This window comes from Sphaeramia orbicularis, chromosome 9, assembly GCF_902148855.1.
Source record: "Sphaeramia orbicularis chromosome 9, fSphaOr1.1, whole genome shotgun sequence".
Classification (NCBI taxonomy): Eukaryota; Metazoa; Chordata; class Actinopteri; order Kurtiformes; family Apogonidae; genus Sphaeramia; species Sphaeramia orbicularis.
In genome coordinates, this window is record NC_043965.1 from 15,318,640 (window position 1) to 15,606,997 (window position 288,358).

General features: G+C 35.4%; 1 protein-coding gene across 1 annotated transcript; it reads right to left on the reverse strand.

The window, feature by feature from the left end:
• Positions 1-108,809: 108,809 nt before the first annotated feature.
• On the reverse strand, positions 108,810-239,366 carry rtn4r (reticulon 4 receptor). Its single transcript, XM_030143751.1, has 2 exons — positions 239,094-239,366; positions 108,810-110,941 (listed from the first exon to the last, which is right to left on the reverse strand). Exons 1-2 carry the CDS (start codon positions 239,113-239,115, stop codon positions 109,569-109,571), a joined length of 1,395 nt encoding a protein of 464 aa, XP_029999611.1. The 5' UTR covers positions 239,116-239,366; the 3' UTR covers positions 108,810-109,568.
• Positions 239,367-288,358: the final 48,992 nt, after the last annotated feature.

The following is a 288,358-nucleotide window of genomic DNA, read 5'->3' on the forward strand; positions in this document are numbered from 1 at the left end:
CTCGATCGCATTGTTTTTTTCATGGCTAAACACTGAAGAAAAAAATCTTGACTAAGATTCTCATAATTCGTGCATGAAAGGGTTAATTAACCATACTGGACAAATACCATGAAGAAAAGTAAAGTTTTTTGAGAAGAAGAAGAAAGTCAGTAATAACAAACATGTAGACGACAGAGGTAACACTAATGTGATACTAATATTGCAGCGTTTTCACTGGTAAGGTTTAACAGCTTAGCTTCAGCAGGAAGAGAAAAGAGAAATGAGTGATAAGTTTTGTTTTCACTTCCGCTGGCGGCGGTCCACACCGCTCCGTACCCCCAGTGGTATTCTCTGTCTGGGTACGCATCCACCAGCACCTGGAAAATGGATGGAATGTACGCAGAGGACGGACAGAACGCTGCGTCCGTATCTGTCTGTGTCTTTAACGTTACTTGCAGTCAGCGTTACTTTTATCACCGTCATTTATTTTGAAAAATCTCCACACTCTTCACACTCCACACACATTATTCCACCGCTGCGTACCTGCTGCACTGAACTGGGAATGTCACACGGCCGTAAGTGGTATCGGTGCATTTGTATTGGATTACTTTTACAAGTACGAATACGAGTACACACACTGAGTTTCGGAGCCGATGCCCAATACTCGTATCAGTATCTGTGCATCCCTAAAAAAACCCTATACATTTTGAAAACTTACCCTCAGTTCCGCATTTGATCATTTTTGGAATTTTCTTTCATGGACGTCAGTAGGTAGGGGATTGGTGGATATTTGCCCAAATTTACAGACCCAGGTTTTCATACATGAGTGAGCAGGGGCAAATTACACAATCCAAGTTAAAACTGGTTTGTGTGAAGTAGCGGTAGGATTTAAATCCAATCAAAGGTCATGGGAGGGAACAGTGGGCATCCATCTTGTTTTCCACCCTAACTCTAACCCTAACTTGGCCTGTCCTCAGTGACAGTTCCAGGCCTAAACAAGTTGAATTAACTTTGAAAGGCAGGAACAGCTGGCATGGGTAAAGAAATGAAATTGACATGGTGGCCAAAGTGTTAATGCTGTAACCTGGCAACTTTGTGGAAAACAAGATGGATGCCTATTGTCCCCTCCCATGAGCTTTGATTGGATTTAGATCCCACCGCTACTTCACACAAACCAGTTTTAACTTGGATTGTGCAATTTGCCCCTGCTCACTCATGCATGAAAACCTGGGTCTGTAAATTTGGACAAATATCCACCAATCCTCTACCTACTAACATCATAAAAGAAAATTCCCAAAATTATCAAATCATCATCTTTATTTGCAGACTTGGGAGTCCATTTAAAAACAAACAAGCAAGCAATCAACAAACAGAATAAATTTAAAAACACAGGTTAAAAATACAGACAAAACATCATCAATATTAAAAAAGACAACTGTACCAGTGTCGCCACAGGGATGACTGGTGTCGCACCGAACTATGACTGGGATTTGTCAAAAGCCTTATGATGGAATTCTGAGAATCATTCAATCGACAGATAAATTTGTACATTAAGTTTCTCATAAGAGCCTGAAAAGTGTTAACTCCTGCATTGCAGAGTAACTCACTTGCACTAGTCCATCAAGGTTTTTTAAACAGTATTCTCATGGAATCATTCTATGCAACTTTGAGCTTCTGTAAGCTAGCCTTTTTAAAGCTGGCCCACAAGGGGGCAGTATAAAGAGGAATGCAATATGATCTGACGAGATTTTTCTCGACATTTTCTGAACACATTGAGAATTTTCTTGCCAACATGTTAGCCTGGGCATGTAACATCCGACAGTGCCTGTACATATTATCATCGGAATAAAGTGACCTAAATACTTTATTTTGGTGCTCACACTCAGCACCTGTCCTGACAGGTGACACCAAAACTGTGCTCTTTGTAGCATTGTATTAGACTTCATACACTGTAACAAAAAAAAAAAAAAAAAAACAGTTTAAAATACAGTTTTGTGCCCTAACTTTACATGAGATTTTGCTTCTTCTTCTTTTTTTTTTTTTTTTTTTGACTTTTTAATGTTTAATAAAGAATATTTACATGTATTAAAACAATCAAATTGCCTATAAATATATAAAAATAATTTTCAATGAGACTAAGTTGTACAATCCACTGATAAAAACTGTATTTGGACAGTTTATCAGTGCTTATACATGTTATACATTCACAAAAATACATTTATTCAACATTTTTGTTGTGAAACCTCCCGTAATTACACAAGATATTTGTCAGTTAGCAAACAAGTCTTGTTAAACTTACAGAACAAATACTTCTTTAGATGTTAATTGTCAGTAATTTTATCTGGTTTTAATATTTTTTTTTACAGTATTAAACTTTAAACTAACAGTTTGATCTCATAAATAGAAAATAAATATTTGTGAAATTATGATACATTTGCAAATGTATTTTAACTGTATTTTTCTGTGAAAAAAGAAAAATTTGGTTTTAAAATATGGAAATTGTTTGGTTTTTTCACAGTTACAGTTTTTTCATCTTATTTTACATTTGACATGTAAAATCAGTCTGTTTTTGTAATTTCATTGATATTTTCCTGTATCTTAAAAATTCAGGAAAAATCTGTAAAATAAACAGTGAAAATTCTGCTAAATTACAGATTTTTTTTGCAGTGTATGCAAGACGTGGAAGTGGGGGTAATTTTTCAAAATGTGTATATATATATATATTTTATTTTTTTTTTGGGGGGGGGGGGGTGGTACACCCTGTATATCATGTTTAGAGGGAAAACAACATTCACATAAGTTTTACACAAAGCACATGCGCCGTCCCAGATGCATAATAGATGGCTAACAGTCGATCAGGGAGATGAGTCTCTGCAGCCGCCTATGAAATGGAGTTTGCACTTGTAACACGCTGTTGGAAGCTTTTGCAGGTGTGTAAATATGTATGTATATAGTACAGTGGGTCAGTCATGGAGAAAACCAAGCTAATATAGCATGCATGGTTTTAAGACGGTGTATGCATCCAAATGGGTTTGTTTTTATTACTGCACAGTAGTAGTAGATGGAGCTTGGCACAGTGTAATGGAACTCCCACCATACCCTCCATCCCAGGGGTTGGGATCTGTCTGATACTATTAATAATGACATTCTGCTCTCCAACCAATTAATCAGCAGCTGGAACTGAAAATAGACGTACTTCACTGAAACATAGAAGAAGGAGGAGGAGGAGGTGGAGGAGGGGAGTTGCTTATGTTGCACAATACACTCATAGATTCAGTATGGAACAGGCAGTATGGGTGAGGAGGAGACAAGTGGATGCTGCATAAATCCCACTGCACTATTGTTGGAATGTTGCAACCAAGGCTACAGAAATGTATAGCAGACGAATAGTAGAGCACTTATATAGTGTGGAGGTGTTATATAACATACATATTTTATACACTTACATAACTTTATGGTTTGTATTCAGATTCGATACAGACAGGCGACAAATTATTCAAGCTCTTCTTGCAGCGTGCGGTGGCCCGACATCTCACTAAGACGCTTGGTTTTCCCTTTAATCAACCAATAATTTAGAAATATCTGAGTCTGACATCCTGAAGACCCTCGACAACTAGAACGGGTAAATTACTTAAAGGGGTCATATTTAGCTAAATGAACTTTTATTAGTCTTTGGTTCATTTATTTGTGTATTTGTGGACCCTAATAGTTCATAAAGTTTGAATTTGAACCCTCCAGGTGCTGCAAAGCTGTCTTTATATTCAAGTGGATTTCTACAACCTGTTTTAATTCCTGCTTAACCCTTTCATGCATGAATTATGAGAGCCTTAATTAAGTTTTTTTTTTTTTTTTTTTTTTTTTAGTGTTTTTATTACTCTAGGTCACAGGTGTCAAACATGCGGCCCAGGGGCCAAAACCGGCCCGCCAAAGGTTCCAATCTGGCCCGCAGGATGAATTTGCAAAGTGGAAGTTAGGGTATCAAACTCAAAATTAACTAATGAATAATGACACCAATTTTTTTCTCTTTGATTTAGTGCAAAAAATATTAAATTATGAAAATGTTTGCAATAACATACTATCCTTTAAAATAAAATGTGAATAACTTGAACAAAATGAAGAAAATTAAGTGCAATTTTGACAATTTTCTGACTGTTGTGCATATGTTTAAATGATAAGTCAAGGCATAATATTGATGAAATTGTACTTATATTTCTTAACAAGTTTCATTTTTTTCAATTTTTTTTCAAATTTTTTTTCTTTTTTTTTTTTTACATTTTTTAAATTTTTATTTATTTATTTTTATTTTATTTAGTTTTATTTTTTTAATTTTATTTATTTATTTATTGTTTGTATTTTTATATTTTTTTTAAAATTTATTTATTTATTTATTTATTTTAATTTTTTTAATTTTTATTTATTTTTATTTCATTTTTTTCAGGTTATTCACATCCCTTTTGTTTGAATAGTTTGAAAATGTAAATATTGGCATAACTGAACATTATTTTTTGCATTAAAACAATTTGAAGTCATCATTTTTTATTGGTTATCATGCTATTATTTTACTGGTCTGGCCCACTTCAGATTAAATTGGGCTGAATGTGGCCCCGGAAGAAAATGAGTTTGACACCCCTGCTCTAGGTATTAAAAAAAAAACAAAAAACAATGCAGTTGACATTTTTTATGAACCTATTTTTCATGGAGCTGCAAAAATATCCATTCAGCTGGACACCGTGCATTTAATTTTTGAAGCAAAAAAACCATATTTACTGATATACTGTGTGAAAACTATGAAATAAAAAGATTTTTAATGCAGCTAATCTGATGTTTTCTCACATTTTAACATACACTAATACAGGTCATTACTCACTTCATGGAGATAATATGCAAAAAAGAAACCATTTTGTTGAAAAAAAAACAAAAACAAAGAACTTTTAATTACAGTCTAATAACAAGAACCACCACTTGATTTACTCTCAAACATGTTACTGCAGATCAGGTTTATCAAGAACAGCAAAGTTACAGTAATGGTATGAATTGCAGTGTATGGGATGATGCATAAGTGTCCACTGTGTTGGCTGATATGGAACTAAAACAACAAAACATGAATAGACAAGAGAACAGCTGGAGAACAGATGTCCACTGTAGTGACCACTATGCATGAAAGGGTTAATTTGTTGTGTGTATAACTAAGTATGTCATGACATTTGCACATATAAGGTCAAGACTTCCGCTAACATTTCTCAGAGTACGCCATAATTGTTTGTCAGCAGCAGCGGTTGTAGTCCACACTGAAAATATGTCCAAACTTCAAGTCGATTACCTAACCCAGGGGTTTAGTTCAGGGGCCACATTCAGCCTGATTTTTTTCTCAAGTGGGCCGGACCAGTAAAATAATAACAGTGAAAAAAGTAAAATTCTATTATGATCAGGTTTACATCTACAAAGTTTCCTCAAAAATCTGAATAACGTGAACAACTTGAATTGTCTTAAGAAAAACAAATGCAATTTTAACAATATTATGCCTCAGTTTATCAGTTTATCGTTTACACATGTGCATTACAATCACGCAAAACATTTAGTAACAGGCAGAATATTGGTAAAATTGCATTTACTTTTCTTAAGACATTTCCGTTTGTTCATATTTGTTCAAGTTATTCACATTTTTTCTAAACGTATAGTTTGGTAATGTAAACATTTTCATGTAGTTTTCCTTTTTTTACACCAAAAAAACAGAAAATTTGGGGTTGTCATTATTTATAGGTTATTATGATAGCATTTTACTGGTTCTGACCCACTTTAAATCTAATTGGTCTGTATGTGTCTGTATGTGGAACCTGAAATAAAATGATTTTGACACCATTGATTGTTAATATCTTCAGTGTAATTTTTTACAATTTGTCAATTCCTCCTGCGGGCCAGATTGGACCCTTTGGTGGGCCGGATTTGGCCCCCAGACCGCATGTTTGATACCTGTGACCTAAAATGTTCAGTTGTTGGTTGAACGGGACAGAGCAGCACAGCCAACAACCTGGTGGGGGTGGGGTGTGAAGTGGCTCATTTGCATTTAAAGGGCCAGTGCTCAAAACGACCTTTCTGGTGTCATTACTCAGAAATAGGGTTGAAGATGGACCTGTGGAGTTGAATTAATGAAGAATTCAGACCAAAGTATAGCATTTACAGTTTATGTAGACCACAGGGAAATGATTTAAAATGCATAATTCCATTTCAAAAAAGCAAAATATCACTCCTTTAAAGGTGCATTACAGGGGACTTCAAGTGGCTGAAGACCCGATTTCACATCCTCACATCCGCATGTGGGGTACCACAGGGCTCTATTTTAGGGCCCCTTATTTCTTTTATACACTGTATATAAATTATAACGGCAGCTGTTAAATATGTGTGGGGGTATGTGGGGTAGGGGCAGCAGCTATATATGTGGGGGTGCGGTCCATAATTCAATTCAATTCAATTCAATTCAACTTTATTTGTATAGCCCAATATCACAACAAGGTTATCTCAAAGGGCTTTACAGAGTCAGTTAGAGTAAACAACAGTCAAATGAACAGCAAGAAAATGAGTAGTGTCCAGGGCATCCCCCGTCCTTAGACCCTCCTTCTCGGCAAGGAAAAACTCAAAACCCAGTGGGAAAAGGGAGAAACCTCGGGGAGAACCACAGTGAAGGAGAGATCCACTCCCATGGACGGACAGGCTATAGATGCAGCAGGACTGATGGACGTCCATTTGCAGATGTAGTTCTAGTCTACAAGGATGCAGTAGGGTGGACACATGGGGGGTCCATCCCGCTGGATGAGACAGGCAGGGGCGAGGAGGCCCATCCACAGTGGTGAGGCCGAGGACGTCTATCCAGACAGGTGGGGGAGGGGGTCAGGACACAGGACAGGGCAGGACACAGATGGGTCAGCGCAGATCCTGCCATCATTGGCTCCCAAGTGGTTACAACTGAAAAAGTAGCCACTCCCCCGGAGGGGAGTGGGGAAAGGGGACATCGGGTGAATAGCACTGCACAAACTAAGTTGGCTAAATATTAAAAATATAAGTGCAGACCAGAATGGTACGTAGAACCAGAAACAGGAGATAAGACTCAGTGCCTGTACTTCCCCCAGCATTCTTGCTCCTAGGGCAGCTTAGACTGAACTGTGGGTTCAGTCTGGTTTGAACTAGCCTGACCATAAGCTTTTTCAAATAGGAATGTTTTTAGCCTGACCTTAAATGTAGAGACTGTGTCGGCCTCTTTAATGTTAACTGGAAGCTGATTCCATAAAACAGGAGCTTGGTAACTAAAGGCTCTAGCTCCTACTGTACTTTTACAGACCCTGGGAACTACCAGTAGACCTGCATTCTGAGAACGAAGGGTTCTGTTGGGATGGTACGGCACCAGAGCATCTCTGAGATAAGAGGGGCCCATACCATTAATGGTCTTGTATGTGAGGAGGAGGATTTTGAATCTAATTCTAAACTCAATTGGAAGCCAGTGAAGGTTTTGGAGCACAGGGGTGATGTGTTCTCTTCTATTTGTTCCTGTTAGTAGTCTCGCTGCCGCGTTCTGAACCAGTTGATAACTTTTTAGAGAGCTTTTAGGACATGCTACGAGAAGGGAGTTGCAGTGATCTAATCTAGATGTAACAAACGCATGAACTAATTTTTCTGCATCATTTTTAGAAAGAATATTTCTAATTTTGGCTATGTTGCGCAGGTGGAAGAAGGCGGTTCTGCAGGCTTGGTTAATATGTGGTTTAAATGATAGATCTGGGTCAAATAGAACTCCTAGGTTTCTAACTGTGGTGCTAGAGGCTACACTCACATTGTCCAGAGTGACTATCTGGTCAGATAGGGAGTCTCTTGCATTTTTAGGGCCTATTATAATGACCTCTGTTTTTTCAGGGTTAAGTAAAAGATAATTAGCGCTCATCCAGGTTTTAATGTCACGGACACAGGAACTTAGTTTATCTACTTGTCTGGTCTGATCAGGTTTAATCGATAAATACAGTTGTGTATCATCTGCGTAACAGTGAAACTTAATGCCATGTTTTCTAATAATGTTACCTAAAGGCAGCATGTATAGTGTAAACAAAATGGGCCCGAGGACCGACCCTTGTGGCACGCCGCAACTAACTCTGGAATATGTTGATGATTGTTGGTTTACATTAACAAACTGGTACCTATTAGATAAATAGGATTTAAACCAGCAGAGGGCTGCTCCTCTAATGCCTATGTCCCATTCTAATCTCTGCAGTAAGATACTGTGGTCGATAGTGTCAAAAGCTGCACTCAGGTCCAATAAGACCAGGATCGAGACCAAACCATCGTCAGCAGCTAATAACAAGTCAGGTTATACAAATAACAGGTCCATAACTAATGTAACTAACGCTGTTGTACATACTTTCAACATTCAACTCCTAGCCTCTACGCCTCTATTATACAGCGGAACTTGCACGAAATTTTCACAACTTCTAACCTGTATCCACTGGACCCCCTCCACTGCTCTATGGGCCCCCCAGAAATGCTGGGCCCCATGAATTTGTCACGTTTACCCCCCCTTTACGGCACCGCACATTATAGATGATGACTGAATAAACCTAAACCTATGTTATTTGCTTGTGTTATCACAGATCCAGTGTCATTTTGATTGTGTATATTTAGTGTCATACAGTTATTTGACAGCTAAACCCAGGTCCAAAAAACAATCATTCTATCAGGTGTTTGTGAAATAAACTCATATTGGTAGTGTTGGATGCAGAAGGAAAAGACAGTCCAACTGAAAGTAGAACATAAGCTACATCATATGAATAATACACTGTAAAAAAAACAAAAAACAGTAATATTCCAGCAGCTGGGGTGCCAAAAAAAATACTGTTGAATAACGAAAAATAACCATCTCATAAAAATACGGTAATTTTCCATAATTAAAATACAGGGGTTTTTTGCCCCAACTTTACATGAGATTTTGCTTTTTTTTTTTTTTTTTTTTTTTTACTTTTTAGTTTTTAATAAAGAATATTTACATGTATTAAAACAATCAAATTACCTATAAATGTATATAAATAATATTCAATAAGACTAAGTTGTACAATCCACTGATAAAAACTGTATTTGGACAGTTTATCAGTGCTTATACATGTTATACATTCACAAAAATATATTTATTCAACATTTTGTTGTGAAACCTCCCGTAATGACACAAGATATTTGTCAATTAACAAACAAGTCTTGTTGAACTTACAGAACAAATACTTCTTTTACGGTAAATTGTCAGTAATTTTCTCATTTGATTTTTTTTTACAGTATTAAACTTTAAACTAACAGTTTAATCTCATGAATAGAAAAGAAATATTTGTGAAATTGCAATACATTTGCAAATGTATTTTCACTGCACTGTGGAAAAAAGAAAAAATGCCTTTTAAAAAATGGAAATTTTATGGTTATTCACAGTTAGTTTTTTCCTGTTATTTTGCATTTGACGTGTAAAATCGGAGTCTATTTTTGTCATTTCATTGATATTTTCCTGTATCTTAAAAATACAGGAAAAATTTGTAAAATAAACAGTGAAAATTTTGTTAAATTACAGATTTTTTTTTTTTTTACAGTGTATGAATGGACGTGCTCCTTGTGTTGTCAGATGTCTATGGTCCAAATTCAGCATAAATTTAACACCAGGGCTAGTGTCCGTTCATGTCTAACCCCTTGAGTCAATAAACATAGTCTGGAGTTCTTCATATTCTACTGGTGCCATGTTGTGGAATGACCTTCTATTAAACATTCAGTTGTTAATAATAGTCAGGTTAGGACTGTCTTATAGAGGAGGGTAAGAGAGAAAAATGTTGCAGTGGTGTTATTGTAGCTTTCCACTATGTGTTTTTTTTTTTTTTTTTTGGGGTGTATTTTGGATGTTCCGGTTGTTGGGTTTTTGTCTTGAATGCCCACTGTTTACTGTTTTCTGCCTTTTTTTAGCGCCTTGGGACTATTTTGGAAAGGCGTGTTTACATCGCATCAATAAATCAATTGGAAACAAAAACACAATAAAAATATGTTATATTTCATTTCTGCAAATACTCTATAGGACTAATAAAATGGTGTCTCACTAAAAAAACAGGGCAGCCAAAAACTAATTCTATACTAAAGCAAGTTAGAGAGGATTAAGAATAAAAACTGTACATGAAACAAAAGTTAGAGGTTTATACGAAAGGCAAAATCTGAGATAATTATGTTTGGAGAGCCATTAATGAGGATTTTATCCTTTGGCCACGAAATTGAGGTCAAGCATTAAATTTGAGGGTGAGGTTAGATGAAGGTTATGGTTAGATATGTCGTTTTTATATGATTAAATAAATGTAAATGGAGTTAATGTCTCTTAACCCTGGAAAATAGTGAGTCTGTTTGGGGTTCTTCAGTTATGACAGTGAAAACATAAGTGAATGTAGCATTAAATAGGTCAATATTTAAAAATATGTTTGTAGTTCTTTAGAACAGTTTAATTTATTAAAGATTATTATGTAAATTGTGTCTCCCATCACATGTCTAAGAGCCCCCATTTATAAGCTGCTTCTGGGGTGTCCTATTACAAAATGTATCTTGTAAATGAATTGTCGATTTTGACTGTTTGTAAAAATTTTGAAATTGATTGATTGATTTAACCCATAAAGATCCACTGCTACTTTTGTGGCTGTTGCCGAATGAATTTTTCCTCTATTTTAACCTTTAAGTGATACAATATATCACCATTTACTCCAATATTATCCTCTGTATTTTGCATTTTTAAGTGAAAATCCGGTATTTTCCTATATTTAACTCACTGATAATATAGATATTGATTAAAGCTCAGATTAAAGGTAAGACTTATTTTATCCAAAACAGAGAAAACTCAAGAAAACAATCTATTTTGCTGCAAAATATATCATTTACTGAACATGAAATAAGTGTCTCCATCCACTGTCATTGATCCAACGCCATTGGTTTTACTAGTGAATCAATGCTGTAGAAGATGACGGTGTTTCCATGGTAACTACGAAGCCTCTGAATGTCCAAATGGGTCGTATTAGATGACCAAACAAACTGTATTTTACACCAATTATTTACATGGATTGATAAGATTATTGGATCAACAGTTATTAAATATTTAGATCAGTAGATGATTTTGGTCTCCAGTGGATGTTTGGGTCTTTATGGGTTGAAATAGAATTTAATAAATTAAATGTAAAACTCAAAACTACAATGAGAAATGAAATAAAAGCAAAATACAATTGTGGGTCAAACTAGCTTTGGTTTTGTTTCCTTGCTGTTGATAGTTAATTCACAAATAACAGTTTTGTAAATCAATGTCTTTTTCAGTAAATCAAGGTTTCCCACATAATACCATACAAAAGCTCGATAAAAATCTGAACAAAACTAGCCGATTTCTGAAAATAAAAAGAAAACTATTGTATGCTAAAAATAAAGCTGAAATCAAAACACTGCAAAAATCTAAATCTTACCAAGTACATTTTTGTCATTTCTAGTCCAAATGTCTCATCACACTTAAAATAAAACATAATCATCTAAAGAGTAACTTTCAGTGAGATATAAGAACTTCTTTTTAGACAATAGATCTTGGAAATCTTATTTCAAGAAATCTTACCAAGATAATTTTTTACTTGTTCCATTGGCAGATTTTTTGCTTAATACAAGATTTTTGTTGCTGAATACTACCGGATGTAGTTTATATTTGATAAGTATATTACTGCTAAGAAATGGACAGTTTTTATTTTGTGTGTGTGTGTGTGTGTATTATTGTTATGGAACGGATAGTTCACTTTATTTTTTATATGTGTATTATTGTCATGAAAAGGACAGAGTTTATTTTTTGTTTTTCTATATGGGTATTATTGTTATGAAATCGACAGTTTACTTGTTTATTTTTTATATGGGTATTATTGTAATGAAAAGGACAGAGTTTATTACTATTTTTTTATATGGGTATTGTTGTGAAAAGGACAGTTTATTTTTGTTTGTTTTTTTAGACGGGTATTTGTTATAAATTGGGTATACTTTATTTTTGATACGTATATTACTGCTAAGAAATGGATAGTTTTTTTGGGGGGGGGTTGTGTATTATTGTTGTGGAACAGATAGTTTACTTTATTTTGGATATGTGTATTATTGTTCTGAAAAGGACAGAGTTTATTTTTGTTTTTCATATGTATATTATTGTCATGAAATGTACAGAGAATATTTTTGTTTTTGTATATGGGTATTTGTTATAAATTGGGTATAGTTTATTTTTGATACGTATATTACTGCTAAGAAATTGATAGTTTTTTGGGGGTTTTTTTGTTCATTATTGCTATGGAACGGATAGTTTACTTTTGTTTTTGATATGTCTATTATTGTTATCAAATGGACAGAGTTTATTTTTGTTTTTCATATGTGCACTATTACTGCTACGAAAAGGACAGAGTTTACTTTAATGTGAAATGCTGCTGCAAAACGGCCAATCTATCCTAGATATGTCCAGAAATGTTGTGTTTTGTGTCAGAATTTTGGGTCAATTGAAGGATTATGAATTAAACTTCATCCCGCTCCTTTTCAAATGTTGAACTTTCTTTTTATATAATCCTTTCCTTGTTTGGTTTTAATGCAAATTGGAAATAAATAAACAAACAAACAACTACATGATGAGAACATTAAAAATGAATGCAAAACGCAGTGTTCAGTATGTTGATAACTCACTCAGGAAAGGTCAAATGTAGAAAAAAAAAAAATCATTTGGAAGTTGTGACAGAAATAGTTGGAGGTCTTTGAAGGTTGATGTACATCTTTGCAGCGTCCTGGAACCAGTGCGTACATGTGTGTTTATGTCCTATTGTAGTGCGCTGCAGTGTAGGCGTGCAGTTCAGGAGAGTCAGTACTTTGAAATCCCACTCGGCACCGACTTTTTATTCCTATTTTTTGAAGGCTAGAAAAACTCGGCGGCAAGTAATCGTTGAGTCATTGGTATTGATCAACAACCCTATTAGCGGTGTCCCCTTCACTATACATTACATAACATTTGGTGCAACGGGGCAGTAAAAATTGCACTTATCACCATTTAAAGGAGTTTCCACTTGTCGGAAAGGGGAGCTACAGTGACAAATCTTGCAAATTGAATAACTCACGGAGATTATGTTCTCTAGAAAATGAAGGCCCTGAAATGCAAGCTCAGTCTTAGTGGAAAGTTGAGGAGGGGGGCGGGTGGTGGCGACGACTAAGTGCTCCCAATGTGAACTGCATAAATATTTAGCTGATGCCTTAAGGAGTGTGTGCTGCAGTGCTGTGTGTTTGGCCTGTCACCACTGTCTTTATGATGTTATTATATTTTCTCTGTGAACTCCGAGGTCATGGTAAAGGGTGGTGATGATGATGGCTGTGATATTTTGAGGCCTATCCTTTTGTATTTTGAGTATTTTGATGTCGGCTATTGTCAGTGAGGGTTTTGATGAAATGGGAGCGTGTCAGTTCTTCGTTTTGTTTCGGCCTCTGCTGAACTATTCTTTCACGAACGTTGTCTGAGAAGGATTCGAGACATTAAAGGTGGAGTATGAGATGTTAGAAAAATGGCTCGGGTAACTGTATAACAGGAATATAATAGAAAACGGTATAATAGTTTAACATTGTGGGCCTGAAAGAATATACTACTACCGTATTTTCCGGATTATAGAGCGCACCTGAATATAAGCCACACCCACCAAATTTTAAAAGAAAAAAATATTTGTACGTATATAGCGGGAGTGTCAAACTCATTTTACTTCAGGGGCCACATTCAGCTACACTGTAAGCCCGGAATTTGTATTCACTAAAATGCTTTAATTACAATGCGCTTAAATGATTTAAGTTTTATGATGTTACTATAAAATGTTCAGTATATTCTACTAATTTGTAGACATAGTTGAAAGTACAAAAAAGTTTAAGTTGAATGGAATTAAATCACTAAGTTTTAGTCATGACCACACCTTTTAACCATGCAAACCAGCAAACAAAAACATAATATAAAACAAACATGACCAACAAATTGGTAATTCCTTTTCAAAATTGCCAAAGTTCTGCCTCCTGAATCATTAATAACATTCTTGTACACTGTAAGCCCAGACTTTGTATTTACTAAAATGCTTTAATTACAATGCACTTAAATGATTTAAGTTTTATGATGTTACTATAAAATGTTCAGTATATTCTAATTTGTAGACATAGTTGAAAGTACGAAAAAGTATAAGTTGAAATGGAATTAAATCACTAAGTTTTAGTCATGACCACACCTTTTTATCTTCGCATTGCATTGTGGGTATTGGGCATGTTGTTAAAAATGTGTTATTTTTCTGTGCAGGGGTTCAGCGGGGTTGTGGTGTTAGTGTTAATTTGGATTTAATGTGTGTATGTCAGTGTTTATTGGCCTTTTTGTGTTTGTTTTTGTATTTTTGTAGAGCTGCACCATGAGTCAGAGCCATAGGAAGAACTATGGCTTTCCTGTTCATCTAAGACTGTTATTGTACCATAAAAATGTTAATGTCTTGTCAAATTAAAAGCACTTCCTGTACTGACAAATGACGTTGAGCTAACTTCCATTTATGCTACAATGTATTAAATTGAATAGGTTCGTAACTATTTAGGTCAGGAATAGGATTTTGAGTTTGATTATCTAAAAAAAAAGTTGGTTAATCAATGATAAATTAATCTGGCTGCAATTGAGAAAATTAGTCAGTGTAAACTAAAATGCTGAGTTGAATGGTTGGATAGTGGGGTTGATTTTACAACAGATTTAAAGTACAAATAACTTTTAGTCTTTTAGTGTTTTCTGCTTAATAGTTTAAGTTCAATACTTTTAGCATTAAAGTTGAACCTACTTAAACCAATTGATTAGTCGATCATTGCTCAAATCATTTAAGTGCAATCACTTGCCTCAAATTTTTTGAGTAAACTCTACTTATTCGGGCTTACAGTGTAAATTTGATCTGAAGTGGACCGAACCAATAAAATAATGACATTATTTATATATTATTATGTTTACTCCAAAATTTTCTCTGTTTTAGAGTGAAAAACGTAAAATTAAACAATGAAAAATGTTTACATCTATAAACTATCCTTTCAAACAATGTGAGTAACATGAACAAACTGAAAAAATAAGTGTAATTTTAACAATATTCTGCTTCAGTTTATCATTTACACGTGTACATTATAACTTACAGATCACAGTGGATCTACAAATACACAAAACATTTAATATCAAGCAGAATACTGTTAAAATTACACTTCTCTTAAAACATTTCAGGTTGTTCACATTTGTTCAGGTTATTTACATTTTTTGTGAAATTATACTTTGTTTTAGTGTAAATACATGAAAATATTTACATTTACAAAGAGAAAAAATTGGAGTTGTGAATATTTATAGGTTATTATGATAGTATTTGACTGGTCCTGCCCACTTGAGATTGAATTGGTCTGAATGTGGAACCTGAACTAAAAGGATTGTTCATATCTTAGTGTAATTTTTGCATTTCACAACTTCATCCCAAGGGCCAGACTGGACCCTTTGGTGGGCCGGATTTGGCCCCCGGGCCGCATGTTTGACACCTGTGATATATAGGCTGCACCTGACTTCGAGTTCAGGTTTGATGGGTGGAGTTGCAGCAAGAAAGCCATTGCTGAGACTTCAAAATAAGAAAAAGAGGCTGGCCTGGGCCATGAAACACCGCCAGTGGACTACTGAAGACTGGAAGAAGGTGTTATGGACTGATCAAACCTGCAACTGGAAGTCTGCTTTTCACAGCTGAAAATGAATACTAGGTATTACTGAGATAATATGCAGAAAAACCAACTACTTCTTGTTAAAAAAAACAAAAACAAACTTGCTAATAACAATTACACTCAAATATGTTACTGAAGATCAGGTTTATCACGAACAGGAAAGTTACTGTAAGGCACAGGTGTCAAACATGTGGCCCGGGGGCCAAATCCGGCTCGCCAAAGGGTCCAGTCCGGCCTGCGGGATGAATTTGCGAAATGCAAAAAATTACACTGAAGATATTAACAATCAATGATGTCAAAATCCTTTTAATTCAGGTTCCACATACAGTCACATTAGATTTCAAGTGGGTCAGACCAGTAAAATATTATCATAATAACCTATAAATAATGAAAACTACAAATTTTCTCTTTATTTTTTTTGGCGTAAAAAAAGTAAAATTACATGAAAATGTTTACATTACCAAACTATACTTTCACAAAAAATGTGAATAATATGAACAAACGGAAATGTCTTATGAAAAGTAAACGCAATTTTACCAATATTCTGCCTATTACTAAATGTTTTGTGCGATTGTAACGCACATGTGTAAATGATAAACTGATAAACCGAGGCATAATATTGTTAAAATTGCACTTGTTTTTCTTAAAACAATTCAAGTTGTTCATGTTATTCAGATTTTTGAGGAAACTTTATAGATGTAAACCTGATCATAATATAATTTTACTTTTTTCACAGTTATCATTTTACTGGTCCAGCCCACTTGAGATCACATTGGGCTGAATGTGGCCCCTGAACTAAAATGAGTTTGACACCCCTGCTGTAATGGTATGAATTACAGTGTACGGGATGATGTATAAGCGTTCACTGTGTTGGTTGATATGGAACTAAAACAACAAATTCCATAAATATACAAGAGAACAGCTTTGAACAGCTTATACGGATTTCCTTTTCTTATTTTTCAGACAGATGGAAGAAGAGTTAATTATTTTACCTTGACATGTTTCAGCTACAACCTGTCGCCTTCCTCAGAAGGGTCTCTTGTTGTTCCCGTGATGTGTCATTGTCAGTTGTTTTATCCTGTTTAGCCAGGTCTGACAAAAAAGAAAATACGAAAAGGAAATCTGTATACGTTCTAGTAGACTGTATGAACCTAATTCAGGGGTGTCAAACTCATTTTAGTTCAGGGGCCACGTTCAGCCCAATATGATCTCAAGTGGGCCGGACCAGAAAAATAACAGTGAAAAAAGTAAAATTACATTATGATAATGTTTACATCTGCAACGTTTCCTTAAAAATCTGGATAACCTGAACAACTTGAAATGTCTTTTAAAAAAAAAAAACAGTGTATATTGAACAATATTCTGCCTCAATTTATCAAATTTACACATGTGCATTACAACTTACATGACAATTACAAATACACCAAACGTATAGTACCAGGTGTAATATTGATAAAATTGCATGTACTTCTCTTAAGACATTTCAGGATGGTTATATTCAGGTTATTCACGTTTTTTGTACAAGGATAGTTTGTTAACCCTTTCATGCATAGTGGTCACTACAGTGGACAGCTATTCTCCAGCTGTTCTCGTATATATTCATGGGTTTTGTTGTTTTAGTTTCATATCAGCCAACACAGTGGACACATATGCATCATCCCATACACTACAAGTGATAACATTACTGTAACTTTGCTGTTCTAGATAAACTTGATCTAACATATTTATATTTGAGTGTAAATCAATTCCTTGTTATTGTTATTAGACTGTCATTAACAACAAAAGTTTTTCTTTCTTTTTTTTTTTTTTTTGCATGTTATCTCAATGAAGTGAGTAATGACTAGTATTAGAGTATGCTAAAATGTGAGAAAACATCAGATTAGCAGCATTAAAATGTTTTTATTTCGTAGCTTTTACAGTAAATGCATGTTTTTTTTTTTGCTTCGAAAATTAAACGCATGGTATCCAGCTGAGTGGACATTTTTGCAACTCCATGAAAAATAGCTAAATAAAAGAAAATTAATGCATTGTTTTTTTTATTTTTTAAATGCCTAAAGAGGAATAAAATCATTCAAGAAAAAAAATTTGATTAAGGTTCTTTTAATTCATGCATGAAAGGGTTAATATAAACATTTTCATGTAATTTTACATTTTTTTTTTTACACTAAAGCAAAGATCAAATCTGCAGTTGTCATTATTTATAGGTTATTTTGACAATATTTTACTGGTCTGACCCAATTGGCATCTTATTAGTCTGTATGTGGAACCTGAATTAAAATGATTTTTACAGTGTAATTTATGTATTTCACAAATTCATCCTACGGGCCAGATTGGACCCTTTTGTGGGCTGGATTTGGACCCTGGGCCACATGTTTGACACCTGTGACCTAATTGGACGATTAACCCTTAATAGGTAACCATGGTGCCCCCCACAGCTACAGGTAACCTGGGGTCCAGCTAGACCCCAGGTTACCTACGGTGATAAAAATATCTAAAAATGTTATTTTTTAGTCAGTGACAATACTTTATTGCTTATAGTATGAAAGGATAGCAATGAAATGAAAAAAATATAACAAAATTGTGCTTTATTTTCCAAATAAATTCTCCTTTACTGCGTGAAGTATTTCCTTCACTAAAGTTAACAGAAAATTTCAAAAAAGTTTCACGTTACAAATAAACACGCTACATTGCTATAATACATTTGCAATACAGTTTCAATAAAGTTTCTCTAAAAACTAAACTATAACTAAAAACTAAACTAACTACACAATTGGGTAGTACGAATAGGTGCTCACAAACAGTCTTCACAGAAGGAAAACTGATGTCATAAACACTATCAGTCGATAAATGGTCACCATCTGATTCAGATTCTACTTCTAAATCTGCAAGCTCTATCCTAATATCTTCATCACTGAGAGTTTTCCTCTTAGCCATGGCCTCACACGGTGTTAAAATTACTCAAAAAAGATTAAAGCACTGAAGGTTAGCATTATTAGAAATTTATAATATCAATTATTGATCATATTCTGAAATACCTGAAATGGAAAAACAATCAATATACGTTAAAGGTAACCTGGGGTCACGGGCGACCCCAAAATGTCTGTATTGCCTATATTATTCTACGAGTTAATTTTTTGGTTCCATTTTACTTTTCAGATCCCTATACTAGGAGGGTAAATGAAGTAACACGCACGAGCTTCAAATAAAAACATAGAAAACATAAAAAATTAAAAACGTGGGGTCTGCTGGGACCCCAGGTTACCTATTAAGGGTTAAGGGAGCTTTGGATAGCTGTCCACTGTAGTGACCACTATGCATGAAAGGGTTAAACATCATCTGTCATATATCAGTATACATTTTTTGCAAGAAATGTCTCAGATGTATAAAATATACACTGATCGAACTTTTCTTTCTTTCGTTTTTTTTTTTTTTTTTTTCCCCATGCAAAATCCCTTTGATATGACTTGGGCTTATATTCCCATAGCTGTCTGTGTGTAATAGCTCAGGCTCAAATAGGGGTAATGTATGCATGCTTCTGAAACAATCAGTCTTGTTTATCCAGAGCCCTTGAACCTCCAGGATCAGAAAGTTTTTGCAATGAATTCTGATTTGCTAAATCCTTGTCCAATAAATTGCCTCAACTCTGCACAAACATCAAAACAAACTCACTCTCTTTTTTTTTTTTTTTTTTTTTTTTTTTGTGCCACCAGCTGTTTGGGCGAGGAAAACGGAAAGAAAGGGATGGATGATAGAGACATGGAGGATTCACAATTTGTTTATTAATGACTCTTTCCTTCTCGCCTTGTCTCCCTCCCCTTCATTTCCTCATCCTGAAAAATCTTTGCATCTGCACTGCAGTGCTCGCTCGCTGTGTGGGAACAGTAAAATTTTGATAGACCTTGCAGGGTGCCTAAGCAGGTGGATTCGGGTTCATTTGAAAGTTTCTTCAGTTGAGTCTCTTGCCACAGTCTAGAGTTATATTTAGTGTGAGTGGAATTCTGTTTCCTGAATGTCTTTACTCAGTCACTTGCTACAACTGCAGAGTGGGTTGCGAGTCTGAATCCACAATTTGTATCTCAGGCAGTGGTGTAGTGGTCCCTGGAGAAGGGGGTATACTCTCAATTTTGTCTTTTTTTCAAAAGTAGTCCAGAAAAATGCCCTGTTTTAGAAACGGTGACATATAAGACTACTGTTTAATTTACCCGAAAATCCATCAGTAGTATTTGTTCACTTTTATAAAATTATCATGACTTGATCAGGAGCAGTTTGTTGCGGTGGCCCAGAGGTGCAACAGCCCAAAAATTATCCACTGTAAGAAAAAAAAGAGAGCTGCCCAAAAAATTATCCGCTACAAGAAAAAAAAAGAGAGCTGCCCAAAAAATAATCCACTATAAGAAAAAAACAGAACAGCCCAAAAAATTATCCTCTATAAGAAAAAAAAGAGAACAGCCCAAAAAATTATCCAGTATAAGAAAAAAAAAACACATCATCCACCTTTTCAATTACAGGGGCGCTCTTTACCCAAAAGGTCTCTTGCTTTAAAATTTAGGCCACCACAAAAAATAAAAGCATAGGCTGAAAATGTTTAAGGCCTTCAGCTAATGTGGCTAATGCTAAGGAAGTAGCACACCGGAAGTGGAGGTCGGTGAAAAATAAAAATAAAGTTATTTTAAAAATATATAGTGGATAATTTTTTGGGCTGTTCTCTTTTTTTGCTTATAGTGGATAATTTTTAGGGCCATTCTCTTTTTTTTTTTTCTTATAGTGGATAATTTTTAGGGCCATTCTCTTTCTTTTTTCTTATAGTGGATAATTTTTAGGGCCGTTCTCTTTTTTTTTCTTACAGTGGGTAATCTTTTGGGCCATTCTCTTTTTTTTTTTTTCTTATAGTGGATAATTTTTTGGGCAAGTGGATAATTTTTTTGGGCTGTTGCACCTCTGGGCCACCATAGTTTGTAGGTATTACTGGGCAAACATAGGATAAAATTAGTGTAAGAGCTATTTGTCTGTTTAGTTTTTTGTTCAAAATTAATTCGGGTTCATTTGAAAGTTTCTTCAGTTGAGTCTCTTGCCACAGTCTAGAGTTATATTTAGTGTGAGTGGAATTCTGTTTCCTGAATGTCTTTACAGTCACTTGCAACAACTGCAGAGCGGGTTGCGAGTCTGAATCCATAATTTGTATCTCAGGCAGTGGTGTAGTGGTCCCTGGACAAGTGGGTATACTCTCAATTTTTGTCTTTTTTTCAAAAGTAGTCCAGAAAAACACCCTGTTTTAGAAACAGTGACATATAAGACTACTGTTTAATTTACCCTAAAATCCATCATCCATCTGTCTTTCTTGATCGCATTTCCAATAATCCCGCATCCTTCAATGAGGCGGGCAGCGACCTGTCAATCAACTGGGGTGGCGGTGGCACCTGAGGTGTCCAATCAGGTTCCAGAGGTGGACAGCGCTAGTTAGCAATATTGTCCTCAGCATGACCCGCCCTACTCTGCCTCTGATTGGCTCATCAGTCCTCATGCCTAAAGTTAACCAATCTAATCAGTGAAAACATCGAGTACTAGCCAAATGGAGGCAGAGTACACTGTAAGCCCAGACTTTGTATTTACTAAAATGCTTTAATTACAATGTACTTAAATGATTTAGGTTTTATTACATTACTATAAAATGTTAAGTATATTCTAGTAATTTGTTGATATAGTCGAAAGTATGAAAAAGTTTAAGTTGAATGGAATTAAATCACTAAGTTTTAGTCATGACCACACCTTTTTATCTCCGCATTGCATTGTGGGTATTGGGCATGTGTTTGAAAATATGTTATTTTTCTGTGCAGGGGTTCAGCGGGGTTGTGGTGTTAGTGTTAATTTTGACTTAATGTGTGTATGGTGATGTTTATTGGCCTGTTTGTTTTTGTATACATTCCATTGTTGGTTGTATGTGGGATGTCTGTTGTGATGGGTCAGTGTGTTTTTTGTACAGCTGTCATAACCAAACAATTTCCTGCAAAGGATCAATAAAGTGTCTTTCTTTCTTTCTTGAGCCGCACCATGAGTGACAGCCATAGGCCGAACAATGGCTTTCCTGTTCATCTCTTGTGTATTGAAATATTCATGCCTCACCAAATTAAAAGCACTTCCTGTACTGGCTAAGTACTCTGTGCTAAATCCCTGCCTAGCTTCCATCTACACTACAATATCTTAAATTGAATAATTATACAAAGTAATTTATATTGCACAAGATTTTAATTTAAATCAACTTGGAATTGAGTCCAATGAACTGCTGATATTAAGTCTAATAATTATACGAAGCAATTGACATTGCAACAGATTTTAAGTTAAATTAACTTGGCATTTAGTGTGTTGTACTTAAAATAGCAATTCCATTCAAATCAAGCACTAAAGTTTAATACACTGAAGATTTCATTACTCATTACTTAAATGTTTTAACCTCCTCAGACCCAGTTACACTGTAAGACCGAACAGTTGAGTTTACTTAAAAAATCTCAGGTACTCGTTGCCTTAAAACAATTCAGCAATGAGTAATGACAATTTGAGTGTATTAAACTTAAATGCTTGATTTGAATGGAATTGCTATTTTAAGTACAACACACTAAATGCCAAGTTAATTTAACTTAAAATTTGTTGCAATGTCAATTGCTTTGTATAATTATTAGACTTATCATCAGTTCATTGTACTCAATTCCAAATAGACTGACATTAAAATCTTTTGCAATGTCAAATGCTTAGTTTATTTATTCAACTTGATATATTATAACACGGACAGAATTTACAAAAGTTAGCTCATTGTCATTTGCCAGAACAAGAAGTACTTTTAATTTGGAAAGGCATTAACACTTTTATTGAGCAAAAAAAATTAGATGAACAGGAAAGCCATTGTTCTTCCTATGGCTCTGACTCATGGTGCAGCTCTACAAAAATACAAAAACAAACACAAAAGGCCAATAAACGTTGTCATACACACATTAAATCCAAATTAACACAAACACCACAACCTCGCTGAACCTCTGCACATAAAAATAACACATTTTCAGCAACATGCCCAATATCCACAATGTAATGCAGAGATAAAAAGGTGTGGTCATGACTAAAACTTAGTGATTTAAATCCATTCAACTTAAACTGTTTTTGTACTTTCAACTATGTCTACAAATTAGTAGAATATACTTAACATTTTATAGTAATGTAATAAAACTTAAATCATGTAACTACATTGTAATTAAAGCATTTTAGTAAAAACAACTTCCGGGCTTACAGTGTATGGGTTTTCTGTCCACATTTGTGGACAAGTATTTCACAAATTTATACAAAAAAAAGAAGAAAAAAAAACTGTCCGCCACAAAGGACATTCCATGAAAATTTTAATACTGCATCTGAAAAAACTGTTGCATCATGATGTTTCCAATATAGGCACTTATTTAATAAAAAATAAAAAAAACGTGTCCTTTGCTGATATTTCCTGGGTCTCAGGAGGTTAAGGCTAATTTTTGAAGTAAACTCAACTTGTCCGGTCTTACAGTGTAGGGCGGGTCATGGCTTCACCATTCTACAGACAAAAATGTGCACTTTTGCTCAGATACTACTGAATGGAGCGCATCAGGGGCATTTTTCTCGAGGTTTCTGCCTGTTAAAGGGAAGTTTTTCCTCGCCACTGTCACCAGTTACAAGTGTTTGCTCCTGGAGGATTCTGTTGGGTTTCTGTAAATTGGCTTAGAGTCTGGTTCTGACCAACTCTATATATAAAGTGTCATGAGATAACTGTTTTGTTGTGATCTGGCGCTATATACAGGGTGGGGAAGCAAAATTTACAATGAACATTTAGTTGTTTTTTCTCAGCAGGCACTACGTCAATTGTTTTGAAACCAAACATATATTGATGTCATAATCATACCTAACACTATTATCCATACCTTTTCAGAAACTTTTGCCCATATGAGTAATCAGGAAAGCAAACGTCAAAGAGTGTGTGATTTGCTGAATGCACTCGTCACACCAAAGGAGATTTCAAAAATAGTTGGAGTGTCCATAAAGACTGTTTATAATGGAAAGAAAAGAATGACTATGAGCAAAACTATTATGAGAAAGTCTGGAAGATACTATTAAAGAAGAATGGGAGAAGTTGTCACCTGAATATTTGAGGAACACTTGCGCAAGTTTCAGGAAGCGTGTGAAGGCAGTTATTGAGAAAGAAGGAGGACACATAGAATAAAAACATTTTCTATGATGTCAATTTTCTTGTGGCAAATAAATTCTCATGACTTTCAATAAACTAATTGGTCACACACTGTCTTTCAATCCCTGCCTCAAAATATTGTAAATTTTGTTTCCCCACCCTGTATATTATTATGGACGGAGGCAGAAAAGCCAGGTGTAGATTACTGCACAAAGTGAGAATTTGATTTTCCTTGGAGACTGTTTTTTTTGTTGTTAAAATTATTTTTATTTTTATTTTTTTTCAGCCTGAGATCAGGGGAACCATATCAAAACTGTACACAAATATTTTTGACATGGAATGTTCCTCTTTGACAATAATAAAAGAAAACTGGGAAAAGGATATGGGCACAAATATTACTGATGATCAGTGGTTACGTATACAGGGTGGGGAAGCAAAATTTACAATATTTTGAGTAAGGGATTGAAAGACAGTGTATGACCAATTAGTTTATTGAAAGTCATGAGAATTTATTTGCCACAAGAAAATTGACATACTAGAAAATGTTTTTATTCTATGTGTCCTTCTTTCTCAATAACTGCCTTCACACGCTTCCTGAAACTTGCGCAAGTGTTCCTCAAATATTCGGGTGACAACTTCTCCCATTCTTCTTTAATAGTATCTTTAAGAAAGTCCACATTGCTGTGTGATGTTCTATTGGTAGCATAGAGAAGGTAGAATAAAAACATTTTCTATTATGTCAGTTTTCTTGTGGCAAATAAAGTCTCATGACTTTCAATAAACTAATTGGTCATACACTGTTTTTCAATCCCTGCCTCAAAATATTGTAAATTTTGCTTCCCCACCCTGTAAATAAAATTTGATTGAGTGATTTGATTGGTTTTCCCCTGTAAGTCGCTTTTGGAAAAAAGCGTCTGCCAAATGCATAAACATAAACATTTAGAAGTGGGAATACGCAATGCGGACCAAAAAATAAGTAGGTATACGTCGTATATCCTGGACTACACCGCTGATCTCAGGTGTTTATTAAAGTAAATTCGCTCGGTTGCGTTTTGCTCAAAGTGGAAAACCTGTCCTTTCCAGCGTTGATGAAGGTAGATGAGAAACAGATTCAAAGAGGTCAGGTGTAGCATTCAGGAAATGATTAATGGTCCAAATCCACAATTGCTCTGTGGACATCTGCTTACTTGTTATTTTCTCTAATTAAAATGACAATTAGTGATAGGAAATCTGGATCCATTTGGATTTTGGGCCAAAACCAAAACTGTTTTGCCAGATATATCATCTAACTGTGATCTGCATGGCTAAATACAAGGCATACAATTGTCAGGAAAAAAAAGTTGATTCTGCAAAGTGTAGCTATGCATAATTTCTACACTTTTAATACCCCTGTCCACACAAATACAAATATTATTACAAACTGGTATTTCCCCCTTAGGACTCTGTGATAATATTGGACACAGCAGATGCATAGGCTTTAGTCTGTCATGACACTGAGCAGCAATGACAACTTAATTTATAAACTAAAGTTACCTCAAGGGCTTTTTGTGTATTTGAGGTGCAGTCTATTTATTATATTGATTTCACCACAATACGTCCTCAAATGTGTGTCGACCTCAATCTTCTGCAGGTTATCCACGGACGTATACAGTATGACCTAACCTTGACGTTACAGGTGCATGTTCACGTACTCAAAGCTACAGTATGCATACGTGATCTGGGATATGACACAATTGTTCTCTAATCGATTTGTTTTCCCTGTCAGTAGAGATATACACAAACTACTACTTTGGAAGGTGTTTTTAAAAATCTCCATTTAAGCTTCCTAAAATTCTGTTGATATGCAGGCAACAGGTTCAGAAAGATGTTCATGTTTCAAAATGAGTATTTGAGTAGAATGGCCATCAACGTTTTGGCCTTCACTCAATAGACAGAAGGAGGGTGAGATGCATGGAAAATAAATATAACCAAGAGTTTCACGGACAGCAACGCCAGGCATTTTTATTTATTTATTTATTTGTTAAATCTCCAAATATAAAGATAACCTGCCCAAAGATTACAGCGGTGATGTCATTGTAACCTCTTTGCCTCTTTAACCCTTTCATGCATGAATTATGAGAACCTTAGTCAATATTTTTTTCTTGAGTGTTTTTGTTCTGTTTTTTTTTTTTTTTTTTTTTTTTAATGAACGTATTTTTCATGGAGTTACAAAAATGTCCACTCAGCTGGACACCATGTATTTAAGTTTTGAAGCAAAGAAACATTTATTTAAAATCATCATCAGAAAGTGATAAACTGTGTGAAAACTATGAAATAAAAGCATTTTTAATGCCACTAATTGCTAAATTGCTACTGTTTTCTCACATTTTATCTTACTCTAATATTAGTTATTACTCATTTCATGGAGATAATATCCTCCTGAGACCCAGGAAATGGACAGTTTTAGCTTTTTTACATTAAAAAATTGTCTTGATTGGAAAGTGCATCATGCAACAGTTTTTTCAGATACATTTTTAAAACTATTTTTATTTGAGAGATTTTTTTTAATGGAATGTCCTTTGCAGTGGTGCAGCTTGCCATTAGGCAAGGCAGCATGTTTTGACGGGGTAGGTTCAATCGATAGACGTCGCTGACGGAGCAGCTCAACTCGACAGAACACCGTATTACAGGCACTGTTTGGAAAAAAGCAGTTAAGGTATGAAAATAAATATTTAAATACCATAAATTCCGGACTATAAGCTGGTACTTTTTTCCCATGCTTTAAACACTGCGACTTATACTCCGACGTTTCTTATACGACGATTTTCCCTTATTGCCTGCCACACCCCAGGGAAGAATCTGTCTGTTACCAGGTATGCAGGAATGGATAACATTAACAACTTAACCTTTATAAAGTTAATATTAACACACACAAAAGGGGAACTTTTAAGGAAAAATAGTAAACCTTCAAATGTTAATATTGTTTCACAAATATACAAAACAAAACTCTGAATGAAAACACCCAATAACACCGTCATAAATTTAAAGCATCTCAGAATTAATGCGCACGTCGTGCGTAATGTTAAATGAAAATGATATTCCAACAGACATAATTACTTGTTTTTAAAATTTATATTTTAAAAATAAATTAAAAGTCCTACTCTAACGAAAAACAAAAATTTGCTCACTTTCAAGTGTCTTTCAAGTCATTTTAAGTCCGTGAATCCACAGCCGGCGCAAAAGCAAGTCAATCCCGTATCAGCACGAATCCAAAGGAAACCCCGATAAGTCCACCAACAAAAAAAAAAAGAGAAAATGTGCTTTTATTACTATCCTTTTATTGCCTTGTTTTTTGTCTTTTGTTTTTTAATCATCATATTAACAACGAATCAACCTATAGATATGACAGCAAGCTCACACATATCAGACCCATTTACATACAGGGAATAATTTCATTTGAACTCAAAGAAAACCTTTATCCAATTACCGTCCAGTTTTGACGCAATGAAAAAAAAGGTTCCACTCGGTCCCATAGACTCCCATAGAAGCCAGGCTTCAACGGGGAAATGCACTGACCATAGATCGTATGAGGAAACAGCGCAACGGGAATGTATGAGAAGTGAACAACATGGAGTCTGATGATTTGTGATAAAGCTGATTCTGAACCAACTCGTCTGTGAGATGAACATGTTTTAACACATGTGTAGTCAATGAAATGTCAACACAACCAAACATATTTAACCATTTAATTTTTGTAATGATAGGGGAAGCCGGGCTTCTCTTGCAGTCTATGAGAAATCGCCACTGGTGGACACCCGCAGCTTATAAACCGGCACGGCTTATATGTGCACAAAATTGATTTTCTTTCTAAAATTAGGGTCTGCGGCTTATATTCAGGTGCGGTCTATAGTCCGGAATTTACGGTAATCTTTCTGTTTTAACATCTTTCTGTGTAAATATCTCATGTCACAACGTGGACACCTGCGGCTTATAGCCCGGAAAGTACGGTACTTCATTTTGAAATAAATGTTGGAATGGCAATCAATCAAAGCTGGCTCTCTAATGGGACATTACTGTGTTTTGACCCATAAGCAGAATCATTAAGCTGGCAGGCAAACGATTCCAAGGAACTGAGCTACTGGGAACCGGTTCTCAAAAAGATCCGGTTCTCGATTCCCATCCCTAAAGTGAACACTGCATATTTCTGGTGATTGTTGCACTTTCAACACGGGGGCGGCTGTGGCTCAGTTGGTAGAGCGGGTCGTCCAATGACCGAAGGGTCAGTTGTTTGAATCCTGGCTCCAACTGTCCACATGTCGAAGTGTCCTTGGGCAAGACACTGAACCCTAAATTGCTCCCAGTAGGGCCAGGCAGCGCCTTGCATGTCGTATGGTGTATGAGTGTGTGTGTGTGAATGGGTGAATGTGAGGAATTGTAAAGCGCTTTGGGCTCCATGAAGGTGTAGAAAATGCGCTATATAAGTTCAGTCCATTTACCATTTACCATAACACATTCAATGACAATTCAAATTCTGAACTGTTGTTGCACAAATAAAATCTTTTTTGTCGCTTCCTATCTTCCTCCCAGAAAAACAAGCCCTACATGTAATGATGTTAATATTTAGCACTCAAGCTGTGATAAACTCCACTAATACTCGCTTTAACTTTCAGTAACAGACCAGCCCTGCAAGAACTTCCTAACAGGCTTCAATTCTTCATTTGGTGGTGCTTGGTTTGATCTTATGCCAGACTCGGTGCATCAGATGTTTTGGATGGAGTTCAACAGCGCTTTTTGATCTGCAAATGGTAATAGCTGCATATAACTAGAAAATTCTGCAAGGGCGTGTAGTTTTTTTTTTTTTTTTTTCTTTTCTCCTCTCCTCTCATCACAATTTTAGTGTTTTCTTTTAACATTCAGGGGCAGTTTTGCATATTTTTCCATCCAGTGTTCCTTTTTTTTTTTCCTACCACTATGCTATAAAATCATCTAGATGTAACATTTGACACTCTCGCACACTAGCTACCGCTAAAGAGAGAAAGAAAACACGGCTAAGAGGAGAGAGTCTGGCTGTGAAGTGATATACTGCATATCAGTCTATACTAAACTCTCAGATTACGCTTTTTAATCACATATCCACACCAGCAGGGCATTAAGTGGTGGATCTCATTGCAATGACGAAGCATTACATTAGGACTTGAGTTGTGTGGGATATTCCATCACTAAATTTCCCCGTGGCTGTCCAGAAGCCCGCTCTGCTACCGAGTTTATCATAACAGCTTGAGGGTAGATGACCCGCCAGATGTTTGTAATCTCACACCGAGAAGCTTGTGACTAGGGTCGCAATCAGATAAGGGAACATAGGAAGGGATTATAAATGGTGACAGTGGGGAAAAGGCTATAGATTGTGTCGTAATCGTACTGATAAATGACAAATGTCCTCTTTTAACCCACTCACGAGCCACTCAGTGAGTAGTCCCAACATCTGATATATACACATATTTATGCTTATTTTCTAGTTTAACCCTTTCAAGCATCGTGGTCACTACAGTAGACAGTTATTCTACAGCTGTTCTCTTGTATATTCATGGATTTTGTTATTTTAGTTTCATATCAGCCAACAATATACACTGCAATTGATAACATTACCGTAACGTTGTTGTTCTTGATAAACCTAATCTAACATGTTTGAGTGTAAATCAAGTCCTTGTCATTGTTATTAGACTGTAATTAACAACAACAATTTGTTTTTTTTTTTGTTTTTTTTTAAACGGCATATTATCTCCATGAAGTGAGTAATGGCTAGTATTAGAGTACACTACAAACAAAAAGTAAAGGATATTTCTTTTTTTTTTTTTTTCTTTTTTTTTTTTGGCATTTTTGCCATTTGTAAATAAAACTGTCTGGTCATCAAAAAAATGTTTCAATTCACACACAAAAAAGTAAAAAGCGTTGCGCAAGAATCCCAACCAAGGTTATTAATGAAAACTGATAAAATGATGAAAACTAGAATTGGAAAAAAAACCATTTTCATTAACTGAAATAAATTAAAAGTAGAATTAAAAGAAAAAAAAAAGATAACTAATTGAAACTGTATTGTGTGCTTACAAAACTAACTAAATCGGATAAAAATTATGGATAAAATTCCCTTCGTTTTCGTCTTTGTTAATGTCGGATTGATATGAAATCGATTTATTTCATATCAAGAAATTGGTTGTGTAAGAATCCCAACCAAGGTTATTATTAACGAAAACTAACAAAATGACGAAAACTAGAATTGGAAAAAAAACATTTTCATGACCTGAAATAAATAAAAACTAGAATAAAAAGAAAAAAAAAAAGATAACTAATTGAAACTGTATTGTGTGCTTACAAAACTAACTAAAATGGATAAAAAATTATGGATAAAATTCCCTTCGTTTTCGTCTTTGTTAATGTCGGATTGATATGAAATTGATTTATTTCGCTTGAGCAATTTTAGTCGGCGGCACCATACGGCACTTCACGGTCCGACACTTCTCATGACTTGTGGTTTAGAGTCGTCTTCTCGTCCTAACTCTACCTGGAAACATGGAGACTAAAGTTGGGAGAAAGCAGCAGGAAGAGTCCTGTATGGGATTTATTTGAATACAATAATAAGAAAGATAAAATATATGGAAAAAACTGACACTAAACATTTAGAAAAAAAACAAAAAATAATAAACTAGCAAACCTGCTCTAAAAACTAATTAAAACTAACTGAATTAGAGGGAAAAAAAAGTCTAAACTAAATAAAACTAAACTATAATGAAAAATCCAAAACTTTTCTAACCTTGATCCCAACTGAAAAAACATAGCCCAAAAATTTTTAAAATATCCTTAAACTTTTTGTTTGTAGTGTGTTAAAATGTGAGAAACCATCAAATTGGCCGCATTAAAATATTTTTTAAAATATTTTTTAACAAAGCATTTAGAAAAAAAACCCAAAAACTAATAAAAACTAGCAAACCTGCTCTAAAAACAAACTAAAACTAACTGAATTAGAGAAAAAAAGTCTAAACTAAATAAAACTAAACTATAATGAAAAATCCAAAACTTTTCTAACCTTGATCCCAACTGAAAAAACATAGCCCAAAAAAATGTAAAATATCCTTAAACCTTTTGTTTGTAGAGTATGTTAAAATGTGAGAAACCATCAAATTGGCCGCATTAAAATATTTTTTAAAATATTTTTTCACTAAGCATTTAGAAAAAAACCCCAAAAACTAATAAAAACTAGCAAACCTGCTCTAAAAACAAACAAACTAACTGAATTAGAGAAAAAAAGTCTAAACTAAATAAAACTAAACTATAATGAAAAATCCAAAACTTTTCTAACCTTGATCCCAACTGAAAAAAATAGCCCAAAAATGTAAAATATCCTTAAACTTTTTGTTTGTAGTGTATGTTAAAATGTGAGAAACCATCAAATTAGCAGAATTAAAATATTTGTATTTCAGTTTTCACACAGTATATCAGTAAATATTTGTTTCTTTGCTTTAAAAATTAAATGCATGGTGTCCAGCCTAGTGGACATTTTTGCAACTCCATGAAAAAAAGCTTACTAAAAAATAAAATAAAAAAAAAAATAAATAAAAAAAAAAAATAATAATAATAATAATAATCACATTGGGGTTTTTTTTAATGCCTAAAGAGGAATAAAGAAAAAAAAATCTTGATTAACATTCTCATAAATCATGCATGAAAGGGTTAAAAAAAAAAAAAGGGAAAAAAAATATGATTATGTTGGTGCAGCTGTGAATAAAGTGGGTGAATTTAGAGCTCACACACAAGCTCATTTCTTCTTGCTAGTTTGTAAAGCCCCATTGAGAGTGTATGGTTGTGTGGGCAGGTTAATGATATCAGCTTGAGAGTAGTTTTTAATCACGAACAGACTAATGAGATAGGTTGGGCTGGAGTAACTCCAGCGGTAAACAGCCCCACAAGTTCCCATTCCCTCCTTACTTCCCCACCCCCACCCTATCCCCTCATTTCCATCCTCTCCCTTCGACTCAGTTTCTGCTTTTCCTCTCCATCTAAACACCGGACAGAAGAGATTCAGTGGAACCTGAGCGACAAATGAGTACACAATGAGGCGGATTAAAGGGAATCAGTCATATTTACAGGACGGAGCAGCAGGAAAGAACCGCCCTGTGGTGAGACAACAGCAGGTTATTGGCAGTGATGGAACTGAATGACATCCAACCTCAGACATAAAAAAAAAAAAAAAAAACGTTACATACCATAGAAACACATAATTAATTGTTCATGAGGGCATTGAAAGGAAAATATACTGTTAGAATACTTTTGTTTTCAGATGCATTTTCTTTTTTATTCCTATTTATACACTCCAGTAATCACCTCTGACCAGATGCAATGATTACATACTGAGTCCCAGTTACACTTTATCTATCGACAATAAATCACAGTCACCGTCATTTAATCACAAAAGCTACAGCATATTTTATCTCACTACACTGTAAAATAAATATATAAATAAATGAATAAAATAAGTAAATAAATAAAATAAAAAAATTGTATTATTCCGACAGCAGGGGTGCTGAAAAAATACTGTTAAATAACGGAAAATAACCATCTCATAAAAATATGGTAATTTTCTATAATTAAGATACAGTTTTTTGCCCTAACTTTACATAAGATTTTGCTTTTTAATGTTTAATAAATAACATTTACACATATTAAAACAATCAAATTACCTATAAATATATATATATATATAAATAATTTTCAATAAGACTAAGTTGTACAATCCACTGATAAAAACTGTATTTGGACAGTTTATCAGTGCTTATACATGTTATACATTCACAAAAATACATTTATTCAACATTTTTGTTGTGAAACCTCCTGTAATTACACAAGATATTTGTCAATTAACAAACAAGTCTTGTTAAACTTACAGAACAAATACTACTTTTACAGTTAATTGTCAGTAATTTTATCTCATTTTATTTTTTTATTTTTTTTACAGTGTTAAACTTTAAATGAACAGTTTAATCTCATAAATGGAAAAGAAATATTTGTGAAATGACAATACATTTACAAATGTATTTTAACTGTATTGTTCTGTGAAAAAAGAAAACATTTCTTTTAAAAAAAATTAAATTTTATGGTTATTCAGTTGCACTTTTTTCGTGTTATTTTACATTTGACATGTAAAATCACAGTCTATTTTTGTCATTTCAGTGATATTTTCCTGTATCTTGAAAATACAGCAAAAATAAGCAAAATAAACAGTGAAAATTCAGTTAAATTACAGATTTTTTAAAAAAATAGTGTATATGTGCAACAGTGTGGATGAAAATCTGTAAAATCCTCACCATATTGATTTGACATTGTAGCAAGAATAGGATACCAATTTATTGATTAATTGAGTGTTGATTCATTGATTAATTTAATTATAGATTTATAACTAAGCTTAAACCTAAATCAACCCCAAAACAATAATTTGGAAATCTTGCAAAGGTGGTGGAACTTTTTGACGGGACAGGGAACCCATGTGTGAATAACAGTACACAAAGCACAACTGAGGCAATGGATTTATACGCATATAAATAATTTATTAGCTAAACTAAGACACACAAATAACATAAAGACAAGAGACAAATACAACAAAAGGAGCAGGAGATTATGGACAGGAGAATATGTAGATTAAGTTGGCAGGTAGCTATATTCAAGAGATTATAATGTTAGTGAGGTTACGTTGAGGTAAACCTACTTAACTTGGAATAACACCAACTCAGATAAATCAGGAGCAAGTTTTCTTACAAGTTGTTGCGGTGCGGATGCAGCAACTGGCACGGCCTTGACGGCGGATGGATGAAGTCTTCTGACATAGTTCGAAGCAGGAACAGGCTGTGAAGCGACGTGCTTGTGCTGGAGGCCTGAAGGTCTGGAGTTCTGAAGTTCTGCTGGCTGGAGGAGGTTCACAGCTGGCTCTGGCAGCTGGTTCTGGAAAGCTCACCAGGAGAAGTGGAGAACAGCGAAGATGATAAAGCTCTTTGGAGAGCTTAGACGATAGAACAGCTCTGAGAGCCAAGGAGATGGTCAAGACTCCTTGGAGAAAGCTCTCTGCTCTTAGGTGAGAGCCCAGAGGATGGACAGGACTCTCTATGTAGGTGAGAGCTCGGAAGAGGTGGAGAAAGCTCTGGAAAAGACTCTTCTCTTTGCGTAGGTGAGAGCCCTGGAGATGGTAAGGACTCTGCTCTGCTCTGTGAGAGCCCAGAAGAGGTGGAAAAGACTCTGGAGAAAAGTTGGTTTCATTCACCTTTATAGTTCTGTCCAAAAACCAGCTTGACACGCCTTCCTCGTGAATATAGATGAGTCATCGATGCCTTGGGGTGTTGCCTTCTTTGTCTGTTTTCGGCGGGAAACCGCCTCCTCGTGAATATTTAAACGAGTCGTTTGCATATCTCAGTATCACGTTTCTCTTCCCTCTTGGGAAGACAGAGGGGGAGAGGACTGTGGGCAGCCTTGTAAGAAAACTTTGCATCCTTAAATAAGATCCTTAAATAAGATCACTTAAACTTTATACATCACCTGTAACCTCACTTAAGTATCAGTAAAATAATAGCATGATTATTCAGACATGCTATAAGCAGTGATACTCTTACTTTCACATAATTCACCGTGAACATGATCAGGACACACATATGTGAAACCACAGGTCAGGCGAATGGCTTAAGTATTACGTGCATAAAAGAGTTAACGTGCTGAGTTAATTAACATTAACACATAATGTAATACATTATTAACATGGCACATATAGTGATTTTTGTCATTCAGTCTTTTGTTCGTCTTCACCTCTGGATAAGCAACATGATAAAAACAGATGTTGAGAGGACAAAGTCGACTAGTTGTAAACACCAGTTTATGAGTCCTCAATTTACTATGGCCGAGGAAATGGCTCTTGATGAAGAACAGATGACAATAGCTGAGGAAGTATTTTTTTTAAGTCCATTAGGCTCATTCCTTAAGATCATCTGTCTTCGTAAATGTCATTTGCAAAGGATGTCCCAGCATTGACCTGTTAACCAACCAATCAGCATGGTTGTTCAGGAATTTGGTTTGACACAGAGAGGAAGATAATATAATTTATAATTCTGTTTTTGAGTCTGTTCACTCACTCCACCGTCATGAGACTACAACATGTTAGACTATTAACATTTTTATTTATTTATTTATTTATTTATTTATTTAAAGTGGGAGAGGAGGTGGGAGGAGTAGCTGGGTGGGGGTATATACGAAGTAGAAGCTCCAGAACAATGCTGTCCTCGGGTTTTTTTGTTTTATATTTTTATGTTTGTATGCTTTTATGGTTTTATGTGATAGGTATAAAACACATTTTGTCTTTTAATTCTACTTTCTTTTCAATCTAACTTATTCTTAGCTACTTATACTCTGCATTTATTTATTTATTGTTGATGTGGTAAATTGTGGTAAAAAGTAAATCTACCTACCTACCTATGATGAACGAGATGTAACTGTGAAGGCTGCAACACGATAAAAAAACAAAAAAAAAACCAAAAGAAAAACACGAAAAAGGCAGAAACCTCCAAAAATGGAACAAAAAAGCAACAAAAAGAAGATGATGCAATAAAACTAAAGGATGTAAAAAGGCAAGACGATGCAACAAGATGAAAATATAAAAGAAACAAAAGGAAATTTGTCCATCCATCCATCCATCCATCCATCCTCTTTGTGGCTAAATTATATATTAGGGCTGTAATTAGCATAGCCACTCACTGAAACTAAAACACATTAAAAACAGTGGTTCTTCCTCTCAAAACTGCTACTTTTTTGCTCATTTTCATGATTGAAAAATAAATAAATAAATGGTACAAATGGTTTTTAAAAATTACCATAATGGTAGCGGACTGGAATACCGGCATGTAAGCTAATGTAGCCTACACTGATGGATGCAGATGTGGGTTTTTGTCATAAAAATCTGTATGTTTGTTTCCAGATATGCAGAACGCCAGCTCCCATTAGCTTTAAAGGTTCAGTATGTGTGCCTTGTGCATGTTTTAGTATTTATGGGAAGTTTGTGTTGGAGTGTGTTGTGCTGAGAGCTGGTTGTGGTTGTTAAAATCAGCGACTGATTTTTATGCTCACTGCTCAGTTCAGGTATGAACGTACTGTAACAACTGGAGGTATAGGGGGGTGTTTCATAAGTGCCGTAGCAACCGCAACGGGCGTAAAAACAAAAGTAAAATTTAACTTTGAACGTCCGGCTCCCAGCTTCTATGCCTCTTTTACTGTGGACCTTACACGAAATTTTCACAATTTCTAACCCAGGGGTGTCAAACTCATTTTAGTTCAGGGGCAAAAGTCTGCCCAATTTGACCAGTAAAATAATAACAGTGAAAAAAGTAAAATTATATTACGATCAGGTTTACATCTGCAAAGTTTCCTTAAAAATCTGAGTAACATGGACAACTTGAATAGAGGGAATGCACATACGTCACTTCCCCCTTAGGCCACGCCCCTCTAAGTCAGACTGAGTGGTAAAAACAAACCGGCTCAACATGGCGGAGTATAGCAGTAACTACAGCGAGACCGGGAAAAATGTGGAATATAACATGAAATTAAAGACAACTGGACTCTACATAGATCCATACAAGCTACCAAACAACAAGTGGTCTACGAATAGTAGGCCTGTAACGGTACACAAAATTTTCGGTTCGGTACGTTTTCGGTTTTGAAAGCCATGGTTCGGTTTTTTTCGGTTCGGTACGGGAAGAAAGTAAACCCCTCAAAATGTCTTTAATGCATTTATGAATTTTTGAACATTCTTGTAAAAATTTTTGGAGACAATAGAATATAGAAAAACAGGAATAATATAATTCTGCTGCTATAAATCAAATAGAAAATAAAATATTACTAAACGTATTTTAAACATTAGTATTGCACTTTTCCCTGAAAGGAAGTTTTGAACAAACAACAAAAATCTAATCACAGTTCTGTCAGTTCACATTCTGCTTTAAAATAACAAAAAAAAAAAATCCACATGAAGTGCAACAAGAGAGCAAACTGGTATTCTGTTTAAACAAACTGAAGAGACAAATAAGTTAATCTAATTATTATTTATTTTAGGACAGATAAACCGTTTAGGCCACGCGTGCAGGGTGCGACTTGACAAAAACACGGGGGATTTTTTTTTTTTTTTTTTTTTGGCGGGGGTGGGGCGGGTTATACGTGGGGGTTCGGTCCATAACTAACGTAATAACTAATGCTGGCGTGAAACGAAAGTGAAACTTTACATCCTTTCAACTCCTTTACAACCTCCAACTCCCGGGTTCTATTCCTCTATTAGAGAGAGAGAGAGAGAGAGAGAGAGAGAGAGAGAGAGAGAGAGAGAGAGAGAGAGAGAGAGAGAGAGCTACAAATACCGTAGTTCCTAGGGGCCAAACAATGTCTGTCTTAACAGCGTCTCTTTCCTCGTTGTTGTCTTTCACCTGAACTGATCCAAACTGTACTGATGGTGGAGGGTCTTCAGTCTCTTCCCTTCAGGTTGACATCATATTTGTTGTTGTTGTTTTTTTTAACTTTATGGAAGCAGCTATTTCATATTTCGAGTCGTTGTGCACTAGTTCCATATGTCCGTGTGAAACTTGCGCGGATTTAAAGTTCCGCATCGAACGACGCCTTTCGTTCCTTTTTCTTTTTCTCATCATACTGTGCCGTTTCGGTACAGCTGTGTACCGAACCGAACAGGTGTGTACCGAAACGGTTCGGTACGTGTACCGTTACAGGCCTAACGAATATTGATATGTGGCCGGAAATGACGTATCCTGACATTTATATGAACCCGATTTCAACGCCTGAAAGCATACAAAAGCCAAAGAGTTGTTGACATCCTCATCATCGTTAATTAGAGGATTACAGCTGGTGAGTGCTTTCAATTCAACATACTATTTTTTTTTGTAATTCAAGTTTTTATTAGAGTTTTCACTTGGATCATGACATACATACAGTGTTGCTTAATAATAACAATAACACCGAGGGCTTCTGTACATACATGAAAAAAAAAACAAACAAACTACAAAGCATGGAAGATCTTAAAGAAAAAAAAATAAAATAAAATGATAATTAATTAATTAATTAATTAATTAAATACATGAGGGAAGTACTATTGTTTTTGAGGGTTTCTGTCAGTGCAGACGTATTTTCTTGGCGGTGATTGCCAAGGTAAAGGCCCAGCAGTAGTGCTCACAGTTCACTACTGATTTACTGGAGTTGAACCCTTAGTATTGACCCAAGTGAGCGGATGATCTACTGGTACTGTGGAGATTTAAGTAGAGTTAACATCAGATGCTTGATACAACACAGCTACAACAGCTTTGTGCTAGAGTACGCCCTTATTTGGAAAACTAGGTTAGCCTCAGTTTAAGATAGTTTACAAATTATGTAGAGCACAAGGTTCAGAATCACACAACTGAAGACAAAAACGTTTCAGTCATTAAATATAGAACTAAATGACAGATGCTAACATTAAGAGCTTTACTAAGAAGTAACGTTAGCCAAAACGATATGTAATTTAAGGTATAATTTTACGCAAGAATACAGCATAAATTAAAGTTATCTGACGCGAAATGGCCACCACAAATCCAGGTTTCGTTGCCTGGATTCCAGTTATTTCAACGAATTGCAGCGATCCATCTGCTTCTTCTGTCTTTGGCTTTAGGTCGCCGCTAAAACAATAGCTCCGAGTGCTTTTTAAACCTATTTGTGTGATCAATGGCACAACAGCTCTTCCCCATTTTTTTAGATTGTTCTAAAGTTTTCGCAGTATTCAAAGCAAAGCCGATACTCGTCTCCCTCTTTCTGCCACTCAGCGGATGTAACCGTGGTGACTTCTGCTAGCGGTGACGCCACGTGCGTACCCTCTATTGTCTTAAGAATAACAAGTGCAATTTTAACAATATTCTGCCTCGGTTTTTCAGTTTATCTTTTACACATGTGCATTATGATCACACAAAACATTTAGTAACAGGCAGAATATTGGTAAAATTGCATTTACTTTTCTTAAGACATTTCTGTTTGTTCATATTTGTTCAGGTTATTCACATTTTTTGTAAAAGTCTAGTTTGGTAATGTAAACATGTTCATGTAATTTTACTTTTTTACACCAAAAAAATTGAGAAAATTTGCAGTTGTCATTATTTATAGGTTATGATAATATTTTACTGGTCTGACCCACTTGAAGTCTGATTGGACTGTATGTGTCTGAACGTGGAACCTGAATTAAAATGTTTTTGACACCATTGATTGTTAATATCTTAAGTGTAATTTTTGCATTCCACAAATTCATCCTGCGGGCCGGATTGGACCCTTTGGCGGGCCGGATTTGACCCCCGGGCCGCATATTTGACATCTGTGTTCTAACCTATATCCACTGGGCCTCCTACAAATGCTGGGCCCCATGAATTGGTCACATTCACCCCCTCACACTTTACGGCGCCCAAGGTTGCACACTGTATCCAATGAGAAGAGAGACACTGAAGAAAACGGACCTTATGCGTCTACATAGAAATCAGTGAACAGGCTTTTCATCATGGATGTTTACAGTCATTATAGCCAGGGTGTGATTTGTTTTGGGGGGGTTATATCATTTTCATTTCAAAATTCTGGTGCTAACTTTCCGGGCCCTACATGGCCAGGCCCCTGCATACATTGCTTCCATAATCCAGCCCTACAGCTCGACTCGTAGCCTGAGGTCTTCAGAACGCTCTAGGAGACCACTTTTATACCATCAAAAGTACAGTCTACTCTCGTTAAACTGCCCGCCGTTGTACTGCCATTTTCGCTCACTGCCGACCAAAACCATTGCACAAAAATCCCCAATGCATTATTCCATTAGCTACCGCCATTTCCGCCTATCGCCATCCGCCAGCCCAGTTCCATGCACAAACAACACTTATACCATTGATTTCCCGACCGTTATACCGCCAGCGTGATTGCCATCGAGTACACATAAATTTTAACAATGCACTGAAACAAACACGCCAGACGTTGATCGCGACAAGCTACGAGTAGGTCTACGGAACGGCCACCGTTCATTTATCGCAGAACACTCAGTAAGTCAGGATGTCGGGAAGAGGACGTGGGATTAAGCCGAAGCCTCAAGATGATGGGGTGTCATTTCCCGACACGGTATAATAATGCTTAAAATGTTTCCCCACTTTAAATGATCCCTTACAACATAACAGAATCAAGATTTATTTAGAAACGCAATTAGAACGGGTTAACGGAGGCAGCATAGACATCATATAGTAAAGACATGCACATTATGGACGCAACCCGTTGTAACGCCATTTTCGCTATACCGCCAATTTGGCCGTGAACGGAAGTTGGCGGTATAACGAGAGTAGACTGTAGGTTGGGTTTAGCTACAAACCATACCCATTTTTTTTATCATATTTTGAACATTAATCTAGTCACGTCGGAAACCCCCCTCTCAGCTTTTCCCCGATAGGGTGAGGTTTCTTTGGTGTCAGTCAAGATTGGTCAAACATATATAAATATGTAACTTTTTCCCGGAAAATGTAAGGTACTTCCCAGAATGTTCAAAAATTTCTTCTCATGTGTACTTCTTTTGCACACTACGTTTTCCAGAACTTTCCATGAGCTCACATGTTCATTCTGCCCGCCCCGTTTTGTAACTTTGCATGAATTCACGTGTTCCTTCAGTGGCTTCACATTTTCGTTCTTTTTGTGGGTCTCCCAGGAAAAGTCAACCACTCCGTTACAACCGTCACATTGTACTATAATTTAACTTTTGGCATGCAAATGAGTACTTTTTTGAATATAAAATAAATACTCTTGATCATGTGTATATAAAATGAATACTTTTGATTATATGGATATAAAATGAATACTTTGATTATAAAACTAATTTTTTTTACACCACAATCGCACCCTGATTATACACTGAACAAAAATATAAACGCACCACTTTTGTTTTTGCTCCCATTTTTCATGAGCTGAACTCAAAGATCTAAAACTTTTTCTATGTACACAAAAGGCCTATTTCTCTCAAATATTGTTCATAAATTTGTCTAAATCTGTGTTAGTGAGCACTTCTCCTTTGTCCTTTGCTGAGCTGAGATAATCCATCCACCTCACAGGTGTGGCATATCAAGATGCTGATTAGACAGCAGGATTATTGCACAGGTGTGACTTAGGCTGGCCACAATAAAAGGCCACTCTAAAATGCGCAGTTTTACTGTATTGGGTGGTCGGGGGGGTCAGAAAACCAGTCAGTATTTGGTGTGACCACCATTTTCCTCGCACAGTCTTCTTCATGAATTCTCTGAAACAGCTTCGGAGATGTCTTATGGTAGAGAAATGAACATTCAATTCACAGGCAAAAGCTCTGGTGGAGATTCCTGAAGTCAGCATGCCGATTTCATATTCCCTCAAAACTTGTGACATCTGTGGTATTGTGCTGTGTGATAAAACTGCACATTTTAGAGTGGCTTTTTATTGTGGCCAGCCTAAGGCACACCTGTGCAATAATCCTGCTGTCTAATCAGCATCTTGATATGCCACACCTGTGAGGTGGATGGATTATCTCAGCAAAGAAGAAGTGTTCACTAACACAAATTTAGACAGATTTGTGAACAATATTTGAGAGAAATAAACCTTGTGTGTACACAGAAAAAGTTTTAGATCTTTGAGTTCAGCTCATGAAAAATGGGAGCAAAAACAAAAGTGGTGCGTTTATATTTTTGTTCAGTGTAGCTTAGACATGACGCTAATATCAACAAACGACCAACTCTAGCCACAAATCGGACTCTAATACTAATTCCACACGTATGCACAAACACTCGAAAATGTTCCGTATTGAACCTTTAATAACACTTTCCTCTGTGGCGTGAACATAGAGTAATTATTTTCTGCTTTACATGGACTTGAAATTGACTTGGCTTTGAAAAAGTACATCTCCATATGTTCATATGATTATTCCTTGAAAATCATGAGGAAAATATATCCTAATGTTTTTTTTTTACTGTAGCGTAACTCTACAGCTCTGCAGTGCTGTAGGGAATGAACACACTATATATATGTGTTTTTTTTTTTTTCTCTGAACTCCTTAGCGCAGAAACATGTTTCACTCCATTAGAAAGTGAAAATTGGAGCCATGGAAGTGTAAAGAATTGGACATCAGTCCCCCTAAGCCCCAGAGGTACATCAAGAACCGTTGGCTTGCCAAGCTCTTCCAGTTAAGAGCATGTTCAGATGGTTTCGCTGTAGAGTACATTAATGCAACACGTTACTGCACGCCGGCTCCTGCGGTTATATTTCATCTAGTACTTTATGGGTGCGGACGGTGACTGGTACTGATGAAAAACCTCACACTTTCCAATTGTGTATTCCTATTTAAAGAGATAATCCGCAACATTTCATCTAAATAAATGATCTGACAGAGATAACGCTTGGCGATTCAACGTGTATCCGATTCATAAATGCTGGAGTATTCTTAATGGATCTGGGTTTTTAAGCATGGATTCATGGCAGCTAGGAAAAGTATATTTTTAGTGGAGACAATAAAACCAAAAATAAATGAACTAGTTGAAAGCGCAAACAACTGTGGGTGTTTTTTTTTTTTTTTTTCCCCTCAACTGTTTTTGTTTACTTCTGTTTTTGCGCCGTAGAACAACAGCATGCTCATCACCTAAACACAGCATGTGTTCTTGCAGCATATTTTTAACCTGTCATCTATATTTCTCTTTCTATATAAAGCTATGTCTTTTGTTTTCATGTCAGCTTGGTGACAGTTCAATCTAAAGTCTGAAATTCAATATCTTTTTAACATGTCGAAGAGATGCCAAGGAGGTGGTTGTGTCTTATTAGTTACACTCCATTTAAATGATTGACTTGTTTTTTTTTTCTGTCTGATCTTACATTCATGTAGATGTGCACGTGTTCAGACCTGACACCACAGTGTAATGCATATTTACTGGTACGCTGTAAAAAAAAAAAAATCAGTAATTTAACAGAATTTTCACTGTTTATTTTACAGCTTTTTCCTGTACTTTTAAGAAACAGGAAAATATCAATGAAATGACAAAAATAGACTGATTTTACATGTCAAATGGAAAATAACACAAAAAACTGTAACTGAATAACCATAAAATTTTTAATTTTTTAAAATATTTTTTTTCTTTTTTCACAGAAAAATAGTTAAAATACATGTGCAAATGTATCATAATTTCACAAATATTTCTTTTGTATTCATGAGATTAAACTGTTAAAGTTTAATACTGTAAAAAAAAAAAAGAATAAATAAATAAAGCGAGATACAATTACTGACAATTAACCGTTAAAGAAGCATTTGTTCTGTAACTTTAACAAGACTTGTTTGTTAATTGACAAATGTCTTGTGTAATTATTGGAGGTTTCACAACAAAAATGTTGAATAAATGTATTTTTGTGAATGTATGACATGTACAGTCTACTCTCGTTAAACCGCCCGCCGTTATACCGCCATTTTCGCTCACCGCCGACCAAAACCATTGCACAAAAATCCCCAATGCATTATTCCATTAGCTACCGTCATTTCCGCCTATCGCCATCCGCCAGCCCAGTTCCATGCACAAACAACACTTATACCATTGATTTCCCGACCGTTATACCGCCAGCGTGATTGCCATCGAGTACACATAAATTTTAACAATGCACTGAAACAAACGCGCCAGACGCTGATCGCGACAAGCTACGAGTAGGTCTACGGAACGGCCACCGTTCATTTATCGCAGAACACTCAGTAGGTCAGGATGTCGGGAAGAGGACGTGGGATTAAGCCAAAGCCTCAAGATGATGGGGTGTCATTTCCTGACACGGTATAATAATGCTTAAAATGTTTCCCCACTTTAAATGATCCTTTACAACATAAGAGAATCAAGATTTATTTAGAAACGCAATTAGAACGGGTTAACGGAGGCAGCATAGACATCATATAGTAAAGACATGCACATTATGGACGCAACCCGTTGTAACGCCATTTTCGCTATACCGCCAATTTGGCCGTGAACGGAAGTTGGCGGTATAACGAGACTAGACTGTATAAGCACTGATAAACTGTCCAAATACAGTTTTTATCAGTGGATTGTACAACTTAGTCTCATTGAAAATTATTTATCTATATATTTATAGGTAATTTGAATGTTTTAATACATGAAAATATTCTTTATTAAACATTAAAAAGTAAAAAGTTAGGGCAAAAAACTGTATTTTAATTACGGAAAATTTCCATATTTTTATGAGATGGTTATTTTACAGTATTTTTTCAGCGTCCCTGCTGCCGGAATAATACCGTTTTTTTTACTGTTTTTTTGTTTTTGTTTTTTTTTACAGTGTAGTGTTAATAATACTCAGTATCCAGGTCCTGCATCTTTACGAGTTCTGTATACAGGAAATTTGCCTGAGTAAAATTTACTCAAATTGAAGAAAATTTTACTCTACTCAGGTAACATTTGGTCCCTCTCCAAAAAGAATAAAAGTTACTGTACTTTCCAGACTATTGGCTGCACCTGACAATGAGCCACACCCACCCCGTCTATAACGTTTCACCATCGATTCATTGATGCCAAGCTTACGTGCAGCAGCTCTATTTGATCCTTCAACAACCAGATCAATTGTTAGCCCAGAAAACATAAATTAGCCACATCATTTTTTAAGCCGCGGATTCACAGCATGTGGAAAAAAGTAGCGGCTTATACATCTCGAAAAATTAGAGTATCATGAAAAAGTTCAATATTTTTTTTGTCACTCATTTCAGGCCCAACCTGGTATTGAGTGCATAGAAATGAACATACTCTTCAGAAGTCTGACATTTCTGTTTCAATAATAGAATAGAATAGAATAGAATAGAATGTGTTTTTTAAAAAAAAGAACCCGTGAAAAAACTGTATTATTCCGGCAGAAGGGGTGCCAAAAAATACTGTTAAATAATGGAAAATAACGGTCTCATAAAAATACAGTAATTTTCCATAATTAAAATACAGTTTCTTGCCCTAACTTCACATGGAATTTTGCATATTTTTTGTGACTTTTTAATGTTTAATAAAGAATATTTACATCTATTAAAATGATCAAATTACCTATAAATATATATATATATATATATATATAAATATATATATATATATATATATATATATATATATATATATAAATAAATAAATAATTTTCAATGAGACTAAGTTGTACAATCCACTGATAAAAACTGTATTTGGACAGTTTATCAGTGCTTATACATGTTATACATTCACAAAAATACATTTATTTAACATTTTTGTTGTGAAACCTCCCGTAATTACACAAGATATTTGTCAATTAACAAACAAGTCTTGTTAAACTTACAGAACAAATACTTCTTTGACGGTTAATTGTCAGTAATTTTATCTCTTTTTATTTTTTTTATTTTTTTTTTTTTACAGTATTAAAATTTAAATTAACAGTTTAATCTCATAAATACAAAAGAAATATTTGTGAAATTACGATACATTTGTAAATGTATTTTAACTGTATTGTTCTGTGAAAAAAGAAAACATTTCTTTCAAAAAATGGAAATTTTATGTTTATTCACAGTTACAGTTTTTTCATGTTATTTTCCATTTGACATGTAAAATCACAGTCTATTTTTGTCATTTCATTGATATTTACCTGAAATACAGGGAAAAAAAATAAATAAAAATACAGGAAAAATCTGTAAAATAAACAGTGACAATTCTTTTCAATTACAGATTTTTTTTTTCTTGTAGTGTAGAATAGAGAGTGCCTTTATTATCATTATACATATTTACAACAAAATTATAAGAGACAACTCTCTAGTGGTGCATAGTGCATATCCTTTTTTTTAAAAATTGATTTTATGCAATATTCTAATTTTTTGAGACACTGAATTTTGGGTTTTCATTATTTGTAAGCCATAATCATCAAAATTTCCAGAAATAAGGCTTGAAATATTTCACTCTGTCTGAGTCTATATAACATATGGGGTTCACTTTGTGAAATGAGTGACAAAAAATATTGAACTTTTTTTTTTGATATTCTAATTTTTTGGAAATGTACCTGTATACCGGAAATTACAGTACTCTTTGGAATAAACCTGGAGAGAAATAGCTACACCCTCTGCATATCCACCTATCTATTTTATATACATGGACTTTTCTTCTTCTTTTTTCTTGTACCTTGTGAATGGACTCTTGTTGACTCATACTCTTTGCTGAATGTAACCTTTGAACCACCATGTTCGTAAGTCGTTATTGTGTAGTGATGTAAAAATAATAATAATAATTTTTAAAAAAAACACCAATAAACACATTGGTTAAAAAAAAAAAAAAACTCTTTGGGTAGAGCTCTCCAAATTCAATATGGAGCCAAATTTATTCTCTTTTTTTTTGAGGAAAATACTTTTGACTCTTGAAAAAAATGCTGTGTGGTACGTACTGTGGCTGCCGTAAAAGATTAAATCAAATTGCCTTTCGTTTCACGGGATGGAGCGCCACTTCCAGGAATTTGAGTCAACACACAATTCAAGGAAAACCCTCCGTTGGAATGACGAGTCGATTAATTTGTAGTGTGTAAGCGTTAATCCACCTGAAAATTACAAGTTAACATCAGCGCTGTTCCAAAATGAAAATCAAAAAGAGATCCTACATTTATGAACAAGTACACAATTTTGTCTCGATTTATCATTTTACATTCATCAGAGCCGCTTGTGTTTGTGTGTTACGTCACAGTGGATTAGCCGCTCTGAGAGCCTGTGGGTGTTTTTTTTTTTTTTTTTTTTTTTTTTTTGTGCAGTAGGCGTGGTGTGAGTCCTGCTCGCAAATTGTGGACATTTGGTTTGGAGGAGATTATAGGCCACTGCGTGTGCTGTTGGCCTTGTGAGGATAACCACACATCCACACTGATAAACTGGCACGGAAATGGTAATATGAAGGGCCCTGGTACTGGTGTGTGTGTGTGTGTGTGTGTGTGTGAGGAAAAGACAGACTGACATAAGAGACAGAGAAAGCATGTGTGCACTGGTGGCTTTATTTTTTTTAATCATATTAAGTTGGATCATTAGATGGACCCATTTCCACAGTCCTTTCATGAGGTGTATGCAACTAAATCCTATTGGATATCAGCCTAATCTATTCCCAAAGCTGTGCAGCTTCCAGTTACAGCTTTGGTGGGGACTATGTATACCCCCACCGAGGCTTGGCTACGAACATACGTACGGCATTAATTTGTCTGAATTAGGATTGAGTACAAATTGCCACTCTACATTCCCAAATCCAGGCTGATTGCGAAATAATGTGTAGCTCAGACTATATAAATGGTTCATGAGATTATCCCACAGTGAATTAAACAGCTCAGCCACGAGGTCAAATAATTTCATAATGCACAGAATTATCTTGGAATTTATCTGTCTGAGGGAGAAACTCCGTAGGAGATAGGGCACCTGTGTTTCTCAGAATGTTTTGAACGGTGGACGGACGTTTCGCACTTGGACGTTTAGGCCTAGGATGTTTCGGCCTAGGACGTTCCGGACTAGGATGTTTGGGACTGCACTTTTTGCAGAGTAGGACTTTTCGGACAAATCATATTTTCAAAAACAAACACCATAAATTTATGTTTATTTGCATATAATTTTATTATTCACTCGATCATATATTAAAAATGTATACTCGATCACATATTAAAAATGTACAGGGTGGGGAAGCAAAATTTACAATGAACATTCAGTTGTTTTTTTCTCAGCAGGCACTACGTCAATTGTTTTGAAACCAAACATATATTGATGTCATAATCATACCTAACACTATTATCCATACCTTTTCAGAAACTTTTGCCCATATGAGTAATCAGGAAAGCAAACGTCAAAGAGTGTGTGATTTGCTGAATGCACTCGTCACACCAAAGGAGATTTCAAAAATAGTTGGAGTGTCCATAAAGACTGTTTATAATGGAAAGAAGAGAATGACTATGAGCAAAACTATTACGAGAAAGTCTGGAAGATACTATTAAAGAAGAATGGGAGAAGTTGTCACCTGAATATTTGAGGAACACTTGCGCAAGTTTCAGGAAGCGTGTGAAGGCAGTTATTGAGAAAGGAGGAGGACACATAGAATAAAAACATTTTCTATTATGTACATTTTCTTGTGGCAAATAAATTCTCATGACTTTCAATAAACTAATTGGTCATACACTGTCTTTCAATCCCTGCCTCAAAATATTGTAAATTTTGCTTCCCCACCCTGTATACTTGATCACATATTAAAAATGTATACAATATACTCAAATTAAAGTATCCAAATTATACAAATTACATTGCAAGTCTATAACCTCACATTATTTGAAAGAGTCCATAAGAATTTTACACATGATCACACATTACAAATGTATACAATACACTCAAATTATAAATTATACAAATTGAGCATTTTACACATTGGGCCTTCCTCCTCTCAAGTTGTGACTGACACCCCGAAGGAGTTCTGGAATGGATTTAGTGCCAGAAGCTCTATCCTCACAGAGATGCAAATAAACATAAATTTATGGTGTTAAAATAAAATATGATTTGTCCGAAAAGTCCTACTCTGCAAAAAGTGCAGTCCGAAACGTCCTAGTCCGGAACGTCCTACATTCGTTTTGAACCAGTAGATGGTCTGATCACAGTTAAGGTGTACAAGTATGTTTGCATCAGTTATTGATCAGTATTGCAAAAAGATACCCCCAAAATGTTTCTTTTCTTTCTTTTTTTTTTTTTTTTAAATATTTTATTTTGGTTTTCAAATTTTCATTTTACAAATAAAGAAAAAGAACAATGGAACAAACAAATGTGACAAATACTGCCCCCCTCCCTCCCTCCCTCCCTCCCCTGCTCACTCAAAGAAAGAAAAAAAAAAAGAGACTCCTGCTCTTACTTTTTGTTCAGAAGGACACATGGCATGACACAATAAAACCAGTTAAGTTACAATTGCACCTACATAGTCTAAGTAAGGTTGCCAAATTCTAACAAAAGTTTTATGACTTTCTTAGGTTATATGTTATTTTTTTTCTAAAGGTACACAACTGTTCATCTCTGTGTACCATTTGGTTAAAGGAATGGGAGAATCAGACTTCCATGTAACAGCAATAATTTTTCTAGCTACTGCCAAGGCTATTTCCCCCAAAATGTTTCTTTGGCCATCTTATTACTACAGTGTTTTTCAACCTTGCACTGTAAGCCCAGAATTTGTATTTACTAAAATACTATAATTACAATGCACTTAAATGATTTATGTTTTATGATGTTACTATAAAATGTTCAGGATATTCTACTAATTTGTAGACATAGTTGAAAGTACGAAAAAGTTTAAGCTGAATGGAATTAAATCACTAAGTTTACGTCATGACCACACCTTTTTGTCTTTGCATTGCATTGTGGGTATTGGGCATGTTGTTGAAAATGTGTTATTTTTCTGTGCAGGGGTTCAGCAAGGTTGTGGTGTTAGTGTTAATTTGGATTTAATGCGTGTATGTCAGTGTTTATTGGCCTTTTTGTGTTTGTTTTTGTATTTTTGTAGAGCTGCACCATGAGTCAGAGCCATAGGAAGAACTATGGCTTTCCTGTTCATCTGAGACTGTTATTGTAAGATGAAAATCTTAATGTTTTGTCAAATTGAGAGCACTTCCTGTACTGATAAATAATATTGAGCTAACTTCCATTCATGCTACAATATATTAAGTCAAATAATCACATAACTACTATGGTCAGGAATAGGATTTTGAGTTTGATTAACTTAAAAAAAAGTTGTTTAATCAATAATAAATTAATCAGGCTGCAACTGAGAAAACTGATCAGTGTAACCTAAAATGCTGAGTTGAATGGTTGGAAAGTGGGGTTGATTTTACAACAGATTTAAAGTACAAATAACTTGTCTTTTAGTGTTTTCTACTTAATAGTTTAAGTTCAATACTTTTAACATTAAAGTTGAACCTACTTAAACCAATTGATTAGTCGATCATTACTCAAATCATTTAAGTGCAATCACTTGCCTCAGATTTTTTTGAGTAAACTCTACTTATCCGGGCTTACAGTGTAAATTTGATCTGAAGTGGACCGAACAGTAAAATAATAAGATAATAATATATAAATAATGTCAACTCCAACATTTTCTCTGTTTTAGAATGAAAAAAGTCAAATTAAGCAATGAAAAATGTTTACATCTATAAACTATTCTTTCAAACAATGTGAATAACATGAACAAACTGAAAAAATAAGTGTAATTTTAACAATATTCTGCTTCAGTTTATAATTTACACATGTACATTATAACTTACAGATCACAGTGGATCTACAAATACACAAAACATTTAGTAACAGGCAGAAAATCAGTCAGTGTAACCTAAAATGCTGAGTTGAATGGTTGGATAGTGGGGTTGATTTTACACCAGATTTAAAGTACAAATAACTTGTCTTTTAGTGTTTTCTACTTAATAGTTTAAGTTCAATACTTTTAGCATTAAAGTTGAACCTACTTAAACCAATTGATTAGTCGATCATTACTCAAATCATTTAAGTGCAATCACTTGCCTCAGATTTTTTTGAGTAAACTCTACTTATCCGGGTTTACAGTGTGGGGTTGCCTGGAATTCAAATGGGGTCACCTGAAATTTCTAGTAATTGATAAAAAACAAAAAAAATACACAAAAAAACTTACTAAAGTGGGAAGGTTTCACTGTATAAGGATCAGCGTTATAATGGAAACTTTGGTGCTGCTGGTGAATATAGACCCCAGGTGAACCTCTAAATAAGACCCTCTTTCCTCCTCATGTCAGTTTAACTCCTTGAACGCTGGTTTCAGATGTTTGTGATGCAAGATTTTATCAGTTTGAGAAAGAACAGACTGTACCACACAACTTAAAAAAGGGGACTGGGAGCAGTTAATGCAGTGTTTTTTTAACCTTAGGGTCTGGACCCCACATAGGATCGCCTGGAATTGAAATGGGATCGCCTGAAATTTCTAGTAATAGATAATTTTATTTTATTTTTTTTTAAATTAAAACTTCCTAATAAAAATTTACATTATATAACCTAAATGTCGTGTATAATTAACGTTTATTTGCAACATATTATGGCAAACTATTACATGATCAAAAACAAATTAATTTTAGCAAAAAAAAAGTCACTGGTTGACAGAGACAATCCCAATCCATAAAAGACATGACAAACTGTGAAGCTGAAACTGAAGCACTGTGGTTCTGTTTATCTTTCAAATGTTCATTGTGGTCAGTTTCAGATGCTGCAGCTCTTTCATAATTCATAGTTTGAGTTCTTGTTTGTTCAGTATTAATTGTCAGCCTTGTAAATCCAAGTTGGACTGACTGTACATATCCTGACCAAGGAAAATCAAATTCTCACTTTGTGCAGTAATCTACACCTGGCTTTTCTGCCTCCGTCCATAATAATATACATTATACAGACTAAATGTTGTCTAAAATTAACGTTTATTTGCAACATAGTATAGCAAACTATTACATGATTAGAAACAAATTCATTTTAGCAAAATAAATATCTCTGTTTTGAATGTCTGGGGTCACCAGAAATTTGTGATGTTAAAATGGGGTCACGAGCCAAAAAATGTTGGAAACCACTGTATTACTAGATCTTGCAATCCTCCAAATTTGAAGAAAATTGGATAAACACTGATAAAATGGTGACCCAATGAGCGTGAAAACATGTGCACAATTTTATTGTTATAAGAGAGCAAAATTATTGTACATAAGGAGTTGTAACACAATAAATAATTACTACTCGACCCCTGTGTCTTCTTTTTTTTTTAATTACAAAATACACACATCACATTGCTTTTCATTTATTGATCATTTTTGTTGAATTATCAATTCTTATTTTCAGTCTTAAGACAATCAACCATTTTGTTCTGAAAACCCTTCTTTCACAGCCCTTTAATTGTAATAATAGAATGGGAGCCTGTTATTTCAGTATTATTATGACTAAATATGCACAACTAGACAGATTTTGGTATGCTCTCTGGCTGCAGAAAATTTGGGAACAATGTGTCAAACGGATGTTTACGTCCAACCGCATGTTTTCAATGGTGTGTTGTTCACAGAAATTCATGTAGTGTCCGTACACCAATATACTTCCATCAATAATATGGCGTATATGCCTTATAGATAAATTGTTATAACTTGTTCACAAATGTTTATTTCCTCCTGTACCAGAAAGACTTAGTTCCAGATCTAACACAGGTGCGACCATGTGGTAAGCAGATTTCCATTCCAATCTTGTAGAGTCCGTACACCAAGTAGTGTCCGAACACCATATTCAAAATATGTGGGTCTAATTTTATTGTTATTATTACTGTATTTTTCAGCACGCATGCTTTGGACACGACATAGATGCAATAAACAATGCATGATTCTCCTGAGTGCTGAAACATTTGTATATCTTTGTAGGCATTAAATATGGAAGCTATTAGGCTGGAGTGTCCGTATACCCAATAATTTCTGATTTGACAGGAGTACAAGCCTGCCAAATTTTTAGTAGACACTATAATACAAAAATATTTTGGACTTTAAAAGAGAAATATCAGACAAATAAAATGGCCTGTCTGATTTTTTTTTGATGGAGTATTTTTTTTTTTTTTTATCTATATGTGCACCCTTTCTGGTACCCTTAATTGTGATCAGGCCGTTTGTGTATACAATAACAATAAAAGGACTCTTGATCCTTTTTTAAGTTACCAGGTCTCAAGAAAGCGTGAACTGAGACAGAAATAGGCCTCAAACAAAGTTAATTTTTACTGGATCTCTGTGGTTGAATGCTGCCATTGTAATATCAGAATGCTCAGAATGTACGGGGTGACACAAAAAAACGGGAACTTTTTAACAATCCAATAAAACCAAGAGTGATGGAAGAAAAATATTTTATTCATAGTAACTGAAACCTTAAAACATGCCATTTCAGAAACAATGATAGAATTTTCATTTTTAAAAAAAAATTACTTCCTGTAGATGGCGTCCTCCTGTACGAATGCATTCTTGAAATCTGCTGTTGAGATTCCTCATTGACCGCTGCAACATCTCAGCTGGGATACTGTGAATTTCATCCTGAAATCTCTGTTTGAACTCATCCAGAGTTCTTGGTCGAGTCGTGTACACTTTACTCTTGAGATAGCCCCACAAGAAAAAATCACAAACGGACAAATCTGGCGATCTAGGGGGCCAGGGAACGTTATCGAATCTTGAGATCACACGGTTACTGAACAATTCTCACACAGCCGCCAATGGTTACTAAAATGGGGGTGTGTTTACTTGCTCAAGGTCACTGTCTCGCAGTGCTGCCACTTACTCATGTCTGCCAAAACGCACTTCAAAAATTCCCGTTTTTTTGGGTCACCCTGTAATTTTTTAAAAATGAAAATTCCATCATTGTTTCTTAAATGGCATGTTTTAAGGCAGGGGTGTCAAACTCATTTTAGTTCAAGGGCCACATACAGCCTAATACGTTCTAAAGTGGGCCGGACCAATAAAATAGTATAAATAATAGTATAAGAACTTATAAATGATGTCAGCTCTAAATTTTTTTTTTCTGTTTTTGAGTGAAAAAAGTCAAATTCCGTAATGAAAATGTTGAACGTAACATGAACAACCCGAAATTTTTAAGAAAAATAAGTGCAATTTTAGCAATATTACACCTTCATTTATACATATATCACAACTTACAGATCACAGTGGATCTACAAATACACAAAACATTTAGTAAGAGGCAGAATATTGTTAAAATTCCACATACTTCTCTGAAGAAATTTGAGTTTTTTCCACATTTTTTCCAAAGTCTAGTCTGTAAATGTAAACATTTTTGTACAATTTATTTTTTTTACACTACAACAAAGAGAAAAAAAATGTATTTTTCATTATTTATAGGTTATTATAATAGTAATTTACTGGTCTAACCCACTTGAGATTGAATTGACCTAAAGTGATTTAAACATCCTTGATTGTTAATATCGTCAGTGTAATTTCTGCATTTCATAAATTCATCCCAGGGGCCAAATTGGACCCTTTGGCGGGCCGGTTTTGGCCCCCGGGCCGCATGTTTGACATCTGTGTTTTAAGGTTTCAATTACTACGAATAAAATATTTTTCTTCCATCACTCTTGGTTTTATTGGATTGTTAAAAAGTTCCCGGTTTTTTTGTGTCGCCCTGTATAACCCTTGGGGAAATGGGATCAGCATTTACTTGCATGACTTTTGGATGCAATAAAATGGGAGCAATGCATGTGATTTAAAGAGCTTTTTCTTCCCAAAGTCACGCAACAGGAAAAGTGGGCGCTGAACTGATGCACACCATATAGTATCAAAGCGCCCAATTCTAACTTTATGCAACACCCTTACGTTGATGTGTGTGAATTCATAATACTTGACGACCGTATAGACTTTCACGAAACCTTCCAAGTGACATAAAGAATTCCATACATCACACTGGGATAGAGGCTGAGATTTTTTCATTTTACCAATTTCGAAGCTCTCATGAGCTAACCCCAGCATTATGACTGTACTGGCCACGGTAAAGGTCACATAGACCTTCATCCTGATCCTCTTTTAAGTGATGAGGATCATGGCTCTATTTTTTGCCATTATTGCAAATATAGCAGTAAATGCTGCTCAGGGATAATCTTGGATGGAATATAGGGCTTTTACCATCAAAGGAAGGTCGGAAGTAGGGAAGAAACTATCTTTTTTTATCAGTGTGCAACTTTGGCATTAAATTCAAGTCATGCTAAGACTATATTAAAAGTAAAACATGAAAGAGTCAATGTGGACAGTCATAATTAGAGATGTATAGACAACAGTGCTGACCGGTGAGGATGGTCCTTTCACTTTTTTTTTTTTTTTTTTTTTTGTAAGAGGACCCCAGGAAGAGTAGCCTGGCATTTGTACGCTGGCTAATAGAATCCTCAATAAAGAACAAACAAGAATAAACAATGGCTTATGGAAATGCTTTGTCTTGTTACATTCAAGGTATTTCTTTTTTTTAAACTTTGCACTATGTTAAAAAACTATTTACACTACAATAGTAATGAAACTCCAGCATTTGCCTAATGTCACCTCTCATGTCATGTATTTAGCCCACACATTTGAACTAACTAATCTTTTTTACGGTAAGATAATATTTACTGCCGCGCCAATTAAACACCTTTAAAATGTAATGTCAATCATCACATATAGCAGGGGTCTCAAACTCATTTTCTGTCAGGGGCCACATTCAGCCCAATTTGATCTCCAGTGGGCCGGACCAGTAAAAAAATAAATAATTACAACTCCAAATTTTTGTCTTTGTTTTAGTGCAAAAAAAAAAACAAAACAACAACATTAAATTATAAAAATACTTACTTATAAACTATCCAAACAAAAAAGATGTGAATAACCTGAAAAAACGAAAATTTCTTTTAAAAAAAAAAAAAAAAAGTGCAATTTTAACAATATTATGCCTCAACTTAATCATAGTCGTGCATTACGGATCAGATCTAAAAAGACACTGAACACTTAATAACAGGCAGAAAATTGTTAAAATTGTGCTTAATTTTCTTTAAACATTTCAGGTTATTCACATTTTATTGTTAAATGATAGTTTGTAAATGTAAATATTTTCATAATTTAATGTTATTTTTTGCACTAAAACAAAAATTTGAAGTTGTCATTATTTATAGGCATGATGTAATATTATTTTTTTTCACATCAAACTGAGAATATGGAGTCATTATTTTCTGTAGGTTATTATGCTGTTATTATTTTACTGTAGATCATATTGGTCTGTATGTGGAACCTGAACTAAAATGAGTTCCACAGCCGTGAATGTGGAATTTTTGCACTTTGCAAATTCATCCCATGGGCCGCATTGGAACCTTTGGCCCCCGGGCCGCATGTTTGAGACCCCTGACATATAGCCTATTTAGCCATTAAAACATCGGTGTTTCAAAATAATGCAAAAAAACATAAGAGCCAGTCTTTTGAATGACTCTTTGAAATGAACAGTGGGAACCGAATCTTTGTAAAGAGCCGCTCATTTTTATTATTTTTTTTTAAGGAGGGAGTGTCTGATGGCCTGTCAATTTAGCATCACTGAAACCCTCTTTGTTTTCAGTTGTTTTCGTTTTGCTAAGATTGTTTCTTTTTGTTCGGTTGTAGCAACATCCGGTGTACATCTGCAGGCCAAAGTGTGCACTTTTTTTTTTTCTCTTTCTCATTACGGCATTCCTTTTCTTATTACCACATTTTATTTCTACTTTGAAGAACAAGCGTTTGAAGATATTTGTGCATTGTGCAGCTTTCTAGTATTTACATATATTTTTGTTCATGTTGCCACAGTTACATCCAATGAAACTCCAGCATTTGCCTAATGTCACCTCTCATGTCATGTATTTAGCCCACACATTTGAACTAACTATTCTTTTTTACGGTAAGATAATATTTACTGCCGCGCCAATTAAACACCTTTTAAAATGTCATGTCAATCATTACATGTAGCCTGTTTAGTCATTAAAACATCGGTGTTTCAAAATAATGCAAAAAACGTAAGAGCCAGTCTTTTGAACGACTCTTTGAAATGAACAGTGGGAACCGAATCTTTGTAAAGAGCCGCTCATTTTTATTATTTTTTTTTAAGGAGGGAGTGTCTGATGGCCTGTCAATTTAGCATCACTGAAACCCTCTTTGTTTTCAGTTTTTGTCTTTTTGCTAAGATTGTTTCTTTTTGTTCGGTTGTAGCAACATCCAGTGTACATCTGCAGGCCAAAGTGTGCACTTTTTTTTTTTCTCTCTTTCTCATTACGACATTCCTTTTCTTATTACCATATTTTATTTCTACTTTGAAGAACAACCGTTTGAAGATATTTGTGCATTGTGCAGCTTTCTAGTATTTACATATATTTTTGTTCATGTTGCCGCAGTTACATCCAATGAAACTCCAGCATTTGCCTAATGTCACCTCTCATGTCATGTATTTAGCCCACACATTTGAACTAACTATTCTTTTTTACGGTAAGATAATATTTACTGCCGCGCCAATTAAACACCTTTAAAATGTAATGTTAACCCTTTCATGCATAGTGGTCACTACAGTGGACAGCTACTGTCCAGCTGTTCTCTTGTATATTCATGGGTTTTGTTGTTTTAGTTCCATATCAGCCAACACAGTGGATGCTTATACATCATCCCATAAACTGCAATTCATCCCATTATTATAACTTTGCTGTTCTTGACAAACCTGATCTGCAGTAACATGTTTTAGTGTAAATCAATTATTTGTTAGACAAAAAGTTTTTTTTTTTTTTTTTTTGCATATTGTCTGAGTAATAGCTAATATTATAGTATGTTAAAATGTGAGAAAACATCAGATTAGCAGCATTAAAAAAAATAATATTTTATAGTTTTCACACAGTATGACAGTAAATACATGTTTCTTTGCTTCAAAAATGAAACGAATGGTGTTCAGCCTAGTGGACAGAAATTTATCACAAAATGCACTTGACACATTTTTATTTAAAAAAATGTAATCACATGGTTCATTATGTAATAACAATCCAAATTAATATAATTTCAGAGCAATGTAGAAGAAATTAGTCACAGGAGCTACAGGTAATGTAATCAGAACTTTAACCACACAGTTTAAAGATTAATTTAGCACATTACATTTTCCTGAAAATAAAAATGTGTCAAGTGCATTTTGGAATAAATTTCTCAAATTGTAATAACTTACTACATAATGCGAAAAAATTTACTTTATAATGCATTGAGGTAGTTTATTACGAAATGCGTCAGTTTATTACATAATGCGGCTTTATTACAAGATGACGTGACATTCTTATTACATTTTGAACTTTTATTACATAACGGGAATTTATTACATAATGCGGCTCAACAAGGAGCAGAATGATTCGACTAAGAATGAGAGTTGATACTAATTTAACGATTCTGATTCCTTTATCAGTTTTGCTTATTGGTCCGATTCCTTACTGATTCTCATTGGGTGAGAGAATAATGTTGTTTGCATTAACTGTCTTTTATATTTCCAGCTCTGCACAGAAAGTATAACATATACAGAATGCACAAATAATGAAAACAGATGATGCCAGGGGGGTCACATCATACGACTGTACAAAGTATTAACATTACAAGTATTACAAGTATTAACTAGGAGTAGAATATGTTAAAATGTGAGAAAACATCAGATTAATTGGACTAAACTCTTTTCATTTGTTTTTATCTCACTTTCTGATATTGGGTTTTAAACACGTTTCTTTACTTCACAAATTAAACGCGTGGACATTTTTGTAACTTCGTTAAAAAAAACTCAATTGCTTTTTTTTTTCATGCCTAAGGGGGGATAAAAACAAGAAAGAAAAAAATCTTGACTATGGTTATCATAATTCGTGCATGAAAGGGTTAATCATCACATGTAGCCTATTTAGTCATTAAAACATCGGTGTTTCAAAAGAATGCAAAAAACACAAAAGAGCCAGTCTTTTGAACGGCTCCCTTCAAAGAGCCAAAAGTCCCATCACTAGTAGTTAATTAAATAGTTCTTATGATAGTTAATAAAGTATTCTGTGTCGACTCAGGACACCTGCCTCTTCTGTTCCTTTACAGCTGGAACAGTGTGCACCACTCATGGTACGACTGTTAGTTTAAAATACAGCCGGCTAATGTCAACAAAAGATCAGTTCCCAACACCTACCTGCAGAATCTAGAGCGGTGATCCTCAACTGGCAGCCCACGGCCCACATCCAGCCCACCTGAGTTTACCATCCAGCCCAGGGAATATACACAGATGAATCAGAAGTAAAGAGGATCCAGTGTGTTTTCCACTATTTACGATACGCTGCATGTTTTCCTTTTCTGAACTAATCTATAACACGGCTGACGAGTTATAAAGATTCTGCAAATAAATCCCAAAATATGTACATTTGACCTGCAGGATCGAAAGGTTATACATCTATATATTAATTCATCAGATTATTAATAATGAGCAACCCAACAAAACACACAGTAATCAAGGCGTGGTGCATTCAAATACACCGTGTAAATTCAGTTATCTATACTCAAGTGGGAAAGGAAGATGTCGTCGGCTTCCTGATAAAACCTGCTGTGTGACTTTTGGCAAATGTTACAGGAAAAACTAAAAACTGTTTATGTAACAGGAAACTGTGAAATATGACAAAAAAAAAAAAAAATCTGTTCCTTTAATGTTGGTACTTATGATGGAATGTAAACAATTTTTACAGGAGACTGAAATTTGAAGCTGTAATGGAGAGATAGCAGGTTTTTATTCCCAACCGAAAATGTCACTTAGCAGGTTTTATCAGGAAGCCGACGATGTTAAAAACAGCAAAAGTCATTTTTTTTTTTTTAACTTATTTTTCATTAAATGTTAAATGCATATTCCTGCACATGTTTGTTCTTTTCTTTTCTTTTACTGTAGTATTTTTTATCAGATGCTATCAGATGGTGCATCCTTTCTAGCATGTAAAGGCTACAATCAAAGCGTGGTGCATTCAAATACACCGTGTAAATTCAGTTATCTATACTCAAGTGGGAAAGGAAGATGTCGTCGGCTTCCTGATAAAACCTGCTGTGTGACTTTTGGCAAATGTTACAGGAAAAACTAAAAACTGTTTATGTAACAGGAAACTGTGAAATATGACAAAAAAAAAAAAAATCTGCTCCTTTAATGTTGGTACGTATGATGGAATGTAAACAATTTTTACAGGAGACTGAAATTTGAAGCTATAATTGGGAGATAGCAGGTTTTTATTCCCAACCGAAAATGTCACTTAGCAGGTTTTATCAGGAAGCCGACGATGTTAAAAACAGCAAAAGTCAATTTTTTTTTTTTTAAACTTATTTTTCATTAAATGTTAAATGCATATTCCTGCACATGTTTGTTCTTTTCTTTTCTTTTACTGTAGTATTTTTTATCAGATGCTATCAGATGGTGCATCCTTTCTAGCATGTAAAGGCTACAATCAAAGCGTGGTGCATTCAAATACACCGTGTAAATTCAGTTATCTATACTCAAGTGGGAAAGGAGGATGTCGTCGGCTTCCTGATAAAACCTGCTGTGTGACTTTTGGCAAATGTTACAGGAGAAACCAAAAACTGTTTATGTAACAGGAAACTGTGAAATATGACAAAAAAAAAAAAAAAATCTGCTCCTTTAATGTTGGTACTTATGATGGAATGTAAACAATTTTTACAGGAGACTGAAATTTGAAGCTGTAATGGAGAGATAGCAGGTTTTTATTCCCAACCAAAAATGTCACTTAGCAGGTTTTATCAGGAAGCCGACGATGTTTAAAACGGCAAAAGTTGATTTTTTTTTTTTAAACTTATTTTTCATTAAATTTTAAATGCATATTCCTGCACATGTTTGTTCTTTTCTTTTCTTTTACTGTAGTATTTTTTTATCAGATGCTATCAGATGGTGCATCCTTTCTAGCATGTAAAGGCTACAATCAAAGCGTGGTGCATTCAAATACACCGTGTAAATTCAGTTATCTATACTCAAGTGGGAAAGGAAGATGTCGTCGGCTTCCTGATAAAACCTGCTGTGTGACTTTTGGCAAATGTTACAGGAGAAACCAAAAACTGTTTATGTAACAGGAAACTGTGAAATATGACAAAAAAAAAAAATCTGCTCCTTTAATGTTGGTACTTATGATGGAATGTAAACAATTTTTACAGGAGACTGAAATTTGAAGCTAGAATTGGGAGACAGCAGGTTTTTATTCCCAACCAAAAATGTCACTTAGCAGGTTTTATCAGGAAGCCGACGATGTTTAAAACAGCAAAAGTCGATTTATTTATTTATTTTTTTAAAACTTATTTTTCATTAAATTTTAAATGCATATTCCTGCACATGTTTGTTCTTTTCTTTTCTTTTACTGGAGTATTTTTTATTATCAGATGCTATCAGATGGTGCATCCTTTCTAGCATGTAAAGGCTACAGTCAAAGCGTGGTGCATTCAAATGCACCTTGTAAATTCAGTAATTGGTACTCAAATGGCAAAGAAGGATGTTTTTTACCCCAGGGTATTATTGTTGGTTCTGTTTGTTTATTTGTTAACATTCTAGCAGCAAAACTATTTGTTGAATTCATACCAAATTAGGTTATAGATTGCTAGTGATCCAGAACAGATGTCATCATATTTTGGGAAAAGCAGGTCAAAGTTTAAATTTTTTATAAATTAAAAAAAAAAAAAAAAAATTCAGCTCATTTACATGTAATTGGTGGAATTTCACATGTCTGTAGCAGCAAAACTGTTTGAATTTATACCAAATTTGGTTTATAAATTGCCAGTGACCCAGATTAGATGTGGTTACATTTTGATAAAAGTAGGTCAAAGTTAAAATTTTTTTATGAATTTTGTACATTTTTTTCCCCTCCCATTTACGTATTATAGGCGAAATTTCAAATATCTATAAAAATTTCAATTTTAATCCGTGTATCATTTGTTCATTCGTTTTTCGATTTAAAACCAAAGATGGAAAAAAACAAAAAAAAGACTCGTTTTTTTGTTTTCCATTTTCAAAACAAGAATGAAAAACGGAATAAAAAATACATTTATCTCTTTTTCTGAATGAATGAGATAGTGTTTTCTGAAAAAAATTAAATTCGGCTCTGTTTTTTCTGAATTAACGAGAAAATTATCTTGTTAATTTAGAAAAACAGAGCCGAATTTATTTTTTTGTGTGAATGCAATATGCTTCCGTATCAAACAGCTGCTTAATTATAGCCAAATATTCCTCCAGTCTGGCCATGATTCCATTTGTTTATTTTTTCCCTAGTAACGACTACTTCTGGGTCAGACCCCCTAACTATATTGAAAATAGCAAAATCGAATGAAACGGTCGTTATCCGTTATTTCCATTCTTCATTTGAGCACAAAATTGGGAAATGGAAAAATGAACCGTTATCCGTTTTTCATTCTGGTTTTGAAAATGAATTTGATTTTTGGTTTTAAATTGAAAAACCAATAAACGAATGATACACAGATTAATTTTGTTTCAATTTACTTCAAGCTTGGCACATATATAGAAGCAATTAATATGCCGACATCAGCACAGGCATAGACATGATGACATCAGCTGGATCCAGGCCAAAATAAGCTACAATACGTGCGAGGGGTGGAGTTTGTTGTGCCTGGCACCACTTGTTTAAATGTAATTTTTCATTAAATGTTAAATGCGTAATCCTGTTTGTCCTTTCCTTTTCTTTTACGATAGCATTTTTAACCCTTTCATGCATACTGGTCACTCCAGTGGACAGTTTCTCTACAGATTTTCTCTTGTATATTCATGGGTTTTGTTGTTTTAGTTCCATATCAGCCAACACAGTGGACACTTATGCATCATCCCATACACTGACATTTCTGTAAGTTTCCTGTTCTTTTATCTAAATCAATTACTAATTGTTATTAGATTGTAATTAACAGAGATTTTTTTTTTTTTTTTTTTAAGAACAAGGTTTTTTTTTTTTTTTTGCATATTATCTGAGTGAGTAATAATATGTTCAAATGTGAGAAAACATCAGATTAGCAGCATTAATGTCCTGAGACCCAGGAAAATGAAAATTTGTGCTTTTTTTCCATTAATCAATTGTCTTGATTGGAAACCGCATAATGCAACAGTTTGTTTTTTTTGTTGTTTTATTTTTCAGATACATTTTTAAATTATTTTCATTTATTTATTTTTTTTTTGTAATGGAATGTTCTTTGCAATGGACAGCAAGTAAAACTGTCAAACTTTTGTCCCCTACAGAGGACAAAAATGCATTGCTGGGTCTCAGGAGGATAAAAATGTTTTTATTTCGTAGTTTTCACACAGTATGTCAGTAAATGTATGTTTTTCTGAGCTTCAAAAATTAAACACATGGTGTTCAGCTGAGTGGACATTTTTGTAACTCCATGAAAAATAGGTCCATAAAAAAATTAATAAAATAAAATAAATAAACAAATAAATACATATTTTTCATGCCGCAAGGCAAGTTTATTTGTACACCACATTTCAGCAACAAGGCAATTCAAGGTGCTTCACACAGGACATTGAAATAAAAGAAACAAAAAGAAACACATTTAAAACATTATAAAAGAAACATGTAAAAGGTGATTAAAAACAGCAAGTAATAAAACAACACATAAAATCAAAAAGAAAAAAAAGAATAAAATAAAAATAAAAATAAAAACACACATATTAAAGTAAAAGTTGCAGTGCAGAGTTTCAAAGAGAATATAAAGTTTAAAAAGTCAAAAGCCTTTTAGTCAAAGGCGGCAGTGAACAGGTGAGTCTTTAACCTGGACTTAAAAGAACTCAGACTCTCAGCAGACCTGATATTTCCTGGTAGTTTGTTCCAGATATACGGAGCATAGACACTGAACACTGATTCTCCATGTTTAGTTCTAACTTTGGGAACACAGAGCAGACCTGCACCAGATGACCTGAGTGGTCTGGATGGTTCATACTGGACTAGAAGGTCTCTGATGGATTTTGGGCCTGAACCATTCAGTGCTTTATATGCTAGTAAGAGAATTTTGAAGTCTATTCTCTGAGAGACAGGGAGCCAGTGTAGAGACCTCAGAACTGGACTGATGTGGTCCACTCTCCTGGTCTTAGTGAGGACTCCAGCAGCAGCATTCTGGATCAGTTGCAGTCGTCAAACAGACTTTTTAGGCAGACCAGAGAAGATACTGTTACAGTAGTCAACTCGACTAAAGATAAATGCATGGACAAGTTTTTCAAGGTCCTGCTGCGACATCAGTCCTTTAATCCTAGAAATGTTCTTGAGGTGATAGTAAGCTGACTTTGTAATTGTTTGTATGTGGTTTTTAAAATTCAGGTCTGAATCCATGACAACACCCAGATTCCTGGCCTGGTCTGAGGTTTTTAACTGACGTGACTGGAGCTGCATGCTGATTTTTAGACGCTCCTCCTTGGGTCCAAAAACGACTACCTCAGTTTTTTCTCTGTTTAACTGAAGAAAGTTATGGCCCATCCATTCAGATATTTGCTCCATGCATTTACCCAGTGCTTGTATGGGGCTATGGTCACCTGGGGACATTGAAATGTAGAGCTGTGTGTCATCTGCATAGTGATGGTAATCTATTTTGTTTTTTTCTATGATCTGAGCCAGTGGAAGCATGTATATGTTGAACAGAAGGGGCCCTTGGATGGAGCCTTGGGGGACTCCACATGTAATTTTGGTCTGCTCAGATTTAAAGTTACCAATTGACACAAAATAATCCTTGCCCTTTAAGTAGGATGCAAACCAATCAAGAACTTAAAGAAGAATAAAAACACTCAGGAAAAAAAATCTTGATTAAGGTTCTGATAATTCATGCATGAAAGGGTTAATTATCAGATGCTAAAATAATGATTTCTACACAGACAACGTTTTGGCAAAAACCTTATTCAGGTTGCGTTCAATAAATAAGTATGTCTATGAGCATTTTCAAATTGTTTGACGGCACACTTTTTAACGATTAAATTTTAAATCCATATCAAAGAAAGAAAGACAGAAAAAGAAAAGCTGGTTAAATATTAATGTCAAACACAGACAATAGGGTAATTAGGCCTAATTCTTCAGTCTTGACAGTGTCTTTTCTCTGGCTCGTGGACAAATGTATGTGATGACCCCTGATCTACAGTTGTAACAGGGTTGTACGGTTCCCAGAAGGCACAGATAGTGAGAAGACCTCCTCATAGACGACACATTTGACCTAATTGGCTCATTAAAGTATAGCTAAGAAAGTGGTTAGTGTGAGTACGGCTTCCATCTGAACAAAATTAAACGAATTATATCAACATTATCATTAGCCTTTACAGTGTGAAATGGAAATGACTACATTTTGTATCCACTACAATTTAACCCTTTCATGCACAGTGGTCACTACAGTGGACAGTTATTCTGCAGCTGTTCTCTTGTAATTTTCATGGATTTTATTGTTTTAGTTCCATATCAGCCGACACAGTGGATCATCCCATACACTGACATTCATACCATCAGTGTAACTTTCCTGTTCTTGATAAGCCTCATCTGCACTAACATGCTTTAGTGTAAATCAATTGCTTATTATTATTAGACTGTATTTAACAGTTTTTTTTAAACAAAAAGTTTTTTGCATACTATCTCCATAAAGTGATTAACCCTTCCTGAAACTTGCGCAAGTGTTCCTCAAATATTCGGGTGACAACTTCGACTTTCTTAAAGATACTATTAAAGAAGAATGGGAGAAGTTGTCACCCGAATATTTGAGGAACATTTGCGCGAGTTTCAGGAAGCGTGTGAAGGCAGTTATTGAGAAAGAAGGAGGACACATAGAATAAAAACATTTTCTATTATGTCAATTTTCTTGTGGCAAATAAATTCTCATGACTTTCAATAAACTAATTGGTCATACACTGTCTCTCAATCCCTGCCTCAGAATATTGTAAATTTTGCTTCCCCATCCTGTATATTATTATGGATGGAGGCAGAAAAGCCAGGTGTAGATTACTGCACAAAGTGAGAATTTGATTTTCCTTGGAGACATTTTTTTTTTGGTAAAATTATTTATTTATTTATTTTTTTCAGCCTGAGATCAGGGGAACCATATCAAAACTGTACACAAATATTTTTGACATGGAATGTTCCTCTTTGACAATAATAAAAGAAAACTGGGAGAAGTATATGGGCACAAATATTACTGATGATCAGTGGTTACGTATGCAGGGTGGGGAAGCAAAATTTACAATATTTTGAGGCAGGGATTGAAAGACAGTGTATGACCAATTAGTTTATTGAAAGTCATGAGAATTTATTTGCCACAAGAAAATTGACATCATAGAAAATGTTTTTATTCTATGTCCTCCTTCTTTCTCAATAACTGCCTTCACACGCTTCCTGAAACTTGCGCAAGTGTTCCTCAAATATTGGGGTGACAACTTCTCCCATTCTTCTTTAATAGTATCTTTAAGAAAGTCCACATTGCTGTGTGATGTTCTATTGGTAGCATGTTCTAAAACGCCCCAAATAGCAGAATCCAGAGGGTTTAGATCTGGGCTAGAAGGCGGCCATAAACATGATTCCCAAAAATTGCTAAAGTTGGATTTGTTGCTGTTGTCAACAAGTGTTTTGGTGTTCTTGTGTAAGATTTTAACTTCAAATCATATTTTACTGCATTTCTAACGGTCTTGTTGTCTACCTCAAGTTCAATTGCCATTTTTCTAATGGATTTGGTTGGATCCTTTAGAATTTTGGATTTGAGAGCTTTAATAAAAGCTTCGGTACGTTTTTTTGTTGCTTCCTCCACTTCCAGACTTTCTTGTAATACTTTTGCTCATAGTCATTCTCTTCTTTACATTATAAACAGTCTTTATGGACACTCCAACTATTTTTGAAATCTCCTTTGGTGTGACGAGTGCATTCAGCAAATCACACACTCTTTGACGTTTGCTTTCCTGATTACTCATATGGGCAAAAGTTTCTGAAAAGGTATGGATAATAGTGTTAGGTATGATTATGACATCAATATATGTTTGGTTTCAAAACAACTGACGTAGTGCCTGCTGAGAAAAAACAACTAAATGTTCATTGTAAATTTTGCTTCCCCACCCTGTATGCTGTTAAAAAGTTAATAAAAAACATTGTGGGAACAAAAAAAAAAGAAGTGGAAATGACACTAAACTAATGCTAATAAGTGATGCGTTTAAATGAGGAAGGATAATTTTTGTATTTTTTAATTTATTCACCATTAGCAGTAGTATTGTTGTGTCTAAACTGCATGAATACAAATTAGATTTAGTGTTAAATTCACTGTCTTTCTAACGCGGTGTACATTTAACCATGCAAAAGTGTGAATTTGTTTAACAGAATATTATTCTGCCCACGTGGAGTAAACACCTTTAAAGTTGTCTTCAGACAGAAGGTTAAAGAAATTGTAAAGATGCAAAGAAACTAAATGTAAAGCATTGAGGGGAAGACATAACTGTGGGAGTTAAAAGTGTTTCCAAATGAGATTCATTCTTCTATTTTTTTTTTTTTTTTTTTTGTAATTAAACAGCTTTAGAAATGTGCAGATCACAGCCTTGACTACTGGATGGCTCATTCAGAGGGCGAGTTAAAACATCTGAACATCTGAACCGATGATTTTTTTTTTTTTTCCCCTTCTTTTTAGACTTATTTAATTTCTATTAGTGTTAATTTACCTAATAATGGATAAAAAACACTTCACATGCTTCTGATGATTTGAGGAGCTTTTTCAACCTTTCATTTTTCTTAGTTATCATGCAGTGTTTCCAAACGCTAAATCTGTTTAACAGCCTAAAAACACATCAAACAGTTCTTTTTTTTTTTCTGAGTGCCTGGTGTCTTAGATATCTTTCACAAAGATTTTTTTTTTTTTTTTAAGGTGGAGAAGGGTGAGCAAAAGAGGGAGATGAACAGAGTGACAGAAATAAATACAGAGACGGAGAACTGGAGTGAGATTTGAAAGGGAACGTGATGGCGTTGGTGTGTTTAGTATGCAGAACAGACGGCAAACACTTTTAGCCCTTCTGTCGAAGTCTGGGACTCCTCTGCAGTGAGCGGTCTAAACTTTCTCATATAAGCCTTCGCCTGGAGCCATGAACTCAAATATTTCAGTCACATTCGCTGAAGCTAAGGAAAAAAATGCCTTATTACTTATGATCAAAGGTTGGTGTTTTCTGGTGGAGACATGGAGCGTCTGCTAGAATTTGCATTAGGAGTTGAAGGTAGGTCATTTTCAGTGAATAGAAAGACATCCAGAAATAGGCGGGGATTTGTTGTTTTCCATGCTTTCAAGCTCACTGCCTTTGAAGAAAATTTACAGTGGAAAATCAATAGAAAAAAATCTAAATGTCAGGAGGGCGATTAGAATATAACATTACAAATGTATCTAGGTTAATTCATTATGTTTTATGTTGTTTTTTTTTATAAGGGAAATCGGTAGAAAAATGTTCTCTTCCACCAGGTAGCCCACTGCATAGACATTAGTCGCTTTTCCATTGGATGTACACACAATACTTTACCAATATTTACTAAATCTACTAAAATTATTATTGATTATTAATTTATATTCTCATATATGATGTTGTTTTCTGTCATTTTGTCATTTTTTGCATTGATTTAATAGCATCATGTTCCATTATCCCTGCCCTCTGTACTTCGATTCTCTTAATTTATTCGAAGTGCCATATTTTTTGCATTTGTTGTACACGTCTCTTATTGTGTTGCTTCTGTTTTAGTGTTTTTACTTGCTTCTTGTATCCTGCTGTTGTGCCCTCTGGCAAAGCACTTTGTAAACTTTGTTTTAAAGGTGCTATACAAATAAAGCTATTATTATAATTATAATTACTATTATTATTATTATTATATGTCGACAAAAACAAAAGTGCGTAATGTCGTTTTTTTCATTAAATCACAAATGTGATGATTTGTTTTTTTTCGCAAGATGACATGATATGTTATTCCATAAACATGGTGACAAACGTAAATATCGTGTTGATTTACAGATTACAGACTTGGTTTCAGGTCTGACGGAGTATGAATACTAAAAATCATGCATAAATCAATTTAAACAAATGTATTAAAGTCTAAAATCACACATTTGGATAAAATGTATACTGCACTGAAACTTTAGTTCAGTTGAATTCCTAATGGATTTTGATGAATATTTACAGTGGAAAATCAATAGGAAAAAAATTTAAATGTCAGGAGGGCGATTAAGAATATAACATTACAAATGTATCTAGGTTAATTCATTATGTTTTATGTTGTTTTTTTTATAAGGGAAATTGGTAGAAAAATATTCTCTTCCACCAGGTGGCCCACTGCATAGACATTAGTCGCTTTTCCATTGGATGTACACACAATACTTTACCAATTGTTACGCCCCGGCCTAGGGGTTCACCAGGGCGAACATAATAGGCTCAACTTTTGTCCCCTCCCAGCTCCCAAGCACACACGTCAGTCAAAAACTAAGATTCACAATATTTATTATCAGTATCTTGTTCAACTAAGGAAGGGTTAGGGGAGGGAGCGGCTAAAACAACAAACAAAATATCTTCTTTTACAATTTACTAACTTACCTAACCAAAATAAATGCAGGAAATAAAATACAGAAAACTTACCTAACTACCTAACAAAAACAGGAGAAAAGGTGAAAACAAAAGAGCCAACCTCCCCTACCAGAAAAAGGTTCAATTTAACAAAACTATTTACAACTACAAACAATCAGATTTTTCCAGGATCGAAGACTGACGGTCACACACACGAACACAGGGTTGGGAGCTGACAGGAGGCAAGAGCGAGCGAGGACAGAAGTTCCAGGGCCAATGTACCAAAGACTAATATAAATGGGTTTAGCAAAATATGAGCCCTTTTAAAGAAATAAAACTACGTAACATAGGCTCAAATATCAACAATTCATTTTCTTGCATCCGTTTCATTGAATATAAGAACTGTTAAAACTGAAACTAAACTAAAGAAGAACTGGTAAAACTAAATGCCTGTATTTCATATACTTAACAAATGCAATCATAGTTGTGTATAACAGCAAATTACGTTGACATTAAATATTGCCAAATGTGACAAAATAACTTAAACATTAACAATAAAAACTGCCTTTTTTAATGAAATATATCATTAAACGAACATAGAAACAAAGATCTACTCAATACAATAGAATAGAATAATGCAACAAATAAACAAACCAATAAAATAGCAATAAATATAAATATGAAAACAATAAATAACTGATTCTACTATTGATCACAGTTTTTCCATGTTTATTACAGATCGTTCAAATACAACACATCTGAGAATAATGTAAGAAAGCTGAGAAACTGTATTTTACCTTATTTGTTTTCAATATAATGACAGAATTAGTGGCTCAAAAGTTATAAAATATTTCTGATCAGCTGATAGTTTCAGTTGCCGGTGGCTGTTCGGGTCTTTAAGGGTTAATGCATCATATGGTTGTTGTCTTAAAACCTTGCGAGCTGACTACACTGTGTTTTAGCGCCTTAAATTCTCGCAAGCAAACATGGTCTAAAAACAGCGTTATGACACTTTTTTCGATGTTGTGCATCGCTAATGGCGTCTCACGGGAGCATTAGTTCCACAATATTGAGTTCTGCAACCTTGCAGTAACATTTGCAGTAACGTAAACAAACACATAGAAGATAAAAGACTTTCACTACCACCTACCCTACTAACATACATACTCATCCTGTCATTTAATAATATATGATGGTGAGATATTTGACATATAAACTGCTACCCTTTAGAAATAATGATATTGACAATGAATATGCTGTAAATAATTATATGAATAAACACAAATACATCGACATGCCAATAAAAACAAAGTAAAATGTGATTATTTTGTCACCATTTGCTGTGACAGATTTATTTTATGTCTCATTTCCGTGACATTTGAATCACACACTACCAGCCTCCCCGCAGCCATTGTACATATTAGCTATAGCAACCGAAGAGACGGAGATACTGCTCTTGTGCCCTTTTTATTACCTTGAAAATAATGAAGAAATACTGTTTGAACTGAGATTTAATAATTCATTAAATTATTTTAAACTGCACTGGTTAATTTTTAAATATGTTTCTGTATTAATATGATAATTCCTCATGTTTTATTTATGTGTTTAATACTTGCCGTTTTGGAGGTTTAGCTAGTGGTATGAGCGTACAGATAGACATACAGACACATACGCTCATTAAATGGATTAATCTCCAAAAGGAAATGCAACGACTATCTGCTCAAGAAAAGAAAAGAAATTAAAATTAAAATGAGTAATCTGTGAATTATTTACAGAATATTCAATTTATCTTCATTTTAGACCAGTGTTTCTCAAATTGTGGGGTGGGAACCCTGATTGAGCGTTTGGGATCACTCCTGTTTTTTTTTTTTCAGGTTCGAACATGTAGCAGGTGGAACCATTGTTTTAGCGTTGGAGCACCCTAGACTCATTTTAGGGACGTACAACAAATGAATCTACTGCCATGGTGATCTGTCACTAGACTAGACAAAGGCCATTTCTCACTATCAAAAACATAAAGTACAGTCTTGTGAACGCAGCGAGTACGGTAGTGTTGATCAACCTTGGGGTCGGGGCCTCACGTGGGGTCGTCTGGAACTGAAATGGGGTCGCCTGAAATTTCTAGTAATTGATAAAAATAAAAATAAAAACTTGTTAATAAAAATATATGGTGAGTTGAGAGCAGTGGCGGCTGCTCGTCTTTCAGACAGGGGAAGCTCATTGTCGGCTGACATAAAAAAAACTGTCAAGTTATTTTTAATAATAAATTCGGCCCTCCATTTCTTTTTAAGAAAATGGTCAGTGACCTTATCGTAGCAACTAAACAAGAAAACGTTGAAATTATGTTAAATTGAAACAAGGAAGTCCAATGAGTGTGTTTTATTTACAGTGCAAGAAATGAACAAGTAATTTTGTAGTGGTTTCTCTCTCGATTTCACAGCAGAATGCACAACGGTATTAAACTGAAATCTGTCAGTGAAGGAGTAGATCTCAAAATAGCTGTCAATCAAATGGGATTCAGCCTTTCGACTGATCCTCCAATCAGCACGTGGAAGCCTGACGTCCAGCCTGGCCAAGCTCCGCCCACAGCTCCATTCACCCCCAGAGACACTGAGCGTCAGGGGGCGGGACAACATCGTGGCATTTATCCAATTACCGTCCAGTTTTGAGGCAATGAAAAAAAACTGTTCCACTCAGTCCCATTGAAGTGCATGGACACTGAGCGTCTACGGGTAAATGCACTGAGCAGAGATCATATGAGAAAACAGCGCAACAGGAATGTATGAGAAGTGAACAACATCAAGTCTGTTGGTTTGTGATAAAGCTGATTCTGAATGAACTCATCTGTGAGATGAACGTGTTCTAACACATTTGTAGTCAATGAAATGTCAACACAACCGAACATATTTGACCATTTAATTTTCATAATTTTAGGGGAAGCCGAGCTTCCCTTGCAGTCTGTGAGAAATGACCTTTGGTTGAGAGAGACAGTCACAATCCATAAAAGACATGACAAACTGTGAAGCTGAAACTGAAGCACTGTGGTACTGTTTATCTTTCAAATGTTCGTTGTGGTCTGTGTCAGATGCTGCAGCTCTTTCATAATTCATAGTTTGAGTTCTTGTTTGTTCAGTATTAATTGTCAGCCTTGTAAATCCAAGTTGGACTGACTGTACATATCCTGACCAAGGAAAATCAAATTCTGACTTTGTGCAGTAATCTGCACCTGGCTTTTCTGCTTCCGTCCATAATAATATACATCATATAGACTAAATGTCATCTAAAATTAACGTTTATTTGCAACATAGTATAGCAAACTATTACATGATCAAAAACAAATTCGTTTTAGCAAAATAAATATCTCTGTTTTGAATGTTTGGGGTCGCCAGAAATTTGTGATGTTAAAATGGGGTCACGAGCCAAAAAAGGTTGGGAACCACTGGAGTACAGTCTTGGTAAGAACAGTCCCAGAGAACAGACTTCCTAATAACACAAGTCTATCTGTAATTGGAATGGATGTGTACTTATGAACTTTCCTCTCTGCCTCTGCTGTATTTCCCCCATCTGCTCCCTAACGTATGTCCCTCAAACTACCACAGTGTCACTGGATTTGATTTCATTACATTTGTACTCGTATTTACATGCCATTTATATATTTTGTATATTTTTCAAAACTAATACATTTCATCAGTTCAGCCGAGCACAGCCGCCCAGGTCCCAGTCGAGCCAGTGGGCTAACAGCCAGACCGGCACAAACTGCATCTTGGGAATTATTTCCCAGCCAAGCCCAGCCAGCATGTCCATGTGGGCCCCAGAAGGGTTACATTTGGGCTGCATGTAAGGGTCCCATTTGGGTTTGTCTGCAGTTTCCATGGTGGCCCCTTATGTGTTTGCCCAAATCAGAATCAGAGATCTGAATATATTATATTATTTATTCTTCACACTATTTATCCCACGATATTTGTCTTTCATGTCATTTGCACTACATCTCATGTTATTTGCACGACTTAAATTCTGTGTTTTACAAATATCTTAGTCTGCAATACTTTTTTTTTTTTTTTTTTAATGTAAATAACTGGGCCTTTAACTGATATTTGTTGTCTGTCTGTAAATTCTTGCGCTGAACCAGAGAGCTTTGCCTCAATTCTGTTGTACTTGGTTCAATGACAATAAAGAGATTCTGATTCTGATTCGGGCAAATATGTGGGGCCACCATTGAAACTGTGGACAAACCCACATGGGACCCTCATATGCAGCCCAGTTGTAACCCTTCTGGGGCCCACATGGACATGATGGCTGGGAGTCTACACGAGTCACCAACCAGTGCATCCTTGGTTTAAGCTAGCTGACTAGAACAACATCCGGGTATTCCATGCATTCTTGGCTTATGCGAACTTGCAATTGGAACAGTACTTGACTGATGATGTTTCATGAGAACGTGAGAATGGAAGAACAGACAAGAGCGTGTATTGAGAAATGACTAAAGAGTTTAGGTTTGGAGAATGGTCAAGGATTTGACTGGAAAAGAAAAATTAGCAATGTTTCTGTTTTTGCACTTTAATGTTCTGAGAAACAGGCTCATTGCAGCCACAGATATTGTTCAAATGTTCATGTTTGTTACCAAAATTTGTTTGTTGTTCTCAAAAAAGTAACTTTATTGTCATAGTTGTTAGATAATTGTGCATTTCCTATTTTTATTTGGAGAAAATACCGTCTCCGGGGGCAGTCTTGTTGAATTTGTTTGTATTGTTGAAGCAAAAATCTAAGTTACTTTTAATTTTTGCAAATTATTTAAGGAAAAGCAAAAAGTATCATTACGCTATTGATGTTTTTTTCAATAAAAGTTATAATTGCACCACTGTAACAATGGCCTGGAGATTTTTCATCCTCCAGAGATTGAGAACCATTGCTTTAGACCACAGGTGTCAAACATGCGGCCCGGGGGCCAAATCCGGCCTGCCAAAGGCTCCAGTCTGGCCCTTGGGATGAATTTGTGAAATGCAAAAATTACACTAAAATAATAACAGTCCTTTTAGTTCAGGTTCCACATTCAGACCAATTCAATCTCAAGTGGGCAGGACCAGTAAAATATAATCATAATAACATAGAAATAATGACAACTCCAAATGTTTCTCTTTGTAAATGTAAATATTTTCATGTATTTACACTAAAACAAAGTATAATTATGCAAAAAATGTGAATAACCTGAAATGTCTTAAGATAAGTAAGTACAATTTTAACAATATTTTGCCTGTTATTAAATGTTTTGTGTGTTTGTAGATGCACTGTGATCTGTAAGTTATAATGCACGTGTAAATGATAAACTGAGGCAGAATACTGTTAAAATTCTACTTTGAAAGGATAGTTTGTAGATGGAAACCTTTTCATCATATAAATTTACTTTTTTCGCTCTAAAACATAGAGAAAAGTTTAGAGTTGATATTATTTATATATTATTATGTTGTTATTTTACTGGTTCGGCCCACTGCAGATCAAATTTAGCTGAATGTGGCCCCTGAACTAAAATGAGTTTGACACCCCTGCTTTAGACTCAGGTGTTTTAGAGTCTGACACCAATAGGGATGAAGGATCTTCTGTAACGTCGAGTCCTGCATTGTTGTAACTGCTCTCTCTTGATCACATCTCAGAATAAAATCAGTTGTTGTTACTCGGTTTGCATCGGAAGCAGCAGAAAACGCCTTAACACACACTTTGATGTTTACACATTCGAAGCGTAACGATAGATTATTGACAGATGATCCAGAACATCCACTAAATGTAACATTTTGCTCTACTATTTTCGTTTACCAGAGTTTCTTCCGTAGCCTGTAGTTATTTGATTCCCTGCCAAGATGCTAATCCATGTAGCATCCGGACCCTCACTGCAGATGGAGTGTGTAAAATGAACTCCATTTCCCTTCATCGGTGCTAAAGTGGGATGAAACTGTTACTGGGACCGAGAAATACTCCCAGTCTGAGTTTGGGGTTTCAGCTGTCTACAGTGTGATGAGAAGGTTCTTGACATCCAGCAGAAGCCTTCGGGCTAGGGTCAGGGTGTTTCTAGGCAGCGTTAAATGAAGCTGTAGCCTCAGCGTGGTATTGCTGTCAGACCTCACAGCCTTCGCCAGCAACTTTAGGGGCTTGTAAAGAGGCCAGGGCAGATGGGTTTTTGGTCTCCTTGGGCAGCCAGCTGGAAGGAAATTAGAATGATCCTGCCTGTAAGTGTATGTGTGCGTTTATTTGTGTGCAGGCATGTGGTGTACGGTGCACAACCGTGGAGGACACTTAACAGCAGCGAAGCTCTTCCTAAATATGCACACTATCCCAAAAAGCACCACAGACAGACTTCAGCTGATTCAGAACTCTGCAGCTAGGTTATTAACCAAAACCAAGAAGAGAGAGCACATTACTCCAGTGTTGGTTTCACTGCGCTGGCTACCGGTAACCTACAGAATCAATTTTAAGATACTACTCCTCACGTATAAAGCTCTAAATGGAACCGGACCAAGTTACATTGCAAACTCACTGATCGATTATGTACAAACTAGAACACTGAGGTCATCAAACGCAGGGTTACTAGCGACTCCCAGAAATATTACAAAGAAAATGGGGGACGCAGCCTTTACTAACTATGCACCAAAATTATGGAATACAATTCCAAAAGACATTAGAGAAGCCAGTTCACTGAATATATTTAAAACCAAATGAAAAACATTTTTATTCTCATTAGCCTTTGAAAGGAGATAAAAATGGGGTCACAATTCAGGAACCAGGAATGTGCGGTTTTTATTTTTATTTTATTTTATTATATTTCTGTTTTTATTCTTTATTTTATTGTATTTCAAATTTCATCTTATTTCTTGCACTTCAAAAATTCTATGCATAATCAAATATTTTAATGTGTGCTGCTTTTATTTTTATTTTATTGTATTTCTCTCAAATTTCATCTTATTTCTTGCACTTCAAAAATTCTATGCATAATCAAATATTTTAATGTGCGCTGTTTTTATATTTATTTTTTATTTTATTGTATTTCTCTCAAATTTCATTTTATTTCTTGATGTATAATCAAATCTTAATGTATTTTAATATTGTATTTTTTCAATCAATGTGAAGCACTTTGGGCTACAATTTCTGTATGAAAGGTGCTATACAAATAAAGTTTATTGTTATTATTATTATTATTATTATTATTATTATTATTATTACTATCACAAGTATAGAATGCAGTCTAGCTGTGTATCTTCACTGAAATCTTCTTTAACCCATAAAAACCCAAACCGCCACTGATAACCAAGACCATCTACTGTAAACTGTTTCATACACTGTAAGCCCGGAATTTGTATTTACTAAAATGCTTTAATTACAATGCACTTAAATGATTGAACTTGTTAAGTACAGGGTGGGGAAGCAAAATTTACAATGAACATTTAGTTGTTTTTTCTCAGCAGGCACTTCATCAATTGTTTTGAAACCAAACATATATTGATGTCATAATCATACCTAACACTATTATCCATACCTTTTCAGAAACTTTTGCCCATATGAGTAATCAGGAAAGCAAACGTCAAAGAGTGTGTGATTTGCTGAATGCACTCATCACACCAAAGGAGATTTTGCGATAAATCTGTCATTTCTGCGGTTCAGAACAGCATCGACAGTGAAGATCTTTTCATCTGAAAAGATCATTACAATGGAGGACTTTTTCTTGAACCATGTTATAATTTTCTTGCACCTTTCCAATCTCTTTTCCTTCATAGCTGTTGTCAACAAGTGTTTTGGTGTTCTTGTGTAAGATTTTAACTTCATATCATATTTTACTGCATTTCTAACGGTCTTGTTGTCTACCTCAAGTTCAATTGCCATTTTTCTCATGGATTTGGTTGGATCCTTCAGGATTTTGGATTTGAGAGCTTTAATAAAAGCTTTGGTGCGTTTTTTGTTGCTTCCTCCACTTCCAGACTTTCTCGTAATAGTTTTGCTCATAGTCATTCTCTTCTTTCCATTATAAACAGTCTTTATGGACACTCCAACTATTTTTGAAATCTCCTTTGGTGTGACGAGTGCATTCAGCAAATCACACACTCTTTGACGTTTGCTTTCCTGATTACTCATATGGGCAAAAGTTTCTGAAAAGGTATGGATAATAGTGTTAGGTATGATTATGACATCAATATATGTTTGGTTTCAAAACAACTGACGTAGTGCCTGCTGAGAAAAAACAACTAAATGTTCATTGTAAATTTTGCTTCCCCACCCTGTATATTCTACTAATTTGTAGACATAGTTGAAAGTACGAAAAAGTCTAAGTTGAATGGAATGAAATCACTAAGTTTTAGTCATGACCATCATAAAACTTAAATCATTTAAGTGCATTGTAATTAAAGCATTTTAGTAAATTCAAATTCCGGGCTTACAGTGCACCTTTTTATCTTCGCATTGCATTGTGGGTATTGGGCATGTTATTGAAAATGTGTTATTTTTCTGTGCAGGGGTTCAGCGGGGTTGTGGTGTTAGTGTTAATTTGGATTTAATGTGTGTATGGCAGTGTTTATTGGACTTTTTGTGTTTGTTTTTGTATTTTTGTAGAGCTGCACCATGAGTCAGAGCCATAGGAGGAACTATGGCTTTACTGTTCATCTAGAATTGTTAATGTACAATGGAAATCTTAATGTCTTGTCCAATTAAAAGTACTTCTTGAACAGACAAATGACATTGACCTAACTTTCATTCATGCTTCAATATATTAAGTTGAATAATTTCATAACTACTTTGGTCAGGAATAAGATTTTGAGTTTGATTAACTTAAAAAGAAGTTGTTTAATCAATGATAAATTAATCTGGCTGCAATTGAGAAAATTAGTCAGCGTAACCTAAAATGCTGAGTTGAATGGTTTGATAGTGGGGTTGATTTTACAACAGATTTAAAGTACAAATAACTTGTCTTTTAGTGTTTTCTACTTAATAGTTTAAGTTCAATACTTTTAACATTAAAGTTGAACCTACGTAAACCAATTGATTAGTCGATCATTACTCAAATCATTTAAGTGCAATCACTTGCCTCAATTTTTTTGAGTAAACTCTATTTATCCGAGCTTACAGTGTACCTGTTGATTCACTAATTCAGGGTTTTTCAGCCTTGGGGAAGGGACCCCACATGGGGTCGCCTGGAATTCAAATGTGGTCACCTGAAATTTAAAGTAATTGATAAAAAATAAAAATTTACTAATACAAACTATATGGTGAGTTGACAGAGACAATCCCAATCCATAAAAGACATGACGAACTGCGACGCTGAAACTGAAGCACTGTGGTTCTGTTTATCTTTCAAATGTTCATTGTGGTCAGTTTAACCTTTTCATGCATGAGTTATGAAAAAAGTATTTAGATTTTTTTTTTTTAGATTCATTTTATCGCTCAAAATTAGGCTTGAAATGCATTTAGAGTTTTTTTCTTTTTTTTTAAATATGGTTTTATTAAGAAGAAATGTTGAGACCCAGGAAAGTACAAGTTTTGGCTTTTTTTGAATTAAATAATTGCTTAAAATGGAAACATTATGATGCAACAGTTTTTTCAGATGCATTTTTAAAATAAAACATGGACAGAAAACCCACAGCTGGGTCTTTATAGGATAACTTTAAGATCACAGAGCAGTCCAAATTCTAAAACTAAGATGATCCTTTTTTTTTTTTTCATTATATTGCTTAAGGGCTACAGACACTGCCCCCATGTGGTTTGGAGAATATTGCCTTTATTACCCTTTGGAAAATGAGTTTAAATTATATGTACGCAAATGTGGACGTAATGCATGAAAGGGTTAAGATGCTGCAGCTTTTTCATAATTCCTAGTTTGAGTTCTTGTTTGTTCAGTATTAATTGTCAGCCTTGTAAATCCAAGTTGGACTGACTGTACATATCCTGACCAAGGAAAATCAAATTCTCACTTTGTGCAGTAATCTACACCTGGCTTTTCTGCCTCCGTCCATAATAATATACATTATATAGACTAAATGTCATCTAAAATTAACGTTTATTTGCAACGTAGTACAGCAAACTATTACATGATCAAAAACAAATTAATTTTAGCAAAAAAAAAAAGACTCCACTTCGAATGTCTGGGGTCACCAGAAATTTGTGATGTTAAAATGGGGTCATGAGCCAAAAAAGGTTGGAAACTACTGCACTAATCATATCAATATGTGTAAATAATTGGTGTAAAATGCAGTTTGTCATCTTTTCATGGTCATCAGATATGACCTATTTGGACGTTCAGAGGCTCCGTAGTGAACATGGAAACACCCTCATCTTCTACAACATTGATTCACCAATTAAGCCCATAGAGTTGGATCAGTGACAGTGGATGGAGTTACTTGGTTTATGTTCAGTTTTTGATGTACTTTACTGAAAAAGTCACTTTTGCTTCAGTTTTCTCTGTTTCTGATTTAACTACCTTTTGAATTTACTCTGAACGTTTATGACCAGCTACATGAGTGAATTAAATATAGGAAAATACATGATTTACACTGAAAAAATTCAAAATAAGGATAATATTAAAATAAGTAGTGATAAAATTGAGTAATTCTTATACAGGACTAATTGTTATAGTTTTTGGGGGGGTTTTTTTTTTTTTTTTTTTAGGATCTTGTACACTGCAGAGTACAAATTTTGTTTTATGTACAAACATGCAAATGACAATAAATTGAACCTTACACCTTGAACCTGGACAGATTAACCCTTTAATGCCAAACATATCATATTAATACATGAGTTTTGAAGCCCTCTGCATGATCAGTGTGATTTTTTCTTTTTTCTTGAAAAACCTGATGTATTCAATTAGATACATGCAATACACAGATAATCCACCAGGGGGGAGGAATTCATTCACCAGAGGCCTTTTCAGTGACACTACAAGTTTGTCATTAATGAGGAAGGAGGCAGAACTTTGGCAATTTTGAAAAGGAATTACCAGTTTGTTAGACATGTTTATGTTATATGTTTTTGTTTCTTCAAAAACACTGGTCAACAACAAATTTATTGTTTAAGTTTTTTGAGCTGATTTAGGATCATTTTGGTGTGCTGAATCCAAAAATCACATTAATTTTGCTCAATCAGGTCAACTTTCTGAACTATGCTACATATTGGCTTTTTAACATTTTTGCTTACATTTATGGGCATTTTCACATCATATGATACAAAATTCTTTCATATTTCTTGCAATAAACGAGTTCTGAAAATTTTACTTTTGCCAATTTATGATTAATGGTTTTTTTAATATTACAGGTGAATGAAATGGCTTCGACTAGAAGATCTGGCAAAAATAAGCCTGACGTATTCTGCTACATCTGCGGTGAATACACCATTGTACCTAACAGGAATCCTGTTAGAAAATGATTTTTTTTTTTCTCTTAAAACCTATTTTGGGTGAGAACTATATAAAAAATCAACTGATACAAAAATGTCATCAATTTTGTGAGAAGATCAAATTTTTCAAAATCAAATTAGCAAAAAAAACCTGACCTGATTGAGAAAAACACATGTCATTTTTGGATTTAGCGGTGCAAAATGGTCCTAATTCAGTTGAAAAAACCTAGACAACTTGCAAAAAACATTTCTTTGTAACCCAGTGTAATATTTGAATGTTGAGACCCAATGTATCAAATATGATACAAAATCGAAACTCATACATGGAAATTGATATTTTAAAAAAAAAATGTTTGGGGTTGTTCAAAAGGACCAATAAAGGCTCCAGTTTTTAAAGAACTGGAATTTTCTGTTAACGATTTAATGGTTCAGGCTTTACAGGGTTAAATATAGAGGAAAAAATCCTTTGGGAACTGCCACAAAAGTAGCACTGGGTCTTAATGAATTGATTTTTATTCTATTCATCTGTACCAGAAGTTGTGAGAATCTAGATCTTTTCATTTTCTTTTCAATTTCATCATTTTCCATCATTACCATCATACATTAAAGTCTGTAAACTGCACAAAACGGTGACATTTTACCCATGCACATAAACGTATGTGAGGAATCAAGTCTGATTTTTATTTTCACAAAATGAACAGGACGAAGAATACAGGTTGATTTAGGTCATTATTAACTAACTTTTTTTTTTACTTCGACATAGTGCAGGATTTTCAAACCCTGAAATAAATGAACACATTAGAAACATTATTTAAGTAGCTGTCATCATCCTCATCCTCCTCATCCTCTGTTTTTCTTCCTTACTCTGTGGTAAATGGTGACATTTAAACCAGTGGCTCCCAAACTTTTTCAGCTCAAGAGCCTGAAAGAAAAATATAGAGTCCCCCCAGATCCCAAACTTGCTAAATTATAAATGATGCCTTTATTTTTACTGAGTCCTCCACCCTCGAGACAATGTTGAATGAATGCACTTCGCTGCTTAGCCCACAGTAGTCCGGGACAGAACACTAAAATGTCAGTCATGGCCAGGAAGATAATGACAGCAAACAGACATAACTGACTGAACTATTACCACGTCTTCATGCTTTTTCTCCACACTCAACATTACAGCAGCCACAGTTTGATCATTCTTTCAACTCTTCTTAGATTTTAACCCATAAAGACCCAGCGCTACTTTTGAGTCAGTTCCCACATGAATTTTCTCTATATCTAACCTTTCTTAAGTGATTTATCACCATTTATTATAATATTATCTTCTGTACTTTATATTTTATCAGTATAAATGGGGTATTTTCCTATATTTAATTTCATCATGTGGAAATCATGTATATCTGTAGGAACTGCTTTCATTAATAAAAGTTACAAAAACAAAAATAGACATCTCACTCAAAAAAAAAACACAGAACATTGGATTTAAATAATAAGATAACGTCAACCGGTCCCGCAAAACTTTTTTATTTAAATTTTTAAAATACTAGATGACTAAATTTCAGCAAACCGTCTTAATTAAGTGCTACATCACACAGTTAAGTTGAATTTATTAAACATGTTGAATTTACTCAATATTGTTATGTTTAATTTAGTATACATCATTACACTGAATCAATTAAACACATTGAATTTACTTTATATCATTTCATTGAATTTAATAAACATGTTGAATTTACTAAATGTCATTATGTTAAATTTACTCAACATCATTATGTTCAATTTATTAAACACACTGAATTTACTAAATATCATTATGTTTAATTTACTAAATATCATTATGTTGAATTTATTAAGCATGCTGAACTTACTACATGCTGTTACATTTAATTGTCTTAACATCATTATTGTAACATAGGTGGAAGTTTGACAGGATGTTAACTCAATGTCACATGTGAGCACAAGTTGTACTTTTAATTTGACAGGCAGGTAGATGCAACCTGAGACAATCACAGCAGGATAGCATTGCTCTGCCAATGGCTCTCACTCAGGGTGCAACTTTACAAATTACAAAAATACAGAAAAAATAAACAAAAAGTCCAATAAGCATTGCCATACACATATTAAGTCAAAACTAGTACTAACACAACAACCCCGCTGAATTCTTGAGCATAAAAATAACACATTTACAACATAGTACCCACTACCCATAATGCACTGCGGCAAACATGCCACATTATGTTGAATTTATTAAACACATTGAATTTACCAAATATCATTATTTTTAATTTACTAAACATCACTATGTTGAATTTATTAAACATTACATTGAATTTATTGTATTAATCATCATTGTGTTGAATTTAATAAACATTGGAGGACCTCAATAAATACCACGCATGTCAGTTTACGTTACTCATGTTTTATTTATTTAAATCAAATTCAAAAAACAGGCAAGAAAGTGGCATGTGCCAAATGTGCCAAACACAGGTCCAAAGTGCTTTGAGTGTGTCTGTCTGCATGTGTCTGTCTGCATGTGTATGTCTGTATGTGTCTGTGTATGTCTGTATGTGTCTGTGTATGTCTGCATGTGTCTGTGTATGTCTGCATGTGTCTGTGTATGTCTGCATGTGTCTGTATGTCTGTATGTGTCTGTGTATGTCTGTATGTGTCTGTGTATGTCTGCATGTGTCTGTATGTCTGTATGTGTCTGTGTATGTCTGCATGTGTCTGTGTATGTCTGCATGTGTCTGTGTATGTCTGTATGTGTCTGTGTGTGTCTGCATGTGTCTGTGTATGTCTGCATGTGTCTGTGTATGTCTGTATGTGTCTGTGTATGTCTGCATGTGTCTGTGTATGTCTGCATGTGTCTGTGTATGTCTGCATGTGTCTGTGTGTGTCTGCATGTGTCTGTGTATGTCTGCATGTGTCTGTGTATGTCTGCATGTGTCTGTGTGTGTCTGCATGTGTCTGTGTATGTCTGCATGTGTCTGTGTGTGTCTGCATGTGTCTGTGTCTGTCTGCATGTGTCTGTGTCTGTCTGCATGTGTCTGTGTATGTCTGCATGTGTCTGTGTGTGTCTGCATGTGTCTGTGTGTATGTCTGCATGTGTCTGTGTGTGTCTGCATGTGTCTGTGTCTGTCTGCATGTGTCTGTGTCTGTCTGCATGTGTCTGTGTGTATGTCTGCATGTGTCTGTGTCTGTCTGCATGTGTCTGTGTCTGTCTGCATGTGTCTGTGTATGTCTGCATGTGTCTGTGTATGTCTGCATGTGTCTGTGTCTGTCTGCATGTGTCTGTGTGTGTCTGCATGTGTCTGTGTATGTCTGCATGTCTCTGAAAATCAACGAAAAATCACAGGAGCACACGCCACAACAGGCTTTGCAGACAGGTGATGATCGTGCAGAAATGGCTGCTGAGCAGTGCGCATGTGTCAGGTGGACGGCAAACGCATTGGGACAAACTTCATTTTTTAAGTGACTGCGTTGACTAAATTGTATTAAACAGTATTGAATATTCCCAAGACTTGTATTATTATTTAAATGTAATGTAACTCTCTTGTTTTTTTCACTAAAAATGAATTTATGAAATATTTTCAACATAAATACATTGCATTAGGATTACTACATGGGTTTTCCATTTCTTTGAGTGCTTTTGGCTTGTCATTTTTTAGTGCAACATTTTCCAATACCCTCTTGAGAACAAGGAAAGTAAATGTTTTGGCTTTTTTACATTAAAGAATTGTCTTGATTGGAAAAAAAAACATAATGCAACAGTTTTGCACATACAATTTAAATTTTTATTAAATATTTTTAACCCTTTCATGCATGAGCTATGACAACCTTCGTCAAGACTTTTTTCTTGAGTGTTTTTATTCCTCCTTAGGCATGAAAAAAATGTGATTGAGTTTGTTTTTTTTTTTCTTTTCATGGAGTTACATAATGTCCATGCATTTAATTTTTGAAGTAAAGAAACATGTTTAAAACCCAATATCAGAAAGTGAGATGAAAAGAATGAAATAAAAACATTTTTAATGCAGCTAATCTGATGTTTTCTCGCATTTTAACATATTCTAATGCTAGTTATTACTCACTTCATGGAGATAATATGCAAAAAAAAAAAAAAAAACAACTTTTTGTCTCACAAATAACAATTGATTTACACTCAAACATGTCACTGCAGATCAGGTTTATCAAGAACAGCAAAGTTACAGTAATGGTATGAATGTCAGTGTATGAGATGGTGCATAAGCGTCCACTGTGTTGGCTGATATGGAACGAAAACAACAAAACCCATGAATATACAAAAGAACAGCTGGAGAAGAACTGTCCACTGGAGTGACCACTGTGCATGAGAGGGTTAATATAATGTCCTTTGCAGTGGACAGGATTTTTTTTTCGAACTAAAGCTGTAAAACAAAAATGCATTGCTGGGTCTCAGGAGGTTATCAGAATGTCATACACTGTTACTCTGCTGGTTGACATCCCAATAAAAACTGTTTTGTTTTTTTTTTTTTCTAATGACATAAAGTGTCCTGTCCTCAATATATGCACATATTTGATGGCTAACAAATTGATCCGGCAGTTGAAGACACACCAGCAGCCTTTATTTTGACTGATGAATACTGTATTGAAGTGTGTGTGTCTCAGCGCTGGTAATGACGGTGTGAGCACGGCCTTACCCTTCTGTCAGATGAAAAGAAATGGCTGGTGACACCCTTTATATTATGGCTATCCGCGCCCCAAGGTGCCCCTTTACACTCCATTTGAAAAAATGACAGATGACTTTTGAACATACCACAATTTATAACCCCTATGCATGTGTGGTGCGGCTGCAGGAAAGTTTGTCAACCCTTTACAATTTCTTATCTTTTATGGGGAAAAACAGCCTCGAGCATGAGCAGATTTTCATACAGTTGTGGTTTTACATTCATTCAAATCCTAAAACTAAACTAGAAAAGCACTTGGAGAGCGCAGACCTCCACCAAGGCAGTTAAGTGCCCCCCCATCCCATCACCACCAAAATTTAATCATTTGTTCCTTGTGCCAGTATCAACAATTCCTGAAAATTTCATCTAAATCCTTCCATAACTTTTTGAGCTGTCTTGCTAACGGACAGACAAACAAACCCCAATGAAAACATAACCACCGCTGTTCTTTTGGCGAAGGTAATAAAAGGAACAAACACATTAACCGTCAAAGACCTAAACAGCCACAGGTGACCCAAAGCATCTACTGATGTAAAATGTTTAATACCTGTTGATCCATTAACCTGTTTAACCCTGACCATATTTGCAGGGGAAAAACGTCTAAAAAGACATACCCAAAGTAAATGAAGAATTACTTATAATACTTATAATAATAATAAGGTTCATATGGATGTTCTTGGTGTCTATGGACATTTAGAGACCTCACAGAATCTATTCCCATTGTCTAAAATATTGTATCTATTACTATGCCTGAGTAAACTGTAACAAACTACAAGAGAAATTAGAATTTTATATCCTCGCCTGTTCTTTTTTTCGGCTGGATTGACGATATGCATAAATTAATTGTTTGTGTCAGAGATTTTTTAGTCGCATATATTTCACCCCACAAAGATTAAAAATCATGTTTGAACATTAAAGTTTGCACTAAAATACACTTTTGATGTACTTTTATTAACATTAGGGTCTAAACTTTGAACAAAAGTTGAAAAAAAAACATCCATTGAGCTGATTTATTATGTTTTTATAGTAGATGAATATTAACCCTTTCATGCATGAATTATGAGAACTTTAGCCGAGATTTTATTCCTGAGTGTCTTTATTCCTGTTTAGGCATGAAAAACACAATGTGACTGAATTATTTTTAATAAACCTGTTTTTTTTATGAAGGTACATTTGATTCTTGATTGCTTTAGCTAAAAAAAAAAAAAAAATCAATTTAAAAAAAAAAGTGTTTGAATGCAAAAAAAAAATAAAAATTTACGATCCAAAAAATTGCATTTGAACACTTTTTTTCTTTGAAGTGATTTTTTTTTTAAATTGAATTTTTTTTTTCTTTCAGTTAACAAACAACAAAGCTACCTTCATAATTTTTCGTAGAATTCCAAAAATGTCCACACTGCCGGACACCGTGTGTTTTAATTTTTGAAGCAAAGAATGCAATATCAGAAAGTGATATACTGTGTGAAAACTATAAAATAAAAAACATTTTTAATGCAGCTAATCTTTTGTTTTCTCACATTTTATCATATTCCCAATTTTTATTAGCAATTGATTTACACTCAAACATGTTAGTGCAGATCAGGTTTATCAAGAACAACAAAGTTACAGTAATAGTATGAATGTCAGTGTATTATTATGGGATGGTGCATAAGTGTCCACTGTGTTGGCTGATATGGAACTGAAACAACAAAACCCATGAATATACAAGAGAACAGCTGGAGAAGAACTGTCCACTGGAGGGACCACTATACATGAAAGGGTTAATATAATTTTTTGGGCCCGCGGGTGGGCCGATAGCGCTAAATCAATACATGTAAATAATTGGTGTAAAATGCAGTTTGTCGTCTTTTTATGATCATCAGTTATGACCCATTTGGACGTTCAGAGGCTCCGTAGTGAACGTGGAAACACAGTCATCTTCTGCAACATTGATTCACCAGTAAAACCCATGGAGTTGGCTCAATGGCAGTGGATAGAGACTACTATATCATCATTTTAATGCAGACCTCAGCAGGTTCTTGTTAAAATCAACCCCATAATGTGGCACTTAAGGAGTGGAGACTTTTAACCAACTAGCCCAGAAAAAGGATAATGTATTTTGCGTTGTGCTGGGGTTAACACAATGCTTTTCAACCTTCGGGTCGGGACCCCATGTGGGGTCACCTGGAATTGATAAAAAAAAAACAACTTACTAATAAAAATATATGGTGAGTTGAGAGAGAGAATCCCAATCCATAAAAGACATGACAAACTGTGAAGCTGAAACTGAAGCACTGTGGTTCTGTTTATCTGTCAAATGTTCATTGTGGTCAGTTTCAGATGCTGCAGCTCTTTCATAATTCATAGTTTGAGTTCTTGTTTGTTCAGTATTAATTGTCAGCCTTGTAAATCCAAGCTGGACTGACTGTACATATCCTGACCAAGGAAAATCAAATTCTCCCTTTGTGCAGTAATCTACACCTGGCTTTTCTGCCTCTGTCCAGAATAATATACATTATATAGTCGCAGTCAGAAAACTGGACCGAACAGGGAATGGAAACATTTCTTCACCCACCTGGCTCCGCTAAGACATCTCGAAGAGAAACTGAGAAGCAGACAGAAAAAAGGTGCATTATATACATTACATAGCCTAAATGTCGTCTAAAATTAACAGTTATTTGCAACATTTTATGGCAAACTATTACATGGTCAAAAACAAATTAATTTTAACAAAAAAGAAGTCTCCAAGGAAAATCAAATTCTCACTTTGTGCAGTAATCTACACCTGGCTTTTCTGCCTCTGTCCATAATATACATTATATATTCTAAATGTCATCTAAAATTAACTTTTATTTGCAACATACACTGACCAAAAATATAAACGCACCACTTTTGTTTTTCCTCCCATTTTTCATGAGCTGAACTCAAAGATCTAAAACTTTTTCTGTGTACACACAAGGTTTATTTCTCTCAAATATTGTTCACAAATCTGTCTAAATTTGTGTTAGTGAACACTTCTTCTTTGCTGAGATAATCCATCCACCTCACAGGTGTGGCATATCAAGATGCTGATTAGACAGCAGGATTTTTGCACAGGTGTGCCTTAGGCTGGCCACAATAAAAGGCCACTCCAAAATGTGCAGTTTTATCGCACAGCACAATACCACAGATGTCACAAGTTTTGAGGGAATATGAAATCGGCATGCTGACTTCAGGAATCTCCACCAGAGCTTTTGCCTGTGAATTGAATGTTCATTTCTCTACCATAAGCCATTTCCGAAGCTGTTTCAGAGAATTCATGAAGAAGACTGTGCGAGGAAAATGGTGGTCACACCAAATACTGACTGGTTTTCTGACCCCCCTGGACCACCCAATACAGTAAAAGTGCACATTTTAGAGTGGCCTTTTATTGTGGCCAGCCTAAATCACACCTGTGCAATAATCCTGCTGTCTAATCAGCATCTTGATCTGCCACACCTGTGAGGTGGATGGATTATCTCAGCAAAGGACAAAGGAGAAGTGCTCACTAACACAGATTTAGACAAATTTATGAACAATATTTGAGAGAAATAGGCCTTTTGTGTACATAGAAAAAGTTTTAGATCTTTGAGTTCAGCTCATGAAAAATGGGAGCAAAAACAAAAGTGGGGCATTTATATTTTTGTTCAGTGTAGTATAGCAAACTATTACATGATCAAAAACAAATTAATTTTAGCTCTGTTTTGAATGTTTGGGGTCGCCAGAAATTTGTGTTGTTAAAATGGGGTCACGAGCCAAAAAAAGGTTGGGAACCACTGGGTTAACGAATTACCGAGCAAGCCCAGCAATGGGATAACGCAAAATGTGTCCATGTAACGCATTTTGCATTTAACGATTTAAGGAGCGAGCGAAGAAACGAGCCCCAGACTGGAAAAGGTTATAGCGGTGCATTTTGAAGGAGTTTGGACTCTGCCATTTGACTGTCAGACAGATATTGTACAAATGGAGGAGATCCAGATATTTTCATCATTTGCTGGTGAATTTGTTCTTTGTCAAACCAACTATGAGTCGAAATAACGAAGAGGAAGACAGCATTCTCCCAAAAGAACATTCCTGCCTGTCTACGGTTTGCTAAATGCCATGTAAGGACAGTATGGACAGATGACACCAAAGTAGAACTTTCTGGCTCAAATGAGAAGCATTATGTTTGGCACAGACGAAACGCTGCGTTCCTAAATAAGAACCTTATCCCATCTGTGAAACATGGTGTTGCCAATAGCTCGCCATCACTGAAGGAACGACAAACTGAATTGTACCGGGAAAATGTCAAGGTATCCATCTGGGAAATGAAGCTCAAAAGAAAGTGAATCACACCAGTACAGCCATAAACACACGTCAGTCTACCAAAGAATGAGCACAGCGAGACAAAAGTATTCGAATGATACCGTTAAGGTCCTGTGGAAAAGGTTCATGCAAAGAAGTTGAATGACGTCAATGAGTTGAAGCGATGTTTAGTTATTGCTGAAAACATTGGGTCAAACTAGTCACATGTTCAATAAATAAATTAAAGACTTTTTTTGTTTTGTGTTTTATTTTATTTGTGCTAAAAAAGAGAAAATGCAACATATTTCTCAAAGTTCCAACCATTGTTAGGAGGTGAATAAATGTAAATATATTTAACGTAAAGACATGTGACTGCTATTACTTTTTTATGACTGTAGGAATTTCCTGCTTTACTGTTTAACCCTTTCATGCATGACTTACGAGAACCTTAGTCAATATTTTTTTTCTTGAGTGTTTTTATTCCTTGTTAGGCATGAAAAAAACAATCCAACTGAATTTTTTTATGACCCTATTTTTTATGGAGTTACAAAAATGTCCACTCATCTGGACACCATGCATTTGATTTCTGAAACAAAGAAACATGTATTTAAAATGTATAATCAGAAAGTGATAAACTGTGTGAAAACCATGAAATAAAAACATTTTTAAAGCCGCTAATGCCGTTTTATCACATTTTATCATACTCTAATACAGGGTGACACAAAAAAACGGGAACTTTTTAACAATCCAATAAAACCAAGAGTGATGGAAGAAAAATGTTTTATTCTTAGTAATTGAAACCTTAAACCATGCGATTTAAGAAACAATGATGGAATTTTCATTTTTTAAAAACTACTTCCTGTAGATGGCGTCCTCCTGTACGAATGCATTCTTACCGAACAATTCTCGCACAGCCGCCAGTGGTTACTAAAATGGGGGTGTGTTTACTTGCTCAAAGTCACTGTCTCGCAGTGCTGCCACTTGCTCATGTCTGCCAATACGCACTTCAAAAATTCCCGTTTTTTTGGGACCATAGTAACCATTGGCGGCAGTTGAATTGTTCGGTAACCGTGTGATCTCAAGATTCGGTAACGTTCCCTGGCCCCCTAGATCGCCAGATTTGTCCGTTTGTGATTCTTTTTCTTGTGGGGCTATCTCAAGAGTAAAGTGTACACGACTCAACCAAGAACTCTGGATGAGTTAAAACAGAGAATTCAGGATGAAATTCACAGTATCCCAGCTGAGATGTTGCAGCGGTCAATGAGGAATCTCAACAGCAGATTTCAAGAATGCATTCGTACAGGAGGACGCCATCTACAGGGTGGGGAAGCAAAATTTACAATATTTTGAGGCAGGGATTGAAAGACAGTGTATGACCAATTAGTTTATTGAAAGTCATGAGAATTTATTTGCCACAAGAAAACTGACATAATAGAAAATGTTTTTATTCTACGTGTCCTCCTTCTTTCTCAATAACTGCCTTCACACGCTTCCTGAAACTTGCGCAAGTGTTCCTCAAATATTCGCCTGAAAACTTCTCCCATTCTTCTTTAGTAGTATCTTCCAGACTTTCTCGTAATAGTTTTGCTCATAGTCATTCTCTTCTTTCCATTATAAACAGTCTTTATGGACACTCCAACTATTTTTGAAATCTCCTTTGGTGTGACGAGTGCATTCAGCAAATCACACACTCTTTGACGTTTGCTTTCCTGATTACTCATATGGGCAAAAGTTTCTGAAAAGGTATGGATAATAGTGTTAGGTATGATTATGACATCAATATATGTTTGGTTTCCAAACAATTGACGTAGTGCCTGCTGAGAAAAAACAACTAAATGTTCATTGTAAATTTTGCTTCCCCACCCTGTACAGGAAGTAATTTAAAAAAAAATGAAAATTCCATCATTGTTTCTTAAATGGCATGGTTTAAGGTTTCAATTACTATGAATAAAATATTTTTCTGCCATCACTCTTGGTTTTATTGGATTGTTAAAAAGTTCCCGTTTTTTTGTGTCACCCTGTACTAGCTACTCAATTCATGGAGATAATATGCAAAAAAAAAAACAAAAAAAAAACTTTTTGATGAAGAAAACTGTTAATTACAGTCTAATAACAATTAGCAATTGATTTACACTAAAACATATTACTGCAGATCAGGTTTATCAAGAACAGCAAAGTTATTTTTTTTTTTCCATTTTATTTATTTATTTAGACAAGGACAATCCAAAATATACATTAACCTTAAAAAGGAGAGATGTAGTGTGCTAGGTTCTAGCACTAGTGCTAATTTCCACCTGTAGTTCCTGAACAGGCTGATGTTCTCATTAAAAAAACACACATTAATAAAAACTAAAACATAAAAAAAAAAAACATAAAAATGCATTTCTATAACTCCATCTATGTAAAATATTCATTCATATTCAATCATTTACTCTTATTCGTCCCACTGCAGTCCATCACACACATTAATGGTATGAATTACAGTGGATGGGATGGTGCATAAGCGTCCACTGTGTCGGCTAATATGGAACTAAAACAACAAAACCCATGAATATACAAGAGAATAGATGTAAAATAATTGTCCACTGTAGTGACCAGTATCCATCAAAGGGTTAAACACAAATTCAACTGAACACTGATTGTCAAACTCTTACTGACCTTTCTTTGGCGTAAGCCTAGATGGTAACAGGGGGGTCAAACTCAAATACTTCCAAGGGCCACATTCAAGTAGGTCAGAGCAGTAAGATAATAGAATAATAGCCCATAAATAATGACGACTCCAAATTTTTCTCTTGGTTTTAGTGCAAAAAAACCCCATTAAACTATGAAAATATTTACATTTACAAACTACCCAAACAAAAAAAGATGTGAATAACCCAGAAACACTGAAATTTCTTAAGAAATATAGGTGCAATTTTAACAATATTATGCTTCAATATGTGCATTATAGATCAGATCTACAAAGGCATAAAACATTTTGTAATAGGCAGAATATTATTAAAATTGCGCTTAACTTTCTTTAGATATTTCAGGTTGTTAATATTTGTTCAGGTTATTTACATTTTGTTGTTAAAGGGTATATTGTTAATGTAAATATTTTCATAATTTAATGTTATTTTTTGCACTAAAACAAAGACAAAAAATTTGGAGTTGTCATTATTCACAGGCATAATGTAATGTTTTGTTTTTTTTCTCCACATTAAACCAAGAAGAAAATTTGGAGTCATTATTTATGTTATTATGCTATTATTTTATTTGGGATCATATTGGTCTGTATGTGGAACCTCAACTAAAACGAGTTCGACACCCTTGACTGTAAATATCATCAGTGTAATTTTTACTCTTTGCAAATTCATGCTGCGGGCCAAATTGGAACCTTTGGCGAGCTAGTTTTGGCCCACAGCCCACATGTTTGACACCCCTGGATTGTAAGGATTGATTCTAAATAAAGCATAATTACCACAATAAATGACTTACAGTTCACACATGCTGGTCTGATATTAGTAGAAAGACATGATATTTTAAGTATTATCTTAGTAAAGAGGACGTGCTTTGAGTATAACCCCTTTACTCTCTTTAGCAACTTTTAACCCTTAAAGACTCAGTGCTACTTTTGTGGCACTTTCCAAATGATTTTTTTTTTCTCTATTTCTACCTTTCTTAACTGATTTATCACAGTTTAAAATAATAATAATAATAATAATAATAATAATAATAATATCCTTGTATTTTGTATTTTTTGGTGTAAATCATGTATTTTCCTATATCTAACTCACTGATCATGTAGATGTTCATGAAAACTCAAATTAAAGTTGAGGGTTATTATATCACAAACAGAGAAAACTGAAGAAAGTGTCTTTTTCAGCAAATACAGACCTGATCAAAATCTTAAGACCAGTTGAAAAATAGCTAGAATTTACCTTTTGCACATTTGGATCTTAATGAGGTTTTAAGTAGAGCTACAATATACAAAAGCAAGAAGGGGGAGTGAGACAAAAAGCACTTTGAAAAAGTAATTTATTGAAAACAACAAGTAAACTGAAATAGGCTGTTAATCAGCTGATCAAAAGTTTAAGACCGCAGGCTATAAAAGCCAAAATCTGCTCAAAATTCTCATTTTCTGTCGGGCATTCACACGGTCATGCCCTCCTGATGGCTAAAGCTAAGAAGCTTTCTGTTCTTGAACGTGGTCGGATCGTCGAGCTGCATAAGCAAGGCCTCTGGCAGCGTGCCATTGCTGCTGAGGTTGGACGCAGTAAGACAGTCATTCTAAATTTTTTGACAGATCCTGAGCATTATGGAACAAAAAAGTCAAGTGGTAGACCCAAAAAAATTACACCTGCGCTGAGCCGGAGGATCCGATTGACTGTCCGTCAAGACACAGGGCGGTCCTCGACCCAAATGAAGGCCCTTACTGGTGCCGACTGCAGCGCAATAACCATCAGACGGCATCTGTGGGAAAAGGGTTTCAAAAACAAAAAATGAATTCAAAGACCTCGTGTCCTACAACGCCACAAAACTGCCCGTTTAGACTTTGCCAGGGAGCATCAAACATGGGACACTGAAAGGTGGAAAAAAGTTTTATTCTCTGATGAGAAATAATTTAACCTTGATGGTCCAGATGGCTTCCAACGTTACTGGCATGACAAGGAGATCCCACCTGAGATGTTTTCTACCCGGCACAGTGGAGGGGGGTCCATCATGATCTGGGGTGCTTTTTCATTCAGTGGAACACTGGAGCTTCAGGTGGTGCAGGGTCGTCAAACGGCGGCTGGTTACGTGCAGATGTTGCAGCGGGCATCCCTCATGACTGAGGGCCCTCGTCTGTGTGGGAACAGCTGGGTTTAAAAACAGGACAACGCTGCAGTTCACAATGCTCACTAGACGAAGGACTTCTTCAGGGAGAATAACATCACTCTTTTGGACCATCCCGCATGTTCCCCTGATTTAAATCCCATAGAGAACATTTGGGGATGGATGGCAAGGGAAGTTTATAAAAATGGCCATCAGTTCCAGACAGTTGATGCCCTTCGTGAAGCCATCTTCACCACTTGGAGCAATGTTCCCACCAGCCTCCTGGAAACACTCGCATCAAGCATGCCCAAACGAATTTTTGAAGTGATTAACAAGAACGGTGGAGCTACTCATTACTGAGTCCTACTGAGAAAATTTTTTGTTCTGGTTTGGAGAGTTTTTTGTAATTTTTTGAGCGATGGTCTTAAACTTTTGATCAGCTGATAAACAGCCTATTTCAGTTTACTTGTGGTTTTCAATAAATTACTTTTTCAAAGTGCTTTTTGTCTCACTCCCCCTTCTTGCTTTTGTATATTGTAGCTCTACTTAAAACCTCATTAAGATCCAAATGTGCAAAAGGTAAATTCTAGCTATTTTTCAACTGATCTTAAGACTTTGATCAGGTCTGTACATCATTAACTCAGTGGTTCTCAATCTTTCTCTGTGGGGCCCCCCTTTGGAGGGCGAAAAATCTCCAGGCCCCCCTCAACCCCAACAACATTGTGACAGTGGTACAATTAGAACTTTTCATTCATTTATTCGTTCATTTTCTGAACCTACTATATCCTCACTGAGGTCATGGGGGTCACTGGAGCCTATTCCAGCTACTTATGGGCGAAGGTGGGGTACACCCTGGACATGTCACCAGTTCATCGCAGGGCTGAAATTATAACTTTAATTGAAAGAAATATAGTTTGAATATTGAATCAAGTTGTAACAATACTTTTTTTCTTTTCCTTGAATAATTTGTTGTGCAAATTTAAAATAACTTCGATTTTTGCTTGAACAATACAAATTGTGTAAATTCAAAGTTACTCATACTAGCGCCATTGTACCCGTGGTGCCATTGTACGATAGCGTGAGAGGCTAAAATCACCCAGCATGCCTCACAACATTTGAATACAGACATAAAATTGTGCCTAGTAGACAGTCAGGTAATGTTTCTATTCATCTTGTGAGTTTGGCGGCGATTGGGCCTGTGAAGGCTGAGGAAAACCCGTACAAATGCCCTCCCGTGCTGCAACATCGGCACATCGATCGGACAGACGGACACAGAACGTGCATTATACAGTACAGGGGTGTCAAACTCATTTTAGTTCAGGGGCCACATTCAGTCAAATTTGATCTCCAGTGGGCTGGACCAGTAAAATAATAGCATAATAGCCTATAAATAATGACAACTCCAAATTTTTTAGTGCAAAAAATAACATTAAATGATGAAACTATTTCTATCCAAAACAAAAAAAGATGTGAATAACTGAAAAAAACTGAAATTTCTGTAGAAAACTAAGTACAATTTTATCAATATTATGCCTCAACTTATGATTTCTACTGTACATGTGCATTACAGATCAGATCTACCAAGACATGAAACAGGCAGAATATTGTTAAAATTACACTTTTTTTTCTTTAGACATTCCAGGTTGTTCATATTTGTTCAGGTTATTGACATTTTATTGTTAAAGGATATCAGAATTTAATGTTCTTGGCAATAAATCAAAGAGGAAAAAATTGATGATATCATTATTTAGAGGCAAAATATCACGATTTTTCTCACATTAAACCAGTGTTTCTCAAACTGTGGGGCGGGACCCCTAGGGGGGGCGCGAAGGCTTGCCGGGGGGTCATGGGATCACTCCTGGGTGTTTTTTTTTTTTTTTTTTCAGTTTAGAACATATAGCAGACAAACATTAGCAAACTAATGTTTTAGCGTAGGAGCACCCTGGACTCATTGTAGGGACATACAACAAACAAATCTATTGCCATGGTGATCTGTGACTAGACTAAACAAAGAGTTTAGGTTTGGAGAGTGGACAAGGATTGGACTGGAAAAGAAACATGTGACGTGTTTGTGTTTTTGCACAGTTTGAGATGTGCAATGGAAACAGGCTCATTTTACCCACTGATATTGTTAAAATGTTCATCTTTGTTACCAAAATGTGCTTGTTGTTCTTAAAAAAAGTAACTTTATTATCATAGTTGTAAGATAATTGCATATTTCCTATTTTTATTTGGAAAAATATTGTCTCGGGGCAGTCTGGTTAAGTTTATTTGCATTATTCAAGCAAAAATCTGAGTTATTTTTAATTTGCACAACAAATTATTCAAGGAAAAGCAAAAAGTATTGTTACAATATTGATGTTTCTTTCAATAAAAGTTATAATTGCACCACTGTTACAATGTTGTTGGGGTTGAGGGGGGCCTGGAGATTTTTCATCCTCCAAAGGGGGGCCGGACAGAAAAACATTGAGAACCACTGCATTAAACCAAGAAGAACATTTAGGACTCATGATTTCTAGGTTATTATGCTGTTACTTTTGAGTTTGATGCCCTTGACTGTTACTATCTTCAGTGTAATTTTTGCATTTTGCACTTTGTAAATTCATCCCACGGGCCAGATTTGAACCTTTGGCGGGCCAGATTTGGCCCCCGGGCCGCATGTTTGACACCTGTGATATAGTAGAATCATATATTCTTTTCTATTTTTCATTTTTATTTTAAATTATTTTTTATACTTAGATCAAAAACAGAGAAAAATGAAATAAAAGTAACTTTTTCAGCAAAGATATTGCTAATTGAATGTAAAAAGTGTCTCCATCCACTGTCATTGATCAAATTCCATGGCTTTTACTGGTGAATCCATGTTGTAGAAGATGATGGTGTTTCCACGGTAACTACGAAGCCTCTGAACATCCAAATGGGTCATATCTGATGACCATGAAAAGAAGACAAACTGTATTTTACCTAAATTATCGACATGTATTGATAGGATTAGTGGATCAACAGGTATTAAACAGTTTAGATCAGTAGATGCTTTGTGTCACCAGTGGCTGTTTGGGTCTCTATGGGTTACTAACATAACAGATTTTGTAATTTAATAGCCCAATTTTATTAGTTGTACTCCCCAATGGTGCTTTCAAGTACCATATAAACATACAGTATATTAACCCTTTCATGCACAGTGGTCACTACAGTGGACATCTGTTCTCTTGTATATTCATGGATTTTGTTGTTTTAGTTCCATATCAGTGAACACAGTGGACACTTCCACTGCAAAAATCTAAATCTTACCAAGTGGATTGTCTCATTTCTAGTTCAAATATCTCATCGCACTTAAAATCAGAAAGAATCACCAACAGAGGAACTTCACAGTGAGATAGAAGAACTGATTTTTAGACAATAGATCTGGAAAATCTGATGTCAACAAATCTTACCAAGATAATTTTTACTTGTTCCAATGGCACATTTTTTTGCTTGAATTAAGCAAAAAAAAAAAAAAAAGTTACTCTTTAGGTGATTGTCTCATTTTAAATGTGATGAGATATTTTGACTAGAAATGAGAAAAATACACTTGGTAAGATTCAGATTTTTGCAGTGCATGCACCATCCCACACGCTGGAATTCAAACCGTTACTCTAACTTTGCTGTTTTTGATAAATCTGATCTGCACTAACATGTTTGAGTGTAAATCAATTGCTTGTTATTATTATTTAACTGTAATCAACGTTTTTTTTTTTTTTTTTTGCATATTATCTCAATGAAGTGAGTAATAACTAGTATTAAAGTATGTTTGTTGTGACTTTATTTGGGAAAGATAAAGTACAAGTAATTTGTGTTTGGATTTATTATAATTTTGTGATATATATGTAATTTTATGTTGGTTTATTTCAGAGTAAATATATACAGTATATTTCATTTGTGATTTATGTTAAAAGTTGAGCTAAATTAAGCTATAATGAATGCTAAGATTAAGATGACTGCATTTCCCATGAGGCTTAGCATTACCCATGAGGTATAGAAAATTTTCACGGAAGTAGAGATGTATGCCACGAGTTGTAAGTTGTATGTATGTTTTTCAAGTTGCCGCAGGCAGTAAATGAATGCGTATTTTTAAACCGAGAGTCTCGCTTCGTTATTTTTGGACGTAATTTGGATAATTACAACAATGTTAAAATGTAAGAAAACATCAGATTAGCAACATTAAAAATGTTTTTATTTCATAGTTTTCACACAGTTTATCAGTAAATACATTTCTTTGCTTCAAAAATTAAATGCTTGGCATCCAGCTGAGTGGACATTTTTGTAACTGCATGAAAAATGGCTTTATAAATACTATTTCAATTGCATTATGTTTTTTAATGCCTAGAGGAATTAAAACACTCAGGAAAAAAAATCTTGATTAAGGCTCTTATAATTCATGCATGAAAGGGTTAACATACAATTTAAATATTTATAGGTCTAAGTAAATTCCACTCTGTCTGTTGTTTTGTTTTGTAAAATAACATCAGAAATATTAAAAGAAAGGTGATTTCAGTGGAAGGTATTATCTATGTGTGAATAGACGGAGAATATACGCTGTAATGTGTGAATGAAATGTGATGTGAGGGTGGATCTTTGTGTCCTGCCAAATGTTCCAAATGTTATTCATGCTAGGAGGAACTTGAGTTTCCTCTCAGCGTGAGTTTTTCTTTCAAACTCTCACATCCACAGGCCTTGTTTTTGCCAGCACGGAAAGGTTTCTGATGATCAAGCTAATTTACAAGTGCGCTCTTGAAGTCAAGACAGTTCATAATATTTTCATCAGGGGAAGTGTCTTTTAAGTAATAATTTAGGACAAGAGCTTCTATCACAAAGCACGGTGGTGATTTCCCCCATGTGCGCTGGAGTTGGCGTCATGTCTTCAACAGCATTAGCGGTTATTTATTTGGAATCAAAAGACAGATCACAGCATGAACAGTGAGAGTTACTAGTGTTTTAACAGTGACTAGAAAAGATGAAAACACCCCCAGGGATATAAGGGCTCAGAGTCGAAAGAGATTTAACCCAGAAGGACCCAGTGTGACTTTTGTGGCAGTTCCCAAATGAATTTTTCTCTCTATTTAACCTTTCCTAAGTGATTTATCACCATTCACTGTAAAAAGAAAAAAATAAAATAAAAATAAATAATAATAATAATAATAATAATAATAATTGTAATTTAACAGAATTTTCACTATTTCTTTCACAGATTTTTCCTGTATTTTTAAGATACAGGAAAATATCAATGAAATGACAAAATAGGCTGTGATTTTACATGTCAAATGTAAAATAACACGGAAAAAACTGTAACTGTGAAGAACCATAAAATTTCTTTTCTTTAGAGAAGTTTTTTCTTTTTTCACAGAAAAATACAGTTAAAATACATTTGCAAATGTATCATAATTTCACTAATATTTATTTTCTATTTATGAGATTAAACTGTTCATTTAAAGTTTAATACTGTAAAAAAAAAAAAAAAAAAAAAACGAGATAAAATTACTGACAATTAACTGTTTTAAGTTTAACAAGACTTGTTTGTTAATTGACAAATATCTTGTGTAATTACAGGAGGTTTCACAACAAAAATGTTGAATAAATGTATTTTTGTGAATGTATAACATGTATAAGCACTGATAAACTGTCCAAATACAGTTTTTATCAGTGGATTGTACAACTTATTCTCACTGAAAATTATTTATGTATATATATATATATATATATATATTAATAGGTAATTTGATTGTTTTAATACATGAAAATATTCTTTATTAAACATTAAAAAGTTTTTTTTAAAAAAATGCAAAATGTCATGTAAAGTTAGGGCAAAAAAACTGTATTTTAATTGTGGAAAATGGCCATATTTTTATGAGATGGTTATTTTCCGTTTTTTAAAAGTATTTTTTCGGTACCCCTGCTGCCGGAATAATACCTTTTTTTTTTTTTTTTTTTTTTTTTTTACAGTGTTTGTTATAATATCATCCTCTGAATTTTGCATTTTCTCCAGTAAAAATCATCTATTTTCCTATATTTAATGGACTGATTATGTAGATGCTCATAAAAGCTAAAAAAAAAAAAAAAAAAAAAAAAAAAGCCTTAAGTTTAAAATTTAGGAATATTGATTCGAGATGGTAGATACGTTTTTTTTATGTTGATTTTTTTTTTTTCCTTTTGTATGGTATGAATGCTCGATGCTCAATGCTGTACACATTTAATTTGGTGTATCAGGTGAAAAGGATAGGCAAAAAAAAAAAAAAAAAAGCTTTTGCCTCTAGCCTATTCCTTTTTTGGTTTTTATGTTTATTACGATTACTGTACTAAGTGCAATGATTGATGTACAAACAAAAAAATTCATTATTTATTCAATTCATTCAAAGCTCAGAGTAAAGTCAAAGGTTATTGTATCTATGTTACCTGGCCTACAACTGTAAATACATTTCAGTTGTTTACACTGTGACTGACCCGTTTATTTATTTACTTTCTTAAATGTACCAGAATGCACTGCCTTGACTGTCTAGTTATGTGTGTTTTGTTTGTTTTGCTTTTTTTGGGTTCTGTTTGTTTATCATGTTCGGTGTCAGTCTTTGTATTATGAACACATTACTAAGTGTTATATTTATTAAATATTTGAAATGTTCTACAAATGTTGAAAAGTTCTATGAATAAAGTAAAAAAAAAAAAAAGAAAAAATCTCAAGAAAAAGTAAATTTTTTGTAAAATATATCAATAACTGAACATAAATCAGCTGTCTCCATCCACTGTCACTGATCCAACTCCATGGGTTTTACTGGTGAATCAATGTTGTAGAAGATAATGGTGTTTCCATGGTAACTATGGAGCCTCTGAACGTCCAAATGGGTCACATCTGATGACCATGAAAAGATGACAAACTGTATTTTACACCAGTTATTTACATGGATTGACAGAATTAGTGGATCAGCAGGTTTGAAACAGTTTAGATCAGTAGGTCGTTTTGGTCTCCAGTGGATGTTTGGGTCTTAATGGGTTAAAACCAGTACACTTATTGTCTATTACTGGACACAGATTATCAGTTAATGACACCTGTGACTGAATATAAACCATTTTTTGTCAAGATTAGCATTATGCTATGAACCACAGTAGTTGAAGTCTTCTGTAAAAACAAATAAATATTTAAAATAAATAATTAAAACGTGTGAAAGTTTCCCTGCATTAAATTGGAACAAAATGTTATAGGTTGAATGTGTTTTTAAAAAAATGATCTTCCTTGTTTAAGTAGGTGTATACATTTGGAAAATAATACATATACTGTACATATAAAAACAAACAATCTGGGTTTACAGATAATGGTTTGTTTTCCCATCTGTTCATTTTTTTTTTTTAAAACAACAGGAATGTGCTAAAGTACATTACATCATCACTAATGCTATATTTAAATTAGAAATGTTGGTATGCGGCAAAGGCACTGCAAATATATCATAATATATTTATGAATACATATGTGTAAACTCAAAATATAATATACTTACAATATAATACATGTATGGTTTTACTCAATGCTGTGTTTTGTATTTACATAAAAATGGAAGTAGGATTAATTGTTTGTTGTAATTGTTGTTTGTTAATTGTCATATCTAAAGCATTTATAATTGTTATAAATTCAACATCAATTATGCATGTTTTTCACAAATTCAACAAAAACAAAATAGGACCATAACTGAATATGATTAAAATAAAGGCAGCAGTGGTCCAAATGTGATTTTTTTTTCACTCATATGTGATTCAGATCTGTATTTTCATGACAAAGTTAACAGAACAAATAAATATGATTAACACTAGATGTAAATGTGATCTTTTTGAATGGCCTCAGATTAGAATTCATGTGACTTTTACATCACATTAAATACAGATTTATCACAGCTCTGCACTGGAGGAAGTCACTCATATCATATAAAGTAGTTCAAATGCATCATATACGTGAATGCAGCAGTAAAATAAATCCAAATAATTTTATATTGTAGTAAAAGACTGATAGAGACCATATTAGTGTGCGGTGAATATTTGATAACACTTGAGTATTTTAGCTCAAAAATAAGATTTTTGTCTATTCTAACGTATTAGGGCCACAAGGGAAAATAAAAACGCTTGTCACTACGAGAATAAAGTCATTATATTTCGAGAATAAAGTCGTATTTTTTTTAAATTATTTAACGAGAATAAAGTCGGTATATTTTGAGTTAAATGAGTTTTTTTAAACTACAACTTTATTCTCATTAATGATTTTATTCTCGAAAAATAATGACTTTGTTCTCGTTAAATCATGACTTTATTCTCGAAAAATAATGACTTTATTCTTGTTAAATAATGAGTTTTTTAAAGCTATAACTTTATTTTCATTAAATGACTTTTTTTTTTTTCGAAATATGAGGACTTTATTCTTGTAATGACAACCTTTTTTTTTTTTTTTTTTTTTTGTTACATAGCCCAAATACGCCATCGTAGTCAGACATGTTTGTGTTATGTTATGTTTTTGTTTGTTCAAAAGTAATAATATTTGAGCATTGAGACCCAATGTGTCAAATATGATACAAAACTGAAACTCATACACAGAAACTGATATTAAAAAAAAAAAAAAAAAATTGGGGGTTGTTCAGAAGGACCAATAAAGGCTCCAGTGTTAAAGAACTGGAATTTTCTGTCATTGATTTAATGGTTCAGGCTTTAATTTTTTAAAGGTGCTGGAGACTTTCGAGACCAGTTTTTCATCACATCTGTCAATCCTCAGTCATATCCTCAATATCACAAACCTGTAAGTCTGTCTGTGATTACTCACCTGAGTCTCTTGCATTACGGTGAACAGTTTCTTAGTGCCATCCACCATAAACAAACCGTGTGTTTAGTAAACCAACCTGGGACGCCACTCGGGCATCTTCGGAATTTTGTCGCGACGTGCATTGTGGGAAACGGAGGTTCGCGCAGCCACTTGACAGCGACAGTGCAACCATATGGTATTACGTGGATGAAACAAACACGTGGAAACGACTGGAGGAATATGCATAGAAGGAAGGGAGTTCCTGCCATTTCTGATCGTGTCTGTTCCAGCTGCTGCTGTCAGATGGCTGCGCTGAGCCTTCACTTCCCACAATGCATGTCGCAACCAAATTCCGAAAATTCACTTTTTCTTGAGATTTTTTCTTTTTTTTTTTTTACTTTATTCATAGAACTTTTCAACATTTGTAGAACATTTCAAATATTTAATAAATATAACACTTAGTAATGTGTTCATAATACAAAGACTGACACCGAACATGATAAACAGAACCCAAAAAAAGCAAAACAAACAAAACACACATAACTAGACAGTCAAGGCAGTGCATTCTGGTACATTTAAGAAAATAAATAAATAAACGGGTCAGTCACAATGTAAACAACTGAAATGTATTGTATTGTGCAACCATATGGTATTACGTGGATGAAACAAGTGGAAACAGCTGGAGGAATATGCATAGAAGGAAGGGAGTTCCTGCCATTTCTGATCGTGTCTGTTCCAGCTGCTGCTGTCAGGTGACTGCGCGAGCCTTCACTTCCCACAATGCATGTCACAACCAAATTCCGAAGATGCCCGAGTGACCTCCTGGCTCATTTGTAAACACATGGACTGTTTATGGTGGATGGCACTAAGAAACTGTTCACCGTAATGCAAGGGATTCAGGTGAGTAATCCCAGAAAGACTTACAGATTCATGATACTGAGGCTATGACTGAGGTTTTACAAATATGATGAAAAATTGGTCACGGAAGTCTCCAGCACCTTTAACCCTCCGGTATCCTGTCCAGCATGGCCCTTACTAAGCACCAAGTGTGCCTTTTTGGCACACTTGTGGAATAATGTCAAATTTTTTTTCTTACAGTTTGTTTTTGATTCTTTTACACTTTTTTTCTATTTCATCAACTTGAGCCGTAAAAAAAAAAACAACAAATATTCAATAATTGTCACATTTCTTAACCCTTTAAATGCCGTGTTTGTAATGTAAACGAACCATTTTTTTGGATGCAAAAAACACAAAAAAAATTTTTTTTCAATATACTACATAAAAAATGGATCATGTTATTTGATTTTTTCATCCTGGCATACGTCAATGATTAACCCCAACATTGGTTAATTTGCGTTATTATTTTTGGCGCTAGGTCAAATGTTCAAAAATACTAGCATCTGTCACCAAGTGTGCCAAAAATGCACACCTATAAATCAAACTATTAAATATTATATATTGATTTATTTTTCTGCTTTAATTTTATTTTATTTTTGTAAATCAAGGTCAGCCCTAATCATACATATCAAATGGAAGAAATAGTGCGTTTTAGGCACACTTGGGAGACAGATGTTAGTCTGGTAATTTTCTTTTGTTTACAATGTGCACATTTTAGTTGGTGGCCAGAATTTTAAAGATCATGCAGAAATGAACAACTTTTGAATTCTAACCTTATTTAAATTGTGAAAAATAATATGACGTTTTTTTAAAACAAAGTGCAAAATGTGCCTAAAAGGTGCACCCAGATACCGGAGGGTTAAGTATTTGTTTGAGATAAACAACAGTTAAAACCCTCCTGTTTCTTCTTAACACAACACTGTATTTGTATTCCGCTCCTCTGTGCAGTAGAAGTGCAGTAGTATATTTGGGAGAACCCTACTCTTATGCACTTGTCATTGTAACAGAAGAATAGGACAGAAATGGAGAATGCTTTTTTTGATGATTGCGTGAGCACATGGACAGGAGTGGTTTGACTGAGTCAGACACAATTACCTGCTCCCCGTCAGCCTGCAGGTGCTTGTACATCAGCAGAGGGTAGTCTGTCTCTGTTTGAGGAGCCTTGTTGATTTTCCCTGTTGATTTCTACTTCAGATCAATATCTTCTTCAGTCCTCTTACTTTCTAGGGTTAATCGACAACAACTGAAAGCTCTGGGGATTTGCGGAAACTATGCCTTCTAATCTGTTCACTCGGTGTGCGATAAATTGAGGGATGTTGACAAGATCTTGACTTAATTTGGTTCACAATGTAAGCGTGGACCCCAGCGTAACCGTCTGACAAGGTGACATTTGACAGCTTATACTCTTCTGTATTCAAATATTTAGGCTTTCTTTGCTGTATCAAGAAAGCAAAAACAGTACTTAATATGATGCCCCAAGGGTGTGTTTTGCTCTCAAATTCAAGGTTGTGATGTGAAAAGTCAGTTTTGAATATTCCCTCGGCATATTCCTTCGTTGCTTAATAATTCACTCAAAAGTGTCAGTGTTTGTAACTCAGTTTAATGGTATGCTGAATTCTGTAAGCTGCCCAGGGCATTTCATTCAACATCATCACACACCGCATGTGCAGCCGCCACTTAAGACTTGTAAATATACTGCACTGCATGCGTGTTGACATTGAATACTGACCTTGTTTTAAATAGCATATTATGGTATGACTATTGATTTGTTTGATCTTGCAGAAAAGCCTTAGGGGATTGTACCACAAGCAGAGTGTGTAATTACGGAACATCAAATAAAAAGAGAGTCCTGATTATTTAATTACACGAGGTTATCTTTAGTTCAGTCTTCCTTGACCGGTTTTAAATGGGTCATATTTTGCTAAACCCACTTTTATTAGTCTTTGGTTCATGTATTTGGACCCTAATAGTTCCAAAAGTTTGAATTTGAACCCTCCAGGTGCTGCAAAGCTATATTTATATTCATTTTGGCAAAAAATTGTGTGGATTTCTACAACCGGTTTTAATTCGTACTTAATTTGTTACATCTATAACTAGTTACATCACAACATTTGCACATATAAGGTCAAGACTTCTGATGAATATTTCTCCGAGTACGACATAATTGTTTATCAGCAGCAGCAGTTGTAGTAAAAACTGAAAATATGTCCAGACATCGAGCCAATTACCTAAAATCCCTTCCCTCCCTTCTCGTAGCATGTCCTAAAAGCTCTCTAAAAAGTTATCAACTGGTTCAGAACGCGGCAGCGAGACTACTAACAGGAATAAATAGAAGAGAACACATCACCCCTGTGCTCCAAGCCCTTCACTGGCTTCCAATTGAGTTTAGAATTAGATTCAAAATCCTCCTCCTCACATACAAGACCATTAATGGTATGGGCCCCTCTTATCTCAGAGATGCTCTGGTGCCGTACCATCCCAACAGAACCCTTCGTTCTCAGAATGCAGGTCTACTGGTAGTTCCCAGGGTCTGTAAGAGTACAGTAGGAGCTAGAGCCTTTAGTTACCAAGCTCCTGTTTTATGGAATCAGCTTCCAGTTAACATTAAAGAGGCCGACACAGTCTCTACATTTAAGGTCAGGCTAAAAACATTCCTATTTGAAAAAGCTTATGGTCAGGCTAGTTCAAACCAGACTAAACCCACAGTTCAGTCTAAGCTGCCCTAGGAGCAAGAATGCTGGGGGAAGTACAGGCACTGAGTCCTATCTCCTGTTTCTGGTTCTACGTACCATTCTGGTCTGCACTTATATTTTTAATATTTAGCCAACTTAGTTTGTGCAGTGCTATTCACCCGATGTCCCCTTTCCCCACTCCCCTCCGGGGGAGTGGCTACTTTTTCAGTTGTAACCACTTGGGAGCCAATGATGGCAGGATCTGCGCTGACCCATCTGTGTCCTGCCCTGTCCTGTGTCCTGACCCCCTCCCCCACCTGTCTGGATGGACGTCCTCGGCCTCACCACTGTGGATGGGCCTCCTCGCCCCTGCCTGTCTCATCCAGCGGGATGGACCCCCCATGTGTCCACCCTACTGCATCCTTGTAGACTAGAACTACATCTGCAAATGGACGTCCATCAGTCCTGGTGCATCTATAGCCTGTCCGTCCATGGGAGTGGATCTCTCCTTCACTGTGGTTCTCCCCGAGGTTTCTCCCTTTTCCCACTGGGTTTTGAGTTTTTCCTTGCCGAGAAGGAGGGTCTAAGGACGGGGGATGCCCTGGACACTACTCATTTTCTTGCTGTTCATTTGACTGTTGTTTACTCTAACTGACTCTGTAAAGCCCTTTGAGATAACCTTGTTGTGATATTGGGCTATACAAATAAAGTTGAATTGAATTGAAAATTGAATTAAAATGTTCAGTTGTCGCTTGAAGAGCAGCACAGCCAACAACCTAAAGGGGGTGGGGCTTAAAGTGGCTCATTTGCATTAAAAGGGCCAGCGCTCAAAACGACCTTTCTGGTGTCATTACTCTGAAATAGGGTTGAAGATGGACCTGTGGAGTTGAATTAATGAAGAATTCGGGGGGGTTATATTCAAAAGAAAGCTAAATGAAGTAATTTTAGTTGAAAGCCCAAGATATTAATCAGCACTTGAACTGATTATGCTTGTATTTTATGTCTTCACTCAATTAATTTTTCAGTCAAATGATACACTACCTGCACAACTAAGTAACTTAAAGGGGTCATATTTTGCTAAACCCACTTTTATTAGTCTTTGGTTCATGTATTTGTGTATTTGGACCCTAATAGTTCATAAAGTTTGAATTTGAACCCTCCAGGTGCTGCAAAGCTATCTTTATATTCTTTTTGGCAAAAAATCGAGTGGATTTCTACAACCTGTTTTAATTCCTTCTTAATTTGGTATGTTTTATAACTAGTTACGTCACGACTTTTGCACATATAAGGTCAAGACTTCAGACGAACATTTCTCCAAGTACGACATAATTGTTTATCAGCAGCAGCAGTTGTAGTAAAAACTGAAAATATGTCCAAAGTTCGATCCAATTACCTAAAATGTTCAGTTGTTGGTTGAACGGGACAGAGCAGCACAGCCAATAACCTAAAGGAGGTGGGGCTTAAAGTGGCTCTTTCGCATTTAAAGGGCCTGCGCTCAAAATGACCTTTCTGGTGTCATTACTCAGAAATAGGGTTGAAGATGGACCTGTGGAGTTGAATTAATGAAGAATTCAGACACAACTATAGCTTTTACAGTTTATGTAGACCACAGGGAAATGTTTTAAAATGCATAATTCTATTTAAAAAAGTAAAATATCACTCAGGGGTCACCTGTAATCTACCTACTCTGTCCTTCTTCTGCTTTTTCTGCTTTTTATTTATGTCTCTTCTGGCATCACAGTGTGTGACAGTGCAATGTCGTGAAGAGTCCATGGAGAAAAAAACAAACTTTAATGTGGACTCCTGAGGTTTGGGTTGAGGCCAGATTGGACAATGCAGTCAGTCACCGCTCCCCAAAAATATCTTGGAGACAATACGGACACCATGGTATGCTCACCATCTGTCTTGGAGGAAATATAGGAGTTTTGTGGTTTGTTTAGCTCTCAATATGTTAAGTCTCATTTAACATTTTATTTTAGAAATTCAAATGTACTTCGGAACATTTCTGCTGGCACAAAGCAGAAATGATAAAGTTATTTTTTGTTTTGTTTTTATTTTCCTTAAACCTTACATTAGCAAAAAACCTAGGTAATGTGCAGAAGAAATGAAAGATGTCTAATAATGTTTGTCCAGTCTACACAGTACATGGCACTAGCTTAATGACACAGACTCCTCATCTCCTCACTAACTAGAAAAAAAAAAATCACACAATATCAAAAACATCTACGAAATAAGAACTTTTATTCATAATATATTCATACTTGTACACAAGTAAAATAAAATGCATATCTATGGTTCCTTTGCAATCTCCATAAACAAATTGACAGCATTCTTTCAGTAAATGCTACCCATATACCCTTTCTGTCATGAAAATAGAACTAAAATCAGGGAGGTAAAACATTGGCTTTTAGAAACATAAAAAACATAACATTACCCAACAAATGCATCACTTTGATTAAATAATGGGGGGGGGGGGCGGGGGTAGGGGGGAGATCGTTTATTTTCATTAAACGGACCCAACATTCTTTGTGTGCTTTCTGTCTCTGATTTCCTGTATTTGTTTTTTGTTGTTTTTTTTTTTTTTTTGTTATTTTTTTGTCATTTTTGTTCATTTTTTGTTTGTTTAGTATTTGTCTTTTTTTTAGTCGTCCGGTGGTCTGTCTAAGCAGTAAAAGCTTTTGAGAGGGAAAGAGGGAGGAGTCTCCGAAGTGTAGCTTAGACACAGTACAATTAAGTACATAGAGAACAAACAATTTGGGCACCAATTCATTATATACATTAGTTCTGTAGTGTTCTGTAAAGGCATCCATTTTATTAAATGTACTCTAATGTCCTCGTTATTGTTCGTCGTCCTCACCCACATTGGGTCAAAGTGACTCCTGGCTTTTCAGTCACTGCCTATTGTAGATGTCACTGCATCTTCTGTATCATTGTCATGAGCATCAACAATCTTAGTCCTGTGTTCAGAATGAGATCAGGAGTCCTAAGACATGGCTAGAGATATCCAGATCATGGGAATGATGAGAGAGCGCAGCACTTGCAAAGTAGAACCCTGACCTTTGATACACTGGGCGTCTGATTTGGGCTTTTTGACACACTTCTTTTTCTTTTTGTTTGATGCTGTAGATGATTCCAGAGTGTCTATAAGATCAGGATTTAGATTGGAGGAATTATCAAGGGCATTGGACAAGGTTCCTAGTGGTCCATCGTTCTGCTTGTTTTGGGTCTCATTTTTCGTTCGTTCTGGCTCCTTGAATTTAGTCTTGGACATGTTCTCCTTTTCTTTCAGGGGGTTGTTTTGGCGGCTTTTTCCAGACAGGATGGAGGACTTATCGTTGTCTCCGAGGCAACACCTGGGAATGGTGTCTCCTAGAGGATTCTCACTGGAAGGGAATTTGCCGGACTGTGTCTTGGAGCTGAACAGGTCAGTTTGGATTTGAAACTTCTTTACGCAGCCCTCCAAGTCTTCACTTTTCAGTGCTTTTAGGTCCTCCCCTGCTAGGAACTCAGGAATGTTGCACTCTAACTCAGAGCTGGAACCTTTGAAACGCTTAAACCACTCCCACAAGGTCCTTGCTCGACAGTCACAGATCCACTGGTTCCCGTTTAGACGCAAGTACTGGAGGGTTGCAAGCGGGTCCATAGTCTCTCCCGTCAAGACAGTAAGATTGTTATAGAACAAATAGAGGGTTTTCAGCTTACCAAGATCAGTAAAAGCCCTTGGTTGGACGTAGATAACCCGATTCTGGTGTAGCAGCAGTCGATCCAGATTGATTAAGCCTCGAAACATGTTGTCTGTTACTATCTTGATCTTGTTATTGTGCAGGTAGAGATAGGTGAGGTTGGCAAGGTCCAGAAAAGTGTCATCATGCAGGGTATGAATGTTATTGTCCTGCAGGTAAAGGTACTGTAGGGAAAACATTCCACGGAAAACTCCGACAGGGAGCTCGGACAGGCCACACCTGTGCAAGTGGAGGGTGTGCAGCTTAGTTAAACCCCGGAAGGCTGTGGGGCTGATGGTGCGGAGGTTACTGTTGTCCCCAATGTCCAGCTCCTCCAGTTTTTCCAAGCCATAGAAGGCTCCAGCCTCAATGTAGCTGATGTTGTTCGAGTAGAGCCAAAGAACGGTGAGATTATGGCAAGAGCTGAAGCTGGTGGATCTCACCACTGTCAGCTTGTTGCTCTGGAGGAATATCCGCTGGCTCCGCACTGGGATCTCAGTGGGGATGGAAAACAGTCCTTGTTGTTGGCATGCCACAGTAGGTCTAGGCTCACTGTAGCAGACGCACTTGGCAGGGCAGCTGTCAGTTTGAGGCACAAGGTTCAGCCACACCATGAGAAACAGGAGTCGCCCCCCTAGGGAAAACAAAGAAACGACAGTCAGTATACTATGAAAATTAGAAATTGTGCAAGTTCCGGCAAGAATAGAGGACATTTAATCAAATCACAAATACTTTTCAAAAACGCTATTTCGTCACTGACTACAGAATATGGAGTTCTATTCATAGTGATTCAACAAGTATGTTTTTTTCCGGTGATGTTCTCTGGATTTGTCATTTGGATTTCATGTCTACTCCCTGCTGCTTTTGCTGACGTGAAGGACTAAACAGCTGAAAAGAGCCTTGTGAAGGCAGGCTCATTTAAAATTGGGTGGGTGGCTTTTATGTGGAATTAGCTTGCTCTAATAGGGCGGACATAACTAATGGTGTTTCAGCATTCCTGAGGTTGACATTTAGCATGACGCTGGGAGATAAGCTTTCATGCCAGACTAAGAGATTGATGCCTGCGGCCAAGGTGGAAAGATGGCTACAGAGGCCCCGCTAGAGTTTCCACAGTGCAGCCATGACTGAAGCATATTTTATAAGCGGAGCATGAAGATGAGGTATACGAGAGGTGTGATAGCTCCCAGAGCAAGGCTTGTAAAGCCTCTTGTAGGAGTTTGCCCCCAAGGCAGCTATGTTTAAAATAAGGCATATTATGCATTTGCACACATTAATTATTTCTGCTTGTTCTGCATAAATATTCGGATGAGCTTCTTACACAGTACCATGATGAATGAAATGAGCAGAGTTAACTACACGTGAACAACTTAGTACATGTGAAGAATCACATCCACTCTTGTAGGAGCAGCCGACCCAGAACAAAACCTACTGGGTGTTCCTTCAAACCACAGATTCACATCATTTTTATGTTGAAACTGGAACAAAAATACATTTGATAACTACACGTTTACACATATGAATGTCATCATTAGTGTCTCTGAAAAATTGCATGGATATGTAAGTATTAAATGAGCTTTTCACAGTTGGGTTTATGCACTAACAGCACGTGGTTAAATGCAAGAAAAAATATCAAGATTTGGAAAAAGCAAAAATAAGATTTAACAACGACTTGTGATGATTAAACCACACCTCAGGCTTTTTCTTACTCTAGCCAAAGCATTTGTATGATACTAGGGATGTCCGATATTGGCTTTTTTGCCAAAAACCGATATGCCGATATTGTCCAACGCTTAATTTCCGATTCCGATATCTACCGATACCGCTGCCGATATATGTGGGATATTAAACTAATTTTAGGTAACATCACATATCTCCTGTCATGGAATTAACACATCATGCCTAATTTTATTGTGATGCCCCATTGGATGCATTCTCAAATGCAACAAGGCTTTCAGAATGTAAACACTGTCTGTGCAAAGAATACATACTTCAACTTAAGTTGTGGAAAAAATGCCATATTTATTTATTTTCTCTCCCTCCCTCCATGAGTCTATTACAGTGTGGCAATGCTACTGTACAATTTTGAAAACTGCACATTTCTTTCAGCTACAAACAATGCTTCATTTGCACGTCGGTAAATGCCGGCGAAATCAAGGCATTATTTTATCGGTTTTAATGATAGGCAAAACAAAACGATAACGATATTCACCGATATTACATTTTTATGCCAATATTATACAAACTCAAAGACCTCCAGAGTTGGGATGCAGGTATGCCCTGGTGACTGGAGGCAAAATGTCAGATTCTGTATATCCACCATCCACCCCAAACAATATATTTCAATATATTTTGGGTTCACAAAAATACAGAGTATACATATTCATGATTTTCAGCATCTTACAATAGCAGCGTTTTATTCTGACAAGTGGATTGAGGCCCCTGAGGAGCAAACAGAGTATCTATTGGGGTTCTCACATTCCTTCATGTAGAGATGAAGGTGTCAAAATGTCACAGGCATATCTAGTGTGAGCATGTGATGGCAGGTACTACTCGAAACCTCTGAATTGTCTTCAGCTCCTATCATTACTAAGGATTTCCAATCTCTGCTCCTCTGCACATGTGAGGAATCCCAGGCTTGCAGGCAATGACAGGTAGAGGGGCTCTGCTAAAATGCATGTGCCTTACACCGCCCTCCCTCCGTTTTCATTCCCCTTCTCATTCCCCTGCAATGTGTTGTGGTGCAGCTCATCTCTGGACCTTGTTAAACGGAGCTCTGGTGTGGCCTGACAGCAGCCCTCTGCTGCACTTTCCTTCCAATCTTCCTGCTCAGCCGTCAGACTGCCACCGGAAAGCTGTCAAGACTTTCCACTCTTTCTGCATCGCAGCACTTTTCCCTCAGCACTGCCTAACAATAGCAATATTTTATCGCACAGTACGCTTCATGTATCTGCTCTGCCGTCTTCATTTTTTTCCCCCTCTGCTCTCTATTAATTAAAAGGCTATGTCCACCCACGCATTGCATGTCATAGCCTGGTTCCTCAGCTATCGGCATAATATGTCTTGTCTTTGTTAGCATCTGTTGAATGACAGCGAAAGCCCCACAATGTCATCAACTGAGTCCCAATTATTTTCGCCCACTAATAGCATCTTCACATGTGCACCACACTGATTACACCATACGTTACAGAGATAAATGTGAGTGTCATGGCATCCTAACAGTGTTGTAGTATGACTGAATAACCTCTCTATGACTTCACGGCAGACCTCTCACCTTCTACTCTAGAGATTAGAGTCGATACAGGCTGAGGTCTGAGGTTCTGTTCACACTACACTGTAAAAAAAAATCAGCAATTTAACAGAATTTTCACTGTTTATTTTTACAGATTTTTTCCTGTATTTTTAAGGTACAGGAAAATATCAATGAAATGAAAAAAATAAACTGTGATTTTACATGTCAAATGTAAAATAACACGAAAAACCGTAACTGTGAATAACCATAAAATTTCCATTTTTTTAAGAGACACTTTTTCTTTTTTCACAGAAAAATACAGTTAAAATACATTTGCAAATGTATCATAATTTCACAAATATTTCTTTTCTATTTATGAGATTAAACTGTTAAAGTTTAATACTGTAAAAAAAAAAAAAATGAGATGAGATGAAATTACTGACAATTAACCATAAAAAAAGTATTTGTTCTGTAAGTTTAACAAGACTTGTATGTTAATTGACAAATATCTTGTGTAATTACGGGAGGTTTCACAACAAAAAATGTTGAATAAATGTATTTTTGTGAATGTATAACATGTATAAGCACTGATAAACTGTCCAAATACAGTTTTTATCAGTGGATTGTACAACTTAGTCTCATTGAAAATTATTTATACATATATTTATAGGTAACATGATTGTTTTAAAATATTCTTTATTAAACATTAAAAAGTCAAAAAAAAGCAAAATGTCATGTAAAGTTAGGGCAAAAAACTGTATTTAATTATGGAAAATTACTGTATTTTTATGAGATGGTTATTTCCGTTATTTTACTATTTTTTCAGCACCCCTGCTGCCAGAATATTACCGTTTTTTTTTTTTTTTTTTCACAGTGTATTGACGACTAACATGACTAATCTTTCCTGTTTATTCATCACGTCTTTGCTTTAGCTTTCACTTCTCTTGTTATATAAAACGGAACTAATGCTGTGCTGTTTGTTCCCACAACTGTTGTTGCGCTGTTGACACAAACTTTTATATCAATACGACATCAAGGTTGTGGTAGGGGAAAAAAAAAAATCCATTCCTTATCGTCCTCTGCCAGCATTGGTTTCAACACTTAATCTTCCCTATCGGCAGCGTCAAAACATGCCTCTGAGCACTGCTTTTCAGCTTCAGACCGTGCCAGTGGCCTTTATTCTGAGAGCTATATGATTGTACAGTAGCAATTATCACTCAGTTTAAGAGCAGACAAGCCTCTTTGTTTCATCCTGACTGACACTGTAGTCCCTGCAGGTCTGAGTAAAGAACAACACTTCACCCCCTCTATCTCCTTAAGCAGGCACTTCTGTTTACAATAAGAGCCTGACAATATACGGCAAGAATTACAGGGGGCAGCGGGCCGATTAAATTTTCTGTCAAAAGATGTTAGTTGATGCGACTAATATGTTCTGGTGTGGCCGTTTATATAGAGATAGGCCTTTCACAGAGTCCCTTATGTGAATTGTACTGATGAGATAATTATACAGGGTGGGGAAGCGAAATTTACAATATTTTGAGGCAGGGATTGAAAGACAGTGTATGACCAATTAGTTTACTGAAAGTCATGAGAATTTATTTGCCACAAGAAAATTGACATTATAGAAAATGTTTTTATTCTATGTGTCCTCCTTTCTCAATAACTGCCTTCACACGCTTCCTGAAACTTGCGCAAATGTTCCTCAAATATTGGGGTGACAACTTCTCCCATTCTTCTTTCATAGTATCTTCCAGACTTTCTCGTAATAGTTTTGCTCATAGTCATTCTCTTCTTTCCATTATAAACAGTCTTTATGGACACTCCAACTATTTTTGAAATCTCCTTTGGTGTGACGAGTGCATTCAGCAAATCACACACTCTTTGACGTTTGCTTTCCTGATTACTCATATGGGCAAAAGTTTCTGAAAAGGTATGGATAATAGTGTTAGGTATGATTATGACATCAATATATGTTTGGTTTCAAAACAACTGATGTAGTGCCTGCTGAGAAAAAACAACTAAATGTTCATTGTAAATTTTGCTTCCCCACCCTGTATAGACAACTACAAGGAAGAGCTCCACTGAAACCTGCTTTATTCTTCATTCTAATTCAGGAAGTGTTAGTTTTTCTTTGTCAAGGGCTTCACTATCTTTACAATTTTGGGTCTTTTTTCATATTGTTGCATCATAGTCTGGTTTTGACAAATTCTATATATAAAGTGTCATGAGATAACTTTTTTGTTGTGATCTGGCGCTATATAAATAATATTTGATTGATTGAGTGATTTGATTGGTTTTCCCCTCTAAGTCACTTTGGAAAAAAGCATCTGCCAAATGCATAAACATAAACATCTTTCTACACTCTGTTAAAAAAAAAATAATAATAATAATAATGTAAAAAACAATATTTTTCCCTCAGCAGGGGTGCCAAAAAATACTCTTAAATAACGGAAAATAACCATCTCATATCAAAATACAGTTTTTTGCCCTAACTTTACATGAGATTTTGCATATTTTTTGACTTTTTAATGTTTAATAAAGAATATTTACATGTATTAAAACAATCAAATTACCTATATATATACATATATATATATATATATATATATATATATATATATATATATATATATATAAATACTTTTCAATGAGACTAAGTTGTACAATCCACTGATAAAAACTGTATTTGGACAGTTTATCAGTGCTTATACATGTTATACATTCACAAAAATACATTTATTCAACATTTTTGTTGTGAAACATCCCGTAATTACACAAGATATTTGTCAATTAACAAACAAGTCTTGTTAAACTTACAGAACAAATACTTCTTTTACGGTTAATTGTCAGTAATTTTATCTTGTTTTATTATTATTATTATTTTACAGTATTAAACTTTAAATTAACAGTTTAATCTCATAAATAGAAAAGAAATATTTGTGAAATTACGATACATTTGCAAATGTATTTTAACTGTATTTTTCTGAGGAAAACATTTCTTTTGAAAAATGGAAATTTTATGGTTATTCACAGTTACAGTTTTTTCGTGTTATTTTCCATGTGACATGTAAAATCACAGTCTATTTTTGTCATTTCATTGATATTTTCCTGTATCTTAAAAATACAGGAAAATCTGTAAAATAAACAGTGAAAATTCTGTTAAATTACAGTTTGTTTTTTTACAGTGCAGAGTGTGAGAATGAGTGAGGTCAGACAGCTTTGCTTACTCATTAACTGTCTGATTCCTCTCACATCTGAACGTGTCCCTAGTTCCAGCATTAAACAAATGGTAGGTGTTATTCTGAAATTACAACCATCACTTAAAGCCTTTTCTCGTGTTCTCAAGTCCGCCGCAAACGCAGAGGGCACATCGGGACAGCACATTCCAGGGGCCTCCGATTTATCATGGTGGCTTTGCTCTGAAGGGCTGGGGATTGGAATGGGACGGCTAACATGACAGTCTTATCCCCTTGGCCCACAGTGGAAGTGATGTCTCTGTCAGAGATGAATCACAGTGGTTTTCCACAGGGACCTCCTGGCCTCTTTCTCAAATCATACATTATTGTGTTGCTTAGGGGCGGGTCTGCATTTAATATAGTCATGATCCCCCCCGCTGTAAGGTCCTGTATCTTGTGTGAATCCATCCATGCATATATAAATTGTTTTTATATTATGCCGAAATGAATAACTAAAAGAAAGTGTATGGGATGTGACAATAGGCTGAGTATCAGCACAGCCAGCGCTGCTATGAAAGACTCTGTGATGTGACAGTGATCAAGGGCATTATCTCAGCGGAACACACGCTGTAGCTCAAGATTTAGAACAATAACTGAGTAGATCCATTTACGTTGAACAGAATTATGTCATGATGTCGTTTCTTTTAGAAGAAAGGATTCTTATGTGAACTCTAACGCAGCTACTTAGACTATGGAGCATTTTTCAGGCACTACTCTAGTTTATAATAATAATAATAATATGTAGTCATCTTCATCAGCAGCAGCATCACTGTTGTCATCACGATTGTCAATGTCATTGTCATCATCAACATTATTGCCATTATCTTCACCATCATCATCATCATCATCACCACTATTTTTGTCATTATCAACATTCTTATTGTGATTATCTTCATCATAATCATCATTATTTTCATCATCGCCATTATCGTCATCATCCTCATCATCATCGTCGTCATCATCATCATCACTATTATTGTCATTATCAACATTCTTATTGTGATTATCTTCATCATAATCATCATTATTTTCATCATCGCCATTATCGTCATCATCCTCATCATCATCGTCGTCATCATCATCATCACTATTATTGTCATTATCAACATTCTTATTGTGATTATCTTCATCATAATCATCATTATTTTCATCATCGCCATTATCGTCATCATCCTCATCATCGTCGTCATCATCATCATCACTATTATTGTCATTATCAACATTCTTATTGTGATTATCTTCATCATAATCATCATTATTTTCATCATCGCCATTATCGTCATCATTCTCATCATCATCATCACTATTATTGTCATTATCGACATTCTTATTGTGATTATCTTCATCATAATCATCATTATTGTCATCATCGTCATTATCTTCACCATCATCATCATCATCATCATCACTATTATTGTCATTATCAACATTCTTATTGTGATTATCTTCATCATTATCATCATTATTTTCATCATCGCCATTATCGTCATCATCCTCATCATCGTCGTCATCATCATCATCATCACTATTATTGTCATTATCAACATTCTTATTGTGATTATCTTCATCATAATCATCATTATTTTCATCATCGCCATTATCGTCATCATTCTCATCATCATCATCATCACTATTATTGTCATTATCGACATTCTTATTGTGGTTATCTTCATCATAATCATCATTATTGTCATCATCGTCATTATCTTCACCATCATCATCATCACTATTATTGTCATTATCAACATTCTTATTGTGATTATCTTCATCATTATCATCATTATTTTCATCATCGCCATTATCGTCATCATTCTCATCATCATCATCATCACTATTATTGTCATTATCGACATTCTTATTGTGGTTATCTTCATCATAATCATCATTATTGTCATCATCGTCATTATCTTCACCATCATCATCATCACTATTATTGTCATTATCAACATTCTTATTGTGATTATCTTCATCATTATCATCATTATTTTCATCATCGCCATTATCGTCATCATCGTCATCATCATCATCATCATGATAATCATCACTATTTTTGTCATTATCAACATTTTTATTGTGATTATCTTCATCACCATCATCATTATTGTCATCATCGTCATTATCTTCGCCATCATCATCATCATCACTATTATTGTCAATATCAACATTCTAACTGTGATGTTGTTGTCATCGTCATCATCAACATTCTAACTGTGATTATCTTCATCACCGTCATCATTATTTTCATCATCAACATCATCACAATGATGGTGATTATCTTCATCACCATCATCACCATCATCATCATCATTAGTATTGTCATCAACATTCTTATTTTATTTATCTTCATCACCATTATCATTATTTTCATCATCATCACTCTTACTGTGATTATCTTCATCACCATCATCGTCATCCTTGTCATTATCTTCACCATCATCATCATCATGATCACTATTATTGTCATTGTCAACATTCTTAGTGTGATTATCTTCATCATCGTCGTCCTCGTCATTATGGTCCTCATTATCTTCACCATCATCATCATTATTATTGTCATTATCAACATTCCTATTCTGACGTCGTCGTAAATGTCATCATCAACACTCTTATTTTAATTATCTTCATCACCATCATTATTTTCATCATCATCATCATCATCATCACTCTTATTGTGATTATCTTCATCACCATCATCATCATCATCATTATCGTCGTCATCGTCATCATTGTCATTATCTTCACCATCATCATCTCTATTATTGTCATTATCAACAGTCTTGTGATTATCTTCATCATCATCATCGTCATTATTGTCATCATCATCTTCACCATCATCATCATCATCATCATCATCATCATCATCACTATTGTTTTACTCCATGCACTTAAACACACACACACATCATATCTTTCTAACTGATGTAAATCACAGACGACAACAGAGGCTGACAGTGTTTCAAGTTGTGTTGCTGGGACTGAAAGCTGACTTGTACACTGGAGCGAAATTAATGTTCATTATTTTCAGTGTATTGATTTCTTATCGTAGCCTGTTTGAAGTTAGATTAGTTTCATTCTCTTAACGGGACATGAGGTTCAGTTCACATTGCATACAAAATACTGTTAGAAACGTCCTTCACGGTGCATGACTTCTTCTGCTTATAGTATCTGTGCATACATTTACCATCTATAATATCAGGTGATTATCTGAGGTTTCATTTTTATTTTAATATTGACAGCTTTCATGACTTTTTTTTTTTTTCTTTCCAGGATGTCAAGAAAATAATTACATGCCCTCTTACTATAATTGAATCTTTTTTTTTTTTTTAGTACATCCCAAGGTCAGTTATTTCTACTTTCACTCATACAGACTTTTGCCTAAAAAAGTGTTACTTTTGGAAGGGCGAGAATTACATCGTAGCCCACAGTTACACTGTCATGGAGAATATTCTATTTAAGTTTGCTTTGAACCTCTTTTACCTCTGCAAAAGTTTCATTATAAAGAAGAAATGGTCTGCACTTTCAAGAGCGTCACCGAATTGCAGATGGATTGGTTGGTAGGGGTTATTCTCATGGAAAAAGGTTACGATTAGAAGGACACTTTTGCCCATTTATGACAGCTGCACTTACCCTGACACTGAAAAGTGTAGTGTTCAAAAGAACTGGATTCCTTTTCAATCTTTTTTTTTTTTTGTAAAACTAGGTCAGGTAATAGTTTTACATTTCTACTACACCTGCAACCTTGATAGTGTTAAATTTCCCTCATTATCATTGCCTTTTAAAGTGACTTTATTATGATATTGCTGGTTACAATAATGAATCAACCATTCATCTCTGCCTCAATGTCACTTTTAACAGTTTCCTTCAGTTTTTTTCTTAAGTTTAAGAATCATGTTCAATGTTAATTCGCAGGGAACATACAAATGAGTTGTTTATTAAATGAGGATTGTTTAAGTTTAAAGAGTTAGCTGAATTAAGGACATTGTTGATTGTGTTTAGAGCGAGAAACAGACTTTTGCCTCCAAATGTGCAGAGATTATTTGTTTTAGTATCACAGGATGAAGAACATAGAAGGAGGTTTAATTTTAAACAGTAAAGTAGGGGTGTCAAACTCATTTTAGTTCAGGGGCCACGTTCAGCCTAATATGAGCTAAAGTGGGCCGGACCAGTAAAATAATATAAATAATAGGTTAAGAACTTATAAATAATGTCAACACCAAAGTTTTCTCTATGTTTCTGAGTGAAAAAAGTCAAATTCCATAATGAAAATGTTTACATCTATGAACTGTACTTGAACATAACATGAACAACCTGAAAATTCTTAAGAAAAATAAGTGCAATTTTAGCAATATTACACCTTAGTTTATCTTTTATACATGTACATCACAACTTACAGGTCACAGTAGATCCACAAATACACATAATATTTAATAACAGGCAGAATATTGGTACAATTCTACATACATCTCTTAAGAAATTTCATATTGTTCATATTTGTTCAGGTTATTCACATTTTTTGTAAAAGGTAAACAGTAAACTGTTTACTGTAATACACAGGTGTCAAACATGCGGCCCGGGGGCCAAAACCGGCCCGCCAAAGGTTCCAATCTGGCCCGCAGGATGAATTTGCAAAGTGGAAGTTAGGGTATCAAACTCAAAATTAACTAATAAATAATGACGACACCATTTTTTTCTCTTTGATTTAGTGCAAAAAATATAAAATTATGAAAATGTTTACAATAACAAACTATCCTTTAAAATAAAATGTGAATAACTTGAACAAAATGAAGAAATGAAGAAAATTAAGTGCAATTTTGACAATTTTCTGACTGTTGTGCATGTTTTAATGATAAGTCGAGGCATAATATTGATAAAATTGTACTTATATTTCTTAACAAGTTTCTTTTTTTTTTTTTTTTTCAATTTTTTTTTCAAATATATTTTTTTTACATTTTTTTTTATTTTATTTTATTTATTTATTTATTTATTCATTATTTTATTTTTAATTTTTTAATTTTATTTTTCGTATTTTTTGTTTTTATTTTTTTAAATTTATTTATTTTTTTAATTTATTTTTTTATTTTTATTTATTTATTTATTTTGATTTTTTTAATTTAATTTTTTTCAGGTTATTCACATCCTTTTTGTTTGAATAGTTTGAAAATGTAAATATTGGCATAACTGAACATCCAATCATTTAGATCGGAATGAATAAATTCGGGAAAATGAAATGAAGTTTTCCTCTAACTTTCCACTCACTTCCTGGCAGAATGCACGCACACTCAAGACAAACAGACAAGCGCACAAAGACAGAGTTGTGCTCGGGCCTTCAAACATTTATGAGCCAGATGCTATGATCTTAAATAAAGATGCACACATCAGATCAAACAGGTTATTTAGGACATGATGGACCAGAAAGTCGAGCTGGAGTCCCTCAGCTGGTCATGGAGTATTGCGGGGGCATCAGTAGCAGCTTCAGCATGCAGACGAGGACACAATTAGAAGACGAACAGGGGGGGACAGATGAGGTCCTGTTTGACACACATCTGACACAGCACTTGCCCAAGCAGATGGCTCATGAATAACTGAGAGAACCGGAGGTCGGCAGGCAGAACGAAAACCAGAGCCAGGCAACAGTGTGTGTATGTGTACGTGTGTGTGTGCGTGCGTGATGGAAAAAAAGAGGGTCAATATGGAACGATATGTGAAGTAAAAGACCAAGAGGAAAATAAAATCAATAACAAAGCATATATTTTGCCCCTGGATCAGTCAAACAGAGAGGTTGCCCCATCACGCAACTACGAAGTGACAGCGGTAACAAGAGGCGGCGGGCTGGCGTTATCCTGACAGAGAGAGAATGAGCTCGCAATCAGAGGGCTGTCGGATCGAATCCCTTCTCGTCTAGCAAACAATTGGACAGGAAAGTGGAAGTGGAGAGTCGAGTTCTCCCTTTCAGCTGCTGCCATCAAATTACCATTGAGCCTTGAGTGATAAACTGACCTCCCAAGTGCTCAAATCCACACACACAGATGTACCAAGAGCGGGCTTGATATATTTCCAAATTACTACGAAGACATTCAGCTCAATTTTTTTAACTTCTTACCCAGTGATTTCACATTTACTTCACTGACATTTACATATTTGTTGCGTTACTGCTTCTTCTCATAGCTTATGAAACATGAAACAACGATGCAGATGATGCTACAGATCGGTATAAAACAGTGAATATTAACTCCGTCTGCACCACAAGCTGCAACCCTGTAATGGTGAATAATCTGTGTTTGTATAGTCAGAGAGTATCTGGAACGGCTTGATGAATTTTCTCATGTATTGCACAGATAATATGTTAAAAATGATCTTTCACCTATTCATTCATTCATTCATTCATTTTTACCTCCGTCAAGGAACAGCAGAGGTGATGTTTTCATTGGGGTTTGTCTGTTTGTCTGTTAGCAAGATAACTCAAAAAGTTATGGACGGATTTTGATGAAATTTTCAGGAAATGTTGATACTGGAACAAGGAACAAATAACTACATTTTAGATGTGATTGTGTGTGTGGGGGGGGGGACGGTGATCTGCCTTGGCGGACATCTATGCTCTTAGAGTGCTTTTCTAGTTTAATGACTTCATTCATGTGCTATATGTTGTTTAAGATTGTTTTATTATTAATATTAATGAAAATGCTGAAAGTGAAATCTATTTCAGTCAAATTCCATAATAATTATTGAACATAACTAATTACCCCACCCCCCGAAGGGGAGGCAAGGGGTATAGTTTTTGGTTCAGCTTGTTTGATTAACACTCTGGTTAACACAGTAGCAGCAAAACTATTGGTTGAATTCATACCAAATTAGGGTTATAGATTGCCAGTGACCCACAATAGATGTGATTACATTTTGGGAACAGTAGGTCAAAGTTCAATTTTTTTTTGAATTTTTCAAATCTGTTTTTTTTCCCCCATTTACTTATAATGGGTCAAATTTCAAATGTCTGTAGCAGCAGAACTATTTGTTGAATTCATACCAAATTGGGTTTATAGATTGCCAGTGACCCAGAACAGATCTGATTATATTTTGGAAACAGTAGGTCAAAGTTCAAATTTTTCATGAACTTTTTAAAATCTGTTTTTTTCCCCATTTACTTCTAATGGGTGAAATTTCAAATGTCTGTAGCAGCAAAACTATTGGTTGAATTCTTACCAAATTAGGCTTATAGATTGCCAGTGACCCACAATAGATGTGATTACATTTTAGGAACAATAGGTCAAAGTTCTAATTTTTTATGAATTTTTAAAATCTGCATTTTTCCCCATAATGGATGAAATTTTAAATATCTGTAGCAGCAAAACTATTGGGTGAATTCATACCAAATTGGGTTTATACTTCGCCAGTGACCCAGAACAAATGTGGTTACATTTTGAGAACAGCAGGTCAAAGTTCAAATTTTTTATGAATTTTTAAAATTCTTTTTTTTTCCCATTTACTTATAATGGGCAAAATTTCAAATGTCTGTAGCAGCAAAACTATTGGTTGAATTCTTACCAAATTGGGTTTATAGATTACCAGTGACCTAGAATAGATGTGGTTACATTTTGGAAAAAATAAGTCAAAGTTCAAATTTTTTATGAATTTTCAAATTCCTTTTTCTTCTCCTATTTACTTACAATGGACAAAATTTCAAATGTCAATAAAAACATCAATTTTGTTTCAATTTACTTCAAACTTGCCACATATATAGAGGCAATTGATATGCTGACATCAGCACACACATAGACATGATGACATCAGCTGGATTAATGCCAAAATAACCTACAATACCTGCAAAGGGCGGGGTTTGTTGTGCCTGGTACCCGGGGCGCTGTAAAGGGGGGTAAACATGACAAACTGAGGGGGCCCAGTGGATATAGGTTAGAAGCTGTGAAAATTTCGTGTAAGCACCGAAGTAAAAGAGGTGTAGAAGCCGGTAGTCGGACATCCAAAGTTATGTTTCAGTTTCACGGCAATTATACCTCCCTTATACCCCCAGTCCCTACACAGTGCCCCACCACCACCACCCCCCACTCCAGTGACACATCCATAGATAACACTGGGTTACAAAAAAAATGTTTTTTGCAAGTTGTCTAGGTTTTTTCAACTGAATTAGGAGCATTTTGCACCGCTAAATCCAAAAAATGACATTTGTTTTTCTCAATCAGGTCAGGTTTTTTTGCTCATTTGATTTTGAAAAATTTGATCTTCTCACAAAATTGATGACATTTTTGTGACTTTATCAGTTGATTTTTTTTATATAGTTCTCACCCAAAATAGGTTTTAAGAGAAAAAAAAAATCATTTTCTAACAGGATGTATTTATTATTTATTATGTATTCAGCGCAGATGTAGCAGAATATGTCAGGCTTATTTTTGCAAGATCTTCTAGTTGAAGCCATTTCATTCACCTGTAATATTAAAAAAAACATTAATCATAAATTGGCAAAAGTCAAATCTTCAGAACTCGTTTATTGCAAGAAATATGAAAGAATTTTGTATCATATGATGTGAAAATGCCCATAAATGTAAGCAAAAATGTTAAAAAGCCAATATGTAGCATAGTTCAGAAAGTTGACCTGATTGAGCAAAATTAATGTGATTTTTGGATTCAGCACACCAAAATGATCCTCAATCAGCTCAAAAAACTTAAACAATAAGTTTGTTGTTGACCAGTGTAGTAGTAATAATAATAATAATAATAATAATAATAATAATAATAATAATAATAATAATAATAATAATAATAATAATAATCAACATTTGGGTTTTCATTTAACCAAATAATAACACATTTACAAATATCAGCTTTTTATAATTTTTTTTTTACTTTTACTTTTTTTTGAAGGTTCATACAGTGTGACATAAAAACCTGACCGATACAGTCCTGTTATTGATACAGACGGGTGACAGTGTGTTGGATGGATAATGCATTCACCTGAGAATAACATTTCTAACCACAAATAAATGTAATATCGACATTTGCATCTGTATTATACTGGTATGATAGTATGATTGTCCATTACACTGGGTTACAAAAAAATGTTTTTTGCAAGTTGTCTAGGTTTTTTCATCTGAATTAGGAGCATTTTGCACCGCTAAATCCAAAAATGACATCTGTTTTTCTCAATCAGGTCAGGTTTTTTTTTCTAATTTGATTTTGAAAAATTTGATCTTCTCACAATCTGCACCCAAACTTTATCTTGGTCAGGAAGTTTAATACCAAAATAAGACTGGAAAACACACTTTATGAAACTTGTGACTTGATTCCTGTTAGGTACAATGGTGTATTCACTGCAGATGTAGCAGAATACGTCAGGCTTATTTTTGAAAGATCTTCTAGTCGAAGCCATTTCATTCACCTGTAATATTAAAAAAAAACTTTAATCATAAATTGGCAAAAGTCAAATCTTCAGAACTCGTTTATTGCAAGAAATATGAAAGAATTTTGTATCATATGATGTGAAAATGCCCATAAATGTAAGCAAAAATGTTAAAAAGCCAATATGTAGCATAGTTCAGAAAGTTGACCTGATTGAGCAAAATTAATGTGATTTTTGGATTCAGCACACCAAAATTATCCTAAATCAGCTCAAAAAACTTAATAAATTTGTTGTTGACCAGTGTTATTTATCTTCTGAAGGGCCCACAACGTTTACCTTCCATGGGGTCCACAAGTAGTAGCGGCGCCCCAGCCTAACACCACTTGTTAAAAATGATTTGAAATGTTCAAAATCCCCCTTAGCTGTGGTTTCAACACACTACAACTCCTATCAAGTGTTTTTAAGGAGAAAATGAAAACAATGGCTCCAACAGCAAGACGCCACTGTTAACAAGGCACTGGTTTTCAAGCTTTCTATGACTGAAAGAACTCCATACTACTGATACTGTTTATCTTTTCTCCACCAAATCTCCTGCATTCCTCATCCTCAGTCATTTTCAGTTTCCAGTCAACAACCTCAAGGGGACCGGTCCTCCTCTTTTTTACGGTCTGATAAACTGAATGATTGTGGTCGGAGGTTTGTTGTGGATTCAGAACCTCCATATCATTCAATAACAACAAACCATGTGTATCCAAGAACTGTTCCACACACAGTATCTAAGTTGTGCTGCATGTTGTCACTCAGCCAAAACAGATGTAGTGGTAGTAGTAGTATGATGATGGGAAATGAGTGGGAACACAGAGGTTGTTTTTTCACCATCAGTGAGGGAAACACACTGAAAGATCCATATCTGCTTATGAAAACTTAGAGGCGAACCTGCCGCTAATTAGCATCAAGTTGTTTTAGCCATGTTGTAGCAGATTGGATTTCTTTTTTTTCTTTTTTTTTTTTTTTTTTTTATTTAAAGAACATTTTGAATGTTTTAGACAGAGTGGTGCACAGCATGAGGTTCAAAAATATAGAACAGACATCGACTGCCATACCTGAATGTTAACACCCCACCACCACCCAAGGCCAGCCACTCAAAACCCAAACAAAAGACAAAGAAATAATTAAGAAAATTGGAACCTTGCTTCTTTAACATTGCTTCTCTATATTCTTATTTATCCTGCATTCACCAAAAAAACAGATTACAGATACTACAGATAAATGTAAAGAATTACCATAAATTTAAATACTCAAGTAAAGCACATACATATTAAAAGTACCATAAGCATTTGATGACATCCAATAGGACTATTAAATATACAAACATCATGATGGTGATGTTGAAATGATGTATCAACATACTGTATAATGAGATAAGATATTGTATCCTTTTTTCAGTAGCATTTGCAGGTCTTCTAATTTCTATCTTTAGCAGAAGAAGCCTATATGTGTGTGTATCTGCATGTGTTACTGCAACTCTCCTCAGCACAGTTGCTTAAAATGGCTCCTGTACACTGTAAAAAAAAAAAAAAAAAAACATAAAAAAACAGCAATATTCCGGCAGCAGGGGTGCCAAAAAAAATGCTGTTAAATAACGTAAAATAACCATCTCATAAAAATATGGTAATTTTCCATAATTAAAATACATTTTTTTGCCCTAACTTTACATGAGATTTTGCTTTCTTTTTTTTTTTTACTTTTTAATGTTTAATAGAAAACATTTTCATGTATTAAAACAACCAAATTACCTATAAATATATAAATAATTTTCAATGAGACTAAGTTGTACAATCCACTGATAAAAACTGTATTTGGACAGTTTATCAGTGCTTATACATGTTATACATTCACACAAATATATTTATTCAACATTTTTCTTATGAAACCTCCCATAATAATAACAATAAAGATATTTGTCAATTAACAAACAAGACTTGTTAAACTTACAGAACAAATACTTCTTTTACGGTTAATTGTCAGTAATTTCATCTTGTTTTATTTATTTATTTATTTATTTTTTACAGCATTAAACTTTAAATGAACAGTTTAATCTCATAAATGGAAAATAAATATTTGTGAAATTATGATACATTTGCAAATGTATTTTAACTGTATTTTTCTGTGAAAAAAGAAAAAAAAATCTTTTAAAAAATTTAAATTTTATGGTTATTCACAGTTACAGTTTTTCGTATTATTTTCCATTTAACATGTACAATCACAGTCTATGTTTGTAATTTCATTGATATTTTCCCGTATCTTAAAAATACAGGAAAAATCTGTAAAATAAACAGAGAAAATTCTGTTAAATTACAGATTTTTTTTTTTTTTTTTACAGTGTATATGAAAAGTACCATAAGCATTTGATGACATCCAATAGGACTATTAAATATAAAAGCATCATGATGGTGATGCTGAAATGATGCATCAACATACTGTATAATGAGATAAGATAACACTGGGTTACAAAAAAAATGTTTTTTGCAAGTTGTCTTGGTTTTTTCAACTGAATTAGGACCATTTTGCACCGCTAAATCCAAAGATGACATCTGTTTTTCTCAATCAGGTCAGGTTTTTTTGCTAATTTGATTTTGAAAAATTTGATCTTCTCACAAAATTGATGACATTTTTGTGACTTTATCAGTTGATTTTTTTATATAGTTCTCACCCAAAATAGGTTTTAAGAGGAAAAAAAATCATTTCCTAACAGTATTCCTGTTAGGTACAATGGTGTATTCACCACAGATGTAGCAGAATGCGTCAGGCTTATTTTTGCAAGATCTTCTAGTCGAAGCCATTTCATTCACCTGTAATATTAAAAAAAACATTAATCATAAATTGGCAAAAGTAAAATCTTCAGAACTCGTTTATTGCAAGAAATACGAAATAATTTTGTATCATATGATGTGAAAATGCCCATAAATGTAAGCAAAAATGTTAAAAAGCCAATATGTAGCATAGTTCAGAAAGTTGACCTGATTGAGCAAAATTAATGTGATTTTTGGATTCAGCACACCAAAATGATCCTAAATCAGCTCAAAAAACTTCAACAATAAATTTGTTGTTGACCAGTGTAATCCAACCTTTTTCCAGTAGCATTTGCAGGTCTTTTCTAATTCCTATCTTTAGCAGAAGAAGCCTATATGTGTGTGTATCTGCATGTGTTGCTACAACTCTCCTCAGCACAGTTGCTTAAAATGGCTCCTCTAAGTCCCATTTAAAGAAATCCCAAATAGAGTTAGGTATGCTGAAATGACACTACAGAGGAATAATTGTGGTGCGGTGGCATACTGCCACTGGATTAGGGAGCCAAAATGGCACTTTTCCTCATAACTCTATTGTATAACTGGCAACAAGCCAAAAAAACATGCTCCAGCCCATAATGAAATGTTCCACAGAGGGCGTTGGGAGTCAAGTCTACCCATGAGGTTTTACAGAATGGCTAAAGTCCAGCCCTGTGCCCGCCTCCACTTGTCACAGACATGGGCAATTTTCGCATGTGAAACCATGTAAAATACATTATTCATGTAATGTAAGCTGAAAATAATGCAGGCATTCTGTGTGCATGAGAGTGTGGGGGTGTCCAGATGCACTCCTCAAGCCACAGAGGAGCAAAAAAAAAAATTCGGAATGCCCTACTTTGGGTGTTGTACCATGTGGGCTGCCAGTAGTTCAGCCAAGCGTTTTTGCTTAACAGAGTGTATAAGGCTTTATCTTATCTACACATGGCTGGAGAGAAAATAAATGAGGGTAGCTGCTACAGTACATGCCCCATGTGTCTTGGTGTTGCTTAGCTTCCAGGCAGACTTTAGCACAGGTGTTAACACTTTTTAGGGGACATACTTCTTTTGTTTAAAGCAGAGCGTGTCATCCTTTTCACGTACTTTGGAGGATTTGTGTGTAAATCTATGTGGCGCAGAATCACAGCGAAATGAGAAAAACAAAATTAAATTAGCTGTGATTAAAGTCGTTGGAAAAAAAAAACAAAAAAAACAAAAAACAGACCAGGACAATTGGTTAAAAGCCCAAGTAAATATTACAAATCTTCTTAACAACTTGCTATAAAAATTGCTTTCAATACATAACAAGGAAAAGCTTTCTAAAGAAATAAATGTGTAATTATGTGAGTAGCTGCACTGTAAAAAAAAAAAATCTGTAACTTAACAGAATTTTCACTTTTTATTTTACAGATTTTTCCTGTATTTTTAAGATACAGGAAAATATCAATGAAATTACACACATAGACTGTGATTTTACATGTCAAATGGAAAATAACACGAAAAACTGTAACTGTGAACAACCGAAAAATTTCAGTTTTTTAAAAGAAATTTTTTCTTTTTTCACAGAAAAATACAGTTAAAATACATTTGCAAATGTATCATAATTTCACAAATATTTATTTTCAATTCCTGAGAGGAAACTGTTGATTTAAAGTTTAATACTGTAAAAAATAAATAAATAAATAAAACGAGATAAAATTACTGACAATTAAGCATAAAAGAAGTATTTGTTCTGTACGTTTAACAAGACTTGTTTGTTAATTGACAAATATCTTGTGTAATTACAGGAGGTTTCACAACAAAAATGTTGAAGAAATGTATTTTTGTGAATGTATAACATGTATAAGCACTGATAAACTGTCCAAATACAGTTTTTATCAGTGGATTGTACAAATTAATCTCATTGAAAATTATTTATATATTTATTTATAGGTAATTTGATTGTTTTAATACTTGTAAATATTCTCTATTAAACATTAAAAAGTAAAAAAACAAAAAACAAAAAAAACAAAATCTCATGTAAAGTTGGGGCAAAAAGTTTTATTTTAATTATGGAAAATTACCGTATTTTTATGAGATGGTTATTTTCCATTATTTAACAGTATTTTTTGGCACCCCTGCTGCCGGAATAATAACGTTTGTTTTGTTTTGTTTTTTTTACAGTTTGTCATCCTTTTCAAGTACTTTGGAGGATTTGTGTGTAAATCTATGTGGCGCAGAATCACAGCGAAATGAGAAAAACAAAATTAAATTAGCTGTGATTAAAGTCGTTGGAAAAAAACAAAAAACAAAAACAGACCAGGACAATTGGTTAAAAGCCCAAGTAAATATTACAAATCTTCTTAACAACTTGCTATAAAAATCGCTTTCAATACATAACAAGGAAAAGCTTTCTAAATAAATAAATGTGTAATTATGTGAGTAGCTGCACTGTAAAAAAAAATCTGTAACTTAACAGAATTTTCACTTTTTATTTTACAGATTTTTCTTGTATTTTTAAGATACAGGAAAATATCAATGAAATTACAAACATAGACTGTGATTTTACATGTCAAATGGAAAATAACACGAAAAACTGTAACTGTGAACAACCAAAAAATTTCAGTTTTTTAAAAGAAATTTTTTCTTTTTTCACAGAAAAATACAGTTAAAATACATTTGCAAATGTATCATAATTTCACAAATATTTATTTTCAATTCCTGAGAGGAAACTGTTGATTTAAAGTTTAATACTGTAAAAAAAAAAAAAAATAATAAAACGAGATAAAATTACTGACAATTAAGCATAAAAGAAGTATTTGTTCTGTACGTTTAACAAGACTTGTTTGTTAATTGACAAATATCTTGTGTAATTACAGGAGGTTTCACAACAAAAATGTTGAAGAAATGTATTTTTGTGAATGTATAACATGTATAAGCACTGATAAACTGTCCAAATACAGTTTTTATCAGTGGATTGTACAAATTAATCTCATTGAAAATTATTTATATATTTATTTATAGGTAATTTGATTGTTTTAATACTTGTAAATATTCTCTATTAAACATTAAAAAGTAAAAAAAAAAAAAAAAAAAAGCAAAATCTCATGTAAAGTTGGGGCAAAAAGTTTTATTTTAATTATGGAAAATTACCGTATTTTTATGAGATGGTTATTTTCCATTATTTAACAGTATTTTTTTGGCACCCCTGCTGCTGGAATAATAACGTTTTGTTTTGTTTTTTTACAGTTTGTCATCCTTTTCAAGTACTTTGGAGGATTTGTGTGTAAATCTATGTGGCGCAGAATCACAGCGAAATGAGAAAAACAAAATTAAATTAGCTGTGATTAAAGTCGTTAGAAAAAAAAAAAAACAGACCAGGACAATTGGTTAAAAGCCCAAGTAAATATTGCAAATCTTCTTAACAACTTGCTATAAAAATCGCTTTCAATTCATAACAAGGAAAAGGTTTCTAAAGTAATAAATTTCTAATTATGTGAGTAGCTGGTTGACTGGTGATAACACATCCTTTCAACATTGTTAAGAGGCATCCATAAGTCTTAAGAACCTGGAATAACCTTTTTTAAAGATTCCCTTGTACTTGGAATGTCACCACAGACACGTGTGGATAATTCCTGTACACTGTAAAAAAAAAAAAAATCTGTAATTTAACAGAATGTCCACTGTTTATTTTACTGTATTTTTAAGATACAGGAAAATATCAATGAAATGACAAAAATAGACTGTGATTTTACATGTCAAATGAAAAATAACATGAAAAAACTGTAACTGTGAATAACCAAAAAATTTCCATTTTTTAAAAGAATTTTTTTCTTTTTTGACAGAAAAATAGTTAAAATACATTTGCAAATGTATCGTAATTCCACAAATATATATCTTCTATTTATGAGATTAAACTGTTAATTTAAAGTTTAATACTGTAAAAAGAAATAATAAACGTGATAAAATTACTGACAATTAACCGTTAAAGAAATATTTGTTCTGTAAGTTTAACAAGACTTGTTTGTTAATTGACAAATATCTTGTGTAATTACAGGAGATTTCACAACAAAAATGTTGAATACATGTATTTTTGTGAATGTATAACATGTATAAGCACTGATAAACTGTCCAAATACAGTTTTTATCAGTGGATTGTACAACTTAGTCTCACTGAAAAGTATTTATATATATATATATTTATAAGTAATTTGATTGTTTTAATACATGAAAATATTCTTTATTAAACATTAAAAAGTCAAAAAAAAAAAAAAAAAAGCAAAATCTCATGTAAAGTTAGGGCAAAAAACTGTATTTTAATTATGGAAAATGACCATATTTTTGTGAGATGGTTATTTTCCAGTATTTTTCCGGCACCCCTGCTTCCGGAATAATACCGTTTTTTTATGTTTTTTTGGGGTTTTTTTTACAGTGTGGTTGACTGGTGATAACACATCCTTTCTGCATTTTTAAGAGGCATCCATAACTGTTAAGAACCTGGAATAACGTTTTTTAAAGATTCCCTTGTACTCGGAATGTCACCACAGACACGCGTGGATAATTCCTGTGTGCATATTGGAATTTTAGATGCAACTGCACGCTTTAAAACCACACGGGACTGCATTTGTGTGTGTGTACGTGTGTGTGTGCGCAACGGCATATGGACATATTATACATTCTATACAGTCCAGTGAAGATGAGTTTCTGTGATGTTTTGCGGTTCTTTGAAGCTGTACTTGCTGGTTAAAGCACATCTTTCTGGGCTTACCCGTTCTCAGTCAGTCTAACATGATTGCAGATGACACATTTGCAGCCAGTCTGCATAGTCAGCTGGCCATTCTCGCAGAGTGCAATATTGCGAAACCGGAGAAGACTAAGGAAGGTTAGATGACACATTATGGCAGTAAAAAGGGTGTCAATAATGGTTTGTCTTGTGAAGTATTCTCTGGCTCATTTTCACTGCCTCTCGCCTCCGGGCAGCAGATCTACCTCTGTCATTCACTGCATTTTCACATGAATGAAATATTGGCCTGCCCGAAATACCGCTCTGCTCCGTACAGTACGTTCACCTGAGCGTAACCTTGGAATGACTAATGTGAGCTCCTAAAATTGTTTCTATCCTGGGCAGAAGGGTTTCGCAAGGTCAAGCTGAGTTTCCAAGTCGATAGCACGTTGGTATTTTAGTCGTCGTTTTTGGTTTCCCCCACAGCACAGGTGTCAAACATACGGCCCCAGGACCAAAACTGGCCCAATTGGTCCGATCCGGCCTGTGGGATGAATTCATGAAGTGCAAAAGTTACACTGAAGATATTAACCTTTTATCAGGCCAGTGACTATTTTTGGTAATTTCCACATACAGGGTGGGGAAGCAAAATTTACAATGAACATTTAGTTGTTTTTTCTCAGCAGGCACTACGTCAATTGTTTTGAAACCAAACATATATTGATGTCATAATCATACCTAACACTATTATCCATACCTTTTCAGAAACTTTTGCCCATATGAGTAATCAGGAAAGCAAACGTCAAAGAGTGTGTGATTTGCTGAATGCACTCGTCACACCAAAGGAGATTTCAAAAATAGTTGGAGTGTCCATAAAGACTGTTTATAATGGAAAGAAGAGAATGACTATGAGCAAAACTATTACGAGAAAGTCTGGAAGTGGAGGAAGCAACAAAAAACGTACCGAAGCTTTTATTAAAGCTCTCAAATCCAAAATCCTAAAGGATCCAACCAAATCCATGAGAAAAATGGCAATTGAACTTGAGGTAGACAACAAGACTGTTAGAAATGCAGTAAAATAGGATTTGAAGTTAAAATCTTACACAAGAACACCAAAACACTTGTTGACAACAGCAACAAATCCAACTTTAGCAATTTTTGGGAATCATGTTTATGTCCGCCTTCTAGCCCAGATCTAAACCCTCTGGATTCTGCTATTTGGGGCGTTTTAGAACATGCTACCAATAGAACATCACACAGCAATGTGGACTTTCTGAAAGATACTATTAAAGAAGAATGGGAGAAGTTGTCACCTGAATATTTGACGAACACTTGCGCAAGTTTCAGGAAGCGTGTGAAGGCAGTTATTGAGAAAGAAGGAGGACACACAGAATAAAAACATTTTCTATTATGTACATTTTCTTGTGGCAAATACATTCTCATGACTTTCAATAAACTAATTGGTCATACACTGTCTTTCAATCCCTGCCTCAAAATATTGTAAATTTTGCTTCCCCACCCTGTATGTGTCCTCCTTCTTTCTCAATAACTGCCTTCACACACTTCCTGAAACTTGCGCAAGTGTTCCTCAAATATTCGGGTGACAACTTCTCCCATTCTTCTTAATAGTATCTTCCAGACTTTCTCGTAATAGTTTTGCTCATAGTCATTCTCTTCTTTCCATTATAAACAGTCTTTATGGACACTCCAACTATTTTTGAAATCTCCTTTGGTGTGACGAGTGCATTCAGCAAATCACACACTCTTTGACGTTTGCTTTCCTGATTACTCATATGGGCAAAAGTTTCTGAAAAGGTATGGATAATAGTGTTAGGTATGATTATGACATCAATATATGTTTGGTTTCAAAACAACTGACGTAGTGCCTGCTGAGAAAAAACAACTAAATGTTCATTGTAAATTTTGCTTCCCCACCCTGTATGTTGGTCTAATGTTATAAAAGTGATGTTCCTTTCACCTTTCCCTTAATACGCACGACTAGGAAGGGTTTTTGTGTTTCAGTTAGCGGGGTGAGACTGTGGAACAGATTCAATATAGAGTTAAAGCAACGTCCAAGCATGAAAGAATTTAAAAGGAGGTACAAAGACACAATTTTTCAGAGGTACAGGGATATGAGGGAGGTGTTGGGGATCACTGGGAGATATAAAGATGTACAAGTATGTGGTAAGTGTGTGTATATGTATGTATAGGTGTGTATGTGTGTGTGTGTGTATAGATCTGTGTATGAATATGTATTTACATGTATGTGTTATTGTATTATATGTTTATGTAAATCATATTATATTTGTTCATAATAATATAAAGCCAGAAACCTAATTATTTAATAGTAAGTATCAGTCATATTATGGTATATAGTACAGATACGATTAGACTAGGAAGGTTATTATTGTTATTAGTTATATAAGGAGAAGGAGTGGGAGTTTATAAGTTGTACTTCTTCTCACTCCTTTTCAAATATGTATTATATGTCTTATGTTTAAGTGTTTTGTTTATTTATTTTCTTCTGTTTGACATTCAAGTTCGAAATAAATACATCAATCAATCAATCAAACCTTAAATGTGTTTTTCTTGTATTTTTTTCATTTATACTTCTTGGAAAAAATTTTTCTTTTTCTGCCACTTATGATCAATGAACCAAATATGGTAACTTCATTAACCTTGATTTTCTACAAAGCTCTATCTATCTATCTATCTATCTATCTATCTATCTATCTATCTATCTATCTATCTATCTATCTATCTATCTATCTATCTATCTATCTATCTATCTATCTATCTATCTATCTATCTATCTATCTATCTATCTATTACATTTCACAAAGTAATAAAGTCTTGTTATGTCTTCCAATAACACACTAGGGTTGAAATGTTGAATTTCAGCGTATTTCATCAATGACGTTAAAATCATTCTAGTTTAGAGGTCACAATCAAACTAATATGATCTCAAGAAAAATACTATCATAATAACCTATAGATAATGACAACAATACATTTTTTCGCTTTGTTTTAGTGCAGGAAAAGTAAATTTCCATGGAAATATTTCCATTAACAAGCTCACTAAAAATATGAGCAACCTGAAATGTCGTAAGAGAAGTAAGCAGGGTGCGATTTGTCAAAAAAAAAACAGAGGGTGGGATGTTTTTTATGTCGGAACTAAGTAACTAAGAACTGTAATGGTATCACTGAGAACTCATACTGGTACTCGGTATTGGCAAGTACTCAAATGTAAGTACTTGTACTCGGTCTGGAAAAAAGTGGTATCGGTGTATTGCTAATTTGTGCTGTTCAAACTGTCTTTAACAGATCGGATTCAGGTCACATATGAGCAAAAATATCGGATTTGGGCCACGTTTGCCTGCAGTCTGAACGTAGGCTAAGTTCAACGCCCCTGCCCTACAGCAAGTCCTTCCAACAGAACCAATCCCCAAACCACTTAAATGGATTACTCCCATAATGACTTGGGTTTAGTCTAGACCGGTCAAAGATTAAGTGCTTGTTTGATGTATTTTTTCCTCGATTGTAACTCACACAAAAACAGCACTTCATCCGGAGCTAGTTTCTCTCCGACAAGCACAACAAGTGCCAGTCTAAGAGGCCCGCTGCCAAACACAAGAATTTTGTGGTAATGAACCTGTCAGAAAGATGTGGAGTGGATAATGTTTGCACCCGCTCTGCTTTCAGACCTGGGAAAAGCAGAATAGACCATTCCTTGCGGGTTCAACTATGCCTACAGGAGAGACAGGCGACAAGGACATCAAACCAGCATCAAACTGTGTAACTACTCATTACGGCTTGTTCTCCGTTCAGACCACCTCAATGTGTTTTCTCATCTTCACATGCCTAAATACACCAGGCTGCCTGTGGGTACTGTCACCGCTCGCTCCCTCTTCAGCCGACACTTCACATGAGGAGGTGTTAGCGTTATCTGAAGCCATCATCCAATATTTACTGGAGCCGCTATGCTTTTTTTTTTTTTTTTTTTAGAAAATACAATAAGTTAGTCATTAGGCCTTATTTTCATTCATGTCACTTCAATGCATTAACCCTGGGAGCCTAAAATCCTTACCCATTTGAAATTGTTGACATTAAAGACCCCATGAGAGTCCATGAGTCAGTTCTAGTACCAGCGATTCATGTTTTGTAGGATTGGAGTTATCCTTTCTATCTCAGTGTTCAATAATAGACAACTAGAAATGCAGAAATAATGGCTGATATCAGATGTGATTTCTCATAGACTGTAAGAGAAGCTCGGCTCCCCCTAAAATTACAAAAATTAAATGGTTAAATATGTACGTGTGTTGACATTTCATTGACTACAAATGTGTTAGAACATGTTCATCTCACAGACGAGTTCGTTCAGAATCAGCTTTATCACAAACCAACAGACTCGATGTTCACTTCTCATCCATTCCCGTTGCGCTGTTTTCTCATTCGATCTCTGCCCAGTGCATTTGCCCGTAGACGTTCAGCGTCCATGCACTTCAATGGGACTGAGTGGAACAGTTTTTTTCATTGCCTCAAAACTGGACGGTAATTGGATAAATGCCACGATGTTGTCTGTGGGGGTGAATGGAGCTGTGGGCGGAGCTCGGCCGGGCTGGACGCCAGGCTTCCACGTGCTGATTGGAGGATCAGTCGAAAGGCTGAATCCCGTTTGACTGACAGCTAGTTTGAGATCGACTCCTTCACTTGACAGAGTTCAGTTTAATACCGTTGGGCATTCTGCTGAGAAATCGGGAGAGAAACCACTACGAAATTACTTGTTCATTTCTTGCACTGTAAATAGAACACACTCATTGTACTTCCTTGTTTCAATGTAACATAATTTCAACGTTTTCTTGTTTACTTGGTACGATAAGGTCACTGACCATTTTCTTAAAAAGGAACAGAGGGCTGAATTTATGTTTAAATAACTTGACTTTCTTTTTTTTTTTTTTTTATTAATGTAAGCCGACAATGAGCTTCCCTCTCTGAAAGACGAACAGCCGCCACTGGCTGATACTGATTTTACTTCAGTCTGTTTATTTTGCTTTTAGATAGATAGATAGATAGATAGATAGATAGATAGATAGATAGATACTTTATTCATCCCATAGGGAAATTTACCTATGGGATTAGGGAAATTTTAAATGTTGTTGTTATTTATCCCCCATTTAATAAAAAATAAACAGTGCTGTGCAGAAGTCCGAGGCCAACATTAGGTTTGTTTATAGGCAGTGTTGTGCAAGTTACTGCGAAACTAATAAATTTAGTGCTGCCGTGATTAGTCAACGTAATTAACCATGAAAATTAGGCGATGGATATTTTTTTAGTCAACGACTCATTTTACTATTTACCGACTATTTATTTTTGTCCGCGACACCTGGGGAATCCATGCCAACATTAGCGCCGGCAGTACCTCAGAGAGAGAGAGAGAGAGAGCAAAAGAGACCCCCGTCTTATAAATGTCTTGTGTTTCATTCCCCTGCTCTTACGGTAACCCCCCACCCTCCCCCCGGTCTGTGGATCGGTGCGTACCCCTGTTCGTCTCACCTCCGTCCCCCGGTCCACAGATTGGTGCGCACCTGTTTATGCTCCCCCCTTCCCCTGCTCTAAACTATCCAACTCAGGAGTGGTTGAACTTGAACTAGAAGTATAGCATTCAAACCCCTTTTTCAGACACCACCATAAACATTAGTTCCACATGTCTATGAAGTTAAACATAAATCCCCCCTCACTCCCAACCCAAATAATAATGAGTTGATATAAAACATTTCATCAACAATCCATACTGTTGTGATTAAGTGGCTAATTGATTATTTGTGCAGATCTCACATTAGTTTTTCATTTTACGTCACATCAAAAGTAGGTTTGAGTGAATATCTAATACATTCAGTGTAAAAAAAAATGGGACAAAAAAAAAAACATCTTAAATGGGACATTTTTTTTTTTAGGTATTTGTAGAAGACCTACTGCCATAAACCCAAGAGTTATAAAGCTACTCCGTGCCAACATATTACAGACATTCTCAGTGTTTGTTTGTTGTTGTTTTTTTTTTTTTTAATGACGTGATCTTCAACAAAACACTTTGTCTCTCTTAGATGGTACATAAACTCTTAAATGCCAATTCTTAAATACCAGACCCGGGTCAATTTATTCAAAACACCAAGGGGTCCCACGGCCTGTTGGTGAGTGGAGATTCCCCAGATCACACCCAATCACTTTACATCAAGGTCTTTTTTGAAAATAGCCCAAATTCTACCCACAGTAAGGCGTGATGAGACTGTGCATGTATTTGGCAAGAACAAAATCTCTTACCTTTAGTTTGGGCCCCAAACATAGTGTCACCACGTCCCATCTGCGAATCGACCAAGACTAATTGTTATGGCTAAAATAACAAAGAAACCACGACTTCGGGATGCTCTCAGGGAATCTCCCCCATTCTTTATTCGACAGGGGTTTCATACAGGGGTGGTCTGACATCATTGTTACCATAAAAGGAATCAACCATCTGGTGCGGACATGACAGACTCTTTTGCGAAATACGAAGTTATGTTATTTATGACTTTGTTTTGAACATGGCTTGGTGGGAACGTCCACCCCCACACCACATTTCTCCAATCAGTTCCAAGTAATTGTAAACTGGAAGCAAACAAACAGTTTACCAGAAGTTACTCAACATCATGACATAAGATCTACACACTTAAGACTTTATCAAAATACCACAAGTCCAAGTCAGCAACAGCAGTCCAAATATAGATGATGCAGAGATAGAAAAGAGGCCAAAACCAGAGATCTGGCATCCCCTCAAGGTTGTGTGTTTGTGCTCCAAACATCTGCATCATCTCTGATAAATCAAATCAAAATGATTGTTACAAAGAGTTACACATGTAAAAAATATTATTGGTCCTGTTGTACTTTATCCGCAGTTCCATTTTACCTGAATGTGCCATTAGAGTCAGAGGTCAGGGTTCTGGATGTGTTTGAAGCGCTTGAAGTTCGTTTGTTTTTTAATGTTTTCTTAGCAACTCAATTTCATAAGAAGCTCTAAAATTAAGACTTTAGGTCGTTTTGAGAATTGGTATTTTTCTAGGTGGTTCTAGGAATCCTTTTTACCACAGCAATCCTTTCTAGGAATCAGCACAACATATACAACATTTAACCTCCTCAGACCCAGCTATGGGTTTTCTGTCCACATTTGTGAACAAGAGTCTCACAACTTAATACAAATTTTAAAAAAAAAAAAAAAAAAAGAAATGAAAACTGTCCACCACAAAGGACATTCCATAAAAATTTTAAAAACTGCATCTGAAAAAAAACTGTTGCATCATGATGTTTCCATTATAGGCACTTATTTAATAAAAAAACAAACAAAAAAAGCTTGTACTTTGCTGATGTTTCCTGAGTCTTAGGAGGTTAATGCAAATCTATGAAAATGTTTGTAGGTGTATTTCATAAATAATATATTTACATAAAATATTACTTGTCCCATTTTACCTGAATATGCCATTAGAGTCAGAGGTCAGAGTTCTGGATGTGTTTGAAGTGCTAGGAGTTTTTATCTATCTATCTATCTATCTATCTATCTATCTATCTATCTATCTATCTATCTATCTATCTATCTATCTATCTATCTATCTATCTATCTATCTATCTATCTATCTATCTATCTATCTATCTATCTATCTATCTATCTGTGTTTTCTTAGCAACTCAATTTCATATGAAGCTCTAAAATTAAGACTGTAGGTCATTTTGCGAATTGGTGGTTTTCTAGGTGGTTCTAGAAATCCTTTCTACCACAGCAATCCTTTCTAGGAATCAGCACAACATATGCAACATTTAATGTAAATCTATATGAATGCTGGTATTTTACATCTTACCCAGGGTCAACAGTCGAAAAATAGCTTTTTTTTGCTAATACTGGCACATTTACAGAAATGTTCATTAATGTGTACGACCCCAGCTACATAAACAGACAAACAAATAAATAAATAAATGCAAATCTATAAAAAATTTTCTAGGTGTATTTCATAAATAATATATTTATAGGATATATATGTCATAATAATATACAATTGTACAAGTAACATACAGTATATCAGGGTTACCTTAGAAATAACATCATTGGCTGTCGCTCTATTTTTTTAAACTTAAGGTAAAGATCCCAGTTGGAAGCTGATTTAATTGGTTTGCCCACTTTAAAAGGAACATATAAAGAAATATTGTGATATGCGAATTCATCTCAATTAAAAGGGAAGAAAAGTGTTCTCTGGAGGAGTTTCAAAGGGTTGACCTCAGAAATATGAAATGAAGAGAAGCCGCAGTTTTAAAGGATGAAACAAGATAAAAATGATGTAAAAGACAGAAAAAAAAAAAAAAAAACATAGTAAAAAGAGACCGAGCTGAACAAAATTTGTATGTAATGAAATTAATGTATATTTTAGCGCATATATTTTTTTACATTTTGCTTTTAGTATAAAAATGCCATCCGCAAAACAAAACAAAAAACAAAAACAAACCTCGCTCACTAACCGATGATTTCTGTGTTTTCTTTTTCTACCAGACTCCTTGACTGACTGAGCCAAACCTCTGGGCTCTGGAAAAGTCAGTAAAAGTTCAATTCATAACATATTTTTTTCTTGAGCAGACACTACATTTCACTTCTGGGTCTGAAGCTGAAAAAGTTTAGGAATCACTGAGCTATGACAAAACAGCATAAATATGTACTCAATGAAGTAAAAGCAAAGTAAACACAGTCTTGGGTTCAATTAATTCTTTACCCACTGCTGGAACTGCTTGAATGCACATATTTCACTCAGTTTCCACACTTCAACATCATAGTTTTAACTGATGTTTTCGAGGATATGGGTCCGTACTTGATAAATACTGATGCAGACATAATCAATTCCTCTATACATGTAAGAGCCAAATTATGATAAGCAGGAAATAATATGTCCAGGGTTATTTGGAATAGCAGTAGAGATTTAATGTTTGTTTAAAGTTTGATACACAGTAAATTGATTGATTAATTACACTATAAAAAAACAAAACAAAACAAAACATAAAAAAATAATAATATTCCGGCAGCAGGGGTGCCAAAAAAATACTGTAAAATAACAGAAAATAACCATCTCATAAAATACGGTAATTTTCCATAATTAAAATACAGTTTTTTGCTCTAACTTTACATGATATTTTGCTTTTTTTTTGACTTTCTAATGTTTAATAAAGAATATTTTCATGTATTAAAACAATCAAATTACCAATAAATAAATATATATGTAAATACTTTTCAATGAGACTAAGTTGTACAATCCACTGATAAAAACTGTATTTGGACAGTTTATCAGTGCTTATACATGTTATACATTCACAAAAATACATTTATTCAACATTTTTGTTGTGAAACCTCCCGTAATTACACAAGATATTTGTCAATTAACAAACAAGTCTTGTTAAACTCACAGAACAAATACTTCTTTTATGCTTAATTGTCAGTAATTTTATCTCGTTTTATTTTATTTTTTTTTACAGTATTAAACTTTAAATGAACAGTTTAATCTCATGAATAGAAAAGAAATATTTGTGAAATTATGATACATTTGCAAATGTATTCTAACTGTATTTTTCTGTAAAAAAAAAAAATCTTAAAAAAAAAAGGAAATTTATTATGTATTTTTTTCATGTTATTTTAGATTTGATGTGTAAAATCACAGTCTATTTTTGTCATTTCATTGATATATTCCTGTATCTTAAAAATACAGGAAAAATCTGTAAAATAAACAGTGAAAATTCTGTTAAATTACAGTTTTGTTTTGTTTTTTACAGTGTAAGCAAAGCTGTCTGACCTCATTCACTCTCACACTCTGATGGACATCTGCCCGCTCTGTTATTGAGCGTAGTTTCCTCTAGCAAATATTAAAACCTGATACCTGTAGTCTTATATCAAGCCTTATTTCAGTTAACGAAAATGTTTTTATAATTCTAGTTTTCGTCATTTCGTTAGTTTTCGATAATAACCTTGGCTCCTATGCTGCAGGACCTGCACTGTGACTACACTGCGATGATGACGCTCAAACGACATATTGTGCATCTCTATTCAAAACTCATGTATCAAATATGATACGTTTGGTGTTCTAGGGTTAAAAGTTTTGATGACATCTCATGTCATTCGCGTCAGAATCTCCAAGCCCCACAGTTTATGTGTGGTTTTTTGGACACACAGAAGGAAGAACATTACAATCCAGTTAAACCTTCTGTGCTAAAACACCTTAGCTGTAGTGTAGAGTCACACAGTCTTGTTTTCATATATAAAACGCAGGCAGATGGCGTAACACGGTGCATATGTGCTCACCAAGTGTTATCTGTGATGGAAGCCACAAAGCAGCTACAGTGCAACATATGTTATGGGATTCATTTACAGGAGATGAAAAGGAAATCACCTTGGACGTATGGCCGATGCCGTCGAAAAATTAATGGCATGTAAATAACAGAGAGCCTCTAATCCAAGGATGTCAAACTCATTTTAGTTCAGGGGCCACATACAGCCCAGTATGATCTCAAACCAGTAAAACCAAAGCATAATAACTTAAAAATAATGACAACAACACAAATCTGTCTTTGTGTTTTGGTGCAAAATTTATCTGAGGTCATCATTAGGAACATCCTGGGGGGAAATACGCCTACATTTCTGTATTATTATTGAGTCTAAAAAGCTGGAAAAGTGGCAGATACTAAAATGAACCCAGTTTCATAGAAGCACCCATTTTGCAAATTCTTCCCGTGTGCTGAATAGAATCCTCTGGCAGTTTTACACCCATGCTCTAATCCAGTGGTTCCCAACCTTTTTTGGCTCGTGACCCCATTTTAATATCACAAATTTCTGGTAACCCCAGACATTCAAAACAGAGAGGGTTTTTTTTTTTTGCAAAATGTTATTTATTTTGATCATGTAATAGTTTGCTATAGTACAGTATGTTACAGAAAAGCAGCACAGTAAAAAAACAACAAAAAAAAACAAAAACACTATTATTCTGGCAGCAGGGGTGCCGAAAAAATACTGTTAAATAAGGGAAAATAACCATCTAATAAAAATATGGAAATTTTCCATAATTAAAATACAGTTTTTTGCTTTATTTTTTTTTTTAACTTTTTAATGTTTAATAAAGAATATTTACATGTATTAAAACAATCAACTTGCATATATATACATATATATATAGATGTATATGTATGTATGTGTATATATATATGTATGTATGTATGTATGTGTATATATATGTATGTATGTATGTATGTGTATATATATATATATATATATATATGTATGTATATATATATATATGTATGTGTGTGTGTATATATATATATATATATATATATATATATATATATGTATGTATGTGTATATATGTATGTATGTGTATATATATATATGTATGTATATATATATATATGTATGTATGTATGTATGTGTATATATATATATATATATATATATATATATATATATATATATATATATGTATGTATATATATATATATATATATATATATATATATATGTATGTATGTATGTATGTATGTATGTATAATATGAGTAATTTTCAGTGAGACTAAGTTGTACAATCCACTGATAAAAACTGTATTTGGACAGTTTATCAGTGCTTATACATGTTATACATTCACAAAAATACATTTATTCAACATTTTTGCTGTGAAACCTCCTGTAATTACACAAGATATTTGTCAATTAACAAACAAGTCTGGTTAAACTTACAGAACTACTACTTTTTTTACGGTTAATTGTCAGTAATTTTATCTGGTTTTAATATATTTTTTAACAGTATTAAACTTTAAATTAACAGTTTAATCTCATAAATAGAAAAGAAATATTTGTGAAATTATGATACATTTGCAAATGTATTTTAACTGTATTTTTCTGTGAAAAAAGAAAAAAAATTCTTTTAAAAAAATTGAAATTTTATGGTCATTCACAGTAATAGTTTTTTCGTGTTATTTTACATTTGACCTGTAAAATCACAGTCTATTTTTGTCATTTCACTGATACTGGTAAAAGATATTATATTATAAGATATTGGTAAAAGATTATATGTGTATTTGTATGTGTGTATTGTATAAACATATATATGTGTATATGGATGAATGAGTGTGTGTGTTTGTGTGTATGTGAACAGATATATAAATATAGAAGAGTAATGTAAAAGGAAGACGGACATATATTATTAATAATATTGTAGGGAGAGGAGGTGGGATTAAATAAATTATACTTCTTCCCACCCCTTTTTGGGCATGTAAATGGAATTATTGTGCTTTTCTTCTGACTAAGATTGTTATGATTCTTGATATTTGTATTATTATGTATGTTTTGCAAGTGCATATATGTTAAATTTCATTGCATGTTCAGAATAAATCACTAAATCACATATTTTCCTGTATCTTAAAAATACAGGAAAAATCTATAAAATAAACTGTGAAAATTCTGTTAAATTACAGATTTTTTATTTTTTTTATTTATTTATTTATTTTTTTTACAGTTTTTACAGTGTAGATTACTGCACAAAGTGAGAATTTTCTTTTCCTTGGTCAGGATATGTACAGTCAGTCCAGCTTGGATTTTTAAGGCTGACAATTAATACTGAACAAACAAGAACTCAAACTATGAATTATGAAAGAGCTGCAGCATCTGAAACTGACCACAATGAACATTTGACAGATAAACAGAACCACGGTGCTTCAGTTTCCGCTTCACACTTTGTCATGTCTTTTCTGTATTGTGATTGTCTCTCTCAACTCAACATATACTTTTTATTAGCAAGTTGGTTTTTTTTAATTTATTGATTACTAGCAATTTCAGGCGACCCCATTTGAATTCCAGGTGATCCCAAGATTCAAAAACACTGCTCCAATCTAAGAGAAGCAAGTCATCGAGATCTGTAGTGGCGATGGTCTGAGCAGACGAGGTTTTGTTTTCATTCTGTGGTGACTGACGTGCATACGTTACGGGTGGTATCTACACGCTCTACTCATCGCACCAGCGTTTAATTCCTCAACTCATATTAACAGCATATTCAATTACCGCCTGCGAAGCGACACGTATGCTGCAGAGCCCCATCTCATAAGGTAGCCATTAGCCATCCATTATCTCAAACAATGACTATTTAATTCCTTTTTTTGGGTCTGGTACATGAGTCATCAGACGTGCGGCGAAGGGAATACGCAACGTGCCCTTGAGCATGTGTGAGAAATCTGCAAAGGAACACAGTCACCCTGAGACTGGCAAGACACGGGAGGAATAAAGTAAATAAACCAATTGAGGTAGATCATTGTGCAAGCTTTAACTAATTCTGGCTGGCGTACTTGCGGATCCATCTATTTTGGATGTGTAGGCAGCCCTGGAGATATGTTGACCTGAAAAAGACAAACCTCTCCCTTCCTTTCATCTTTTGAGTCAGATACTGCAAGTAAATGTATTAGGGCCAATAACACCGAGCCTACTTCTGCTTCAGCTGCCTTTTGCTCCCATCACAATGGATTTTTTTTATTTATTTATTTTTTTCTCGTTCCAAAATACAGTTGTCAAAGGGATATGTTGGGATTTGTTGCGCAATGAAAACTATTGGAAATCCAGTAAATATTTGTGGAGGCTGCATTTGTGTTATGTACACTTACTTGTGTAGGTGGATTTTTTTGACATTAGTGGGGTATAGGATCTCGTACTGTATCTCTCCTGCCTCCGCATACAGTACATCTGATTCATTCTGTGTGCGAGACCTTCCGCCGAAACCCCAAGCGTGAAAACAGAATTGGGTCCATCTCTGTTGAAATCAAACGCTATTTATGTTTATATTAGTGGAGAATAAAGCGCTCGAAGCACGCTAGAAGGTCAGTGTTCTCTTCTGTGCTTTAAGAGAAATAATAAACATTACACCATTGTGACTGAACAAAGGTAATAAGGACTGAGATGAAAGGCAGGAGGTGAATGGTAATATTTATTTACGGAAATGGGAAAAACAAAATACTTAACCCTTTCATGCATGAATTATGAAAACCTTAATCAAGACTTTTTTTTTTCCTGAGTGTTTTTATTCATCTGTAGGCATGAAAAAATGTGATTGATTTTTTTTTTTTTTAAATGAACCTATTTTTCATGGCACTACAAAAATGCCCACTCAGCTGAACACCATGCGTTTAATTTTTGAAGCTCAGAAACATGTATTTACTAACATACTGTGTGAAAAGTATGAAATAAAAGCATTTTTATCCTCCTGAGACCCAACAGTGCATTTTATCCTCTGTAAAGGGACAAAAGTTTGACAGTTTTACTTAAAAATGCTGTCCATTGCAACATACATTCCATTAAAAAAATAAATAAATAGATAAATATTTTTAAAATATTTTTTAAAAAATGTATCTGAAAAGAAAAAAAAAAGTTGTATTATGCAGTTTCCAAACGAGACAATTGTTTAATGGAAAAAAGCTAAAAAGTTCACTTTCCTGGGTCTCAGGAGGTTAATGCTGCTAATCTGATGTTTTTTCACATTTGAACATACTATAATACTAGTTATAACTCACTCAGATAATATGCAAACAAAGAAAAAAACATTTTTGTTAAAAAAAAAAAAAAAAAAAAAAAAAAAAAACAACTCTGTTCATTACAGTCTAATAACAATTACCAATTGATTTAGACCACAGGTGTCAAACATGTGGCCCGGGGGCCAAATCCGGCCCGCCAAAGGGTCCAATCCAGCCCTTGGGATGAATTTGCAAAATGCAAAAATTGCACTAAGATATTAACAATCCTTTTAGTTCAGGTTCCACATTCAGACTAATTCAATCTCAAGTGGGCAGGACCAGTAAAATACTATCATAACAACATATAAATAATGACAACTCCAAATTTTTCTCTTTGTAAATGTAAATATTTTCATGTATTTACACTAAAAACAAAGTATAATTTTGCAAAAAATGTGAATAACTTGAACAAATATGAACAACCTGAAATTTCTTAAAAGAAGTACAATTTCAACAATATTCTGCCTGTTACTAAATATTTTCTGTCTTTGTAGATCCACTGTGATCTGTAAGTTATAATGTATATGTGTAAATGATAAAATGAGACATAATATTGCTAAAATTAAACTTATTTTTTCAGTTTGTTCATGTTATTCACATCTTTTGAAAAGATAGTTTGTAGATGTAAACCTTTTCATAATGTTAATTTTCTTTTTTCGCTCTAAAACATAGAGAAAATTTTGGAGTTGACATAATGTATATGTTATTATGTTATTATTTTACTGGTTTGGCACACTTCAGATCAAATTTAGCTGAATGTGGACCCTGAACTAAAATGAGTTTGACACCCCTGAGTTAGATAAAAGAACAGGAAAGTTACAGTAATGGTATGACTGTCAGTGTATGGGATGATGCATAAGCGTCCACTGTGTTGGCTGATATGGAACTAAAACAACAAAATCCATGAATCTACAAGAGAACAGCTGGAGAATAACTGTCCACTGTAGTGACCAGTATGCATGAAAGGGTTAAAGGTAAAAAGATGATTCTTCAGTCAAAAAGGGACTTTTACGTCAGGTTACACGGGCAGGTACACTCACTGTTCATGCAGAGGTGGACCTTACAGACCCTGTAGACCACATTCGACCTGAGATTGTTGACTCACTGTCCTCACTGGAACTGCTGCTGTCACTGTGCTGTAATGTATGTGGAAATTACTAATAATAGTCACTTGCCCGATAAAGACTTAAAAATGCACTTACTTAACACAAGTGGACACAATGGGTTACACACAAAACCTGGAATGAAACTGCCGATTCAGGAAAAACCACTAGGATCATCAAATTTAACACAGTGTCTTTATTTATAGTGGTATATAAGACCATTTACAGCCATGTTTTCAGATCAAATGCACTCACACCTAGGTAGCTTTTCATGTCCTATTTTTAGTCCTATTTTTGGCCCCAATATTTTATTAAAAATTCATTAATTTTGGGATGGTTCAGAGCAAGAGTATAATTTTTTTTGCATTTATCAGAGGTCATCATTAGTTACATCCTAGGGGGAAATATGTCTAAATGTCTCTTTTATTATTGGGTCTAAAAAAGCTGGAAAAGTGCCAGATACCAAAATGAACCCAGTTTCATAGAAGCACCTATTTTGCAAATTCTTCCCATGTGCCGAATAGAATCCTTCGGCAGTAACGGTATGACTGTCAGTGTATGGGATGCAGTGGCGGCTGCTCGTCTTTCAGACAGGGGAAGCTCATTGTCGGCTTACATCAAAACAAATTGTCAACTTATTTAAACATAAATTCGTCCCTCCGTTCCTTTTTAAGAAAATGCTCAGTGACCTTATCGTACCAAGTAGGCATCTTTTCCGGGGACTGGACCAGTGTTCACTAAATGTCCAGCAGAGCTGGTCTGCTTAGATTGCCTTGGCCCATTGTGTTGTGGGTGTAAGACTTCAGCCTTTTTAAACAAGAGACGCTCCTTTCACTCCGACCTAGCCGACAGTTTGATTGATTTAACTATCTACAAAACGACATTAAACTCGAACAAGAAATGATTAAATTATGTAACTGAAACAAGAAAACGCAGAAATTATGTTAAATTGAAACAAGGAAGTACAATGAGTTTGTTTTATTTACAGTGCAAGAAATGAACGAGTAATTTCGTAGTGGTTTCTCTCTTGATTTCACAGCAGAATGTGCGACGGTATTAAACTGAACTGTGTCAGTGAAGGAGTGGATCTGAAAACATCTGTCAGTCAAATGGGATTCAGCCTTTTGACTGATCCTCCAATCAGCACGTGGGATTCTGGCGTCCAGCCCGGCTGAGCTCCACCCACAGCTCCATTCACCCCCAGAGACGCCCGGCGTCCGTGGGCGGGACAACATTGCAGCATTTATCCAATTACCGTCCAGTTTTGAGGCAATGAAAAAAACTGTTCCACTCAGTCCCATTGAAGTGCATGGACGCTGAGCTTCTACAGACAAATGCACTGAGCAGAGATCGAATGAGAAAACAGCGACACAGGAATGTTTGAGAAGTGAACAACATCAAATATGTTGGTTTGTGATAAAGCTGATTCTGAACAAACTCGTCTGTGAGATGAACGTGTTCTAACACATCTGTAGTCAATAAATTGTCAACACAACCGAACATATTTAACCATTTAATTTTCGTAATTTTGAGGGAAGCCGGGCTTCCCTTGTAGTCTGTGAGAAATCGCCACTGATGGGATGATGCATGAGCGTCCACTGTGTTGGTTGATATGGAACTAAAACAGCAAAATCCATGAATATACAAGAGAACAGCTTTAGAATAACTGTCCACTGGAGTGACCACTGTGCATGAAAGGGTTAAAGGTAAAAAGATGGTTCTTCAGTCAAAAAGGGACTTCTATGTCAGGTTACGGTGTTACTTCTCAGGTAACGTGAGCAAGCTATCTAGAGCTGCACTCCACTTTTTTTTTTCTTTTTTTTTTTTTTTGTTCACAAGATGATCTGCCCCTCTTTTATGTATTTTCTCTAATTATCATAGAACAAAAGTGCAAGGCAAGTTGCACATTTTCTGAGAATCTGCAGGCGAGTCAGCCATTTTATCTGTCAGCAAGGGACCAGGCTCAACCTGTCTGCAGGATCTCTGCAGCATACCACAGTAGAGGCACACTTAGTGACTTTAGGGCTTTCTGCATCCCCAAATTGAATTCTTCTTTTAGTTTCCATGGGGATGGGCAAGAGAGTGGGGTAACGGGCACTCGCTGAGGATGTATTTAAGAGACATTCACTCTGGCCTCCTTACCTCGGCCCCCTTAAAAGGGAACGAAGCGACTAAAGCCCGGTTGGTTTAATAAGCCCACTTCAGAGAGGGTCTTAGAGTGAATGTTTCCTCCTTTTTGGAAAAATGAAAGGAGAAAGACTTGTGAATTATTTACCACCTGCCTCACCATCACCGTAGCCCGAGCAGACAAAGCGACCTGCTGCAGGAAAATGGATTTTTTTTCTGCAGAGAAGCTCACATAGGAAGACATGAGGGGCTAAAAACAGACAGACATTAGGTTCACCCCCCCGCCCAAGAATCGGTGAAATATCCTCATGCTGGTCTGTTTCTTCCATCTCCTCCTCTTCTTTCTCCCTGTTGTCCTGATAAGGGCAGTTCTTTTACATCAGAAGCCTCCATGGATCAGTCCCCTTTTTCACCAGAAAGGTCGAGTCCTGGCCCCCAAAGTTCATTCCATGCTGGGAAGTAATCATTCCTGTGGTTTATCTCCCAGGTGAGGGATGATCCAAGGCCGAGGTGTCCTGCCAATCTGGCCCCAATGTGACCTTTAACCCCTTTGACATCACCCTCGTATAGCGCCTTGGGCTGCATCCGGAGATACAGAAGGAGAGCCGGTAAATGTTCACAGCCACCTCAGAGCAGCCATCAGATAAGATGAGAGTAAAGATCCGGTAGTGGCAAGTAGTCACTGTGGCATGGCGGTATCTGAGGGTCGCTCGGGTTATCTCCCAACACTCTATGCTTCTCAACAAGTGAGCCATGAGATGAGAAGAATTGATAAATATGTCAACATAAGCCAACGAAAATCTGCACACATTACTTCTCCCGACTGCAATAGAGGTGTGTGTGTGTTAGGGATGTAAACAGTTAATCGACTATCAATTCATTGTCGAGAAGAATTTGCTCGATTAAATTACACTGGTCAACAACAAATTTATTGTTGAAGTTTTTTGAGCTGATTTAGGATCATTGTGGTGTGCTGAATCCAAAAATCACATTAATTTTGCTCAATCAGGTCAACTTTCTGAACTATGCTACATTTTGGCTTTTTAACATTTTTGCTTACATTTATGGGCATTTTCACATCATATGATACAAAATTCTTTCATATTTCTTGCAATAAACGAGTTCTGAAGATTTGACTTTTGCCAATTTATGATTGTTTTTTTTAACCCTTTCATGCATGAATTATGAGAACCTTAATCAAGATTTTTTTTCCTGAGTGTTTTTATTCCTCTTTAGGCATGAAAAAAAAAAACTATGTGATGTATGTTTTTTTTTTTTTTTTTTTTTTTAATCAACCTGTTTTTTGTTATGGAGTTACAAAAATGTCCACTCAGCTACACCATTAATTTTATTCTTGAAGCAAAGAAACATGTATTTAAAACCCAATATCATAATGTGATATGAAAACTGTGAAATGAAACCATGTTTAATGCAGCTAATCTGATGTTTTCTCACATTTTAACATATTCTAATACTAGTTATTACTCACTTCATGGAGATAATATGCAAAAAATAAATATTAACAATTGATTTCCACTCAAGAACCAATCAAGAACAGCAAAGTTACAATAATGGTATGAATTGCAGTTTGAGATGATGCATAAGTGTCCACTGTGTTGGTTGATATGGAACTAAAACAACAAAACCCATGAATATACAAGATTAAAGCTGTAGAGTAACTGTCCACTGGAGTGACCACTATGCATGAAAGGGTTAATATTACAGGTGAATGAAATGGCTTCGACTAGAAGATCTTGCAAAAATAAGCCTGACGTATTCTGCTACATCTGCGCTGAATACACCATTGTACCTAACAGGAGTCAAGTCACAAGTTTCATAAAGTGTGCTTACCAATCTTATTTTAGTATTAGTTATTATATTTTGTGAGAAGATCAAATTTTTCAAAATCAAATTAGCAAAAAAACCTGACCTGATTGAGAAAAACAGATGTCATTTTTGGATTTAGCGGTGCAAAATGGTCCTAATTCAGTTGAAAAAACCTAGACAACTTGTAAAAAACATTTTTTTGTAACCCAGTGTTATTAATTCTCGGTTAATTGCCCTTTTCCACAGTGGGATTTGTGATGCATCTCCACTGAAATCTGGCTCCATCATGTCAGTGATGCAAAGTCAGAAATGCCCATTTCTTCTAAACCAGGGGTGTCAAACATGCGGCCCACCAAAGGGTCCAGTTCGGCCCCTGGGATGTTTTTGCCAAGTGCAAAAATTCCACAGTCTTGAATTGAATAAAGCAAAAAAAAAAAACTGGCTTGAATTAAGGGAAATATCTTGAATTAAGCCCAAAAAATCTTCAATTAATAAAAAAAAATCTTCAATTAAGCCAAAAAAATATCTTCAATTCATTAAAAAAAAATCTTCAATTAAGCAAAAAAAAATCTTGAATTAAGCCAAAAAAAAATCTTCAATTAACTAAAAAAAAAATCTTGAATTAAGCCAAAAAAAAAATCTTCAATTAAGTAAAAATAAATTATTGAATTAAGCCAAAAAAAAAAAAATCTTCAATTAAGTAAAAATCTTGAATTAAGCCAAAAAAAAAAATCTAGAATTAACAACTTAATTTTTTCCCCCTTTGTTGTAGTGCAAAAAACAACATTAAAGTGTGAAAATATTTACATTTACAAACTATCCTGTAACAATAAAATGTGAATAACCTGAACAAATATGAACAACCTGAAATGTTTGAAGAAAATTCAGCACAATTTTAACTATTTTCTGCCTGTTCCTCAGTGTTTAGTGTCTTTGTAGATCTGATCCATAATGCACATGTAGAAATGATAAGATGAGGAATAATATTGTTAAAATTGCACGAAATTTTCTTTGTAATAAATGTCTATGTAATAAACTGACGCATTTTGTAATAAACTACATCCATGCATTTTGACACATTTTTATTTTTAAAAAAAAATGTAATAACATGGTTCATTATGTAATAACAATCCAAATTAATATAATTTCAGAGTAATTTAGAAGAAATTAGCCACAGGAGCTACAGGTAATGTAATCAGAACTTTAACCACTCAGTTTAAAGATTAATTTAGCACATTACATTTTCCTGAAAATAAAAATGTGTCAAGTGCATTTTGTCATAAATTTCTCAAATTGTAATAACTGACTACATAATGCGAAAAGATGTACTACATAATGCATTGAGGTAGTTTATTACAAAATGCGTCAGTTTATTACATAATGCGGCTTTATTACAATATGACGTGACATTCTTATTATATTTTGAACTTTTATTACATAATGGGAATTTATTACATAATGCGGCTCAAACATCCTGCTCAAATGTTCATATTCTATTAGTTCATAACTAACATCATAACACTATTTTTGTGCAATCCCAACAAAGGAACTACCATTATTTAATAAAACAGTGTTAAATAATAATAAATAAGATATAAACAATAAAGAAAATCAAAAAACAACAACGAACGTCTGCCATATCTGCATTGGAATATTTAAAAATATCACTACAGTACTTTTTAATATCAATTCAGTATCATGAAATGAAATATCCCGATATACTGCAGAACTAACACCCCTACTAGTGTGTGTGTATTTATTGAAAAAAAAAAAAGTATACAAGTGTACGATATGTGTGTATTGCTGCTGTTTTTCCCTATCCCAAAACGGCTGGAGCACTGTAAGTGATGCGCTGGCGCAATTTGCGTGCCACTGTACTGTGGGACGACCCAGCTGACAAGACTTCCTGCTTTGCTGCCTGGGTAATGAGTCATTCCAGCCCTGGAGAAAAACAATCTGGTATTTTTAAACTGCATCCTTCAGCTGTTCTTTTCTCCCTGGAGCTCCAGCTTGTAAGCTCTTGGTGGCTTGTAATATGAATGCCAGTTCTGGTGCTTGTGCTAATGGGTTTGATATGTCTGAATAATACAAACACATTATCATGCTTTTAATGGTACTGTTGATCCATCCATGCCCCGCTGATTGAGGCTTAATGCTCTGCACAATGCAACGTAACACCGTAAATGTGTGAGTTCAAAAACTAGCCAGCAGACGAGCGCTATTAATGTATCACTGGGTCAGGATACGTGTGTCTGGAAATGGCTGAACTATGTTAATACATGTTGGCAAAGGTAAAAACATTGCATTATGATTGTTTCTTGAGACGTTTTTGCTAGGGATGTCCAGATCCGATCTACAGATTGGTTTCGGCTGCCGATCTGGCATTTTTTTTAGAAGACTAGATTGAATTTAGTCATATTTTTTAATTAAAATAAAAAAAAACACGTAAAAAAAACAGTAATATTCCTCCAGCAGGGGTGCAGAGTCACAGAGTCTTGTTTTCATATACACTGTTAAAAAAAAAAAAAAAAAAAGTATTCCGGCAGCAGGGGTGCTGAAAAAATACTGTAAATAATGGAAAATAACCATCTCATAAAAATACAGTAATTTTCCATAATTCAAATACAGTTTTTTGCCTTAACTTTACATGAGACTGCATATTTTTTTGACTTTTTAATGTTTAATAAAGAATATTTTCATGTATTAAAACAATCAAATTACCTATAAATAAATATATAAATAATTTTCAATGAGACCACGTTGTACAATCCACTGATAAAAACTGTATTTGGACAGTTTATCAGTGCTTATACATGTTATACATTCACAAAAATACATTTATTCAACATTTGTGTTGTGAAACCTCCTGTAATTACACAAGATATTTGTCAATTAACAAACAAGTCTGGTTAAACTTACAGAACAAATACTTCTTTAACAGTTAATTGTCAGTAATTTTATCTCGTTCTATTATTATTTTTTTACAGTATTAAACTTTAAATGAACAGTTAATCTCATAAATAGAAAAGAAATATTTGTGAAATTACAATACATTTGCAAATGTATTTTAACTGTATTTATCTGTGACAACAAGAAAAAAAATTCTTTTAAAAAATGGGAATTTTATGGTCATTCACAGTTGCAGTTTTTTCCTGTTATTTTCCATTTGACGTGTAAAATCACAGTCTGTTTTTGTAATTTCATTGATATTTTCCTGTATCTTAACAATACAGGAAAAATCTGTAAAATAAACAGTGAAAATTCTGTTAAATTACAGATTTTTTTTTCAGTGTAAGATCGGGTCGATCTGTGCCCATTTTGGAAAGGGGGGGGGTCCTGTCCTGTCCTGTCCCGTCCTGTCCCCTAAATTCAAAGTTTCTGGAGGTAGGGAAACCTCCCAACAGCGGAAGGCTTAAAGGAACTAGTAAACCATCTGTAAGGTTTACTTTCACTCTGCGCTTGTACTCAGTATAAGGTCTAGTTGTGATGCACGAGTCAGGTTTTTTTCAACCTGCAGGGCTTTTGTGGAATTATTTGACCCGACCCAACCCACCCCACAAATAAACTGACATTCTTTTGACCCCCCCAACCCAAACTGTGAGTTACGCGCTTCATATCACTAAAGCCTACCTGGACAGACCTGTCCATAGACTTGCTACAGCAGTGGAAAATATAAGGTTCTAATTTGTCCCACAGTATGAATTTGGAAAGTGCAAAAATGATATTAAAGTTATGAAGAGTCAAAGGTGTCCTATTTGTTCTAGTTCAGGTTCCACATTCAACCCAACTGTGATCTCAAGTAAAATAACAGCATAAAAACCTATAAATAATGACTACAAATTTAAGCAAAATTTCATTGTAAGAAGTCCGTATCGGATCGGTATTGGCAAAACGAATCCCAAAAAAATTGGATTGGATCGGAAGCAAAAAAAAAAAATCCAGATCAAGACATCACTAAATTTTGCTGTGGATGAATATAACCTGTGGACAGCTGGGGATTTGGAAAATAAGCCCCTACGTGTCTGATAAGCAAAGTCTGTTTTTTACTCAAATTTACTGACAACATTCCCTGGTTCTGGTGTGGAGACTCACCGTCTACAGACAAGTACTGAAAAATACAAGAAGGTTCCTCGCTGTTTGTCATCATCTACTGAAATGAAGGATTTCAGTTTACTCTTTCAGTCGATATCTATGCTATATTGCAACATGAGCCTCCTGTATTTGCAACCAAATGATTTGAAAACTTTCATATATCCCCACAGACACAGACTCTATAGTCCTCCACCAAGAAATAGGCTGCATAAATCCATGGAACGGAAATAAAACATGGTGCAAATCCCACCAAATCAAAGACGTGTTGATTGGTACAGGTGTAATATTATCACAGGTCCTCTAAGTTCATTGAAATAGGAAATACAGTTTTTAATTTAGGTAATTTAGGATGGATTTTTAACCTACAAATTACTGAAAATGCATATTTGTATAGAAAAAATAATCACTGCAGTTATTGTGCATTAGCAGAGGTCTGGTCCAGTCAGATCGTAGTTCACCCTTAGGGGTCTGAGCCTATTTTGGCTGTTTTTTGAGCACTTTTGACTTACCCTTTATATACGATATTAAAAAAAAAGTTTACTATACTCATGTTTGGTATCCTTTTTTTCAACACAACTTCATCTATGTCATCAGCCTATTATTTGTTCACTTTAACCAACTACATCAACAACAAAAGGCCAAAACACACAAAAAAATATAAAATCCGATCTGAAAAATTTGTATAATTTATTGCATAAATAACACAAAGATGCTGAACAAACCTTTTCAAAGACTTTAAAAGTAAAAATTGGTTCCAAATATTCGGTATAGAAAATTAAAATTCACCCCCACACACACCCATGTCCGTTCACTTCCTGTCTCCCTCACAGTTTCATTCTGCAGACAGCCCTGGGTGTTAATAGTGTAGGGGAGACCGGGGACAGTTGTAACACGGGTCAGTTGTACCTCTTGCAGTTGCTCCAATCAGGAACAACTAAGGACTCACCTAATTCACTCTGCACATGCTCAGTTTAGTCCTTAGTCCACATAAGAAGTTGTAGTGCCGTGAGGCAGACACATCCAAATTTGTGAGTGAAAACATAATTGTGTGGTCAGTCATAATTTTTGCTCTAATTATTTTTGTGATCGCATAGTTTGCATTTGAAAGTTGTGTCAATTATATTGGTGAGATAAACAAAGATTTATACAACTGTTTATCCACCTGTCCACAATTATCTAATGTAAGATTATTATATCCTGTGTAGATCAGTGTTCTTATTTCATATATCGGCCAATATGTCAGTTATCGGCCAATATCGGATATCGGCCGATATATTGGATATCGACTTTTTTTTAGCCCCCAATATTGGTGTCGGCATTGGCCCCAAAAATCCCATATTGGTCAGGCTCTAATATATATACAGGGTGGGGAAGCAAAATTTACAATGAACATGTAGTTGTTTTTTCTCAGCAGGCACTACGTCAATTGTTTTGAAACCAAACATATACTGATGTCATAATCATACCTAACACTATTATCCATACCTTTTCAGAAACTTTTGCCCATATGAGTAATCAGGAAAGCAAACGTCAAAGAGTGTGTGATTTGCTGAATGCACTCGTCACACCAAAGGAGATTTCAAAAACAGTTGGAGTGTCCATAAAGACTGTTTAGAATGGAAAGAAGAGAATGACTATGAGCAAAACTATTACGAGAAAGTCTGGAAGATACTATTAAAGAAGAATGGGAGAAGTTGTCACCCGAATATTTGAGGAACACTTGCGCAAGTTTCAGGAAGTGTGTGAAGGCAGTTATTGAGAAAGAAGGAGGACACATAGAATAAAAACATTTTCTATTATGTCAGTTTTCTTGTGGCAAATAAATTCTCATGACTTTCATTAAACGAATTGGTCATACACTTTTTTTTTTTTTCAATCCCTGCCTCAAAATATTGTAAATTTTGCTTCCCCACCCTGTGTGTATATATATATATATATATATAAATATGTATATATATGTGTGTGTGTGTAGGTAATTTGATTGTTTTAATACATGTAAATATTCTTTATTAAACATTAAAAAGTCAAAAAATATGCAAAATCTCATGTAAAGTTAGGGCAAAAAACTGTATTTTAATTATGGAAAATTACCGTATTTTTATGAGATGGTTATTTTCTGTTATTTCACAGTATTTTTTTGGCACCCCTGCTGCCGGAATATTACCATTTTTTTTACATTTGTTTTTTTATAGTGTACATTTCCCAGTAGTACGGTGGAAATACTGCTGTTTTCTAAATGGAAGAGCTCCCAGTAGCAGAGCGGCTCATGCAGTGTGGTCCGTACCAGCCACGTTTTCTCCAGCAGCTGTCTACTGCACTGTTTAATAAAACCAGGTATGTATATGTGATGCTCTCACCGCACACAGATGTACTGTATGCGGAGCCGATAGCAACATATGCTGAAGCACATCGTCAGGCGTGACATTCCATACCAATGCTCAGTACACTGATAATGTAAACAGACTGTTCTGTGTCAGTAAGTGGCTGAACATAAAAGAGGACCACGCTGAATGGAAAAGGATTCATATTTCTCAACTTTCACATGACCCTTTCATTTTTTATAAATATATATTTTCTGCACTATTGAGGACCTTTGTGAAATTCATTCAGCACATGAACACAGAACACCGTTTCTGTTCTCCATTATCATTTATATTAGTGCATATAAGACATCACCTTCTTTTGAACTCATATCCAATTCCAATGGCCTTGATTGTCTCGAAATTCACTCAGAACTTAAACGTACAGGCCTGAGTTCAGTTAGTGCATATGAGAAATATGTGTTCCAAGCAGTTTTGATGGCCTTGAGGATTTTATTAGAAATCTGTTTTTCATAGGAGAAAATCTTCAGTCTTTAGAGTTAAAGAAATGCTATTGAACAAGAGGACGTGAATGTAACTATATTTCCTTTATATTCATGATTAATAGCTTTAAATGTAATTATAAAACAGTAATTCATTACAATTAATCACTGCAAATTTTCAGTTGATTGGTTTTATTGTTGAATTACAAGAGTTTTATAAGGTAAGTAGATATAGCAAATCTGTGCTTAGAAAAAAACTAGCAAAAGGTGTTTTGTAAACGCTAACTATTCTGTTCTACACAAATAAGGAAGGAAAAATCCTGCAGGAGATTGATTAAATGACTGTAACTGCTGCACAGTACTGTATAGTATTGGTGTAGAAAAACATCGATGTAGAACTCAAAAGACAACAAGGCAATATTCAATATTCCATGAACCAGCTGGATATTTGCAAATATACACGGTTTCCCATGAAGTTGGACTAATTTTATTTTCAGACATATTTCTCTTTTTAAAAACAGGAAAAAAAAAAAAAAAGATTTAAATAAAAAATTTAAATTAAAAAATGTAAGAAAATTTAGTGCAATTTTAACAATACTATTCCTCAACTTCTCATTTCTCCATGTGCATTATGGATCAGATCTACAAAGACACTAAACACTGAGGAACAGGCAGGAAAATTGTTAAAATTGTGCTGAATTTTCTTTAGACATTTCAGGTTGTTCATATTTGTTCAGGTTATTCACATTTTAGTGTTACAGGATAGTGTGTAAATGTAAATATTTTCATAATTTAATGTTATTTTTTTTTGCACTAAAACAAAGAAAAAAAAGTTGTTAATTCTAGATTTTTTTAACTTAATTGAAGATTTTTTTGGGCTTAATTCAAGATTTTTTGCTAAATTTGAGATTTTTTTGGCTTCATTGAAGATTTTTTTTTTTTTTTTTTAAACTTAATTGAAGATTTGTTTTGGCTTAATTCCAAATTTTTTGCTAAATTTGAGATTTTTTTTTTTTTGGCTTAATTAAATATTTTTTTTTAACTTAATTGAAGAATTTTTTTTTTGGCTTAATTGAAGATTTTTTTTTTTACTTAATTGAAATTTTTTTGGGCTAATTCAAGATTTTTTCTTTAATTCAAGCTAATTTTTTTTTTTTTTTTGCTTAATTCAATTCAAGACTCTGGAATTTTTGCACTTGGCAAAAACATCCCAGGGGCCGAACTGGACCCTTTGGCGGGCCGCATTTGGCCCCTGGGCCACATGTTTGACACCCCTGCTATAGGAAATTGTTGTAGGAAGCTGTCAAATCGTTGAAGTTAATCCTCTTTTTGACTCCTATTAGCACCTCGGATTGATTGTTTGCGGTTACATATATGGCTGGATGTGGAGGCTACTCTTTATCTCTCATGTCATGCGTTCCCATTAGCTAGCGGTCGGTGCGTTTGTGCCTCCTCACATCATGCATACGTACGCAGACTTGGCTTGACATAAAGACGTGGTGGGAAACAAGAAAAAGCACACGGAAAAGGACAAAATCCCTCTTGATCCGCCTTCTCTCCCTGTCTGCATTCTGCTTAGAGAGGCGCTAGCTTTTCTGCCGCATCACCTGAGAGCCATCACCTGACAGCAGGGATTTCAATAATTCTGCTGAGCTTGTAACCTTGTCTCCACTACCGCCTCCTGCATTACTCCCAACACAGCCAGACGCCACTGTCATGCTAATTTACTATCGCACAGTGATGTGTGCGTTCAAGTTTAGGGCTTTCTCATAGTCACCGTCATAGTCTAGGCAATTAAAGTTATGTGGGATTTGAAAGAGGAGCACAAAAGATGATCAGTTTGCCCTCTCCTGCACTGTAAAAAAAAACAAAAAAACGGTATTATTCCAGCAGCAGGGGTGCCGAAAAAATACTGTAAAATACCAGAAAATAACCATCTGATAAAAATACGATAATTTTCCATAATTAAAATATATTTTTTTGCCCTAACTTTACATGAAATTTTGCTTCTTTTTTTTGTTTTACTTTTGAATGTTTAATAAAGAATATTTTCATGTATTAAAACAATCAAATTACCCATAAATAAATATATAAACTAGAAGCACTCGGAGAGCGCAGACCTCCGCCAAGGCTGATCAGTGCCCCCCCCCCCCGTGGGCCCCCCCACCCCCGATCACCACCAAAATTTAGTCATTTCTTCCTTATCCCATTTCCAACAAACCCTGAAAATTTCATCCAAATCTGTCCATAACTTTTTGAGTTATGTTGCACACTAACGGACAGACAAACAAACAGACAAACAAACCCTGGCAAAAACATAACCTCCTCGGCGGAGGTAATAATTTTCAATGAGACTAAGTTGTACAATCCACTGATAAAAACTGTATTTGGACAGTTTATCAGTGCTTATACATGTTATACATTCACAAAAATACATTTACTCAACATTTTTGTTGTGAAACCTCCTGTAATTACACAAGATATTTGTCAATTAACAAACAAGTTTTGTTAAACTTACAGAACAAATACTTCTTTAACGGTTAATTGTCAGTAATTTTATCTCATTTTATTTATTTTTTTTTTTTTTTTTATTAAACTTTAACAGTTTAATCTCATGAATAGAAAAGAAATATTTGTGAAATTATGATACATTTGCAAATGTATTTTAACTGTATTTTTCTGTGAAAAAAGAAAAAATTTCTTTAAAAAAATGTAAATGTTATGGTTATTCACAGTTACAGTTTGGTTTTTTTTGCATTATTTTCCATTTGACATGTAAAATCACAGTTTATTTTTGTTATTTCATTGACATTTTCCTGTATCTTAAAAATACAGGAAAAATCTATAAAATAAACAGTGAAAATTCTGTTGAATTACAGATTTTTTTTTTTACAGTGTAATTTACTATTGCACAGTGATGTGTGCATTCAAGTTTAGGGCTTTCTCATCGTCACCATCATATCCTGGCAATTAAAGTTATGTGTGATTTGAAAGAGGAGCACAAAAGATGATCATTTTGTCCTCTCCTGGGGAAAAATCCCGCTCAATTAAAGGTCACGAGACAACAGCGGAAGGTTATGCACATACAATATGTCCTCCAAATGAGATAATAGCTGAGAGGCAGTGCAGAAAATGGAGCAACTCCATATATCTTCACAGGTATGTGTTTCTACAGGCCATGTAGAAATGGCAGCTGTGCAGCAACCGCAGTGGTTAACAATAGATAATGTTTGCTCTTCCAGTTTTGCTGGCTATATCTATGGTAAACCGCCTCCGGTAAAGTTGAGTAAACAAGAAAATAGAGGCTCTGTGTCTGCTGTGAGCAACAAATCATGCTCCCACAGATTATCATTAGTCTCACCAGACAGAGGCTTGTGCCGCAATGCATTCAACACAAATTTGTGCATAAAAAGAAGAGCAACATTTCACAGCTTGTTTGTATTACCTTTTTTTTTTTTTTTTTACGAGTCCACGTTAACTAAGAGAACATCCTAATAGGGTAATCTTCAGACTATTTCCACAAGGCTCAAGATGAGCTTTGGAAAAACAAAGCACCATGCACTTTCAGAACTCATCAGAAGCTTATGATGCTTCCACACTTCCCCCTGAACATGACATGCCATTTATGATTAATGGCATTACCGGCTGGGCCAAGATAAGAGCTCAATTAGCTGTGTGGGCAAGGACCTTGACTCTATCTCGAATGACTAATCCCATGGCTTTTGTTATGATTAGCATGAGCATAGTTTTAATCTTGGCTTCTGAGTGCCTGGCGTTGGCCCAAACACAGTTGATTCATTAGCAGTTAGAATGCACTTCTACTATGAGCGCCACTGTTCAGAACAGCAAGATAGGATGTTAATTTCACTCCGATGCACCAATCTCTACCATTTGTATGCTTTGGCAATATCCATTGCACCACTCATTGACAGGAAATTAAATTAAGGCATTTAAGTGAAGTGAATTTCTGCACCTTGTTAATATTTTGGCTGGAGGGGCCTCTTGAGAATTATCAGCCACACTGAGCCCACTCATCCTCTCATGGGTGTATCCCGCCTGCATACTTGAACCGATGCTAGTTCCCTTGAAATATAATTCTAGCTACAGCAGCATCACCCTGGGAGTATTGTCGAAGCCTGTAATCTCTACAGAATTCAAGAACTGTCAAGCAATGAAGACTTGCAGAGTACTATGGCGCATAAAGGTCCCTTAACGAAGCTTTGAATAATCCACTTGTTATTCATCGACAACAGTCAAGGACAATCTTTTCAATCTTACAACTTTAACTTGATGTGAAAAGCATTATGAGGATCCTTAGTTAAATATTTAGCAAAAAAAAAGAGTCAAACGACGATAAAGTTTTCAAGAGGGGAGTCACGAAGGAATGCTATAAGATGTACACTGTAAAAAAAATCTGTAATTTAACAGAATTTTTACTGTTTATTTTACAGATTTTTCCTGTATTTTTAAGATACAGGAAAATATCAATGAAATGACAAAAATAGACTGTGATTTTACACGTCAAATGGAAAATAACATGAAAAAACTGTAACTGTGAATAACCATAAAATTTCAATTTTTTTTTAAATAATTTTTTTTTCTTTTTTCACAGAAAAATACAGTTAAAATACGTTTGCAAATATATCGTAATTTCACAAATATTTATTTTCTACTCATGAGATTAAACTGCTAATTTAAAGTTTAATTCCAATAATAATAATAATAATAATAATAATAATAATAATAATAAAACAAGATAAAATTACTGACAATTAACCGTAAAAGAAGTATTTGTTCTGTAAGTTTAACAAGACTTGTTTGATAATTGACAAATATCTTGTGTAATTACGGGAGGTTTCACAACAAAAATGTTGAATAAATGTATTTTTGTGAATGTATAACATGTATAAGCACTGATAAACTGTCCAAATACAGTTTTTATCAGTGGATTGTACAACTTAGTCTCATTGAAAATTATTTATATATTTATTTATGGGTAATTTGATTGTTTTAATACATGTAAATATTCTTTACTAAACATTAAAAAGTACAAAAAAAAGCAAAATCTCATGTAAAGTTACAGGAAAAAGCTGTATTTTAAATATGGAAATTACCGTATTTTTATGAGATGGTTATTTTCCATTATTTTTACAGTATTTTTTCCACACCCCTGCTGCCGGAATAATACTTTTTTTTTTTTTTTTTTCACAGTGTAACAAAGCTTTTAATAATTCACTAGTTATTCATCGACAACAGTCAAGGACAATCTTTTCAATCTTACAACTTTAATTTGATGTGAAAAGCATTATGAGGATCCTTAGTTAAATATTTAGCAAAAAAAAAAAAAAAAAAAGTCAAACGACGATAAAGTTTTCAAGAGGGGAGTCACGAAGGAATGCTATAAGATGTACACTGTAAAAAAAATCTATAATTTAACAGAATTTTTCCTGTTTATTTTACAGATTTTTCCTGTATTTTTAAGATATAGGAAAATATCAATGAAATGAGAAAAGTAGACTGGGATTTTACATGTCAAATGGAAAATAACACAAAAAAACTGTAACTGTGAATAACCATAAAATTTTAATTTTTTAAAAGAAATTTTTTTCTTTTTTCACAGAAAAATACAGTTAAAATACATTTGCAAATGTATTGTAATTTCACAAATATTTCTTTCTATTTATGAGATTAAACTGTTAATTTAAAGTTTAATACTGTAAAAAAATAAAACGAGATAAAATTACTGACAATTAACCGTAAAAGAAGTATTTGTTCTGTAAGGTTAACAAGACTTGTTTGTTAATTGACAAATATCTTGTGTAATTACGGGAGGTTTCACAACAAAAATGTTGAATAAATGTATTTTTGTGAATGTATAACATGTATAAGCACTGATAAACTGTCCAAATACAGTTTTTATCAGTGGATTGTACAACTTAGTCTCATTGAATATTATTTATAGATTTATTTATAGGTAATTTGATTGTTTTAATACATATAAATATTCTTTATTAAACATTAAAAAGAAAAAAAAAAGAAAAATCTCATGTAAAGTTAGGGCAAAAAACTGTATTTTAATTATGGAAATTACCATATTTTTATGAGATGGTTATTTTCTGTTATTTTACAGTATTTTTTCAGCAACCCTGCTGCCGGAATAATGCCGTTTTTTTTTTTTGTTTTTTTTTTTTACAGTGTAACAAAGCTTTTAATAATCCACTAGTCATCCATCGACAACAGTCAAGGACAATCTTTTCAATCTTACAACTTTAATTTGATGTGAAAAGCATTATGAGGATCCTTCGTTAAATATTTAGCCGAAGAAGTCAAACGACGATAAAGTTTTCACGAGGGGAGTCACAAAGGAATGCTACGAGATGCAGACGGGAACCGTGTAAATATAACATGATTATTTGTTGGTATGGATGCGGCGCAGAGTTTAAGATATTGTGTAAGAGGTTGTTTCTGCAGTAAAAAACCATCTTGCATGATCCTGCACTTTGTAGCACTCACCCTCTGCAGGGGGAAACGTAGAGCACCATCTGTTCCCCAATCCCCGGCAACAAACAACAGACAGACCTACGCAGCAGACAGACCGGCAGATACAGGCGCAGGCACCACTCCCACACCAGCAAAGAGTTGTGGGAAACCAAGAGATAGCTACAAGGGATGCGGGGCCAATAAATGTGGGATGAAAGCAGTCATCAGCTGCATGGATTTGATCAGGAGGCCCGGGTTGACACCGCAACCCCCCCCCCCCTGAAGGATGATGCAAATGGAGGTAGACACTGCAAAAGGAGACGCCGTGCAATAAGAGAGAAGAGTGGAACGGGAGGAAGTGAGGACGACGGGGGAGGAAAAAGGGGATGTAGGACTCTGTAATGAGAAAGAGCCTCAACGACCGGGATATAAAAGCAGAAGAAGAGGATAGAGGAAGAAAGGAAGGCCGGTGTATCTAAAGAGACAGCTGACAACAACACAGACTTGACAGGCCGTGTAGGGGGTGAAAGGGGAAGAAAAAGAAAGACGGAGAAATGGGTGGGGGGGTATGAGACGGTAATTCATATTTAATCCAGGATGCCACAAGTCCACACAACTTGCCTCAATCAGACTGCTAAACAGCCCCACGAATGTTATTTCTGGATTAAGATTAATGTGGATGGCTCACCACACACACACACACACACACATACATGCCCACACCCAAACAAATACTAACAAACATGTGAGTTCACAGTCTGTCGCCGGCGTACACTACTGTGAAGCAGTCACACACAGGGACAAAAAAAAAAAAAAAAAAAATACAGAGTGTTAAAAGATGGAAGTGTAGACAGAATATAATTGCCTATAAAAATGCTACGGACATGTGACAAAGGCTTAAGCTTGCCCCCTAGTGTTCATCCCAGTCTCTGATGGGCACAGCAACACAAATTAAAAAAAAAAAAAAAAAAAAAAAAAAACATTTTAGGACAGAATTATTTTTAGACTTTTTTTCTTGATTTTGTTGCTATCTGCCTTGTACAATCTTGTTTAAAGATAGTGACGTTCTGACAGATTTATTCAGATAGATAGATAGATAGATAGATAGATAGAACATTAGTTTCAAGTGTCATGAATAATAACCATATCAAGCATCAAAAGCCATGAAAAATATCTGTGCTACAGTGGTGGTCGTAGGGGGAGGAAAAAAAAAAAAAAAAAGACAAAATACAGTGAGAAGCAGACAGCTTTCGTGACTAATGGTGGATGTGCCTGTGGATCACAACATCAAAGTCGGCACTACATTAATAGAAAGATTCATTATTTGAAAGATAAAAAAGAATGTGATCCATTAACTAGACCTTCTTCCGTTCAGCTCTGGAAACTCTCCATTTTGTATTGCCAGCAGCAGATTTGATTTAATAACATGCAATGATTCAACACTGAAATACCAGCACCACGCAAAAAAAAAAAAAAAAAAAAAAAAAAAAACCAAATGAAGAGAACACACAAAAAAACCATTTACATTACATCCAAGCGGCTCAGACTCGAGGAACGACAGGAAGTTATTGAACGAAAATGAAATTGGACGGAGACCTTGTTAGATAAATATGACTTCGCTGCCGTAATTGTTAAGTTCGTGAAAAACATCCCATGAAAATTAGGAATTTTAACGGAACGAAAAGCAAGCGACTTAGAGCGAAACTGCGCTGTTTGTCTTTACTCAGTTAATTTCCCTGTTTTCTGTTTTTCCATTCAACATCTGTTTATGTATGTAAGGGATGGATGGGCTCAGCTGTTTTTGCTTTTTTTTTTCAGACATCTGTATGAAAACTCTGTCTGGTAGTTTTGACATCTCAAATCCCAGCCACCGGTGTGAATCCTACTTTAACTGCCATAAAAGGCATTGATGTTCATTTATGTAATTTTATGTTTGTTTACATGTTTTATGTATATGGTTTAGTTTTGTGGCTTTGTTTGATGGGTGGGAGCTTTGTTCACGGTCTGTGTTGCTTTTAGTTGTCACAACATTTTTGACCCCATGAAGACATAATAAGACATTTTTGCTACACTCATTAGATAATATAAATTACTTCTGTCTAAGGCACAGGTGTCAAACATGCGGCCCAGGGGCCAAAACTGGCCCACCAAAGGTTCCAATCCGGTCCGCAGGATGAATTTGCAAAGTGCAAGTTAGGGCATCAAACTCAAAAATAATATCATAATAACCTTATAAATAATGACAACACCAATTTTTTTCTCTTTGATTTAGCACAAAAACATTAAATTATGAAAATGTTTACATGAACAATCTATCCTTTAACAATAAAATGTGAATATCCTGAACAAATATGAACAACCTGAAATGTCTGAAGAAAATTAAGTGCAATTTTAATAATTTTCTGCCTGTTACTAAAAGTTTTGTGCCTTTGTAGATCAGGTCTGTAATGCATATGTAGAAATGATAGGTTGAAGCACAATACTGATAAAATGTACTTATATTTCTTAACAAATTTCATTTTTTTCAGGTTATTCACATCCTTTTTGTTTGGATAGTTTGTAAATGTAAATACTGGCATAATTGAATGTAATTTTTTGCACTAAAACAATTTGGAGTTGCCATTATTTATTGGCTATCATGCTATTATTTTACTGGTACGGCCCACTTCAGATTAAATAGGGCTGAATGTGGCCCCTGGAAGAAAATGAGTTTGACACCCCTGGTCTAAGGGATGTAACAATATGAAAATTTCATATCATGGTTATTGTGACCAAAATTATCACGGTTATCAATATTAACGAAGTATTATTGAAATAGTGCTCAAAATGTTCAAAAAGCACTAATACACACACTGAGGTAATTTAACCAAGTTGTATTTGGAAAAAACAACAATAAAAAACAAAATAATTAGCACTCTGTTGGTAGAAACATTCAAATATTAACCCTTAGTGGTCTGAGCCTATTTTGTCCGTTTTTCAGTACTTTTGATTTTGCCTTTATATACTATATAAACAAATGTTTACTATACCCATGTTTGATATCTGTTTTTTCAACACAACTTCATCTATATCAACTGTCTATTATTTTTTCACTTTAACCTACTATAAAAACATAAAAGGACGGAAAACACACAAAAAATATAAAATCCGATTTGAAAAATTTATATATAATTTATTGCATAAATAACACACAGATGCTTAACGAACCTTTTCACAGACTTTAAAAGTGAATATTGGTTCCAAATATTAGGTATAGAAAATTAAAATTGTAATAAATTAAAACTATACTCAAATATTTGACATAAAAGCAGATCTTTACATCGGCGTTTTTTCCCCTAAAAGTACCGTAATCAAACACGGTTATCATGATAATTAGAATTTAAACAGTAAAACTAACCATCTGCAATTTTACCACTGTTTATCGTTATATTGGTAATCGTTACATCCTTACTTCTGTCAGATAGTATAAATGATTTCTATAAGACAAAACACAGTTTGTCTTTCTATACTTCAAAAAGGATTTCGGATCGTTCATTTCCCTGACGGAGTTTGTGTTTGCCGTTTTGTGCAGCCAGCGAGGTACGTTTATTTATGTTATATTGTGTCGCACATACTGGTTTCAGTCAATGTGTATGTGTGTTTTATTGTGTACTTCTATGTGTGTTGCTTAGTTTGACGGTGGATTTACCGGTGTTAAGCTCAGACGAATAAATCTATCAGTAATGAAGAATTTTGGTGTGGTGTATTTCCTGGAAGGAGTGACACCTAGTAAAGCTTAACTGACGTTACTTAAAATTAAGACTAAGATCCTTTATTGTCAGTATACAGTACAGTTCACCACACACACCTCTGCTTTTAACCCACCTGTAGAACAGGCAGGAACACACCACATACTAAGAGCAGTGGGCTTGCCATAGGGGAGCAAAAAAGAGGATTAAGTGCCTTGCTCAAGGGCACATCAGCCAACAACTTTTTCTCTCCAGCTCTCTAGGCCACGGCTGCCCCCTTAACCCTTAGGGGTCCACGGTAACGGCCCCATGACTGACTCACATGACATTTTCAACACGTCGTAGCGTCGGAAGTCAGTCGCGGGGAACGACAGGAAGATATTGAACGAAAATGAAATTGTTAGATAAATATGATTTCGGTGCCATAATTAAGTTTGTGAAAAACATCCCATGAAAATTAAGAAATTTAACGGAACAAAAAGCGAGTGATTTAGAGCGAAACTGCGCTGTTTGTCTTTACTCAGTTAATTTCCCTGTTTTCTGTTTTTCCATTCAACATCTGTTTATGTATGTAAGGGATGGATGGGCTCAGCTGTTTTGCTTTTTTTTTTCAGACATCTGTATGAAAACTCTGTCTGGTAGTTTTGACATCTCAAATCCCAGCCACCGGTGTGAATCCTACTTTAACTGCCATAAAAGGCATTGATGTTCATTTATGTAATTTTATGTTTGTTTACATGTTTTATGTATATGGTTTAGTTTTGTGGCTTTGTTTGATGGGTGGGAGCTTTGTTCACGGTCTGTGTTGCTTTTAGTTGTCAAAACATTTTTGACCCCATGAAGACATAATGAGACATTTTTGCTACACTCATTGGATAATATAAATTACTTCTGTCTAAGGGATGTAACGATATGAAAATTTCATATCATGGTTATCATTATTATCGCAGTATTATTGAAACTGTGCTCAAAATGTTCAAAAAGCACTAATACACACACTGAAATAATTTAACCAAGTTGTATTTGGAAAAAACAACAATAAAAAAACAAAATAATTAGCACAATGTACCTTCTGTTGCAGAAACATAATGGAAATTGTAATGGAAACGCAAAAAGGCCGAGTTGAGTCGAGTCGAGCCGATACCATGTAGTGGAAACGGGGCATAAGAGCAGTGGGCTTGCCATAGTGGAGCAAAAAGGAGGGTTAAGTGCCTTGCTCAAGGGCACATCAGCCAACAACTTTTTCTCTCCAGCTCTCTAGGCCACGGCTGCCCCCTTAACCCTTAGGGGTCCACGGTAACGGCCCTATGACTGACTCACATGACATTTTCAACACATTGTAGCGTCTGAAGTCGGTAGCGGGGAACGACAGGAAGATATTGAACGAAAATGAAATTGGACGGAGACCTTGTTAGATAAATATGATTTTGCTACTGTAATTGTTAAGTTCGTGAAAAACATCCCATGAAAATTAAGAAATTTAACGGAACAAAAAGCAAGTGACTTAGAGCGAAACTGCGCTGTTTGTCTTCACTCAGTTAATTTCCTTGTTTTCTGTTTTTCCATTCAACATCTGTTTGTGTATGTAAGGGATGGATGGGCTCAGCTGTTTTTGCTTTTTTTTTCAGACATCTGTATGAAAACTCCGTCTGGCAGTTTTGACATCTCAAATCCCAGCCACCGGTGTGAATCCTAGTAAAGCTTAACTGACGTTACTTAAAATTAAGACTAAGATCCTTTATTGTCAGTATACAGTACAGTTCAGCACACACACCTCTGCTTCTAACCCTTCTCTAGAACAGGCAGGAACACACCACATACTAGGAGCAGTGGGCTTGCCATAGGGGAGCAAAAACTGGGGTTAAGTGCCTTGCTCAAGGGCACATCAACCAACAACTTTTTCTGCCAGTCGGTGGAATCCACAAGCTGACTCTCCAGCCCTCTAGGCCACGGCTGCCCCCTTAACCCTTAAGGGTCCACGGTCATGGTCACATGACATTTTCAACACGTCGTAGTGCCAGAAGTCGGTCACGCAGACCACTGGGGACAATTGCATTTGAAAGTGCAGACTTGAAACACTCTCCCATTTTTCATTTGATGTTGATAGAACAAAACCAACCAGAGATATAATGATTTGAAACCGGACCAAACAAACGATATAGCGTTATTATAGCGATATACAGGGTGGGGAAGCAAAATTTACAATATTTTGAGGCAGGGTTTGAAAGACAGTGTATGACCAATTAGTTTATTGAAAGTCATGAGAATTTATTTGCCACAAGAAAATGTACATAATAGAAAATGTTTTTATTCTATGTGTCCTCCTTCTTTCTCAATAACTGCCTTCACACGCTTCCTGAAACTTGCACAAGTGTTCCTCAAATATTCGGGTGACAACTTCTCCCATTCTTCTTTAATAGTATCTTTAAGAAAGTCGACATTGCTGCGTGATGTTCTGTTGGTAGCATGTTCTAAAACGCCCCAAATAGCAGAATCCAGAGGGTTTAGATCTGGGCTAGAAGGCGGCCATAAACATGATTCCCAAAAATTGCTAAAGTTGGATTTGTTGCTGTTGTCAACAAGTGTTTTGGTGTTCTTGTGTAAGATTTTAACTTCAAATCATATTTTACTGCATTTCTAACGGTCTTGTTGTCTACCTCAAGTTCAATTGCCATTTTTCTCATGGATTTGGTTGGATCCTTTAGGATTTTGGATTTGAGAGCTTTAATAAAAGCTTTGGTACGTTTTTTTTGTTGCTTCCTCCTCTTCCAGACTTTCTCGTACTAGTTTTGCTCATAGTCATTCTCTTCTTTCCATTATAAACAGTCTTTATGGACACTCCAACTATTTTTGAAATCTCCTTTGGTGTGACGAGTGCATTCAGCAAATCACACACTCTTTGACGTTTGCTTTCCTGATTACTCATATGGGCAAAAGTTTCTGAAAAGGTATGGATAATAGTGTTAGGTATGATTATGACATCAATATATGTTTGGTTTCAAAACAACTGACGTAGTGTCTGCTGAGGAAAAACTAAATGTTCATTGTAAATTTTGCTTCCCCACCCTGTGTGTGTGTGTGTGTGTGTGTGTGTGTGTGTGTGTGTGTGTGTGTGTGTGTGTGTGTGCGTGTGCATGTGCGTGTGTGTGCGTGTGCGTGTGCGTGTGTGTGTGTGTGTGTGTGTGTGTAAATGCAAACAAATGTGAGCATGAGTGTGTGCTCCTGGGAGGACATTAGCTTGTACACCTGCACATCATCTATATATAATGATAATGATATGTGATCCATTCAGACAGGACATGGGTCTATATGTTGCCTTTATATATTGAGTGAAGTAGACCGGAATACAGTATCTGTTCCATAGCAAAGCCCCTTTATATTTGATCAAGAAATGTCAGTCCTCAGTGCAGGTTTGTTTTTATATTATAGCTCTGTACATCACAGCTGAACAGGAAGAATATTTTATTAGACACTTGGAAACAAACGGATACAAAATATATCAAAAGCCTTATATATGTTTTTATTGAGAGTTGATAGAGAATGGAGCTGTTTGAAGAAATACTAAAACTGTAGAACCTTTTTTTTTTTTTTTTAATGGGGGGTTTTGGGGGAAGTTTTTCCTGCCTCAAGCACAGGGTTTAAGGTTAGAAGGTGTATTTTGCACAGATTGTAAAGTTCTTCGAGGTGAATCTCTGCTTTGTGATAATGGCTTATATAAATAAACCTGAACTGAATTGAATCTTGTAATATATAATATATAATATTCAAGGTAAGTGCCACCTCATATGACAGGGGTGTTAAATTCATTTTAGTTCAAGGGCCACATTCAGCCCAATCTGAGCTAAAGTGGGCCGGACCAGTAAAATAACAGTGAAAAAAGGAAAATTATATCATGATCAGGTTTCCATCTATAAAGTTTTCTTAAAAATCTGAATAACAACTACTAAACAACTTGAATTGTCTTAAGAAAAACAAGTGCAATTTTAACAATATTATGCCTCGTTTTATCAGTTTATCATTTACACATGTGCGTTACAATCGCACAAAACATTTAGTAACAGGCAGGACATTGGTAAAAATTTTATTTACTTTTCTTAAGACATTTCCATTTGTTCATATTTGTTCAGGTTATTCACATTTTTTGTAAAAGTATAGTTTGGTAATGTAAGCATTTTCACATAATTTAACTTTTTTACATAAAAAAAAACCAAAGAAAATTTGGGGTTGTCGTTATTTATAGGTTATTATGATAATATTTTACTAGTTCTGACCCACTTGAAATCTAATTGTTCTGTATGTGTCTGTATGTGGAAACTGAATTAAAATGACTTTGACACCACTGATTGTTAATATCTTCAGTGTAATTCTTTGCATTTCACAAATTCATCTCCCGGGCTGGATTGGACCCTGTGGCAGGCCGGATTTGGCCGCATGTTTGACACCTGTGTCATATGATGTTGCAGTTTTGGAAGTATTGATAAAAGAGACAATAATAGTTTACAAACACTTATAAACCAAACTGAACTTGACCAAATATATCAGTACAATTAAAGCTATACCTACCGATGTGGCATTTCTCACAGCACTTAGTAAAAGTTTGAACATGAACAACCCGCCTCCCTCCAAAGCCCCGCCCACTTCCCTCTGCCTGAGCTCTGAGGCTCCTCCTCCTCTCTCCTCCTCTCACCTCATGCACACGGAGGAAGCAGAGGTGGAGGTCCGGTCCGCTTCGGTGTGTCCGTGGACCCCTCCCTCAGTAATCAGATACATCATCCACCTGCCGCGGGCCCACGGTCCCTGTTTCATCAGTAGACCCTGTATTTAAGGGTGTGGTCTGTGCGTTACTGGGTCAGTGTCTTCACTGCACCACGGAGATGAGGTGCGACGGGCGCGCGCACTGTGGACGTGTGGCCTCCGTGAATTTTCCGTGGACATTTCAGGTTTCATAGTCCATACATTTATCATCCACATAATCCTACACTGTGTGACACCATGTACATGTACCTGTATGAGTCCCACAGTCATAAAAGCTGAGCTTTATGCAGACCTGTTCAGTCCAGTACAGCTGACTTCCGGACTTGTATCTCCATCCTTCATTCATCAGACTCCTGTTTGTTCCCCATAGTTGTTGTTGATGTTAATAAATCCGTTTTTTCCCTTCCACATGTGCATTTGAGTTCTGTCCATACACATCCTAGACTGTGGTCAGTGACAGGAGAAGTAGTGCGAGTGAAGCATCAGATTCAGAGGTACACATATCGGATGTGACACGGCGATAATGGATCAGATGCTGGACGGGCGTAATGGATGATTGACGGGAGGCTCAGCCAGGTTCGGCCAATTATTTCATTCGGACCGACTAAAATGATTGGTCAGACTTTTATCAGAACTATATGAGAATTAAACATTTTTGAGTTTCAATACCTGGTGGATTTCTTTTACATTTTAGTTTGACACGTGCTTATTAGGAGCATTTTAAGATGACAAAAGAAAAGTGTAAAAATGCCACATCATACGGTATAGCTTTAAACAGGTGCAGAAGACTTAAAAATGACAGTTCCATTTGTCAGAACTCTGAGACGAGACCTGGATACAGCTATAGAGTTATGTGCCTGAGCCAGTCTTTTCAGACCCACTGGATCCACTAGAACCACTCTGAAACCCAAATGTACTGTCCCATTGAGTCCAGAATCATGCATGAACAGAGACATTTAAGACCTGTAGCAGTTCTCACAATAGCCCCACAGATTGGTCTTTTCCTCTAATCTCTGTCTTTACTCTGCTTCTGTCAAACAACTTCTATTGATAAGAAGTGAAAGCTAACTGTTTGCTCCGTGGTCACATCAATGCGCTGCATCGGTGCTATACCGCCACCGTGTAGGCCTGAAAACTATTTTAAAAAGCACAGTTTTCACCTCTTTGCCTTTACTTTTGGAAACATTATGTTAATTGTAAATAAGTTTAGGCAAAATAAGGCTTTACTTCAGCCTAAACCGTTTCAGTCGCATTGTATATGAAACAATAGATATGATGTTTTTGTTTGTTGGTTAACCCTTTCATGCATAGTGGTCACTACAGTGGACAGTTATTCTCCAGCTGTTCTTTTGTATATTCATGGATTTTGGTGTTTTAGTTTAGCTTTACTATTAATTTTAGTTTTGACTTTTTTTCCTCTAATTCAGTTAGTTTTAATTCGTTTTTAGAGCAGGTGTGCTAGTTTTTATTAGTTTTCATTTTTATCTAAATGCTTAGTTTTAGTATTAATTTTAGTTTTGTTGTATCTTTTATCTTCTTCGCTGTTGTATTCATATAAATCCCAGACAGAACTCTGCTGCTTTCTCCCAACTTTAGTCTCCATGTTTCCAGGTAGAGTGGGGACCAGAAGACGACTCTAAACGACAAGTGACGGAGTGTGAAGTACCGTATGGTTCCGCTAGCTTAAATTGCTAGAGCGAAATAAATCGCTTTCATATCAATCCGATATTGACAAAGATGAAAACAAAGGGAATTTTATCCATAATTTTGATGTTTTAGTTAGTTTTGTAAGCACACAATACAGTTTCAGTTATCATTTTTTGCTTTTAGAGTTTTTATTTATTTCAGTTAACAAAAATGTTTTTTCAATTCTAGTTTTCGTCATTTCGGCAGTTTTCGTTAACGATAATAACCTTGGTCTGACTTCCTGATGTTTTGTGGTAGTGAGTTCCATAGAGTGGGGGCGGCTGCAGCAAAGGCTCAGTCTTCCAACATGAAACACACACTGCATCTACTTCAGAACAGGCCTGAAACCAACCACATCATAGCAGAATGAACAATCTGTGAAGTATTTCGAGCTGGAAATTAAAATTAACATCCAGGGACGTGTAAGACTTTCATTCACTTGATACAATATGTAACAACAGTTGGAAATTCTACATAAACCGCAGTTAGCCCTTTACCACAAGTGTAGAGACATCAGTTGCAATCGAGGTAAATTACCAGGTCCCAGTCAAACCTTTATAATAATTCATGTGACGTGCTGAGATGCAGCATTTTGTGTTCAAACAAACACCTCTATTTCACAGTGTGATTGCGCAATTAAAGTTCCATTAAAATTATCTTACTGGGTATCTATATTGAAAGTGAGCCGTGACTGTCATGCAACAGCTTTGAAGCATTCTTTCATTCAATCTACTTCCGTTGAAGAGGCTGACTGATTTTCATCACCGTACTCTTTCCAACCTTTAGTCTTGTCTCTTGTCTTGTCTCCTCATTATGATTTAACAGGGCATAGAAAAACAATGCAGTCAAACCCTGATACTTAGACCTGTTACCTAAGCATTCTACTTCTCGTAGTGGAACAAATTGGTTGTCTTTTCTCTTAACTCTCTTACACAGTGCAAGGTACAAAAGGGTAAAGGGCCACGGAAAGAAAAGCACCTGTTTCCGGCAATGGAAAGCACATCTTTTATTAGATTTTTTTTTCTTGACACAGTATTTTCTCTGGTTTTTCACTCCCGAGCTTGTTCCCCCAGCAGACATATTCAGTCGACATGGAGGCAGACATGAAGGTTATGACCTAATGACTCTGCAACACATCAGTTCGACCAAAGGATCCTATATGGACAAGATAAGCACCTGCCCTTTGTGGCTGAAGTAGCCTATTACACCGTGTTGTACAATCTCTTCTGTGAAAGCTGCCCTCTGATATAGCCAGCGGAGCTTAGGAATAAAAAATGCAAAGCCATCACCTTATTGGTAGGAAAGAGAGACTTGTGGATTACAATTTTTAATATATTTTGGCCTATACTGAATATCACAGAACAAAGCAGGGATAAGCAAACAACAGCAGAAAATCCGCTTGTACTTTCCAATGCACCGTCAGGCCTGTTTGTGTCAGAAGTACTTTCTTATTTGGTATTTACATATGTGTGCGTAGGGATGTTCACTGCTGACTGACCAGCTACACTGTTAAAAAAAAATCTGTAATTTAACAGAATTTTCACTGTTTATTTTACAGATTTTTCCTGTATTTTTTAAGATACAGGAAAATATCAATGAAATGACAAAAATAGACCGTGGTTTTACATGTCAAATGTAAAATAACACCAAAAAAACTGAATAACCATAAAATTTCAATTTTTTTTAAAGAATTTCTTTTCTTTTTTCAGAAAAAAATACAGTTAAAATACATTTGCAAATGTATCATAATTTCACAAATATTTGTTTACTATTTATGAGATTAAACTGTTAATTTAAAGTTTAATACTGTAAAAAAAAAAAAATTAAAACCAGATAAAATTACTGACAATTAACTGTAAAAGAAGTATTTGTTCTCTAAGTTTAACAAGACTTGTTTGTTAGCTGACAAATATCTTGTGTACTTACGGGAGGTTTCACAACAAAAATGTTGAATAAATGTATTTTTGTGAATGTATAACATGTATAAGCACTGATAAACTGCCCAAATACAGTTTTTATCAGTGGATTGTACAACTTAGTCTCATTGAAAATTATTCACATATATAAATTGTAGTGCCTTGAGGCAGACACGTCCAAATTTGTGAGTGAAAACATAATTGTGTGGTCATTCATATTTTTTGCTGTAATTATTTTTGTGGTTGCATAGTTTGCATTTGAAAGTTGTGTAAATTATATTTGTGAGATAAACAAAGATTTATGCAACTGTTTATCCACCTGTCCACAATTATCTAAAATAAGATTATTATATCCTGTGTAGATCAGTGTTCTTATTTCACATATCGTATGTAATTTGATTGTTTTAATACATGCAAATATTCTTTATTAAAAATTAAAAAGTCAAAAAATATGCAAAATCTCATGTAAAGTTAGGGCAAAAAACTGTACTTTAATTATAGAAAATTACCGTATTTTAATGAGGTGGTTATTTTCCGTTATTTAACAGTATTTTTTTGGCACCCCTGCTGCCAGAATAGTACAGTTTTTTTTTTTTTTTTTACTTTTTTTGTTTTGTTTTGGGTTTTTTTTACAGTGTAGGCATTATCGACAGCAGAAAGGAGCCAACACTCGCAACAACAACAACAACAAAAAAAAGACAGAGTCAAGATCAAGCACTAACATCAATGAGCTCTTGTCACTTAAGCTAATGCCATTATTCAAACTCCAGTATTTCCTGTCCTGTCGATAGGATTTGGCACCAAACACTAACAGTCAGTTGGTTTTCTGCCCTCCGCTCAAGACTAATATCCTACTAGGACATCTTATCTGATGGGACCTTACACTTAAATCGACACTTTGAACATCAGGGTCACCATTTGGAGTCTATTCCCTAAAAGAGCTTATACTTTCTTGTGAGCCATGAGACTAGACGCTCTCCAAAAAGGAGTCGATAAAGTATCTGCTCATCAGGAGAGCATGACAGCCTGAGAGATGAGACCACATCAATCATGTGGTCTCCAATAGCCATTTTGTGGCTCAGAGAAAATAGAGAGCCCAGACTGGCGGCTCCTTAAATAGGCACCAAAGGAGTCAACTGGAGACCCTCTCCATCTCTTTTTATTTGGACAGAGGTCAACAGGTCATTATACACTCAGGAATTTAGGGGATTTTCACTGTTGTGTTGGTTGAGCAAAACACTGGAGTTCTGAATACCTGAAATGGACTCATCTGCATTGTTTTTACTCAGTTAATCAAGGTTCGTACACATTTTTCTATGTCAAATTCAAACACTTTTCAAGCACTTTTAAGGGTAATTTCCCAATTTTTCCAGCACAACACTTTATCACTACACACTGTAAAAAAAAAAATGTAATTTAACAGAATTTTCACTGTTTATTTTACAGATTTTTCCTGTATTTTTTAAGATACAGGAAAATATCAATGAATTTACAAAAACAGACAGTGATTTTACATGTCAAATGTAAAATAACAGGAAAAAAACTATAACTGTGAATAACCATAAAATTTAAACTTTTTAAAAGAAATGTTTTTATTTTTTCATGGAAAAATACAGTTAAAATACGTTTGCAAATGTATCATAATTTCACAAATATTTCTTTTCTGAGATTAAATTGTTAATTTAAAGTTTAATACTGTAAAAAAAAAAAAAAAAAGAGAGAGATAAAATTACTGACAGTTAACCGTTAAAGAAGTATTTGTTCTGTAAGTTTAACAAGACTTGTTTGTTAATTGAGAGTTTGTTAATTGAGAAATATCTTGTGTAATTACAGGAGGTTTCACAACAAAAATGTTGAATAAATGTATTTTTGTGAATGTATAACATGTATAAGCACTGATAAACTGTCCAAATACAGTTTTTATCAGTGGATTGTACAACTTAGTCTCATTGAAAATTATTTATATATTTATTTATTTATTTATAGATAATTTGATTGTTTTAATACATGAAAATATTCTTTATTAAACATTAAAGTCAAAAAAAAAAAAAAGCAAAATCTCATGTAAAGTTAGGGCAAAAAACTGTATTTTAAATATGGAAAATTACCGTATTTTTATGAGATGGTTATTTTCCGTTATTTTACAGTATTTTTTCAGCACCCCTGCTGCCAGAATAATACTGTTTTTTTTTTACTGTTTTTTGGTTTTTGGTTTGTTTTTTTACAGTGCAGTTAAATATCTACAGGAATGCATATACTGATGATTATTTTTTCCACTTTTTATCACAATGATGTACATTGTACTATGTTATAAACATCTAAAATTATGTTTCATAATAGCAACAAGTTTAGAAAGTTTGATCTAAAAAAAGAGAAGCCACTTGGCGTTCTTCAGACACACTCGCACCGAGAAAAAGATTAAGACAAAAATGTACCTGGATTCGACTTGAGAGCACCCGCTAACATTCTGTTTTGACATAAAGTTTTATTTTTCCAAATGTCTCACCTCTATATAAGTAGCTTTGGCTGGCCATATAACCTGGCAGCGTTAATATTAAAAATAAATAAATAAACCACATCACAGAGTTAGAACTTCCAGCACTTAAACTGAAATTAAAGCACTTTTCAGACCTTGAAAACACAATGTTGAAAGTCAAGTGTTTTCGAGGATTTCAAGCACCTGTACGAACCCTGATTATTTGCACTGAAGTCGACCCGATTTTTCAGAAACTAAAGCTCTGCCTGTACTCTAGTGAAAAAATCAAATGAAACTTATATTATTCCTAATATAAAGGGAGAAAAAATGAGTTCAAGCCTCCCCTCCATTAACTCTAACTCTCCTCGGCTTCTTCTTCTTTGTCACGTCTCATTTCTGCCATAACAAACTTCGCTGAGATGCAAAGCGGGATGTGTGATGAACCTAAACCAACTCTGGCATCACACTCCCCAGGGCAACTTGAGAGAATACAAGCCACAGCAGCTGCAGCAGCTGTTGTGTTCTGGCACCTGTTGACAACGGATGTCACCCGAAATCTGACATCTCAACACGTGTCGGTGAGTTACTTCGGAGCGTATGCTTTTATTTTACTGGAAATCCTTAAACCTGTTTTGAAGCGTCGTGTTGGTGGGATGATGTGTTTAGAGAGAGGTCTCCTGCCAACTTCTGTTTTACTTCCCCTTCTGGAATTGTATTTTGACAGTTTCTGTCCCTGCAGTCGAACATTACCATTTGGTATTTTACACAAGTCAAGTCAAATCTTTTCACATAGCATATTCATTACAAAGTTGTGTGCTGCAAAGTTCACATTTTGAGAAGCAAAAGCTTTTGAGGTGCAGATTGAAATACTGTGACTATGTAAAGTAGCCTGCGTCTCTAAAAAGGAATATATAGTGTTGAACAAAATAAGAATAAAGGCGCTTTCACACTGCGTACCCGAGTCTGTACTATACCTAGATATGTTCGCACCTTTCCTGCAGATGTTGCATTCACAAGCACACAGTCTGTACCCAAGACTACCTTCTCAGCTGGACTCAGGTGCGGTACTCGAGCACAGAGCGTTTGCATTCACATTGATAAAATTAAGTGGACGGAAGTGAAGCCCTTTATGGCCTAGTGGATCACACTGGTCCTTCATAGCTGTGTAATGAAATGTTAACCTGTCCACGGTGTACCTGCTTTTTGACAGACATACACTTTATTGCCAAAAGTATTGGCTCACCCATCCAAATAATCAGAATCAGGTGTTCCAATCACTTCCATGGCCACAGGTGTATAAAATCAAGCACCTAGGCATGCAGACTGCTTTTACAAACATTTGTGACAGAATGGGTTGCTCTCAGGAGCTCAGTGAATTCCAGCGTGGAACTGTGATAGGATGCCACCTGTGCAACAAATCCAGTCGTGAAATTTCCTGGCTCCTAAATATTCCACAGTCCACTGTCAGCTGTATTATAAGAAAGTGGAAGTGTTTGGGAACGACAGCAACTCAGCCATGAAGTGGTAGGCCACGTAAACTGACGGAGCGGGGTCAGCGGATGCTGAGGCGCATAGTGCGAAGTGGTCGCCAACTTTCTGCAGAGTCAATGGCTACAGACCTCCAAACTTCATGTGGCCTTCAGATTAGCTCCAGAACAGTGCGCAGAGAGCTTCATGGAATGGGTTTCCGTGGCCGAGCAGCTGCATCCAAGCCATACATCACCAAGTGCAATGCAAAGCGCCGGGCGCAGTGGTGTAAAGCACGCCGCCACTGGACTCTAGAGCAGTGGAGGCGCCTTCTCTGGAGTGACCAATCGCGCTTCTCCATCTGGTAGTCTGATGGACGGGTCTGGGTTTGGCGGTCGCCAGGAGAACGATACTTATCGAACCGCATTGTGCCAAGTGTGAAGTTTGGTGGAGGGGGGATTATGGTGTGGGGTTGTTTTTCAGGAGCTGGGCTCGGCCCCTTAGTTCCAGTGAAAGGAACTGGGAATGCTTCAGCATACCAAGACATTTTGGACAATTCCATGCTCCCAACTTTGTGGGAACAGTTTGGAGCTGGCCCCTTCCTCTTCCAACATGACTGTGCACCAGTGCACAAAGCAAGGTCCATAAAGACATGGATGACAGAGTCTGGTGTGGATGAACTGGACTGGTCTGCACAGAGTCCTGACCTCAACCCCATAGAACACCTTTGGGATGAATTAGAGCGGAGACTGAGAGCCAGGCCTTCTGTCCAACATCAGTGTGTGACCTCACAAATGCGCTTCTGGAAGAATGGTCCAAAATTCCCATGAACACACTCCTAAACCTTGTGGACAGCCTTCCCAGAAGAGTTGAAGCTGTTAGAGCTGCAAAGGGTGGACCCACGTCAGATTGAACCCATAGACTAGGAATGGAATGGCACTGAAATTCGTATGTGAGTCAAGGCAGGTGAGCAAATACTTTTGGCAATATAGTGTATATCCAACAGTAGGGCTGTGTATTGGCAAAAATCTGGCGATACGATACAAATCACAATACTAGGATCATGATACAATATATCACGATATATCACAGGGTTCTCGCTAGCGTCATTGAATGTCGGGGCCCCTGACACTGTCCCTGGCGGGCCCCGACGCTAAGATTTGACCCACGACGCTGTCTTTCAACCAGCGTAGCGGTGCTTTTGTGTGTGTGTGTGTGTGTGTGTGTGTGTGTGTGTGTGTGTGTGTGTGCATGTGATCGTCCAGCGTAATGATAACGAGATTTGAATTTGAAAAAATATATTCCTTTGTCTTGGTGCAAAGCGCTGCAGACAGGAAATGAGAACAATATAATCAACACCCCTTTGTGTGCCTTGGTATTGTCTGACGCCCGCCTGGCAACATCACTTGGCTTCATTCCTCAAAATTTGGGAGGGAGGGAGGATGCCCCCGGACCCCCTACAAAACTTGCACCATGTATGCAGTACCGCCTACATGGTGCCCCTACACTGTGAAAAAATCCTAGTGACAACCCTGTATCACGATACTGTTAACAAGGCAATTTTTGTTTCTTTTTTTTTAATTTCCTGGAAGAATTGAATTACACCAGAAATCTGCACAAATACTAAACACATGTTTATTCGATCAGAACAGGATCTAATGCTGTATCACAAAATGGTCCTCTGTAAAAACTTAAATTATGTTTTACAGACATTACAGTTTAAGATCCTGCTCAAATATTCATATTCTATTAGTTCAGAACTAACATCTATTACACTGGGTTACAAATAAATGTTTTTTGCAAGTTGTCTAGGTTTTTTTCAACTGAATTAGGACCATTTTGCACCGCTAAATCCAAAAATGACATCTGTTTTTCTCAATCAGGTCAAGTTTTTTTTGCTATTTTGATTTGATTTATTTTTATTTTATTTTATTGAATTTTTATCTTGGTCACTAAGTTTAATACCAAAATAAGATTGGTAAGCACACTTTATGAAACTTGTGACTTGATTCCTGTTAGGTACAATGGTGTATTCAGCGCAGATGTAGCAGAATACGTCAGGCTTATTTTTGCAAGATCTTCTAGTCGAAGCCATTTCATTCACCTGTAATATTAAAAAAAACCATTATTCATAAATTGGCAAAAGTAAAATCTTCAGAACTCGTTTATTGCAAGAAATATGAAAGAATTTTGTATCATATGATGTGAAAATGCCCATAAATGTAAGCAAAAATGTTAAAAAGCCAATATGTAGCATAGTTCAGAAAGTTGACCTGATTGAGCAAAATTCATGTGATTTTTGGATTCAGCACACCAAAATGATCCTAAATCAGCTCAAAAAACTTAAACAATAAATTTGTTGTTGACCAGTGTTATTTTTGTGCAGTTTTTCTGCCTCTCAGACAGTAAAAAGTGCTTTTAGGATGCTTCAAATAACCATTATCTAATAAAACAGCATTAAATTATAATAAATAAAATAGAAACAAAAAAGAAAAAACAAAAATGAACCTCCACCACATCTGCTTTTAAATAAATACCTAAAAATATCGATAGAGTATCATGAAATTAAATATCACAATATATTGCAGAACTGATATTTTCTTCCACCTCTATCCAACAGCAGTACATAATGTGTTAATATCACTCGTGTTTACACAGCATGTGTTAACCGTTCACACACATTCACCAAAGTCTAAACAGAAACAGACTGAGGGTGGCAAAATTAACACAACAAACATCTCCAAACTTTCACAGTCTGGATCAGTTTTATCGAATGATTGTAAGAGAGAAGAAAAGACACTTGCTGTAAATAAAAATGCCTCATTGTAATACAAAAAAAACCTCAACGCCTCTTTTTTTTTTTTTCAGGGGACGATAATGAACAGAGAGTTGTAAATATTACCTTCCATTTCTGAAAATAGATTCATCAAAAATCCAACCTTAAAACCATCAGTACTTTTATCCTGTATCATCTGGAAAAAACCTGTAGTACATGATAACATAATTTTTTAATTTTTTTTTTTTTTTTGCTACATACAACTTTTCATACTTTTTTAAAATTTTTCTTTTCTTTTTGCTCAATACATTGATTTGTTGTGAACATATTATATCATGTTTTTCCTCTTTAGCTTTTTACTCAGTGTGACAGGTTGGCTTTTATTGTGTTTCTGTATAATTATTTTAATCGTTTTTATAAATTCTTTTTTGTGTTTAATTTGTTTTTTATCTGTGTACAGCACTTTAACCAACTGTGCTATTTTTAAAGTGCTTTATAAATACAACTGACTTGACATAAGTACATCTGGGCGATACGACCAAAATAATCAAATCTCAGTTTTTTCTATTCATCTCTTTCTCCTCATTTTAATACATTTTCGCTCTGTGTACAAGGACTCCATAAAAAACATGTTAAATCAGTAGTTTTCTTTGATGAATAACAGCAATAAAACGAGTAGGACTTCTGAGGGTTTCAATGTGCGTTATTTGTTTGAAAAATGTATAGAAAATAAAACCCCACTGAGAGTCACTGACTGGAGAAACATGTTCGCAATGAATATATTAGGTCAAATAAATGGATTTTTGTTGAGTAGGAAAAGAGGTAGTTTTCTCAGTTTTTTTTCCAATATGATCAAAAAGCTAAAACATGACTATTCAGATGAATTTAACCGTTTCATGCATAGTGGTCAGTTATTCTCCAGCTGTTCTCTTGTATATTCATGGATTTTATTGTTTTAGTTCCATATCAACCCATAATACACTGACATTCATACCATTACTGTAACTTTACATTTTTGTTCTTGATAAACCTGATCTGCAGTAACATATTTGAGTGTAAATAAATTAGACCAGGGGTGTCAAACTCATTTTAGTTCAGTTCCACATTCAGCTAAATTTGATCTGAAGTGGGCCAGACTAGTAAAATAATAACATAATAATATATAAATAATGTCAACTACATACTTTTCTCTATGTTTTAGAGCGAAAAAAGTAAATTTATATTATGAAAAGGTTTACATCTGCAAACTATCCTTTCAAAAGATGTGAATAACATGAACAAACTGAAAAAATAAGTGTAATTTGAACAATATTAAGCCTCAGTTTATCATTTACACATGAACATTATAACTTACAGATCACAGTGGATCTACAAATACACAAAACATTTAATAACAGACAGAATATTGTTAAAATTACACTTACCTCTCTTAAGAAATTTCAGGTTGTTCATATTTGTTCAGGTTAGTTAATTTTTTTTGCAAAATTATACTTTGTTTTAGTGTAAATACATGAAAATATTGACATTTACAAAGAGAAACATTTGGAGTTGTCATTATTTATATGTTATTATGATAGTATTTGACTGGTCCCGCCCACTTGAGGTTGAATTGGTCTGAATGTGGAACCTGAACTAAAAGGATTATTAATATCTTCAATGTAATTTTTGCATTTCACAAATTCATCCCAAGGGCCGGACTGGACCCTTTGGCGGGCCGGATTTGGCCCCCGGGCCACATGTTTGACACCTGTGAATTAGACTGTAATGAACAGTTTCTTTTAAAACAAAAAGTTTTTGTTGTTGCAGACAGTGCAAGTCTGCTCCGTGTTCCAAAAGTCAGAACTAAACACGGAGAATCAGCGTTCAGTTTCTATGCTCCGTATATCTGGAACAAACTACCTGAAAATATCAGGTCTGCTGAGAGTCTGAGTTCTTTTAAGTCCAGAATTAAAGACTCACCTGTTCACTGCTGCCTTTGACTAAAAGGCTTTTGACTTTTTAAATTTTATATTCTCTTTCGAAATTCTGCACTGCAACTCTTACTTTATTATGTGTGTGTTTTTATATTTTTGGATTTTATATGTTGCTTTATTACTCGCTGTTTTTAATCACCTTTTACATGTTTCTTTTATAATGTTTTAAATGTATTTCTTTTCCTGTCGTATTTCAATGTCCTGTGTGAAGCATCTTGAATTGCCTTGTTGCTGAAATGTGCTGTACAAATAAACTTGCCTTGTTTTTTTGCATATTATCTGCATAATAGGTAGTATTATAGCTTGTTAAAATGTGAGAAAACATCAGAATAGCAGCATTAAAAAAATATATTTCATTGTTTTCACACAGTATAACAGTAAATGCATGTTTCTTTGCTTCTAAAATTAAACAAATGGTGTCCAGCTGAGTGGACATTTTTGCAACTCCATGAAAAATAGGTTCATAAAAACATTTCAATCACATTGTTGTTGTTTTTTTTCATGCCTAAAAAGGAATAAAAACACAGAAAAAACAAATCTTGATTAAGGCTCTCATAATTCATGCATGAAAGAGTTAATATATTTCCGAGCCCTAAACATAGGCCCGGTCTACAAACTGATTTCTTTCCCCAGAACATCTCAATATGAAAGGCTGTATGGACATATGGGTGCCTGAAAATGGCTCTTTATATCTCCTGTTCTAAGAGGAAGCCTGCATCAGTCTCTTTCATCTGTTTTCATCAGCTCCTCTCAGATAGATAACCCATTTAAGCACATCCTCAGGTATTCACGGTGGTACAGTATGCAGCTAATGATGGAAATATGCTACAGACACTCCACCATTTATCTTCTTACTACCGTCATTACTACCTTCATTTCTAAGTCAATTAGCCCAGTCAATATACTGTGTCAGTTATTGCCCACATTATAACCATAGGTAAATTACTTCTATGTAGTGCAGACGTCTCTATCAGGTCGTCACCAAGGTAAAGACGGTTCGATGAGGTTTTCGGGACGACAGGTTGAGAGTAACATATTACAAAAGTAATGCATTACAGTAACAGATTACTTTTTTTGCTGTAACGCAGTAGTGGAAGGCATTACTAATCCATTTTCAGTAATATTTTACTTGATACAACACACTTTTTGCTCATAATTTAATTGTTTAAATGAAAAACAAAAAATAAAAATAAGAGCAAGGGGTCATATTTTGCTAAATCCACTTTTATTAGACTTTGGTTCATTTATTTGTGTATTTGGACCCTATTAGTTCACAAAATTTGAATTTGAACCCTCCAGGTGCTGCAAAACTATCTTTATATACACTAGCGGCATTGTATCTGTGGTGTCCTCCCGTACGCCCTCCCGTGCTGCAACATCGGGACATGCATCAGACAAAGACGCGCTGGACAAACACGCGTCGGACACAGAAACGTCCATTATAGTAGCATTTTGGCAAAAATTAAGTGGATTTCTATAACCCGTTTTGATTCCTGCTTAATTTGTTACGTCTATAACTAGTTATGTCACAAAATTTGCACATATAAGGTCAAGAATTCCGACAAATATTTCTCAGAATATGGCTTAATTGTTTATCAGCAGCAGTGATTGTAGTCCAGACTGAAAATATGTCCAAACTTTGAGCCGATTACCTAAAATGTTCAGTTGTTTGTTGTATTAACAAATACAAGTGGCTCATTTGCATTTAAAGGGCCAGCGCTCAAAATGACTTTTCTGGTGTCATTACTCAGGAATAGGGTTGAAGATGGACCTGTGGAGTTGAATTAATGAAGAATTCAGACCCAAGCAGAGCATTTACAGTTGATGTAGACCACAGGGAAATTTTTTAAAATGCATAATTCCATTAAAAAAAAAAAAAAAAAAGCTAAATATCACTCCTTTGAGGAATCAAAAATGCGTCTGTAAAATTTTATTTCCTGTTGGTGTTCAGCCAATGGGTGACAATGGTAGAAGACAGTCCATTGTCCACATGGACGTATGCTCATTTCTAACCCTAACCCTGCTTTACAGAAGCTAGTTAGCATTAGCATGATCCCTGTGATCAGCAATGACAAGGTAAGCTAACGTTTCTATGACTAGTTAGAATTCTTTATCGATTGCGGATTTATCCACCGGCGTCCTCATGTTGCTCCCCCTGTTTGAACATGGAAAATGTTGGAAAAAATGCAAGTGTTCTTGCTGGGATTCAAACATCGTAGACTGTAGCATTACTTACTGAGCTATCATTCCACATGTACTGCGGGCACAAATTTATGCGTCCCAAGGCTCTCCTATCTCTTGTATTATTGGGGGGGAGTGTGTGTGTGTGTGTGTGTGTGTGTGTGTGTGTGTGGGGGGGGGGGTTCTATTGCGTACATGCCATTTATGACATGAGTCTGTATGTAATTCAAAAGTAATACAGGAGTCATGTAACACATTACAATTCTAAGACAGTAATATTGTAAGGTAAGGAATTACTTTTAACCCTTAGGGGTCTGAGCCTATTTTGGCGTTTTCTCCGGTTTTCTCACCCCCCCACCCCCACCCCCTGTCCTCCCAGTTTCCGTATCCGGTTCAGGTGGGGGGTCATTGTCACCCTTACCTGCAATGCTAATGCAGTCTGTGGATTAGAATCTGCAGATTTGGCCATTTTTTCCATTTTGAAAAAGGACAAAAAGTCCCGAAGATATGGTAAGAAATACAACACTTGCTTAATATTGCTATAATAATGCTACAGTCTACTCTCGTTAAACCGCCCGCCGTTATACCGCCATTTCCGCTTATCGCCATCCGCCAGCCCAGTTCCATGCACAAACAACACTTATACCATTGATTTCCCCACCGTTATACCGCCAGCGTCGCGGCACCTCCGAGGTGCGCCGCTGTGGCACCTCTGAGGTGCGGCTCCCAGTGTTGTCTTTTCCGTGGAAACCGGGTCGAAATGGCTCTTTGAGTGTTAAAGGTTGCCGATCCCTGCCTTACAACATAACAGAATCAAGATTTATTTAGAAACGCAATTAGAACGGGTTAACGGAGGCAGCATAGACATCATATAGTAAAGACATGCACATTATGGACGCAACCCGTTGTAACGCCATTTTCGCTATACCGCCAATTTGGCCGTGAACGGAAGTTGGCGGTATAACGAGAGTAGACTGTATATAGCTTGTTTGATCTGGCTTCAAATTGTCATATCTCCAGTTGTATTTACTCTATCAACATTAAAAGTGGGAGAGTGTTTCATGTCCACACTTTCGAAAACAATTGTCCCCAGTGGTCTATGTGACTGACTTCCAAAGCTATGACATGCTGAAAATGTCATGTGATTCAGTTACCGGTCCATGACCCCTAAGGGTTAAATAACAGTAACAAGTAATCTGTAATGCATTACAGCAGGGATCTCAAACTCATTTTCTTTCAGGGGCCACATTAAGCCCAATTTGATTTGCAGTGGGCCGCACCAGTAAAATAATAGCATCATAACCTATAAATAATGACGAAGCCAAATTTTTGTCTTTGTTTTAGTGCAAAAAATCCCATTAAATTATGAAAATACTTACTTTTATAAACTATCCAAACAAAAAAGATTTGAATAACCTGAAAAAACGGCAACTTCTTGAGAAAAATAAGTGCACTTTTAACAATATTCTGCCTCAACTTATCATTTCTACATGTGCATTATGGATCAGATCTACAAAGACACTAAACACTGAGTAACAGGCAGAAAATAGTTAAAATTGTGCTTAATTTTCTTTAAACATTTCAGGTTCAGTTTATTCACATTTTATTGTTACAGGATAGTTTGTAAATGTGAATATTTTCATAATTTAATGTTATTTTTTTTGCACTAAAACAGACAAAAATTTGAAGTTTGTCGGCATAATGTAAGATTTTTTTCACATCAAACCGAGAAGAAAACATGGAGTCATTATTTTTTGTAGGTTATTCTGCTGTTATTATTTGACTGTAGATCACAGGTGTCAAACATGCGGCCCGGGGGCCAAAACTGTCCCGCCAAAGGGTCCAATCTGGCCCGTGGGATGAATTTGTGAAATACGAAATTCACATTGAAGATATTAACAATCAAGGATGTTAGAATCATTTTAGGTCAGACCAGTAAAATACTATCATAACAGCCTATAACTAATGAAAACCATAAATTTTCCTCTTTGTTTTAGTGTTAAAAAAAAAAAAAAAGAAATAACACAAAAATGTTTACATTTACAGACTGGCCTTTTACAATAATGTGAAAAACCTGAAATGTCTTAGGAGAAGTATGTGGAATTTTAACAATATTCTGCCTGTTACTAAATATTTTGTATATTTGTAGATCCACTGTGATCTGTGAGTTGTAATGTAGATGTAAACAGTTTCATTATGGAATTTTACTTTTTTTCAGTCAAAAAAAATAGACAGAACTTTGGAGTTGACATTATTTCTAAGTTCTTATCCTATTATTTAATTTTTTTAACTGGTCCGGCCCACTTTATATCATATTAAGTTGTATGTGGCCCCTGAACTAAAATGACTTTGACACCCCTGCTGTAGATCATATTGGTCTGAATGTGGAACCTGAGCTAAAATGAGTTCCACAGCCTTAACTCTGTGGAATTTAAAGTCATCCCACGGGCCGGATTGGAACCTTTGCTGGGCTGCATTTGGCCCCCCCGGGCCGCATGTTTGAGACCCCTGCATTACATTTGGAAGTAACTTGCCCAACGCTGTTGATGGCACAGAATGGGATCAACCCTAACTTGAACGTTTCAGTAGAGACGTTCTACAGAAATGGAAATATTGAGTAGGAGGCATCATTACATGAAAATAGTGAATCCGAAAGTTGAAGTAAAGACATCTATCCTAAGTAGAGATGGGGAGACAAAAATGCAGAGGGCGGCATTAGTATGCATGCTTTCCCTTTCCCCCTCTGTCTTCCTCAGTTCCCAGAGTTCTCTTCTGCAGTCTGATCTTCTGTGCCATCACCAGCCCCGCTACATCATCTTCCAAGATCCTTTATTCCCTGTTTTATCTTAAAGATGCTATGTTGGTGACAGCGATGTCGCATGGGGAAAGTGTAGCTCAACTCTTCTTCTTCTTTTTTCACCCTTTTTTTTTTTTTTTTTTTTTTTCTCGAGGTGCTAAGGAAACTGTTGTGACACTTGATCTCCAACATTACACTGCCGGCTGGCTCCTCCGAGAAGTAAGAGGGATGTATACTCCCGCCGAGGGGACATGGTTAAAATTTACTACAAGTTTTGAGATACAAACACAGCAGGCGAAGAAACTTTCAAAGAAAATGCAAGGCCGATGAAATATATATGGAGCCAGGGTGTCAAAGAGAGAGATGTTTTTTGTTTTCCAGTCACACCGCTAGATGTATGTTTTGTTGTGCGGTGGCAGTCAATCTACGATACGGTATTTCCATCTCCATAAGGTATTTCCCTGCTGGTCTAAATAGGACGCCTGACTGTGCTGACTGGATGTGAACTTGGGAAGCCTTGTTTTGTATTCATAACAAGCCGCACTCAGCTTAATTCTTTTTAATTTCCACACCACATTTGGGAGCGAACATTGCCTCATCAGAAGCTCATTTTTAACAGAGGTAGAAGGGAACAGCTGCGGGTCTGGAGTTTTCATTGCAGACATGGAAAACAGTCATTAAAACGGTTACTTGGAGTGTTTGTGAAGCCCGTTTTGCCTACCAATGAAACAGCACTGTCACCTGGGATTCCAGGGAATTCACAGCCCGACTCGTCCTAGTAAATATTGAAATTCAGCGTTATTAGAGTGTTAATAGGTTTATTGCCTGTCGCCACCGCTGCATATTCAAATAATTATTTCTGTAAACAAACATGAAAACAACAATACAATCCAAAATATCCTATTAGTTTGGTTTTATTTCATGGAGGCCTAATCTTATTCGAACTGTTGTGCTAATGTGCAGACCTGTAGTCATTCAGAGTTAGAGTTGGGAGAACATTTTTCACACTGTGGGCCTTTCTGTGTGGAGTTTGTATGTTAGTCTCCACATCCCTCGCCATCTAAAGCAGTGTTTTTCAACCTTGGGGTCGGGACCCCATGTTGGGTCGCCTGGAATTCAAATGGGGTCACCTGAAATTTGTAGTAATAGGTAGAAAACAAAAAAAAGAAAAGTAACTAAGGGGCGGCCATGGCTCAGGTGGGAGAGCGGGTTGTCCAGTAACTGAAGGGTTGGTGGTTCAAATCCTGCTCTGTCCTAGTCAGTCTGTTGTGTCCTTGGGCAAGACACTTTACCCTCCGTGCCTTCAGTGCCACTCACACTGGTGTATGAATGTTTGGTGGTGGTCAAAGGGGCCGTAGGCGCAAATTGGCAGCGCTGGGGCTACAAATGTAGCTTACCCCCAAATGAGAGCAAATGAATAACACTGGGTTAGAAAAAAATGTTTTTTGCAAGTTGTCTAGGTTTTTTCAACTGAATTAGGACCATTTTGCACCGCTAAATCCAAAAATGACATCTGTTTTTCTCAAGCAGGTCAGGTTTTTTTGCCAATTTGATTTTGAAAAATTTGATCTTCTCACAAAATTGATTACATTTTTGTGACTTTATCAGTTGATTTTTTTATATAGTTCTCACACAAAATAGGTTTTAAGAGGGAAAAAAAATCATTTTCTAACAGGATTCCTGTTAGGTACAATGGTGTATTCAGCGCAGATGTAGCAGAATACGTCAGGCTTATGTTTTGCAAGATCTTCTAGTCGAAGCCATTTCATTCACCTTTAATATTAAAAAAACTATTAATCATAAATTGGCAAAAGTAAAATCTTCAGAGGTCGTTTATTGCAAGAAATATGAAAGAATTTTGTATCATATGATGTGAAAATGCCCATAAATGTAAGCAAAAATGTTAAAAAGCCAATATGTAGCATAGTTCAGAAAGTTGACCTGATTGAGTGAAATTAATGTGATTTTTGGATTCAGCACACCAAAATTATCCTCAAAAAACTTAAACAATAAATTTGTTGTTGACCAGTGTAATGGGTCAATAATGTAAAGTGCTTTGGGTGTCTAGAAAAGCGCTACAGAAATCCAATCCATCACAAAAATATATGGTGAGTTGCGAGACAATCCCAATCCATAAAAGACATGACAAACTGTGATTCTGAAACTGAAGCACTGTGGTTCTGTTTATCGGTCAAATGTTCATTGTGGTCAGTTTCAGATGCTGCAGCTCTTTCATAATTCATAGTTTGAGTTCTTGTTTGTTCAGTATTAATTGTCAGCCTTGTAAATCCAAGCTGGACTAACTGTACATATCCTGACCAAGGAAAATCAAATTCTCCCTTTGTGCAGTAATCTACACCTGGCTTTTCTGCCTCCGTTTATAATAATATACATTGTATAGAATAAATGTCGTCTAAAATTAACATTTGCAACATAGTGTAGCAAACTATTACATGATCGAAAACAAATAAATTTTAGCAAAAAAAAATGTTTCTGTTCTGAATGTCGGGGGTCACCAGAAATTTGTGATGTTAAAATGAGGTCACGAGCTTAAAAAGGTTGGGAGCCACTGATAAAGACATGCACCTGAACAGGTTATTGTGCATCTATACTTTTATTATGTCATTATTTAGCCATATTATACTACATGTGACCTTCGGACACACTCATACTCTGTATAATGTTCATGCAACCTGTAAGCTCTGCATACAGTTTAATCTATATAACACCATGTAGCGAGTAAACTAGGTCAAGGCCCTTCTGGAATACAGCGGCGCCAACCAAGCCATGGACTTATCTGCAACTTACGTAGCATATACTGTATGTGTAACAACTCTGAAGAAACCATACAAACACTTGTCGCCATATGCAACTTGTATTCAGATGCTGATGCATATATGTATGCCTAGGGATGTAATGATTACCAGTATAACGATAAACCGCGGTAAAACTGCCAACGGTTAGTATTACCGTTTAAAGTCTAATTATCAAGATAACCGTGTTTGATTACCGCACTTTTCCGGAGAAAACGCCCATGTAAAGATATATTTTTATATCAAATATTTGAGTATAGGTTAAATTTATTACAATTTTAATTTTCTATACCTAATATTTGGAACCAATATTCACTTTTAAAGTCTTTGAAAAGGTTCGTTAAGCATCTTTGTGTTATTTATGCAATAAATTATGTACATTTTTCAAATCAGATTTTTTTTTTTTTTCTGGCCTTTTATGTTTATATAGTGGCTTAAAGTGAAAAAATGATAGACAGATGATATAAATGAAGTTGTGCTGAAAAAACAGATACCAAACATGGGTATAGTAAGCATTTGTTTATATAGTATATAAAGGCTAAATCAAAAGGACTAAAAATGGACAAAACAGGCTCAGATCACTAAGGGTTAATATTTTAATGTTTCTGCAACAGAAGGTACATATTGCGCCTATTATTTCATTTGGTTTTATTTATTTATTATTTATTTATTTATTTTAATACAACTTGGTTAAATTATTTCAGCGTGTGTATAAGTACTTTTTGAACATTTTGAGCACAATTTCAACAATACCGTGATAATAATGATAACCATGATAATTTTGGTCACAATAACCGTGATATAAAATTTTTATATTGTTACATCCCTATGTATGCCAAATAAATCCTCCCTCTTTGAGATGATCCACTGGTTTCACGCTGTCTTTGTGAAGCCAACGGTGACATTATCTGTTCAAGCTAAATCTCCAATAGGTGTGACTGTGAGAGTGAATGGTTGTCCGTCTCTGGAAGTCTTGGGTGTACCTCACCTTCACCCATAAATAAATACCCTACCTACCTAGGTGCACTGATAAAAGCTTATGTTGCCCCACGACCACTCCACTCGTCTGGCGAACATTGTCTGGTGGTCCCCAGACCTTGTACAAGACAATCCAGGCTCTTTTCATGGGTCATTCCACGTTGGTGGAACGCTCTACCAAGTATTATGAGAACAGAGGCATCCCTGCCTATCTTCAAGAAGCTCCTGAAGACCCAGCTCTTCCAGGAGCACCTCCTGTCCTAGCACTGTCAGACATTCCATTTTAAGTATTTTAAGAAAGTTTTTCCCAGGATTATCACACATTTTCCCAGGATTATCTCTGGACCTGCTGCGGTGGTCCTGCCTCTCTCCTGCCTTCATCATCGTCACTCACCTATCCTCAGCTGCCTCCATGTGTCTCCCCCTACTCCCCCCTTCTCCCCCTCTCCCCCAGTCTCTATCTCTATCGCTCTCTCTTTCTCTCTTTCTTTACTCTCTCTCTTTAACCCCAACTGGTCCTGTCAGTCATCCATCCTCCAGGGGTCTGGGTCTGCTCCAGGTTTCTGCTGTAAAGGGAAGTTTTTCCTTCCACTGTCACCAGTCACAAGTGTTTGCTCCTGGAGGACTCTGTTGGGTTTCTGTAAATTGGCTTAGAGTCTGGTTTTGACCAACTCTATATATAAAGTGTCATGAGATAACTTTTTTGTTGTGATCTGGCGCTATATAAATAAAATTTGATTGAGTGATTTAATTGGTTTTCCCCTGTAAGTCGCTTTGGAAAAAAGCGTCTGCCGAAAAAGAGAAAAAAAAAAAAAAAAAATAGCCAGGATAGGCCCCAGCACCTCTGCAGGGTAAGATTAGATTAGTTTGTGTCGTTTTTGAGCCACATACTGAACGATACTGTCTTTTAAATCAATGCATGTTAGCTTTAGAGTTCCTCTGTTAAAAGCCAAACCCCCCTGGGTTAAGGCTAGGGTTAGGGTTCTATGAAAAGAGCAGATGTTAAGCGGTTGAAGCCAGCGATGATTGAATCAAGGTCATATTTGATGTTGATTATCGAAACATCAACTCACATGAGCCGCATGAATGGATTAAAATGATTTGAGAGGACGCTCTTAATAAGGTTGTTATTTCTCACATCAGTGTTTCCACCTGCTCTTCTTTTTATTTATTTATTTATTTTTATTTTTTTGCGCTTTGTCGTCTCTTCTTCCTTTGTGTGTCTGATATTTTAGGTTCATCTCAGTCGCATTGCATTTTAATTTGGGCTGGCATCCTTGAAATTAAAGGAAGATAAAAGGGAAACTGGCGTTATGTTAATATCTCTTTGAAGATGAAGTCAATCTGGCAACAGAATGCCTAGCCCTTATTTTCCCTTCCCTTTCCCCTCTTCCTGTATTCAGCACGGTGGATAAGAGATACTGCAAACTCAGCTTAGCAACAGCTTTCCTTAGGTGGAGGAACTCTTAAAGCCCTCCACTTTCATCTTAGTCCTCATGGCACAAAGCCGGCTTCGTTTTGTCTTTTTCATCTACATCTGGACACTGAATATTTATCTATGTAATTTGTGATTATTCGTACACCGTTCCCTGCAGAGAAACAGGAGCTGCACCTGTCTGACTGGATTTTCAAAGGTATACATTAACCTCCATCATGGATTATGCGTTGGGAGAGTGTGAAGGGTGGGACAAAGCTGTATATCAAGTAGGTAGAACTCCCAGAAAGGTAAACTGCTTCCTGCTTATTGGCTGCGGGCTGTTGTCAGCTGCTGTTGCTAAATTAACGGCAGCACAGTAATAGTGACTACATTTGTGCAGTCATAGCCATTATGCCAGCCCTTTCGTGCATTTAACCTGCATAATGCTCCATTAGAATTGCAGATAATAAAATGTTATAAAGTAGAAACAACTTAGTACGCTGCTTTCCAAAATTCAGTTAATCACCAGGCAATTTTATGTAAATTCTGATGATGTAACGTGTGTCTTTTCCCAAGAGTTTCTCTTGCTCCAAAATGGGGCAGAATTTCATCAAAAACAAAATGGTATCTATAAAAAGCTCCATCTGTGAGCTGTAATACCTTTAGATAAGGCTCCTTTATAACTGCCAGACAATGGTATTTACCTGCATGTTTATCTGCTCAAAGTTTTAGATTTTTTTTGTTTTTGTTTTTTTAACACATTTAAACCCTTTATCGGGCAAGTGACTATTTTTGGTAATATCCGCACATGTTACAAAACAATGATAGCAACAGTTGCAGTGAGGACAGTGAGTCGACAATCTCAGGTCCGATGTGGTCTACAGGGTCTGTAAGGTCCACCTCTGCATGAACAGTGAGTGGACCTGCTTTGTTAGGTACCATGAAGTAATGGTACTAATGTAAGGAATGATGTTCAAAGGGAGAATGTGGATGTGGACAGGGGTCTGGATCAGCACTTCTGTTGGTCTAATGTTCTAAAATACATGTTCCTTTCACCACACATGTGTTTTTCTTGTGTTTTGCCACTTAAGGGCAAGGAACTAAGGCCCAATTCCAATTCACCCCTTACCCCTACCCCTTGGCCCTTGCACTTGGCGCTATCCCTTGAAACAGAGTTGCAAGAGCTAGGGGTTGAAACATTCCCCTATGAAATGGGACAACCCTTTCGAGACCTGTTACATCATCAGCAGTCATTGATGCCGCTATAAACAGATGCGACAACTTTGTTTCCGAAATAATTCCCCATGCCGTCAGCAGCTGTAACCATCTCTGTTCCGTGGGCTTTGGTCATCTTTTTGCGGCTATCAACCACAAACTGCAGAAATGCGATCTATAACACATTGAAATGGCATTAAACGGTCGATCACGTCGAACACGTCCGCACGCACTAGAGCCCGACCAATTAATCGGGCTGATGATAGCGTTTCACCAATTAATCAACATTGGCTAATATGTAGCTGATGTGGCCGATATATTAACTTTTTTGCTGCGCGGAGATTCTGTTGCTCGCTGCTCCTGTGTGTGTGTGTGTGTGTGTGTGTGTGTGTGTGTGTGTGACATGGAGAGTCAGACAAACAGTAAAAAGAGTTAGTTTCACTTTCACTCCTGCTCGGACAATGACGCTTTCACCCCCACACACACAATCACATAATCATGGAGCTACTGCTAATCCCCCCCGCTCCGACCCCTCCCCCCACCACCACCACCACCACCACCATCGGCGAAAATCACGGACCGCTACCGCGTGCTCTGACCAGGATGTGCACTTCCTGTCTCCCTCACAGTTTCATTCTGCCAGCAGGCCTGGGTGTTAATAGTGTAGGGGAGACTGGGGACAGTTGTAACTCTTGCAATTGCTCCAATCAGGAACAACTTAGGACTCACCTAATTCACTCTGCACATGCTCAGTTTAGTCCTTAGTCCACATGGGAAGTTGTAGTGCCGTGAGGCAGACACATCCAAATTTGTGAGTGAAAACATAATTGTGTGGTCAGTCATATTTTTGCTGTAATTATTTTTGTGATCGCATAGTTTGCATTTGAAAGTTGTGTCAATTATATTTGTCAGATAAACAAAGATTTATGCAACTGTTAATGCACCTGTCCACAATTATCTGATAAAAGATTATTATATCCTGTGTAGATCAGTGTTCTTATTTCATATATCGGCCAATATATCAGTTATCGGCCAATATCAGATATTGGCCTGTAATGGCAAAATTACTTATATCCATATATATTCATATATATTTTCATATATTTCATATATCATGTAGGCTTCTAACTCTATTTCAGATATATTCATGTCACTGTGTATTATAGAGCAGTTTGGACCTCTTTTGTGTTGTGTCCACAGTAGAAGGCCAAACCAACATTTCTCACAGGGGTCTTATCTCTAAGTTCCTGACACTAACCAAAACACTTTCCACACATCATAATTTTCTCATGGGAGACAGAAGACTACAAGATGATTTTGTATTTTTGGGTTCAGACCGTCTCATTCTTTTGTCTGAGGGGGATCTCTTTCTATGGAGCTACAAATAAAGGGATTTCTTTGACACTGAACGTTTGAACTTTGAATTAGTAGAGTAATATTTTTCCATAACAGGCCGATATATTGGATATCGGCTTTTTTTTAGCCCCCAATATCGGCATCGGCCCCAGAAATCCCATATCGGTCAGGCTCTAGCACGCACACAAAGCAAAGTGATCACAATACCACCTAGCGGAGGTAATAAAAGTAGAGATCCACAATATGAATTAGAAACGCAGGTGATTGGATGCTGAAGTAGCACTTAACTTAAATAAGTAAGTTTTCTTCAAGTAATACTGTCATTAATAAAATACAAGACAGAAACATGCATTTTTCCTCATAGAGTCCCCGAGGGAAGGTTCTGAATTAAAAAGTGTGAAGACTTAGAAGTTTTGATGACACCCATATCAGCGCTCAGCACCCGAAACCTCCATGTCTCGTCTAAAAGCCGGCGAACGCGTCATGCTGCGACTTTAATACCCAGTTAATTACTCTCATCTTGACCTGCCGGTAAAATGAGCCCTGCTGCCACTGCCTGCCCGTGTTTCTGTTATCTGTGCAAAAATGCATTAGCGTGTTCCCCCTTTAATGGCTTTAATTAGTCGTAAACGGAGCTGATTCTCCTGTTAAATGGATGAGAAGTCGATACTGTAATACAGTCCCGATATGCACGACTCCGACTCTATCTAGTTGAGAAGGTAGTGCACGGGAGGATAGTTTGCACACCGATGGCGGGAGGGTGGGATGGATAAAACCTCTCGCTAATACAGAAATTATCGCTCATGACCATATCAGGCAGAACCCACTCACTTCCCTGATATGAAGAAGACATAATTAGAGCGCTGCTATATTAACAAAGGGATTCTCGTGAAGGAGACTTTTCAATGCCAGTTACACTGCAGACAAAAAGTTTCTGCTGGTACAGATGAAGCATCAAAGTCATCTTCTTGTCATAATAAAGTAAACATATCACAAAGACAAACAATATGGAGCGATAACCAATGCTGTAATAAGAGCCTTTTGAGACTGAAAGTGGTCTAATATAAACATGCTGTCACAAACAAATCAATGCTATTCCAGTTTTAGTCAACAATATTCACCTAATAAAGAGTAAAAACCCTTCAGATTCTCTAAATTGGTCTGTTTCAAGGAGACAAAACCTCATAAAGTCCATGTCAGTAAACCGTATCTCCTTTCATTTTGCTTATTTGCAATAATGTTTCCAGTCTCCGTTCTCTCCATTTGCTGAGTAATACTTTGCCCGGACAATGGTGAGGTGCAGTGATCCCACACTGGATGAAGCTAATGGCTGTTTATGGTTTCTAATGCACGATGCAATAGCTTTCGAAATCACAGGTCTCTATTACAATGTCGTGTGCGGCTAGGATCCACTGATGGGAAATACTGTACAAAGGAGCTCCTAGAATTTCTGAATGCATCCGTCTCCACCTATTCAACCTCGCGTTTTAATGGTACATAGAGTGGAATGTGCAAGTTAAAATCCAGTTTGCATAAAGAGTTAATAATTGGAGGTCAACTGAGTGGATTTTTTAAAAGCCAATGTGATTATGTTTTGTGCAACTTAGCTATTAAACTGAATTTCTATGTCGTACAGGATCCTCTAAGACAGTGTTTTTCAACCTTGGGGTCATGATCCCACGTGCACTGTAGAAAAAAAAAAAAAAAAGGAAAAAAATGGTATTATTCTGGCAGCTGGGGTGTCGAAAAATACTGTTAAATAAGAGAAAATAACCATCTCATAAAAATACGGTAATTTTCCATGATTAAAATATAGGTTTTTGCCCTAACTTTACATGAAATAAAGCTTTTTTTTTTTTTTTTACTTTTTAATGTTTAATAAAGAATATTTTCATGTATTAAAACAATAAAATCACCTATATATATATATATATATATATATATATATATATATATATATATATATATATATAAATAATTTTCTATGAGACTAAGTTGTACAATCCACTGATAAAAACTGTATTTGGACAGTTTATCAGTGCTTACACATGTTATACATTCACAAAAACACATTTATTCAACATTTTTGTCGTGAAACCTCCTGTAATTACACAAGATATTTGTCAATTAACAAACAAGTCTTGTTAAACTTACAGAACAAATACTTCTTTTACTGTTAATTGTCAGTAATTTTATCTCGTTTTATTTATTTTTACAGTATTAACCTTTAAATTAACAGTTTAATCTCATAAACAGAAAAATATATATTTGTGAAATTATGACACATTTGCAAATGTATTTTAACTCTTTTTCTGTGAAAAAAGAAAAAAATTCTTTTAAAAAATGGAAATTCTATGGTTATTCACAGTTACAGTTTTTCATGTTATTTTCCATTTGACATGTAAAATCACAGTCTATTTTTGTCATTTCATTGATATTTTCCTGTATCTTAAAAATACAGGAAAAATCTGTAAAATAAACAGTGGAAATTCTGTTAAATTACAGATTTTTTTTACAGTGTGGGGTTGCCTGGATTTCAAATGGGGTCGCCTAAAATTTCTAGTAATTCATAAAAATAGAAATTAAAAAATTATTAATAAAAAATACTTTTTAATGATTCTATATAAATTTCATTGGGGTCGCTTGGAGCCTATCTGAGCTACTTATGGGCGAAGGTGGGGTACACCCTGGACATGTCACCAGTTCATCACAGGGCTGAACTTATAGAGACAAACAATCACTGTCACATTCACACCTATGGGCAATTAAGGCACGTCAGATTTGGACTCAGCTTTTAAAGGAAGCTTACAAGATTTTTAAGTTGTACTAACTTAATATACTTCTTTAAGTTAAAGGCAGAAATGTCTGTTCAGAATCAATATGTTATTAAGTTAAGACTGTTTTCCTTGTTTTTCATTTAGACCACAGGTGTCAAACATGCAGCCTGGGGGCCAAATCTGGCCCACCAAAGGGTTCAATCCGGCCCCTGGGATGAACTTGTAAAATGCAAAAATTACACTGAAGATATTAACAATCAAGGATGTTAAAATCACTTAAGGTCATTTCAGTCTAAAGTGGATCAGACCAGTAAAATACTATCATAATAACCTGTAAATAATGAAAACTGTAAATTTGTCTCTTTGTTTTAGTATAAAAAGCAGTAAAATTACACAAAAATGTTGACATTTACAGACGAGCCTTTTACAAAAAATGTGAATTACTGAAATGTCTTAAGAGAAGTATGTGGAATTTTAATAATATTCTCCCTGTTATTTAATGTTTTGTGTATTTGTAGATCCACTGTGATCTGTAAGTTGTGATTCACATGTATAAATGATATACTAAGGCATAATGTTGTTAACATTGCACTTATTTTACAAACAAATTTTCAGGTTCATATTGGTTCATGTTATGTTCAAGTACAGTTCGTAGATGTAAACATTTTCATTACAGAATTTATTTTTTCACTCAAAAGTTCTTATCCTATAATTTATATTATTTTACTGGTCCGGCCCACTTTAGATCATATTAGGCTGAATGTGGCCCCTGAACTAAAATGAGTTTGACACCCCTGATTTAGACCAACTTAATAAAATAACTTATCAACTGATTTAAATGTGTACATGCAACAAACTTAATTTTTTTAAACAGAGAAAGCTCTTGATTTTAAGCTTAACGTACTAACCCCATGAGAGCAATTAACCTATCAGCGACCCCCGTGACCCTCGTGAGGATAAAGCGGGTTCAGAAAATGAATGAATGAATGAACAAATATATATATTTTATTATAATTAAAACACCACACACTTTTTCTAATAAAAATCAAGATCAAATAAAATGCAGGATATAATATCTAAGACGGCCTATCTTGACTGACCCGATCATGTGACCATGTGCTCATAGTTTGAGTTTTTATTCGTTCAGTATTAATTGTCAGCCTTGTACATAAAAGCTGGACTGACTGTACATACTGCACAACCAGTCCTGCTCCCAGTAGAGTAGATCACCACATATGTCATATAATAACAACCCTCCCTCCATTCCATCTAATGTTGTATATATAAATATATATATATATATATATATATATATATATATATATATAATCAAATCCATATATATATATATATATATTTATAACCATTGCACTACATACCAAGGCATATTTGCACTCTCCTTTTTAAACACTTTTTTCTTTTATTCATATTTATATGACTGTCTGTTTTACGTGAATGTGTATGTTTATGTGTATGTTTCTATGCTGCTGTTAACACTGTGAATTTCCCCATTGTGGGATCAATAAAGGAATATCTTATCTTATCTCATCTTATCTTATCTTATCTTATCTTATATCCTGACCAAGGAAAATCAAATTCTCACTTTGTGCAGTAATCTACACCTGGCTTTTCTGCCTCTGTCCATAATAATATAAATTATATAGACTAAATGTCGTCTAAAATTAACTTTAATTTGCAACATAGTATAGCAAACTATTACATGATCAAAAACAAATTAATTGTAGCAAAAAAAAGCAAGAAATTTGTGATGTTAAAATGTGGTCACGAGCCAAAAAAGGTTGGGACTCACTGATCTAAGACCTGGAAGATAATATTTTTTTTTATCTTGTGCATACCAAGTATTATTTTAAGCATGGAAGTTAATTATTTTGTGGGTATAATAATAAGTTGTAAAAACAAGATAAGAAAACGAAAAATCTGTGCTTGAGGGTATTGTAAATTGAATAAAAATCACCATGCATTTATTGTGGAAATATTATAATTCCTTAATTAAAATGTGCTGCAGACAAACCTAGAAGAATTAGATAGAATCAATGTGTGACTATAAACCAAAAGTCAACATCTGCCCATCTGAGAAAAAGCTCTCCAAAAAATCAAAACAATGAGCAACAAGCAACACAGCAAATTCAGTCTAGACAAAATGACTGTGGAAAAACAGAAGGCGACAAAGTAAAAAATCAAGTACACAGCTGAACTTTTCCACAAAGGATAAAAGGATCTCCAGAAGCAAAACGTTCAATCCATGATTTTCTCATTTCAGAAGAATAACTTAAAAACTTATTTTAAAGATGTTTCCCTCGGTAAACCCCTCCTGTGACAGATGTAAACAGGGGCTGGCCTCACTTGCACATATGTTTTGGAACTGTCCTTGTGTTAAAATATACTGGACCAAGATATTTCAGACTTTATCTGAAATCTTAAAAAAACAACTTAAACCAGATCCTGTTTTTGCTTTGTTTGGTGTGAAGCTGGCTGCTGTAGAACTTTCCAACAACCAAAACAATATGATATGTTTTGTGGTGTTGCTAGCGCGAAGATTAATCCTATTAAATTGGAAACAAAAAAACTCCCCCCGCTCATTCAGCCTTAATGAGAGAAGTAATGAAACACTTACAACTGGAAAAAATTAAATTTTCATTAAAAGGGAAATGAAATGCATTCCACTTAACATGGCAACCTTTCATTGATTATTTTAATAATGCAAATCTGTAAAAAATTTAGGATTGTGATATATGATGTCCTCAGTTTGGTTTTTTGATGTTCATTGTTTACTGTTGTTTGTGCGCTTTTTGTTTTACTACGTGTTCTCATTTTTTTTGCATTGAGCACAGTGAATGTATATGAACACGTCTTTGTTACTATATGAAAAAAACTCAATAAAGAGAATTTAAAAAAAAAAAAAAAAAAACTTATTTTGAACGCGACTGCTGGATGCACCATGTTTCCATTTCCCTTCATTATATGTTGGTGGAGGTACAAATCTCTGGTACATGCACAATTCATTTACAACTCATTCACATCTACAGCAACATGGTTTATTTACTTAAGTTTGAATGCTATATACGACCTATTGCGCATCCCATAATCCTACTCTTTAATCCAAATTGTTCTACATCGGCAGTAAATCTATTTATATCCATATCTTTTCATGCATACCTTCATTCTGTGAGTTATTTGCTGGATCCTTGAATAGTCAACCGTGCCTCCCCTCTATACATTATGTATGTATCTATACATTCTTCACGGTGATTTCTCTATTCAGTTCTTGATACTAATCAACTTTCTAGGCAAGTGCATATAAATGGGAGTTTATTTTATTTTAGAAAAAGGATGGCTTTATGTACAAGAAAAGATTTGTAGAATTGGCATTTCAGTTGCGGGCGCCCCATTCTCGGACTGAAAATCCAGAAAATCAATGTAGGTAATATAAATACAACACCAGACAATTGTTGGTTGTGTTCAATTAATTTAGGCAGTTTAGTGAAGAAAAGTACATCAGCAAACGGACTTCTGTGTTTCCAACACTCCGGTGGTTCGATTTTCACTGTGTGTTTCTGAAGTGCTGATGTGGTTCTGTGGCGTTTCCAGCTCTAATTTTAGTGTCACAGTAGAGTAGGCAATGACAAACACGGAAAAAAAAAAAAAAAAAAAAAGGGTGGCTCAGGTGTCTTTAACTTGGAGGGGGAGCTGTACCTATTTCATGGCTGTTTCAGTGGCCTTAACCTGTTTAACCCTGACCATATTTTCAGGGGAAAAACGCCTAAAAAGACATACCCGAAGTAAATAAAGAATTACTTCACAATAATAAGGTTCATATGGATGTTCTTGGTGTCTGTGGACATTTAGAGACCTCACAGAATCTATTCCCATTGTCTAAAATATTGTATCTATTATTATGCCTGAGTAAACTGTAACAAACTACAAGAGAAATTAGAATTTTTTATCCTCGCCTGTTTTTTTTTTTTTTTTTGGATTGACGATGATATGCATGAATTAATTGTCACCCCACAAAGATTAAAAAATCATGTTTGAACATTAAAGTTTGCACTAAAATACACTTTTGATGTACTTTTATTAACATTAGGGTCTTTTGAGGAAACATGGAACCCATTCACAAACTATCTAAAGTCCACCCAGAACTCATACCAAAGCAGTAACCAAAACCACAGCCATGTACAGGATCATATATCAGACCACATCCAACCCATAACAAACATTTTTTAATTTACATCATCCACAATAACTTCATTCTTTCTCTCTACCTCCACATACAGACAAACCAGGATCCCTGCTCCCCTTCATTCCCACCTATACTTCTTTCTCCCCCTCTCTCTCCCCTCCCCTCTTTATCTCTTCAACCAAGCCCCCCCACCCCCCCCGCTTTTTTTTAGGGACCGAGCCGAAAGGTAAGGCGCTCTCACACAGTGAGAGGCCTTGCCTGCAAGCAAGGCCCTATTGTTTTTCGTTCGTTTTTATATTATTATTATTATTATTATTATTATTTTTCCGTGACGCTTTAAACTGGAATTTGCCCCCCTAAACATGCTCAAAAACTCACCAAATTTGGCACACATGTCAGGCCTGGCGAAAAATTTGATAAAATGTAAAAATTAACCCCATAGGTGCCAAAATGGCTTCTCTAGCGCCACCTATGTGAAAAAAATGGGAAAAGCCCTAGTGGCCACTAGGAATGTCGTACAGACATGAAACCAGTGCCAAAATTCTTGTTGGATGAAGCACTACAAATCATCCACTGACACTTAAGACCTAACTCCAACAGGAAGTTCGCAATATGCCTTTCAAAATAAAATTTCTAAAACTAACTCCGATGACACCGTTTGTCATATTGACTTCTAAATAGCATCAAAAGATAGAGTGAAACCTCCTCAAAAAAGTGATCTCTCACTTTTTCCGGAACTGTCTTAGTTTTTTTTTTACAAGCCCGCAAAGTTGTGATGTTTGGAACTCATTTTTCACTTTGCAGTTTTTCCTGACATGTGACATATCTACACGTTCATGGGACTCAGCACAATGCTCACATGCAAAAATTTTTGAGATAGGATGTACGGTTGTTGATTTATAACAATTCTTTTATTTTCATACTTTTTCCACTTTAGACTGCCATTTGACCCCCTTAACATGCTCCAAAACTCACCAAATTTGCCATGTATGTCATGGCTGGTGAACACTTTCATACAATATCAAAAATTAACCCCTTGGGTGCCAAAATGGACTCTGTAGCGCCACCTATGTACTAAAAAACACACAAAATCTGCCCTAGCAGCCAGTAGGAATGTCACAGAAACATGAAACAAATGCCAAAATGTTGGTCTGATTGAGCCCGACAAATCATACACTGACACTCATGAGCTAACTCCAACAGGAAGTTGGCAATCTGCCTTTGAAAGTTACTCTACGTTTCTGCAATTACTGCTTATTCATTTCAGACTTTTGAATAAAAAGTTATACCTCATTGAATTCCCACGAGTCTGCAGAATCCAAAAGTGAAAGAATTTTTCAGATACGACCTACGGTTATGGAATTATAGCGATTTTTTTGAAGACTACGTTTAGTTTCACTTTTCCAAATGGCAAAATCCCTATAAAAGTCTTGCTGGTGCACATTTTCACATGTCTCTCTGTAGTGCAGTGGTTCATGTAGCTGCCTATGGAGCTGAAGGACCCTGGTTCAGGTCCCAGGTAATCCAAACATTTTTTTTTTATTTTTTTTTAAAACAGGTTTTATTGCATTGTATTGTGGATATTGGAAATTTTGCACACATTCAAAAGTACACGGAGTACATTTTTTCAAGATAAAACCAAAATTAAGAATAATACAAAATGTCTATTACATAACTTCTTTTCATTTTTATGACCAAACACTCAACTGTTTGTACAATGTTTCTTCATTCAAAAGTACTTTTTCTCACAGACACACATGCTCACACAATAGGGTTTTTCCAAAATAAAAGCCTTAAATGTGGTAAATCATCACTTTTATACTCACTTATTCATACAATTTCAATTAATTTTTCAAACTGATTCTTTCTCTCACTTTAAAAACAAATGCACATACACACAGTAGGGTTTCCAAAATAAAAGTCTCATTTTAAAGGTGATGGTGGTTTCAGCAGAGGGTCACTGGTGTTCTGTACAGATGTAAGGAGGACAGACACTAAAGGATGGGAACTGGTATGGGGACGGACAGGTGTGAGTGGAGCTGAGGCGTCGACAGTCACGGGTGGCGGATCGCGGGGGAGGCGGATCGCCCGGTGCGAGGTCCCGCCCAATGCTGCTTGCAGCTTTAATTTTTTTTTTCCTTTTCTTTTTTTGGATTAGAAAGTAACATTTTTATTGTTATCATTATTATCATATTGTCATGTTATCATTATTATTATTATCATATTGCTATTTACATTTCCGATCTTTTTCATTGTAATATGACGTTGTTGTTTGTCAATACTCTGTCGTTGTTGTTGTTTTTTGTTTGTTTATTTGTTTGAGTTTCCCTTTGTTTATGTGTTGTTGTTTTTCTGTCCACATTGTCTTGTTGACTATCACTAATAAAAAAAAACAAAAAAAAACATTAGGGTCTAAACTTTGAGCAAAAGTTGAAAAAAACATTCATTGTCCTGATTTATTATATTTTTATAGTAGATGAATATTAACATAATTTTTTCAGCCTGCGGGCGGGCTGATAGAGCTAAAGGAGTTAAAGCTATACCGTACGTTGTGGCATTTCTACACTTTTCTTTTGTCATCTTAAAATGCTCCTCATAAGCGTGTGTCAAACTAAAATGTAAAAGAAATCCACCAGGTATTGAAACTCAAAAATGTCTAACCCTTTCATGCATGAATTATGACAACCTTGGCCAAGATATTTTTAGCAGGTGGCACCATATGATATTTAACTGTCCGTCACTTCTCGTCACTTGTGGTTTAGAGTCGTTTTCTGGTCCCCACTCTACCGGAAACATGGAGACTAAAGTTGGAAGAAAGCAGCAGAGTCCTGTCTGGGATTTATTTGAATCAATGGCGAGGAAGATAAAAGATATTAAAAAAAAAAAACTAAAACTAAGCATTTAGAAAATAATGAAAACTAATAAAAACTAGAAAACCTGCTCTAAAAACTAATGAAAACTACCTGAATTAGAGAAAAAAAAGTCAAAACTAAATAAAACTAAACTGTAATGAAACATCCAAAAGTATTACAGGGTGGGAAAGCAAAATTTACAATGAACATTTAGTTGTTTTTTCTCAGTAGGCACTACGTCAGTTGTTTTGAAACCAAACATATATTGATGTCATAATCATACCTAACACTATTATCCATACCTTTTCAGAAACTTTTGCCCATATGAGTAATCAGGAAAGCAAACGTCAAAGAGTGTGTGATTTGCTGAATGCACTCGTCACACCAAAGGAGATTTCAAAAACAGTTGGAGTGTCCATAAAGACTGTTTATAATGGAAAGAAGAGAATGACTATGAGCAAAACTATTACGAGAAAGTCTGGAAGATACTATTAAAGAAGAATGGGAGAAGTTGTCACCCGAATATTTGAGGAACACTTGTGCAAGTTTCAGGAAGTGTGTGAAGGCAGTTATTGAGAAAGAAGGAGGACACATAGAATAAAAACATTTTCTATTATGTACATTTTCTTGTGGCAAATAAATTCTTATGACTTTCAATAAACTAACTGGTCATACACTTGTCTTTCAATCCCTGCCTCAAAATATTATAAATTTTGTTTCCCCACCCTGTAGAACCTTGCTGTGGACACACCAAAGCGGACCGGACCTCCGCCCTCCACCTCCACTTCCACTTCCACTGTGCGCATCAGGTGAGAGGAGGGGAGTGTTAGAGCTCAGGCAGGGGGAAGCAGGCAGAGCTTTGGAGGGAGGCGGGTTGTTCTTGTTCAAACTTTTACTACACGCTGTGAGGAATGCCACATCGGTAGGTATAGCTTTAACAGGAGTCTGGGTCTGCTCCAGGTTTCTGCTGTTAAAGGGAAGTTTTTCCTCGCCACTGTCACCAGTCACAAGTGTTTGCTCCTGGAGGATTCTGTTGGGTTTCTGTAAATTGGCTTAGAGTCTGGTTCTGACCAACTCTATATATAAAGTGTCATGAGATAACTTTTTTTTGTGATCTGGCATTATATAAATAAAATTTGATTGATTGAGTGATTTAATTGGTTTTCCCCTGTAAGTCACTTTGGAAAAAAGCGTCTGCCAAATTCATAAACATAAACATAAACAGTGTGAGATGGGAATGCAACATGCAGCCGTAGCCGCTGAAAACACAGTCCGACCCTCAAACCACTGTGAGTCAGCGAGCTGCGGGGGGGTTTCTTGCAACCTGTGCACTCACTCGCCATGAACCGTGTGCACGAGCTGTAAGGAAAGTAGAGGTAGAGTGCCCCCTCTCTCTCTCTCTCTCTCTCTCTCTCACTCTCTCTACTTCCTATCTTACATTTCTCTGCGGTGTAATGTGCTGCCTATTCATGCGATGCCTTTAAAAGGCATGGTGGGAATCACTTCACAGTCAGGCACGAAACTCAATATGCTAATGCCTTCCCAGGGAGCGATGGAGGGGGAGAAAACATAACCTGTCAATTACCCACGGCAAAACCACTGAAAGATTTATTAAAAACCAACAAAAAAAATTTTTCACAAGACAAAACAGCTTAAACATGCAATAGATCAAAACACAAGGCAGCAGTTGTTTGACTAATTACAAAATCATGTCAGCGAAATTAAACTTCTCTGACTTAACGGCATCGAGTAGAATTAAATTATATTCAAGTTAGCATATGGCAATTGTATCTTCATCAGTTATGAGTGTGCTTGAAAATGCCAGGTGGAACTTTAGGCTTTTGATTTATGGTAACAGACAAAAAGCCAGATCTGTCAAAACTCATTATCTGAGCAAGCCAAGCATGGTAAATACAGCTTGTGAAGACGGAAAAAAAAAAAAACTTCAACAACAAAACAATACATTACAGATGCACCCTGCATCTAAAAGTCAGTAACAGCCAGCTTCATTCCACTGATGGCACAGTTTTACTTTTGCACACCCCATGAGCCTCTGCTGGCACAAGGACCTGAGATGGCACAGTGGGACCATCAGAATTGGTTTCAGACTATTTCGTTTCTCACACAGACATCATCAAGACCCCTCGGCATAATTTGTTTACAGCTTGGAGATGGAGTGTTGGCAGTGCTCATCTCCCTCACTGGAATAATTGCTGTGATGATAGGCTTTGCTGGGAACACGTACAGGCATGTGAAAACAAGCACTATTTCTGATTAGAGGTTCCCGAAAACCGAGCCAAGCTGACATGCCCACGACAGCGACGTAGTCCCGGTCCAACCTTTTCTCTGATCAGATCAATCCTCTCTCCTTTTGTGCTCTCTGATCCTGAATGTCAAAAGGATTTCACAGAATTTTATTTAACGCAGGTTGTGTAAAACAACCCCCTTGTCTAACGCATTGAAAAGTCACGGTGAAATGCTGCACTGCCAGTTTCTAAATGATGTTTCCATCCTTTGTGGAATCTCTGATGTAATCACCCACGATTCTTTCAGATGGATAAATTTCACTAGTTGGGCTGCATCGCTGAATAGTAGAACATATTGGGCCGACAAACATGTCTTTATTTCCTGTTCATAGCACCGAGTGCAGAGTGGAATTTACTAGTAATATCCTCCGGGACACAGGAAGTGATTACAGCAGCAGCCATAGCAGTGGGTTGGAATGAATGTAGAAAAAACTAAATTGGTTAGCATGATCACGGACTGACTGCCACCATATGGTTGAACGGACAAAGATCAATCTGCACACGACTGACGCTGATACTTTGCAACAAAACGTACATGTTCTAAAGATGTCAAACCGCTGCAAAAAACACTGAGGAGATTTCTGGAGAGTGTAGAAATATACAATGTAAAAAAAATAATTTAAAAAAAATGCAAAAAACCGTAATATTCCGGCAGCTGGGGTGACAAAAAAATACTGTTAAATAATGGAAAATAACCATCTCATAAAAATATGTTAATTTTACATAATTAAAATACAGGTTTTGCCCAAACTTTACATGAGATTTTGCTTTTTTTTTTTTTTTTTTGACTTTTTTATGTTTAATAAAGAATATTTACATGTATTAAAACAATCAAATTACCTATAAATATATACATATGAATAATTTTCAATGAGACTAAGTTGTACAATCCACTGATAAAAACTGGATTTGAACAGTTGATCAGTGCTTATACATGTTATACATTCACAAAAATATATTTATTCAACATTTTTGTTGTGAAACCTCCTGTAATTACACAAGATATTTGTCAATTAACAAACAAGTCTTGTTAAACTTACAGAACAAATACTTCTTTTATGGTTAATTGTCAGTATTTTTATCTGGTTTTAATATATATATATATATATTTTTTTTTTTTACAGTATTAAACTTTATATTAACAGTTTAATCTCATAAATAGAAAAGAAATATTTGTGAAATTACGATACATTTGCAAATGTATTTTAACTGTATTTTTCTGTGAAAAAAAAAAAAAAAAATCTGTTAACCCTTTCATGCATACTGGTCACTACAGTAGACAGTTATTTTACAGATGTTCTCTTGTATATTCATGGATTTTGCTGTTTTAGTTGCATATCAGACAACACAGTGGACGCTTATGCACCATCTCATACACTGCAATTCACACAATTACTCATAAATACTTGATAAACCTGATCTGTAGTAACATGTTTGAGAGTAAATCAATTACTATTTGTTATTAGACTGTAATTAACAGTTTTCTAAAACAAAATTTAAAAAATATATATTATGTCCACGAAGTGAGTAATAACTTGTATTAGAGTATGACAAAATGTGAGAAAACATCAGATTAGCTACATTAAAAAAAAATATTTCATAGTTTTCACACAGTATATCACTTTCTGATATTGTATTTTAAATACATGTTTCTTTTCTTCAAAAATTAAACGCATGCTGTCCAGCGTAGTAGACATTTTTGAAACCCCATAAAAAACAGCTTCATAAAAAATTTCAATGACATTGTTTTTTTCATGCCTGAAGAGAAATAAAAACACTCAGAAAAAATATCTCGACTACGGTTTTCATAATTCATGCATGAAAGGGTTAAAAAATGGAAATTTTATGGTTATTCACAGTTAAGGTTTTTTCATGTTATTTTACATTTGACCTGTAAAATCAGAGTCTATTTTTGTCATTTCATTGATATCTTCCTGTATCTTAAAAATACAGGAAAAATCTGTAAAATAAACAGTGAAAATTCTGTTCAATTACAGATTTTTTTTTTTACAGTGTAATCAACACCCCATCCTCAGCACGAAAATCAAATAAGTAAAAAAAAAAAAAAAAGGCTAAAAGATTGGGCTTAAAAGAGCTTTTCGCGAACTCAACATATACACGGGTTCATGACCTCAGCTTTGGATGTGACTCCAGCTTTGGACAGTATTCCGGTTTGTGGGAGTTAAATCCGTGGACATATGGTCCTACAGTCCACACGAACCTCATCAGCAGAGGAAAATCCATGCCTGCTTCTCCACTGCCAGCCACAAGATCCATACTGAACCCCCCCCCTCCCCTCGCCCCATCATCCCTCTATCTTTCCACCCCTCCCCACTGCTTCCCCTGAGCCCGGCAGATTACAGATATCATTATAATGGACGTCCTGGCAGGCTAGCTGCGGTCACATTTAATTTGCCGTGGCCTGATATCTACACAAGATAATCAGCATTTACACCTGAGAGTGAAGACAGAAAGATGAGCGACAGTGTGCATGTGTGGAAGAATGGAAGAAGAGACACAGTAATAGAATTAGAAGGAGAAGAATGACCAACACAATATGACAGGAGTAAGAGAAGGAGAGCGAAGGCAAGCTTTTAAAGAATCGAAAGAAATATGTATTCAGCGCACAATCCACAGGGACAAAAAGGAGAGAGCCAATGAAGCACACTTGTCAGATTTGCATTTTAATAAGAATAGCCTACTTGGACTCTGTGAGATGACTGAACGAGACCTGACTCGCATGGACATTCCTGAACAGAGATGCTACACTTTTGTTTAGAGGTCGCTGCCATTTCTCTATTACAGGGGTCTCAAACATATGGTCTGGGGGCCAAATGCGGCCCACCAAAGGTTCCAATCCGGTCCGTGGGATGAATTTGGAAAGTGCAAAAATTCAACAGTCAAGGCTGTGGAACTCATTTTAGTTTAGGTTCCACATACAGACCAATATGATCTACAGTTAAATAATAACGGCAGAATAACCGACAAAAAATAATTACTCCATATTTTCTTGGTTTGATGTGAAAAAAATATTACATTATGTCTATAAATAATAACAACTTCAAATTTTTGTCTTTGAGTGCAAAAAATAGCATTAAATTATGAAAAGATTTACATTTACAAACTATCCTGTAACAATAAAATGTGAATAACCTGAACAAATATGAACAACCTGAAATGTCTAAAGAAAATTTGTACATGTATATGTACGTGTATGCGCATGGCTATGTATATGTGCATATATGCATATATGTGTATGTATGTATATGTAGGTGTATATGATATATGTGGATGTGTATATGTATGCATGTGTGCATGTATGTAGGTATATGTATGTATGTGTGTATGTATATGTGTGTGTATATATATATATATGTGTATGTATGTATGTATGTATGTATGTATGTGTATATATGTGTGTGTGTGTGTGTATGTAGGTATATGTATGTGTGTATATATATATATATATATATATATATATATATATATATATGTGTGTGTGTGTGTGTGTGTGTGTGTGTATACATGTATGTGTGTATAGATGGATAGATGTGTACGTATATGGGTGTATATGTATGTATGTACAGGGTGGGGAAGTAAAATTTACAATATTTTGAGGCAGGGATTGAAAGACAGTGTATGACCAATTAGTTTATTGAAAGTCATGAGAATTTATTTGCCACAAGAAAATGTACATAATAGAAAATGTTTTTATTCTATGTGTCCTCCTTCTTTCTCAATAACTGCCTTCACACACTTCCTGAAACTTGCGCAAGTGTTCCTCAAATATTGGGGTGACAACTTCTCCCATTCTTCTTTAATAGTATCTTCCAGACTTTCTCGTAATAGTTTTGCTCATAGTCATTCTCTTCTTTCCATTATAAACAGTCTTTATGGACACTCCAACTGTTTTTGAAATCTCCTTTGGTGTGACGAGTGCATTCAGCAAATCACACACTCTTTGACGTTTGCTTTCCTGATTACTCATAAGGGCAAAAGTTTCTGAAAAGGTATGGATAATAGTGTTAGGTATGATTATGACATCAATATATGTTTGGTTTCAAAACAATTGACGTAGTGCCTGCTGAGAAAAAACAACTAAATGTTCATTGTAAATTCTGCTTCCCCACCCTGTACATATGTACATATTGTTGGTTTAGACCAAGGGGTTAGAGCTAATAAGCTCTGCTTCTTCTCACTCCTCTTTCTTTTCTTTTTGCGTGTATCATTATTTTATGCTTCCTTGAATATTCATTTCTATATTATGTTGTGCAAAGAAGTCAAATAGTAGTAATCAGGAAGCTTGTATCATATCCATATTCAAAATAAATCCATAAAAAATAAAATAAAATTAAGCACAAGTTTAACAATTTTCTGCCTGTTCCTCAGTGTTTAGTGTCTTTGTAGATCTGATCCATAATGCACGTGTAGAAATGATAAGTTGAGGTATAATATTGTTAAAATTGCACTTATTTTTCTTAAGAAATTTCCATTTTTTTCAGGTTATTCACATCTTTTTTTGTTTGAATAGTTTATAAAAGTAAGTATTTTCATAATTTCATGGGGTTTTTTTGCACTAAAACAAAGACAAAAATTTGGAGTTGTCATTATTTACAGGTTATTATGTTATTATTTTACTGGTCTGACCCACTGGAGATCAAATCGGACTGAATGTGGAACCTGAAAGAAAATGAGTTTGAGACCCCTGCTCTTATGAATTTTGATTTGCAAAGACGATTCCACGCAGATACAGCTTTGTGTTGGTGTTGGAAACTCCAGGTTATAGGACACTTGTTGTAACAGATGAGTAGGATCTTCATTGACTCTACTTTAATACTTGTGTGTTTAGAAAGTCTTACTTTGCTCCTGCAGCAGTTGCAGGATTATGCATTTCTTGCTCGACAAATCCTTTTTACTTCCACCTGCCGCAGAGGACACTGATTTGTGTATGAAAAAGAGTTCTATCTACCACCTGAAATTTGTGGAATTCTTGTATAAAACTTGCAGAACAGGTATATATTATATATGTTGGGTGGCTGCAGAAAAGGCTTTCACATCCAAAGCGGATCTATTTCCCCTGAGGTGAGGACTGACGATCTATTTCCTTTGAAGGGTTCCCATACATTTCCATTCTGAACTACCTACCAGTCTCACTGGGAGACGTATTACTGTTTCCAATGGATTTCTATGTTCTGCCTGTTCTTTAATCAACATATAACAGCGTCATCTATCTATCTATCTATCTATCTATCTATCTATAATGGGTGCAATTTGTTGGGGGGATGGGGGAGATCAACCCCCCCCCCCCTCTGGTTTTTACATCCCTACTTCTGCTCAATGAACTTCATCCTCGGGGGGGCAACCAACCAACCAATGTAAATAACAGGCAGGTTGTGACAGTTTTCTTCTACCTATATCCTATATTACTTGCGCTAACGTTTACCTGAACCGAACTGTCGGCAGTCTCAGAATTTGCGAACATCCCTATGCACTGGGGCGCCATAAAGAGGGTGGGGGGGGTGGTGACAAATTCCTGGGGCCAAGGATTTGTGTGTCCAGTGGATACAGGTTAGAAGTTGTGAAAATTTCGTGCAACATCCACGGTATAATAGAGGAATAGAACCCAGGAGTTGGACTTTGAAAGTGGGTAAAGTTTCATTTTTGTTTCACGCCAGCATTAGTTACGTTAGTTATGGACCGCACCCCCCCAACAAACAAATAAAAAAATAAATAAATACAAAACATCCCCTCCCTCTGGTTTTTGGACAAATTGCTCAATCTATCTATCTATCTATCTATCTATGATGGGTGCAATTTGTTGGGGGGATGAGGGAGATCAACCGCCCCCCTCTGGTTTTTACATCCCTACTTCTGCTCAATGAACTTCATCCTCGGGGGGGCAACCAACCAACCAATGTAAATAACAGGCAGGTTGTGACAGTTTTCTTCCACCTACTGTATATCCTATATTACTTGCGCTAATGTTTACCTGAACTGAACTGTCGGCAGTCTCAGAATTCGCGAACGTCCCCATGCTTTAAACGGGGAGGGGGGGTGGTGACAAATTCCTGGGGCCAAGGATTTGTGTGTCCAGTGGATACAGGTTAGAAGTTGTGAAAATTTCGTGCAACATCCACGGTATAATAGAGGAATAGAACCCAGGAGTTGGATGTTGAAAGTGGGTCAAGTTTCATTTTTGTTTCACATCAACGTTAGTTACGTTAGTTATGGACCACACCCCCCCCCAACAAACAAATAAACAAACAAACAAACAAATTAATAAATAACCCCCCCCCACCCCCACCCAGTTTTTGGACAAATTGCTCTATCTATCTATCTATCTATCTATCTATCTATCTATCTATCTATCTATCTATCTATCTATCTATCTATCTATCTATCTATCTATCTATCTATCTATCTATCTATCTATCTATCTATCTATCTATCTATCTATCTATCTATCTATCTATCTCCATTTTCTGACATAAAGTGGGCCTTTTACTCAGTCATCTCAAGGTTCTTTTTTCTTTCACCTCACACTGCAGAACCTGCCTTTTGAAAGCTCGCTAAAATATGCAGTCTCTGAAATCAGCATACAGTATTTGTCCTTCACCAAAATAAATAAATTAATAAATATTAAAAAAAAAAAAACCTAACCCGTGTATGCAGCTATTTATGCAAGTCACAGAGTCCTTCTGAAGTGGTCCTTTGGAACTTTCCATCCAGTAAAGATAAATAGCGGATTCAACCTTGTGTTCAATAGAAAATCCTACCTCTTCACTTAAGACTGTCACCAATATTGTGCGAGGAATTCACCAAGAACAGAAATTAAAAAAACAAATCAATCTTGCTTCAGCTAAATTTGCCGACTCGTCACAATAGCATCAACGAGCGGAGTCCATTTCATATTGCTAACGGGATCAGCGTGATGAAATATACTTAACCGTGGTTCGGTTCTCTAAAATATTCAGCTTGAACGTTTGACAGTCCTGCAGCTGCTGAAAGCGCTGCGCCCAATATTGACTAGGTTCAGACTTCAGATCAGGTCATATGTCAGCAAAATGTTGCTAATTATATCAAAATGTCCTCAATGTTTAGTGAAGCCAAGTATTGATGGCCCTTCCTCTGAACCGCCCTGAACCTCTACGCTGCAGAGAGAGCGAGAGCTGCATTTGTATGTAGACATGCTGAATAAAGTATAAGGAAGTTTATAAATAAATCCTGCATTATCTTTCATTTTTCCGTCTTGCACATATACAGTTTCTCTAGTTCTGATACTCTCCGCCTTTAAATGTGACTACTTTTATCAGGATGTTTTCGGTTTGATCAGTCATGCCAACCCTCCTTCGGAACGCTGTGATCAGTGACATTGTACTTTGGTTCACTTTATCTATCTGACTGGCACTGCAGCCTGCAAAGGTGGGGGTGGGGGTGGGAGGGAAGGGAAGGGAAGGGGAGGGGAGGGGAGGGGAGGGGTGTGCAGAGCAGGGTTGACTTATAAGGCTGACAACGGCTCCATTCATGCGTCTAATTTAAGAGCGGCTGCTGCTCTGTCTAATTAACAATTTACTAGGCCATCAGTCAGCCTCCCCATTGTGGTACAATCAGCGTCACCGGCGTTCAGGCTGCTCGGCGCTCTTTCACATCTGCAAGAGGATTAGAACAACCATGCAACTTTCATGGATATACGAAACAAAAAAAAAAAATAGTGGGCATGTTGAGTTCCAAGGACGCGACGAGAACAACTATGAAACCCCAGATTGAAAAATGACACTGAGCGGCGGAACCAGAGTGAGGGCTGTGTGTTCAACAAATTAGCGAGCTCTGCAGCCGTGGAATAGAATCAGCTCATGCATACTTGGCGTTTTTGTGTTGGCACGAACGCATATCATATATAACTGCATGTCCTATGTACATTTCTCCTGTGTTTTACTGTGTACAGGGTGGGGAAGCAAAATTTACAATATTTTGAGGCAGGGATTGAAAGACAGTGTATGACCAGTTAGTTTATTGAAAGTCATGAGAATTTATTTGCCACAAGAAAATTTACATAATGGAAAATGTTTTTATTCTATGTGTCCTCCTTCTTTCTCAATAACTGCCTTCACACACTTCCTGAAACTTGCGCAAGTGTTCGTCAAATATTCTGGTGACAACTTCTCCCATTCTTCTTTAATAGTATCTTTAAGAAAGTCGACATTGCTGTGTGATGTTCTATTGGTAGCATGTTCTGAAATGCCCCAAATAGCAGAATCCAGAGGGTTTAGATCTGGGCTAGAAGGCGGCCATAAACATGATTCCCAAAAATTGCTAAAGTTGGATTTGTTGCTGTTGTCAACAAGTGTTTTGGTGTTCTTGTGTCAGATTTTAACTTCAAATCATATTTTACTGCATTTCTAACGGTCTTGTTGTCTACCTCAAGTTCAATTGCCGTTTTTCTCATGGATTTGGTTGGATCCTTTAGGATTTTGGATTTGAGAGCTTTAATAAAAGCTTTGGTACGTTTTTTTGTTGCTTCCTCCACTTCCAGACTTTCTCGTACTAGTTTTGCTCATAGTCATTCTCTTCTTTCCATTATAAACAGTCTTTATGGACACTCCAACTATTTTTGAAATCTCCTTTGGTGTGACGAGTGCATTCAGCAAATCACACACTCTTTGACGTTTGCTTTCCTGATTACTCATATGGGCAAAAGTTTCTGAAAAGGTATGGATAATAGTGTTAGGTATGATTATGACATCAATATATGTTTGGTTTCAAAACAATTGACGTAGTGCCTGCTGAGGAAAAAACAACTAAATGTTCATTGTAAATTTTGCTTCCCCACCCTGTACATTTTTTTTCTGTATAATTTTACTTTTTTTTGCACTAAAACGAAGAGGAAAATTTGCAATTTTCATTATTTATAGGTTATTATGATAGCATTTTACGAGTCTGATCCACTTTAGATCGAATTGACCTAAAATGATTTCAACATCCTTGATTATTAATATCTTCAGTGTAATTTTTGGATTTCACAAATTCATCCCAGGGGCCGGACTGGACACTTTGGCGGGCCGGATTTGGCCCCCGGGCCGCATGTTTGACACCTGTGGGTTAAAGGATTATGATGCGGTGTCAGAGCGGATTTTATTAAAATGGCATAAATAAATCCCCCCCCCCCACCTCCTATGAAGACACCACCCGTCCCACTATTCTAAGGTTGCGTAACACATATTCATCTCCTCTCTCACACCCTCCTGGAGACAAACGCAAACACCGATTTATACATCAAGAGAAGATTGTAAGGAGGGAGGGTTTATCATCTGCAGTATGTTGTCCTTCCAAATATTCTGACAGTACAATCATAACCCACAGAAGAGATTAAAGAATAGTAATCTGGGGGAAACAGTATATCCCATCGTTATTGCTTTCTGCACGTCTTCCTCCCTTAGCTTTTTTTTTTCTTCCGTATAAGTAAATAGTTTTGTTCGTTTATCCACTTAGTTCCTGTGTCTTGCTGATTAGCAGTGAAAGGCTGGGAGAGTGGGATAACCTAGAGCGGATACTTCCAAGGATATCTGAGGCCAGCATGCCTATGTGTGTATGTGTGTGTGTGTGTGTGTGTGTGTGTGTGTGTGTGCATGTACTGTATAAACAAATGCAGCTCCACTTGAAGGGCGCGGCCAATTAAAAAGAAGCCCCCGAAGGAGCGCGCTCATCAGGATGCAGTGAACATAGCAGATCCACTCTCAGATAGGCAGCTCAAGTCTGACACTGTAACCAAGGCACTAATACCACCTAGGCTCTGTGGCACAAAATATTGACATCTTCATCCTTTAGAGTTTTTCAGCGATCGATAAGAAATATAAGTGCGGAGGTTGATATGATCAGAAATGTATTCGGAACCAAGAGATTTTTATTAGGACACCCCCTTATTTCCGCACAAACTGTCTAGTGCACAGGTGTCAAATATGCGGTCCGGGGACCAAATCCAGCCCGCCAAAGGGTCCAATCCGGCCGACGGGATGAATTTATGAAATGCAAAAATTACACTGAAGATATTAGCAATCAATGGTGTCGAAATAATTTTAATTCAGGTTCCACATAGACACATACAGTCCAGTTAGATTTCAAGTGGGTCAGAACCAGTAAAATATTATCATGCTAACCTATAAATAATGACAACCCCAAATTTTCTCTTTGTTTTTTTGCTGTAAAATAGTAAAATTACATGAAAATGTTTACATTACCAAACTATATTTTTACAAAAAACGTGAATAACCTGAAGAAATATGAACAAACGGAAATGTCTTAAGAAAAGTAAATGTAATTTTACCAATACTCTGCCTGTTACTAAATGTTTTGTGCGATTGTAATGCACATGCGTAAATGATAAATTGATAAAACAAGGCAGACTAGAAGCACTCGGAGAGCGCAGACCTCCACCAAGGCTGATCAGTGGCCCCCCCCGTGGGCCCCCCCACGCCAAGGAGGTTATGTTTTTGCCAGGGTTTGTTTGTCTGTCTGTTTGTTTGTCTGTCCGTTAGTGTGCAACATAACTCAAAAAGTTATGGACAGATCTTGATGAAATTTTCTGGTCTGCACCCCCCCCATGGGCCCCCCCACCCCCGATCACCACCAAAATTTAATCATTTCTTCCTTATCCCATTTCCAACAAACCCTGAAAATTTCATCAAAATCTGTCCATAACTTTTCGAGTTATGTTGCACACTAACGGACAGACAAACAAACAAACAAACCCTGGCAAAAACATAACCTCCTTGGCGGAGGTAAATATTGTTAAAATTGCACTTGTTTTCTTAAGACAATTCAAGTTCTTCATGTTATTCAGATTTTTAAGGAAACTTTATAGATGTAAATCTGATCATTATATAATTTTACTTTTTTCACTATTATTATTTTTTTGCCACAATGTTTTTATTTAAATTTTTATCATTTTTAACAAACATACAACAAACAACAAACAGTGCACTATCAGATCCATGCAACCTGTTGACTACAAACACAAACATTATTATGTTTACAAAAAAAGAGAAAAAATAAATAAATAAAAAATACAGAAATCTGAGCATCCACCTTTATAAGCGGTAAGTGGTAACTTTTTCAAATGTTTGCATTGTCCTCCAATAAATTGACACTGTTATTATTTTACTGGTCCGACCCACTTGAGGTCAAACTGGGCTGAATGTGGCCCCTGAACTAAAATGAGTTCGACACCCCTGGTCTAGTGCAACTCCATGAGTAGAGACTGAAAATGCCATTTGACTTTATAGGAAAGTAAAACACTAAACACAATAATACAAATTAGTTTTAATATCATAACAGTCACGTAAAGCAAGCATATTTAATAAAATAGTCAGAATTGTGCTATTCACTGGAGTGTAGGAAATAGACGATTAAAGCTATTTAATCAGCTTTTATATTATATATGACAGCTTAAACTACCACGTATTACACAAAAAATAACCATTATGTAAGACCGATTTCTTTTTGTTTCACCAAAGACATTTTATATTATCAAGTGATGTATTAAGAGAGATCCCACAAAGCAGAATTATAAAACTTTAACGCTTAAAAAAGCCAATAATGGGTACTACACTAGGTCAAAAAGCCAAAAACTGTACAGAACTGTGCAAAAGGCTAAGGCCACCTTTAGGTTTGTTGGTTTGGTAAAGTTATAAAAATCACATATATGTATTTCACAGGCAGTGAATTTTATATTAAGATACATACAAGATATATTAACAATTTATATGAAGATACAGTTTGCATATATGTGAAATATGTACAGCAGTAAAAACAAAAATAATCTATAAACCAAAAAGGTAGTATTTAGAGTGACTTTAAGTCTTTTTTCAGACAATATTAGACTTACTGCATTTATTTTCTTATGTTTTATACCAGGTTTGATTCAACACATGTCAGATGTTCCTAACTGTTTGTGCTGCTTCTTGTGATGGGATCAAAAAGCCCAAAACTGTGCAAAAGTCTAAGGCCACCTGTAGGTTTGTTGGTGTAGTAAAGTGATAAAAATCACACATATGCATTTCACAGTCTGTATTAAGATACAATTTGCATATATGTGAAGTACACACAACAGTAAAATAAATAAATAAATAAATAAATAAATAAAACATCTATAAACCAAAGAGGTAGTACTTAGAGTGATTTTAAGTCTTTTTTCAGACAATATTAGACTTACTGCATTTATTTTCTTATGTTTTATATCAGGTTTGGTTCTACACATGTCGGATGTTCCTGGCTGTTTGTGCTGCTTCTTGTGATGGGATCAGGGGTCACACTAAGGAAAGACTCTAACATTTAGAATCCATTTAGTTCTGTTTTTTGTGTGTCTTTTAAGGCTGTGTGCGTATTTCCTGGATTTTCTTGTGGGGTTTGAAGAAAAGAAAATGAGAGATAAATATGTGGACATTTCAACCCTGCAAAAACAACAAAGCTACATCTGCCCTAAGCCTTTTACACAGATAGATAGATAGATAGATAGATAGATAGATAGATAGATAGATAGATAGATAGATAGATAGATAGATAGATAGATAGATAGATAGATAGATAGATAGATAGATAGATAGATGGATGGATGGATGGATGGATGGATGGACGGACGGACGGACGGACGGACGGTGCGATTTGTCCAAAAACCGGGGGGGGGGCATGTTTTTATAGATGGATGGATGGATGGATGGACGGTGCGATTTGTCCAAAAACCAGGGGGGGGCATGTTTTTTTAGATAGATAGATAGATAGATAGATAGATAGATAGATAGATAGATAGATAGATAGATAGATAGATAGATAGATAGATAGATAGATAGATAGATAGATATTAGGGACGTAAACAGTTAATCGACTATCTATTAATTGTCTGTAAGAATTTGCTTGATTAAATTATTAATTGTCGGTTAAATACCCTTTTCCACGGTGGGATTTGCGGTGTCGACAGTAGGGGGCGCCACAGCCCAAACTAGGCTTCATCGCTGTCACGGCTGGAATTGCTAGTCTTCAGATCCATTTATTTTATTGAATTTCTCTGCAGAAAGTATTTAGTTCTACTCCATAAATGAATAATAAATCAATAAATAAAATCATTCAGGAATATGACATGCTTTTTTCACGAAGTGTATAAACAATGTTTAGCTTTTCCTCTTCTAGACCTTATTGAAAGAGAATAGATGCAACCAATGCAACGGCACAGCTTTTATTTTGTAGGATCTGCTAAATTACCGTTTTTTTTTTTTCGCACATACTTTCCGTACTCAGCATAAAGCTTACGGTTATAATAAAGCTTATCAGTTTGTCGGTCAGTTTCAGCCCATTAAGATGTCAGCTAACGCTAAAAAAAGAAAGAACGTTTGGTTAAGAATGCAAAGATTTTAACTTGACATGAACTTCTAAGTACAGGGTGACACAAAAAAACGGGAACTTTTTAACAATCCAATAAAACCAAGAGTGATGGAAGAAAAATATTTTATTCATAGTAATTGAAACCTTAAAACATGCCATTTAAGAAACAATGATGGAATTTTCATTTTTTTTAAATTACAGGGTGACCCAAAAAAATGGGAATTTTTGAAGTGCGTATTGGCAGACATGAGCAAGTGGCAGCACTGTGAGACAGTAAACACACCCCCATTTTAGTAACCATTGGCGGCTGTGCGAGAATTGTTCGGTAACCGTGTGATCTCAAGATTCGGTAACATTCCCCGGCCCCCTAGATCACCAGATTTGTCCGTTTGTGATTTTTTTCTTGTGGGGCTATCTCAAGAGTAAAGTGTACACGACTCGACCAAGAACTCTGGATGAGTTCAAACAGAGAATTCAGGATGAAATTCACAGTATCCCAGCTGAGATGTTGCAGCGGTCAATGAGGAGTCTCAACAGCAGATTTCAAGAATGCATTCGTACAGGAGGACGCCATCTACAGGAAGTAATTTTTAAAAAATGAAAATTCCATCATTGTTTCTTAAATGGCATGTTTTAAGGTTCCAGTTACTATGAATAAAATCTTTTTCTTCCATCACTCTTGGTTTTATTGGATTGTTAAAAAGTTCCCGTTTTTTTGTGTCACCCTGTATTTCTTCACTGAAGTCAGAAAAGGAACTTAGATATGCAAACAAACAAAGCTGCATTTATGGTTTTTAATGTAAAGTTAACACGGACATTTTGCACATTTTCAGAAATGTTTGTGTGAATATTCATTAAATAGTTGTATTCTGTGCCCCACATTTTCATTGTGTCATTATATTGTTTCATTTACTGGTTTTATAGAGATATACTGTATATTGAGCAGAGCTGCAAGTGCATTGATTCAGCCCTTAATAATTGTCAAAGTCAACATTGTTAATTGCCCACCCCTGGTTTAGATGGAACACATGTACACAGCAGAGGTGAATGTTGTGTGTGTGCATTGTCTACGTCCTCCACTTCATAATTTCCACTAACTTCATTGTCTGATCCAACAAAGCAAACAGCACATTACTCTATTCTACTCTACCCCCCCCCCCTTTTCTCCGTCAGTGTGACAGTCTCCGCATAACACACGTGCCGCAGCTTAAACACATGTTGCCATCTCTATTGTTATTGACCCTGAAATCTTCAGCACAAAGGGAACAATAACCAATCTGTGACTATTATTGACCTCTATTGGCAACCAGAAAGAACTGCAACATTACAACTCAAAGTCTCCGGTTGCATCTGTGCAGACCTCAAACACAGGTATAATGAGTCTTAATATTCTTCATAGCTGTAAGGTATCGCTCAGAGCGCCAGCCTCGATTGTTAAAGATTCAGAAGAAGCGAGAAAATGAGACCAGGGAGACCGGGAAGCGTGTTGAAATTCAGGCTGAAAGGTTCCAAATGAAAGCTAGAAATCTCAGCAGGTGGCAGAGTAATCAATGAGACAGCTGTATTGATCAACAGCCTTAACTTCTACAGATATACTGTGGTTGTTTTGTAGCACGACGACGGAAGAAAAAAAAAAAACACCTCCTCGGAGAAGAGCTGTGCTTATAGCGGCATCCTTGTGCTGACCTTGGTTCATTGACAAGAAAAAAAAAAAAAGAAAAGAAAAACCAAACAACAAACCATAACTTACGAGGATGTAAACAACATTCCTTAATAATGGAGTCAGCAAAAGTTATGGTCACGTTATAGAAAGAAATTACAACCCACTCACCACAGTAGGAGGTTGCCATTGTATATTTCTGTAAACTATGGACTTATATGATGTCAGTGCAGTTCATCAGTACATTTTCTATGTTTTTTTTTTTCCAATAGGCAGGATGACGTTTGGGTGATTCAGGAACCACAGAGTGGATTTTGGTTTTGAGGTTCAAACAGTCAAAGCTCTTTAATTCAGACAGGAAGACGATGGGAATTAGTTTAAATTTTGTATTTGTATTTATTTACAGGGTGGGGAAGCAAAATTTACAATGAACGTTTACTTGTTTTTTCTCAGCAGGCACTACGTCAATTGTTTTGAAACCAAACATATATTGATGTCATAATCATACCTAACACTATTATCCATACCTTTTCAGAAACTTTTGCCCATATGAGTGAATCACAACTTACAGATTTAGTAACAGGCAGAATTTCAGACTTTTCAGATTGTTCATATTTGTTCAGGTTATTCATATTTTTTGTTAAAGGATAGTCTGTAAATGCACATTTTTTAAAAATATAATTTTACTTCTTTTTTACACTAAAACGAAGAGGAAAATTTGCAGTTTTCATTATTTATAGGTTATTATGATAGTATTTTACTAGTCTGATCCACTTTACAGGGTGGGGAAGCAAAATTTACAATGAACATTTAGTTGTTTTTTCTCAGCAGGCACTACGTCAATTGTTTTGAAACCAAACATATATTGATGTCATAATCATACCTAACACTATTATCCATACCTTTTCAGAAACTTTTGCCCATATGAGTAATCAGGAAAGCAAACGTCAAAGAGTGTGTGATTGGCTGAATGCACTCGTCACACCAAAGGAGATTTCAAAAATAGTTGGAGTGTCCATAAAGACTGTTTAGAATGGAAAGAAGAGAATGACTATGAGCAAAACTATTACGAGAAGGTCTGGAAGATACTATTAAAGAAGAATCACCCGAATATTTGAGGAACACTTGCGCCAGTTTCAGGAAGCGTGTGAAGGCAGTTATTGAGAAAGGAGGAGGACACATAGAATAAAAACATTTTCTATTCTGTCAATTTTCTTGTGGCAAATAAATTCTCATGACTTTCAATAAACTAATTGGTCATACACTGTCTTTCAATCCCTGCCTCAAAATATTGTAAATTTTGCTTCCCCACCCTGTATTTAGTTCCAGGACAGTGTTTTGGCATTAGTTACAAAAAATAAGATGCATGCACCAGATTTAGCAGAGAAGCTAATTTCCATCTGTTGTCCTGGACACACGACTAACATAACAAACATCACTTAGATTACAAAGTCAAAATATACTGGAAGAAAACCATTAACCCTTTCATGCATAGTGGTCACTACAGTGGACAGTTCTTCTCCAGCTGTTCTCTTGTATATTCATGGATTTTGTCGTTTTAGTTCCATATCAGCCAACACAGTGGACACTTATGCACCATCCCATAATACACTGACATTCACACCATTACTGTAACTTTGCTGCTCTTGATAAACCTGATCTGTAGTAACATGTTTGAGTGGAAATCAAGTTCTAATTGTTATGAGACTGTAATTAACCGTTTTCTGAAAAAAAAAAAGTTGTTTTTTTGTTTGTCAATGTGTCCTCTATAGGGGACAAAAGTTTGACAGTTTAACTGCAATGATGTGCATTGCAAAGGACATTCCATTTAAAAAAAAATCAATCAATGGATAAAAAATATTTTAAAAATGTATCTGAAAAAACTTGCATTATGCAGTTTCTAATCAAGATATTTTTTTAGTGTAAAAAAACTAAAATTGTCAATTTCCTGGGTCTCAGGAGGATATTATCTCCATGAAATGAGTAATAACTAGCATTTGAGTAGGATAAAATGTGAGAAAACATCAGATTAGCGGCATTAAAAATGTTTTTGTTTCATAGTTTTCACACAGTATATCACTTTCTGATGATGAATTTTAACACTTTCATGCATGAATTATGCAAACCTTTGTCAAGATTTTTTTTCTTGAGTGTTTTTATTCCTGCTTAGGCATGAAAAAAAATTGTGCTTGAGTTTTTTTTTTTCATGTAGTTACAAAAATATCCATGCATTTAATTTTTGAAGTAAAGAAACATGTGTTTAAAACCCAATATCACAAAGTGAGATAAAAACAATGAAATAAAAACATTTTAATCCTGCTAATCTGATGTCTTCTCACATTTTAGCATATGCTAATGCTAGTTATTACTCACTTCATGGAGATAATATGCAAAAAAAAAATTATGTCTTACAAATAATAATTGATTTACACTCAAACATGTTAGTGCAGATCAGGTTTATCATTACTGTAACCAAAGTTACAGTAATAGTATGAATGTCAGTGTATGGGATGATGCATGAGTGTCCACTGTGTTGGCTGATATGGAACTAAAACAACAAAAACCCATGAATATACAAGAGAACAGCTGGAGAAGAACTGTCCGCTGTAGTGACCACTATGCATGAAAGGGTTAAATACATGTTTCTTTGCGTCAAAAATGAAACACATGGTGTCCAGCTGAGTGGACATTTTTGTAACTCCACAAAACATAGGTTCATAAAAAAAAAAAAAAAAAAAAAAAAAAAATTCAATTGCATTGTTTTTTTTTATGCCTAAAGAGGAATAAAACCACCCAAGAAAAAAATATTGACTAAGGTTCTCATAATTCATCCATGAAAGGGTTAAACATGACAGATATAGGAAAGTCTGCTCAGATTGAACGGCTTCAGCCAAATACATAAAAGGGGGCTTACATTCTAAATATCCCTGCATGCATTGGGAGTAGGGATGTAACGATGTGGAAATTTCATATCACGGTTATTGTGACCAAAATTATCACGGTTATCATTATTATTGCGGTATTATTGAGATTGTGCTCAAAATGCTCAAAAAGTACTAATAATAATAATAATAATAATAATAATACATTTCATTTATAGGCGCCTTTCTTGGCACTCAAGGACACACACTGAGGTAATTTAACCCAGTTGTATTTAAAATAAAAATAAAATAATAATAATTGGCACAATGTACTTTCTGTGGCAGAAACATTCAAATATTAACCTTTAGTGGTCTGAGCCTATTTTGGCCATTTTTCAGTCCTTTTGAGTTTGCCTTTATATACTATATAGAGAAATGTTTACTATACCCATGTTTGGTATCTTTTTTTTCAGCACAACTTCATCTATATCATCTGTCTTTTTTTTTTTCACATTAACCTACTATATCAACATAAAAGGACAGAAAACACACAAAAAATATATAAAATCTGATTTGAAAAATGTATATACTTCATTGCATAAATAACACAAAGATGCTTAACGACCCTTTTCAAAGACTTTAAAGGTGAATATTGGTTCCAAATATTAGGTATATAAAATTAAAATTGTAATAAATTAAAACTATACTCAAATATTTGACATAAAAGCAGATCTTTACATGGGCTTTTTCTCTGGAAAAGTGCAGTAATCAAACACGGTTATCATGATAATTAGAATTTAAACGATAATACTGACCGTCTGCAATTTTACCACGGTTTATCGCTATATCGGTAATCGTTACATCCCTAATTGGGAGTCATTTTTGAATCATATTTTTAAATCAAACCTAGCCTTATTAGCTTTTCTTTAACCCTAATCCACTTATTAAAGGGCTCATATTTTTCTAAACCCACTTTTATTAGTCTTTGGTTCATTTATTTGTGTATTTGGACCCTAATAGTTCCAAAAGTTTGAATTTGAACCCTCCAGGTGCTGCAAAGCTATCATTATATTCATTTAGGCAAAAATCGAGTGGATTTCTACAACACGTTTCAAATCCTGCTTAATTTGTTATGTTTTATAACTAGTTACATCACAACATTTGCACATATAAGGTCATGACTTCTGACCAACATTTCTCCGAGTACGACGTAACTGTTTATCAGCAGCAGCGGTTGTAGGAAAAATTGAAAATATATCCAAACTTCAAGCCGATTACCTAAAATGTTTAGTTGTTGGTTGAACGGGACAGAGCAGCACAGCCAACAACCTGGAGGGGGCGGGGCCTGAAGTGGCTCATTTGCATTTAAAGGGCCAGCGCTCAAAATGACCTTTCTGGTGTCATTACTCAGAAATAAGGTTGAAGACGAACCTGTGGAGTTGAATTAATGAAGAATTCAGACCCAAGTATAGCATTTACAGTTTATGGAGATCACAGGGAAATGTTTTAAAATGCATAATTCTATTTAAAAAAAAAAAAAAACACATTTAATGGGGAAGAGAGGTTGGAACACTTTGGATGTGAAACAGAAATGGGAAAAAGAACTAGGAATATGTGTCTCAGAGGAGGAATGGATCAATATCTGGAGAACCCAACAGTCAACCACTTCTTCAAGAACATGGAGGGAACATTGCTGGAAAAATATAATTCGATTTTTCATAACTCCTAAAATTACAGCTAAATATATGTCCAGTGTTCAACCTTGTTGGAGAGAATGTGGAGATATCAACGTAAATCATGCACATGTCTTTTGGTCCTGACTTTTTTCACTCTAAAACATAGAGAAAATTTTGGAGTTGACATTATTTATTCATTATTATGTTGTTATTTTACTGGTTCGGCCCACTGCAGACCCAATTTACCTGAATGTGGCCCCTGAACTAAAGTGAGTTTGACACCCGTGGTGTAGATGTTCATAAAAGCTCAGGTTAAAGTTGAGGGTTATTATATCAGAAACAGAGAATGTGACTTTTTCATCAAAATATATCATTAAACGTCCACTGTCATTTGATCCAACTCCACGGGTTTTACTGGTGAATAAATGTTGTAGAAGATGACTGTTTCCACGGTAACTACGGAGCCTCTGAACGTCCAAATGGCTCATATCTGATGGCCATGAAAAGATGACAAACTGCATTTTACACTAAATATTTACATGTATTGATAGGATTAGTGGATCAGAAGTTACGAAGCATTTTAGATCAGTGGATGGCGTTGGTTTTCGGTGGCTGTTTGGGTCTTTACGGGTTAAACGGTCTATAGTCCATCCTCCAAATGTCATTTATCGCATGTTCAGGAGCATACAGCTTCATATTCTAGTAAAAAGGTCAAGAAAATCTGAACTTGTCCTTCATTTAATTCCACTTTACTGCAGTGTCCAGGCAGACGACTAATAATGATGCGTTACGAAAGACTGTTAAACTGTCCACATGGTCCGAACACATGCAGCCTACGTCACATAACCTTTTACCGTTATTGTTATTAATGATTTTCCCATAGATTCTTTGTGTTTTCTCCTGTGTCTTTTTCTGTCTCTCCATTTCTTTGTCTTTTTTTTTTTTTTTTTCCTCAGACAGCCCCATACTCATAGAGCTCTCCCACGCACACATTATCCCTCCCAACCCTCCCCGGTGTGCTCATACTGTATACTCCCATACAAACACAAAGATGGATCAATTTCACATTCCCTTTCAGCATGTAGAAGATGCTACGTCTCACTGTCAGTTCATGGCATGATGTTTGATCCTGCCTAATGCCGCTATGCAAATCAGGTATTGTTATTCTTCTCCGTGCAGTTTTTTTTTTTTTTTTTTTTTTTTTTTTTTCCTTCTCCTTATGTCTTGATACTTTCTAAACAATTATCTTGCCACCTCAGATGCTGCATTGTGTGGCCTATTTCTGAAAATAGGGCAGAGTTTCTGGCAAGGCATCGCCAAAAACAATAACAAAGTTAACTAATTGAAAAAAAAAAAAAAAAAAAAAAAAAAAATGCACTCTTTGTGTCGTGGTTTAACTCCTGAAGAGAAGCTTTTCAGTTCCACCATAATGGTTTTATCCATTCATTTGGGCTTTATTGGCTTTGCTTGGCAGTAGACAGGGAGCAATGGCACCCTGGAGCAACGGCTTTCCCACAGAGGCATTTGATCATATGCTGACTGGGTGAAAAAGAGTAAATTAAAGTCCCTCCTCACTCTGACACTTTAAACACAAGACACGACAGGCCATATTTTCTCTGCCAAATCAGGAGTCTGAGAGATGGATACCAATTAAAACTGCAGCACAAAACACACACACATACACACACAGACATAGGTGAATCAAGTGCTCGGGTGTTAAATCACGGCGGCAATTGGATGATGAAAACCTGCCTGTAGGGTTTGAGGAACCCAGAGCCATTCTGTGTCAATGAAGGGGGTTGGGGGGGGGGGGGGTGTGCACTTGAATTTGCATCACTCTGTGACATATCAAAGAGAATGCACAAGTAGATGTGCCTCTTTGATTTTCCTCGTGGTGAAATGCAAAGTTAGTCTGAAGTCTCACAATAATCTGCAGCTTTCTTACCATAATCCTGCAGTTTTAGCAAAGTAATGAACAGGAAGAGGCAGGGTGTAAAGCATGTTGCATAAGCGCTCGCTCGCTCTCTGTCTGGCTATGTATATATATGTATGTGTGTGGTCATGTATTTCTTACTTTATGAGGATATAAATCTGTTTACACACTCACTTATGGGGCCTCAGCTCCTTATAGAACCAAATGTACATCTCCATTACAGGTAGAGACTTGTTTTAAGGTTAGGGCTAAAGCAGGGGTGTCAAAATCATTTTAGTTCAGGGGTCACATTAGTAGTAGTAGTAGTAGTAGTAGTAGTTTATTCAGTCATGACAACACCAAATATTGTACACAGTATTGACATTTCATGCAAAAGAAAGAAAAAAAAAACACAGAATCACAAAATCAAGAATCATGTGTTGAATAATGACTGAAAAGGTATAGGCAGAAGCAGACTGCTTATCAAAGCCTATCCTATATTACAACTTTTTAGGCTACCAACCTCCAAAGAAACAACAACAACAGATAATTAATCGCATTTATAAGCTTCAAAAATAGCTTTACAAACCATTTTCTTAAAAACCAAAAAAGAATTACATGTTTTTAATTTTATGTTGGCATCATTCCAAAATTTTACTCCAATAATGGACACACATCTCCTTTTCATACCTTTTTTAGCTTTTTGTACAGTAAATTTGCAAACACCTCTGAGATTATATGGAATGTCCTGAACTGAAAAGAACCTCTGTATTGGGTCAGGGAGCATTTTTGATTTTGCTCTGAACATAATTTGCATTATTTTATAATAAAAGAGATCATAAAATTTCATCACATAAGAATTTAGAAAAAGTGGCTCCGTGTGTGTATAATAATCAGCCTTATTGATAATACGTATAGCTCGTTTTTGCAGTTTTATTATTGAATTTATGGTGGTTTTGAGGGTGGATCCCCACAATTCCACACAGTAAGTTATATAGGGAACAATCAATGAGTAATAGATTAAATGCAAGGCCTTGGAATTCAATACATTTCTAGATTTATACAAGATTGCAAGTGATTCAAAATATTCAATTAAATATTCATTCAATTAAATTTGATCTGAAGTGGGCCGAACCAGTCAAATAATAACATAATAATATATAAATAATGTCAACTCCAAACTTTTCTCTATGTTTTAGAGCAAAAAAAGTAAATTTATATTATGAAAAGGTTTACATCTACAAAGTATCTTTTCAGGAGAGGTGAATAACATGAACAAACTGAAAAAATAAGTGTAATTTGAACAACATTATTGACATTTGCAGTGCAGTGTTTGTAGTATAGTCTAAACTCATTTTAGTTCAGGGGCCACTTTCATCGCAATATGACCTGAAGTGGGCCGGACCAGTAAAAAAATAACAGTGGAAAAAAGGAAAATTACATTATGAAAGTGTTGACATCTATATAGTTTCCTTTAAAATGTGAATAACATGAACAACCTGAGATTTCTTCAGAAAAATAATTGCAATTTGAACAATATTTTGGCTGTGTTTATCATTTACACATGAACATTATAACTTACAGATCACAGTGGGTCTACAAATACACAAAATATTTAATAACAGACAGAATCTTGTTAAAATTACATTTACTTCTCTTAAGAAATTTCAGGTTGTTAGTATTTGTTCAGGTTGTTTACATTTTTTTGGCGAAATTATTCTTTGTTTTAGTGTAAATACATGAAAATATTTACATTTACAAGGACAAAAATTTGGAGTTGTTATTATTTATAGCAGGGGTGTCAAACTCATTTTAGTTCAGGGGCCACATTCAGCCCAATGTGAGCTAAAGTGGGCCGAACCAGTAAAATAACAGCGAAAAAAGGAAAATTATATCATGATCAGGTTTCCATCTACAAAGTTTTCTTAAAAAACTGAATAACAACTATTGAACAACTTGAATTGTCTTAAGAAAAACAAGTGCAATTTTAACAATATTATGCCTCGTTTTTATCAGTTTATCATTTACACATGTGCGTTACAATCGCACAAAACATTTAGTAACAGGCAGAATATTGGTAAAATTGCATTTACTTTTCTTAAGACATTTCCATTTGTTCATATTTGTTCAGGTTATTCACATTTTTGTAAAAGTATAGGTTGGTAATGTAAACATTTTCACGTAATTTAACTTTTTTACACCAAAAAAACAAAGAGAAAATTTGGGGTTGTCATTATTTATAGGTTATTATGATAATATTTCACTGGTTCTGACCCACTTGAAATCTAATTAGACAGTATGTATCTGTATGTGGAAAATGAATTAAAATGACTTTGACACCACTGATTGTTAATATCTTTAGTGTAATTCTTTGCATTTCACAAATTCATCTCCCGGGCCGGATTGGACCCTCTGGCGGTCCGGATTTGGCCCCGGGGCCACATGTTTGACACCTGTGACTTATATGTTATTAGGATGGTATTTGACTGGCCCTGCCCACTTGAGATTGAATTAGTCTGAATGTGGAACCTGAACTAAAAAGATTAATATTCATTCATTCATTTTCTGAACCCGCTTTATCCTCACTAGGGTCACGGGGGTCACTTGGAGCCTATCCCAGCTACATAGGGGCGAAGGCGGGGTACACCCTGGACAAGTCGCCAGTTCATCGCAGGGCTGACATATAGAGACAAACAATCACTCTCACGTTCACACCTATGGGCAATTTAGATTAACCAATTAACCTATCAGTGCATGTCTTTGGATGGTGGGAGGAAGCCGGAGTACCCGGAGAGAACGTGCAAACTCCACACAGAAAGGTCCCACCCCCCGTCGACTGGTGTTGGAATCGAACCCAGGACCTTCTTGCTGTGAGGCACCAGTGCTAACCACTGCACCGCCGTGTCGCCCAAAAAGGTTAATATCTTAGTGTAATTTTTGCATTTCACAAATTCATCCCAAGGGCCAGACTGGACCCTTTGGAGGGCCGGATTTGGCCCCCGGGCCACATGTTTGACACCTGTGACTTATATGTTATTATGATAGTATTTGACTGGTCCTCACTTGACATTGAATTAGTCTGAATGTGGAACCTGAACTAAAAAGATTAATATCCTAGTGTCATTTTTGCATTTTACAAATTCATCCCAAGGGCAACAACACATTTAGTAACAGGCAAAATATTGTAAAAATTGCACTTAAGACATTTCAGGTTGTTCATATTTGTTCAGGTTATTCACATTTTATTGTTAAAGAATAGTTTCTTAATGTAAATATTTTCAAAATTTTATGTTTTTTGCTCTAAATCAAAGAAAAAAAACTGGTGTTGTCATTATTTATAGGCTATTATGATATTATTTTTGAGCTCGAAGCCGTAACTTGCACTTTGCAAATTCATCCCAAGGACCGGATTGGAAACTCTGGCGGGCCGGTTTTGGCCCCCGGGTTGCATGTTTGACACCTGTGACTTATATGTTATTAAGAAAGTATTTGTCTGGTCCTGCCCACTTGAGACTGAATTGGTCTGAATGTGGAACCTGAACTAAAAAGATTAATATTCATTCATTCATTCATTTCCTGAACCCGCTTTATCCTCACTAGGGTCACGGGGTTCGCTTGGAGCCTATCCCAGCTACATAGGGGCGAAGGCGGGGTACACCCTGGACTACATCCTGCCCACTTGAGATTGAATTAGTCTGAATGTGGAACCTGAACTTAAAGGATTGTTAATATCTTAGTGTAATTTTTGCATTTCACAAATTCATCCCAAGGGCCGGACTGGACCCTTTGGCGCGCCGGATTTGGCCCCCGGGCCGCATGTTTAACACCTGTGACTTATATGTTATTATGATAGTATTTGACTGGTCCTGCCCACTTGAGATTGAATTAGTCTGAATGTGGAACCTGAACTAAAAAGATTAATATCTTAGTGTAATTTTTGCATTTCACAAATTCATCCCCAGGGCCGGACTGGACCCTTTGGAGGGCCGGATTTGGCCCCCGGGCCACATGTTTGACACCTGTGGGCTAGAGTTGTTTTTTTTCTTTGTTTGTTTGTTTTTTTTTGAGGGGGGAGTAATTCTCCAGGAAATTAAACTAATTCACTGTAACGTTTCTGGAAACACAACATATGAGCTTGTGTCAGTGCGTGCACGGGTGTGGCAGGGTTTCCACGAGCTCTTAGTGGAACAAATGACATGTTCCATAGATGCACTATCTTCGTTGCGGTGCTGCTTATCAGACATCACACGCCATGTCGGTGCTTCTGTCTGTGTGCTGCATTAAACATGTTTACAGAAAACAGTCAGCCGTGCGAGAATACGCGCACTGACGCCAGGTGCGCCTCCCCCACCTCTCTTCCCACCTCCTCTTCTTCCTTCCTTCCCAGCCGTGCACACGCCCGTGCCATTACGCACGCACACGCACACACACACACATACACACTCACGCAGCCTATGGCACAGTCCTGCCAAGAAATTAAATTCTTAGCCATTTCCGGCGGGACTGGGAAGCGCATTGCTCGTCCTCATTAGAATTGTGCCAAGTCCAGTCGGTGTAAGCTACAAGGGCCCAATTTCCTGTCACTTTGGCGGGCACCCTGAGTGGGACGATGCCACAAAAACACCAATTATAAGCCAAGGAGCTGGGGAGTAAAGCGGTATTATTGGGCCGCCAAGCGGACCATCTGCAGACTTCATCAAAAAAAACGCGTCCAGACTGGCTGGAGCGCATACCCGGGTTAACTTGCGATATCACGCAGAGCATACTGACCAACACAAACACTACATGGCCTCTCACTTCTACACTCCAACTCACACACACACACACACACATATAAACACACACATAAACACTAAGAGAGAAAAAGAAAAGATCCGGTCGTCCACAAAAATCTGATCTGAATTATGGCTCAATTAAGAACCACTGAGTCAAGGTCGTTTACAGCCGCAACATCCACAACACAGATTATTTATGAGTCCGCCCTAAACCCAAATCATTTGGATTGAATAGATTTGATGGTTTTTCTTTTTTTCTTCTTTTTTTTTTTTTTTTTGCGCATATGATCTTTTATTACGCACCAATTAACGCAAAACCACAAAGGAGCCTGCTGAGTAAACTCCAATTAGGACATCTGATTTATCTTTGTTCTCCACAGAGCACTGACACCAACCCAAGTAGATGGAATCAGTGCGCAGTAACCCAGGCGGATCCTCCAGTCTGCTTTACATATATATATATTTTTAAAAAACTTTACAAAACGTGTACTCACCATCAATAATAACGGTCTTCATGATTTTAGACTGGGGGGGGTGCTGTTTAGATGTTTAGATCCAAGTCGAATGAATCCCAGCGTATGCAGGAGACAGATAGGATATCCTCTGTTTTATTTTGCAATTTCTGGGTAATTGCAAATCCAGTGCACGGTGGGAGACGGACAGCCTAAAGCAAAGCCCTGCACCCTTCAAACTTTAGCCGTAGGTCTTCCCGAGTGGAGAGCCACGTCTCCGGCTGCACCCGAGCTCAGTCATTTGGACGAAGGAATTAAAAAAAAAAACAAAAAAACAACAAAACAAAAAATAGTCAGCAATAAACATCCAAATTGGGAAACAGAAGATTCAACACCAGTCGACACCTCCCCAAAAAAATATAGGACGCGTAAAAGAGCTCCGAAAGGAGAGCTCAAAGTGTTACGCAGAAGTGGAGAATCAACGACACAGGCGAAAAATCAGTATTGGATCCATCTTTTGAACACATATCCAGTCCGATTACTTGTCCCGTTGTATATTTCCCCAAGTAACACGGAAAAAAAAAGAAAAAAGTGTGTGGATGCGCACGGATGTCGGCCGCACTGGTGCGCGTCAGTGTGCGTTTACCACGGGGAGGTAGAGAGGGAGGGCGGGGCAGAGAGGTGCGTTCTGAGCAAAGAGAGAGAGAGAGAGAGAGAGAGAGAGAGAGAGAGAGAGAGAGAGAGAGAGAGAGAGAGAGAGAGAGAGAATCCAGAGATGAATGTTTTATAGGTCTGTATCACGCTGCAAAAAATATTCATCTTCAATATTAAAGTGGAATTTTCAGATTAATCAAAGCAAAAAAAAACAAAAAAAAAAACAACAACGATAGAGGTCTTATTTGGTCATTTCCTACGCGCTTTAATCTAATATCTATAGACCTGCGCAGAAAATCCCGCAGACAAACGCAGAATATAATGAGGAATAAGTTATTTCACACAAAACCGGAGAATATTTGAGACCTACTGGTTTATTCACACAGACATTTCTTGCAGTGCAGGGCTGCGCTCTAATGAATGTTTTATTTGCAGGGGGTGGTGATGGTGGATGGGGTGGGTGAGTGGAAGGGTAGGTGGGTTGGTGCTGATGGTGAGTGGGTAGGAAGGTGACGTGAGGCGAATCTATTTGGATCGGCCACGGCCAGGCACGCACATGCATACGAAAGCACCCCCCCCCCCCCAAAAAAAAAAAAAAAAAAAAAAGACAGGCGGAGTGCGGGCCTGCTGGTGGAGGACCTGCGCGCTTTTTCCCGGAGGGGTTGGACAATTTGGTTGCTCTGATGTCAAAGGAGGAGCTGTTCCAAAAAAACTTAGAGGAAGACTTCAGTTCTTCATGGTTAACAGGACAGGAAATAGGAGACTTACCTAGAACCGCCCATTAAAGAAATTATTATTATTGTTATTATTATTATTATTATTATTATTATTATTATTATTATTATTATTCGTCCCCTCCTTTGCTTTTACCCAGGCAGACATTCTGTATGTGTTAAGTGAATTCCAATGTGCCTCCAAGCATCGCATGTCCTTCAGATAATCCATTCTATGTCCACGCATTTGATGTGATAAAAGCTGCTTTGACGAAGTGATTGCACTATTGAGCAGCGTAGACACACTCTGGCTATGCTGATTGGACCGAACACCAATTCAGCCGTGCTCTCTGGTCTGCAGCTATGCTGAGTTTGTTGAAACCCAGGAGGGTTGGATTCACAGCACCTGATTATCTTTAGGTACCACACGCCCCCTACCGGCGGAAATAAAAATAGAATTTCAGAACCATGGACAGAGACACACGACTCGTCTCCGTTCTTTCATGAGAGACAGGAATCAGAATGTATTGGTGTGATGATGGAGGAAAAAAGGGTTGAAGAACACAGACGATGTTGTATGTGTTTAACCCTTTCAGGCATCGTGCACTCTTAAAAATAGAGGTACGAGATCAGAACATTTATGTACCTACAGGTACATTTTTTAAGAATGTTCTCTCAAAAGTACAATATTGGTCTAGGAGAACTGAACAGTAGGCCTGATTATAGTTAAAACATTAGGCTTAGCACATTAGTTATTTTATATCATACTGTAATTACTCTATATTCTATTTAGTAATAATTTGTGTGGGGGGGGTTCAAACTTTTTTATTGGGTTTTGCAGATGTATACAAATGTCTCAGAAAAATTAGAGATAACTCTGTTGTATGTGTTTAACCCTTCCAGGCATTATGTACTCTCAAAAATAGAGTTATGAGATCAGAACATTTATGTACCTATAAGTACATTTTTTAAGAATGTTCTCTCAAAAGTATAATATTGGTCTTTAGGAGGTCAGAATTGCACCTTTAGACTATGAAAAAGGGTCCAAAGTTATGTAAAGTACAAATTTGTACTATAAGGTACCCTGCAGCATTAAAAAATGTGTGTAGACCATGAGAATAGGCTATAGGCTAGAAGAACTGAACAGTAGGACTAATTATAGTTCAAACATTAGGCTTAGCGCATTATTTATTATATATCATACTGTAATTACTCTATATTATATTTAATAATAATTTGTTTGTTTTTTTTGTTTCTTTTTTTTTTCAAACTTTTTTTATTGGGTTTTGCAGATGTATACAAATGTCTCAGAAAAATTACAAAGAGATAATTATACATTTTTATTAAGAAAAACAAAAGATCAAGAGAGTGATTACTGAAGTGTTAATGAATACCCAAACAACTCTTATAATACTAGAACCAAAGTATGTATGTATGTATGTATGTATGTATGTATGTATGTATGTATGTATAGATAGATAGATAGATAGATAGATAGATAGATAGATAGATAGATAGATAGATAGATAAAAATAAGAATGAAATGAAATAAAATAAATGAATAAGTAAACAAACAAAGGTAGGACTAGGACAGAATCAACAACAAAAAACAAACAAACAAAAAATACTAGAAACACCATCACATCAGTCAGGTATTAATAAACTACAGTCAGCACATCGCAGGTCTGAGCAGTGGCACATAATTCTCCTCACACCAGGAGTAGCATAAACAAAGACAACCTTTGTGTCAGTTAGGAGTGAGTGAAAGATCTGTCTTCTTGACCAGTCGAAGAAATGGGTCCCATAGTTTTCCAAATTTACTGGAGCAGCCAATTAAAGAGAGTCTGATTTTTTTCCAGTTTAAGAAAATAAAGAGTATCTCTAATCCAGTGGGTATGATGGGGAGGTGTTGTTGATTTCCAATTAATTACAATTAATCTTCTAGCTAATAGAGTAGCAAAAGCAAGTGCATCCCCTTTGAACTTAGAGAGGTAAGGGGGAGAAACTCCAAATAATGTGCACAGGGCATTTGGCTTTATTTTTTCCCCAACTACCTCTGATAAAGTTTTGAAGATCTCAGTCCAATAATTGTACAGAGAAGGACAACCAGAGCATGTGCATTAAGTCTGCAGAAGATTGCTGACACCTATCACAGGTTGGAGATCCACCATCATAAATCTTAGCCAATCGCTCCTTAGTATAATACAGGGGTTGGACAAAATAATGGAAACACCTTAAAAAATCAACAAAATATAATTTAATATGGTGTAGGTCCGCCTTTTGCGGCAATTACAGCCTCAATTCTCCGAGGTATTGATTCATACAACTTGTGAATTGTTTCCAAAGGAATTTTAAGCCATTCTTCAGTTAGAATACCCTCCAACTCTTTTAGAGACGATGGCGGTGGAAATCGACGTCTTACTTGAATCTCTAAAACTGACCATAAATGCTCAATAATGTTGAGGTCTGGGGACTGTGCCGGCCATACGAGATGCTCAACTTCATTAGAATGTTCCTCATGCCATTCTTTAACAATTCTAGCTGTATGGATTGGGGCATTATCATCTTGAGGTGAAGGTGTTTCCATTATTTTGTCCAACCCCTGTATATACGGTGTACAATTTTGCACTGAATAAGACAATGTTTACATGAAGAAAACTATCCTTGAACAATAAAATGTGAATAACCTGAACAAATATGAACAACCTGAAATGTCTAAAGAAAATTAAGTGCAATTTTAACAATGTTCTGCCTGTTATTAAATGTTTAGTGTCTTTGTAGAGCTGATCTGTAACACATATGTAGAAATGATAAATCGAGGCAAAATATTTGATAAATAGTACTTATATTTCTTAACAAATGTCTTTTTTTTCAGGTTATTCACATCCTTTTTGTTTGGATAGTTTGTAAATGTAATTATTGGCATAATTGAATATTATTTTTTTACACTAAAACAATTTGAAGTTGTCATTATTTCTTGGTTATCATGCTATTATCTTACTGGTTCGGCCCACTTCAGATTAAATTGGGCTGAATGTGGCCCCTGGAAGAAAATGAGTTTGACACCCCTGGTCTAAATCAACTGCTAATTTTCTCAAACAAAAAGTGTTGTTTTTTTTTTTTTTTTTGGCATATTATCTCCATAACTAGTATTAGAATATGATCAAATGTGTGAAAACATGAGATTAGCTGCATTACAAAAAATATTTCATAGTTTTCACACAGTATATCACTTTATGATGATGGGTTTTAAATATATGTGTCTTTGCTTCCAAAATTTAACGCATGGTGTCCAGCTGAGTGGATATTTTTGTAACTCTATGAAAAATAGATTCATTAAAAAAATTCAATCGCATTGTTTTTTTCATGCCTAAAGAGGAATAAAAACACTCAGGAAAAAAAAATTTGATTAAGGTACTCATAATTAATGCATAAAAGGGTTAATTCATTTTCCTTTTTTATTATTACTTATTATTGTTATACTTTTAGTACCTTCTAAAATAATACTGACGTTTTATGTGCACGTTCTTATCAGTTTTAAAACATAAAGACCCAGTGCTACTTTTGTGTCAATTCCCAAATTATTTTAATTTTTCCTCTATTTTTACCATTCTTCACTGATGTATCACCAAATTCTTTTTTTAAATAATGCTCTGTATTTTGCATTTTTTGGTGTAAATCATGTATTTTCCTATATTTAATTCACTTGATCATGTAGATGTTCATAAAAACTCAACGTAAATTCAAAGTTAATTATATAAAAATAGGAAAAAAATTAGGAAAAAGTTACTTTTTCAGCAAAGATATTGCTAACTGAATGTAATAACAAGTGTGTCCATCTACTGCACAGGTGTCAAACATGCGGCCTGGGGGCCAAAACTGGCCCGCCAAAGGTTCCAATCCAGCCCGCGGGATGAATTAGCAAAGTGCAAGTTAGGACATCAAACTGAAAAATAATATCATAATTGTCTATAAATAATGACAACACCAATTTTTCTCTTTGATTTAGTTAAAAAAAATAATAAATTATGAAAATGTTTACATTAACAAACTATCCTTTAAAATTTAATTTAATTAATTTAATTTAATTTATTTGCACAAAATAAAACAGCAATAGAAAAAACAACATTCAAACAAGTAACAACATTTTGCAGGAGAGGTTAGAAGCCAAAAAGAAGGCTTATATGAATACCTCCCCTTGAAATGAACAATACACAAAAAAAAGAATTAAAAAATACAATATAACTGAAATAATAAACTAAAGTAAAAACAATAAAAATGTAATCCACATTACAAATCATCAAATACAAATCCAGTGATACACAGCCTTACATTGTTTCATGAATTAAAGTCCTTTTCAGATACTTTTTAAACAATGATAAAGTAGATGTTGATTGAAGTTCAGGTCGTAGATTATTCCACAGATTTGGTCCACGATATTTCGGAGAATACTGACAGAAGTTCGGCAGTACGGAAGATAAAATTTGCTTGAAAATCGTGTCGGAAAGTTGTGAATAACAGAGGACAACATAAAGAAATTGTGAAAAACTTTAGGAAGAATATGAGTGAAATGAACATATTTGGACATGAAGACACAGGTCTGGTAAACGTTGACATCAAAAACAGAGACAAGATTGAATTTTTTGAAAAGAGGAGCAGATGAGTCGAGTCTCTTAGAAAAGCTCATTATTCTAAAAAATTTCTTTTGAATTAGGAGAATCTTATTGAGATACGTGGGACAGGTTGCTGCCCAAACGGTATTGCAATAAATAATGTAAGGATAAATTAAGCAATAATAAAAAGTCAAGAAATAGGAATGATTTATCAATGAACGAACTCTGTTCAAAATGCCAATTGACTTCATGATTTTTTTTTACAGACAAGATTAATATGAGATTTCCAATTCAATTTTTCATCTACAATAACACCCAAAAATTTTACATAAGATACCTGGGTTATTTCAAAGTTATCTATGAATATTTTGTTGTTTTCCTTGTTATACTTCTTATTTTTGTTACAAAATAGGATAAAATTAGATTTTTGGGTATTGAGAGTTTATTCATCTGAAACCATCTAGAAATAGATGATAGTTCTTCATTTGCTTCTCTAATCAGTGTATTGAAATTTTCATGTGATATAACCAAACATGTGTCATCAGCAAATAAAAGAGGCAAGACATTTTTACATACCATAGGGAGATCATTGATGTAAATCAAAAAACAAAATGTGAATAACTTGAACAAATATAAACAACCTGAAAAGTCTGAAGAAAATGAAGTGCAGTTTTAACACTATTCTGCCTGTTACTGAATGTTTTGTGCCTTTGTAGATCCAGCCTATAATGCATATGTATAAATGATAAGTCGAGGCAGAATATTGATAAAATTATCCTTATATTTCTTAACAAATTCCATTTTTTTTCACATTATTCACATCCTTTTTGTTTGGATAGTTTGTAAATGTAAATATTGGCATAACTGAATGTTATTTTTTGCACTAAAACAATTTGGAGCTTTCATTATTTATTGGCTATCACGCTATTATTGTACTGGTCCGGCCCACTTCAGATTAAATTGGCCTGAATGTGGCCCCCGGAAGAAAATGAGTATGACACCCCTGATCTACTCTCATTGATCCAACTCCATGGGTTTTACTGGTGAATCAGTTGTCACAACCCGGCTCTAAGGTTGGACAAAGATGGAGACAGAGGAGGTGGTGAAGATGTAACAAAGATTTATTAAATAAACTAATAATAACAAAAACACGAAGTCGAGAGGAGCATGAGGACCAGGCAGGGCAGAGCAGACCCAAGACCAGACCAGAGCCGAGCACATCAGACCAGAGAGAGGGCCCGAGAGAGACACCAGACCAGGCCAGACCAGAGAGAGAGAGAGAGAGAGAGAGAGAGAGAGAGAGAGAGAGAGAGAGAGAGAGTGAGTGTCCATGTTGACCTACTTAAATAGGCCCGTCTCAGGTGCAACCAATCAGGACATCTCCATCTGAAAAAAAGAAAACTGACAGTGCCCCTAGTGCCCAGAAGGTGCGGGGCCGTCACACAGTGCTGTAGAGGATGACGGCGTTTCCACGGTAACTACAGAGCCTCGGAACATCCAAATGGGTCATACCTGATGACTATGAAAAGTCTTTTACGAAAATTATTTACATGTATTGATAGGATCAGTGGATCAACAGGAATGAAACAGTTTAGATCTGTAGATGGTTGGTGTCACCGGTGGCTGTTTGGGTCTCTGTGGGTTAAGTTTGTTTTTCATACTGACTTTCATTGTGTTTATGTATATTTTTAGTGTGGATGTATGGCTGTGATTTCCAGTTTGTGTAACTTCTGCTGTTGTACTTTGGTGAAATTTTTGACAATTTTTTATTGTTATGTTAAAATCAAGCTCAGTGAACTTAGCATATTTGGTTTCTTACTCGTAAGTGGCAAAAAATAAATAAAAATCCATGAAGTAAATATAAAAAATACAAGAAGAACACAGGTAATGTGAAAAGAACATGTATTTTAGAACATTAGACCAACATTAGTGCTGATCCAGACCCCTGTCCACATCCACGTTCTCCCTTTGAACATCATTCCTTACATTAGTACCATTACTTCATGGTACCTAACAAAGCAGGTACACTCACTGTTCATGCAGAGGTGGACCTTACAGACCCTGTAGACTACATTGAACCTGGGATTGTTGACTCATTGTCCTCACTGGAACTGATGCTGTGGCGTTTCCACGGTAACTACAGAGCCTCGGAACGTCCGAATGGGTCATATCTGATGACCGTGAAAAGTCTTTTACGAAAATAATTTACATGTATTGATAGGATCAGTGGATCAACAGGAATGAAACAGTTTAGATCTGTAGATGGTTGGTGTCACCGGTGGCTGTTTGGGTCTCTGTGGGTTAAGTTTGTTTTTCATACTGACTTTCATTGTGTTTATGTATATTTTTAGTGTGGATGTATGGCTGTGATTTCCATTTTGTGTAACTTCTGCTGTTGTACTTTGGTGAAATTTTTGACAATTTTTTATTGTTATGTGCTGCTGTCTTGGCCAGGACAGTCTTGAAAAAGAGATTTTTAATCTCAATGAGCTCTTTTCCTCCTGGTTAACCCTTTATAGGGTAATAATAGAAATATTCTGAAATTCAACATTTTAACCTTGGTGTGTTATTGGAGGACAGAACAAGAATGTACTACTTTTGTGAAATTTTTGACAATTTTTTATTGTTATGTTAAAATCAATGTCAGTGAACTTAGCATATTTGGTTTCTTACTCGTAAGTGGCAAAAAAATAAATAAAAATCCATGAAGTAAATCTAAAAAATACAAGAAGAACACAGGTAATGTGAAAAGAACATGTATTTTAGAACATTCGACCAACATTAGTGCTGATCCAGACCCCTGTCCACATCCACGTTCTCCCTTTGAACATCATTCCTTACATTAGTACCATTCCTTCATGGTACCGAACAAAGCAGGTACACTCACTGTTCATGCAGAGGTGGACCTTACAGACCCTTTAGACCACACTGGACCTAGGATTGTTGACTCATTGTCCTCACTGGAACTGATGCTGTGGTGTTTCCACGGTAACAGCGGAGCCTCGGAACGTCCAAAAGGGTCATATCTGATGATCGTGAAAAGTCTTTTACGAAAATTATTCACATGTATTGATAGGATCAGTGGATCAACAGGAATGAAACAGTTTAGATCTGTAGATGGTTGCTGTCACCGGTGGCTGTTTGGGTCTCTGTGGGTTAAGTTTGTTTTTCATACTGACTTTCATTGTGTTTATGTATATTTTTAGTGTGGATGTATGGCTGTGATTTCCATTTTGTGTAACTTCTGCTGTTGTACTTTGGTGAAATTTTTGACAATTTTTTATTGTTATGTGCTGCTGTCTTGGCCAGGATACTCTTGAAAAAGAGATTTTTAATCTCAATGAGCTCTTTTCCTCCTGGTTAACCCTTTATAGGGTAATAATAGAAATACTCTGAAATTCAACATTTTAACCTTGGTGTGTTATTGGAGGACAGAACAAGAATGTACTACTTTTGTGAAATTTTTGACAATTTTTTATTGTTATGTTAAAATCAAGGTCAGAGAACTTAGCATATTTGGTTTCTTACTTGTAAGTGGCAAAAAAAATAAATAAAAATCCATGAAGTAAATCAAAAAAATAAAAGAAAAACGCATATAATGTGAAAGGAACATGTATTATAGAACATTAGAACCTCACTTTTAGAACATTAGACCAACATTAGTGCTGGACTCACTGTCCTCACTGGAACTGTTGCTGTCACTGTCTTGTAACGTATTCGGAAATGACCAAAAATAGTCACTTGCCCAATAAAGGGTTAAATAAAGGTTATCAATAAAAATAAATTCATTAATTATTTGAGTATTAAAACTAATCAGGCAAAGTTTCCAAATTGTGTGTCCATCACTTGGAATAGTGGCGTAGCTGTTAAATATGGATCCGAACAGACAATCTCTGCTTTTCTGTATCATGAGGCTCACTGGCACATGATCAAATGCTTGTGTTAATTGCGCTATAGTATGCAGGCTGAGACATGGAAAAGCTGTGGGTTTACAATAGGGAGCAGGTGAATGGAAACAACAGTCAGGTGGGGGGGGGGGTGTAGTCCAGCGGAATGACGGTACGTGCAGAAGGCTAATCCCAAGTGCACAACTACCACCAATACTGAATCACACCATCAGTATGTCAGTGAGCAACTCGCTTCATATTTGCTCACAGTGGAGACCGTCGCAGCCAGATGGCCAGTGGAGACACAGTCCAAAGCTGCCCGCCGACCTGCTGCGAACGAGGTCACCCTGTAAGGAAAGGGAAAGGCTGTCACCTCTCACAGTCGTCTCTGTCTTTCATGCATCTGAATGCATTCATAAAAGGCCAACACATGTGCACATAATCCTTTGTATACTGTGTGTTTGGGGGCCCTGGAGGGTTCTGCAGGAGACAAAGCAGCGTTTCATGTGTAGAGTTTGCTAAGTCTTCCACAAGAGAAAATAAATATAATCGCGACGAAGTTACGGCAGCGTTCAAATGACTCGCTGTATAAAGTGAAACCTGTTCTGGAGACACGTTTATAAAGCAGCTGATCTCAGTGTCATTAATTCTTAAAATAGCTTACACTGTAAAAAAAATCTGTAATTTAACAGAATTTTCACTGTTTATTTTACAGATTTTTTCTGTATTTTTAAGATACAGGAAAATATGAATGAAATGACAAAAATAGACTGTGATTTTACATGTCAAATGTAAAATAACAGGAAAAACTTTAACTGTGAATAACCAAAAAATTTCCATTTTTTAAAAGAAATGTTTTCTTTTTTCACAGAAAAATACAGTTAAAATACATTTGCAAATGTATCATAATTTCACAAATACTTCTTTTCTGTTTATGAGGTTAAACTGTTAATTTAAAGTTTAATACTGTAAAAAATAATAGAAAAGATAAAATTACTGACAGTTAAGGGTAAAAGAAGTATTTGTTCTGTAAGTTTAACAAGACTTGTTTAATTGACAAATATCTTGTGTAATTACAGGAGGTTTCACAACAAAAATGTTGAATAAATGTATTTTTGTGAATGTATAACATGTATAAGCACTGATAAACTGTCCAAATACAGTTTTTATCAGTGGATTGTACAACTTAGTCTCACTGAAAATTATTTATATATATATATGTATAGGTAACTTCATTGTTTTAATACATGTAAATATTCTTTATTAAACATTAAAAAGTCAAAAAAAATATGTAAAATCTCATGTAAAGTTAGGGCAAAAAACTGTATTTTAATTATGGAAAATTACTGTATTTTTATGAGATGGTTTTATGAGATGGTTATTTTCCGTTATTTAACAGTATTTTTTTAGCACCCTTGCTGCCGGAATAATACAGTTTTTGTTTTGTTTTTTTTTACAGTGTAGAGTTTCGTAAGTCTTCCCCAAGAGAATATAAATATAACCACGACGAAGTTACGGCAGCGTTCAAATGACACGCTGTATAAAGTGAAACCTGTTCTGGAGACACGTTTATAAAAGCAGCTGATCTCAGTATCATTAATTCTTAAAATAGCTTCGCTTAACACACAAATAAACAGACGTGAACATGGGTTGCATATGAAACAGCTCTTAATTAAGTCGAGTACAGTGTTGACATGATCACAAAAAATTGGCCACAACAAGACATTCCCAGTGTTCCTAAATATATCCTCAGCTAGAAAAACAGTCATTTGGCTCCGTGGTTAAGATGTCTGCTTGTGCCAGGAAGCAGGGGTGCACTGTAACTGATTACGATACCTCCTCCAGCTCATTATACAACATGCCCACTCACTCCTGAGTCCTCCGCTCATTCCATTATAGTATATCACAATGATATGCGCCAGCAAGTGAAAAGGACACAGGTAAATTGTCATGGGAGCTTTGAGGCTGGAGGCCTTGCACAACGAGTGACTGTAAATTAACTAAGGGTGGATCATTGCCATGCGAATGGAAAAAGGAGATTGGGGATCTTTAATTCATGACAGTAATGAAATGAGCCAAGCTGTTGAGTCTCAAAAGGCTGCAGATCCCTAGGCTGAGGCTCTACTATTCTTTTCATCGCAAGTCAGATGGATCAAAAGGCAAACAGGGGCATAAATGACTTCCTTTGGTAATGGAAAAGTTAGTTGTGTCCCACTGCCAAAAGAGCCACGGCAGGAGCGGCGTTAATTATAGTATGAAAGCCAGATAAACCTACTCACTTTATATAACACAGTGGCTGTGGGTAGTTCAATGACCGCACACACTCCATCCATACTGTACAGCAGGGGTCTCAAACTCATTTTCTTTCAGGGGCCACATTCAGTCAGATTTGATTTAAAGTGGGCCGGACCAGTCAAATAATAACATAATAATATATAAATAATGTCAACTCCAAACTTTTCTCTCTGTTTTAGAGCTAAAAAAAAAAGTAAATTTACATTATGAAAAGGTTTACATCTTTCATGTCACATAAAGAATGGTCACTTCTTCAAACACAAGCCACTGACTTGGAAAGGTTTTTCATAAAGATCATGAAAGAAGATAAATGTGACAAGATTGTGTCAAATCTTTACAAATGCTTTCATTTGAATATATCGGGGAGTACTCTTCAGGTAAAGGAGAAGTGGGAACTAGAAATGAATGGTGTGATTGGGGACCAAGAATGGGAACAATTGTGTGAAAATGGACACAAACTGACAAGCAGCCCAACATGGAAAGAGTTTATTTGGAAAGTGAACATTAGATATTTTAAAACCCCATTTATTATTTCTAAGTTTGACAAAACTAAAACAAATTTATGCTGGAGACATTGTGGACAAATTGGAGATCACACACACGTTTTTTGGGATTGTCCAAAACTTAAATCTTTCTGGGAGGGAATTAGGGGGGAACTTTCTAAAATACTACACACTTACTTTGAATTTGACCCACTGATTTTTATCTTTGGAGTGCTCCCTGCTAATTTCTTAAATAAGGATAAAGAATATCTTTTGAAAATTCTTGTCTTGGTAGCAAAAAAAATGATAACTGTATCCTGGTATAAACCACTTCCTCCAACAATAAATCAGTGGAAGGAAAGAATTGTGAGGGTCTATACAATGGAAAAAATAACAGCAAACCTAAACCTTACCACTGATTTGTTCAAGAAGAGGTGGAATCCTTTGATAATCCATTTGGATTTGATATTGTAGCATTTGAGAGTCTGATGCTGGGGGGATGTTATTTGTATTTTTATGTAATTATTAAAATAATTGTAGGCAGATATATTAGGTATGCAAATAAGACCTTGTAACAGTACACTGATTTGAGGTACCAGTTTGCCGAGAAAGTATGTTTATTTGTTCATTTATTTTGTTCTTTTTATGTTATAAAAGATATGTAGCTTTCTACATTAACAATATGTAAGAATTGTACATATTGTAAAGCTTGAAATATAAATATGAATAAAATTTTGTTCAAAAAAAAAAAAAAAAAGAAAAGGTTTACATCTGCAAACTCTTTTCAAAAAAATGTGAATAACATGTACAAACTGAAAAAATAAGTGTAATTTGAAGAATATTCAGCTTCAGTTTATCATTTACACTCGTAAAATCATCTTATTTTCACTTATCAATCACCTGATACAATAAACTTTGAAGCTGATATGACAGGGATGCTGTAAAATACCAGATAAAGCAATTTGTGGACACTTAAGTCCTCATTATATGTGATTTTCTGGGTTAAAATGAGCGTTTTTGGCGTTTTTTGACAGGCCCTTCATACTTTGCGGTGGGGAGGTCAAACGTTGACAGATTTTGCTGAAATTTTTTGGGGGGGGCTATTATCATGTTGGAGATTAACTGGTTTAAATAGCATCATGATCTGAAGAGAAAAAATATTTTTGAGACGCCCTACAGGGGTGTCAAACTCATTTTTTTTCAGGGGCCACATTCAGCCAGATTTGATCTGAAGTGGGCCGGACCAGTAAAATAATAACATAATACTATATAAATAATGTCAATTCCAAACTTTTCTCTCTGTTTTAGTGCAGAAAAAGTAAATTTACATTATGAAAAGGTTTACATCTGCAAACTCTTTTCAAAAAAATGTGAATAACATGTACAAACTGAAAAAATAAGTGTAATTTGAAGAATATTCAGCTTCAGTTTATCATTTACACATGAACATTATAACTTACAGATCACAGAATATCTACAAACACACAAAACATTTAATAACAGACAGAATCTTGTTAAAATTACACTTCTCTTAAGAAATTTCAGGTTCATATTTGTTCAGGTTAGTTAAATTTTTTTTGCAAAATTATACTTGGTTTTTAGTGTAAATACATGAAAATATTGACATTTACAAAGAGAAAAATTTGGAGTTGTCATTATTTATATGTTATTATGATAGTATTTGACTGGTCCTGCCCACTTGAGATTAAATTAGTCTGAATGTGGAACCTGAACTAAAAGGATTGTTAATATCTTCAGTGTAATTTTTGCAGGAGCGGCGTTAATTATAGTATGAAAGCCAGATAAACCTACTCACTTTATATAACAGAGAGGCTGTGGGTAGTTCAATGACCGCACACACTCCATCCATACTGTACAGCAGGGGTCTCAAACTCATTTTAGTTCAGGGGCCACATTCAGCCAGATTTGATCTGAAGTGGGCCGGACCAGTAAAATAATAATATATAAATAATGGCAACTCCAAATTTTTGTCTTTGTTTTAGTGTAAAGGGAAAAAAAAAACATTAAATTATGAAAATATTTACTTTTATAAACTATCCAAACAAAAAAGATGTGAATAACCTGAAAAAGCTGAAATTTCTTAAGAAAAATAAGTGCAATTTTAACAACATTATGCCTCAACTAATCATTTCTACATGTGCATTATGGATCAGATCTACACAGACACTAAACACTGAATAACAGGCAGAAAAATGTTAAATTGTGATTAATTTTCTTTAGACCACAGGTGTCAAACATGCGGCCCGGGGGCCAAATCCGGCCCACCAAAGGGTCCAGTCCGGCCCTGGGGATGAATTTGTGAAATGCAAAAATTACACTGAAGATATTAACAATCCTTTTAGTTCAGGTTCCACATTCAGACTAATTCAATCTCAAGTGGGCAGGACCAGTCAAATACTATCATAATAACATATAAATAATGACAACTCCAACTTTTTCTCTTTGTAAATGTAAATATTTTTATGTATTTACACCAAAAACAAAGTATAATTTTGCAAAAAAATGTGAATAACCTGAATAAATATGAACAACCTGAAATTTCTTAAGATAAGTACATGTGATTTTAACAAGATTCTGTCTGTTATTAAATGTTTTGTGTATTTGTAGATCCACTGTGATCTATAAGTTATAATGTTCATGTGTAAATGATCAACTGAAGCAGAATATTGTTCAAATTACACTTATTTTTTCAGTTTGTTCATGTTATCCAGATCTTTTGAAAGGATAGTTTGTAGATGTAAACCTTTTCATAATGTAAATTTACTTTTTTCGCTCTAAAACATAGAGAAAAGTTTGGAGTTGACATTATTTCTATATTATTATGTTATTATTTGACTGGTTTGGCCCACTGCAGATCAAATTTAGCTGACTGAACTAAAATGAGTTTGACACCCCTGCTTTAGGCATTTCAGGTTGTTCATATTTGTTCAGGTTATTCACATTTTATTGTTACAGGATAGTTTGTAAATGTAAATATTTTCATAATTTAATGTTATTTTTTGCACTAAAACAAAGACAAAAATTTGAAGTTGTTAATTCAAGATTTTTTACTTAATTCAAGACATTTTTAAAATCTTAATTCAATATTTTTTTTACTTTAATTGAAGATTTTTTTGGCTTAATTCAACATTTTTTCCTTAATTCAAGCTAAAAAATGTTTTGCTTAATTCAATTCAAGACTGTGGAATTTTTGCACTTTGCAAATTCATCCCACGGCCCAGATTAGAACCTTTGGTGGGCCGCATTTGGCCCCTGGGCTGCATGTTTGAGACCCCTGCTGTAGAGCACATGAGGCTCCTGAAGGCCACCAACGTTTGAACCCATAAATCCATTACATCAAGTCTGACTGTGGCATATTCATTTAACTGAGCGTTCCTCGTGTCATCCAATGTCCTCCAAGGTATGTAAATATTGAAGACTGCTACAACAGATACAGCGTTTCACCTTCATAGTCCCATTCTCCACTGCATTTAGCCATGGCTGCTCCATAGCTGAGCTGGAATAGTACATTTATCACTTAAGGCACAGGTGTCAAATATGCGGCACAGGGGCCAAATCCGGCCCGCCAAAGGGTCCAATCCGGCCCGCAGGATAAATTAGTGAAATGCAAAAATTACACTGAAGATATTAACAATCAGTGGTGCAAAAATAATTTTAATTCAGGTTCTACATACGGGTCTCAGTTGGGTCAGATCAGTAAAATAGTATCACAATAACATAAATAATGACAAGCGCAGATTTTATCTTTGTTTTAGTGAAAAAAGTAAAATTACATGAAAATGTTTACATTAATAAACTATCATTTTACAAAAAAAAATGTGAATAACCTGAACAACTATGAACCTGAAATGTCTTAAGAGAAATAAATGCAATTTTACCAATATTATACCTGGTACTATATGTTTGGTGTATTTTGTAATAGTAATGTAAGTGGTAGCACACGTGTAAACTGATAAACTGGCAGAATATTGTTAAAATTGCACTTGTTTTTCTTTAGACATTTCAAGTTGTTCATGTTATTCAGATTTTTAATGAAACGTTGTAGATGTAAACATGATCATAATGTAATTTTATTATTTTCACAGTTATTATTTTACTGGTTCAGCCCACTTCAGATCATATTAGGGTGAAAGTGGCCCCTGAACTAAAATGAGTTTGACACCCCTGACTTAAGGCAATACCACTCTTCTTACAACTTTTTTTCCCTCATTTTCTTCATTGTATTTATGTATATTTTTAGTGTGGATGTATGGCTGTGATTTCCAGTCTGTGTAATGTGTGCTGCTGTCTTGGCCAGGACACTCTTGAAAAAGAGGTTTTTCATCTCAATGAGCTCTTTGTTCCTGGTTAACCCTTAATGGGGCAATAATAGAAATACTCTGACATTCAAAATTTCAACCTTAGTGTGATATTGGAGGACATAACAAGAATGTATTACTTTTGTGAAATTTTTGACAATTTTTTATTGTTATGTTAAAATCAAGGTCATTGAATTTAGCATATTTGGTTTCTTACTTATAAGTGGGAAAAAAAAAAAATCCATGAAGTAAATATAAAAAAATACAAGAAAAACAAATGTAAAGTAAAAGGAACATGTATTATAGAACATTAGAACAACAAAAGTGCTGATCCAGACCAAAGTTATAATAGTTTTAGATTTTTCATTATAGTTTAGACCAGGGGTGTCCAAACGTTTTTTCAAGAGGGCCAGATCTGATAATGTGGAGATTGCCAGGGGCCAGTGGTCCCTTCGGATGTTTTTTAAACAGTAAAAATTACATATAAAAGCGCTGTTCTACAACAATTTAATTTTCATTGTCACAATATCATTTTTTTAAATGGCAATGTAACCAAATCTAAGCCACTCAGGTCTGAACAAATTCAAAAAAAAACAAAAAAAAAAACAATTCTGCCTTCCTTTCACATCTGGAGTCAGATAAAATAGAACTGTGTGGAGTATCTTAAACTTCCAAGGTGATAAAAATCTTAACCCCACATTCATTTTAAACATGACTTATATGAGTAATCATTACTCATATATTACTCAGTAATGCAAAGTCTGTTAACGTTTAAGATGAAAACATATGACTCTTACTCTTGTCTTTCACAAAATCATTCAGAAAGTAATATTTATGTCACATCTACAAGTACATAACACCAGCAGTTAGAGGCAACTAACCTGGCAACTTGGTAGCCTGCCCTGGTGGTGAATTCACTGAACTCCCAGGTTCACAAGAAGAGTCACTGTTGAGTTTAAAGCAGCTTGAATTTGCTTCACTTTTTCGGAGCGCTCACTCCCTGCTAGCTTGTCGTATGCGTTAGCATGTTTTGTCTGCTCGTGTTTCTTTACATTGAATTCCTTAAACAAGGCAACAGTCTCTTGAAAAATTAGGCAAACACAATCTCCTTGATTTTCAGTGAAAAAAAATTGTAATTCCCATCTCTCCTGGAAGCGGCAGCCCTCACTGTCAACTTTCGTTTTTTTACTTACAGGCGCCGTGGTTAGAAATTAGCGAAAAAGGTACACGGCGAGGTCACAGAGCCCGATAGAGTTAGAGTGGTGCTGCCACCATGAGGTGGAAGGAGAAACTGCATTTTGAATCTTTTATGATTCATGTATTCGGTTCAACAGTCCAAGCGGGCCATAAATAATATAATATACACTGAACAAAATTATAAACGCACCACTTTTGTTTTTGCTCCCATTTTTCATGAGCTGAACTCAAAGATCTAAAACTTTTTCTGTGTACACACAAGGTTTATTTCTCTCAAATATTGTTCACAAATCTGTCTAAATTTGTGTTAGTGAACACTTCTTCTTTGCTGAGATAATCCATCCACCTCACAGGTGTGGCATATCAAGATGCTGATTAGACAGCAGGATTTTTGCACAGGTGTGCCTTAGGCTGGCCACAATAAAAGGCCACTCCAAAATGTGCAGTTTCATCACACAGCACAATACCACAGATGTCACAAGTTTTGAGGGAATATGCAATCGGCATGCTGACTTCAGGAATCTCCACCAGAGCTTTTGCCTGTGAATTGAATGTTCATTTCTCTACCATAAGCCATCTCCGAAGCTGTTTCAGGGAATTCAAGAAGAAGACTGTGCGAGGAAAATGGTGGTCACACCAAATACTGACTGGTTTTCTGACCCCCCCGACCACCCAATACAGTACAACTGCACATTTTAGAGTGGCCTTTTATTGTGGCCAGCCTAAGTCACACCTGTGCAATAATCCTGCTGTCTAATCAGCATCTCGATCTGCCACACCTGTGAGGTGGATGGATTATCTCAGCAAAGGACAAAGGAGAAGTGCTCACTAACACAGATTTAGACAAATTTATGAACAATATTTGAGAGAAATAGGCCTTTTGTGTACATAGAAAAAGTTTTAGATCTTTGAGTTCAGCTCATGAAAAATGGGAGCAAAAACAAAAGTGGTGCGTTTATATTTTTGTTCAGTGTAAAACCCAAGCTGTGGGCCGTATTAAATCTGATCGTGGGCCATGATTGGCCCCCGGGCCGGACTTTGGACATGCCTGGTTTAGTTTAATTTAGTTTTGCCTTTTTTTCCTCTATTTCAGCTAGTTTTAATTAGTTTTTAAAGCAGGTTTGCTAGTTTTTAGTAGCTTTCTTTTTTTTTCTGAATGCTTAGTTTTAGTATTAATTTTTTTTTCATATCTTTTATCTTCCTCGTCGTCATATTCAAATAAATCCCAAACAGGACTCTATACTTTCTCCCAACTTCTCCCAGTTACATCAAGTCTGACTGTGGCATATTCATTTAACTGAGCGTTCCTCGTGTCATCCAATGTCCTCCAAGGTATGTAAATATTGAAGACTGCTACAACAGATACAGCGTTTCGCCTTCATAGTCCCATTCTCCACTGCATTTAGCCATTGCTGCTCAATAGCTGAGCTGGAATAGTACATTTATCACTTAAGGCAATACCACTCTTCTTACAACTTTTTTTCCTCAGTCACCACAGCATGTGGTGGCTGAGTAGGATCAATTTTGAACTGAATTTAATAAAAGGACAAAAAAAAAAAATCCGAAAAGAGAGAGAAAATACAAATCCTGTACTGGGAGGTGAATCTCTGAGTTCTGCATGATAAGTAGCAGTATCTCAGGATTATTTATTTCACTACTTATTTAGAGTTTTTTTTTATTAGATTCTTAACAACAGCCACACTTTTACACCTAAAATAAAATATAAAATGAATCTTAAAATAGTAATAGAAAACAACATTTAAATACTAGTGTCATATAAAGTAATAGATACAGAGTAATGTAATATAAACAGATAAAAGTGTGTGTTATTATTTTAACCCATAAAGACCCAAACAGTCACCAGCAAAAAAAAACATCTACTGAAATAAATTGTTTACTACCTGTTGATCCATTAATCTTATCAATCCATGTAAATAATTGGTGTAAAATACAGTTTGTCTCTTTTTCATGCTCATCAGATATGACCCATTTGGACGTTCAGAGGCTCTGTAGTTACCGTGGAAACACTGTCATCTTCTACAACATTGATTCACCAGTAAAACCCATGGAGTTGGATCAATGACAGTGGATGGACACACTTAGTTTATCTTCAGTTAATGATTGATTTTGCTGAAAAAGTGACTTTTTCTTCATCTTTCTCTGTTTTGATCTAATAACGTATGAATTTACTCTGAGTTTTCAGGAGCATCTAAATTAAGTAATACAGGAAAATACATAATTTGCAGCGAAAAGTGAAATAACAGTGGATGGAGATGCTTGTTTTTATGTTCAGTTCATGATGTATTTGCTGAAAAGTCAGTTTTTCTTCAGTTTTCTCTGTTTTTGATGTAATAACCCTCAACTTTAATTTTAACATTTATGGACATCTACATGATTTGTACATTAAATACGGGAAAATACCTGATTTTCAGTGGAAAATTTTTAATTTTGGACTCAAAAAAGTATCATTTTCTTCATTTTTTTTTCCATCTTTTACTGTCTATTACAACAATATTTTAGGGGTTTTGCTGGGAAACATTGGTGGGTTTAATCTCTGTTTTGATCTAATAGCGTATGAATTTACTCTGAGTTTTCAGGAGCAACAAAATTAAGTACAGGAAATCCAATACAGGAAAATACATAAATTGCTGTGAAAAGTGAAATGACAGTGGATGGAGATACTTGTTTTTATTTTCAGTTCATGATATATTTGCTGAAAAAGTCACTTTTTCTTCAGTTTTCTCTGTTTTTGATGTAATAACCGTCAACTGTAATTTGAACTTTTCTGAACATCTATATGATTAGTACATTTAAATATGGGAAAACACCTGATTTTCAATGGAACATTTCTAAATATGGACTCAAAAAAGTAACATTTTCTTCAGTTTTTCCTGTTTGATCTCTGGCATAGACATCTTTAACCCATAAAGACCCAAACATCCACTGGCTACCAAAATCATCTATCACTCTAAAATATTAAATAACTTCCAATCCACTAAACCTATCAATCCATGTAAATAACTGGTGTAAAATACAGTTTGTCATCTTTTCATGGTCATCAGATATGACCCATTTGGCCATTCAGAGGCTCCGTAGTTACCGTGGAAACGCCGTCATCTTCTACAACAGTAATTCACCAGTAAAACCCATGGAGTTGGATCAATGACAGTGGATGGAGATACTTGTTTTTATGTTGTTATTGAAATCTTTGCTGAAAAAATCACTTTCTTCAGTTTTCTGATATAATAACCGTTGAATTTACTCTGAGCTTTAATCAACATCTATATGATCTGTGAATTAAATATAGCAAAATACATTATTTCCACTGAAAAATGCAAAAATACAGATGATAATATTACAATAAATGGTGACAAATCACTTAAAAAAAGGTCAAACATAGAGAAAAAGTTATTTGGGAACTGCTGTAAAAGTAGCACTGGGTCTTTATGGGTTAAAACAGATACAGGACTGATCTTTTGCACTGTTCAGTCTGAAACGCTGAATCAGAATTCATGCATCTTTAGGTTTTGATTTAGTACAACATTGCACTGTAGGGAATCAGTTGAATAAAGTCGACCAAATGAGCTGAACCTTAAACATCTCGAGCAGTAAATACATTCACACTGACAGGGTGCACTGAATACTAACAGAGGTGAGGGACTTCACTGACACAACTTGACGTCAGAAGCCATGACTTCAGACTTTTTTTGGATTTTTTTTTTTACTTGCTGAGTCACGCTGACAAAAGCTTGGACTTGACTTACAGCCGTTCAGCTAATACTGATGACACGACAAGTTACCCCGTTCAGAAACATACTGAGAGCTCATGTTGGAATGAAAAAACGTCTGATGCAACCTCCAATCGCAATCAAAATAAAAGATAGAGAAGGGATAAAGAAAGAAGTAGATCAGGGGTATCAAACTCATTATCGCTCAGGGGCCACATTCAGCTAAATTGGATCTGAAGTGGGCCGAACCAGTAAAATAATAACATAATAATATATAAATAATGTCAACTCCAAACTTTTCTCTATGTTTTAGAGCAGGGGTGTCAAATTCATTTTAGTTCAGGGGCCACTTTCACCCCAATATGATCTGAAGTGGGCTGGACCACTGAAATAATACCAGTGAAAAAAGTAAAATTACATTATGATAATGTTTACATATACAACGTTTCATTAAAAATCTGAATAACATGAACAACTTGAAATGCTTTGAGAAAAACAAGTGTAATTTTAACAATATTCTGCCTCAGTTTATCAGTTTATCAGTTTACAGATGTGCGTTACAACTTACATTACAATTACAAATGCACCAAACGTATAGTACCAGGTATAATCTTGATAAAATTGCATTTATTTGTCTTGCATATAAAAAAAAAAAAAAAAAAGTCAAGTTATTTAAACATAAATTCGGCCCTCCGTTCCTTTTTAAGAAAATGGTCAATGACCTTATCCTACCAAGTAAACAAGAAAACACTGAAATTATGTTAAATTGAAACAAGGAAGTACAATGAGTGTGTTTTATTCACAGTGCAAGAAATGAACAAGTAATTTCGTAGTGGTTTCTCTCTCGATTTCACGGCAGAATGTGCGACAGTATTAAACTGAACTGTGTCAAGTGAAGGAGTAGATCTGAAAATAACTGTCAATCAATCGGGATTCAGCCTTTTGACTGATCCTCCAATCAGCACGTGGAAGCCCGGTGTCCAGCCTGGCCGAGCTCCGCCCACAGCTCCATTCACCCCCAGAGATGTTGAGTGTCCGGGGGCGGGATTACATAGAGGCATTTATCCAATTACCGTCCAGTTTTGAGGCAATGAAAAAAACTGTTCCACTCAGTCCCATTGAAGTGCATGGACACTGAGCGTCTACGGACAAATGCACTGAGCAGAGATCGAATGAGAAAACAGCGCAACGGGAATGTATGAGAAGTGAACAACATCGAGTCTGTTGATTTGTGATAAAGCTGATTCTGAACAAACTCGTCTGTGAGATGAACGTGTTCTAACACATTTGTAGTCAATGAAATGTCAACACAACCGTACATATTTAACCATTTAATTTTCGTAATTTCAGGGGAAGCCGGGCTTCTCTTGCAGTCTATGAGAAATGGCCTCTGCCCTGGACATGCCACTAGTTCATCACATATGGAGACAAATAATCACTCTCACATTCACACCTATGGACAACTTAGATGAACCCATTAACCTATCAGTGCATATCTATGGATGCACCATGGAGTCACCACTAATTTCTTTATGTATAAATATAATTATTTCTTAAGTACAAAGTAAAACACATTAAGGATACTGTCAGTCTTCAGATTGCCGCACTGATAATGAATTAAAATCGCTCTTAATGAACAGAATCCAATCACAGCGATGTCTTCCTCTATCCACAGATCATTTCTTATTTTTACTTATTTGTTTTCCTCTTGCCGTTCCTCCTCTTTCTTTCCCCAAACTTGCAGGTCAAAGACTTGGCACTGCTCTCCCAGCTCCCGCTCATTAGGCCTGGGAGTCAGATATTAATTCTGGCCTGGGTGAAAACCCTGTCGCCATTAAGATCGGGTGACAGCTCATTTTCTTTGGTGGCCTGCAGAAGACAATAGCAGTGATGGAATTGTTTTTTTTTTCCAGTCTGTAACCTCATTAACTCATTGGAATAAAGACAATGTGGAGTTGTTTGCATTAAGCTGTAATTATGCTGATTCACTGACTTTCTTCCTCTCTCACTCAATCCCTCCTTTCTCTTCCCATTTGCCGTTTTAATTAGATTCTCCTCGACTCAAACACTGACAACGTGGACAATTTTGACTCATGAATTAACTACCCACCCACCCATCACTTCCTATATGGATTTGAGTGTCACGCATGAGATGAGAGCGAAAGGAGAGCGAGAGGGGAGGGGAGGCGAGGCGGACGGTGACAGAGGGCCTCATGCAAACATGCCATACGTCTTCACTAGTCATACATTACCTGGCTTGACAAGGCTACATTCCTTGAGACTGTCAGTGGGTTGGAAAGGACAAGTATGTGGAAATTTATTCTCCTGCAACTTCATGTGCTGTGTGACCTGACCTTGATTTCTCTCTGTCTTTCTCTTTCTCTTTTTTTTGTGCAGAGGTAGCTTGGAGAGAGAGAGAGGGGGAAAAAAAGAAAGAGAAAAAGAGACAGAGACAGAGGGAAAGAGTGATGCTTGGATGAACACAGGCTTTGTGCATCTGTCTCATGTGGATTTGATTTGGTCTTGTCTACCGGGTGATAGCATATGTCAGCTATGACTTCTTCCTGCTGCCCTTTTCAGCCCACAGCAGACTACACTCACAAATAGAGTAAGTTAGAATGGGCCCCATTTTTACATGAAAATCTCTAAAAATGGACAGGTGTACTTCATGTATACTTTATTGACTTGGATACTTCCCTTAAATCCAGATTTCACTTCCTGCTTCACTGAGTGGCCTGTAAATGGCAGCTAACATTAACATTAAAATGCCCTGCAGCTATTTCATTAGAATATAAAAACAATGCAATCAATCTAGAATAGAATAGAATAGAATAGAATAGAATAGAATAGAATAGAATAGAATAGAATAGAATGCAATGCAATGCAATGCAATGCAATACAATACAATTTACCCATTACCATACCCTTTACTGTCATTGTGTGTACAATGACATTAGGAGTGGTACTCCAGTCAGTCCGCCAATATTAATAAAACACCAGTGCAACAGAGAATAATAGAGTGAATATAAAATTGCAAAAAATTTGACAAGAAAATATAATATAAAATTTTACAGAAATAAGATAAGAATAGAGCTAAGTAGAATAAAAAAAATATGAATACAATTTACAGTGTTAATAGTATGTGGCAGTATATACATATATATATATATATATATATATATATATATATATATATATATGAAACAGTATTAACTACAAAAGCAAAAGCAAACGGAGAACACAGACCTCTGCCAAAGCAGATCAGTCCCCCCCCCCCCCCGGGTCACCACCACAATTTAATCATTTCTTCCTTGTGCCAGTATCAACATTTCCTAAAAATTTCCATCAAAATCCATCCATAACTTTTTGAGTTATCTTGCTAACAGACAAGCAAACAAACAGACAAACCCAGATGAAACAAGAAAAGCACTCGGAGAGTACAGACCTCCACCAAGGCAGATCTGCCCCCCCCCCCCCCCCCCCCGATCACCACCAAAATTTAATAGTTTCTTCCTTGTGCCAGTATCAACATTTCCTGCAAATTTCATGAACATCCGTCCATAACTTTTTGAGTTATCTTGCTAACAAACAAACACGCATGCACACACGCAAACACACAAAGGAAAGTGATCACAATACCTCCTGGTAGAGGAAAATATAATGTCCTTGGCGGAGGTAACAATACTAAGAGTATGTATTGCCTATGAAAACAGTTTGTATATCTATGAGCACAAATCTATATAAAAATAGTGCATTTATATTTTGATGAATAGGGTATTATGCATGAAGACTGGTTTGCAGTCTGTTATTATTGTGGTTGTCACAGTAGATTTCTCCAGAATGTTGGGTATTCATCCCTCTCAGTACTCAGAACACATGCATTTGTTCCCAAATAACAACAGGAAAGAAGTAGAAAACTTTTATTCTAAACCCTGTTACCCCAAAAAATTACAGTGGGTTGCTTTAAAATTCCCAAAAATATGAATATGATCCCATACAAACACAAAAGCAAGGTCATGTTCTCTAATAAATTTGATCAGGGTCCTAGTTCCCATACCTTTCTCCTGTATTTGTCACAGAAAAAGCAAACTAAAGTCTTTTTTTTTTTTTTTCAGGAGTCATTCTGGTCTCATTCATTTTATTTGAAACCTGTAAAAGTGGTCTGGTGGTCCATCTTTCTATTATTGCTCTGTTTATAAGATCTCAGGTCAAACAGGCTCTGATGTCTGCCATGTGGGGCTTTGATTGACAGGTGTGATTGACAGCTCAGTCCACTGCCGAGTCAGACGTCCATGGCTTCTGTTTATTTGATAAAATACTTTTTTTTTCTTGACAGACAAATCCATTGGAATTTTGGTTAATAGATTTTGGTAACAAGACCTTAAAACTACAGTGTTTGATGAAGTTTACTGTTTTACCAAGTCAGTAAGCTAGCATTTAGCATTAGCTCACTTCTTACCAGAGGCAGATCGATACATATATATATATATATATATATATATATATATATATATATATATATATATATATATATTTTTTTTTTTTTTTTTTTTTTTTTTTTTTTTTTTTTTTTCTCCAATATTGGCCTTAATTTTTTTTTTTTTTTTTTTTTTTTAACCAAAATATTAGATCAGTAGTAAAAATGTTCAGTTCAGTTAATGGTAGATTTTACTAATTTTACTACCTGTATCTTAAAAATACAGGAAAAATCTGTAAACAGGGAAAATTCTGTTAAATTACAGTTTTGTTTTTTTTTTCTTTTGTTTTTTTTTTACAGTGTACACATATCCGACTAAGCACAAAACACAAAAATGCTATACATATCAAAGATAGACTCTGTTCATTTTGCAACAGCATTTCACATCCAAATAAACTCTGTCCCTTTGGTAGCAGTAATAATACCCATATCAAAAACAAAAATCTGTTTCATAACAATAATACACAAATCAAATAAACTGTCCATTTCTTAGCAGTAATATACATATCAAAAATAAACTCTATCCATGACATGGAGGTCTTTACTTACTAATGCCTTCCCCGTGAACCTCATAACATGAAAAATCAGCATACCAAGTCATTTATATTCACATGACAATACAATATGCTTGTACTTGTGTCTAGACATTTTCATGGCATTGCATTTGATAGTTGTTCAGATACTTTAGCACTGACCAAAGAGGGAACCAGATGGTCAAAGATTGAAATGCCATATGGAGACATTCAACTTTTGGCCAGTTGTTAGTGATAAATCTTGGTTTAGGCTGAGTGACAGACTCACTCATTAAGTCGTTTTGTAAGAAAAAAAAAAACAGCTCCTTCTAAATGTCTTCGATCCTACACTTATCACACAGCTCTGAATTTTTAAAGAACTTTGTCGCTTGAAAGGCCATCGTAAATCTATGATTATTTATTCATAAAGGACAAGGGTTTATGGCTTCAGTGTATGGTCACTGCAGTAGAATAAAACACAAAGCTGTACCAATCTTAAGATCAGGTTGTCCTGTGTGTGTTCTGCTTTTCAAAGCAGGTTTTTGTGCCAAAACAATTTGCCATGACTGAACCTAGATAGAGGGTCCCAATACTTTTGTTACATTAACCCTCCGGTATCCCGTCCAGCAAGGCCCTTACTAAGCACCAAGTGTGGCTTTTTGGCACACTTGTGGAATAATGTCAAAAAAATTTCATACAGTTTGTTTTTAATTCTTTTACACTTTTTTCTATTTCATCAACTTGAGCCGTAAATAAAAATACCAAATACTCAATAACTGTCAACCCTTTTAACCCTTTAAATGCCATGTTTGTAATGTAAACAAACCATTTATTTGGATGCAAAAAACACCAAAAAAAATTTTTTTTTCAATATACTACATACAAAGTGGATCACATATTATTTGATTTTTTTCATTCTGGCATATGTCAGTAATTAACTCCAACATTGGTTAATTTGCATTATTATTTTTGGCGCTAGGTCAAATGTTCAAAAATACTAGCATCTGTCACCAGATGTACCAAAATGCACACCTATAAACCAAACTATTAAATATTATATATTGATTTATTTTTCTGTTCTAATTTGATTTTATTTTTATAAATCAAGGTCAGCCCTAATCATACATATCAAATGGAAGAAATACAGGGTGAGTCAGAAAAAACGCTCTTTTCATTTAAAGAAATTGTACCACTGAAATGGAAATGCTTATTTTTCTTTTGATCATACAGTCATATTGATGTGGTTATTGAGCATGTCTGGTGATTGAATCATTGATTTATGGCATAGCATAACAGAGGGAATATCCATTGTTTATTGTGCACCGAAATATCTGCCAACACAGTTTATGCCACCGTGAATGAAATTGAAATTGTCAACCATTACAGCATGTTTACTCATCATCAAAATGTTTTGTCTCAACAAAGTCGTCCGGCACGACCTTCAACCTGGCTACCATTCAGATTGATGCAAATCTGTGCTCGTTGTCGCATCTCTAACACAGCTCTTCTCGCCATTCGTGTTCGTCGTAGGGCTTGGATTTCAGCCGTGATGCGATTTCGGAGTTCCTGAAGAGTTTGTGGAACAGTCTGATACACACGGTTTTTAAGATACCCCCACAAGAACAAATCAAGGGGGGTCAAGTCCAGGGGTCGGGGAGAATTTTGTCACCATGAAAGCTCTCTGCACATCCGTAAACTGTGGTCTTGCCATGATGAAAACTCCCTGGTCACTGTCATGTAGGCCTATGTCCTGAGTGTGAAAGCAAAGCCCCGACTCCTGTAATTGTTGTCAATTTCAAGTTTGTTCACTGTGGCATACATTGTGTTGGCAGGTATTTCAGTGCCCAATAAACAATGGACCTTCTCTCTCTTATGCAATGCAATAAATCTATGACTACATCACCAGACATGCTCAATAACCACATCAATATGACTGTATGGTCAAAAGAAAAATCAGTGTTTCCGTTTTAGCAGTACAGTTTCTTTAAATGGAAAGAGCGTTTTTTCTGACTCACCCTGTAGTGCGTATTAGGCACACTTGGCAGAAAGATGCTAATCTCGTAAGTTTCTTTTGTTTACAAAGTGCAAATTTTAGTTGGTGGCCAGAATTTTCAGGATCATGCAAAAATGACCAACTTTTAAATTCTAACCTTACTTAAATTGTGAAAAATAATATGACGTTTTTTAAAACAAAGTACAAAGTGTGCTTAAAAGGCGCACCCAGATATCAGAGGGTTAATATTCTGTCTTGTCTTATTTGGTCTGTTCCTTGTTTTTAGTGTGTTTGTTGATTGTTATGTTTTGTTTGATTCCTGTTGTTGTTTACCTTGTCTTATTGTAGTGTTTTTCAGCCTTGGGGTCGGGACCTCATGTGGGGTCGCCTGGAATTCAAATGGGGTCGCCTGAAATTTCTAGTAATTGTTAAAAAAACAAAACAAAAAACAAACAGAAACTTACTAATAAAAAATATATGTTGAGTTGAGAGAGACAATCCCAATACATAAAAGACATGACAAACTCTGAAGCTGAAACTGAAGCACTGTGGTACTGTTGATCCTACTATATAATACATGTTCTGTGTCCGATGGATGTTGCAGCACAGGAGGGCGTTTGTACAGATTTTCCTCAGCCTTCACAGGCCCGATCACCGCCAAACTTGCCAAATGAATAGAAACATTACGTGACTATCTACTAGGCGCAATTTTACGTCTGTATTCAAATATTGTGAGGTATGCTGGGTGATTTCAGCCTCTCTCTACTTTGAATTCTTCATCCCTGCCGCCATACTCCATTTTCGGAAGTGGTTATGCTGCCGTTCATGAAATTTCTACTGCTAGCAGACGATGCTACAATGTGAAGGCTGCATTTACAATAATAGGCACTTTTTCACACACAATGGCACCACGGGTACAATGCTGCCAGTCTCTCAAACGTTCATTGTGGTCGGTTTCAGATGCTGCAGCTCTTCCATAATTCATAGTTTGAGTTCTTGTTTGTTCAGTATTAATTGTCAGCCTTGTAAATCCAAGATGGACTGACTGTACATATCCTGACCAAGGAAAATCAAATTCTCACTTTGTGCAGTAATCTACACCTGGCTTTTCTGCCTCCGTCCAGAATAATATATATTATATAGACAAAATGTCGTCTAAAATTACTCTTTACTTGCAACATAGTATTACATGATCAAAAACAAATTTAACAAACAAACAAATAAATAAATAAATAAAAAGGTCTCTGTTTTGAATGTCTGGGGTCGCCAGAAATTTGTGACATTAAAATGGGGTCATGAGTCAAAAAAGGTTGGGAACCACTGTTTTATTGTTTACTTTATTGTGTATTCATTTGTGCTGCCTTCAAGGACTTATGTATGTATGTGCGTACTTATTTATTTACTTTTCTGGTATGTCAATATGGGTGTGCATGTATGTGTATGTGAGGATGATAAGTGAGGTTAATTACAAAAGATCTAAGGAACAGGTGTCAAACATGCGGCCCGGGGGCCAAATCCGGCCCGCCAAGGGTCCAATCCAGCCCATAAGATGAATGTGTGAAACGCAAAAATTACACTTAAGATATTAACAATCAATGGTGTCAAAATCATTTTAATTCAGGTTCCATACAGACACATACAGACCAATTAGATCTCATTTGGGTCAGACCAGAACAATACTATCATAATAACCTATAAATAATGACAACTGCAGATTTTATCTTTATTTTAGTCTAGAAAAGTAAAATTACATGAAAATGTTTACATGAACAAACTATCCTTTTATAAAAAAAAAAAAAAAAAAGTGAATAACCTGAACAAATATGAACAATGTGAAATGTCTTGAGAAAGATAAATGCAATTTTATCAATATTATACCTGTTACTAAATGTTTTGTGTATTTGGAATTGTAATGTAAGTGGTAATGCACATGTGTAAATGATAAACTGAGGCAGAATATTGTTAAAATTACACTTGTTTTTCATAAGACATTTCAAGTTGTTCATGTTATTCAGATTTTTAAGGAAATGTTGTAGATGTAAACATTATCTTAATGTCATTTTACTTTTTTAACTGGTATTATTTTCCTGGTCCGGCTCACTTGACATCATATTGGGGTGAATGTGGCCCCTGATTTAAAATGAGTTTGACTCCCCTGAGCCAAGGGAATTGATTTTTCATATATTCTGCTGATAGGAAGCTAAAGGATAGACTGTTGTGTGGAGAAGGGGTGGGATTAAATAAGTTCTACTTCCTCCCACTCCTTTTCGAATGTGCAAATGAAGTCATGTATATGTATAGGTTTTGTTTTTTTGTTTTCTTCCATGACTTATTACTACCTGTTTTCTAAGGACAAAGTAAGATCACTTTGTCCTGCTGCATATTCGAAATAAACTAAACTTAAAAAAAAAACCTGATGGAAGAACTAGCAGCCTCACATAAAGAAGTCACATCAGACTCCAGGTTCATAAGGGTCAGAGGATAAACCTGCAAGGTGAGCTGGCAAGCTCCGGTACTTTATTGTGTTTCTTATATCTTAAAACCATCTCAGACCTTCAGATTTAGGGTCTAATACCTAACCTCCTTGGTAGAAAAAGCCGATTACACACCGTCTCTAAATCGAATTAGGTAATTTGCTTTGGTTCGTTCAGTGTAATCTCTGCTGCCAACCTCTCTTGACCTGCAACCCCTCTTAACTTGAACTAACAGATCCAAAGCATGTTACACTGTAAAAAAAAATCTGTAATTTAACAGAATTTTCACTGTTTATTTTACAGATTTTTCCTGTATTTTTAAGATACAGGAAAATATCAATGAAATGACAAAAATTGACTGTGATTTTATATGTCAAATGGAAAATAACATGAAAAAACTGTAACTGTGAATAACCAGAAAATTTCAGTTTTTTAAAAGAAATGTTTTCTTTTTTCACAGAAAAATACAGTTAAAATACATTTGCAAATGTATCATAGTTTCACAAATATTTATTTTCTATTTATGAGATTAAACTGTTAATTTAAAGTTTAATACTGTTAAAAAATAAATAAATAAATAAATAAAATGAGATAAAATTACAGACAATTAACTGTCAAAGAATTATTTGTTCTGTAAGTTTAACAAGACTTGTTTATTAATTGACAAATATCTTGTGTAATTACAGGAGGTTTCACAACAAAAATGTTGAATAAATGTATTTTTGTGAATGTATAACATGTATAAGCACTGATAAACTGTCCAAATACAGTTTTTATCAGTGGATTGTACAACTTAGTCTCATTGAAAATTATTTATATATTTATTTATAGGTAATTTGATTGTTTTGATACATGTAAATATTGTTCATTAACCCTTTTATGCATAGTGGTCACTACAGTGGACAGTTATTCTACAGCTGTTCTCTTGTATATTCATGTATTTTGTTGTGTTAGTTCCATATCAGCCAAAACAGTGGACACTTATGTATCATCCTAAACACTGTAATTCAGACCATTACTGTAAAATTGCTGTTCTAGATAAACTTGATCTGCAGTGACATATTTGAGTGTAAATTATTTGGTTGTTATTGTTATTAAACTGCAATTAAAAGTTTTTTTTATTATTATTATTTTTTATTATTTTGCATAATAGCTCCATGAAGTGATTGACTAGTATTAAAGTATGTTAAAATGTGAGAAAAAAACAGATTAGCGGCATTAAAAATGGTTTTATTTCATAGTTTTCACACAATATATCAGTAAATACATGTTTCTTTGCTTCCAAAATTAAACGCATGGTGTCCAGCTGAGTGGACATTTTTGGAACTGCATGAAAAATTGGTTCATAAAAAAAATTTCAATTGCATTCTTTTTTTCATGTCTAAAGAGGAATAAAAACACTCAGAAAAAAAATCTTGATTAAGGTTCTCATAATTCATACACGAAAGGGTTAAACATTAAAAGGCACAAAAAAAAAAAAAAAAAAGGCAAAATCTCATGGAAAGTTAGGGCAAAAAACTGTATTTTAATGACGGAAAATTACTGTATTTTTGTGAGATGGTTATTTTTTGTTATTTTACGGTATTTTTTCAGCACCCCTGCTGCCGGAATAATGCCGTTTTTTTACTGTTTTGTTTTTTTGTTTTTTTTTGTTTTTTTTTTACAGTGTAGTCAAAACACATGATCTACTATTTTTGAGTTTGCTTTAAGGGTTGACACGTGTTACTTTGCTTACATACACCAGCTGTTAGAAGAGAAAGGTTGAAAAACGATACTTGCCTTAATTCAACCCATCAATTTCTCAGAGGAGTCTCAGGTTTACCTCCAGATTCCAGTCTGTTTCTGGTTTCTTTTTGTCCACAAACCGAGCGAAGGCAGATCTCATTGTAGTTCAGAATCAGATTGGATTATGAGCTTAGTGTATTTTTCCTGTTCTTCCATTGTATTAGTCGCGGGGACAGCATCGCAAGGAGTGCAATGATGCAGTGCTATTTCCCAACACAATCAGATTTGTTGTGTTCTTCAAGACAATTACCGTCTAAAGTCATTCCATTTCGGCAAATGTAACATGATACGGCACAAAGTTATTTCAGGGACTTTTATCAATTGATGATCTTTCAATCCTCTGGAGTCCAATATTAAAATTCAAATACAGTCCCTGGCCGCAGTTACTGAGTTTATGATGTGAGATCATATAATGAGATCTTCGTACTCCCTAGATATATAGATGGTATCATACTTCGACATCAATAATGTGTGGCATACATGTATTACGCAGTGATAGACTAAGATGGATACAGTCTGATGGCATCTCCGTGTTGGAATTTAAATGTGGTCCACCGTTAAAGCTTTCAGAATAATACTAGATATTAAGATTCCATGAAAATACACTATCAATCTTAGAACAAATCTTTTTTTTTTTTCTCAAAGCTTACGAAACGCGATAAGACGTGAGCATCAAGATTGGATGCCCACAGCTGTGAAAAGAATGACCCCCGCACAATGATTAACCACAAACATCATGCAATATTTTCACAGATTGTCAGTAATCTACTACCAGTCAGCCTGGTACAGTTCATTTTCTTTCAAAATCCTCCATGACCGCCAGAGAAATAAAAGCCTCTTAGTAGAATGTATAAATATACATAGTTTCCCTCGAAATACTGCGCAAATCATTCTTATCCATTTCACAGGTACTGAAAGTAAACTCGACTGAAATGAATTACAAATGAGGCAGATTTGAAGGAACGGCCCGTGTACAGGGGGCTTCAAAGTAGCCCTAAGCAGGGAATGAAAGCAAGAGCTGAGCTAAGTTTGAGCCTGCCAGGAAGCAGCTCCTTGCTATGGCAGCTTTGCCTTTAAAGCTGATGGAAAATCACAAGGGTTTCGCCTGAGGAAACTCCGCTTAGATTCGCAACAAACATGATGATGGTGAATCCAAGGTCTTGCTAATGGCGTTATCTCTAGTTTGCATTTCACAATGAGCAAATACTGTTTTTTCCCTCTGCGCTTTGCCGTAGGTATCTATCTAAAGCCACATATGGATGCCAGTATTTACGTTCAAAATGACAATTCACTCCATATGAATTCATGACTCATACATGATCCCTCAAGGAGAACATGGTATTATATGAGGCAAGTGTGAGGCGTTTACAGACGTACTGCTCTGTATTAATGAACAGTCAATGGAAATCCATTACATTAGTCATAACAAGAGACAAAGGACAGTCACCTCTCACAGCTCTATGAAAATAATGACCGACGATCTGAATGGTTTAGGGTCAGAAGTATTGGAGACATGGACGTGAAGTTGTAGGAGATGTAATGGTGCAACATAATTAAATCACATCGTAATTATATATATATGTATATATATATATATATATATATATATATATATATATATGAATTCTGAGGAAAAAAAATGCAATTACATTCCGGTTAGTCCTGAAATGTACAAATATAGTATATGCTGCCAGGGTGAGATTTGTCAAAAAACACCTGGGGAGGGGGGGGGTTGTTTTGTTTTGTTTTGTTTTGTCAGAGCAGGGAGCGGGGGGTTCTTTGGGGTTCTATTCCGCTCTTACACAGCAGATCTTACATGAAATTTTCACAACTTCTAACCTGTATCCACTGGACACACAAATGCTGGGCCCCTGGAATTTGTTACAATTAACTGTTAAAGAAGTATTTGTTCTCTAAGTTTAACAAGACTTGTTTGTTAATTGACAAATATCTTGTGTAATTACGGGAGGTTTCACAACAAAAATGTTGAATAAATGTATTTTTGTGAATGTATAACATGTATAAGCACGGATAAACTGTCCAAATACAGTTTTTATCAGTGGATTGTACAACTTGGTCTCATTGAAAATTATATATATAAATATATATATATATATATATATATATATATATATATATATATATATATATATATATATATATATATATATACATATATGTTTATAGGTAATTTGATTGTTTTAATACATGAAAATATTCTTTATTAAACATTAAAAAGTAAAAAAAAAAAGCAAAATGTCATGTAAAGTTTGGGCAAAAAACTGTATTTTAATTATGGAAAATTACTGTATTTTTATGAGATGGTTATTTTCTGTTATTTAACAGGATTTTTTCGGCACCCCTGCTGCCGGAATAATACCGTTTTTTATGTTGTTGTTTTTTTTTTTTTTACAGTGTGGGCAAGACACCTCACCCTCCTTGCCTCCAGTGTCACTCACACTGGTGTATGAATGCAAATGAATATTTGGTGGTGGTCGGAGGGACTATTTGGTGTGAACTGGCAGCCACGCTTCCATCAGCCTGTCCCAGGGCAGCTGTGGCTACAAATTTAGTTTACCACCACCAGAGTGTGAATGTGGGAGTGAATGAATAATGGACCAATAATGTAAAGCGCTTTGGATGCCTTGAAAAGCACTGTAGAAATGTAATCCATTATTATTATTGTTATTATTATTGTTGTTGTTGTTGTTGTTTTGGTAACAAGCTCATATATAGAATTTTTGCACTTTTATTTTGCTTCTTTGCAATGTAGGAAGATCTCAGGACACATACCTCAACAAACCCAATTTGAGTGCGTCACTATAAAAACTAAAAATGACTTATAGGCAATGTCTACATCTCGAAAAGCTCCAAGTATCTACTGATCTAAACTGTTTAATAACTATTCATCCACTAATCCAATCAACACGAGTGGTGGGCGAATCGATCTAAATATGGATAGTATCTATGCCAAGTCAGTACCGGTATCACATCGATACTAGTGTGGAATGGAAATGGAGCATCATGTGGTTATATTTTCAGGCCGAAAATGAGACGACAGCAAGCTGAATAATTTGTAAAAAGGCTATAAGGTACAGATAATTTTGATTTAATTTTTGTATCGCAGTTTCTGAACACTACCTGAAAAAAAGATTTTTAATTTGTTTTCTGGTGATCATTTGTGATCATCATTTTGTGCACTTTCCTAATTTAAGAAAAAAATTCCAGACATGACAGTGTATGGGGGAAAAATGTTTTGTTAGTGTTCTATTTTTTCTGAAAAAAACTTGTTTTGACAATAAAATATTCTCTATTTACTTATAAACTTCGCCCTAATTCTGTCCTGGGTTTTAACTATTTAATAATTAAAAAAGGAAACATCATAAAACACTTAGAGGTCATAAAAATTGAGATGTAGCAATTCCATTATGCATCCCCCTTATTGATAGTATCGATATCAGTGATACCGGCCCTGTAATTACTTGGTATCGGATCAACACCAAAATATGCAAAATACACATACCACTAATCAATACATGTAAATAATTGGCGTAAAATACAATTTGTCATCTTTTCATGGTCATCAGATGTGACCCATTTGGACGTTCAGAGGCTCCGTAGTGAACGCGGAAACACCGTCATCTTCTACAACATTTATTCACCAGTAAAAACCCATGGAATATGATCAATGACAGTGGATGGAGACACTTGGTTTATGTTCAGTTACTGATATATTTGCTGATAAAGTCACTTTTTCTTCATTTTTTTCTATTTCTGACCTAATAACCCTCAACTTTAATCTGAACTTTAATGAACATGTCCATGATCAGTAAATTAACCCTATAACGCCAAACGTATCATATTTGATACATGAGTTTTGAAGCCCTCTACGTGATCAGTGTGATATTTTTTGTCTTAAAACCTGATGTATACAATTAGATACATGCAATACTGGGATAATCCACCGGGGGGAGGAATTCATTCACCACAGGCCTTTCTAGTGACACTGCAAGACTGTCATTAATTGATCTAAAATATTTAATAACTTCCAATCCACTAATCCTATCAATCCATGTAAATAATTGGTGTAAAATACAGTTTGTCATCTTTTCATGGTCATCACATATGACCCATTTGGCCATTCAGAAGCTCCGTAGTTACCGTGGAAACGCCGCCATCTTCTACAACTTTGATTCACCAGTAAAACCCATGGAATTGGATCAATGACGGTGGATGGACACACTTGGTTTATGTCCAGTTAATGATATATTTTATAGAAAAAGTCACTAGTTTCCTCCGCTTCTGATATAATAACCTTCAACTTTAATCTGAGCTTTTATGAACATCTACATCAGTAAATTAAATAAAGGAAAATATCAGATTTTTACTAAAAACAGGCAAAACACAGAGGATAATATTATAATAAATGGTGATAAATCACCTCAGAAAGGTTAAATTTAGAGGAAAAATTCATCTGGGAACTGCCACAAAAGTAGCACTGGGTCTTTTTGAAGTTTCAGTAGTTTCAGCCACTATGTTTCCACCCAACTTCTTTGATAAACAGCAATTTTGCCTCATGAATCTGCTGTCTTCATTAGTTTGTTTGTCAGGTGAGCGCCGCCGTCTCCCAGATGAGACAAGTGAGCCGGTTAATTGACGTGGTAGAGAATTTGTGCCTTTCTATTTGCAGTGTGGCAGATGTTTGGACCACTTCAGGGCTTCAGTTCCACGTCAGAGGGGACTATCTCACGGCAAGGTAAAGCAGTGAAAATATTCTAAATATAGTGTACACTTAAACAGATATTTTTAGGGTGTCTTTTTTAGGAGGCACAGCAGAACCTGACACACATCCACGCCTCCACCCTCAGTCTCTTGCTGACTTTTTAGCACTTTTCAAAATCATGCAGCGAGTGCAGTCAGGCTCAGAGCAGGTGTGAAGCTACACTTGGAGGATTGCGTTGTGCCGGGTCCAATACAGCGTTACATGTAATGAATTTCAACTTACTTTTGATGAGCAGATAATTTCTTTAATCCCCCCCAACCCCCGAATGGGAGGCAAGGGGTGTTGTTACCTCTGCCAAGGATGGTGGAGGTTATGTGTTCATCAGGATTTGTTTGTTTTTCAGTGTCTGTTAGTAAGATAACTCAAAAAGTTATGGACAGGTTTTGGTGAAATTTTCAGGAAATGTTGATACTGGCACAAGGAACAAATGATTAAATTTTGGTGGTGATTGGGGGTGGGGGGGTGGGGGGTGATCTGCCGTAGTGGAGGTCTGTGCTCTCCCAGTGCTTTTCTAGTCAGCTAATAATTGTCGTCATGCGGCGTCCATCAGCGTCGTCTGTCGTCCATTTCAAAACTTTCAATCGTCTTCTCCGAAACTACAAATCTGATTGACTTCAAACTTGGTATACAGCTTCTTTATGATGATTTCAACAAAAGTTTGTGAAATTATTTGGATCTGATTCTGGATTTGGTGCCACTTTGAAAAATTTCCCCATTATAAGAGATAGGACGTGGATCTATGCAATAACTCAGTAAATATAAATGATATCCAGTGTAAATTTCTACAGTCCAGCCCTGATGGGGAGATGACCAAAACATAATGGCCACATACTGATCAGGATCTTCTTCTGGATCCGGGAATTTACGGAAAATTTAACACGGACTCTTATGGCGAAAGAATTTCAATCGTCTTCTTCTCCGAAACTCCAGTTCTGACTGACTAAAACTTGGTATACAGCTTCTGTATGATGATGTCAACACAAGGTATTGAAATTATTTCCATCTGGATCTGATTCTGGATTTGGTGCGACTTTGACAAATTTTCCCATTGTAAGAGATAGGAAGTGGATTGATCCAATAAATCAGTATCAATGATATCAAGTTGGAATTTGAATTTTTTACAGATCTGATTGGAATATGACCAAAACATGGGATATTTCTGTAATAGAACAAATACACAGAACTGGGTGAGAATAAATGGCATCTGGATACATTTCCCAAAGCTTTTAATTTGGCCAGTAAGCTACAGGGCCATTGGTCCTATTTTTTTGGTTTGGTTTGTTTGTTTCTTTGTTTGATAGTTCTTTTTTTTTTTTTTTTTCTTTAATGGGCTCAGCTGGCTGACAGGCAGCTGTCTGTACCGATAAGGCAGCAGCCGACACCAACTGTACTCCCAGTCATCATTGGCCATTTTCTAACACCTTTGCTTGTGTATCCTCTTTTATTTGGACATTTTACCAGGGAGTATCTCACACTACTTTTTTTTTTTCTTTTCTACTTGTCTTGTCCAGCGTTCTAACAGTAGAATGGTAGTCTGGTTCCTTTTGGTGCTGAACAAATTTGCTTTGCCAAGGGTAACTTCATAAAGTATATGAAGCACCCTTTGATATTCTACTGAGTTTATTATGAGTTTTGTTGAACCACATTTCGATGCCGGACCTGACATGGGGGGTGGGGGTGGGGGGGTAGAAGAAGGGGAGAGAACAAGAGAGAAGAAGGTGGAGAAGACCCTCACAAGAAAGTATCAACAATACAAACAGCAACAACCATGGAGACAATTATAATGGTGACAATAACTACAACCACAACTGAGTAAACTGGGCAGAAGAGAGAGAAAAAAAAAAAACGAAACAAAACAAACAAAACTACAAAAAAAAAAAAAAACAAAACAAAACACAACAATGAGATACATAAGACCTATGAAATGAAGAATATAAGAAAGCATGAACAAAATATGGTATACACTCAAAAAAATAATTAAGCAAAGAATGTTGACTTTATGTATTTCAATTACATGTAAATTTTCCATGTAATTTTATTACATAAGTTTAATGTAAAGAGTTGCATTTAATACAATGTTTTTTTCTATCATATTGAGTCAATATGAATAAATTAAATACCTTCAGTCAGATTGGCTTTAGTTAATGCAAACTTTTACATAAACTGTGTTTGACTGTGACGCTCAGCCTTTTTATGTGATCTAGTAAATAAAGTTTACTTTACTTGTTTAGATTCACTTTATACTAAGCATATTCACATTATGTTTGACTTTTTCGGATAAATAAACTTTAAATTGCATATATTTCAGTTACATTTTACTTTAAAATATTACTTCATGTTTATTAGAGCCAAGAATTATTTTTTTGAGTGTACCACATTCGCACAAATAATACCTATAACAAATAATACCAGAAACAAATCCACACAACATCAGTTGTTCACATTCATCTGCTGTGACAGAGTGAACCAGGCAAACAGACTGAGGTGAAGAACACAGACATGCAACCGCAACCGCACTCCCTCCAAGGATCAGGGACCGACCAAGAGGGCCCCAAGACCCGGCCATCCAGTTGTTTGATAGTTCATTTGTTTGTTTATTTTGAGCATTTACAGAATACATGCAAATTCAAAAAAAAAAAAAAAAAAAAAAAAATCATTCCTGGTGGTGTTACCACAGGTAACAGTTAACAATCAACTTACATGATAATAATTACATACCAACAATGGTAAAAACAAAAAACTACAAAACTAAAAGTGGTAAAGAACAGCAATAATTACATACCAACAATGGTAAGGAAAAAAAAAAAACTACAACAGCACTAATGGTAAAGGGCAGCACATACCAACTGGATGACGAACAACAAGCACACAATAACATATAAGACAGAATTGATGTAACAGTAATAAGACCCTCCATCTTTATACTGGGACCAGACCATATGTTTATAGACCAGTTTAAATCGGTGGATATTTATTTTTGTTTGTTAACACTCTAGCAACAGAATTATTGGTTTAATTCATACCAAATGGAGTTTATAGATTACCGGTGACACAGAATAGATCTGATAAACTTAGGAAAAGTAGGTCAAAGTAAAAAAAAATTTATAAAGTTAATTTTTTTTTTTTTTCATTTACTTATAATGACGAGGACATGTATCATCATTGCCAGATGTTGTATGGACAAGCAAATATACTATCACAGAAATTCTCGTCTTGTTCTGTCCAGGTGAAACAGACTCTGTTTAGAGCGTACTGTACTCCTCTGTACACAGCGCATCTGTGGGTGAACTATAAAAAGGCCAGCTTCCACAGACTGACAGTGGCATACAACGATGCTCTAAGACTCTTATTGAAAAAGCCCAGATGGACTAGTGCCAGTGAATTGTTTATGTCTAATCATGTAAATTCAGTGTTGAGAAATCTGATGTTTAAATCTATGTGTCGCCTGCATCACATTTAGAAAATACTGTAATTTTATTGCTGTCAAATCTTGCATATAGTGATGTATGTCACACATCTCTGTTCTGGAAACACTGGTATGACTGCCTCTAGAAAGTACAGAGGGTTTTGTTTTGTGTTTGTGTTTATCTGTTTGTTTTTTTAATGTGGACCAGGAGTCTGTAATAAAGCCTATCTATCTATCTATCTATCTATCTATCTATCTATCTATCTATCTATCTATCTATCTATCTATCTATCTATCTATCTATCTATCTATCTATCTATCTATCTATCTATCTATCTATCTATCGTTCTATCTATCGTTCTATCGTTCTATCGTTCTATCTATCTATCGTTCTATCTATCTATCGTTCTATCGTTCTATCTATCGTTCTATCTATCGTTCTATCTATCGTTCTATCGTTCTATCGTTCTATCTATCGTTCTATCGTTCTATCGTTCTATCTATCGTTCTATCTATCGTTCTATCTATCGTTCTATCTATCGTTCTATCGTTCTATCTATCGTTCTATCTATCGTTCTATCTATCGTTCTATCGTTCTATCTATCGTTCTATCGTTCTATCTATCGTTCTATCTATCGTTCTATCTATCTATCGTTCTATCTATCTATCTATCTATCTATCTATCTATCTATCTAGCTATCGTTCTATCTATCATTCTATCTATCGTTCTATCTATCTATCGTTCTATCGTTCTATCTATCTATCGTTCTATCTATCTATCTATCTATCTATCTATCTATCTATCTATCTATCTATCTATCTATCTATCTATCTATCTATCTATCTATCTATCTATCTATCATTTTTTTTGCTGTTGTATTTGTATATTCTGAATATTTGACAATTTTGAAAAGTGTTGGAATTTTCTAATTATCTAATTGTTCCTGAACGCCTCATGTATTGTAAGCTAAATATTGTTTATATACTTCATGAAAAGAGCCTGTCATATTACTATTCCTATCTATCTATCTATCTATCTATCTATCTATCTATCTATCTATCTATCTATCTATCTATCTATCTATCTATCTATCTATCTATCTATCTATCTATCTATCTATCTATCTATCTATCTATCTATCTATCTATCTATCTGCCTGTCTGTCGAAACCTGTGTTTTCCATCCTTTTTTGCATGAGCCTGCTGGGGGGGGGCATCATAGCAATCTGTAACAAGTTGTTGAGTGGGGTGGGGTGGGGCCAGTCTGATGGAGCTTATATAGGTTGCGTAGATATTGCCCCCGCGGTACCATCCCCGTTCAGAAACACTGTCTAAACGTACATCTTTTCTGTTTTCACTGTGGTCAGATTCAAAACCAGATAAAATATTATTAGCACAATAACTGTAGATATTTTCCTGAACGCCAAATCTACACCGACATGATAACATGATATGCTGCTCTCTAATGCTTACTACTCTTAGCAACCTTTCCGCCAGCTTGATTTAATAAAACGCATCAGCGAATATGTGAATCAGCACGTATGCCCCCTCATAGTCCGTACATATATCCGTTGTATGAAATGCTGAGGAAGTGATTAAATTAGGACCCCCCCAAAGCACCGTATGTGTTCAGGAAGGAGCCTTTAATTGGGTGTGAGTGCGCTGACCACTGGCTGTGTTACTGACAGTCGATACATGGGTGGTGGTGGTCAGGAACCCGCCCTCATGCAGGGGTTCTCACTTTTATGTTTCTGCCCTCAGATTAAGGGAACGTCTGCCTGTCATGAGGGAACATTAAAGACGGCGTCCACTGAGTTTCCGCCCAGAGTCTTTCTGTGTTGAGTTGAGCTGTTTGGTCTTTTTTCGGTTTGTTAGTTTTGTGGTTTTTACCCGGCCCCTGAAGGAGAGGAAAGGGGTATTGTTTTTGGTTCGGTTTGTTTGTTTCTTTGTTTGTTAACAAGCAAAACTAGCAGAAAAACTATTGGTTGAATTCACAACAAAATGAACGTACTTTTGTTTAGAAGCCCCCCCTCCTTTTTTTTTTTTATAAATTATTAGAAATTTCAGGCAACCCCAGACATTCAAAACGGAGACATTTGCTAAAATTAATTTGTTTTTGATCGTGTAATATTTTGCTATACTATGTTGCAAATAAATGTTAATTTTAGACAACAGTTAGACTATAGAATGTAAATTTTTATTAGTAAGTTTTAATTTTTTTAAATAATTTATTAGAAATTTCTGGCGACCCCACACATTCAAAATGGAGACATTTTATTTGTCTAAAATTAATTTGTTTTTGATCGTGTAATAGTTTGCTATACTATGTTGCAAATAAATGAGAATTTTAGACAACATTTAGGCTATATAATGTAAATTTTTATTAGTAAGTTTAAATTTTTTTTTTAATTAATTCTTAAAAATTTCAGGCGACCCCAGACATTCAAAATGGAGACTTTTTTTTTTTGTCTACAATTAATTTGTTTTTGATCGTGTAATAGTTTGCTATACTATATTGCAAATAAATGTTAATTTTAGACAACAGACTAGTAAGTTTTAATTTTTTTTTTTTTTTTTTTATAAATTATTAGAAATTTTAGGCGGCCACATGTGGGGTCCAGACTCCAAGGTTGAAAAACACTGATGTACAACATTAAAACAAAAGTTTCAGGGAAAAAAACTACTTCTGCAAACTAAAGTGTGAAGTATTTCGTGTGACCTCCCTCTCCACTTAATACATATCCCTTCACTTAGACTTAGACTATATAAAATTTACTGCATTCATTTTCTACTGTTTTACACCAAGTCAAATGTTTTTAGTTTCAAGGCAATTTTTTGTCAAGGGCACAGAGGTCACTACAGTCAGTGGGGGTTGATTATTTGTGTGGTTCTAATAACGTGCAAACACTGTATTTCTTGTACTATTGTTCGATCTGAAGAAAAGAAACTGAGAAATCAGTATGTGGGCTCATTTGAATGCTGCAGAAAACAACATTGGTATTTGTTCAATACTGAATGAAAATTACATGTCTATATATGTCCATATGTTTGAATAATGACGTGCTATTATATGGAGCATACCATAAAATGCAAAGTGTTATACTCCTACACATCACAGTTCATCATTACCTTAAGTGCTTTTAGTTTTTGTACTAGTTCGTTTATTATTTCACCCTCCGGTATCCCGTCCAGCAAGGGCCTTACTAAGCACCAAGTGTGCCTTTTTAGCACACTTGTGGAATAATGTCAAAATAATTTTCATACAGTTTGTTTCTAATTCTTTTACACTTTTTTCTATTTCATCAACTTGAGCCGTAAATAAAAATACCAAATACTCAATAATTGTCACATTTTTTAACCCTTTAAATGCCATGTTTGTATTGTAAACAAACCTTTTTTTTGGATGCAAAAAACACCAAAAAAATATTTTTTTTCAATATACTACATAAAAAGTGGATCACATATTATTTGATTTTTGCAGCCTGGCATATGTCAATGATTAACTCCAACATTGGTTAATTTGCATGATTATTTCTGGCGTTAGGTCAAATGTTCAAAAATACTAGCATTTGTCGCCAAGTGTGCCAAAAAGGCACACCTATAAATCAAACTATTCAATTTTATATATTGATTTATTTTTCTGCTCTAATTTGATTTTATTTTTGTAAATCAAGCTCAGCCCTAATCATACATATCAAATGGAAGAAATAGTGCGTTTTAGGCACACTAGGGAGACAGATGCTAGTCTTGTAATTTTCTTTTGTTTACAATGCGCAAATTTTAGTTGGTGGCCAGAATTTTAAATTAAACTTTTGAATTCTAACCTTATTTAAATTGTGAAAAATAATATGAAGTTTTTTAACGCAAAGTGCAAAGTGTGCCTAAAAGGCGCACCCGGATACCGGAGGGTTAAACAATTGTGTTTCATAATGAAATCAATAAACCCAGTCAAGAACCACATCTGTGTGATCATAAAAATATATAAATTAAAACCAGTAACAAACAGGATCTCAAGCAGTTGCGCTCTGATGCACAAATCAAATACATTCAAAGGAAGACGATTTGCTCTGAATTTAATTTTCGGTGACAGTTTGTGTATAAATCCTTCAAACATTACAGGATCTCAGCATGTGTTAACATACCTGAGGCTTTGATGTCATGAAAATAGATCACTCAGGAGCCTTAACAACTAGATGGAAATGTACCTTCTTCATGTCTTCAAAGGGGATTGAAATTACCATTTTGTAAAGTATCACTGCTTTATGTGAATACACATGTCCGTAAACAATGTATGCAATTATGGAAAACTAAAATATGCCAAAACATTACTCACTTGAAGCGGTTTTAAGTAACTGTTTTGACATGCGATGAATAGTCCGCGTGCTATGTAAGCGTTTTCCCCATTTTGCAAAAGAGACTAAGATCTAAGACGTTACATTTATCCTTTACATTTTTTTTTTTTTCTTTTTTTTTTTAATACAACTGGTGTGAATCACGCCTGAAATAACCTGTTTCATTATCACAACGTAATTGCAGTCAGCAACATGGCGCGATTAATCAAAGTTTTTTTGTTTTTTTTTTCTCCGAACTAACTGGAATTGCCTCTCTCTCATTTAACAGAGCACATCCAATCATGACATCACAGGCACATCACAACAAATTAGATGGGGTGCTTTCCATCTAATGATGTTTATCGCTTGATGTGTAGATGTAGGGACTTAATCACATTTCCTTCGCTTGGTGTGAAACTAAGTGTTTATCCTTGAACCAGGCTAAGGCTTTTTTTTTTTTTTTTGTTTAGTGATGCTGTAAGTGCATCATGACTGGAAAGTTATCTACAGAGGACGTTCAATTACATCCTGACAAGAAGGGAGGTTTTTCAAACTCCACGCAAATGGTTTTTTCTCTTTTAAGCCAATTAAAGGCTTTTGACGAAAACACTTCTTTCATTATTCATCATAAAGCTTGTCGGCCTTGTCAAGTAGGACGGCACTCACCCTGATCTAAGTGCTGTTAAACACAACACCACTGTGAATAGTGAAACATGTCAGAAACACAGATACCGGCTTCTGCGTGCTGCCGGTCTGTTTACACCAGCCCCTGCCAAAGATTTAGTCCTGTGAAGATGGCCTGCCGCGCTGACGGTAATTAAACTCCACGTTTCCATTGATCTCCTTCATCTCTTCCTATATCCTCCCTGCCTCTTCCCTCATTCTATTTCTCGTCCTAAGGAGGGGTCTTGAATAAATAATGCAGGTTTCCAAGTGTGAGTGTGTTAATTGGCCTGTCTTCACGAGCCCGGAGGGTTTCTGCTGACCTTTTGCGGAGATAGCCAGTAGCCCAGGGCTAGAAGCCTGCAGAGAGACAAAGTGGGAGCTGTTAGCAGTGGGATTACATGGAGACAGCTGCCAGATCTTTTGCTCTCAAGTCAGCGCTTTAAGCTCATCATGTCATTTCTAATACCACCTGAACTGTGATCATCTCATAATTACAATGATAACTCTGAGTACAAATGACAGCTATAGCTTTCTGAACATTTATTTTTTCAATTAGCGCGTTTTCCTGCTGTAACTACACTTTCACACAGATTGTTTTGGCAGCACCAGTCTGCTGACCACCATGTACAAAATAAATGCAGGGAGGGACGGGGAGGGGAGGGTGTTAGTCATTAACTGCTCCCACCCACTGTTTCCCCTTGTGATCCCCTATTGAACCAGCTTCACCCCAATCATAAGCTTCTGTGAACATTAAGTAACCACCACCCACGATTTATTACTCCATAGGCAGCTGAAGCCCAGCCCTAATCTACTGACACAACAAGCGATTAGTTGCATAAATATAAGCTTTCGAGAGTAGAAAGTAGGGAACGCAGAAAGACAGTGACAGTTAGTATTCAGCTGCCACCATTTAGCTAGCATGGATATTCTGCATCTTCACAAAGCAATAAATAAATAAAAAAAACAAGTGGTGACAGGCTCAATAAACCCCGCCCCTCACATGTATTGTAGCTTATTTTGGCATCGATCCAGCTGATGTCATCATGTCTATGTGTGTGGTGATGTCAGCATATCAGTTCAATCAATTAATCAATCAAATTGTATTTACATGGCGCCAAATCATAAAAGTTATCTCATGACACTTTTTTTTGTTTTTTTGTTTTGTTTTTATTTGTTTTTTCAGCAAACAGACAAAACAACACACTATAAGCCCGGAATTTGTATTTACTAAAATGCTTTAATTACAATGCACTTAAATGATTTAAGTTTTATGATGTTACTATAAAATGTTCAGTATATTCTACTAATTTGTAGACATAGTTGAATGTACAAAAAAGTTTAAGTTGAATGGAATTAAATCACTAAGTTTTAGTCATGACCACACCTTTTTATCTTCGCATTGCATTGTGGGTATTGGGCATGTTGTTGAAAATGTGTTATTTTTATGTGCAGGGGTTCAGCGGGGTTGTGGTGTTAGTGTTAATTTGGATTTAATGTGTGTATGGCAGTGTTTATTGGCCTTTTTGTGTTTGTTTTTGTATTTTTGTAGAGCTGCACCATGAGTCAGAGCCATAGGAAGAACTATGGCTTTCCTGTTCATCGAGGTCTGTTATTGTACAATAAAAATTGTAATGTCTTGTCAAATTGAAAGCACCCCCTGTACTTGCAAGTGGCATTGAGCTAACTTCTATACATGCTACAACATAATAAGTTGAATAATATCATGACTACTATGGTCAGGAATAGGATCTTGAGTTTGATTATCTTAAAAAAAAGTTGTTTAATCAATGATAAATTAATCTGGCTGCAATTGAGAAAATTAGTCAGTGTAACCTAAAATGCTTAGTTGAATGGTTGGATCGTGGGGTTGATTTTACAACAGATTTAAAGTACAAATAACTTGGCTTTTAGTGTTTTCTACTTAATAGTTTAAGTTCAATACTTTTAGCATTAAAGTTGAACCTACTTAAACCAATTGATTAGTCGATCATTACTCAAATCATTTAAGTTCAATCACTTGCCTCAAATTTTTTGAGTACTTATCCGGGCTTACAGTGCACACAAAACACACAAACCTGGGGTCACTGGTTGAACACAAACTATTTAAATCACAGACAGCAGTAATTAGGCATTGTTTTGTTTATAGTCCAGCCATTTTCTCCAGAGCTTCATGAAGATATGTTCCTTGAGTCGTAGCTAGTAGGTCAGTCTTTCCATGGAGTATATTTCCAGTATTATAGCTAGCCACTGATCCTCACGAGGTGCGTCCGTTTTGAGCCAGTTCCCTGTAATGGCCTTTTTGGAAGCAATTCTAAGAATTTTAAAGAGGTATTTGTCTTCTTTTTCTAATACATTTCCAGGTAGCAGTCCCAGCAAAAGGAATTTGGCATCCTTAGGAATTGTGAAGGTCATAATACCCTCAAATATTTCAAAAAGCCTTTCCCAGAAAGATTTCAATTTTATACAAGTCCAGAAAATGTGAGTGATTACTAATTGCGTACCCACACTGTCTCCAACAATAGTGGTGATGTCCCTTTACTTTAGAAGGGATATGTGGTGTAATAAAGAATCTGATCAGACTTTTCCACCCAAATTCCCTCCATATTTTAGAGCTAGTTGATGTTTGTTGTGTGTTGCACATAGTATACCAATCACTCTCAGACAAGACGATACCAAGCTCATTCTCCTATTTTGATTTAACATATAATGTGTTGTTATCTCATGACACTTTACATATTGAGCCGGTCTAAACCAGACTCTCAACCCAATTCAGTTGCCTCTATATATGTGCAAACTTTGAAGTAAATTGAAACAAAATTGATGTTTTAATAGAGATTTGAAAATTTGGCCACTATAAGTAAATGGGAAAATAAAAAGATTTTAAAAATTCATAAGAAATTTTAACTTTGACCTACTTCTCCCAAAATGTAATCACATCTATTCTGGGTCTCTGGCAATCTAGAAACTCAATTTGGTATGAATTCAACCAACA

Bases quoted from the DNA above. Each gene is read 5' to 3' on its own strand.
- rtn4r (XM_030143751.1), bottom strand. From the start codon at position 239,115: ATGAAGACCGTTATTATTGATG. The intron at 110,942-239,093 runs GTGAGTACACGT...TGTTTTCCCTAG, and splicing joins GAAGACCGTTATTATTGATG to GGGGGCGACTCCTGTTTCTC.